Source organism: Pelophylax lessonae (genome assembly GCF_965119305.1).
Source record: "Pelophylax lessonae genome assembly, chromosome: 1".
NCBI classification, from domain to species: Eukaryota; Metazoa; Chordata; class Amphibia; order Anura; family Ranidae; genus Pelophylax; species Pelophylax lessonae.
In genome coordinates this window covers 302,150,921-302,439,278 of record NC_138768.1, presented here as the reverse complement: position 1 = coordinate 302,439,278, position 288,358 = coordinate 302,150,921, and the positions used below count along the sequence as shown (strand labels likewise).

At 44.1% G+C, this 288,358-nt stretch overlaps 3 protein-coding genes across 6 annotated transcripts in view; 1 reads left to right on the top strand and 2 right to left on the bottom strand.

The window, feature by feature from the left end:
- Positions 1-82,317: 82,317 nt before the first annotated feature.
- On the bottom strand, positions 82,318-229,551 carry SDSL (serine dehydratase like). Of its 4 annotated transcripts, none has more exons than XM_082268704.1 (8): positions 229,527-229,551; positions 127,668-127,844; positions 104,649-104,688; positions 104,305-104,444; positions 102,214-102,302; positions 95,762-95,992; positions 91,218-91,342; positions 82,318-82,540 (listed from the first exon to the last, which is right to left on the bottom strand). In XM_082268704.1, exons 2-8 carry the CDS (start codon positions 127,824-127,826, stop codon positions 82,347-82,349), a joined length of 978 nt encoding a protein of 325 aa, XP_082124830.1. In that variant the 5' UTR covers positions 127,827-127,844; positions 229,527-229,551; the 3' UTR covers positions 82,318-82,346. The 4 variants fall into 4 exon arrangements, with proteins under 4 accessions (XP_082124830.1, XP_082124827.1, XP_082124829.1 ...); XM_082268701.1 differs by lacking the exon at positions 229,527-229,551 and adding an exon at positions 152,360-152,458; XM_082268703.1 differs by lacking the exon at positions 229,527-229,551 and adding an exon at positions 152,023-152,101.
- Positions 229,552-237,496: 7,945 nt separating this feature from the next.
- On the top strand, positions 237,497-251,661 carry SDS (serine dehydratase). Its single transcript, XM_082274350.1, has 7 exons — positions 237,497-237,651; positions 241,730-241,769; positions 242,902-243,041; positions 245,041-245,132; positions 248,617-248,844; positions 251,029-251,153; positions 251,257-251,661. Exons 1-7 carry the CDS (start codon positions 237,499-237,501, stop codon positions 251,463-251,465), a joined length of 987 nt encoding a protein of 328 aa, XP_082130476.1. The 5' UTR covers positions 237,497-237,498; the 3' UTR covers positions 251,466-251,661.
- Positions 251,662-269,404: 17,743 nt separating this feature from the next.
- PLBD2 (phospholipase B domain containing 2) overlaps positions 269,405-288,358 on the bottom strand; it is a 25,430-nt gene continuing 6,476 nt past the window's right edge. Inside the window, exons 3-12 of the mRNA XM_082269409.1 lie at positions 282,706-282,864; positions 282,094-282,194; positions 278,271-278,485; positions 277,856-277,950; positions 276,370-276,530; positions 273,439-273,534; positions 271,572-271,643; positions 270,240-270,392; positions 269,878-270,040; positions 269,405-269,782 (exon numbers count right to left, since the gene is read on the bottom strand). Of these exons, the coding sequence (XP_082125535.1) occupies positions 269,615-269,782; positions 269,878-270,040; positions 270,240-270,392; positions 271,572-271,643; positions 273,439-273,534; positions 276,370-276,530; positions 277,856-277,950; positions 278,271-278,485; positions 282,094-282,194; positions 282,706-282,864 (1,383 nt within the window). The 3' untranslated portion in view covers positions 269,405-269,614. The remainder of the gene's footprint in view (positions 269,783-269,877; positions 270,041-270,239; positions 270,393-271,571; positions 271,644-273,438; positions 273,535-276,369; positions 276,531-277,855; positions 277,951-278,270; positions 278,486-282,093; positions 282,195-282,705; positions 282,865-288,358) is intronic.

Genomic DNA, 288,358 nt, shown 5'->3' with positions numbered 1-288,358 from the left:
CTTGCAGGAACAGTCTCTGTGGTGCCTGGTTGGCTTGCTTGGAGTCACCCTGTTATGGGTGGCTGGCTTGCAGGAACACTGTGGTGGCTGGCTGGATTGGTGTCACCCTCTTATGGGTGTCTGGCTTGCAGTAACACTGTGGTGGGTGGCTGGCTTGCAGGAACAGTCTCTGTGGTGCCTGGTTGGCTTGCTTTGTGTCACCCTGTTATGGGTGGCTGGCTTGCAAGAACACTGTGGTGGCTGGCTGGATTGGTATCACCCTCTTATGGGTGGCTGGCTTGCAGAAACCCTGTGGTGGGTGGCTGGATTGGTGTCACCCTCTTATGGGTGGCTGGCTTGGAGGAACACTGTGGTGGGTGGCTGGATTGGTGTCACCCTCTTATGGGTGGCTGCCTTGCAGGAACACTGTGGTGTTGAGACAAGAAATAGTCCCAGACCACACTTTTACTCTTTCTCTCCTCATCCATCTCCATAGCTTAAAGAAATGGCTTGCTGAAGTTTCTGCTGATGCTGGCACTGGCACCCTGTTGTGGCTTGGTGGTGGCTGACGCCTGGCAGTGTGGTTGGCTGGCTTGGTGACTGGTGTTACCTTGTTATTGGTGGCTGGCTTTCAGGAACAGTCTGTGGTGTGGTGTGGTGTGGTGTGGTGTGGTGTGGTGTGGTGGCTGGTTGGCTGGCTTGGTGGTGTAACCCTGTTATGGATGGGTGGCTGGCTGGCTTTGTGACTGGTGTCACCTTGTTATTGGTGGCTGGCTTTCAGTAACAGTCTGTGGTGGCTGGTTGAATGGCTTGCTGTCACCCTGTTATGGGTGGCTGGCTTGCAGGAACACTGTGGTGGCTGGTTGAATTGGTGTCACCCTCTTATGGGTGGCTGGCTTGCAGGAACACTGGTGGGTGGCTGGATTGGTGTCACCCTCTTATGGGTGACTGGCTTGCAGGAACACTGTGGTGGGTGGCTGGATTGGTGTCACCCTCTTATGGGTGGCTGGCTTGCAGGAACACTGTGGTGGGTGGGTGGATTGGTGTCACCCTCTTATGGGTGGCTGGCTTGCAGGAACACTGTGGTGGGTGGCTGGATTGGTGTCACCCTCTTATGGGTGGCTGGCTTGCAGGAACACTGTGGTGGGTGGGTGGATTGGTGTCACCCTCTTATGGGTGGCTGCATTGCAGGAACACTGTGGTGGCTGGCTGGATTGGTGTCACCCTCTTGTGGGTGGCTGCCTTGCAGGAACACTGTGGTGTCTGGCTGGCTTGCAGGAACAGTCTCTGTGGTGCCTGGTTGGCTTGCTTGGAGTCACCCTGTTATGGGTGGCTGGCTTGCAGGAACACTGTGGTGGCTGGCTGGATTGGTGTCACCCTCTTATGGGTGTCTGGCTTGCAGTAACACTGTGGTGGGTGGCTGGCTTGCAGGAACAGTCTCTGTGGTGCCTGGTTGGCTTGCTTTGTGTCACCCTGTTATGGGTGGCTGGCTTGCAAGAACACTGTGGTGGCTGGCTGGATTGGTATCACCCTCTTATGGGTGGCTGGCTTGCAGAAACCCTGTGGTGGGTGGCTGGATTGGTGTCACCCTCTTATGGGTGGCTGGCTTGGAGGAACACTGTGGTGGGTGGCTGGATTGGTGTCACCCTCTTATGGGTGGCTGCCTTGCAGGAACACTGTGGTGTTGAGACAAGAAATAGTCCCAGACCACACTTTTACTCTTTCTCTCCTCATCCATCTCCATAGCTTAAAGAAATGGCTTGCTGAAGTTTCTGCTGATGCTGGCACTGGCACCCTGTTGTGGCTTGGTGGTGGCTGACGCCTGGCAGTGTGGTTGGCTGGCTTGGTGACTGGTGTTACCTTGTTATTGGTGGCTGGCTTTCAGGAACAGTCTGTGGTGTGGTGTGGTGTGGTGTGGTGTGGTGTGGTGTGGTGTGGTGGCTGGTTGGCTGGCTTGGTGGTGTCACCCTGTTATGGATGGGTGGCTGGCTGGCTTTGTGACTGGTGTCACCTTGTTATTGGTGGCTGGCTTTCAGTAACAGTCTGTGGTGGCTGGTTGAATGGCTTGCTGTCACCCTGTTATGGGTGGCTGGCTTGCAGGAACACTGTGGTGGCTGGTTGAATTGGTGTCACCCTCTTATGGGTGGCTGGCTTGCAGGAACACTGGTGGGTGGCTGGATTGGTGTCACCCTCTTATGGGTGACTGGCTTGCAGAAACACTGTGGTGGGTGGCTGGATTGGTGTCACCCTCTTATGGGTGGCTGGCTTGCAGGAACACTGTGGTGGGTGGCTGGATTGGTGTCACCTTCTTATGGGTGGCTGGCTTGCAGGAACACTGTGGTGGGTAGCTGGATTGGTGTCACCCTCTTATGGGTGGCTGCCTTGCAGAAACACTGTGGTGGGGGGCTGGATTAGTGTCACCCTCTTGTGGGTGGCTGCCTTGCAGGAACACTGTGGTGTCTGGATGGCTTGCAGGAACAGTCTCTGTGGTGCCTGGTTGGCTTGCTTGGAGTCACCCTGTTATGGGTGGCTGGCTTGCAGGAACATTGTGGTGGCTGGCTGGATTGGTGTCACCCTCTTATGGGTGTCTGGCTTGCAGTAACCCTGTGGTGGGTGGCTGGCTTGCAGGAACAGTCTCTGTGGTGCCTGGTTGGCTTGCTTTGTGTCACCCTGTCATGGGTGGCTGGCTTGCAAGAACACTGTGGTGGCTGGCTGGATTGGTATCACCCTCTTATGGGTGGCTGGCTTGCAGAAACACTGTGGTGGGTGGCTGGATTGGTGTCACCCTCTTATGGGTGGCTGGCTTGGAGGAACACTGTGGTGGGTGGCTGGATTGGTGTCACCCTCTTATGGGTGGCTGCCTTGCAGGAACACTGTGGTGGGTGGCTTGCTTTGTGTCACCCTGTTATGGGTGGCTGGCTTGCAAGAACACTGTGGCGGCAGGCTTGATTTGTATCACCCTCTTATGGGTGGCTGGCTTGCAGAAACACTGAGGTGGGTGGCTGGATTGGTGTCACCCTCTTATGGGTGGCTGGCTTCAGGAACACTGTGGTGGGTGGCTGGCTTGCAGGAACAGTCTCTGTGGTGCCTGGTTGGCTTGCTTGGTGTCACCCTGTTATGGGTGGCTAGCTTGCAGGAACACTGTGGTGGGTGGCTGGATTGGTGTCACCCTCTTATGGATGGCTGGCTTGCAATACTGTGGTGGGTGGATGGCTTGCAGGAACACTGTGGTGGGTGGCTGTCTTGCAGGAACAGTCTCTGTGGTGCCTGGTTGGCTTGCTTGGTGTCACCCTGTTATGGGTGGCTGGCTTGCAGGAACACTGTGGTGGCTGGTTGGATTGGTGTCACCCTCTTATGGGTGGCTGGCTTGCAGGAACACTGTCATGGCTGGCTGGCTGGCTGGAACACTGTGGTGGGTGGCTGGCTTGCAGGAACAGTCTCTGGGGTGCCTGGTTGGCTGGATTGGTGTCACCTTGTTATGGGTGGCTGGCTTGCAGGAACTCTGTGGTGGGTGGCTGTCTTGCAGGAACAGTCTCTGTGGTGCCTGGTTTGCTTGCTTGGTGTCACCCTCTTATGGGTGGCTGGCTTGCAGGAACACTGTGGTGGCTGGATGGATTGGTGCCCCCTCTTATGGGTGGCTGCCTTGCAGGAACACTGTGGTGACTGGCTGGCTGGCTTGCAGGAACACTGCGGTGGGTGGGTAGCTGGCTTGCAGAAACACTGTGGAGGGTGGCTGTCTTGCAGGAACAATCTCTGTGGTGCCTGGTTGGCTTGCTTGGTGTCACCCTGTTATGGGTGGCTGGCTTGCAAGAACACTGTGGTGGCTGGCTGGATTGGTATCACCCTCTTATGCGTGGCTGCCTTGCAGGAACACTGTGGTTGCTGGCTGGCTTGCAGGAACACTCTGGTGGCTGGCTGGCTTGCAGGAACACTCCGGTGGCTAGCTGGCTTGCAGGAACAGTCTCTGTGGTGCCTAGTTTGCTTGCTTAGTGTCACCCTGTTATGGGTTGCTGACTTTCAGGTACACTGTGGTGGGTGGGTGGGTGGCTGGCTTGCAGGAACACCGTGGTGGGTGGCTGGCTTGCAGGAACAGTCTATGTGGTGCCTGGTTGGCTTACTTGGTGTCACCCTGTTATGGGTGGCTGGCTTGCAGGAACACTGTGGTGGCTGGCTGGATTGGTGTCACCCTGTTATGGGTGGCTGCCTTGCATGAACACTGTGGTGGCTGGCTGGCTTGCAGGAACACTGTGGTGGCTGGCTGGCTTGCAGGAACACTGTGGTGGCTGTCTGGCCTGCAGGAACAGTCTCTGTGGTGCCTAGTTGGCTTGCTTGGTGTCGCCCTGATAATGGGTGGCTGGTTTGCAGGAACACTGTGGTGGCTGGCTGGATTGGTGTCACTCTCTTATGGGTGGCTGCCTTGCAGGAACACTGTGGTGGCTGGCTGACTTGCAGGAACACTGTGTAGGGTGGCTGGCTTGCAGGAACAGTCTCTGTGGTGCCTGGTTGGCTTGCTTGGAGTCACCCTGTTATGGGTGGCTGGCTTGCAGGAACACTGTGGTGGCTGGCTGGATTGGTGTCACCCTCTTATGGGTGTCTGGCTTGCAGTAACACTGTGGTGGGTGGCTGGCTTGCAGGAACAGTCTCTGTGGTGCCTGGTTGGCTTGCTTTGTGTCACCCTGTTATGGGTGGCTGGCTTGCAAGAACACTGTGGTGGCTGGCTGGATTGGTATCACCCTCTTATGGGTGGCTGGCTTGCAGAAACCCTGTGGTGGGTGGCTGGATTGGTGTCACCCTCTTATGGGTGGCTGGCTTGGAGGAACACTGTGGTGGGTGGCTGGATTGGTGTCACCCTCTTATGGGTGGCTGCCTTGCAGGAACACTGTGGTGTTGAGACAAGAAATAGTCCCAGACCACACTTTTACTCTTTCTCTCCTCATCCATCTCCATAGCTTAAAGAAATGGCTTGCTGAAGTTTCTGCTGATGCTGGCACTGGCACCCTGTTGTGGCTTGGTGGTGGCTGACGCCTGGCAGTGTGGTTGGCTGGCTTGGTGACTGGTGTCACCTTGTTATTGGTGGCTGGCTTTCAGGAACAGTCTGTGGTGTGGTGTGGTGTGGTGTGGTGGCTGGTTGGCTGGCTTGGTGGTGTCACCCTGTTATGGATGGGTGGCTGGCTGGCTTTGTGACTGGTGTCACCTTGTTATTGGTGGCTGGCTTTCAGTAACAGTCTGTGGTGGCTGGTTGAATGGCTTGCTGTCACCCTGTTATGGGTGGCTGGCTTGCAGGAACACAGTGGTGGCTGGTTGAATTGGTGTCACCCTCTTATGGGTGGCTGGCTTGCAGGAACACTGGTGGGTGGCTGGATTGGTGTCACCCTCTTATGGGTGACTGGCTTGCAGAAACACTGTGGTGGGTGGCTGGATTGGTGTCACCCTCTTATGGGTGGCTGGCTTGCAGGAACACTGTGGTGGGTGGCTGGATTGGTGTCACCTTCTTATGGGTGGCTGGCTTGCAGGAACACTGTGGTGGGTGGCTGGATTGGTGTCACCCTCTTATGGGTGGCTGCCTTGCAGAAACACTGTGGTGGGGGGCTGGATTGGTGTCACCCTCTTGTGGGTGGCTGCCTTGCAGGAACAGTGTGGTGTCTGGATGGCTTGCAGGAACAGTCTCTGTGGTGCCTGGTTGGCTTGCTTGGAGTCACCCTGTTATGGGTGGCTGGCTTGCAGGAACATTGTGGTGGCTGGCTGGATTGGTGTCACCCTCTTATGGGTGTCTGGCTTGCAGTAACCCTGTGGTGGGTGGCTGGCTTGCAGGAACAGTCTCTGTGGTGCCTGGTTGGCTTGCTTTGTGTCACCCTGTCATGGGTGGCTGGCTTGCAAGAACACTGTGGTGGCTGGCTGGATTGGTATCACCCTCTTATGGGTGGCTGGCTTGCAGAAACACTGTGGTGGGTGGCTGGATTGGTGTCACCCTCTTATGGGTGGCTGGCTTGGAGGAACACTGTGGTGGGTGGCTGGATTGGTGTCACCCTCTTATGGGTGGCTGCCTTGCAGGAACACTGTGGTGGGTGGCTTGCTTTGTGTCACCCTGTTATGGGTGGCTGGCTTGCAAGAACACTGTGGCGGCAGGCTTGATTTGTATCACCCTCTTATGGGTGGCTGGCTTGCAGAAACACTGTGGTGGGTGGCTGGATTGGTGTCACCCTCTTATGGGTGGCTGGCTTCAGGAACACTGTGGTGGGTGGCTGGCTTGCAGGAACAGTCTCTGTGGTGCCTGGTTGGCTTGCTTGGTGTCACCCTGTTATGGGTGGCTAGCTTGCAGGAACACTGTGGTGGGTGGCTGGATTGGTGTCACCCTCTTATGGATGGCTGGCTTGCAATACTGTGGTGGGTGGATGGCTTGCAGGAACACTGTGGTGGGTGGCTGTCTTGCAGGAACAGTCTCTGTGGTGCCTGGTTGGCTTGCTTGGTGTCACCCTGTTATGGGTGGCTGGCTTGCAGGAACACTGTGGTGGCTGGTTGGATTGGTGTCACCCTCTTATGGGTGGCTGGCTTGCAGGAACACTGTGGTGTCTGGATGGCTTGCAGGAACAGTCTCTGTGGTGCCTGGCTGGCTTGCTTGGAGTCACCCTGTTATGGGTGGCTGGCTTGCAGGAACATTGTGGTGGCTGGCTGGATTGGTGTCACCCTCTTATGGGTGTCTGGCTTGCAGTAACCCTGTGGTGGGTGGCTGGCTTGCAGGAACAGTCTCTGTGGTGCCTGGTTGGCTTGCTTTGTGTCACCCTGTCATGGGTGGCTGGCTTGCAAGAACACTGTGGTGGCTGGCTGGATTGGTATCACCCTCTTATGGGTGGCTGGCTTGCAGAAACACTGTGGTGGGGGGCTGGATTGGTGTCACCCTCTTATGGGTGGCTGGCTTGGAGGAACACTGTGGTGGGTGGCTGGATTGGTGTCACCCTCTTATGGGTGGCTGCCTTGCAGGAACACTGTGGTGGGTGGCTTGCTTTGTGTCACCCTGTTATGGGTGGCTGGCTTGCAAGAACACTGTGGCGGCAGGCTTGATTTGTATCACCCTCTTATGGGTGGCTGGCTAGCAGAAACACTGTGGTGGGTGGCTGGATTGGTGTCACCCTCTTATGGGTGGCTGGCTTCAGGAACACTGTGGTGGGTGGCTGGCTTGCAGGAACAGTCTCTGTGGTGCCTGGTTGGCTTGCTTGGTGTCACCCTGTTATGGGTGGCTAGCTTGCAGGAACACTGTGGTGGGTGGCTGGATTGGTGTCACCCTCTTATGGATGGCTGGCTTGCAATACTGTGGTGGGTGGATGGCTTGCAGGAACACTGTGGTGGGTGGCTGTCTTGCAGGAACAGTCTCTGTGGTGCCTGGTTGGCTTGCTTTGTGTCACCCTGTTATGGGTGGCTGGCTTGCAAGAACACTGTGGTGGCTGGCTGGATTGGTATCACCCTCTTATGGGTGGCTGGCTTGCAGAAACCCTGTGGTGGGTGGCTGGATTGGTGTCACCCTCTTATGGGTGGCTGGCTTGGAGGAACACTGTGGTGGGTGGCTGGATTGGTGTCACCCTCTTATGGGTGGCTGCCTTGCAGGAACACTGTGGTGTTGAGACAAGAAATAGTCCCAGACCACACTTTTACTCTTTCTCTCCTCATCCATCTCCATAGCTTAAAGAAATGGCTTGCTGAAGTTTCTGCTGATGCTGGCACTGGCACCCTGTTGTGGCTTGGTGGTGGCTGACGCCTGGCAGTGTGGTTGGCTGGCTTGGTGACTGGTGTCACCTTGTTATTGGTGGCTGGCTTTCAGGAACAGTCTGTGGTGTGGTGTGGTGTGGTGTGGTGTGGTGGCTGGTTGGCTGGCTTGGTGGTGTCACCCTGTTATGGATGGGTGGCTGGCTGGCTTTGTGACTGGTGTCACCTTGTTATTGGTGGCTGGCTTTCAGTAACAGTCTGTGGTGGCTGGTTGAATGGCTTGCTGTCACCCTGTTATGGGTGGCTGGCTTGCAGGAACACAGTGGTGGCTGGTTGAATTGGTGTCACCCTCTTATGGGTGGCTGGCTTGCAGGAACACTGGTGGGTGGCTGGATTGGTGTCACCCTCTTATGGGTGACTGGCTTGCAGAAACACTGTGGTGGGTGGCTGGATTGGTGTCACCCTCTTATGGGTGGCTGGCTTGCAGGAACACTGTGGTGGGTGGCTGGATTGGTGTCACCTTCTTATGGGTGGCTGGCTTGCAGGAACACTGTGGTGGGTGGCTGGATTGGTGTCACCCTCTTATGGGTGGCTGCCTTGCAGAAACACTGTGGTGGGGGGCTGGATTGGTGTCACCCTCTTGTGGGTGGCTGCCTTGCAGGAACAGTGTGGTGTCTGGATGGCTTGCAGGAACAGTCTCTGTGGTGCCTGGTTGGCTTGCTTGGAGTCACCCTGTTATGGGTGGCTGGCTTGCAGGAACATTGTGGTGGCTGGCTGGATTGGTGTCACCCTCTTATGGGTGTCTGGCTTGCAGTAACCCTGTGGTGGGTGGCTGGCTTGCAGGAACAGTCTCTGTGGTGCCTGGTTGGCTTGCTTTGTGTCACCCTGTCATGGGTGGCTGGCTTGCAAGAACACTGTGGTGGCTGGCTGGATTGGTATCACCCTCTTATGGGTGGCTGGCTTGCAGAAACACTGTGGTGGGTGGCTGGATTGGTGTCATCCTCTTATGGGTGGCTGGCTTGGAGGAACACTGTGGTGGGTGGCTGGATTGGTGTCACCCTCTTATGGGTGGCTGCCTTGCAGGAACACTGTGGTGGGTGGCTTGCTTTGTGTCACCCTGTTATGGGTGGCTGGCTTGCAAGAACACTGTGGCGGCAGGCTTGATTTGTATCACCCTCTTATGGGTGGCTGGCTTGCAGAAACACTGTGGTGGGTGGCTGGATTGGTGTCACCCTCTTATGGGTGGCTGGCTTCAGGAACACTGTGGTGGGTGGCTGGCTTGCAGGAACAGTCTCTGTGGTGCCTGGTTGGCTTGCTTGGTGTCACCCTGTTATGGGTGGCTAGCTTGCAGGAACACTGTGGTGGGTGGCTGGATTGGTGTCACCCTCTTATGGATGGCTGGCTTGCAATACTGTGGTGGGTGGATGGCTTGCAGGAACACTGTGGTGGGTGGCTGTCTTGCAGGAACAGTCTCTGTGGTGCCTGGTTGGCTTGCTTGGTGTCACCCTGTTATGGGTGGCTGGCTTGCAGGAACACTGTGGTGGCTGGTTGGATTGGTGTCACCCTCTTATGGGTGGCTGGCTTGCAGGAACACTGTGGTGTCTGGATGGCTTGCAGGAACAGTCTCTGTGGTGCCTGGTTGGCTTGCTTGGAGTCACCCTGTTATGGGTGGCTGGCTTGCAGGAACATTGTGGTGGCTGGCTGGATTGGTGTCACCCTCTTATGGGTGTCTGGCTTGCAGTAACCCTGTGGTGGGTGGCTGGCTTGCAGGAACAGTCTCTGTGGTGCCTGGTTGGCTTGCTTTGTGTCACCCTGTCATGGGTGGCTGGCTTGCAAGAACACTGTGGTGGCTGGCTGGATTGGTATCACCCTCTTATGGGTGGCTGGCTTGCAGAAACACTGTGGTGGGGGGCTGGATTGGTGTCACCCTCTTATGGGTGGCTGGCTTGGAGGAACACTGTGGTGGGTGGCTGGATTGGTGTCACCCTCTTATGGGTGGCTGCCTTGCAGGAACACTGTGGTGGGTGGCTTGCTTTGTGTCACCCTGTTATGGGTGGCTGGCTTGCAAGAACACTGTGGCGGCAGGCTTGATTTGTATCACCCTCTTATGGGTGGCTGGCTAGCAGAAACACTGTGGTGGGTGGCTGGATTGGTGTCACCCTCTTATGGGTGGCTGGCTTCAGGAACACTGTGGTGGGTGGCTGGCTTGCAGGAACAGTCTCTGTGGTGCCTGGTTGGCTTGCTTGGTGTCACCCTGTTATGGGTGGCTGGCTTGCAGGAACACTGTGGTGGGTGGCTGGATTGGTGTCACCCTCTTATGGATGGCTGGCTTGCAATACTGTGGTGGGTGGATGGCTTGCAGGAACACTGTGGTGGGTGGCTGTCTTGCAGGAACAGTCTCTGTGGTGCCTGGTTGGGTTGCTTGGTGTCACCCTGTTATGGGTGGCTGGCTTGCAGGAACACTGTGGTGGCTGGTTGGATTGGTGTCACCCTCTTATGGGTGGCTGGCTTGCAGGAACACTGTCATGGCTGGCTGGCTGGAACACTGTGGTGGGTGGCTGGCTTGCAGGAACAGTCTCTGGGGTGCCTGGTTGGCTGGATTGGTGTCACCTTGTTATGGGTGGCTGGCTTGCAGGAACTCTGTGGTGGGTGGCTGTCTTGCAGGAACAGTCTCTGTGGTGCCTGGTTTGCTTGCTTGGTGTCACCCTCTTATGGGTGGCTGGCTTGCAGGAACACAGTGGTGGCTGGATGGATTGGTGCCCCCTCTTATGGGTGGCTGCCTTGCAGGAACACTGTGGTGACTGGCTGGCTGGCTTGCAGGAACACTGCGGTGGGTGGGTAGCTGGCTTGCAGAAACACTGTGGAGGGTGGCTGTCTTGCAGGAACAATCTCTGTGGTGCCTGGTTGGCTTGCTTGGTGTCACCCTGTTATAAGTGGCTGGCTTGCAAGAACACTGTGGTGGCTGGCTGGATTGGTATCACCCTCTTATGGGTGGCTGCCTTGCAGGAACACTGTGGTTGCTGGCTGGCTTGCAGGAACACTCTGGTGGCTGGCTGGCTTGCAGGAACACTCCGGTGGCTAGCTGGCTTGCAGGAACAGTCTCTGTGGTGCCTAGTTTGCTTGCTTAGTGTCACCCTGTTATGGGTTGCTGACTTTCAGGTACACTGTGGTGGGTGGGTGGCTGGCTTGCAGGAACACCGTGGTGGGTGGCTGGCTTGCAGGAACAGTCTATGTGGTGCCTGGTTGGCTTACTTGGTGTCACCCTGTTATGGGTGGCTGGCTTGCAGGAACACTGTGGTGGCTGGCTGGATTGGTGTCACCCTGTTATGGGTGGCTGCCTTGCATGAACACTGTGGTGGCTGGCTGGCTTGCAGGAACACTGTGGTGGCTGGCTGGCTTGCAGGAACACTGTGGTGGCTGTCTGGCCTGCAGGAACAGTCTCTGTGGTGCCTAGTTGGCTTGTTTGGTGTCGCCCTGATAATGGGTGGCTGGTTTGCAGGAACACTGTGGTGGCTGGCTGGATTGGTGTCACTCTCTTATGGGTGGCTGCCTTGCAGGAACACTGTGGTGGCTGGCTGGCTTGCAGGAACACTGTGGTGGCTGGCTGGCCTGCAGGAACAGTCTCTGTGGTGCCTAGTAGGCTTGCTTGGTGTCGCCCTGATAATGGGTGGCTGGTTTGCAGGAACACTGTGGTGGCTGGCTGGATTGGAGTTACCCTCTTATGGGTGGCTGCCTTGCAGGAACACTGTGGTGGCTGGCTTACAGGAACACTGTGGTGGGTGGCTGGATTGGTGTCACCCTCTTATGTGTGGCTGGTTTGCTGGAACACTGTGGTGGGTGGCTGGATTGGTGTCACCCTCTTATGTGTGGCTGGTTTGCAGGAACACTGTGGTGGGTGGCTGGCTTGCAGGAACACTGTGGTGGGTGGCTGGCTTGCTGGAACACTGTGGTGGGTGGCTGACTTGCAGGAACACTGTGGTGGGGGGGCTGGCTTGGGGTCACCCTGTTGTGTGGGTGGCTGGCTTTTTGTCACTCACTCACCCTGGCCTGTTGTGGCGGGTAGCTGCTGGCTTGCTGGAACACTGGTCATGGTGGCGGGTGGCTGCGGGTGACTGTCTTGGTGTCATTTGGGTGGCTGGCAACCTGTTGTGGTGGGTGGCTGAGGCCAGGGCCTGTGGGTGGATGGATGGCTAGCAGCGTGACTGGACCGGACTGCAGCTGGCTGTAACACGAGGCTTTGGGAGGCAGTCTTAAGCGGTGAAATGACGTCACGTACGGGCCACTCAGGTGTGGGAGGCGGTGTTAGAAGGCAGAACGTGTGCGCGAAACATACGTAATGACGTCACGAAAATATCGGCAATATCGGTAAATCAAAAGCCGATTCCGATATATTGGGGAAAGTCCATATCGGCCCTCGATATATCGGCTTTGCCGATAATCGGTCGATCTCTAGTTGTAACCCGTTGGGTTTTTGGGGGGGAGATTTCCCTTCACTTCCTGTCCCATAGCCAAAACCGGAAATAAGAGGAAATCCCTGAAAATGAAGGGAATTCCTTGGGGACCACCAGGTCACCAGAATTAGTGTCACCTTTGGAAAATTTCTCCTCAATTACTTTCTGGGGACAATTCAAAATGTGGGATTTTCTTTTACTTTCACTTTCCATACTAATGGAAAACAGAACAAATAGAGAGGGTGAATCTCCCTGATGGAGGACAGAGCAGTGTCGCCAAAACACTAGATAAACATTTACTGACACGACACCCAAAATTTACTGGCACGGCCAAGTTTTTACTGGCATTTTCAAAAGTTACAAAATTACAGTTTTTAGGGCAAATTTCAGTAGTTAGGCCCCTTTTACACATGGGAGTCCATCGGCGGACTCCGTTTTTCTCGGCGGGGGATCGATCAGCCGATCCCCCGGCTGAGCAGGCGGGTGGCAGCTCTGTCTCCACGCTGTGTTGCGGAGACAGAGCTGTCAGGTTTCCACTGTTCTCTATGGGGGAATCAGATGGGAACGGACCATCTGTCCGTTCTCATCCGATCCCATCCCATCCGCTGGACGGATGGAAAAAAGGGTTTCTATCCGTCCAGATTTGACGGATCAGATCGGATTGGATGTCAGCGGACATAGAGATGCATGGGGCATCCGTTCAGATCCGCCTGAAAAACTGACAGGCGGATCTGAATGGTCCGCTAGTGTGAAAGGGGGCTTAGGCTATAAAGAAGTACAATATGCAATTAGCAATATGATTAAAGGTAGATATTAAGGCAAAAAACATATTTCCTATTTTACTTTAGATATAGTAAGTAAGTAGTTCAGGGAGAGGACTCAGGAGGGCAAGAAATTAGAATGGGCAGCACACACACATGAAATTGACTCTCACAGTGACACTGACAGCAGTGTGCAGCAGCACAGATAATGATGACACCTCACTGACACATCCCCTCCTGAGTCACAGTGACAGTCTCTCTTAATTCCAGGTGGTCCCTTCAGTCCACTTCAGTCCAAACAGCACTGACAGTCCGGCTCCCAGCTTGCCTTGCTGTTGTCCCGCAGACCTGCACATGAGGCTCCGCCCACTCTACTGGGTTCCCATGTTCCATGACATCACACAATGCGCTCAGGCACCACCTACCATGTACCGTGACATCACACAACACGCTCAGGCACCGCCTCCCATGTACCATGACATCACACAACACGCTCAGGCACCGCCTCCCATGTACCATGACATAACACAACATGTTTAGGCACCGCCTCCCATGTACCATGACATCACACAACACGCTCAGGCACCGCCTCCCATGCACCATGACATCACACAACATGCTCAAGCACCACCTCCGCCCAATATGCCCGCTGCCTGAACACGCTGTAGCAGACACTCGAATGGTCTCGAGCGTAACAGCCATGTTTTTTTTACTGGCAACCTTTTTATGTCACTGCCATTTACTGGCAGGAGAAAAGTGCAGGTTTTTACTGGCTGCCAGGAAAAATACTGACAGCTGGCAACACTGGGACAGAGGTGGCAGTAAAACTGACAGATGTTCTAACCAAGCTCCACTCTGTACAAAACTAAAGAAAATGTTTTGCCTTTAGTTCTACTTAACCTGATTTTTCATGTCAGGATTGACTTAAAATATTTCTTTAACAAAGATTGGTTTAACACAGGGTGAACCTATTACACATTATATACAGTACATGAAAGTTTTGGTTTTGTAAAGATAGAAGGAGCGGTTTGCCTTTAGGCAACTGTTATCTAATTGAAACTTCAGACACGACCATAATATTAAAAGGGGGTAAGCCACTACTCTGACCTATTTGGTTCTGTACATTTTAACTCACGCTATTAAGTTGTTTGTTGCCCCAGCATTCCAAATTCCTGATATGTACAGTATATATATATATATATATATATATATATATATATATATATACAGGGTAGGTGCTAGGTAAAAGTATAGTGGGCCTTGGCTGCCTTGTCTGCTGAGAGGGGAGTCTCCCCACTGGCTCCATGAGTGGATTCTCATTGGGCAGTGGAGGAAATCCAATCAGAGAAACATTCAGGCCTGTATCTACCACAGAAGGCAGATTCTGCCGCAGAGGATTCTGGGAGTGGGTATAAGTTTGAGGGGAACGCATGACGCAGTATCTTTGGCGGGAAGCAGAGTCCCAGGAGGGAGAGTATGGCTGTCTCTCCTCCTGTCAGAAGGATCGGGTGTTCTGGGTGGCTGCCTGGAAATCCAGAGGATGCTGAGTTGAGCTGCAGAAGGGATCCAGTGTGCTGAGGACCAGTGGAGGAAGAGGGGTTAAGTTCCAGGAAAGCCTGCCAAGGTAGTGAGTACTGTGAACTGCCCCTAGGGGGTCTGCCAAGTGTAGAGGGGACCACTCCAGAGAAGGTTCAAGGGATCCAGGAGTCAGCTAGCTGTTAAAGGGAATGCCTAGTCAGAGGACCCTGAAGTGTTAGAGGGGGCGCCAGCGGTTGGGCCCTGAAGAGCTAATGTGTACAGTGTGCAGTGTACAGAGTTAAGATTTGCAGCAGCACAAGCAGTGACAAGGAGCTACTTCGGACAGTGAAGGGCTGAAGGGAGCTGTTCGGTGACTTTTGAGCTAAATTGAGTGTCAGGAGTCAAGTGTTCTACAGTCCTGGATCTTCTGAGTTAACAAACAAGGTAAAGTCGAGGTTCCAGCACTAGTTCAGCAAAGCAGTATCTTCAAACGCCAGGAAGCACTGGTCGGCATTCAGCTGGCGTCAAAGACAGTGCCAACGGGCATTTTTGTATAAAGTCCTAGTTAACCTAGTTGAGCTCATTCCCTTCTCCCATCCCCAAAATACAATAAACAAAACCAACCAAAGATGCCGGAGTGGTCAATGTCTCAATTCTCACACTTGGGTTCACAACTTAAATGTGTTGGAGGTGTCACCGGAAACAATGGCAGACCCACATCAGGCTCAAGGCCTGGAAATATTGCTACATATATATACATTTTATATATATATATATTTATTTTTTATTTTTTCTTCCCTCTATTGGTTGAACTAGATGGACTTGTGTTTTTTTTCATCCAGACTTAAGCCCCGTACACACACGCAGATCGTCGTCATACAAATGTTCGTCTTTTCTCCCCGGGATGTCGGTGTCTGTTGAAAAGTGCAAAGACAGCACAAGGACAGCACAAGAATTTTGTCTGCAGACTTCAGCTGACTGCAGAAGTGATGTCATGTAATGGTTAACTTTCCCTGTGTTTTTAATTTTCTGAGCATGCCCAGTCTTGCAAATCTGCGGTCTGTCGGCCGAATTCTGTACTGACAGGCGAACAATCGTCCGTTCTGGTGTCCGCAGACAAAAATTTTCATGTTTGCAAGAAAGACTTTTGTCCGCGGATTGTGCGCAGACATCTGTCGGAGGCACCATACTAACACGCGTACAATCGGCAGATCTTTCGTCCGCCGACGTTTGTATGACAACGATCGGTACGTGTGTACGGGGCTTTACTGTAACTATGTAAAGCAGATAAGGCTAGAAAAGGAGTCTACAACGCCACCTGCTGGCTGGAAATACAAAATAGGTATATTTAATCGTTTATATTTACCTGACTAATAAAAAAAAAAATAAAAAAAATATACATTTTTTTTTTAACTCTATAAAAAAAATTAAAAAAAACACTAAATTTCCTTTAATTCACTTCTCCCTATAGGTGTGTGTGTAGGAATAAGCCCCTGATATGAATGGTGCAAATCTTTCAGCCCTGAATAATAATGATGCCTAAGAAAAGAGAGAAGGAGTTTATATTTTATTTCATTTTTTTGGATATTTGGTTGTGCTGCCTCAGCTATTGATGGGATATGCTGTTAAAGCCAGGAAGGTTTGTATTGTAGCCTTCTTTCCTGGTGTTTTCTGTTAGATGCTTCTTTCCTGACTCAAGCTGTGTGAAAGCTTGCTGTGTAATCTGTTGCTTCACACTGCTCTGCTGCACTATTAACACGTTTCTGTCACAGCTCCTCGCTAGCTTCTTCCTGTAGCTTCTAGTTCTTGTAAACCATTATGAACCCAGTAAATCAATATCTACATGCAGTATTTATAAACTATTTTTTGTTTTTTTTGTTTTTTTTTTTTATAAAATTTGGAAGTGTTTTGGTCTACTGCAAAAGCATATTTTAATGCTTGTTTAATTATATTTAAAAACACAAATCACATAATTCAACCAGTTAGCACATATACCTGCTTCCTTTGTCATAGGGAGGCAATCGGCTGATTTGCAGTCTTGGATTTGAAGACATGAAGAAAATGTGTGTGCGCCTGTCCTCTCCTCCATATTATACTAATTGGTGTGTACAAGGAAAAACAGAGGAATCCCCACTGCCTCACAGGGCCTGGCTTTTGTCCCTCTCAATTATGATATTCTAAGGAAATGGAGTGATCACACACAGGGGCTTTATTCTTTTAAATGTTCCTGGTGATTAGCAGTATGTGGACTCTATAGAGATTACAATGCTCTGCATACTTAACCACTTGCCGACCAGCCGCCGTAGTTATATGGCGGCAGGTCGGCTCTATGCACATGTACCTTGCTTCGTGTAGCAGTTAGTGTGGGCGCGTGCGCCGCCAGAGCCATGTGCTGATTGGCTAGAGGGGGAGGGTCACACACGATCTCTCCCCATGGAGACAGCACAGCGGTCTGCCGCTGTTCTGTCAGTAATGAACACAGGGATCCTGTGTTCCTCCTATTTAGGAACACAGGTCTCTGTATTTATCCAGTGAGCCCATCCGCCCACACAGTTAGAAAGCACCCCCTAGGCACACATTTAACCCTTTGATCGCCCCTTCCCTGCCAGTGTCCCTGTCAGTGTCATAAGTACAGTAACAGTGCATATTTGTAGCACTGATTACTGTAGTAATGTAGTAATGTCACTGGTCCCCCCAAAACAGTCAAAAATGTCAGTTAGGTGTCCAATCTGTCCACCGCAATGACGCAGTCCCGCTAAAAATCGCTGATCGCCGCCATTACTAGTAAAAAAAAAAAAAAAATTACATAAATCTTTCCCCTAGTTTGTAAACGCTATAACTTTTGCGCAAATCAATATACACTTATTGGGATTTTTTTTACCAAAAATATGTAGCAAAATACACATTGGCCTAAAATGATGAAAAAAATAAATTTTTTAATTTTTTTTATTGGGAATGTTTTATAGCAGAAAGTAAAAAATCTTTTTTTTTTTTTTTTTTTTGTTTATAGCTCAAAAAAGAAACACTGCAGAGGTGATCAAATACCACCAAAAGAAAGCTCTATTTGTGGGGAAAAAGAGACATCCATTTTTTTTAGTACAGCATCGCACAACCGCACAATTGTCAGTTAAAGTAAAGCAGTGCCGTATTGCAAAAAATGGCCTGGTCATTAAGGGAGTAAAACCTTTTGGTCCTTAAGTGGTTAAAGTAGTATTAAACCCTCAGGTTGGGTTCACACTGATGCGAATTGGATGTGGGTTTCCCTGCATCCAATTTGCATGACAGGAGACTCTCAATGGAGCCAGTTCACACATCTCCAGGGTGGCAGCAGAACACATTGCACAGGGGTCCTGTACATATTTGGCTCCCTTCCAGGTTTGAATTCAGCCAAAATGCCTGATGCGTCCCTTAAACAGAGAACAGCAGTGCACTGGACCCCTGCTGTGAGCAGCATCAGTATTAGGTGTGAACCCAGCCTCAGTATCAGTGGCGGCCCGTGCATAGGGGGCGCCAGGGCGCCGCCCCCCCCCCCCACCCCTAAAAAAAAGAAAAAAAAAACAATTACAAAAAGAACAAATAAAGTTTAAAAAAATAAATAAATAAATTGTGTTCGCTGCTACACCGGCCTATGTGGTGGCTATGGGGGGGGGGGTTTACGACCCAGAAGAGGCGCCGATTGGCTGCCTTCTGGGGGCGTAACCTGGGCGCAAGTCATTGCGCTTGGACACCCCCACTTTCCTGATATCCTGGCTGTGATTGATCCAGTCTACAGCCTGGACCAATCATCATCCAGGACATCCCATGGCCCCATGCTGACCCTGCTGAAGTCGCACCGACTGGAGTGGACACTGGACGCGGTGGACGGACGGACGGTCACGGCGGGAGTGACGGCGGCACCGTCTTTGCCGAGAGTGGAGCGGAGAGGAGACCGGAGAAGAGGAGAGGGAGAAGCCGCCGTGACTCACAGGGCTCAAGCCTCCAGGTAAGTGCATTGCTCTGTCGGGCACGCACGCATAGCTCTGCATTGGGGGACGTATACTGGTGGTCACTGGCTGCACTGGAGGCACGCACGCATAGCTCTGCATTGGGGGACTTATACTGGTGTTCACTGGCTGCACTGGAGGCACGCACGCATAGCTCTGCATTGGGGGACGTATACTGGTGGTCACTGGCTGCACTGGAGGCACGCACGCATAGCTCTGCATTGGGGGACATATACTGGTGGTCACTGGCTGCACTGGAGGCACGCACGCATAGCTCTGCAATGGGGGACGTATACTGGTGGTCACTGGCTGCACTGGAGGCACGCACGCATAACTCTGCATTGGGGGGCGTATACTGGTGGTCACTGGCTGCACTGGAGGCACGCACGCATAGCTCTGCATTGGGGACATGTATACTGGTGGTCACTGGCTGCACTGGAGGCACGCATGCATAGCTCTGCATTGGGGGACGTATACTGGTGGTCACTGGCTGCACTGGAGGCACGCACCCATAGCTCTGCATTGGGGGACGTATACTGGTGGTCACTGGCTGCACTGGAGGCACGCACGCATAGCTCTGCATTGCAGGACGTATACTGGTGGTCACTGGCTGCACTGGAGGCACGCACGCATAGCTCTGCATTGGGGGACGTATACTGGTGGTCACTGGCTGCACTGGAGGCACGCACGCATAGCTCTGCATTGGGGGACGTATACTGGTGGTCACTGGCTGCACTGGAGGCACGCACGCATAGCTCTGCATTGGGGACATGTATACTGGTGGTCACTGGCTGCACTGGAGGCACGCACGCACAGCTCTGCATTGGGGGACGTATACTGGTGGTCACTGGCTGCACTGGAGGCACGCACGCATAGCTCTGCATTGGGGACATGTATACTGGTGGTCACTGGCTGCACTGGAGACACGCACGCATAGCTCTGCATTGGGGGACGTATACTGGTGGTCACTGGCTGCACTGGAGGCACGCACGCCTAGCTCTGCATTGGGGGACTATACTGGTGGTCACTGGCTGCACTGGAGGCACGCACGCATAGCTCTGCATTGGGGACATGTATACTGGTGGTCACTGGCTGCACTGGAGGCACGCACGCATAGCTCTGCATTGGGGGACGTATACTGGTGGTCACTGGCTGCACTAGAGGCACGCACGCATAGCTCTGCATTGGGGGACGTATACTGGTGGTCAATGGCTGCACTGGAGGCACGCACGCATAGCTCTGCATTGGGGGACGTATACTGGTGGTCACTGGCTGCACTGGAGGCACGCACGCATAGCTCTGCATTGGGGGACATGTATACTGGTGGTCACTGGCTGCACTGGAGGCACGCACGCATAGCTCTGCATTGGGGGACATGTATACTGGTGGTCACTGGCTGCACTGGAGGCACGCACGCATAGCTCTGCATTGGGGGACATGTATACTGGTGGTCACTGGCTGCACTAGAGGCACGCACGCATAGCTCTGCATTGGGGAACATGTATACTGGTGGTCACTGGCTGCACTGGAGGCACGCACGCATAGCTCTGCATTGGGGGACATGTATACTGCACTGGAGGCACGCACGCATAGCTCTGCATTGGGGGACGTATACTGGTGGTCACTGGCTGCACTGGAGGCACGCACCCATAGCTCTGCATTGGGGGACGTATACTGGTGGTCACTGGCTGCACTGGAGGCACGCACGCATAGCTCTGCATTGCAGGACGTATACTGGTGGTCACTGGCTGCACTGGAGGCACGCACGCATAGCTCTGCATTGGGGGACGTATACTGGTGGTCACTGGATGCACTGGAGGCACGCACGCATAGCTCTGCATTGGGGGACGTATACTGGTGGTCACTGGCTGCACTGGAGGCACGCACGCATAGCTCTGCATTGGGGGACGTATACTGGTGGTCACTGGCTGCACTGGAGGCACGCACGCATAGCTCTGCATTGGGGACATGTATACTGGTGGTCACTGGCTGCACTGGAGACACGCACGCATAGCTCTGCATTGGGGGACGTATACTGGTGGTCACTGGCTGCACTGGAGGCACGCACGCCTAGCTCTGCATTGGGGGACTATACTGGTGGTCACTGGCTGCACTGGAGGCACGCACGCATAGCTCTGCATTGGGGACATGTATACTGGTGGTCACTGGCTGCACTGGAGGCCCGCACGCATAGCTCTGCATTGGGGGACGTATACTGGTGGTCACTGGCTGCACTAGAGGCACGCACGCATAGCTCTGCATTGGGGGACGTATACTGGTGGTCACTGGCTGCACTAGAGGCACGCACGCATAGCTCTGCATTGGGGGACGTATACTGGTGGTCACTGGCTGCACTGGAGGCACGCACGCATAGCTCTGCATTGGGGGACATGTATACTGGTGGTCACTGGCTGCACTGGAGGCACGCACGCATAGCTCTGCATTGGGGGACGTATACTGGTGGTCAATGGCTGCACTGGAGGCACGCATGCATAGCTCTGCATTGGGGGACGTATACTGGTGGTCACTGGCTGCACTGGAGGCACGCACGCATAGCTCTGCATTGGGGGACATGTATACTGGTGGTCACTGGCTGCACTGGAGGCACGCACGCATAGCTCTGCATTGGGGGACATGTATACTGGTGGTCACTGGCTGCACTGGAGGCACGCACGCATAGCTCTGCATTGGGGGACATGTATACTGGTGGTCACTGGCTGCACTGGAGGCACGCACGCATAGCTCTGCATTGGGGAACATGTATACTGGTGGTCACTGGCTGCACTGGAGGCACGCACGCATAGCTCTGCATTGGGGGACATGTATACTGGTGGTCACTGGCTGCACTGGAGGCACGCACGCATAGCTCTGCATTGGGGACATGTATACTGGTGGTCACTGGCTGCATTGGAGGCACGCACGCATAGCTCTGCATTGGGGGACGTATACTGGTGGTCAATGGCTGCACTGGAGGCACGCATGCATAGCTCTGCATTGGGGGATGTATACTGGTGGTCACTGGCTGCACTGGAGGCACGCACGCATAGCTCTGCATTGGGGGACATGTATACTGGTGGTCACTGGCTGCACTGGAGGCACGCACGCATAGCTCTGCATTGGGAGACATGTATACTGGTGGTCACTGGCTGCACTGGAGGCACGCACGCATAGCTCTGCATTGGGGGACATGTATACTGGTGGTCACTGGCTGCACTGGAGGCACGCACGCATAGCTCTGCATTGGGGACATGTATACTGGTGGTCACTGGCTGCATTGGAGGCACGCACGCATAGCTCTGCATTGGGGGACATGTATACTGGTGGTCACTGGCTGCACTGGAGGCACGCACGCATAGCTCTGCATTGGGGGACATGTATACTGGTGGTCACTGGCTGCACTGGAGGCACGCACGCATAGCTCTGCTTTGGGGGACATGTATACTGGTGGTCACTGGCTGAACTGGAGGCACGCATGCATAGCTCTGCATTGGGGACATGTACGCTGGTGGTCACTCCATTGGAGGCACGCACGCATAACTCTGCATTGGGGACATGTACACTGGTGGTCACTGCATTGGAGGCATGCACGCATAGCTCTGCATTGGGGACATGTATACTGGTCACTGCATTGGGGACATGTATGCTGGTCACTACATTGAAAGGGGGCATTTATACTGGTCACTATATTGAAGGGGGCATGTACTGGGGGGTTTGTGCTAGGGGCCTGTACTGTGGGGTTTATGCTAGAGGGCCTGTACTGTGGGGTTTGTGCTTGAGTTGTTTGTGCGGGGTTTTTGCCTGAGGGGTTTGTGCTGGGGGGGTCTGTACTGTGGGGTTTGTGCCACTCTCAGTCCATGTATCCCATAATAGGATGTCTCTCACAGTATATCTCATAATAGGGCCCCTGTTCCCTATTATGGGATATACTAGTACTGATGGACCCCTTAATATGTCATATATTGGGAGAATTGGTTCACGCAAGCAAAATACAGGGGACAAAATGGGTGGAGTATATAAGGGGTGGGGCTTCTGAGAAATGGGAGGGGTCAAAATGGAAGGGCGGGGTCTTGCGCCCCCCCATCTTAAAACTTCACCAGCCGCCACTGCTCAGTATTTTTTTCGTTTACCACATTGAGCACAAAAAAATAAACATTCCACACTAAACCATTTGGCGAATCGTTTGTTGGATCATATCAGATGGCAGTTGGGTGTAAACATACAGGCAGTCCATTTACTTCCCACCACCCATAGAGGACAGAGGGCTTTGTCTGTGTCCGCTAAGCATAAGCGGAGCGCACACAGACCAGCCATCTGCCTGCTCAGAGGGGATCAGATTCCCCGCTAAACAGGTGGACTGCAATAGAGGCCGCCCCATATGGAATGGGGCCTTTCTGGGCAGGGGTTTATCAAATAACTTAGAAGTTTACTGACCACATACTCCCTAAAACGTCTGAATTTTTTCCCCTGCATCACAATTTAATTCCAGTTTCGGCTTATAAAAAAATCATTGTTGCGGCACTTGGTCAATGCAGCACGGTCCGGCACTGTGGAAGTTGGCACAACCTCTAACAATACGACAATGGATCAGGAGGGTTGAGAACATCAGGGAGATGGAAAGTCTCACAAGCTCCATTAAAAATACACACTTCAAATTCAGAAATACATGGTTTTATTGGATTGAGTTTACATGCACATAGTACTGCTGCATAGTTGCCAACATTTAAAAAAAAATTCCAGGGACACTTTGCAGCACAGATATCAATTACCACACCCACTTTACTTCTGCATAATTAATCAGGCCTACTTATCAGATTATAGAGTCTACTCAATATAGAGAGAATTATAGGAAATTAAAAAAGGGAATTTCAAATTTAAGGCCACTGTAGCAGAGTTGGAATAATTCTCCCATTCAGCTGCACTACTTCTGCGTAACATTTATGGGCAGCCCGGTTAACAGGCAATTCCAGGGACAATATAAATTACCTGGGACAGGCTCCTATTTGCAGGGACTGTCCCAGGAAAAAAGGGACAGTTGGCAAGTATGCTACTGGTTGAGTAATTAGGTTGCTATCAAGAACAGACTGAGACTCATTCTAGGACCTAGGTTCCCACTGAAATGGGTTTGTAATCGTGCGAGTTCAGCTGATTTCAAACCGGCATTTTCAGTCCGACTTTGGGGGCGAATCCACAGACATTTGTGCGGGTTCCTGCACAGATGTCTATTGAAATCACCCCCTGAAGTCGGGGAAAGTAGTGCAGAAACGACTTTTTGGAACGGTGCTATTGCTGGCAATTAGCTCCGATTTGACATGTCAAAGCGGACAAATGAGAACATGGGCTAATGGAAAGTAGACCCCCACCTTTTTTTGTGTGAGCCCCAGTGGGTGGTAGTAATCCCTCCCTTTGTTTGTTTGGGTTTTTTTTTTTTTTTTGTTCTTAAGTGCATATGTTCACCATATTCTGTACTGCACACATTTTAGCTTTACCCACATTCGGCCCCCAATTATGTCCCCGGAGTGTCTTGTGTCATACTGTACTCTAAAAGTTACTCTAGTTTTTACATAGGATTGGACTTCGCCGGCGCTGCGATAATAGGCTATACTGGTGTACCTGTAATACTCATGTTTTTATTTTATTATTATTTTTCCCTTCTTTTTGGCTGTATTGTATTGAAATCTATAAATAAAAAATACATAAAAAAGTGAACTATGTAGCCACTAGCCAGTCTGTTAGTTTGGAGAAGGAAGGAGGAGCAGGTGAGTGCTTTGCCATCCTAAGCTACCGGGCGGAGGCACACAGTGTAGGGAGACACAACTTTAATTCCTGCATGCAAGGCTGGATCCATGGGATGCTGTAAGCAGTTATGGCACCAGCTTAAACTTGAATATCGGCAACTATTAAAAGATAAAGAAGATGAATACCTAATACGTGATTACATCCACTGGTAAACATGCCTAAAAAAAATGGAGGCAGCTGAAGCCTGCCTTCTACACTGTGAAATGTAATGCTGTTTCTGTGCATTTTTCAGTGTTTGGAAATTGTATGAAATGGTGCATCTGTACTTCTGACTGCAACCTTTAAGGCTTATGTCGATGAGCATTGACTTTATTGGAGCAAAACATATGGCGGCTCAAAGGCTGCGTTTGACCTGCTTTGCATTGCACTGTAGTTCCCTAGATGCTGTATGTCCTATTGAGATGCATTTTAACTGCAGGCAAGGCAGGTCAAACACAGCCTTTTTTTTGTCAAACACTGCCTTGGTCATTTAAATGCATATATTTATGTTTCACCAGCTAATACAGCAAATGAAAAGAATATCCATCAACATAAGCCCTATTGTTACCAACATAAAAAGCTATCAGTTGTAATTCTCTCAGGCACCACTAGATGTTTCCACATATCTCTTTCTCACCAATGTAGGACCCTTTTAGGGATAATCCTGCCCTGGTGGTTGCTGGGCAACTGTCCTGCCACTCCTGTTTGAGCAAAGGAAGCTACCATCCTATCATCTGTATGATATGTACAGTGCATTGCGAAAGTATTCAGCCCCCTTGAACTTTTCGACCTTTTGCCACATTTCAGGCTTCAAACATAAAGATATAAAACTGTAATTTTTTGTGAAGAATCAACAACAAGTGGGACACAATCATGAAGTGGAACGAAATTTATTGGATATTTCAAACTTTTTTAACAAATAAAAAACTGAAAAAGTTGGGCGTGCAAAATTATTCAGCCCCTTTACTTTCAGTGCAGCAAACTCTCTCCAGAAGTTCAGTGAGGATCTCTGAGAGCTGGTTCACACTGAGGCGATCCGACTTCGAGGGGCGACCTGTGAAGTCGCGGTGCACAGCGTGCACCACGACTTCGGCGCAACTTGCAGGGACTTCACATAATGGAAGTCAATGCAAGTCGCTCCCAGGTCACCCCAAAGTAGTACAGGACCCTTTTTCTAAGTCGGAGCGACTTGTGTCGCTCCTAAATAGAACGGGTCCTGTGCTAATCAATGGCGAGCGACCGAGCGCGACTTGTCAGGCTGACAAGTCGCGCTAGTCTGAATGGGGTCTTAATGATCCTATGTTGACCTAAATGACTAATGATGATAAATAGAATCCACCTGTGTGTAATCAAGTATCCGTATAAATGCAACTGTACTGTGATAGTCTCAGAGGTCCATTTAAAGCGCAGAGAGCATCATGAAGAACAAGGAACACACCAGGCAGGTCCAAGATACTGTTGTGGAGAAGTTTATAGCCGGATTTGGATACAAAAATGTTTTCTCAATGTAGCGGACCCCCAGAACCCCCTAGGGCCTAGTGATGACTTTCAGAGGCAGAGAGGGGCTACATACCTCCTGTGGGTGTGGATTGTCAGGCATGGTGGGTAGTGATGCAGGTAAAATAAATGCTGGGCGCCAGTCACTTTTATGCTGAGGTAAAGGAATAGTTTATTTCTTCTCAACAGGACAAGAATAAACCGGGGGAGAGAGGGGTAGGGTCCAGGACACCCTTTAAGAACAGTCTATTAGGCAGACTCCTATTGCAAAAGACAGTTTATTCAGACAGCAGTACAGGATAGCAGACCTTGAGAATTATTAGGTATCCATGAGCTTCAGATTGATCTGGGAGACATCTTCTCTCCACTAGACACAATCCCTTTTTGTGGTGGTCTGTACTGTCTGGACAGCTGTCCTCCATAAGATACAAGCAGGTTACTCACACAGGTTACTGGATGTCTGTGGATGATCTTTCCCTTGTGGGTCGCTGGCTCTCCTCAGCAGAATCCCAGGTATCTGACCAGGCCTCAGGCTTCAGGCCTAGTCAGCAGCAAACAGCAGCACACACCCTCCCCCAAGGGGGGTCCGGGCGGGAAGAGACCGATCATTGGACCTCCCATCCTTTAAATAAGATCCCCCACAATGCCGTAGTGACACTGTGATTGGCTGAGGGACACATGGACATTAACAGTTTGTTTAACTGTAATTCTCACTCTAGTGCCAGAGGCCACAGTGCCACCTACTGACGGAAGGGAGAAACACAGTCAAACCAGGTCAAGAAGGGAAGTCCAATTAATCACAGAATAATTACAGCCAAGCTAAGTAAGGCTCAGCAAACTAAATTTAACAGCAACCTTGCATAAAGACAAGGGTGCTACATCAATCTTTAAACATCCCAAGGAGCACTGTGCAAGCGATAATATTGAAATGGAAGGAGTATCAGACCACTGCAAATCTACGAAGACCTGGCCGTCCCTCTAAACTTTCAGCTCATTCAAGGAGAAGACTGATCAGAGATGCAGCCAAGAGGCCCATGATCACTCTGGATGAACTGCAGAGATCTACAGCTGAGGTGGGAGACTCTGTCCATAGGACAACAATCAGTCGTATACTGCACAAATCTGGCCTTTATGGAAGAGTGGCATGAAGAAAGCCATTTCTTAAAGATATCCATAAAAAGTGTCATTTAAAGTTTGCCACAAGCCACCTGGAAGACACACCAAACATGTGGAAGAAGGTGCTCTGGTCAGATGAAACCAAAATCGAACTTTTTGGCAACAATGCAAAACATTATGTTTGGCGTAAAAGCAACACAGCTCATCACCCACTGTCAAACATGGTGGTGGCAGCATCATGTTTTGGGCCTGCTTTTCTTCAGCAGGGACAAGAAAGATGGTTAAAATTGATGGGAAGATGGATGGAGCCAAATACAGGACCATTCTGGAAGAAAACCTGATGGAGTCTGCAAAAGACCTGAGACTGGGACGGAGATTTGTCTTCCAACAAGACAATGATCCAAAACATAAAGAAAAATCTACAATGGAATGGTTCACAAATAAACATATCCAGGTGTTAAAATGGCCAAGTCAAAGTCCAGACCTGAATCCAATCGAGAATCTGTGGAAAGAACTGAAAACTACTGTTCACAAACGCTCTCCATCCAACCTCACTGAGCTCGAGCTGTTTTGCAAGGAGGAATGGGCAAAAATTTCAGTCTCTCGATGTGCAAAACTGATAGAGACATACCCCAAGCGACTTACAGCTGTAATCACAGCAAAAGGTGGCGCTACAAAGTATTAACTTAAGGGGGCTGAATAATTTTGCACCCCCAATTTTTCAGTTTTTTATTTGTTAAAAAAGTTTGAAATATCCAATACATTTCATGATTGTGTCCCACTTGTTGATTCTTCAAAAAAAAATTACAGTTTTATATCTTTATGTTTGAAGCCTGAAATATGGCAAAAGGTCGAAAAGTTCAAGGGGGGCAGGGGCCAAATACTTTCACAATGCACTGTAACTGCCATGGTGCTACACATGTGATCAGTTATGACATCAGCCATTTGATGGTTGATAGTTTGGTCCAGAGCACAAGCAAATTTAACAGTTAGCATTTCTGGGATTCTGGGAATTTAACTATTTTTGAAACTTTTAAATTAATGGGTTAAGTGGAACCAAACCCATTGAGTTAACTGATTGCCAAAACAGGTACATTCAAGTCATGCCATAAATGATCACAGTTGCTTGTGCTCATCCAAAATGTCAAGCCATTAAATGACTGCTGTCATAACTGATTACAGCAGCAACATTACAAGTGATGCTCAAACAGAAGCTAAGATGGCAGCTTCTTTGACTGCAAAAGATGGGGGTGGGTTAGTTAAGCTTGTGGTTGTTGTTGCACAGTTGAGAGGATCTTTTTACAATTGAAAGGACATAGCCTGATGCATATGAAGGCTTTGGGATTTGGGGGTTTCCCCTATGGAGGGGCTAGGCTGTCCCTTCTGGGGGCAGACTTAGAATGCCAAGAAAGAGATTGTGGGGGTACCTATTCCTAGGAGCACATATTAGGGTTAAATAAGTAACATGTTGAATTCATGTGCATATTTTTTCTTTGCTATGTTGAGGAGAGATTTGCAAAAAGGGCAATCAAGTAGTACTCCTTCCTAAAAGGGGTCTGAAGATAAGTTTAGAACATCATGTTTCTCCTGTGTTTAATGTGTTTCTTGAAGAAAGTGTCAGGTAGGGACTTGACAGATTAGTCTCTGGCCCTTCCCAGCGTCTGCTTGACATAGCTTGTGGATGTTGGTGTTCACTTTCACTAAAGAGACTGTGTGAATTGGGATAGTCTGTCCCTGTGTCTGTAGAAGTGGCCTAGGAAAATGGACCCTTGTGTGTCTCTGACACACATGGAGTGTATCTCCTGTATAAGGAGAGAATGCACAACTTAGATGACTTTAGAAAAACTTTATTTCCTGTGTCTGGAAGAAACTGCGGGACCTTGTTTGCCATGGGGGTTTCTGACTCCATGCTACTTAAAGCGGAGTTACACCCAAAAGTGGAACGTCCGCTCATTTGCTTTGTCCCCCCCATCCGGTGCCACATTTGACACCTTTCAGGGGGAGGGGGGAACGGGCACCTGTTTTTGACAGGTACCCTTCCCCACTTCCGGAAGACGGCGCCGCGGCGCTGTCCCAACGAAGTTTGGCCCCCTCCTCCTTCCCCCACCGTCGAGCCAATCCGAATGTGCAGCGCGCTTTGCGCATTCGCATTAGGTATCCGGGTTCCCTCACCGGCAATGGCAGCGGCAGCACCCGACAGCCGATGGAAACATCGGCTGCGGTGCCAACATCGCTGGACTCAAGGACAGGTAAGTGTCCTAATATTAAAAGTCAGCAGCTACAGTAAGTTTAATTTTTGGAGGGGGAGGCTAGAGGCTGGAACACCGCTTTAAGAATGAAAAAGCATATCTGCAAATTTGGCATCAACAACAGGAAAAACAAAAAGGAGGTTAGATTGGATTGGTTGCTTGATTCAGCAATTTAATATTCAACTTGCTCCCTGAGAAAGAGATAGGCTTTGTGACATCATGGTGAACTGTCTTGAAACCTGATACTTATACTCTGTGGCTGGCTTTCATTTGGAGTTTGGCCTCATCTCTTGTGGTTCCCCTCACTCAGAGTCAGCTGGGAGGCTGTGAGATATTTCCTCCAAAGAATCTCCAAAGGTTGAGATGTCTCCAGCAGACCGCAAATCCTCACAAGATATGTTGGATCCTGCAAAGATGATTACAGCATCCCTGGTTCTGGAGGCTACAGGGATATCAGAGGACATGAAGTCCATAGCCGTTCTGTCTGGGTAGCTGACTATGGAGTGGTCTCTACTGGAGCTGGATGGAGTAGGTTTGGTGGTGTGTCCAGAGGCCCCTGTTGTTGAGGCCCCTCCAAGAAGTTCATGCTGGAAATGCCTTGTCCTGAAGGATTCACTGAAAAAGCTTCTGAATGGCAAATATGCACAATACTGTACCACTGGAAATATTTGCTTTGCAATTTCACCTCATTTCCCATTTATGTGGTCTGGATGAGCAATCTGCTGTCTCCTAGAGGGTGTTTGCTCAAGACAGGGGCTTTTCTACTGGCATCTGAGGATTGTTTTGCTTATACTTACAGTGAGTTACATAATTGTTCTTGTTTCTACTGGATCTTTATTTTTGATCACATTGTGATTATTGTAATGCTCTCTGTCTTTTATGTTACTAATAAACACTAATTGCATAAAAACTAGAAGGTGTTGATCTGTTGAAGGTCAACTAACTTTGCCTTTCCCCAAGAAGATGGAAAGTGATGGCATCTTTTTAGTTACAATTGTTATCTGAACCTACAGGATCTTGAGACAGGAAAAATTTGGTGTCTTCCTGGCTTTTATGTTTGCGTTGCCATTGTTCAAGCTGTAAAAATTCTGTTTGTATAATAAAATTTGTATATTTATCTTGTTTTTTTTTTTTTTTGCAATTTAATGCTTCAGTCATGGTCTTTTGCCTATGCTTCAAAAAAAATGTTTATAAAAATGCTATGGTTTTGTGAAGTCTATGCTCATGTGATGTTGGTCATTTTTTTCATTGTAAAGGAATATTATGCTCAATAGATATAGGAAATGTCATAGGGTTTATAGTATACCTTATTAAAAAGTGTCTGACACTGTTTCTTTTTTCCTGTTTAATTCAATGGTGACGGAAAATTCTCTTTGGATTAAATCTGTAATTTGGCAAATATTTGCCTAACAAAAATAATGAATTCATTACAATTCAGTGTTCAGGACCCAGCCAAACAAAGTAAGAAAATATTGAAGTTATTCAAAGAGACAGTCAGTGAACAAAAGTACCATCACATAGCCAATTCTCATCTGTCTTTGTATTCTCAGCTCTTTCATAGTGCTGGCCTGGATAGGATCTATGGCATGATGGAATTTCACAGATTTTACTAAACTGTACTCTGAAGGTACTGTACACAATATAATTCTCAGAAAATTGCATTTTTGTACTTACCATAAAACCCATTTCTCTGAGTTCATCGACGGACACAGCCCTCCATACATCATAACTACTAGGTTATATTGCTTCCTCCGGAAGTAGGACTAGGCAGAACATAAAACACCTGGCTACGCCCATGGGCCGTCCTCTGATTGGTATTTAACCCCCCCTCTCTGCTTTAGGTAATTCGTTTAGTAACAAGCAGTATTATAAGTATCAGAACTCCATAAAGGGGTGGGTGCTGTATCTGTCGACGAACTGAATGGATTTTACAGTAAGTACAAAAATCCCATTTTCTCTTTCGTTCATCGACGGACACAGCGCTCTATAAATCATAACTACTGGGACGTATAAAAGCAGTGACAAAAGAAAAATAAGGGGTGGGGAAAATAACTCAAGGCTAAACATAAGTGCCCTTAACCAGGATACAGGAGTTTTTACCGGGGCACAGGAGCCCCGTCTGAAAAATACAAGTTTAAAGAAAAACACCCCTCAAGAGGGAACAGCCCCTCTTAAACAGCAGCCTGCAAAACTTTGCGGCCAAAAGACGCATCCGCAGATGCCAAAGTATCTACCTTTTAGAATTTTGTGAAGGTATGCACCAACGACCAAGTGGCCGCCTTGCAAACTTGCGATATTGATGCCTGATGATGGAAGGCCCAAGAAACACTCAGCGCCCGATTAGAATGTGCCGTGACAGGGAAAGGTGGACCCTGCACTTTAATGGAATAGGGCTGAGTCACCGTCTGTCTGATCCATCTGAAGATGGTAGCCGAAGAAGCGGCCAGCCAGGGGCGGACTGACCATTAGGGCACTCGGGCACTGCCCGAGGGCCCAGGGCTAGTAGGGGGCCCCATGAGAGGCTCCTGACACCTACCTTCCAAAGCATCTGTGATGATCCCGGAGCCCAGTGCCAGAACAAGTTCCAGCACTGAGCTCCGGTAACTGGCCTGACAGAGACACACTAGGGTGGGCACTCAGGGCACATTCCCTGCATCTCTTTCAGGGTGCTTGGGCTCCCTCACGCAGCGATCGTCCCTCTGCAGCAGCCGACACTTGCATCTCTCCCCCAACTGATCCCTGCACAGTACACACAGAGCTCACCAGGGATCCTCCTCCACGGCTCTGAAGTACACAGACAGGAGGAGGAGGAGTGACATTAACTTCAAGAGCTGCACTGATTATCTGAGGTATGTACTGTACATAGTTTATGGATACGGAAGGGGGACAGATAACAAAGATGCACATATGGAGAAGTGATTGGGGCGAGGGCATATGCTAGGGGGATGCTTTTGGAGGGGGGATGACTTGTGCTAGAAGGTGAGGAGGTGGTGTGAGGGGATCTCAACTCTGACCTCTCCCCTCCAAATGCACCCCCCAGCACATGTTCTCTTACTGCTGCCCCTTCTCCCCAAATCAAAGAGGTGCAGATTGCCACTCATTCCAAGACCCCCTCTCTCCTCATCCCAGGACCCCTCTCTCCTCATCCCATGGCCCCCTCTCTCCTCATCCCATGGCCCCCTCTCTGCTCTCATCCCATGGCCCCCTCTCTCCTCATCCCATGGCCCCCTCTCTGCTCTCATCCTATGGCCCCCTCTCTGCTCTGATCCCAGGACCCCCTCTCTGCTCTCATGCCAGGACCCCCTCTTTGCTGTCATCACAGGCCCCCCCTCTGCTCTCATCTGAGGACCCCCTCTCTGCTCTCATCCCAGGACCCCCTCTCTGCTCTCATCCCAGGATCCCTCTCTTCTCTTATCCTATGGGTCTCGCAATGCTCTCATCCCAGGACCCCCTCTCTGCTCTCATCCCAAGGCCCCCTCTCTGCTCTCATCCCAGGGGTCTCTCTCAGCTCTCATCCCAGGACCCCCTCTCTGCTCTCATCACAGGGCCCCTTCTCTGCTCTTATCCTAGGGCCCCCTCTCTGCTCTCATCGCAGGACCTCCTCTCTGCTCTCATCCCAGGATCCCTCTCTTCTCTTATCCTATGGGTCTCGCAATGCTCTCATCCCAGGACCCCCTCTCTGTTCTCATCACAGCCCCCCCCCCCCCGCTCTCATCTGAGGACCCCCTCTCTGCTCTCATCCCAGAGTTCCCTCTCTTCTCTCATCCCAGGGCCCCCTCTCTGCTCTCATTCCAGGATCCCCTCTCTGCTCTCATTCCAGTGTCCCCTCTCTGCTCTCATCTCAGGACCCCCTCTCTGCTCTCATCTCAGGACCCCCTCTCTGCTCTCATCTTAGGACCCTCTCTCTGTTCTCATTCCAGGACCCTCTCTGCTCTCATCCTAGGACCCCCTCTCTGCTCTCATCCCTGGGGCCCCTCTCTGTTCTTATCCCAGGGGCTACTCTCTGACATTATCCCAAGGGTCACTTTCTGTCTTTATCTCAGGGGTCCCTCTCTGTCCTCATCCAAGGGGTCCCCTAAACACCAACTGTGATAGGGTGTTCAGGACAGCAAGGGCCTGTTTAGATTTGCAGTTTGGGGGCAGGAAAACCTCAGACTTGAGCCCTGTATTTACTCACCCCCCACCACACCCCCTTTAACTGCAAGGGCCAGGGGTGTACACATGTTGCAGCCGCATCAGGAATTATATGTCCTGTCACGCTTGGCAGGTGTAGCACCTGCCAAGCATAACTCATTCAAGTGAAGTGAATGGGGCTGCATTGCAAAGGCTGTGCAACCTTGTGCAGTACAGCAAAAAAAAAAGGGTTAAAGTAGGCAAGGAGAAAACGTTGTATTGCCTCTCATCACCTGCTTCAACTCCTTGGCTCACACACTAGCATGCTGAAACTATGTGCATTGCACATGGTTGCAGGGTGTTTGCCGAGTGGGCCTCATTCACTTGAATGGGTCACGATAACCCACCAAAAGCAACAGGGGGTTTAACTCCTGCTGCAACATGTGTACTCATGGACATGGACACAGGGGGGCCCCATGATCTCATATTGCCCGGGGGCCCGATGGGTTATCAGTCCGCCCCTGCGGCCAGCCCTTTTCTTGGTTCATCTGTAACCACAAAAAGAGAGTCTGACCTCTAAAAGGACTCAGTAGCTGCCAGATACACCTGAATCGCATGAACCACATCCAAGGTATGGAAAGCAAATTCCTTGGGGTGAGCCAACTTGGGACACAAGGAAGGCAACACAATGTCCTCATTCAAATGGAAGTCAGAGACAACTTTGGGCAGGAATCATGGACAGGGACAAAGAACCACTTTATCCCTATGGACCACCAAATAGGGACTGCAACAGGATAATGCCGCCAATTCCGATACCCTGCGGGCCATGGTAATAGACACCAAGAACGTCACCTTCTGGGATAACGTAGGCAAGGGAATCTCCCGAATATTTTCAAATGGAGGTTTCTGGAAAACCGAAAGTACTAAATTGAAATCCCATGGCGGCAAAAGAGACGGTACAGGTGGAGCCACATGTCAAACTCCCTGAATGAAGGTACGAACTAAAGAGTGCATGGCTAGGAGTCGCTGAAAGAAGATTGCCAGGGCAGACATCTGGCCCTTGATAGAGCTAAAGGCCAACTTCTGATCAACGCCCTGTTGAAGAAAGGTTAGGATTCAAGCCACAGAAAAGGATCGAGGATAAGCGCCAATCGACTCACACCAAGAAATTTATGATTTCCAGGTATGATGGTATATCTTACTGGAAGACGTCTTTCTCACCTTCATCATAGTAGGGATCACTGATCCAGACAGACCTCTATCCCTCAGTACCTGGCTTTCAATAGCTAAGCCATTAAAACCAATGACTGTAAAGCAGGATGGTAGGTCTACTGGGACAATTGGTCTTCTCTGAGAGGAAGCACCCAAGGGATGTTTATGGCCACCAGACTGATTGGAAGATCCTCGCCCTTGATTCCTTGCAGGTCTTGCGGAAGAAGCCTGAGTCGAGGATGATACTGGCCTTACCATGGCCCTTGGACACATGTGGCATCTGCCAGAGGAACCCGAGAAGATTAGGTCATCTGAGGGGGGTGTCACCTAAATACACTGTTCTTGATTGGTGGTATGTTCTTATATATTCTTTGCTCACACTTTGTACTGTATCACATGCCTGACCAAGGGGTCCTGCGCGGCTCCGAAACGTTGCACTAATTTTTTTGATGTGATCTTCTCTGGAATAAAGTTTTTGGACTGCTTTTGCAAGATCCTTGGTGTGCTGGCGAATATGTATCTACTTGTAACTGATCCAGTGGCCAGCTGGTGATCGCTTCAGCACCCAGTACACAAGTGCCTACAAACAAGGAAGGTGTGCGATAGGAATATGAACTATATTGCCAGAGGAACCCATGATCTCGCCACGAGCCTCAGTATCCTCCTGTGGAGCCGAACCTGCTAAAGGAGCTGCATGTAGGACTATGCAAACAGAACTATCTTGAAGGTGGATACCACCAGACTCAGAACGTGTATGCAAAATGGGAGAGAGAACTATCTGGGTGACAGCAGCCAGTGAATGTGGTTTCTGAAGTTTGTCCACCCTCACCAGAATTAGGAAGGACCACCCTCATCAGAATTAGAATCAGACCCAGGTAAATCAATTACCTGGACAGGGATAGGGGGGACCTTAGGTAATTCGGACATCACCTGAACCTTTGCAGGAATTAAATCTGCACAAGGAGACTCAGGACCTAAAAAACCTGAAAAGGACAAGCTTTGCCCCCCTTTCTCGGTACCCCCAAAAGAATAATTTCATGGATCCCCTTTGACACTCATAAAGGAAGTCGACAAGGCACGAAAACCAGCAAAGATATCCCCCCACCCCAATAATAGGTGAGGGCAGGCCTCCATGCTGAAGGGGTCTTTGCTGGTCCGGAGAAGCTAGCTCTAGGCTTACCAGACCAAGGATGCTTGGAACCTCCCGGGCAAGATTTGAAAGAGCTATTTCCCTTATTCTCTGGCCCAGAAGCACAAAATAATTTTCTATGTGCTGAGAAGAAGAGCCCCCATCTGCGACGAGGCTCCTTCCCTTTCCTAGACTATGGCATAAAGGTAATCCCCCCACGTGATACCCTTGAATTATGTCATCCATGGAAGCTACATACAGGCGATCGTCTTGAAAGGACAGATGAATGAAAGATTTCTTAGAGACTTGGTCTGCGAACCAATTCTTAAGCCACATCACGCACCTAATCACCACCACTGAAACAGAAAGTTTGGACAGCACAGGAGCTGTATCCAAAGCTGCATCACAAATAAACTGCAGCCCATAGATCAACTGGTCTGCTAAATCAACATAAGCAGCAGGGACTTGCTCACCCCCTGGCTCTGGCGCAAAAGCTTGGCCCATTCAGTTAGGGTCTGAGACACCAGAGCTGAGGCAAAGACTGGCCGCAATGTCGAACCAGCCATAGTAAACATGCTGCATGCCACAGCCAGGGCCGGTGCAAGGCTTTCTGCCTACACAAGCGAAGCTCCATTTTGGCGCCCCCCCCCAACAGCCACCTACCTCCCTTGCAAAAATGTTTCTTTCAATAATTTTTTTATATATATATGCCCTCCTGCTTTCATTATCCACCCCGTCTCCATTAACCCCCCTTGCTCCTTCTTCCATCATCCATCCCCCCTGGGCCCTGCTCTGCTTCCGCTATCCATCCCCCGTGCTTCCATTAACCCCCCCCCCAACTCCTTCTTCCATTATGCCCTCCTGCTTTCATTAATTGTCCACCCCGTCTCTATTAACCCCCCTTGCTCCTTCTTCCATCATCCATCCCCCCTGGGCCCTGCTCTGCTTCCGCCATTCCTCCCCCCCCCCCACTCCTTCTTCCATTATGCCCTCCTGCTTTCATTAATTATCCACCCCGTCTCCATTAACCCCCCTTGCTCCTTCTTCCATCATCCATCCCCCCTGGGCCCTGCTCTGCTTCCGCTATCCATCCCCCGTGCTTCCCCCACTCCTTCTTCCATTCTGCCCTCCTGCTTTCATTATCAACCCAGTCTCCATTAACCCCCCTTGCTCCATCTTCCATCATCCATCCCCCCTGGGCCCTGCTCTGCTTCCCTTGGCCCATTCAGTTAGGGTCTGAGACACCAGAGCTAAGGCAAAGACTGGCCGCAATGTCGAACCAGCCATAGTAAACATGCTGCATGCCACAGCCAGGGCCGGTGCAAGGCTTTCTGCCTACACAAGCGAAGCTCCATTTTGGCGCCCCCCCCCCCAACAGCCACCCACCTCCCTTGCAAAAATGTTTCTTTCAATAATTTTTTTATATATATATATGCCCTCCTGCTTTCATTATCCACCCCGTCTCCATTAACCCACCTTGCTCCTTCTTCCATCATCCATCCCCCCTGGGCCCTGCTCTGCTTCCGCTATCCATCCCCCGTGCTTCCATTAACCCCCCCCCAACTCCTTCTTCCATTATGCCCTCCTGCTTTCATTAATTGTCCACCCCGTCTCTATTAACCCCCCTTGCTCCTTCTTCCATCATCCATCCCCCCTGGGCCCTGCTCTGCTTCCGCCATTCCTCCCCCCCCCCACTCCTTCTTCCATTATGCCCTCCTGCTTTCATTAATTATCCACCCCGTCTCCATTAACCCCCCTTGCTCCTTCTTCCATCATCCATCCCCCCTGGGCCCTGCTCTGCTTCCGCTATCCATCCCCCGTGCTTCCCCCACTCCTTCTTCCATTCTGCCCTCCTGCTTTCATTATCAACCCAGTCTCCATTAACCCCCCTTGCTCCTTCTTCCATCATCCATCCCCCCTGGGCCCTGCTCTGCTTCCGCCATTCCTCCCCCCCCCCACTCCTTCTTCCAGTTCCATTATGCCCCCCTGCTTTATTAATTATCCACCCGACCCCGTCTCCATTAACCCCCCTTGCTCCTTCTTCCATCATCCATCCCCCCTGGGCCCTGCTCTGCTTCCGCCATTCCTCCCCCCCCCCCCACTCCTTCTTCCATTATGCCCTCCTGCTTTCATTAATTATCCACCCCGTCTCCATTAACCCCCCTTGCTCCTTCTTCCATCATCCATCCCCCTGGGCCCTGCTCTTCTTCCGCTATCCATCCCCCGTGCTTCCCCCACTCCTTCTTCCATTATGCCCTCCTGCTTTCATTATCAACCCAGTCTCCATTAACCCCCCTTGCTCCTTCTTCCATCATCCATCCCCCCTGGGCCCTGCTCTGCTTCCGCCAAATTTTCCCCCCCCCCACTCCTTCTTCCAGTTCCATTATGCCCTCCTGCTTTATTAATTATCCACCCGACCCCGTCTCCATTAACCCTCCTTGCTCCTTCTTCCATCATCCATCCCCCCTGGGCCCTGCTCTGCTTCCGCCATTCCTCCTCCCCCCACTCCTTCTTCCATTATGCCCTCCTGCTTTCATTAATTATCCACCCCGTCTCCATTAACCCCCCTTGCTCCTTCTTCCATCATCCATCCCCCCTGGGCCCTGCTCTGCTTCCGCTATCCATCCCCCGTGCTTCCCCCACTCCTTCTTCCATTATGCCAGTGGCGGAGCTAGACTTTTAAAACAGGGGTGGCAAGGTATTATTTTGGGGGGTCAATATACAAAGTGTTATTTAGTGTCAGATTTGTCCACCGCAATGTCGCAGTCCCTCTAATAATCGCTGATCGCTGCCATTACTAGTAAAAAACAATTAAAAAATAAAAAGTTCCATAGTTTGTAGATGTAATAACTTTTTTGCAAACCGATCAAAATACACTTAGGATTTTTTACAAAAAATATGTGGCAGAATACATATTAGCCTAAATTTATGGAAAAATTTGATTTTTTTCATTGGGAATGTTTTATAGCAGAAAGTAAAAAGGATTTGTCGCTAATTTTATGTTTATAGCGCAAAATATAAAAACTGTAGAGGTGATCAAATATCACCAAAAGAAATCTCTATTTGTGGGAAAAAAATACATCAGTTGTATTTGGGTACAGCGTCGCACGACCTCACAATTGTCAGTTAAAGCAATGCAGTGCCGTATCGCAGAAAATAGTCTGGTCATTAAGGGGGAGCTGAAGTAGTTAAAGGGTCAGTTTTTTCAGATAATTTTGCCCATTTAAGACTTTTTTCTGAGCGGTCAGGGGATGGTAAAATCAGGCAACTCAAAGTCTAGATCACAACTGGAACCCCTCTACATGTTATTAGCCCCATAAAAATCTGCCACTCTGCTAAAAATAAAAAAAATTGCGTGACTTTGAGGTCGCAAAAGTGAGAAAGGGGCCTTCAGTAATTAAGGTATAGTGTGCCCCCTTTCAATGCAGAGAGACCAGCGTGCCCTCTTTCAATGCAGAGAGACCAGCGTGACCCCTTTCAATGCACAGTGACCAGCGTGCCCCCTTTCAATGCACAGTGACCAGCGTGCCCCCTTTCAATGCAGTGACCAGTGTACTTGCCCCCTTCAATGCAGTGACCAGTGTACTTGCCCCCTTCAATGCAGTGACCAGTGTACATGCCCCCTTCAATGCAGTGACCAGCGTACATGCCCCCTTCAATGCAGTGACCAGCGTACATGCCCCCTTCAATGCAGTGACCAGTGTACATGCCCCCTTCAATGTAGTAACCAGCGTACATGCCCCCTTCAATGCAGTGACCAGCGTACATGCCCTTTTCAATGCAGTGACCAGCGTACATGCCCCCTTCAATGCAGAGATCAGCGTGCGTGCCCCCTTCAATGCAGTGACCAGCATACCATTCCCCGAATGCAGAGATTAGCGTATATGTCCCCTTCAATGCAGTGACCAGCATACCATTCCCCCATTGCAGAGATCAGCATACATGCCCCCAATGCAGTGACCAGCATACCATGCCCCAATGCAGTGACCAGCATACCATGCCCCCAATGCAGTGACCAGCGTACATGCCCCCAATGCAGAGATCAGTGTGCGTGCCCCCTAACCTACCTGGAGCAGCAGCGGCGGCGGGCGGCTTCTTCTCAGTCCCGGTGACCGGCGGCACGTCTCCACGAGTCCTTCCAGCAGCAGCGGCGGCGGGCGGCTTCTTCTGAGTCCCGGTGACCGGCAGCGCTTCTCCACGAGTCCTTCCGCCTCCTCCTTGGCTAATGGCAAGGGGTTTGCCTTGCGGTCAATCAAGAAGCGCGTATGGGACGCGCTTCCTGATTGGCCAGGATCGGTGTGACAATAGCGAATTTTCATTCGCTATTGTCACGCAATGGGTGGGCTCGGGATGCACTGCTCTGCACCCCGGGTCCACCCTTTGCATCGCCCTATTAGAGCCTCTGGCTCTAATCAGGTGATGCAAAAAAAAAAAAAAAAAATCCTATTGAACTCCATGCGTCCAGCGCCTCTGCATGCATGCAGATTAGGGGGCCGGACGCATGGATGGGGGGCGGCGCCCCTGCGCCCTCTGTACACTGGCCGGCACTGTGGATGGATTCCAAGGATGCCCCTTCTATCCAGTCACACAGGGAGACTTGCTCAGGCACTCACCTTCTTCCTCCTCCCCCCCTCAGACACTCACCTTCTTCCTCCCTCCCCCTCGGGCACTCACCTTCTTCCTCCTCCCCCCCTCAGACACTCACCTTCTTCCTCCTCACTCCCCCCTCAGGCACTCACCTTCTTCCTCCCCCCTCCCCCCTTCAGGCACTCACCTTCTTCCTCCTCCCTCCCCCCCTCAGGAACTCACCTTCTTCCTCCTCACTCCCCCCTCAGGCACTCACCTTCTTCCTCCCCCCCCCTCCCGGCATTCACCTTCTTCCTCCTCCCTCCCCCCCTCAGGCACTCACCTTCTTCCTCCTCCCTCCCCCCCTCAGGCACTCACCTTCTTCCTCCTCCCTCCCCCCCCCTCAGGCACTCACCTTCTTCCTCCCCCTCCCCCCTTCAGGCACTCACCTTCTTCCTCCTCCCTCCCCCCCTCAGGCACTCACCTTCTTCCTCCTCACTCCCCCCTCAGGCACTCACCTTCTTCCTCCCCCCTCCCGGCACTCACCTTCTTCCTCCTTGCTCCCCCCCCCTCAGGCACTCACCTTCTTCCTCCTCCCTCCCCCCCTCAGGCACTCACCTTCTTCCTCCTCCCTCCCCCCCCTCAGGCACTCACCTTCTTCCTCCTCCCTCCCCCCCTCAGGCACTCACCTTCTTCCTCCTCCCTCCCCCCTCAGGCACTCACCTTCTTCCTCTTCCCTCCCCCCCCAGGCACTCACCTTCTTCCTCCTCCCTCCCCCCTCAGGCACTCACCTTCTTCCTCCTCCCCCCCCCCCGGGCACTCACCTTCTTCCTCCTCCCTCCCCCCCTCGGGCACTCACGTTCCTCTTCCTCCCCCCCCTCGGGCACTCACATTCCTCTTCCTCCCCCCCTCCGGCACTCACATTCCTCTTCCCCCCCCCCCCTCAGGCACTCACATTCCTCTTCCTCCCCCCCCCCTGAAACTCACATTCCTCCCCCCGGGCACTCACATTCCTCTTCCTCCCCCCCTCGGGCACTCACATTCCTCTTCCCCCCCCTCGGGCACTTACATTCCTCTTCCTCCCCCCCCCTCGGGCACTCACATTCCTCTTCCTCCCCCCCTCGGGCACTCACATTCCTCTTCCCCCCCTCGGGCGCTCACATTCCTCTTCCTCCCCCCCTGCGGCACTCACATTCCTATTCCCCCCCCTCGGGCACTCACATTCCTCTTCCTCCCCCCTCGGGCACTCACATTGCTCTTCCCCCCCCCTTGGGCACTCACATTCCTCTTCCTCCCCCCCTTGGGCACTCACATTCCTCTCCCCCCCCCTCGGGCACTCACATTCCTCTTCCTCCCCCCCTCGGGCACTCACATTCCTCTTCCTCCCCCCTCCCTCGGGCACTCAAATTCCTCTTCCCCCCCCTCGGGCACTCACATTCCTCTCCCCCCCTTGGGCACTCACATTCCTCTTCCTCCCCCCCTCTCGGGCACTAACATTCCTCTCCCCCCCCTCGGGCACTCACGTTCCTCTTCCTCCCCCCCCTCGGGCACTCACATTCCTCTTCCTCCCCCCCCTCCGGCACTCACATTCCTCTTCCTCCCCCCCCCTCAGGCACTCACATTCCTCTTCCACCCCCCCCTGAAACTCACATTCCTCCCCCCGGGCACTCACATTCCTCTTCCTCCCCCCCTCGGGCACTCACATTCCTCTTCCCCCCCCTCGGGCACTTACATTCCTCTTCCTCCCCCCCCTCGGGCACTCACATTCCTCTTCCTCCCCCCCTCGGGCGCTCACATTCCTCTTCCTCCCCCCCCTGCGGCACTCACATTCCTATTCCCCCCCCCTCGGGCACTCACATTCCTCTTCCTCCCCCCTCGGGCACTCACATTGCTCTTCCCCCCCCTTGGGCACTCACATTCCTCTTCCTCCCCCCCTTGGGCACTCACATTCCTCTCCCTCCCCCCCCTCGGGCACTCACATTCCTCTTCCTCCCCCCCTCGGGCACTCACATTCCTCTTCCTCCCCCCTCCCTCGGGCACTCAAATTCCTCTTCCCCCCCCTCGGGCACTCACATTCCTCTCCCCCCCTTGGGCACTCACATTCCTCTTCCTCCCCCCCTCTCGGGCACTAACATTCCTCTCCCCCCCCTCGGGCACTCACATTCCTCTTCCTCCCCCCCTCGGGCACTCACATTCCTCTTCCTCCCCCTCGGGCACTCACATTCCTCTTCCTCCCCCCCCCTCGGGCACTCACATTCCTCTTCCTCCCCACCTCGGGCACTCACATTCCTCTTCCTCCCCCCCCCGGCACTCACATTCCTCTTCCTCCCCCTCGGGCACTAACATTCCTCTCCCCCCCTCAGGCACTCACATTCCTCTTCCTCCCCCCCTCGGGCGCTCACATTCCTCTTCCTCCCCCCCCTCCGGCACTCACATTCCTCTTCCTCCCCCTAGGGCACTAACATTCCTCTCCCCCCCCCCTCGGGCACTCACATTCCTCTTCCTCCCCCCCTCGGGCACTCACATTCCTCTTCCCCCCCCCTCGGGCACTCACATTCCTCTTCCTCCCCCCCCCTCCGGCACTCACATTCCTCTTCCTCCCCCTCGGGCACTCACATTCCTCTTCCTCCCCCCCTCGGGCACTCACATTCCTCTTCCTCCCCCTCGGGCACTCACATTCCTCTTCCTCCCCCCCCCTCGGGCACTCACATTCCTCTTCCTCCCCACCTCGGGCATTCACATTCCTCTTCCTCCCCCCCTCTCGGGCACTAACATTCCTCTCCCCCCCCTCGGGCACTCACATTCCTCTTCCTCCCCCCCTCGGGCACTCACATTCCTCTTCCTCCCCCTCGGGCACTCACATTCCTCTTCCTCCCCCCCCTCGGGCACTCACATTCCTCTTCCTCCCCACCTCGGGCACTCACATTCCTCTTCCTCCCCCCCCTCCGGCACTCACATTCCTCTTCCTCCCCCTAGGGCACTAACATTCCTCTCCCCCCCCCTCGGGCACTCACATTCCTCTTCCTCCCCCCCCTCGGGCACTCACATTCCTCTTCCCCCCCCCCCTCGGGCACTCACATTCCTCTTCCTCCCCCTAGGGCACTAACATTCCTCTCCCCCCCCTCGGGCACTCACATTCCTCTTCCCCCCCCCCTCGGGCACTCACATTCCTCTCTTCCTCCCCCCCCCCCTCCGGCACTCACATTCCTCTTCCTCCCCCCCCCTCCGGCACTCACATTCCTCTTCCTCCCCCTCGGGCACTCACATTCCTCTTCCCCCCCCCCCCCCCGGGCACTCACATTTCTCTTCCTCCCCCCCTCGGGCAGTCGGGCACTCACATTCTTGGGGTGGAGGCGGAGCCAATGCTAGCCTAGGCGGCAAGGAGAGGAATTTGAAATCCTCCTCATGTGACAGCAGAAGAGGTTCTCGGAGCGGAGGAGGATTTCAAATTCCTTTCCTCTCCTTGCCGCCTAGGCTAGCATTGGCTCCGCCTTCACCCCCCTCCGTCTTCTTCTGGCTGCAGCGCTGCTTGACACTCGGGGCTAATAACTTAAAACGATCCACACTAGCGGGCGGCGGCAACTCCGGATAATAAAGAATTAAAAAAAAAAAAGTTAATTTTTCCGCCCCATCCCCGGCTGCGGACCTGCCCGCCCCAAGCGGCCGCTTGGTCCGCCTGGTGGTTGCGCCGGCCCTGGCCACAGCCTCCGCTTTCCTGTCAGCCGGGTCCTTAAAGGATGGGAATTCCTCTACTGGGATCATGGTTGTTCGAAATAGATTTCTCAGCTGTCTCGATACTTCAGGAAAGTTGTTTATTTTCTTGAAGTAAAGCAAAACATACGAAACAGAACAAAACAGAAAAGTTTCACGCATCAAAAGGAGAGAGCGAGGTGTTACGTGTCTTTAGAGTGTAGGATGTTCTTTTCTCATCTCTGCTTGATCTGTAGATATAGTTGTCTTTTATACTATATGAAAAGACAATGTCAGCAAAAAAATTGTCCCAAGAAGGTAGTAATTCTAAATATAAAAGTAACACACACTTTTTCGCATATGGTTTGAATATATAGTTAAGACACAGAACCCCAGCCAACATACTGACATAGAAACTCAGAACAGAAATACAGTATCTCACAAAAGTGAGTACACCCCTCACAGTTTTGCAAATTGTCATTTTTGACACTTGTCTTTGTATTCCTCACCTGTTTGCCGCCACACACGCTTAACACCAAATAAGTTTATCCTGGTCTCATCAGACCGCAGGACATGGTTCCAATAATGCATTTCCTTAGTCTGCTTGTCTTCAGCAAACTGTTTGCAGGCTTTCTTGTGCATTATCTTTAGAAGAGGCTTCCTTCTGGGACGATAGACATGCAGACTAATTTTATGCAGTGTGCGGCGTATGGTCTGAGCACTGACAGGCTGACCTTCCACCCCTTCAACCTCTGCAGCAATGCTGGCAGCACTCATATGTCTATTTCCCAAAGACAACTTCTGGATATGACGCGTAGCAAATGCACTCAACTTCTTTGGTCGACCATGGCGACCAAAGCAGTTTTAGAGTTAGATGTATTTCCACACATGCCAGGGTGCTAGGGGTAAACCTGGACTCTGCACTGTCCTTTCAGGCTTACATCCAATCCCTGTCCAAATCATGCCGCCTTAACCTCCGCAACATCGCTCGAATACGGCCCTTTTTAACCAACGACGCCACCAAGCTTTTAATTCACGCCCTGGTTATCTCTCGCCTCGACCTTTTGCAACTCGCTCCTCATTGGATTACCCTTACATAGATTATGCCCCCTTCAATCCCTAATGAATGCTGCTGCAAGACTTATCAACCTTACCAACCGTTCAGTGTCCTCCACCCCTCTCTGCCAATCCCTTCACTGGCTTCCACTCACCCAACGCATAAAATTCAAAGTGCTAAAAATAATTTACAAAGCCATCCACAACTCTGCCCCCAGCTACATCACTAACCTGATCTCAAAATATCAACCAAGCTGCTCTCTTCAGTCCTCCCAAGACCTCCTGCTCTCTAGCTCCCTTGTCACCTCTTCCCATGCTCGCCTCCAGGATTTCTCCAGAGCTTCTCCCATTCTTTGGAACTCTCTACCCCAATCTGTCTGACTGTCCCCTAATCTATCCATCTTTAGACGATCCCTGAAAACCCTTCTCTTTAAAGAAGCCTACCCGGCTACTAACTAATTATACTGTTTCACTTGCTCCATCAGCTCATCCCCCACAGCTATTGCCTTTTGTATCAATTGACCCTCCCTTTTAGATTGTAAGCTCTAACGAGCAGGGCCCTCTGATTCCTTTTGTTCCAAATTGCATTGTAACTGTAATGTCTGCCTTCATTTTGTTAAGCGTTGCGCAAACTGTTGGCGCTATGTAAATCCTGTATAATAATAATAATAATGTAATAACATTTCTATCTGAAAAAGGGTGCTATCATACCAGCCCAAAACTGTCATGTAAAATACTTCTGATCAATATGTAATTTTTGGATTTTTTCCTCTAAATCTTATGTGCAGCAATCCCTATGGACTCTATCTATCTATCTATCTATCTATCTATCTATCTATCTATCTATCTATCTATCTATCTATCTATCTATCTATCTATCTATCTATCTATCTATCTATCTATCTATCTATCTATCTATCTATCTATCCTCAGTACAAAACCCCTCACATTTCTGTAAATATTTTATTAGATCTTTTCATGTGACAACATTGAAGAAATGACACTTTGCTACAACGTAAAGTAGCACAGCTTGTAACAGTGTAAATTTGCTGCCCTCTCAAAATAACTCAATAAAAGTAAGTTCAGCCCTAAGTGAAAATGTCCGAATTGGGCCCAAAGTGTCAATATTTTGTGTGGCCACCATCATTTTCCAGCACTGCCCTAACCCTCTTGGGCATGGAGTTCACCAGAGCTTCACAGGTTGCCACTGGAGTTCTCTTCCACTCCTCTTTGACGACATCACGGAGCTGGTGGATGTTAGAGAGCTTGCGCTCCTCCTTCCATTTGAGGATGCCCCACAGATGCTCAATAGGATTTAGGTCGGGAGACATGCTTGGCCAGTCCATCACCTTTACCCTCAGCTTCTTTAGCAAGGCAGTGGTAATCTTGGAGGTGTATTTGGGGTCGTTATCATGTTGGAGTACTGCCCCAGTGTGCTGCGTATGGTCTGAGCACTGACAGGCTGACCCCCCACTCCTTCAACCTCTACAGCAATGCTGGCAGCACTCATACGTCTATTTCCCAAAGACAACCTCTGGATATGACACTGAGTACGTGCACTTGATGGTCGACCATGGCGAGGCCTGTTCTGAGTGGAACCTGTCCTGTTAAACCACTGTATGGTCTTGGCCACCGTGCTGCAGCTCAGTTTCAGGATCTTGGCAATCTTCTTATAGCTTAGGCCAGCCTTTTTCAACCAGGGTGCCCAGGCACACTGGGGTGCCTTGAGGTTACTTCAGGGGTGCCTTGGCAAAATGGCCATAAATTGCCCCAAAATTGTATGCAAGCCGGTGGGTAGATGAAACCTGCCTTTACATTAAGCGGTAGGTTTTCATTGTGCACCATTACATCCTTCTAGCTGCCAACCTCCTAATCCAATGACATCACCAGTTGATGAGGAGGATGCCAGTTGCCTTCATCCTTGTTTGACCCTCTCTTGCCTCTCCCCATCAGCTTTGGGGTCTCATTAGTTAAGTGATGGAGAAAAACTGAGGGAAAAGAGAAACATTGGAATACTAGTCAGTACCAGTTTGCAAAAATGTTTTTGCTTTGTAAAAATAAATCACCTTTTAATGCTGAGTTTCCTATGTGTATTGATACTGCTGCATTATGTAAAATTATCAGAATCGCTTTTACATTTTAGAATAGGGCGCCTAAAGACTGTCCATAATTTTAAAGGGTGCCTTGACTGAAAAAAGGTTGAGAAACACTGGCCTAGGCCATCTTTATGTAGAGCAACAATTCTTTTTTCAGATCCAGGTTGAACTTCCAGTGACCAGTATAAGAGAGTGAGAGTGATATCACCAAATGAAACACACCTGAGACCTTGTAACACTAACGAGTCACATGGCACCGGGGAGGGAAAATGGTTAATTGGGCCCAATTTGGACCTTTTTACTTAGGGGTGTACTCACTTTTGTTTCCAGCTGTTTAGACATTAATGGCTGTGTGTTGATTTATTTTGAGGGGACAGCAAATTTACACTGTTATACAAGCTGTACACTCACTACTTTACATTGTAGCAAAGTGGCATTTCTTCAGTGTTGTCACATGAAAAGATAATAAAGATAACAAAAAATATAGAGCAAAATGTGAGGGGTGTACTCACTTTTTTTTTTTTTTCTTATTTAAGAAGAGGTTGCAGTATAAACAGAGTTAAGGCACATCAGGAGAAAATTAAACAATCTGACAACAACATCATAAACATTGTTTCGTCAAAAAGGTTACGTTAGTTGGAGGATGAACATTGTCAAATGGACCAGAAAGGTGAGGTCAAACCCCTCCCAGACGTGCATAGTAACTGACTTATCAAATGAACCAAGGGCTGATGGATTTTGGGATAAGTAAACCACCTCAGTTATACAAAACTAATGAGTGTCAGGTACCAGGGTAGTACCGACGGACAGGCTCCTGTACAGAACAGGAGCAAGAAACCACGACTCCTAACCATGGAGTCAGTCGGGGAATGAACAAGCAGTTGAGTATAAGTTACAGAAGACCCCACACTTGGGGATAAAGCCAGGATACATACAGATGTGAGAGTAGGGGGAAGGTGGCAGGAACCACAGGGTGTAGAGGAGAAAAGCACAAGAGGGAAGGAAGGAGGGAGGAAAGAAGCAAGAAGGAAGCTGAAGGGGCTGGCGTGAACTGATTCCCTGGGCCCATACCCCCGCACCCAAGCCAGAGACAGGTAGGCGTCTGTACACGTGAAGTGGTCCCACGGTCCACATTTGTCCCGAAAAGCCTGTTCCTGATTGTGCAGAGTAGCCGACAAGTCTTCCATGTCCTGAAGCTCCTTCACTCTAGAAAACCATAAAGATCTCGTGGGTGCAGCAGGCGATCTCCAACAGAGGGGGATGCAGGCTTTGGCAGCATTTAAAAGCTGAATAGTCAGAGAGGACTTGTATTTTTTAACTGGCCGTCAGGTGAGGTGCAGTAAACATGCTGCAGGATCATCCACCACGTCCACGTTAGTAAGTTGTTTGATAATGCCGGCCACCGCTTGCCAAATTGGTTTGACCAGCGGGCATTCCCAAAAAATATGGAACATCGTCCCCGTGGCATTGTTACAGCACCAGCATTCATCCAATACCTGTGGGAAACGATGCAAGAAAGATGGCACCCTATACCAGCGCGTGAGGACCTTGTATCCCGTTTCCTGTATCTTAGTGGTGATAGAGGATTTATGTGCAAAGAGAAGAATCTTGTCCCTTTGGGTTTTTTGTGAAAGTGGTACAGAGGTCAGATTCCCAGTGGGCAAGAAACAGGGGGGGAAAGTCAGCAGGGGGACTGTTCAGCACTGCATAAGCAACAGAAAGGATGTGTCGCATTGGTTCCCGTCTGTGGCAGTTCCGTTCCAGGTCAGTTAGTGGTCGAGAGATACCGGGGAGGCGGAGGGCCCCCCAGAGGAAGTGCCGAAGCTGGAGACCCCCCAAAAGTCCAATGGAGGGTCCACGGTCCCCATCCACGCCCCCGTGGAGAGGCCTCCGTCACTCCCCAAAAAGTCAACAAGGTGGACACGGCCCACGGCAGTCAAGCTGCGGAACCCACCAACATCCTGCCTGGGAGGGAAATCCAGGTTGCCCAACACGGGCATCATTGGTGAGGGGAGCGGAGAGACCGCAGTGTGTAGGAACGTATCTCTGACAACAGTGAGAGTACATCCCAAAGTGGGATGCCCCCACAACTCCCTTGGGAGAGGTGCAGAGATCCACGGCCAACTCTTAGCAGTACCACCCGAGTCTTCCAATTCCATGGCCACCCAGCGCTGGGTGTAATCACTTTTGTGAGATACTGTACATACATAGCAAAATGGCTTCTCTGTCCTACACAAAGACATAATGAAGTAGCCTTCAAAAACTAACATACTACATTATAACATTCATATGTATTTCAGAGACTTTTATCATTTAAAATAATATTAAACTCTAAATCTCTAACAATGCTAGCTTTGTTAGAACCCTATGGTTCCTCCAGAGGTTGCTAGAGGTTGCTAGGGGTTCCTTGAGCAATTAGATATTTTTGCCTCTCAGATAAGTTCCCACTGTCATTAATCCTTTTAGCTATCTGTAAGGGGGGAATTCTTCCTAATGACCACAAGTGTAATGAGCATCCTTCCCAATGACCACAAGTGTAAGGAGCATTCTTCCCAATGACCACAAGTGTAAGGAGCATTCTTCCCAATGACCACAAGTATAAGGAGCATTCTTCCCAATGACCACAAGTGTAATGAGCATTCTTCCCAAGAGTCATTACATTAATGTATATCATGAGTTGTAGATATAGTCATTTTTAGCATCGGTTCCCTGAGATTGAAAAGTTATTTTTTAGGGATTCCTCTGTGTTATAAAGGTTATAAAGAAGGCTATCCTAGAGATCAGCTTTAATTACGTGCCCAGTGTATATTGTTATGAACAAGCCAGGTGGTAAGGAGGCCTTCTATGATATTAAATACTCATAAAGATGCTACCATTTTGTGACCAATGCCTGTCAGGTGTGCACAAACATGTATTTAATTGCACTGAGGGACTCATAATTATGAAAGAGTATATTATCGTTAACCATAATTGATCAACACACCCTGACTTTGACCATTAAAAATGTATATAATAAAATGGAAGTAAACATTATTTAGAAACAAAATAGAAAAAATGTAATGAACATCTACAGGTTTTGCTTTCATTTAATATTGCCATGATTTCACTTTACCATATCTGTGAATATAAAAAATAAATGTGGAAGCATTTCTCAGAAAGCATGTTTACAGTCTCATAAGAGGCTTTCTTCTATTGTTGCTTTCAGTATGTGGTCAGTGTCTGCTCACATAAAGTCCCAGTTCAATTGTTATGGCACTGTATGCAGCACTGATTTATATAACTACTGCTGGAAGCTGCTTAGAGAATATTAATGAAGTGCTATGGGCATGTTGGTGGTAAAGGTGTGGAAGGTAACTGAAACACAGCCTGCAGCATCTGTAATAACCACAGGACAGACACAGAACACATCATGCTCAGCTGGACACCTTATATGTGATAAAAAGAAATAATAAGAAATGCCATGAAGATAAAGTATTAATGCACATTTGATGTACTTACAACTAAACAATAGGTAGAAAACCTGATTATCAAAAACTGATGTTAAAGTATTAAATACTAAAGTAGATGTGATGCACTCTATTCACTGTGCATCTTACCCACTTGGGTCTAAAATGTAACTTTTATTTAAAAAAAAAAAAAAAAACAGTAAATAATAAAACGTTTGTATAAATGTGATCAATGTTAGAGCAAACATCACCTTATACCAACCGCGGAAATAGAAGAACATTACTACTAAAAATCCACTAATCTTTCTATTTTATAACAGTAAAGAGGTTGGCTCTCTCATATGAGCTCACCACTATTTATTCAAATTGAAAGCACAACTCTGATCTGGGCTGCCTCGTCTCATAAAGAACACTACCTCCCAGCTAAATCTATACAGAACTTTCTCCACTATTCATGTAACAGGTATCTCAAAAAGTATACAAATTTTCCTAAAAAAAAAGTGGCAATGTTAAGGCATTTGACATGTGGCATATTTGATGTTTGTTGCTCATTATTTTATTATATTTTTTGGTTATCGCATTATTCACCCCTGATGAAGCCTCTAGTTTGGAGGCAAAACATTTTGGGTTTGGTTTCACTTTATATGTTTTGAGCACTTAATATTCCACTATTTTACTTAAATGATTTTTATTGTTTTTTATATCAAAATACAAGAAGCTGAAATATTACTGTCAACTAATATTCCACTAGTTTTACATTTTGGATCCAAGTGGGTAAGATGCACTGTGAGTAGAGCACATCTACTTAAATATTTAATGTACTTAGAAACATAAATAACAATAAGACAAATACATAAATGCAGAGTATAAAACAGACCAAACTTATATTGTGTAACAGAAATGTTATGAAAAATTATATGTTAATATATTTTTTAGCTTCAGCTACTTTTAACATTTTTTTACTGTATACCTTTACAAGTTGTTGAAAAAAGACTGTTGTTTACAGACCTCAGTATCTCATGCTGAAATTTACATACACAAGTTTAGGGCTTATCCCAGTGATTCATCTTTTTGGAAAGCTCATACTGACATTTCAGTGAGAAAAAAAGAAGCATCAAGCCAGCCAACCACTGCTGTGCTGTCTCTTTAGTTAACTTTTGAAATCCTTTGTCATGCATTAAATGTCTTTTTATAAAACAAAACTGCACGCACTTTAAAAAATCAGGCATAAAAAAATGATTTAAAAACATAGACATTTAAAAATGTATGAAATCGACCCAAAACCAATACAGGTAGAGATCAAAAGATAAAAGGTTGGAGACACAGAACACAATAGGAGGAATTCAGTAAAGGCTTTATGACACACCTGTGCCAAACTCAGGCAAGCATTTGCACCAGTTTAGATAAACATTCCCAGCGAGCGCAACAAATTCAGATAGTTCTAACTACCGACACTTTAGGAACTTGTTGGTATGACAGCGACAGACTCTTAAAGAATTACCACTGTTTTTTTCATTTACAAAAAGGCCAGCTCTGAGTAGGCATTTGGTGGTTTACCAGTACTCAAATTAGGGCATGTCTGTGTTGGCCCCATGAAAGCTGAATGTACACGAAAGGCCCGGGAATAGCAGTGATGTCATTACCCAAATATGGCAGTGCCCATATTTGGGAAATTACCTGTGTCATTTGATGAGTGGAGCATGATGGGGAACTGAGATACTAGTTTCCGATTGGGTCTTTACTTTTGATTGACAGCAAATGTCAGCGGGCTAATGGAAAGCTGCTATTGAACTGAATAGAAGCTATGAATCCATCAACTGCTGTGCACTGTCAATCAACAGCAAGGTGGACCTCATGGGAAACTAGTCTCTTAGTTCCCTATCAGATTCCACCCACCACAACTACATGACTTCTCAGCCATGCACCTGTCAGTGTGAGGGGTGCAGTGTCCAGGGGGGAGAGAGTGCACTGAGGATAAAATGTCTAGTATGAACACTTCAACCTCAGTGCCCAACACCAACAGATTCATGTACTTGTTTCTGACATGAAACAGGTACATGAATAAGCCTCATGCACCAACACTTTTGGTGCAGCCGCTGACAGAATTTCAAAGGGTGTCTATTAACCCATTGACTCTCTCCCCCACCCCTATGTACTCAGTTGTAAATAAGTTTAACCACTTGCAGACCGCATGACGAGGATGTACGGTGGCAAAGCAGCCTTCCAGAGCTGGATCACGCACCTAGGCATGCTCAGGCAGGGGGCATGTACATGGCCCAGCTGTGCTGTGATTCATCTCAGCACATGCCAATAACTGGATCCCGGTCAACAACTGACCGTGATCGGCCCTGAGCTTCCCTGAACACAGCTCTGTGAATGTAAACACAGAGCTGTGTTCAGTGACAGAGGATCTTGTTGTTTGTTCATTCCCTGCTGAGCAGTAGGGATGATCGAACGGCTCGGGTCGACCATCGGTTCGACCCGAACATTGGCTGTTCGAGGTTCGGCCGAATTCCGAACTTTTTGCTGAAAAAGTTCGGAATTCGGCAACCAGAACCGACCAAAATGCAATGGGACAGGAAATGGGCTTTAAAAGCCCGTGATTGGACCAGAACCATTAGTAAAAGCCAATTGAGGGTAGCAAAGAACCCAAAAAATGCCTGCTTTGAAACCGGCAAGGTGTGAAAACCGAGGAGAGAAGCTAACCCCCTGAGCTGAAAATTTTCTAATACATACAATCCTTTTATTTTCTGGTTATGGAGATGCTACAGAACTGAAACTTCACAGGTACACCTTTTAGACCCCCCAGACACAAAATCAGACAAAAAAAAGTTCTTAAAAATTGTAATTTTTGATAAAAAAGCCAATTATTGAAAAAATTCAAAAAAAAAAAAAGAGATTTTTTGATTTTTACTTTGGATTTCAGATCTGGGGGGTCTAAAAGGTGTACATGTGAAGTTTCGGCTCTGTAGCATGTCCAGAACCATAAAAAAAAGATTGTTTGTATTAGAAAACTTTCAGATCACCAATATGGCTTCTCGGTTTCCCCACCTTGCCGGTTTAATAGAAGGCATTTTTTTGGGTTCTTTGCAGTCAGGAAAAACATCTGAACTTGTGTATAGTGGTACTGTGCACAAGTTCTGATGTTTTGCCTGCCTCCAAAAACCCCCAAAAAATGCCAGCAAAAACACACCTGGCCATTTTTTTTTGACGCTAACGTTTTTTTTTGGCATTTTTTGGGGTTCTTTTGAAGCAGGCAAAACATCTGAACTTGTGTATAGTGGTGTATATACACACATACATATATTTATATACACACCTAGACATATATAGGTGTGATAGTAGCAGAAATATATGCTTGCGGCAATGAAATCATTTACAGTAATATATTTCTGCTACTATCACACCTATATATGGCTAGGTGTCTATATACATATAATTATGTGTCTATATATACCACTATACACAAGTTCAGATGTTTTGCCTGCCTCAAAAGAACCCCAAAAAATGCCCAAAAAAAAGCGCTAGCGTCAAAAAAAAAATGCCCAGGTGTGTTTTTTCTGGCATTTTTTGGGGGTTTTTGGAGGCAGGCAAAACATCAGAACTTGTGCACAGTACCACTATACACAAGTTCAGATGTTTTTCCTGACTGCAAAGAACCCAAAAAAATGCCTTCTATTAAACCGGCAAGGTGTGGAAACCGAGAAGCCATATTGGTGATCTGAAAGTTTTCTAATACAAACAATCTTTTTTTTTATGGTTCTGGACATGCAACAGAGCTGAAACTTCACATGTACACCTTTAGACCCCCCAGATCTGAAATCCAAAGTAAAAATAAAAAAATCTCTTTTTTTTTTTTAATTTTTTCAATAATTGGCTTCTTTATCAAAAATGACAATTTTTAAGAACTTTTTTTGTGTGATTTTGTGTCTGGGGGGTCTAAAAGGTGTACCTGTGAAGTTTCAGCTCTGTAGCATGTCCAGAACCAAAAAATAAATAAAAGATTGCATGTATTAGAAAACTTTCAGCTCAGGGGGTTAGCTTCTCTCCTCGGTTTTCACACCTTGCCGGTTTCAAAGCAAGCATTTTTTTGGGTTCTTTGCAGTCAGGAAAAACATCTGAACTTGTGTATAGTGGTACTGTGCACAAGTTCAGATGTTTTGCCTGCCTCCAAAACCCCCTAAAAAATGCCAGCAAAAACACACCTGGGCATTTTTTTTTTTTTTGACGCTAGCGTTTTTTTGGCATTTTTTTGGGTTCTTTTGAGGCAGACAAAACATCTGAACTTGTGTATAGTGGTATATATACACACATAATTATATGTATATAGACACCTAGCCATATATAGGTGTGATAGTAGCAGAAATATATTACTGTAAATGATTTCATTAGCGCAAGCATATATATATATATATATATATATATATATATATATATATATATATATATATATATATACTGTGTGTGTGTATATGTATATATATATATATATATATATATATATATATACATACAGACAGACACAATCCCACCACTGCTTGCCTGCACATTTCTGGATGAACGTTTTTCTGCAGTCTCCTGTTATCTCTGCCCTCATCCGGCCCCCTCCAGCTCTCTTTGGTTTTCCTATGACTCACCCCTCCTCCCTTGCTGGCAAACTCTCACAAGAGTTAGAGTGAGAGCAGTGCATGATGTCATTAGCCTAGGCTTATCACCAGATAAGAAAGTGGAAGTGGGCTGTATAAGTTATTTACTGGCAGAAAAAAATATTTTTGCTATCCAAAGTTAAAACAACAAGGACAGAGGATTTAATAGATGGAAAGATGAAAGATGACTGTAGAGTCGCTTAAGCCACATTAGCTACTTCTGTAAATGTTAGTGACTAGATATCCCAGCAGTGCTTTAACTAGACTGAAGGTAGAGGGAGCTCCAATAATAACGTACCATTATGCTTACATTAACCACTGCAGCTCCGGAAGGTTTTACCCCCTTCATGAACAGGCCATTTTTTGCAATTTGGCACAGCGCCATTTTAACTGACACTTGTGCGGTCATGCAATGCTGTACCCAATTGAAAACTTTATACATTTTTCAGCTTTTTTTTGGTGGTATTTGATCACTTCTGTGTTTATTATTTTTTATTATATTCCCATTCAGTCATCAGAGAGTCAATGTCTGATACAGTCTTGAGCCAAAAGGGGTTTAAACGCCAGTGTCGCTGAGGTGGGACAGTAAAGGGAGACAAGGTAATCATGTATGGGGCATGGTCCGAGAGTAGTCTTGGTCCAAAGCGGGCAGTGAGGAGCCTGGGCAGGAGGGCCTGGGAGATCCAGATGGAATCTATCCTGGATATGGTGGAGTGGGTGGCCGAAAAGCAGGAGTATGCCTTGACGCGGGGATACAGGTACCTCCATGAGTCAAGGATATGACAACTGCTGAGCAACCTATGAAAGCGTGTGGGCCTATCTGGGTAGGGCAGGGAGCCCGGGGAGCCCACTCTGTCCAGGCATGGGTTGGAGACCGTGTTGAAGTCCCCCATCCAGACAGCGGGGACAGAAGGGAACCGAGCCAGAAAAGCCACGCCTTCAGTTAGAAGGGTAGCACAAAAGGGGGGGGGGGACATACCAGGCCAGTAAGAGTAAACCATGCCCCGCTATATCACCGGCCACAAAGACATACCTGCCCTGGGGGTCCGTCACCACCTCCCGAACAGCGAAGGCCACAGACCGAGATATGAGCAACGTAACACCCCTGGAATGGGAGGAGTGTGATGCGTGGAAAGACCAGCCCACCCAGGGCCGGCGGAGGGCCCCCAGCAGGTTACCCTCAGCATGTGTTTCCACCAAGGCAATAATATCCGCCCTCTGCTCCTTCAGGTATGACAATATAACGGTCCGCTTAACTTTATCTCGGAGGCCACGCACATTCCATGTAAGGAAGTTTAACCCTGCCATAACATCAAGCAAAGGGAGGCAGTTAGTGGCACATGATGGAAATGGAGCCCCAGAACAAGCACAGTCCGCACCCGCAGCTCAGAGCCCAGAACACAGCAACCTGACAAGACAGTAATATAAAATAATACAGTGAGATCACATGGCTGAACATAAGATATAGTGCAGAACCCAAAAAACATAAATCCCATCTCGCCTCCCAGCCCAACACACACCCCAACTCGTGTGGGCATCAATCCCAGAACCAAAAATACCAGAGACAGCAGAATCCAGCAGCCATGGGTTGCCCCACCAGAAGGTGGAACCCCCCAGGGCCGACCAGAGCACCGCAATCTCACGAGGGCGAACAATCTCCGAAGAGAAGTCCCGAAAATGGGACCTATCAGTGAGCACAGATCGAAATAGGAAAAAACAGTTCCCCTAATGGGCAGAGAGGCCTCCCGGCCAGAAGGCAAGGTAATACAGTAACATACGAACACGGGCAATCTTCAGAGTAGGATCCGGAAAAGGCACATTGGTGGCAGTCAAAAACTGGAGCTAGATGAATGTAAGGGGTACACCGATGAGGAGTCCGAGCCATAGGTGTAAGGACAGCAGGTGAGATACCAGCAGTTCACAGCAAGGGGGGGAAGCAAAAATCAGTCCATTGGGGTACAGTGCATGTCCCCAGCACACACCCGTCAGGCAATCCATGGAAGTCCAGAGTACCAGGGAAAAAAAAAAGGGGGGAGGAAGGGGGGGGGGGTAAAGAGGCAGTCAAGGCTGGGATGGTCACAGGCTTCGGCCCTACAAGGGGTCAAGGCAGGGGCAGCACAACCAGTACTCAGGGCAGACGATCCAGCCAGGTCACCGCAGCATCCGGGTCTTCAAAGAAATGGACTCTATCCTCTTCAATCACCCGTAAGCTGGCTGGGTATAACATAGAGTACTTGATGTTGCGGGTCTTAAGGCATTTCTTAACATCTACGAACCGGCTTCGTTGTTTCTGGACCCCTGCCGAGAAATTCGGAAAAGCCATAATGTGGTGGTTTTCAAGGGGGATGTTCCCACACTCCCTGGAGAGCCGGAGGACCGCATCCCTATCCCTAAAGTTCATAAAGCGAGCAATAAAGACACGGGGTGGGGCACCCGGAGGGGGCTTCTTGGCTGGCATGGGATGGGCTCGCTCCACAACAAAAGCCTGTGAGAATGCCTCCCTGCCATACGATTTAATCAGGAGGTCCTCCAGAAATGTAGCTGGGGAAGACCCCTCTGCAGCCTCCGGTAATCCAATAAAGCGGATGTTGTTACGCCTGGCTCTTTTCTCGAGGTCATCCTGCTTTTGCAAGAGATAGTGGATGTCCCTAGAGGCCTGCTCTGCAGCGTTCTGAATGGGGGGTAAATCATCCTCCACCCTGGATATACGGCCCTCAGCTTCAGTCACCCTCCCCCGCAATTTCTGGAAATCCTGGCGAAGCAGAGAGATATACATCTTAATTTCCTCTATCTTTGTAGTCAGAGAGGGTTTACAGTCCGTAATGGCAGCGAGGATAACCGCTTGATCCGCAGCCTGCGTGGCTGCGGCGGGAGCAGGCAGGGACGGTCCGCCATCTTGGGCCTGCACACTCACCTCCTGGCGCCGAAATTTGTCCAGCTTCGCCGCCGCCTCAGAGGGCCGTTTCGGTGGAGACATGTCCAGGTACGTATGAGGAAGATGTCCTGGGGTGACAAGTGAAGGTAACGCTCGATTGTTTAGCTGCAGGATGGATTATACGGAGATCAGCCGGGAGAGCCTCACACACACACGTCTGCTCACATGAGTCTTCAGGCCATGCCCCCATTATTTTTTATTATATAAATAAAAAAAGACAAACAATTTTGAAAATATATATATATATATATATATATATATTTTTTACTTTCTGCTATAAATCATATCCCATGAAAAATGAAAAAAATCAAATCTTAATAAATCTTGGCTAACATGTATTCTGCTACATGTCTTTGGTTAAAAAAAAAATCCCCATATGTAAATTGATTGGTTTGTGTGAAAGTTATAGCATCTACAACTATGGGCTATATACTGGAATGTTTATTTATTTATTTTTACACTAGCAATGGCGGCGATCAGCAATTTATAACAGGATTGGGATAGCTTGGTGGACAATCTGGCACTAACTGATGCTGGGGGGAACTGATAAACTACCACTGTCATCACCAGTATTACAGTGATCAGTCCTAATGCACGGTCACTGTACTAATGAAACTGAGCAGGAAGAGGTTAACATCTAGGGCAATCGGGGGTTAAATGTGTGCCTAACAAGTGTTTATGTGTGTACTGCTTTTAATGGGGATCTAGTTGTTTTCATGCCCTGCTCAGTAGGGATGATCGAACTTTTGAAAAGTTCAGTTCGACCAGAACACCCGAACTTCCCAAAAGTTTGGCCCGGATTTCAGAACCCCATTGAAATCAATGGGACCTGAACTTCTGTATAGGGGTATATATATACACACACACTTATATGTATTTTACACATACACATATATAGGTGTGATAGGAGCGGAGACATATTGGTGTTAATTATTTCATTAGCGCAAGTATAGTGTTCTTCTACTTTCACAGCTATATATGTGTATGTGTATATATACATATAAGTGTGTGTGTATATGTACCCCTATACAGAAGTTCAGATGTTTTGCCTGCCTCCAAAGACCCCAAAAAAATGCCCAAAAAAACGCCTGCGCCAAAAAAAAAAACGCCCAGGTGTGTTATTGCAGGCGGTTTTTTTTGGGCATTTTTTTGGGGGGTTTTTGGAGGCAAGCATGACATCTGGACTTCTGTATAAGGGTATATATACACACACATGTATGTATTTATACACCTACACATATATAGGTGTGAAAGTAGCAGAACACTATACTTGCGCTAATGAAATAATTAACACCAAAAAAATGCCCAAAAAAACCCCTGCAATAACACACCTGGGCATTTTTTTTTGGCGTGGGTGTTTTTTTGGGCATTTTTTTGGGGTCTTTGGAGGCATGCAAAACATCTGAACTTCTGTATAGGGGTATATATACACACACACTTATATGTATTTTACACATACACATATATAGGTGTGAAAGGAGCGGAAACATATTGGTGTTAATTATTTCAATATGTCTCCGCTCCTATCACACCTATATATGTGTATGTGTAAAATACATATATGTGTGTGTGTATATATACCCCTATACAGAAGTTCAGATGTTTTGCCTGCCTCCAAAGACCCCAAAAAATGCCCAAAAAAAACGCCTGCTGCAAAAACACACCTGGGCGTTTTTTTTTTTGGCGCAGTCGTTTTTTGGGCATTTTTTTGGGGTCTTTGGAGGCAGGCAAAACATCTGAACTTCTGTATAGGGGTATATATACACACACACTTATATGTATATATACACATACACATACATAGGTGTTATAGGAGCGGAGACATATGCCTGTTAATTATTTAATTAGCGCAAGCATAGTGTTCTGCTACCTTCACACCACAAAACATCTGAACTTCTGTATAGGGGTATATATACACACACACTTATATGTATATATACACATACACATACATAGGTGTTATAGGAGCGGAGACATATGCCTGTTAATTATTTAATTAGCGCAAGCATAGTGTTCTGCTACCTTCACACCTATATATGTGCAGGTGTATATATACATACATGTGTGTGTATATATACCTCTATACAGAAGTTCAGATGTCATGCCTGACTCCAAACATGTCCTCAAAAAATCCCTATAAACGCCTGCAGCAAAAAGCAGGCTGACAGGCGAGAAGCCATATCGCTGCTCTGTAAGTGACCTAAGAGAAACAATCTTTTCTCTATAGCGGTCACCCTGACATGGAAGGGTTTGGTCACCCTGCCATAGCAGTCAGAGTCAGTTCACCCTACACTACACTATGGTCACCCTGGCACTTAACACTTTCCCTACAGAAACTAGATTTTTGCATCTAACTAAAGTGGAAAATAGCACCCTTACTACACTAGATATCCCTTTCCTAATAAATGCTAAATGACACTTTTAAAGCAGAAGTAACAGAACTGCTTCCACTCTCTTCCATGTCCCTGCATTACAATGCTAGGAATTTGGCGGGGCCATCTTATATACTGGGGGGCGTATTCACTAATGATTGGCCTATGGACCCCCTAGTCACTGCAATCACATTCCTAGCATTCTCCTGCAGGAGAATGCTAGGAATGTGATTGCAGTGACTAGGGGGTCCATAGGCCAATCATTAGTGAATACGCCCCCCAGTATATAAGATGGCCCCGCCAAATTCCTAGCATTGTAATGCAGGGACATGGAAGAGAGTGGAAGCAGTTCTGTTACTTCTGCTTTAAAAGTGTCATTTAGCATTTATTAGGAAAGGGATATCTAGTGTAGTAAGGGTGCTATTTTCCACTTTAGTTAGATGCAAAAATCTAGTTTCTGTAGGGAAAGTGTTAAGTGCCAGGGTGACCATAGTGTAGTGTAGGGTGAACTGACTCTGACTGCTATGGCAGGGTGACCAAACCCTTCCATGTCAGGGTGACCGCTATAGAGAAAAGATTGTTTCTCTTAGGTCACTTACAGAGCAGCGATATGGCTTCTCGCCTGTCAGCCTGCTTTTTGCTGCAGGCGTTTATAGGGATTTTTTGAGGACATGTTTGGAGTCAGGCATGACATCTGAACTTCTGTATAGAGGTATATATACACACACATGTATGTATATATACACCTGCACATATATAGGTGTGAAGGTAGCAGAACACTATGCTTGCGCTAATTAAATAATTAACAGGCATATGTCTCCGCTCCTATAACACCTATGTATGTGTATGTGTATATATACATATAAGTGTGTGTGTATATATACCCCTATACAGAAGTTCAGATGTTTTGTGGTGTGAAGGTAGCAGAACACTATGCTTGCGCTAATTAAATAATTAACAGGCATATGTCTCCGCTCCTATAACACCTATGTATGTGTATGTGTATATATACATATAAGTGTGTGTGTATATATACCCCTATACAGAAGTTCAGATGTTTTGCCTGCCTCCAAAGACCCCAAAAAAATGCCCAAAAAACGACTGCGCCAAAAAAAAAAACGCCCAGGTGTGTTTTTGCAGCAGGCGTTTTTTTTGGGCATTTTTTGGGGTCTTTGGAGGCAGGCAAAACATCTGAACTTCTGTATAGGGGTATATATACACACACACATATATGTATTTTACACATACACATATATAGGTGTGATAGGAGCGGAGACATATTGAAATAATTAACACCAATATGTTTCCGCTCCTTTCACACCTATATATGTGTATGTGTAAAATACATATAAGTGTGTGTGTATATATACCCCTATACAGAAGTTCAGATGTTTTGCATGCCTCCAAAGACCCCAAAAAAATGCCCAAAAAAACACCCACGCCAAAAAAAAATGCCCAGGTGTGTTATTGCAGGGGTTTTTTTGGGCATTTTTTTGGTGTTAATTATTTCATTAGCGCAAGTATAGTGTTCTGCTACTTTCACACCTATATATGTGTAGGTGTATAAATACATACATGTGTGTGTATATATACCCTTATACAGAAGTCCAGATGTCATGCTTGCCTCCAAAAACCCCCCAAAAAAATGCCCAAAAAAAACCGCCTGCAATAACACACCTGGGCGTTTTTTTTTTTGGCGCAGGCGTTTTTTTGGGCATTTTTTTGGGGTCTTTGGAGGCAGGCAAAACATCTGAACTTCTGTATAGGGGTACATATACACACACACTTATATGTATATATACACATACACATATATAGCTGTGAAAGTAGAAGAACACTATACTTGCGCTAATGAAATAATTAACACCAATATGTCTCCGCTCCTATCACACCTATATATGTGTATGTGTAAAATACATATAAGTGTGTGTGTATATATATACCCCTATACAGAAGTTCAGGTCCCATTGATTTCAATGGGGTTCTGAAATCCGGGCCAAACTTTTGGGAAGTTCGGGTGTTCTGGTCGAACTGAACTTTTCAAAAGTTCGATCATCCCTACTGAGCAGGGCATGAAAACAACTAGATCCCCATTAAAAGCAGTACACACATAAACACTTGTTAGGCACACATTTAACCCCCGATTGCCCTAGATGTTAACCTCTTCCTGCTCAGTTTCATTAGTACAGTGACCGTGCATTAGGACTGATCACTGTAATACTGGTGATGACAGTGGTAGTTTATCAGTTCCCCCCAGCATCAGTTAGTGCCAGATTGTCCACCAAGCTATCCCAATCCTGTTATAAATTGCTGATCGCCGCCATTGCTAGTGTAAAAATAAATAAATAAACATTCCAGTATATAGCCCATAGTTGTAGATGCTATAACTTTCACACAAACCAATCAATTTACATATGGGGATTTTTTTTTTAACCAAAGACATGTAGCAGAATACATGTTAGCCAAGATTTATTAAGATTTGATTTTTTTCATTTTTCATGGGATATGATTTATAGCAGAAAGTAAAAAATATATATATATATATATATATATATATATTTTCAAAATTGTTTGTCTTTTTTTATTTATATAATAAAAAATAATGGGGGCATGGCCTGAAGACTCATGTGAGCAGACGTGTGTGTGTGAGGCTCTCCCGGCTGATCTCCGTATAATCCATCCTGCAGCTAAACAATCGAGCGTTACCTTCACTTGTCACCCCAGGACATCTTCCTCATACGTACCTGGACATGTCTCCACCGAAACGGCCCTCTGAGGCGGCGGCGAAGCTGGACAAATTTCGGCGCCAGGAGGTGAGTGTGCAGGCCCAAGATGGCGGACCGTCCCTGCCTGCTCCCGCCGCAGCCACGCAGGCTGCGGATCAAGCGGTTATCCTCGCTGCCATTACGGACTGTAAACCCTCTCTGACTACAAAGATAGAGGAAATTAAGATGTATATCTCTCTGCTTCGCCAGGATTTCCAGAAATTGCGGGGGAGGGTGACTGAAGCTGAGGGCCGTATATCCAGGGTGGAGGATGATTTACCCCCCATTCAGAACGCTGCAGAGCAGGCCTCTAGGGACATCCACTATCTCTTGCAAAAGCAGGATGACCTCGAGAAAAGAGCCAGGCGTAACAACATCCGCTTTATTGGATTACCGGAGGCTGCAGAGGGGTCTTCCCCAGCTACATTTCTGGAGGACCTCCTGATTAAATCGTATGGCAGGGAGGCATTCTCACAGGCTTTTGTTGTGGAGCGAGCCCATCCCATGCCAGCCAAGAAGCCCCCTCCGGGTGCCCCACCCCGTGTCTTTATTGCTCGCTTTATGAACTTTAGGGATAGGGATGCGGTCCTCCGGCTCTCCAGGGAGTGTGGGAACATCCCCCTTGAAAACCACCACATTATGGCTTTTCCGAATTTCTCGGCAGGGGTCCAGAAACAACGAAGCCGGTTCGTAGATGTTAAGAAATGCCTTAAGACCCGCAACATCAAGTACTCTATGTTATACCCAGCCAGCTTACGGGTGATTGAAGAGGATAGAGTCCATTTCTTTGAAGACCCGGATGCTGCGGTGACCTGGCTGGATCGTCTGCCCTGAGTACTGGTTGTGCTGCCCCTGCCTTGACCCCTTGTAGGGCCGAAGCCTGTGACCATCCCAGCCTTGACTGCCTCTTTACCCCCCCCCCTTCCTCCCCCCTTTTTTTTTTTCCCTGGTACTCTGGACTTCCATGGATTGCCTGACGGGTGTGTGCTGGGGACATGCACTGTACCCCAATGGACTGATTTTTGCTTCCCCCCCTTGCTGTGAACTGCTGGTATCTCACCTGCTGTCCTTACACCTATGGCTCGGACTCCTCATCGGTGTACCCCTTACATTCATCTAGCTCCAGTTTTTGACTGCCACCAATGTGCCTTTTCCGGATCCTACTCTGAAGATTGCCCGTGTTCGTATGTTACTGTATTACCTTGCCTTCTGGCCGGGAGGCCTCTCTGCCCATTAGGGGAACTGTTTTTTCCTATTTCGATCTGTGCTCACTGATAGGTCCCATTTTCGGGACTTCTCTTCGGAGATTGTTCGCCCTCGTGAGATTGCGGTGCTCTGGTCGGCCCTGGGGGGTTCCACCTTCTGGTGGGGCAACCCATGGCTGCTGGATTCTGCTGTCTCTGGTATTTTTGGTTCTGGGATTGATGCCCACACGAGTTGGGGTGTGTGTTGGGCTGGGAGGCGAGATGGGATTTATGTTTTTTGGGTTCTGCACTATATCTTATGTTCAGCCATGTGATCTCACTGTATTATTTTATATTACTGTCTTGTCAGGTTGCTGTGTTCTGGGCTCTGAGCTGCGGGTGCGGACTGTGCTTGTTCTGGGGCTCCATTTCCATCATGTGCCACTAACTGCCTCCCTTTGCTTGATGTTATGGCAGGGTTAAACTTCCTTACATGGAATGTGCGTGGCCTCCGAGATAAAGTTAAGCGGACCGTTATATTGTCATACCTGAAGGAGCAGAGGGCGGATATTATTGCCTTGGTGGAAACACATGCTGAGGGTAACCTGCTGGGGGCCCTCCGCCGGCCCTGGGTGGGCTGGTCTTTCCACGCATCACACTCCTCCCATTCCAGGGGTGTTACGTTGCTCATATCTCGGTCTGTGGCCTTCGCTGTTCGGGAGGTGGTGACGGACCCCCAGGGCAGGTATGTCTTTGTGGCCGGTGATATAGCGGGGCATGGTTTACTCTTACTGGCCTGGTATGTCCCCCCCCCCTTTTGTGCTACCCTTCTAACTGAAGGCGTGGCTTTTCTGGCTCGGTTCCCTTCTGTCCCCGCTGTCTGGATGGGGGACTTCAACACGGTCTCCAACCCATGCCTGGACAGAGTGGGCTCCCCGGGCTCCCTGCCCTACCCAGATAGGCCCACACGCTTTCATAGGTTGCTCAGCAGTTGTCATATCCTTGACTCATGGAGGTACCTGTATCCCCGCGTCAAGGCATACTCCTGCTTTTCGGCCACCCACTCCACCATATCCAGGATAGATTCCATCTGGATCTCCCAGGCCCTCCTGCCCAGGCTCCTCACTGCCCGCTTTGGACCAAGACTACTCTCGGACCATGCCCCATACATGATTACCTTGTCTCCCTTTACTGTCCCACCTCAGCGACACTGGCGTTTAAACCCCTTTTGGCTCAAGACTGTATCAGACATTGACTCTCTGATGACTGAATGGGAATATAATAAAAAATAATAAACACAGAAGTGATCAAATACCACCAAAAAAAAGCTGAAAAATGTATAAAGTTTTCAATTGGGTACAGCATTGCATGACCGCACAAGTGTCAGTTAAAATGGCGCTGTGCCAAATTGCAAAAAATGGCCTGTTCATGAAGGGGGTAAAACCTTCCGGAGCTGCAGTGGTTAATGTAAGCATAATGGTACGTTATTATTGGAGCTCCCTCTACCTTCAGTCTAGTTAAAGCACTGCTGGGATATCTAGTCACTAACATTTACAGAAGTAGCTAATGTGGCTTAAGCGACTCTACAGTCATCTTTCATCTTTCCATCTATTAAATCCTCTGTCCTTGTTGTTTTAACTTTGGATAGCAAAAATATTTTTTTCTGCCAGTAAATAACTTATACAGCCCACTTCCACTTTCTTATCTGGTGATAAGCCTAGGCTAATGACATCATGCACTGCTCTCACTCTAACTCTTGTGAGAGTTTGCCAGCAAGGGAGGAGGGGTGAGTCATAGGAAAACCAAAGAGAGCTGGAGGGGGCCGGATGAGGGCAGAGATAACAGGAGACTGCAGAAAAACGTTCATCCAGAAATGTGCAGGCAAGCAGTGGTGGGATTGTGTCTGTCTGTATGTATATATATATATATATATATATATATATATATATATATACATATACACACACACAGTATATATATATATATATATATATATATATATATATATATGCTTGCGCTAATGAAATCATTTACAGTAATATATTTCTGCTACTATCACACCTATATATGGCTAGGTGTCTATATACATATAATTATGTGTGTATATATACCACTATACACAAGTTCAGATGTTTTGTCTGCCTCAAAAGAACCCAAAAAAATGCCAAAAAAACGCTAGCGTCAAAAAAAAAAAAATGCCCAGGTGTGTTTTTGCTGGCATTTTTTAGGGGGTTTTGGAGGCAGGCAAAACATCTGAACTTGTGCACAGTACCACTATACACAAGTTCAGATGTTTTTCCTGACTGCAAAGAACCCAAAAAAATGCTTGCTTTGAAACCGGCAAGGTGTGAAAACCGAGGAGAGAAGCTAACCCCCTGAGCTGAAAGTTTTCTAATACATGCAATCTTTTATTTATTTTTTGGTTCTGGACATGCTACAGAGCTGAAACTTCACAGGTACACCTTTTAGACCCCCCAGACACAAAATCACACAAAAAAAGTTCTTAAAAATTGTCATTTTTGATAAAGAAGCCAATTATTGAAAAAATTAAAAAAAAAAAAGAGATTTTTTTATTTTTACTTTGGATTTCAGATCTGGGGGGTCTAAAGGTGTACATGTGAAGTTTCAGCTCTGTTGCATGTCCAGAACCATAAAAAAAAAGATTGTTTGTATTAGAAAACTTTCAGATCACCAATATGGCTTCTCGGTTTCCACACCTTGCCGGTTTAATAGAAGGCATTTTTTTGGGTTCTTTGCAGTCAGGAAAAACATCTGAACTTGTGTATAGTGGTACTGTGCACAAGTTCTGATGTTTTGCCTGCCTCCAAAAACCCCCAAAAAATGCCAGAAAAAACACACCTGGGCATTTTTTTTTTGACGCTAGCGCTTTTTTTTGGGCATTTTTTGGGGTTCTTTTGAGGCAGGCAAAACATCTGAACTTGTGTATAGTGGTATATATAGACACATAATTATATGTATATAGACACCTAGCCATATATAGGTGTGATAGTAGCAGAAATATATTACTGTAAATGATTTCATTGCCGCAAGCATATATTTCTGCTACTATCACACCTATATATGTCTAGGTGTGTATATAAATATATGTATGTGTGTATATACACCACTATACACAAGTTCAGATGTTTTGCCTGCTTCAAAAGAACCCCAAAAAATGCCAAAAAAAAACGTTAGCGTCAAAAAAAAATGGCCAGGTGTGTTTTTGCTGGCATTTTTTGGGGGTTTTTGGAGGCAGGCAAAACATCAGAACTTGTGCACAGTACCACTATACACAAGTTCAGATGTTTTTCCTGACTGCAAAGAACCCAAAAAAATGCCTTCTATTAAACCGGCAAGGTGGGGAAACCGAGAAGCCATATTGGTGATCTGAAAGTTTTCTAATACAAACAATCTTTTTTTTATGGTTCTGGACATGCTACAGAGCCGAAACTTCACATGTACACCTTTTAGACCCCCCAGATCTGAAATCCAAAGTAAAAATCAAAAAATCTCTTTTTTTTTTTTGAATTTTTTCAATAATTGGCTTTTTTATCAAAAATTACAATTTTTAAGAACTTTTTTTTGTCTGATTTTGTGTCTGGGGGGTCTAAAAGGTGTACCTGTGAAGTTTCAGTTCTGTAGCATCTCCATAACCAGAAAATAAAAGGATTGTATGTATTAGAAAATTTTCAGCTCAGGGGGTTAGCTTCTCTCCTCGGTTTTCACACCTTGCCGGTTTCAAAGCAGGCATTTTTTGGGTTCTTTGCAGTCAGGAAAAACATCTGAACTTGTGTATAGTGGTACTGTGCACAAGTTCAGATGTTTTGCCTGCCTCCAAAACCCCCCAAAAAATGCCAGCAAAAACACACCTGGGCATTTTTTTTTTTTGACGCTAGCGTTTTTTTGGCATTTTTTTGGGTTCTTTTGAGGCAGGCAAAACATCTGAACTTGTGTATAGTGGTATATATACACACATAATTATATGTATATAGACACCTAGCCATATATAGGTGTGATAGTAGCAGAAATATATTACTGTAAATGATTTCATTAGCGCAAGCATATATTTCTGCTACTATCACACCTATATATGTCTAGGTGTGTATATAAATATATGGATGTGTGTATATACACCACTATACACAAGTTCAGATGTTTTGCCTGCCTCAAAAGAACCCCAAAAAATGCCAAAAAAAACGCTAGCGTCAAAAAAAAAAAAAAAAAATGCCCAGGTGTGTTTTTGCTGGCATTTTTTGGGGGTTTTTGGAGGCAGGCAAAACATCAGAACTTGTGCACAGTACCACTATACACAAGTTCAGATGTTTTTCCTGACTGCAAAGAACCCAAAAAAATGCCTTCTATTAAACCGGCAAGGTGTTACAGCAGCGAAGCCAACCTCCTGTGCTGAAAGTTTTCTAATACAAACAATCTTTTTTTATGGTTCTGGACATGCTACAGAGCTGAAACTTCACATGTACACCTTTTAGACCCACCAGATACTAAATCCAAAGTAAAAATCGCAAAATCTCTCTTTTTTTTTTTTAATTTTTCAATAATTGGCTTTTTTATCAAAAATGACAATTTTTAAGAACTTTTTTTGTGTGATTTTGTGTCTGGGGGGTCTAAAAGGTGTACCTGTGAAGTTTCAGCTCTGTAGCATGTCCAGAACCAGAAAAAAAGATCATATAGGTGTTAAAGGAGGGTCCCACATCCCTGTTCTAATGAAAAATTATCTTTTTTTTTTCATGGTTCTAGACATGCTACAGAGCTGAAGCTTCACATGTACACTTTTTAGACCCCCCAGATACTAAATCCAAAGTCAAAATCAAAAAATCTCTTTTTTTTTTTCAATAATTGGCTTTTTTATCAAAAATGACAATTTTTAAGAACTTTTTTTTGTGTAATTAATAGTTAATGGGGCATGACCCAGAACCATAGGCACTTTTTAGGGGCATTTATTGGGTTTTAGGGCTTAAAAATTGTGTTTTTTGATTACCGAAGTTCGGGTCCCATTGATTTCAATGGGGTTCTGAAATCCGGGCCAAACTTTCGGGAAGTTCGGATGTTCTGGCCGAACCGAACTTTTCAAAAGTTCGATCATCCCTACTGACTGTATTTGGATTGTACTTGTTGGTTGTGCCCTGCTTTGGAATGTACTTCTATTCCATGTTCTTTTTTGTGAATTGTATATGTTATATGTCACATATATATGTTATATATATATATATATATATATATATATGTGTATGAATTGAATTTAAAATGGGAAAAAAAACTGGGCAACATGGCCACCTAGTAAAAGTTAGTGCTGCAATGGTCTTTATCCAGCTTTGGTGGACACAAGACTATGTGAAGTTGCATTTTGGCATCCTCTGAAGCCAAATAAGGTGCTAATATAGTATAGATGATGACTTTCCTTCTTTACAGAGCTTTAATGAAGACATTCCACAGATGCCAAAATACACATGTGAGTATATTAGTGTAAATGGGGACATTCTACAAATGTCATAGATATGTCAAGATATAATTAGTGCGCTCAAAAAAAAAAAAAAAATGGAAAGAACAAAAATCTCTCCCGGTGAATACCAAAGAATTATACAAAATATACATATAAAAATACATACATAAATGATTAAAGTGCAGTGTGCAACACCACCGGTGCACAGTGATAAGCAATGTAATAAATAAAAGTGAATAAGCCCACAGCTGAAAGATGAGAAGTGTAGGTCCACTAGAAAAGTGAGAATAATCTCATTCTAGGAAGGCAGTGATTCAAACAATCCTTGCAGTGCAGTGTGTCCTCAGAGCATAAGGGTGGAATGGCTCCTTACCAGATAACAACTGGTAAATCGCATGAGATATGCATCCAGCAAATAAGACCCGAGCTGTAATTACACCACAGCACGCACTGTGACACTACGTGTAGGTAGATGAAATGATCTCTTACCAAATATTTAAGGAAAATCAGCCAGAAAACTCTATCCTGAATAGGAAATCGCCAAAGACCAACATGGGTGGAGTTTTGGGCCTGAAAAGCTGTTCCCCACATAAACGATATCCAGGTGCTTTCTCACAATGCAGATGCAACTTCATATAAATCTTCCCCAGCATAAGGCAGATAGCTCTTTTTTACTGGTGCTTCCAGCGTACCAGATTCTAACAGGCATAAAAATGCTCCATGTTTTAGAACGCCAGTCTCTCCATACAAGCCTCACACAACAATCCGGCTACCAGCTTCACGCTAGTGTAACAATGTACCAGGCATCACTCTGCAGGCAGGTTAATGCCCTTGTGTTTTGAAGGCTAATATTAAAAATACTTGAAGCAGTATCTGAAATTTTCCATAGAAATTCTCAGGTATGTGTCCTCCAAACAACATCTTACAGAGTATCAGGAATGCACTGAAAAGTACAGTATGACCTGCTTATTTAAGGCACAGGAAAGAATACACTATGAATCTATTTGAATCCTGCACTGGTAACAATATAAAATATGAGATAAAGATAAGTAAGATGAAACAGGACAAGGTTATATTGCGAGTAGGAAATTAGGAAGTATACATGTATACATAGAAGCAAAGAATGTTAATTGGCCTAACTTAAAGGGTATGTTCACCTTTACAGAAAATCTGTAAGGTGACCTTACACTGGACCCCCTTCCCCATCCCCCCCCCGGTCCCGCTTTACAGAAGTCCCGCAACCTCCTGCTGTGAGACATCCGGTCATCGCTTCACCGGTCCAGGGATTTGAAATCCCCACAGCTTAATCTCCTAAAAGTGATAAAGTCATGAGGCTCTCGCGCTATCACTAAAGTAAAATAATAAATGGCTAACAGACATCAAACACCAAGTAAGCAAACCCCGGGCTAATAAAATGAATTAAATAAATGTAAGGTGCTGCACTGTTAAAGTGATATCAACATCTCTTCGCAGGCGTCCAGACCATGGTAACGAGAAAGTGGCCACTGGAGGAGATGGCGACATCATGAGGTGGGCGCGGCCACCTGCAAAGAGTTGTCCTCGTCTTGCGGTGGTGCTGTGTGGCTCGCTGTCCCCTCCTGTTGCTTGGAGGCGGAGTTCCCGACTCTCCGGGAGGAGGAGCAGCAGCCGCTATACAAGGCAGACTGAGGACCCGAGAAAGAGAAACAAAGGGAGAAACAAAGAGCGAGCACCCCGCGGAGGAGAGAAGCAGGAGGGAGCCTGGCTGGCCAGCAGTAGCCGTGCCCTGTGCAGATTATGGAGCCTATTAAATATTAAAGGAAGAGGATTGCAGAGATGACATTTTTACCCCTAGAGGTACTGAGAGAAGTTTTTTATCCTAATTTGTTACTTTACAGCAGTAAGGTGAGCAGCCTGTTAGCACTAAGGTGTCACTATATTGAAGATTTATTTTTGGAGTCACCAGTGTAGTTTCACACCCTCGGACCAATCACAGCCTGCCTCGGGCATGCACTCCCTCCCATTCACAGCCTGCCTCTCAAACATGCCTACTGCTCAAGCACAGCCTGCATCTTTCCTCAAACTGAACAACAGTAACCTGCCGCCCACTATCAGAATGAAAAGATGCCTGGTCCCATGACGGAAATTTTTATTCTTTTAAAAAGGTAAAAAATATCATTTCAGAAACAATGGAAAAGCAGGTTTGGTGCACGCATAGGTAAAACTGTATGAGAAAGTGTCTGGAACATTCTATATTTACAAGTACTTTAGCTCTTTCCAAAACCATGTTATGTCCTTCATATGGATGAAGAGACCAAGGACCCCCAGGAGAACATGCATATACACAGACTCCAAGGAGGCCTTTGGGTTCACAACTTTTTAAAATATTATTAGGCTGCTCAGCTCACCCCTTTATTTGTATAATACATGGCTAGCAAAGCCCCTCCCCCCGCCTCCCACATAGGTGGAACTGGAACCTACTCTTTGCTCTTTCATGAATCTAAAAGGCTGTACCTTGGACTCCACCCAGTCTAAGACTGAACTCCATGAGTACTCTAATAAGACATACTCATAAACTATGGGCAAGCTTAATTCACTACATCTCCCCCTACTTCCTGGGTAATGAGGAAACCCCTCCCCTCCCCCCCCCCCAAAACAATTCTCCTCTATCAATCCAGTGCTGTGCCTGGCTGCAGGTCTTCTCTCTTGGCCCTGCTCTCACAGGACAGACAGAGCAGTGGGAGCCTTTTTTGAGGTTTCTTAAGGTGTAGGATCCCTGGATCCAATATGGCCATCTGCCACTCTCTAACCAGAGTCTGATAACTCAGTAAAAAAAACCACCATGGAGCTCAGGAGCCCCCTCTGACACATTCCCCCTTACCTACTCCTTTCCCTGTCCATTTACCATCTACCAATCTTACCTTCCTGAAGAAAGTCTTCTTACCCCTACTTCTCTCTCCCTCCATCTCCATTTTTTAAGACCCCCCCCCCCCTACATTTTCTGTTCTCACTTTTGCATTTTACTATCTTTATATCAGCACATCCGGACAATAGGTCCTTAAAAAACTATCTCACTTCCAGTGTTGGTAGTAACTGCGTTTAAGTAAACGGCGTTACTTAACGCAGTTACTTTTGAGGGTAACGAGTAATCTATCAGATTACTCATTTTGTCCCTGTAACGCCGCTGCCGCTACTTTCGGCTGCGTTACTGCAATTACATCTACCGTTACTAGATGGCAGTAGATGTAATTGTATTCAGGGTCGGCAAGGTGTCTGCACACGGACACTGGTGTCCGTGAGCGGTCCTTGCAATGTCCGCCGCGCCGAAGCTAGTAGACTCACTCTGCCCGTCTGCTGATGCGATCGCTCGGGGGTGGAGCCTCAGGCCTCCCTCGGGTTGTCCGCTCCCGGCTCCTGTTCGGCTCTAGCTCTTGGCAGTGGCACCGCCCACAAAGTGGAGACTGGAGAGAGACCTGCGTGCACGGCTGCGCAGTGATCTCTCTGTGACTGTTTGACTGTCCAGCGCGGGAGAAGAACAGGAAGATTGTAACGGTAGGTAATGTTGTGGTGGACTCACTGGACTGGAGGCCTGGGAACCCTGCTTGGACTGCTTTAAGGGGGAATGTCACCCTGACCTGCTGTAAGGGGGATCTAGGGGGGACCTGGGATGGCTGACCTGTCTGCTTTTGCCTGCTCTAACAAAGGGGTATTTATAAATATGGGGGACCCTCACCCTGTCCTAGGCCTGCTCTAAAGGGGGATCTAGGGGGTTCTAAAGGGGTATTTATAAATATGGGGGACCCTCACCCTGTCCTAAGCCTGCTCTAATTGGGGATCTAGGGGGTTGCCTGCTCTAAAGGGGTATTTACAAATATGGGGGACCTTCACCCTGGCCTAGGCCTGCTCTAAAGGGGGATCTAGGGGGTCCCCCCTAGATCCCCCTTTAGAGCAGGCCTAGACCAGGGTGAGGGTCCCCCATATTTATAAATACCCCTTTAGAGCAGACAATGGCAGGCAGGTCAGCCATCCCAGGTCCCCCCTAGATCCCCCTTTAGAGCAGGCCTAGGCCAGGGTGAGGGACCCCCATATTTATAAATACCCCTTTAGAGCAGGCAGGTCAGCCATCCCAGGTTCCCCACAGATCCCCCTTTAGAGCAGGCCAGGGTAAGGGTCCCCCATATTTATACATCCCCCTTTAGAGCAGGCAAGGGAGTCCTATGGGGGACCTGCCTGCACTAAAGGGGGATCTGTGGGGGATGGTTGACCTGCCTGCCCTTGTCTGTTCTAAAAGGGGATCTATGGGGGACCTGCCTGCCCTTGCCTGCTCTAAAGGGTGATGTATAATTATAGGGCACCCTCGCCCTGGCCTGCTCTAAAGGGAGATCTATGGGGGACCTGCCTCCCTTGCCTGCTCTAAAGGGGGATGCATAAATATGGAGGACCCTCACCCTGGTCAGGCCTGCTCTAAAGGGGAATCTATGGGGGACCTACCTGCATTACAGCGGGATCTATGGGGACCTGCCTGCTCTAAAGGGGGATCTACGGGAGACCTGCCCTGGCCTGCACTAAAGGGGATCTATGGGGGACCTGCCTGTGCTAAAGTGGGGATTTATGGGGGGACCTGCCCTGGCCTGCACTAAAGGGGGATCTATGGGGGACCTGCCTGCGCTAAAGTGGGGATTTATGGGGGGACCTGCCCTGGCCTGCACTAAATATGGATCTATGGGGGACCTGCCCTGGTCTGCACTAAAGGGGATCTACGGGAGACCTGCCCTGGCCTGCACTGAAGGGGGATCTATGGGGGACCTTACTTTTGCCAGACTGGCAAAATATATATAAAACAACCAGTGGCAGTTACTTACAAAACGATATAGTCCAGGAGACTCCCCCACCACCACAGGGCACTGGGCAGCAGGAAGTCCACCACCACCAGTCCACCAATGGTCCAACGCACACAGCCAGCCCAGAAGAGGAGAGAGGCACAGACAGGCAGGCCTGAGGCCTGCAGGAGGACGGAGCCAGAGGGACCCGGACAACAGTGTGCCTGCCAGGCCAGAGGCCACACCACCACCAGCAAGCCCAGCACAGCAGGTACCAAAAAAAAAAAAAAACTCAGTCAATCACAGACAGTCAGGATTCAGGTCTCAGACCCCCACCAGCCACCACCCACCGGCCACCACACCACCACCAGCAGCGTGCCACACCGCCACCGCCACCACCACCAGTGTTCCACACCGCCACCAGTGTTCCACACCGCCACCACCACCAGTGTGCCACACTGCCACCACTCATGTGCCACACCACCAACAGCCAGCCACTCCAGGCAGCAGGTACCAAAAATCAAAACAAAATACAGTTACTCACAGTCAGGAGGACTCAGGACTCAGACCCCTACAGTGTGCCACACCGCCACCACTATTAAAGATCTCATAGAACGTAATTGCATTATAGAATAGTAAAAAAAAGTTGCAGTTACTTTACTGAGTAACTAATTACTTTTTCAATGTGGTAACTGAGTCAGTAACTCAATTACTTTTTGGGAAAAGTAATTTGTAACTGTAACTAATTACTTTTTTAAAGTAAGATGACCAACACTGCTCACTTCCCACTGCTTATCCATACCTACCTTGAATACCTCCCACTCTGGAAATTAAAAGTCCCAATATGATAAAACCAGTTCCACAACCAAGTCCCACCCCCTTCCCCTTCCCCTAATCCTACCACTCCATAGTCTCCCCCTTTTTTTTTCCCTTCCCCTCTTCTCCAACTAAGCCTGGGAATGCTGGGTCCTAAGGTACAGCAATTCTTGTACCTCAACGAATGGATTTCTGGATGCTCTTAAATAATTACAAGACACTGCAATTTACTTGTATTATCTTGTTTAATTGACTCATTGCATTTCTGAAATACAAATGTTTGTACTTCTTGTTTAAACCCAATAAAAATGATTGCAATTAAAACACTTGCACAAGGATTCGCCTGCATTGAGTGTTTGGTGAATGTTGAATTCACTGCTTTTTACATACCCCCCCCCCCCATGTGTCACATACACTATTACAAATTTTATTAACATTTTAAAATACATTTAACATTGTAAACACTTACTTTGGATATTATTAAAACAGATACTAAAATAAAAAAAATAAAAAAAAACATGTTATACTTCCCTTCTCTGTGCAATGATTTTGCCCAGAGCAGCCCGATCCTCCTCTTTTCGGGTCAACCGCTGGTGCTCTTGGCTCCGCCCCCTTGCTGAGTGCCGCCATAGCAAGCTGCTTGCTATGAGGGCACTCTGTGTGTCCATTGACAAACAGAATGGGGCTCAGCCCCCCACTGCTCCCTCCTCACTGGCTGTGATTGCCAATGACTCCCGCTGCTGTGTCTGAGCCAATGAGGAGAGAGAGCCGGGAGAGCAGATACTCTTTTGCACATCACTGGATGAGTTGCGGCCCAGGTAAGAATAGGGGGGCTGACAGGGAACTGCATTTAGAAGGTTTTTTACTTTCATACATAGAATGCATGAAAATAATAAACTAAGTCTTTAAAACCACTTTAATTGCATATTTTAAATATAGATCCTATGAATATGTTATAGCTCTGATGAAGGTCATCCCCCTGAAATAGGTTTTCACACTTTGTTAAACACATTTAGAGTTTATTGTTGTCTGTTTGTCTCCACTGAAAGACGTCCCCTCACTCTCTCTTTGAGTGATGGATGTCAGCCAGAACAGGAAGTTAGAAGGAATTCTGGCCAGGTTTTCTTGCTATCTGTGTCTTTTCAACGCAGCTATCCATAGACTTGGATTTAAAGCCAGTTGATCCTGCCTATTATGAAAAATCCAATATTTGTGGGCTAGAAGAGTGGTTCACATTAAGCTGGTCTCCAAAATATATGGGCACCTATAGCATCATTTATACAGCTATATCCTAAATAGATCATTTTGGAGCTCTGGAATATTGGAAATGTTGCCTTTAGTGTGTTCCCTGCTTATGTGAAACTCTAAAGATGTATGGATTCCAGAATGTTAATTTTAGGGTAGTTTTAAATGGCACATTAGAAGTGTTCAGTTTACCAATTTCGGAAAGTGTGGAGTTAACTTGGTTTCTTGATTCCCTTTTGCAGATGGGCAGACGTGGCATTCAGATGATATGTGATTGGTGGTAATCAGCTGAATGCAGGATACTGAAGAAGTTATTTTCTCCCAGACAACATTACAAAAAATGAGTTTCAGAGAAATTGCTTCTTAAATATACTGCTGCCAGATAGAATAAAATGTGGGGAGTGAAGAGGTTTCAGAGAAGCAGACATGGAGATAGAAATGAAATAATACTGTAGAAGTCACATGTGAAAGAGAAATAAAATAGTTGGGTTGATCCTAAAGGGTCGATGACCAGTTAAAACACATATAAGGAGGCAGCCAACTGGAATATTAAAGATTAAGAAATATGAAATAAAAAACATGGATTACAACTACTGGAATTATTATTATTATTATTTATAATAATCTGAATTTATAAAAAAAAAAAAAAAAAACAAATATTATTTTGTTATATGTAAATAAAATAACAATGGGTGTATTTATAAAAAAAAAAATCACAGAGCTTTTTGTCCTGTGAAAAAGCATGTACATTCATTCTGTACAAATGGGGGCAAAAATGAATGTTGTTAGACTATTTTATCTCCAGGTCAAGTGTTATTTATATGATTATCAGCCCCATCTAGTGGCCATAATGCAGCATTTTTGTTTACTCTATTCTATAATACCATTTGACGTGGAAAGAAAATAGCCCAATACTAATCATGTGTACCCTCAGTTGCACACAGTGAATGTATATGTAGTTGCACAGGGTGAATAGCTTTGTAAATTTTGTTTAAATACACTCCCTTAAGTGTTAGTATAAAGGAAAAGCTATACTCTAGTCAGACAGCTAAATACACTATTTTAGGGGGTCAAAAGAATGTGTGGTCTATAAAGCATGTTTTGCATTCGACATATGGCTTGTAGTGTTGCACCGTTTGCCCTATACTTTGCATGTTTTAGAAAAAATAGGGGCCTGGGGTACACAGAAGAGAGAAAATGATTGTGCTTAATTAAAATTAAATAAAGTTCCAATCACCTGGAGCTGCCTGTATATACCTGCAGTAGCTTTCATCCTTCCTCTTTGTGGATGGAAGTAGCGTTACATGTAGGGGCTGACTGGCAATGTTTGGCCCAGGGGGGCAAGTACAAAGCAGAGGCCCATGTTGCAGCCCCACTCCCACTTTCCCTCCTCTGGCCTCCTCCTGACCCCCATTCATGGCTGAAGCTTTGCTCCAGGTGCTCTCTACTCACCTGCTGAATCCGGGTTCCCAACGTGGCCAGCAGCGGGCAGTTGGGGGGACCTGGGACAGCTTAGTCGGGCTGGACAGGGGGGGTCTCCAGTGGGGCATGGAACCGGCCTCTGCTCAGACACAGCTTACACCCACCATCCATGCTGGGGGGGGGGGCGGTCTGTCCTTGTTTTCAACCAGCACTCAGCGGTGGGGACTAGGTCAGTGTTGGGGACTTTTTACTTCTCTTTACCAGAAATTCTTTAGGCATGCCTGTGGCAGAAGGGGTGCAGCCTTTTTTTACGGGGCATCAGAGCGGCTCGGGGGGCAATTGCCCCCCTGCCCCAGTCCTCCCCTGGTTATATGCTCCCTCATATCTGTGGTGTGGGTATTTCCCTTCATTGTGGTGAATGTACAGACCAGCAGGAGTGTGAGAAATGGTCAGTATAAGTGCTATCTTTAAACTTAACCTAACTCCCAAATTTACCCAACATTAATAAAAAAAATATTATTATGGCAAAAATACTGATTACACCTTTAGATATTTTCACCATTAATAAAAAAAACACAGGGAAAAGTCCAAGCCAAGGATTAAAGGTCTTTCAAGATTCTACAGGTACTGTATAAACAGTTAGCCAACGGAGCCTTCTTTATGATTCTGCACATATTTTTGGTTTGAGTTAAAATTTTTAGTGGGCAGTAGACATTGAATATTCATTAACGGATATCCTTAGCCCATTAGAACACCTCCCTAGCTACAGAACACTTTCCCCTCTCCTTTCCTTCATACGAAGGAGGTGTTTTTATAGTCCTCACAGATCGCTACGAACAATGTAACTAATAAGATTGCAGTACATGAAGACAGCACAAGACGTTATTATCTGACGTGATTTCTGACAGGATCAACAGATTTTGTGCACTTACAGTGCCTTGAAAAAGTATTCATACCCTTTGATATTTTCCATATTTTGTCATGTTACAACAAAAAATGTAAATTTATTTTATTGGGATTTCATGTGGTAGACCAACACAAAGTAGCATATTATGAAGTGGAAGGAAAATGATAAATGGTTTTCAACATTTTATACAAATAAATATGTGAAAAGTGTGGTGTGCATTTGTATTCAGCCCCCCTGAGTCAATACTTTGTAGAATCACCTTTCTCCGCAATTACAGCTGCAAGTCTTTTGGGGATGTCTCTACCAGCTTTGCACATCTAGAGAGTGAAATTTTTGCCCATTCTTCTTTGCAAAATAGCTCAAGCTCTGTCAGATTGGATGGAGAGCGCCTGTGAACAGCAATTTTCAAGTCTCGCCACAGATTCTCTATTAGATTTAGGTCTGGACTCTTACTGGGCTATTCTAACACATGAATATGCTTTGATCTAAACTATTCCATTGTAGCTCTGGCTGTATGTTTTGGGTCGTTGTCCTGCTGGAAGGTGAACCTCTGCCCCAGTCTCAAGTCTTTTGCAAGGTTTTCTTCTAAGATTGCCATGTATTTGGCTCCATTCATCTTCCCATCAACTCTAACCAGCTTCCCTGTCCCTGCTGAAGAAAAGCATCCCCACAGCATGATGCTGCCACCACCATGTTTCATGGTGGGGATGGTGTGTTCAAGGTGAAGTGCAGTTTTAGTTTTCGGCCACACATAGCGATTTACTTTTAGGCCAAAAAGTTAAATTTTGGTCCCATCTGGGCAGAACACCTTCTTCTACATGTTTGCTGTGTCCTCCACATGGCTTCTCACAAACTGCAAATGGGACTTCTTTGGCTTTCTTTCAACAATGGCTTTCTTCTTGCCACTCTTCCATAAAGGCCAGATTTGTGGAGTGCACGACTAATAGTTGTCCTGTGGACAGATTCCCCCACCTGAGCTGTGGATCTCTGTAGCTCCTATAGAGTTACCATGGGCCTCTTGGCTGCTTCTCTGATTAATTCTCTCCTTGCCCAGTCTGTCAGTTTAGGTGGGCGGCCATGTCTTGGATGATGGGTTGAACAGTGCTCTGTGAGATGTTCAAAGCTTGGATATATCTTTTTATAACCTAACCCTGCTTTAAGCTTCTCCACAAATTTATCCCTGACCTGTCTGGTGTGTTCCTTGGCTTTCATGATGCTGTTTGTTCACTAAGGTTCTCTAACAAACCTCTGAGGGCTTCACAGGACAGCTTTATTTACACTGACATTAAATTACTCACACGTGGACTATTTACTAATTTGGTATGAGGCTCCATTCACACCTGAGCCTATCGTTTTCAGGCATTTTTCTGGCTTTTTTTCAGGCGTTATTTTGCGTTTTTTGCAGGTGTTTAGAGGCAGGCATTGACATCTAACAAAAACGCTTGTAATCTGCCAAAAAAAAAATTCATGTACTTTTTTGAGCTTCAGGAGACAAAACTCTCAGATGTGAACAGGGGCCATTGAAATAAATGGGATTTTGCTTGTTTGGCGTTTTGAGACTTCAGAGATGAGCGTTTTACGAGCTGAAATACGCTCAGGTGTGAACAAGACCTTAAGGGGGCTGAAAACAAATGCCCGCCACACTTTTTCAGATATTTATTTGTACAAAATGTTGAAAACCATTTATCATTTTCCTTCCAGTTCACAATTATGTGCCACTTTATGTTGGTCTATCACATAAAATCCCAATAAAATACATTTATGTTTTTTTTTTTTTGCTGTAACATGACAAAATTATGGAAAATTTTAGGGGGGTGAATACTTTTTCAAGGCACTGTATAAACTGATCTAACAAAACACTTTCAAAGGTATATTAACAAAGCAATTTTTGATAAAATAAAAGAAACTCATTGTTGTCGTTTATATATGCCTTAAGTTTGTCATTTCTTTTGTTTTCCCCTTTTTTTGGTTGAACTAGGACTTTGTGTCTTTTTTCAACCAGACTAACCATGCAACTATGTTCCAGCTACATTAAAATTTTCAGATTTAACCAGTTGGATTCTAGGGTCTAGAAATAGATAGATAGATAGATGGATAGATACCGTATTTATTCGAGTATAACGCGCAAAATTTTCTACCAAAAAAAGAAATCAAAGTTTGGGTGCGCGTTATAAACGAGGGCTGGGGTGGGGTGGCAGTGGCGGCCGGTCCATTGAGGGCGCAGGCGAATTGTGAGTTTGCACTGCGCCTTTTCCGGGCTGCAGCCGCTCACTGTACGCGAGGGCGAAAAAAAAAAACGTCCCCTCGTCGCGTACAGTGGGCGGCCCGAGCTGGGGGTGAGAATTCTTATTATCCGCTGTATGGTCGCCGCTTCATTTCCTCGCCTCGCCCACACGTTACGGTAAGCATTGCTTTTGTACAATTCAGTGTTTTGCGTACCGTAATTCAGTGTTCTTCATATTTTCATTGATATACTGGTACCCGTTAGATGGCAACTCAGGGTATCAAGAGAAAACGTTCTGCATATGACGCTTCATTCAAGCTCAAGTTTTATCATGGCCGCAAGTGTTCAACAACGTTTTTTTGTCAATTACAATGCTTGGTGTGAAACAAAATTTTATACCGATTTTTAATCGAAAATTAGGGGTGCGCGTTATACACGTGTGCGCGTTATACTCGAATAACGGATAGATAGATAGATAGATAGATAGATAGATAGATAGATAGATAGATAGATAGATAGATAGATAGATAGATAGATAGATAGATAGATAGATAGATAGATAGATAGATAGATAGATAGATAGATAGATAGATAGATAGATAGATAGATAGATAGATAGATAGATAGATAGATAGATAGATAGATAGATTATAGTGGTGGCTTTCCATTGATTTTCTCTGGCATGTTCTCTGCATCACCTCCAGTACTTGCAGTAGGGAAGGCCAGAGTCTGGACTACAGGGTTTGCAGATAACATATTACAGCTGGAGGGAAAGCTGACTTGCCATAATTAATGGTGCTTCTGGTAATAGGATTTCCCAGCCCTGAGGAACCTTTTTACATAAGATATTGGCTGGAGAGTTATGATTTATAGGGGTCTGATCCCAAAGAGAATCTGCACGGGGACTCATGCTGGAAGGAAATTTATCAAGGCTAGCGAGAGGAGAGACAGAAACACTGGTGCCGGGGAAACTGGCAAGCCAGAGAGAGGAAAAATGAAAAGTCCAGAAGGGATAGCGCAAATACAAGAGCGTTCTGTTGATCAATAGCTCGAAATGAGGTCAAAGGTTAATAGAAATCCTGCAAACGTTTTGTTCTCATATTATCGACAGTGTTTATTTGTGGCTTGACTCCCTCTTGTGAATAAACCAAGTATTGCCAGTTTGGTAAAATATTCCAAGCAACTGTTTTTTTTTTTTGCAAAGCAGACACTGGTTTAAATGATTTTATTTTGAAGGATTAAACCATTCCAAACTGGGATTTAAAGTTCTGAAGCTCAGAGAGACTGATTGCACTTCCCCCACATACTATCATTATCAATGGTCCTTGTAGCTGTTCTAACTTGCCCTCCTGTTGCAGGCGCTGGATATGTCCCGAATATACTGCAGCAAGGGCAGCTCCACATGCAGCCTCCACCAGCATCAGTTCATCATCTGGAAAAAAAAAAATGTGGAAGTGGAATAGAAGTTAGGCTGAATTCACACTGGCATTAAAAGCAGGCATTTGAGGGACACCCCTCAAATGCCTATACACAAGTACGTTGTGCTGTTCACTCTATCAAAACATGAAGGGTTAGCGTTGCTTTGCTTCAAAATTAAAGCCTTGTGTCGAGTCAGGAGGGGTTTGAAGCCTTTCAATGCCTCCCATGCAAGTCTATGGTAACGCTTAGTAGGCGTTGCGGCACGGTTTCAGTGCGGTTGTGGCGCATTAAATCTAGTTTATTTCTGTCACTTTCCATTTTGGAGCAGTTTTAACGCTCATCAAACATGCCAAAACCACGCATAGGGCATTTATGGAGCATTTTTAACAAACTGCCCCATACTAAAGCTAATTCACGCCTGTCTGACGCCCATATTGACGCCATACAAACACTTTAGGAGCGTTTGTTGGGCATTGGAAATTTAGTCAAGTGTGAACAAGCCCTAACAGTGTGAAACAAAATATACAGCAAAGGTTTTATATGAACTAAATATAATGCAAACCGCTAGCGCTAAAACTAAAAAGACACAAGTGAATGCCACTACTTCAATAAAACAAAAATAAAAATAAAGTGAAACTCACACCTAATCACGTGAAAACACCAGCAGCACAAATATAAACAATGAGTTAAAAATAATAATTAAATATATAGACATGAAAGAGATACTCCTATAAATAGGAGTAAAATAATTTCCAAAACTGTAATTCTCGTGATAAGTGCACAGTCCAAAAAAATAAAGTAAATATGTGAATTCAAAAAGAAATAAAGAGATTGGATAAATGCGAGTCCCGTGAATAAAGATGACACAAATTACCACAAATCACCACAAATCACCACCCCCGCTGTGTGACATCAATCTCCATTCCCATCAGATGGACCCTCACCACAGATTAGTGCCCCTATTCGCATGGGTGGGCAAAAGTGTTAACAAGTAGAGCGGTATGTAGAATCCTCTAGGTGGGCTTAATTCTTTCCTGCACCACCTCCACACTGGCTGTAGAATCTCTGGGAATTGTCGTACGATCTCCTGACTGACAATCCAGTTGCATTGTAACCATGCCCCTAGGGACGATTCTCGGAGATTCTACAGCCAGCGTGGAGGTGGGGAGAACCCGGGGGGTCAGATCGATCGCATATGTTATATTTTTTAGGCGTGTTTTTTTTGTATTACATGTGAGTGGATTGTAGCTCATTTTAATACATGTTTGAGTGTGTTACATTATCACACTAGTGGAGCTTTTCTTTCTACATGTTACCTATGGAGTGACTATTCGAGGTAGAGGCAGGAAAGAATTAAGCCCACCTAGAGGATTCTACATACCGCTTTACTTGTTAGCACTTTTGCCCACCCATGCGAATAGGGGCACTAATCTGTGGTGAGGGTCCATCTGATGGTAATGGAGATTGATGTCACACAGCTGTGGTGGTGATTTGTGGTGATTCGTGTCCTCTTCATTCACGGGACTCACATTTATCCAATCTCTATTTGTTTTTGGATTCACATATTTTACTATAATTTTTTGGACTGTATATTTTTTTCAATTGAAAAGACAAGAACTCACTGCTCAAGGTGGTGTGATTGCCTGATGACTCACACCGGTGCATGCCCCGGCTCGCCTCCGTGAAAACTTGATAAAGGAAAAGGAATTGGCAGCACTCCAGGTTGAGTCAAAATCCAGATTTATTGACTGGACATCCAAATATGACTTAATTAATTAATGATTAAGCACACAGTCAGTGTGTGAAACGCGTCTACCTTGTCACGATTGTCATATTTGGATGTCCAGTCAATAAATCTGGATTTTGACTCAACCTGGAGTGCTGCCAATTCCTTTTCCTTTATCAAGTATATTTTTTTCGACTGTGCACTTCTCACGAGAATTACAGTTTTGGATATAATTTTGGACACTGTTATTTTACTCCTATTTATAGGAGTATCTCTTACATGTCTATATATTTATCTATTATTTTGGACTCATTGTTTATATTTGCACTGCTGGTGTTTGCTGGTGAACACTTGTGAATTAAGCAAAATGTCTATTTTTTTATGTCTGTTTTTCTGTACATGTACATATCTTTTTTCTGAATTCCTTACTCAAAATGGCCGTTACTAGATACCCCCTCCATCGAAATGGAATTTTGTGAGGAAGATGGCGCTTTGGCACGGTGCCTTCAAGAGAAGATAACATTCATAAACTCGAAGTGGACTACCTTATAATGGACATGACTAATCAGAAAGCTGCAAATAATCAGTATTATGCTAATATTATGCTTATGACGTACTAACATATGACACCGCCTACTAACTATTTAACTCGCTGTACATTAGAAATAAACAGGAAGTATCATTTACCTGAACAACGTGTGTCAGTGTGATCTTCTCGTGCATGCACTACAAGTACCAAATTAGACCCAGCAGTGGAAATCTATTTTGAGCCTGATTGAGGTTCGCAAATCTTTACAATAGGTGTGAGTTTCACTTTATTTTTATTAAAGGTTTTATATGATAGCTTTCTATAAAACTCTTCACCGTGACGGATCATTTATCAGTAGTCTGGCATAACCAAGCTTCTAAAAGCATATTTCTAATTGGTTGATGTAAGTTACTAAACATGATTGCACAGATAAACGTCAGTGTTTTTTAAAACTGTATTCCCTGATCCACAGATATTTACCAGTAATACGCTAGTCCCAGCCTGATATTTTATGATCTCTCCACAATACTTGGGCTCATATAAATATTTGGTGATTTCCTCTCCATTTGGGAGATTGCAGAGAAGGATGCAGTGGTTGGAAGCATGCAAGAGCCAGAACATTGTCAAGATATGTATGTGCACTGGGGGCAATGATGTAGTAAATAACGTAGATACATTTCTCCTAACCAAATCCACGGATGTTACAAAGCCAAGGTGGTATTTAAAGAAATGCTGTCATCTTGTCAATACAGAATACATTTTGGAGGGCCTTTTTTAAAGTCCACCTGCTGACCAACCTAAACTCACTTTCACAGTGCTCCCCAACTGCTCCTTTTGTTGTGCTTGGCAGTGCAAAATACTTGATGTTGACTGAAGTCCAAGCTTAGGTAACATGTCATTGCCTCCATCATGTGACAGTGCTTGGGCCTAGTACTGTATCATAGGTAGAAGTCTTATGCTTCACTATATCCGGAAGCACTGGCAGCAACAGAAATAAAAGTGGTTAGGGGGAGCCCTATGAAGGGGAGTGTAAGGTGCTTTTGGGGTTGCAATTTAAACAGACACTGGGGTTGATTTACTAAAGGCAAATAGTCTGTGCACTGCAAGTGCAGTTGATCCATATCTGAGAGCAGAGGCGTAACTAGAATCTTAAGGGCCCCGTTGCAAGAAACCATGAAGGGCCCCACAGACCCCTGCCCTGGGGCCCTTCACTTCAAGCCTTGGGCTCTTCCCACTGATCCTGCGGCCCTTTACTCTCGTTGCAGGGACCTTTATTAGGGTCCCGCAACGGGACCCTTTCACAAGTTCTGCAGTGGGCCCCCTTCCTGCCATCTTGGGGCCTCCCCACAGTGGTGGAATGCCAGGGCTCGGTTGAAAGTGTGTCCTTTGCGATCCTGGAAGTTCACCCACTGGTGTCAGTAGTTTTTATTTTGTGGTATTTTAATTGTATTATTTTTTATCATTTTATTAGATTTTTTTTACAATGTCACTGACTACGACTCTTTCCATTCAGAAAAGGAAGGAGATGGTGAATCTAATTTTATAGCTTTCCATCAAATCTAATTGCAGGTGTTGGTTGCGGGTACAATGGCAGTGCACAGTATATTTGCCTTTACTAAGTCAACCCCACTGTCACTTTGCACCAAATGGGTAAGGTGATAAAGTGGTTGATTTACTAAAGGCAAAAAGACTGTGCACTTTGTATAAGCAGTTGCTCCAGAGCTTAGTAAATGAGTGGAAGCTCTGCTGACTTCCATCATCCAATCATGTGCAAGCAAACATGCTGTTTTTTTTTTTATGTTCCTTGCATGTTATTGGGTACTCTTTGCAAAGTGAAGCTTTACGTCATTTACTAAACTCTGGAGCAACTGCACTTGCAGAGTGCACGTGCAAAGTGCACAATCCATTTACCTGTAGTAAAGCATCCCCAGAGTCTCTTTAGGTTTTTACGTTAGCTTTCAGAGTATTTCTAATTATCTGTAGTACCTATACAATATATATTCACACTAGCATTTCTTACTAGCTGGACCTTTTACTAACTATATTTACAATTAAAACATAGCATTTAAAAGAGATCAACTATAATATTATATTTAATTCAAAGGATAACTGTAAGTGGCGATTTTGCTGTACCTCAGTTTACTTCATTCATGTGACACAGACATCTGAAGGTTTGAAAGCCCCCTAGAGTAAAATCCCTGACACTTTTCTGCTCCTCAGGTGCTGCAGATGCCATGTACAGCTGCTCATACAAGTGAATAGCTGTACATGGCCATACTAGTGTTTACAAAATGATGCCGTATGCGCGTGCGTGGGTAAACGATAATGTAGAAGCAGTCAGCATTCACACGAGTACAGCCGCATATAGGCAGCTCTACATGGTACCTGCAGCTCCCTAAGGATAGGAAAGTGCCGAGGATTTTATGCTAGAGGCAGTGGCGTAGCGTGGGTTGTCAGCACCCGGGCAAGGCAAGTAATTTGCGCCCCCTAACCCGCGGGATTTTAGCACTCGAGTCTCTTACACTAGATTAGTTAAAGAAACCCTTACCCCCTAAGCACATGTATTGTTTGTTATGAAAATACTGATATAATTAAAGTAAAATGCATCTAAATACAAGTTTGAATGACCAGCGTGCCCCCTTTCAATGCAGAATGACCAGCGTGCCCCCTTTGAATGCAGAATGACCAGCGTGCCCCCTTTGAATGCAGAGTGACCAGCGTGCCCCCTTTCAATGCAGAATGACCAGCGTGCCCCCTTTCAATGCAGAATGACCGGCGTGCCCCCTTTCAATGCAGAGAGATCATTGTGCCCCCTTTCAATGCAGACAGACTAGCGTGCCCCCTTCAATGCAGACAGACCAGCGTGCCCCCTTTCAATGCAGAGAGACCAGCGTGCCCCCTTTCAATGCAGAATGACCAGCGTGCCCCCTTTCAATGCAGAATGACCAGCGTGCGCCCATTCAATGCAGAGAGATTAGCGTGCCCCCTTTCAATGCAGAATGACCAGCATGCCCCCTTTCAGTGCAGAGAGACCAGCGTGCCCCCATTCAATGCATAGAGACCAGCGTGCCCCCTTTCAGTGCACAGAGACCAGCGTGCCCCCTTTCAATGCAGAATGACCAGCGTGCCCCCTTTCAATGCAGAGAGACCAGCGTGCCCCCTTTCAATGCAGAGAGACCAGCGTGCCCCCTTTCAATGCAGAATCACCAGCGTACCCCCTTTCAATGCAGAGAGACCAGCATGCCCCCTTTCAATGCAGAGTGACAAGCGTGCCCCCTTTCAATGCAGAGTGACCAGCGTGCCCCCTTTCAATGCAGAGAGACCTGCGTGCCCCCTTTCAATGCAGAATGACCAGCGTGCCCCCTTTCAATGCAGAATGACCAGCATGCCCCCTTTCAATGCAGAGAGACCAATGTGCCCCCTTTCAATGCAGAGAGACCAGCATGCCCCCTTTCAATGCACAGTGACAAGTGTGCCCCCATTCAATGCAGAGAGACCAGCGTGCCCCCTTTCAATGCAGAGTGACCAGCGTGCCCCCTTCCAATGCAAAGAGACCAGCGTGCCCCCTTTCAATGCAGAGTGACCAGCATGCCCCCTTTCAATGCAGAATGACCAGCGTGCCCCCTTTCAATGCAGAATGACCAGTGTGCCCCCTTTCAATGCAGAATGACCAGCGTGCCCCCTTTCAATGCAGAATGACCAGCGTGCCCCCCTTCAATGCAGAGAGATCATCGTGCCCCCTTTCAATGCAGAGAGACCAGCGTGCCCCCTTCAATGCAGAGAGTCTTACCTGCAGTGGCCGCTTCTCCTCAGTTCCCCGCGTCTCCTCGAGTCCTCCCGCCCCCTCCTCGGCCAATGGCATGCGTAGCCTTTCGGCCAATCAGGAAGCGGCTCTCGTACCCGCTTCCTGATTGGCCAGGAGGAGGATCCGTGTGACAATAGCGAATTTTCATTTGCTATTGTCACACAATGGGTGGGCTCGGGGCGCACTGCTCTGCGCCCCGGGTCCACCCTTTTTTTTGAAGCCTATTAGAGCCTCTGGCTCTAATCAGGTGAGAGCGCCAGGCTGCTGACTCACTTGCTGCTAAACTGACTGAGCAGTGAGGAGAGGCAGCATAAGCGGGGCTTGGCTCGCAACGCCACCCCACCCTACACCAATGGACAGGTGAAGCACAGTCCAGCCCCGCCCCAACCCGCGATTTTCAGCCATAGGGCGGCCGCGCTGGACATCTCCCAGCCTAAAGATGGAGGCAGCCGCAGCCAGTGTGTGAACTGTGTATGTCAGAGTCAGGCAGACAGAGTGACACTGCGGATGCGCCCCCCCAGATGTTGCACCCGGTGCGGCTGGCCCCCTCTGCACCCCCCACGCTACGCCACTGGCTAGAGGAATTTTCAGGCATGTGTGAGCTTGCAGCCTAATTGTCACACTTAAACTATAATGGATTTGGTCAATTTTGTTTTTAGTTTATATGTTTTGTTTCATTTTCTTTCTCTCATTATTTGAACTCTGGAAGGCCAAGTCTGAACAGAGCAAGCAGGGAAGGGGAATGGATAATTACTCTGATTTATTGAGTTGTGTGTATTAGGTCTGGTTCACACTATTTCAGGTGGTTTCACACACAGTCACTCGGCACCCCACGTATCTAAAAATGCAGCGCATTTGTGGGTGCAGAAACCTTAGGGAAATCGCATGCTGCAAAAGCAGCATGCGATTTCCCTGCGACTGCGTTTTGAAAATGGTGCATGCCCCTTTTTTCTGTGGGAAATGAATGCACAGCAGCAGCCTATTCAAATAAATGGGCTGCTGTGCCCGCACAACCCAGGGTTGCAATCACGCTATAGTGTGAACCATTTTAGCATGTCCTATTAAAGCGTTTGTTACCCCAACATTTTATATTCCTGACATGTGCCTGCTGTACCATGCAGTTGTATGAGAAAGTCTCCTGTTCTCTTTGTATTGCTTTGTTTGTGTAAAATCCCTGGTGCCCCTTCCAGTCCCTCTGCATTTGTAATAAAAACTTACTACACTAAGCAGAAGAGCACAGCTTCGTCAGTTCTCTAGCTATGCTGGGAAATCAGCCTGCTATCCTCCAATGATCAGACTTGTTCTGACATGCCCCCATCTGCACAGCCTTTCATTGTGAAACTCAGTGTACTTCTGTTTCTCCTCTCCCAGATCTTATGCAACTGAGAAGAGAGGGAATGTAATCACTTATAAGAAAGGGGAAAATGCATTATAATGGGGGTTTTTTTATCTCCATACACAGATGTTTTGCCTTTCATTTCTTTTTTAAAGTGAAAGGGTTGTTTTACAGGGTGATCATTTACAATCACTTTAGGCTCTGCAAACATCAGGTGTTTTTCATAAGGTAAGGATAGACAGAGAAATATCTGAAAAGTAAAAGTTCTAGCTGCTGGCTTAGAATGCGAATGCAAATTATCTGTGTTTAGTATTTGTGGGTATAGGATAGTGTATATGGAAGTTGTATATTTTTCTTTATTTTCTTATTTCAATTGAACTAGATAGACTTGTTGGGCTTGTGTCTTTTTTCAACTTCACTAATTATGTAGCTAAGTATTTATTTCACAGCAGAATCAAAAATATATTTTTAGCACTATATTTTATATTCCTGACAAAAAAAAAAAAAAAACACCACAATATATACAAAAGCACATCACACTCCATCTCCCAACCCTAAGCTTAAAGTGTTACTAAACCCACAACAGTAAAATCAGTCTGTATATGCAGTAAAGCATGCTTGTTATACTCACTGTGGAACCTAAGGGATTAATCCTCTGCATTGTGTAAAAAGGCTGTTTGATCCTGTTTGCACAGATCCTTCCATTCTTACATTATCCCAAAAACATATCCGGATAAGACAGAGTTACTGGACTCAGCCTGCACTTGCTCAGTTTGGTGTGTATTGCTCGAGAGTTTTTTCTTGGGAGAGTGCATGTGATCAGCACAGGGCCAATCAGCACTGTCCAGACAGAGGGTCAGGGGTCCTGCAGCCTCATAGGACAATCAGGGGAGAATGAAAACTCCTTCTTCAAGCTTTAACCAGGCATTGATAGAAGTCACAAGACTGCTATATACTGCTGATGAGAAAATGTATTTAGCAGTTTATGTTTACTAAAATAGTTGCATTTCCATGTTCTGTATACTGTGGGAGACCAGATATAGTGAATGCAGGGTCCTGGGTTTAGTAACACTTTAAATATTCATAGAAAATCCCCCAAAACTGTTATATGTGCAAAACAGAATTATAAAATGTGTTGTGTAAAAGAAAAGCATTAGGATCCTATAGGTTTTAATAAAAGAATGCGTTTTGATTTTGATGTTCAGAATCAGCTCACAATCCAAACTGAAAAGCATTAGGTTGACACAACCAAAGAATTAAACAGGACCAAAATCATTATCCACTTCCTACTTACCCAGGAACATCTCAATAGCTTTCACTGCTTCTCTATCATCCACGGTCAAAGAGATAACTTTGTATTTTCTTGCACACTCCAGAGCTCGGTCACATACTGTTTTTGACCCTAGGCACTTGGCAATGCTGTAGGAAAATGTAAGAATCCATGATTTAAAGTTGAATTTGGATGCTCTCTTTATACACTCTCAAAATGAATTTATCTTTAGCTGAAATGTATTAGATAAAATCAACTAGAATACTGTACACACCCTTACATGCAAGGTTACTTACTCCTAAGTCCTTTTCATACCAATATAGCAACCATTCTGCCCACCACTAGCTAGAATTCAATGAAAATAATTCTTCGTAGACTCAACTGGTGTCCATAATGTAAGTAAGGATACTGCTTTGTGTTATGCTTTCCTTCCTCGCGTCTTCCCCTACCCCTATTTGCCTTTTATACTCATCTTCACATTCCTAACACAATCATGTTTGAAAAAATAAATGATTACAGTACAAGGAATAAAAGCTGGCCCATTTCTTCTCAAACATTCAGATAAATCACAAGATGCTTCCAACCTTCTCATGTGGAAGTGTGTGTGTGTAGAGACAGCTCTCACTTCACAAGTGTCACATTGTCACAGTTAATTGGTCAGTGCAATCTTAAGGGAAGCATATAGCTGTCAGGCACCAACTAAAGTCTTAATAACCCTACTGAATTGCTGCTGTAGTGTGGGCTGTAATTACAGGTACTTTGAGACCTTGTGACAGGCAGGCAGGCAGTCTTGTCTTTTACATCCCTATGAAACTATGTCCATTTGGTCAATGCTATGAGGATAGAAAAGGTAAGTTCCAAATTGCCAATGCCACTCACAGAATATAAAGCGTATATATTAAGAGTACATGTTGTTTTCAATCTCCCACTACCTGTCATTATTGTCTAGAAAACTTTGCAAATTATATAAACAGCTTAATATTCCTCTTATTATATCCCAGTACATAGCTGCATGCTTGTTATTTGGCATATATTAATTAGGAATTTTGATAATCACCTATGATATCTGGGTCATCTTATGTCTTGCCATTTATATTTGTATACCAGGCTAGAATTACATCTTTCGTTTTTTAATTGGTATTATAACAATAATCCACAAGTTCTCACCCTCCTACAGAGTAGAGTTACAACCTCACTGGTATGCTTTGCATGGAAAAGTACATCTATGCTCACTGGGGAATACCTGGAAAATGTGGCTTGCAATTCCAGGTATGGCTATCTGCATTTGTTCAACGTCCCACTGGGCTAGCAACTGTATGAGGCAGTGATTACTCTTCACTATGGAGATATGCGTGAACTATAACCCTATAAACTGAGTTATGGGGGAAATTTTAGTCTTATGATCTACACTGCATGCTGGTTAGTGGTTGTGATGGCTGGATCCAATGGTGCAGTTGACCGACATTCTAAATCAGGGGTCTCCAAACTTTTTAAACATAGGGCCAGTGTACTGTCCTTCAGACTTTAGGGGGCCATGCTATGGCCAGTGAGAATAGAAAATATTCTGGGCCCAGCATTAGTAAGAATAAACATTGCCTCAGGACTAGTGGTGGGCAGTTACGTAGCGCCTGTGGTCAGAGAGAGGAGTAGTGCCACCTGATTGGTATTACTGGGAGGAATAGTGCCACCTCATTGGTATTACTGGGAGTAATAGTACCACCTCATTGGTACTACTGGGAGGAATAGTTCCCCATCATTGGTATTACTGGGATGAATAGTTCCCCATCATTGGTATTACTGGGAGGAATAGTTCCCCATCATTGGTATTACTGGGAGGAATAGTGTCCCATCATTCCCATCATTGGTATTACTGGGAGGAATAGTGCCACCTCATTGGTATTACTGGGAGCAATAGTGCCACCTCATTGGTATTACTGGGATGAATAGTTCTCCATCATTTGTATTTCTGGGAGGAATAGTTCCCCATCATTGGTATTACTGGGAGGAATAGTGTCCCATCATTCCCATCATTGGTATTACTGGGAGGAATAGTGCCACCTCATTGGTGTTACTGGAAGCAATAGTGCCACCTCATTTGTATTACTGGGATGAATAGTTCTCCATCATTTGTATTTCTGGGAGAAATAGTTCCTCATCATTGGTATTACTGGGAGGAATAGTGCCACCTCATTAATATTACTGGGAGGAAAAGTGTCATCTCACTTGTATAACTGGGAGGAATAGTTCCCGATCATTGGTATTACTGGGAGGAATAGTTCCCCATCATTGGTATTACTAGGAGGAATAGTGCCACATTATTGGTATTACTGGAAGGAATAGTGCCACCTCATTGGTATTACTGGGAGGACTATTGTCACCTTATTGCTATTACTGGAAGGAATAGTGCCACCTCATTGGTATTGCTGGGAGGAAAAGTGCCTCATCATTGATATTAGTGGGAGGAAAGGTGCCCCATCATTGGTATTGGTGGGAGGGATAGTTCCCGATCATTGGTATTAGTGGGAGGAATAATGCCCCATCATTGGTATTAGTGGTTGGAATAGTGCCCCTTAATTGGTATTAGTGGGAGGAATAGTGCCCCATCACTGGTAGTGTCCTTAGATTGTTCTGTATGGTGGGATTAGATGTGACATGTTACCATATGTTACATATGGAATTTTCAATAAAGTTTGAGAAAAGCTAGTTACACATGGATTGAAATTCCGCTGGCTCAGCAAGGACTGGCCATATTTAGATCTGTGTGTAGCCCTTCCTGTTCAATAGAAGCCAATCGTTAGATTGGATTCTGTAGAACAGACCTGCTAGAGGACCTTCTTCGAGCAGTGGCTTGCTGTGGGTGGATGCAGGATACCCTCAGTTGTGTGAATACAGGTATCTATTAGTGTATTTTTAATTCAGCCAGCTGACTAAACGAAAAAAAAAAAAAAAAAGCTGTGGTGTACCCATCTTAAGAACAGTACCTCAAAAAAAGGGAGTATACCCCTCACATTTTTGTAAATATTTTATTATATCTTTTTATGTAACAACACTGAAGAAATTACACTTTTCTACAATGTAAAGTAGTGAGTGTGCAGCTTGTTTAACAGTGTAAATTTGCTGTCCCCTCAAAATAACTCAACACAGAGCCAATAATGTCTAAACCACTGGCAACAAAAGTGAGTACACCCCTAAGTGAAAATGTCCAAATTGGGCCCAAAGTGTAGATATTTTGTGGGGTTACCATTACTTTCCAGCACTGCCTTAACACACTTGAACATGGAGTTCAACAGAGCTTCACAGGCTGCCACTGGAGTCCTCTTCCACTCCATGACGACATCACATAGCTGGTGGATGTTAGAGACCTTGCACTTCTCCACCTTTCCATTGAACTGTCGATCACCAGTGTCGGCAGCACTCATGCAGCCCCAGACCATGACACTCTCACCACCAGGCTTGACTGTAGGCAATACACACTTGTCTTTGTATTCCTCACCTGGTTGCCGCCACATACGCTTAACACCATCGGAGCCAAATAAGTTTATCTTGGTCTCATCAGACCACAGGACATGGTTCCAGTAATCCATATCCTTAGTCTGTTTGTCTTCAGCAAACTGTTTGCGGACTTTCATGTGCATCATTCTCAGAAGAGGCTTCATTCTGGGATGACAGCCATGCAGACCAATTTGATGCAGTGTGCGGCATATGGTCTGAGCACTGACAGGCTGATCCCCCACCCCTTCAACCTCTGCAGCAATGCTGGCAGCGCTCATACATCTATTTCCCAAAGACAACCTCTGGATATGACACTGAGCACGTGCACTCAACTTCTTTGGTCGACCATGGCGAGGCCTGTTCTGAGTGGAACCTGTCCTGTTAAACAGCTATATGGTCTTGGCCACTGTGCTGCAGCTCAGTTTCAGGGTCTTGACAATCTTCTTATAGCCTAGGTCATCTTCATGTAGAGCAACACTTTTTTTTTCATGTTGAACTTCCAGTGACCAGTATGAGAAAGTGAGAGCGATAACACCAAATTTAACACACCTGTTCCCCATTCACATCTGAGACCTTGTAACACTAACGAGTCACATGACACCGGGGAGGGAAAATGGCTAATTGGGCCCAATTTGGACTTTTTCACTTAGGGATGTACTCACTTTTGTTGCCAGCGGTTTAGACATTAATGGCTGTGTGTTGAGTTATTTTGAGGGGACTGCAAATTTACACTGTTATAGAAGCTGTACACTCACTACATTGTAGCAAAGTGTCATTTTTTCAGTGTTGTCACATGAAAAGATATAATTCAATATTTAGAATAATGTGAGGGGTGTACTCACTTTAGTGAGATACTGTATATCCCTATCAGACACAGTATTTGTAAATTGAGGAGCCCAGGTTTCAAGAGTGACATCTATTAGTTACTCAGAAGGGTTAAAATGCTCTTTAATTTGCTTTTAATATCATCCTAATTTGAAATTCCAAGTTCATTTTAAAAAATTAACACACATGCCTGGACATCTGGATGGGTCACATTATTGTGAGTTGTCGGGCATGTCCTCTAAAAGTCTTACCTAGTAATGTCAGGCAAAGTCACAGATTTCCCAGCTTCAAGGGCTGCATTCAGACAGTGTGCTCCCAATGTTTCCATGGCAATTATGGGCACATCAGACCACCCAACCCTGGTAAGTCCTTCTATAATTCCAGCAAGGAGCCCTCCACCTCCTACTGAAAGCACAAGAGCTCCTGGCTTCTGATTCCCCAGAGCTGCTTTCAATTCCAGCACCAGACTAGAGTGACCTTCCCTAAAGAAGGAAAAAATGTGTAGCAGTATTAAGAAAGCAAAAATATAATCAGTCTACAGGAAAACAATATTTGATAAATTGAAAATATATATAAAAACGCAAAGCCATATAAAACCTTATACTCAGATTATATCTGATTCTCTGACATGGCCCATTCCAAAGCCGGCCATTCGTTTTGCAATTTTCTTATTCTATTTCCTTTAGATTTAACTATGTAGTGCAAGGGCCTGCTTAGTTGCATACAAATCGAAAGTGTTTAGGTTTGACCTCATATTGTATGATTTGGTAAATCTAATCTGTTGGCCAGCCTAGGTGCCTAGGTGCAAAACACTCTGCTCCTGGTCATTTCTCTACTACTCTGTTTCAATCTTATGACCTAAATCAGTGGACTATTGCAAAGGCCCCTAACTCAAATCACTGCTATCTCAAGGCAGCCTGGCTGCAATGTCCACCATGTGTATACTATGATTACATAGCCTTGCCCAGCCCAACACAACTCAAAACCACAAAATAAAATCAACAGGTCCTTAAAAGGTAAAAAATAACCTTGTTGTACGGATCCCCTCACACACAGGCAGGGTTAATGCTTGTTTTTTTTTTAGGGTACCAATAAAAGCAGTTTTCCTTGTTCTCCCAGCAACCAGTGCTCTCCTCTACTTCAGCACTTAGGGTTGCCGGCAGGCCCTTGACAACCTCAAATACAATGCAGGATTCCCCATGATGTCATGAGAATGTGACCAATACAACACCGAATGGTAGCGGCTTCACAGGACCAATTGCAGACAGAGGATGAAGACTATGGGTGCAAGGGATAAAGTAAGTAACATTCTTTTTAATAGTACCCTAGAAGAAAATCAGTACTTAACCCTATTTATTGTGGGGAAGGCCCAACTGCAAGCATAGTGTTGAATGTTTCCAGGAGTCCTGCTTTAACCACTTCTGGACCGAGCCAATTTCTGACATATGCTGTTTACAAGTTAAAATCTGTATTTTTAGCTAGAAAATTACTTAGAACCCCCCAAACATTATATATATATATATATATATATATATATATATATATTTTTAGCAAAGACCCTGGAGAATAAAATGGCGGTCGTTGCAATATTTTTTGTCATGCGGTTTGTGCAGCAGTCTTTCAAATGCCATTTAAAAAAAAAAAAGAAAATTTCACCGCATTTTAAAAAACTAAACAGTAAAGTTAGCCCATTTTTTTGTATATTGTGAAAGAAGATGTCACGCTGAATAAATAGATACCTAACATGTTATGGTTTAAAATTACGCACAGCCACAGAATGGCAACAAACTAGGGTCAATAAAAATCTCCATAGGCGATGTTTTAAAATGTGTTAACGGTTACCAGTTTAGAGTTATAGAGTAGCTCTTTTTTTTAGAACTATTGCTCTTGCTCTGGCGATCGCCGCGATACCTCACATGTGTGGTTTGAACAGCACTTTAATTTGCGGGCGCGACTTCCGCATGCGTTTTCTTTCTTGCGTGAGCGACAGGGGCGCTTTAGAAAAATTTTTGTTTCCTACTTATTTTAATTCATTTTTTCGTTTTAGCACAGTTTAAAAAAAAAAAAATCACATTACTTTTATTGCTGTCACAAGCAATGTAACCATCCCTTGTGACAGTAATAGGTAGTGACAGGTACTCTTTATGGAGGGATCGGGGGTCTAAAAGACCCCAGACCCCTCCACTGCACTTCAATGTATTCAAAATGCTGAAATTGGCACTTTTGAATACTGACACTTTTTTAAATACGGCACCTTTAGCCGGCGAGTAACCCAGACGTGACGTCATCACGCCGTTTCTGGGTTACTACATTGGAGACCCGATCAAAGCCGAATCTGGCTTTGATTGGGACTCCAACCAGCCGGCAGACGTGCCGACTGGTTGCTCGGGTCTCCCGGTGGGGCGGGAGGGGGGCATCCCCTCCCTCTCGCTGGGGTAACGGCCGAGCGGCTCCAGAGCCATATCGGCCATTATCACCAGAAAGCCGACTCTAAAAAAAAATTGGTACCGGGATGATGCCTCTAGCTGCAGGCATCACCCCGGTACAACCACTTCTCCGAGCCGACGTAAAGCTACGTCAGTTTGCGGGAAGTGATTAAATAAGTTCTTCAATACCTGATGTTAATACCTGATGTTAATACCACCAGTTTGATCGATAGCCAAGTCTGCTTTTTTAGATAGGTAGAGAGGTGCTCAGGAGAGGGGTGGTTTGTACAAGCTAGAGTGACTCAAGATTGGAGGGTCTGTTATAAACTAAGCTCTGTTCAGCAGAGAAGAGACCATAACACCATGTCACCCTGTGACACAATTGCACAGAAAAACTAGTTGTGTGGATCATTTTGCATTAAATAGTTCCTTTTATATTGTATAAAAAATAAGTTAAATGTTCACTAAACCCACATCATAAAAAATGATCAATAAAATTCTGTATTACATGCTGTTCTATGAGATTCGTTTTCTGTATTCTGCAAAAAAGCCTGGCTGATCCTGCTGCTCTCTATCTCCACCTTCTGTTCATATCCCCAATTCAGCTAGGGATTTTGCATTTGTGGTGGCAATTCTGCACATGCTCAGTTTTGAGTGAGTTTCTATGCTGAGCATTTCCTCCCTATCTCCTCTGAGCAGCCCATGTGACTATAGAGTCACACATTGGGGTGTATATACAGTGGTAAATGACAGCCCACTCCCTCCCTCCTCTAACCAGCTTAAAACAATGAGGGCGGGATATTACCTGTGGATTGATGTAGATCGTATTCTTAGACACAGGCTGGAGGGGAGTGACACAGCCTGTGATTGGCAGAAATCCACCCAAACCATGTTATTTCCACAAAATAATAAAGATTTGAATTCAAATATATATTTGTATGCCAATTTTAAACAAACAGTCTATTAATATTATTTATTTATTTTTACTCTGTGTTCCAAAAGCTTTTATTTTTTTTCTTTTCTTTTACATGTGACTAGCAGCAGAGGATTAGAAGCCCCTCCTGCTTATGTTCCTCTGCAGACAGGCTGAGAAAGAGCTGGGTTGTGTGACAGCTGTATATCGATTAGGAAAAAGGTACTTTTTTCGCATTTTTTTTTTATTAAAAAAATGACAGTGCCATCATCCCTATACAGAAACAGAAGGCACACTATCAATAAAACAGTATGTATTTTGTATCACTTTAATGCTGTTAACTAAATTTAAAATAAAGTCATCTGACATTCGGCCTGCCCCTGGGAAGACGTTACTGTTGACGAAACGCATCAGCATTGGCTATTACTGAAGTCATCATGCTTTCTTAGCCGTTATTCATGGCGTTCCTTTCTCAAGAGCTGACAATTTGCAGTTTTTAACTCGTTTGTGCCTGTTTACAACTATCGAAGGTACTTCTTATATGTTTTAAATAAAAGTACTTAAATGTTAGCAGGCTTCACTATGCTTGTTCATTTTTTTTACTCCCAATCTATTTGGAGTTTCTGCTAAGCAGCCACTGCCTATCTCGGATGCCGGGTTATTTTGTACTTTTATGACCATTATAATTTATGGCCCACCCTATCTGGTAAGAAGCGTATGCTAAGTGTTGGTGCTTGGTGGTGGATTTCATCAATTAACGTTACTTATACACCTTTTTGAACTTTATGGACTCTCTTGTTTAGTATTTAAAGGACTTTTTTATTGAAATTACTTTTTTATGTTCACCTAACACTGTATTTTGCCCCTTTTTAATTATATCACTTTCATATGATTATTTTTTTTTCTACATATTTTTTTAATGATATATTTTGCTCATATTTAATTCGCTGCATGTTTAGTTGTTTTCATATCACATTATTTACCATATGATTATTTATGATTGCACTATTAGAATTTAGCGCCGCTTCTAATTTTTATTTATGTTAAAATTACTCACTGGAAAATAGGAATATAAAGATTATGAACCTAAAGGCTGAAAGAAAAAAAAAAATTATGTTTCAACATGTGTTAACCACTTAAGCCCCGGAAGATTTTACCCCCATTCCGACCAGGGGGTATTTTGCGATTCTGCACTGCGTGACTTTAACGGACAATTGCGCGGTCGTGCGACGCTGTACCTAAACGAATTTGGCGTCCTTTTTTTCCCACAAACAGAGCTTTCTTTTGGTGGTATTTGATCACCTGTGCGATTTTTTGATCACGCGCTATAAACAAAAAAAGAGCGTCAATTTTGCAAAAATAGCAATATTTTTCACATTTTTTTATATGAAATTCCCCCAAAAAAAAAATGTAAAAATCAAAATTTTTTAACATTTTCGGCCAATTTGTTTTATGCTACCTATGTTTGGTAAAAAAAAATCGCAAAAAGCGTATTTTGATTGGTTTGCGCAAAAGTTATCGCGTTTACTAACAAAGGGAAAGATTTTTGTCATTTTTGTTGTTTTTTTTTTTAACGCGTAATGGCGGCGATCTGCGATTTTTTTTGCGGTACTGCGACATTGCGGCGGACAGATCGGACCCTTGACTGACATTTTTGACACTTTTGGGGTTACCAGTGACATTTCTACAGTAATCAGTGCTATATATATGCACTGTTACTGTAAAAATACACTGGTAGTGAAGGGGTTAACTTTATTTGGGAGGGAGGGGCTGTGTGTGTCCCTAGGGGCGTGCTTTCTACTGTGATTGGCTGTGGCTTGAGCTGTAAGGACACTGATCAACGGATCTACATAGTAGATCCATGTGATCAGTGTCTTTACAGCGAGGAGAATGACAGGTCGCTTGTTTACACAAGCTGCCTGACATTCTCCCTCTCCCCCGCCGATCGCCGAGTGGCCGGCGGACAACGGGTCCGCTGGTCACACGCGCGGGGGGTCCGTGACCACGCGGGAGCGCGCCTCAGGCGGCGCGCGCTCGCTCCCTAGACCCTCACAAGCAAGCAACGTAGCCCTACGTTAGTTTGCCTGTGAGGGGCTGACCGCCGACGTAGATAGTCGTGCGGCGGTCGGCAAGTGGTTAAGCAATGTTCCCATCTTTGTGGTACGTTTGATTGTGTAATGTTCTCATGTGTGCTGTGGAGCAGGTGCATAAACACTTGGGCGCATTTACATGATCAAGCAAGGGATTATGGCCAACTATTTAGATGCATGTGCCCTGTTTACGTTGTGAGTCATGCTAAGGCCATAGTGGAGGAAACAACTTACTGTATAAATGTCCAGATGCAATTAGAGGATAATCTAAAGCAACCACTCTCAACCTTTTGACCCTGGAGGAACCCTAGAAATATTTTTCAGGTTTTGAGGAACCCCTGCTAAAAATAATTATATGTGTTTCTATATAAAATAATAAATAGTGATACCTAGCATATTTGACACCCTGGGTAGAGGATTTCTACTTCTCTGTACAGAAGATTTTTAGTAATAGTCTTGAAATGAAATGATTCACACAGACAGTAAAAATGTTTGTGCTCCCCAACATTGGGGTCAATGAGATGCCCCCATTCACTGTCTGTCAGTGTAGTTAGGAGATTAATTTGCCATTGCTCTGTGCTCAATGGTTCCACTAAAGCCCTGGTTGAGAAAGGCTGATGTCAATTGTGAATTGAGGCCTCTAAGAAGAAATAAACTGAGTGAAATGTTTAAAGAATTCCACTATGGTTAATAACACAATGCCTTATATCTATCATACACCAATTTTGGAACAAAGGTTACATTTTCAGAGACATACTGATAGGTTTTCACCAGTGATTATAGGGGACATTTATGAAAATGGAAGCAGAAAGAGTCTAAAGCAGCTGTGCATGGCAAGCAATTAGCTTCTAATGTCAGATTGTTACAAAAAAGCGTTGAAAATGAAAAATAGAAGCTAATTGGTTGCCATGTACTGTTACTCCAGATTCTGACTACTCCGGTTTTTGTATACTCGCCCATATGTGTCTTGAAAATATGCAGGATTTGTAGAGTTGATACTGCAGTAATTGCAGACACAAAAACTTCCTCTTTGCTGTTGGCAGTTTTGAATTTAGCACAAACACATGCTGTGCTGCATCAATGCACAGGAATCTAAATTAATACAACAATGCAACATGTGCGCGTGTTTAATTTAATACAACAGCTGATACAGCAACTCTGACAGCAATCATCTAATTGATTAATGCCTAATGGTGTGTGTGTCATTAATAAGCTACAGTCACTGCAGGCCTCTGAGGCAGCTGATAAGTTGTGCCCCATCCCCAGATACTCACCAAAGCAGAGGATGGTTAAATGGAGAGATGTACACAGAACCTGGAGCCTCAGCCAAGCGATGAGCATGGGCATCTGCATCATCCCAAACCTATGACAAATGTTTATTAGCTATAACACAATACCTATCAATATCAACCAAACCTGTGAATTTCTATAATGTGCTTTAAATAATAATAATAATAAATTACTATCTGCCAAAGAAACTTTGATGTCAAAGAAAAAGGTTACATTTTTAGTTGTGGTGAAAAGGAACATTCTACACTAGTAGTTTTTGTGTTGTTGCAATTATCCTCACCCTATGACATTACATCGCTTCAACTCTTCTTGTGGTCATATGTGGTACTGAATTGATATTGTTATATTGTTATATTTGGAAAACATTTGAGCCCCTTCTAAGAGGTAACTCTATAAAAAGGTGTCTCCAAACTAAAGCCAATCGGCCACATCTGGCCCGCTACAAGATTTAATCAGGCCCGTAGCTAGGGTCAGTGGTGTATCCTTAATGTGCAATGAAGGATTAACGTAATCAGAAACTGGAGGATTGGCCCTTGTCGAGTGCCATAAGTGCTTTATTACCTCCCAGTTGGTGACGTGTGGTGGCTGTGCCCCGATTTGACCAACTCCTCCACCATACTGGAGGCGGCAGTGGTGGGCTCTTTGGAGGTCCTCCAAAACCTTCTCTTACATGGTGATTGATGGTTGCGGGACATCAGTTATTTGGATAACGAAGACTGGGAAGACATGTGGGATCACCCCTTTTGTCATCTAGTCTCCCTATAAGACAGGCTCATCCAATTCAAAATTCTTCATAGAGCCTATTTCACCCCTATAAACTGAATCCCTTAGTTTCCCAGGAGCGTTGACAGTGTGATCATTCTTCCAGGGATTTTCCCCACATATTCTAGGAGTTTCCGGCAATTGTCTGTTACTGGGGGGAGGCGGTCTCCATTATTAACAAAGTAGAGCCATCTATGGGATTTTGTTTGCTAGGCCTGGTGGAGGACATGGTCCCCACCATAGCTGAAAGGTTTATGTTCAGCCTTCTACTATTCTATACTAGGAAAACTATTGCTAGGTCCTGAAAGAAGGTGAGCCCTCCTTCCCTTTCCTTCTGTAAACAGATAGTTAATGTTAATTTACAGTTGTACAAAGAAAAGTACATAAACATAGGGTGTCCAAAAAAAAAATATGCTAGGGTTTGGTCAAAATGTTTGGAAGACCCTTCAACAACCTTTGTTTCTGATGGTGTTTGAAGTCTACTTCTAGCTCCCTTGCTCTCCTGTCCCCTTTGATTTTGCAGAGGTGTCCTCTCTTACTGGGTCAGGGCATCTGATTGAGCGGTGTTACTTTATCCAGTTATTATCCTTGCTTTCTGCATGAGCCACACCAAACGGTTTTGATGCACCTTTTTATTTCCACATGAGTGGTGATCTGTTATGTTGGCCCCTACATGGGCTGGTATGCTGGTTGTTTGTGTTCAATGTGTGTTTTTGTGCTTTTGTACCTTGTAAAAAAAAAAAAAGAAAGAAGAATTGAAAAAGAAAAAAGTAAGCCGAGACTGGTAATGGTCTCTACTTCTGATGTAAGGGAGGGCTCTAATGGGGACCCTATTTTAAGCAGCAACTCTGATGGAGACCTTGATGCAAGGTGGGACTTTGATGGGGACCCAGATGTAAAGGGGGACTCTGATGTGGACCCTTATGTAATGGAGGACTCACATGTAGACCCTGATGTAAGGGTGGACTGCGATGGGGAACCTGATGTAGGAGGGGATTTTGATATAAGGTGGGACTCTGATGGGTACCCTAATATAAGAAAGACTGGTGTAAGGGGGAACTTTGATGGAGACTATGATGTAAGGACAGATTCTGAGGGACCCAGATGTAAGGGGTCCCTAAAGGGGATGTTTTCAGCCCACACATATTTATAAATATACAATGTGGCCCTCATACTGAAAGGTTTGGAGACCCCTGCACTATAACATACATGTGATGTGATGTCACTGCCATCTAAGTGATATTTTCTCCCAATAAGAGGGACAAACGTGATTTGTAGAATACACATTCTAATACTGTCACCCAGTTTATTACCTTGCCTGTTACCACCACTTCAGCTTCCAGATCCTCAAGCCTTTGGATGACACGCTTCAGAGTCTGTTCAGGCACAACAATTGTGGCAGGCAGCCCCAGTTTATTACAGGCATATGCAGCTGCCAATCCAGCATTCCCTCCTGCGTGAGAGGAAGATGGCAGCATTTAGGTAGAAACTATTGAGGGGAAATTGGAGTGCTGAAGAAAGGCCAGATAAGAGAAATGAAAGGCTCATACTAAAAGACAGAAGTTAGGAATAAGCAATATGACCTTGAAAATCTAGAAAGTGTTGCAGACAAGATATAGAGGATTAAATATTTGCCGTAAAGACAGGATTTAGGTACCTGAGGAGCAGACAAATTTCTTACATCCCTTCTTGGCTAGCTGCAGAAAAGAAAAAGGAAGATTTTTAAATGACAGTTTATAGTCCTTGCACAGTATAGTAAATGAACATGTTCTGTTTGTGCCCCACTTAATAAAATGCTACAAAGCATGAACAACTGGTAAGGCATTATAATTTCCCACAAATTGACCCACAATGGGTTTCTTTCAATAGTGGCCAAAAAAAAACACACCCACCTTATTATTGTGACTAAAAAACAAATTGCTTACAGTTATGGGATATATTAAAGACAAGTTTAAAGTGTTTAAAGTGTAAATTGAGTTCTCCATTCATTTGTAAATTAAGTTGCGCTAAGTGTGATAAATGGAGATGTAAAGTCCATAAAGTCCCAATAGTAAATGATGATGACAAAATCCTAGATGTAATCCTGGACCAGACTCCCTTAAGGGTATAGGCTTACCAGATTCAGGTAAGAGAAAAGCAGATGCTCAATGAATCTTGTCACCTTGATAGAAGATCCAGGCCCACGTGAGCGGTAGACTCAATGGTCATTGGATCATGAAAAAAATGTAAAATACGCAATAGCGTAAAACCCAACAAATAGGTAAATATCACCAATGTGACTTGAGAATAACGTGTGTAAAAATTAGACCACCACCAAAGATTCTTATTATCAGTGGGCAAGTGTATATTAAAGAAAATGGTGTGTGTTAAATACCCCTTACCAAATATAAATAAGGGTAGGTGTATATAAACCAATAAATAATTCCAGCTGAAGTTGCCTCTTACCAGACGACTATAATGGATGTGCCAAAGTGAAAAAAACAATGATGAAAGATAGGTGTAGAACCATCACCAGCTAGATGAGCCTCTTACCATGTGAACGAAATCAAAATGTGTAAAATCAGATTCCAATAAGACACCAAGATTCAGTACCGAAAAGGAACCAGTAGGGGTCACCTCTTACCAGATCTTTAGATCAACCACGCTTGTATGATATTAATTGGTTGGGGGTCCGGCAACAGACTCGAGCAACTGATCCTCAGATGTTCCCAATGTTCACCATTTGAGAATGGAGTGTCCCGGCTACAAATGCTCAGGAGTCCCTCTCCTGGCTGGAGAGGGACTCCTGAGCATTTGTAGCCGGGACACTCCATTCTCAAATGGTGAACATTGGGAACATCTGAGGATCAGTTGCTCGAGTCTGTTGCCGGACCCCCAACCAATTAATATCATACAAGCGTGGTTGATCTAAAGATCTGGTAAGAGGTGACCCCTACTGGTTCCTTTTCGGTACTGAATCTTGGTGTCTTATTGGAATCTGATTTTACACATTTTGATTTCGTTCACATGGTAAGAGGCTCATCTAGCTGGTGATGGTTCTACACCTATCTTTCATCATTGTTTTTTTCACTTTGGCACATCCATTATAGTCGTCTGGTAAGAGGCAACTTCAGCTGGAATTATTTATTGGTTTATATACACCTACCCTTATTTATATTTGGTAAGGGGTATTTAACACACACCATTTTCTTTAATATACACTTGCCCACTGATAATAAGAATCTTTGGTGGTGGTCTAATTTTTACACACGTTATTCTCAAGTCACATTGGTGATATTTACCTATTTGTTGGGTTTTACGCTATTGCGTATTTTACATTTTTTTCATGATCCAATGACCATTGAGTCTACCGCTCACGTGGGCCTGGATCTTCTATCAAGGTGACAAGATTCATTGAGCATCTGCTTTTCTCTTACCTGAATCTGGTAAGCCTATACCCTTAAGGGAGTCTGGTCCAGGATTACATCTAGGATTTTGTCATCATCATTTACTATTGGGACTTTATGGACTTTACATCTCCATTTATCACACTTAGCGCAACTTAATTTACAAATATTCTACAGGGTGTGGTCACACTTGAAGTTGCTGCTGTTCAATATTATTTTCTTTAAGCGCGGTTAATCCCCCTCTATATACAGTTCTCCATTCATACTTGTAGGACTCTGAAATCGTGCGACGTTGGAGTGCAACTGTGGGGCAACTTTGTCACAACATTGGATGGGATGATAATTTGGCTTTGACCAATGATAATAAACAACTGTTGCATGTATAACATTCAAGTGCAACTTTTAGGGGTTTACATTGCAGTTTATGGCACTCAAGTCACATGAAAGTCGGACCAATGTAGTGCAGGAACCTTTTTAAAGTCACTGAAAAACATAGGGTGCAACTTGTCATGCGTGTTTATTGTCCAAAATTTCATGACAAATCTCAGAAGTATGAAAGAATTCTTATCCATAGCCACTTGATAAAAATAATGTTCTTTAGCGAGGAACATAAATTGCACATTAGCCGCTTCCCACTGCCACCTCCTGGTCCTTTAGGAGTTTGAAAATGCTGGGAGGCAGAGGTGGCATTTGGGTCATGTGACCACTGTGATTGGCTGTCACAACGGTCACATGATCAGAAAGCTCCTGACCGCAAGTATGCATCGGGAGCTTTCCAGTCCTCGACAGTAACCGCGCTGGGAGTGCGCAGGGTGCATGCTCTAAGCACAGAAAAGTGTTTACATAGGGCCACATATATGTGGTCTCTTAGCATTAAAGCCCACCCACCAAGAGGCCACATATACTATATGTCTACGGCCAGCAGGAAGAGGTTAATAATTATAACAATTATGCTACCAAAATTAGTGTGTGCTGTAAATTGCCTCCAGCATTGATCCTGTTTCTTCTTGCCAGGAGGCTGCCATTTTGCTGAAGCCCAGAGCCCCTGAGCAGCAGGTCAGCCTCTAGTGGCTCAGAACAACTGAACATGTGGAGAGCAGGGTGAGACAGTGTATTACTAAATTTTAAACAGTATAGGCACTTATTAACAAAGCTATACCTGCAAAAAGGGTGAGCCTGAAGTGATCTAGCAGGACTTAAAGTGATTGTAAAGGATCAACCCATTCAGTTTAAAATAGAACTGAAAGGCAAAACATTTATGTATATAAAACATTATAAATAGCCATTTTCCATTTTTTTATGTCCTTATATTAATACTGTACAATGCAAATACTGTAGCTGCTGACTTTTAATTTCTTCTTTTTTTTTTTTTGTGCAGGCTGGAACTCCCCTTTAACCTGGCAAAAATGTATAAATCTGTGCAGCCAGCCTTGTGAGTCACACAATTCAATTCAATTCAATTCAATTCTATTGTGAGTCCACACTATTCAGCTAGGCTAGGCTAGACAATACAACAATGTATTTCAGAAATACAGTTAACTATATCATCTAACATAAAAGGGAGGTGATTTAGTAAGCTATCAAGTTGAACTAAAATATATTCCTGTTTTATCTCTCTGTGCTGTGTAAGGGCTCTTTCACACGGGCGGTCCGATCAGATCCGCCTGTCAGTTTTTTAGGCGGATCTGATCGGATCCTCCATGCAGCTCTATGGGGCAGCGGGTGTCAGCGGAGGTCACCTCCGCTGACACCTGCTGCCATCCGCATCCGATCCTGTGCTGAAATCTGGACGGATGGAAACCCTATTTTTCCATCCGTTCAGTAATCGGATCGGAGGGGATCTGATGAGAGCGGACAAGCGGTCCGCTCTCCTCCGATCCCCCATAGAGGGCAGCGGGTGCTGAGACACCTCCCTCTCCGCTCTGCAAGCGGAGACGGAGCTGTCATCCGCCCGGCTCAGCGGGGATCGCGGATCGATCCCCGCTGAGCAACACGGATCCGCCTGCGGAGGCGGACCGTGTGAAAGAAGCCTAACAGAGCTGTGTAAATTACAAAAATGGCTGTACACAATTGCAAAACCTTTGGCAGATAATGAAGTAAAAACTTAACAAGAACCAAACAAATCAGTTTTTGTAGATTTGAAGGATATTTGACGATTCATCACAAAGTCATGTATCACAATGCTTGTGCAGCAGTGTCCACAAAACTCGCTTTAAGCCTAAAGCAGCCCATAGATGATTTGATTTCCTTCCTTCTTTGATTCCCCCATCAACACTGACTGTGTTGAAGGGGGAATGCCTACCGCAGCGCCAGGGCTGCTGTTAGATTTCATGGGGCCCCATACAGCCCTCCTGATGGGCCTCCTTCATCTCAACCCCCCAAGGTTCAGCAGAACAACGGCACTAACTTTATCCGCCTATACCCTAAAAATGAAAAGAAAAGGAGTCCCTTCTCTGCTCCCACCTTCTAGGCCCCTCTGTTGACATGATGGGGCCCAGGGAAATGTAATTTAAGCCCTGGTAAGCAAGTAGGAGCGAGGGTGTGTCTAGTAAAATGAATTTATTAATTTAGGCAGGTCTTTTACAATCCTATAGTGCATACTACAAAAAAAAAGAAAATTGCAGATCATGATGCTGGTGCTCAGTGGTATCTGCCTGTAAAAACCCAGCAGGGGGAGACAGAAAACTGAATATCTTATGCGATGTGCATAGCCAGATTCTGTTACTTATGAAGCAGGCAAAATATAACTAAAGGACATCAATAAAATAGTAATTGTCATTATTTGTAATGTGTTTTTTTTTTTAAGCAAAAAATTAGCTGCTAAAGTCTAAAATGCCCAGGCCTATTTTTTCCCAGCCCGGGCCTGCCGGCAGGGGACTGCAGGAAAGGAGGTTCAGGGCTGTCCAGTGCAATACCATTGCACAGAACTGGTAAGTATACAAAGTTTGTTATTTTTGGGGGGGATAGGCCTTCACAACTGTTTTAAACAGTAAAATAATATACTGCAATGATTAAGCAATAGGGTGCAGAAACAGAAACTGTTATAAAACACAACCCCCCCCCTTAACCCTGTACTGAGCAACCCTAACTAGATGTACATATAAATAAATAAATATATATATATATATATATATATATATATATATATATATATATATATATATATATATATATATATATATATCACACCACTATAACAGTTGAGCAGTCAGTAATATGATATCCTATTTCTCCTCCTCTCCTCCTGGCCTGCTCATTGGGGCCCAACTGTATGGTGGAGCATTCAAGGAGATGTCAAAGAACTGTCATTCTGTTATTGCACAACACATTTATTAAAACTCAAATCCCCTTTTAAAATAAATATTTATGAACTCTCATTAAAATGTGCCTTTAGACCGGCACCTAGTACATCCAGCATGCAACAACACCTCTGATCAAACGAGCCGACGTGCACTCCACTAATTTGAAGTAACGCTACCGGAAGTGGCGGGATGTGATGTCAGAAAAGTTGTTTGTGGCTTTTGAAACTTTTCATATGAGGCACACTAAGAAGTTACAGTGACAATCCACTTGGCATATCGAAGGAATATTCTGGTCTGAATTGATATTAGACATGGATGTACATGGATTGCAGGAAAAAAGTTACCAGGAAAGGTTAAAGGACCTTAACATGTATAGCTTGGAAGAAAGAAGAGACAGAGGGGATATGATAGAAACTTTTAAATACATAAAGGGAATCAACTCGGTAAAGGAGGAGAGCATATTTAAAAGAAGAAAAACTACCACAAGAGGAGACAGTTTTAAATTAGAGGGGCAAAGGTTTAAAAGTAATATGAGGAAGCATTACTTTACTGAGAGAGTAGTGGATGCATGGAATAACCTTCCTGCAGAAGTGGTAGCTGCAAATACAGTGAAGGAGTTTAAGCATGCATGGGATAGGCATAAGGCTATCCTTCATATAAGATAGGGCCAGGGACTATTAATAGGATTCAGATATATTGGGCAGACTAGATGGGCCAAATGGTTCTTATCTGCCGACACATTCTATGTTTCTATGTTTCTAGAACCTTTTATAGATAATTGGGTCATGGAGCTCTGGTGAGTGAATGATTTATGTGGTGCACTGGGAATTCACTTCTCTTACCTAAAGCTGTTTGGATGATCCTATTGAAGCACAAATTGAATGAACTGTCACGTTACTGGTTAATCACAGAGGACTGTCACGTTATTTGTTTATTGCGACTTATTCATTACTGGACTGGAGGAGGGCTTTTATAAAAATGGTGTTGTGATTCATATTAAGCATTTTTGTATAAGAGGACATATTAACCACCATAGTTCTATTTTTGAATTTATACGTTTCAGGAAGTGCAGCTCTTTCCACAATAAAATATACTAGTTCTAGTGTATAAAAGAAGGTTGCACTATCTAGAGCTGCAGCTGGGATAGTTAGATCTTCACAATTTTGATAGTATATATTTGGACGTCACATAGGGGTTGATTTACTAAAACTGGAGAGTGCAAAATCTGGTGCAGCTGTGCATGGTATCCAATCAGCTTCTAACTTCAGATAGTTCAACTGAGCTTTGACAAAAAACCTGGAAGCTGATTGGTTTCTATGCAGAACTGCATGTAATCTTTCACTCCCCAGTTTTAGTAAATCAACCCCAGTACTCCAGTGTTCTTTAGTTTATCATCTGTAACTATGCAATAAAGATCATTACTGGAACTCAGCTTTAATCATAGTAACACTGGATAATAACATAACACTCATCTATTTGTTAAATATTTTCAAACATTTATCATATTTGAATAAATATATAATAAGGAGATTTAATAATTGCCATGATACAGTGGTCTAAATCAGATGGTGTTGGGTGTTGCTGATAGGAGCTACCTTGGGTTACTGATAGAATTGTAACAATGACCACAAACACCATCTAGTGGTTTTGTATAGAATTCATTTTGCTATGAGATAAAAAAAAAAAAGCCCATATAATATCTTTAATAGAATAAATCAAGGGAAAATAATAGGTTTGCTTTATTTGCTGACCAGGCCTTTTTCAGACACTCTTTGTTTACAAGGATAAATATGTAATTTTTGGTAGAAAATTACTTAGAACCCTCAAACATTTTCTTTATTTTTTTTTTTTAGCAGAGGCCCTAGAGAAAAAAATGACGGTCATTGCAATTTTTTTATGTCATGTTTTGTGCAGGGATTTTTCAAATGCGTTTTTTTTTTTTAAATACACTTTCATGACTTAAAAAAAACAAAACAACATATACCCATTTTTTTGTAAAATAAGAAAGATGATGTTACGTCTAGTAAATAGTTACCTAACATATCATGCTTTAAAATTGCACACGCTCGTGAAATGGCACCAAACTATGGTACTTAAAAATATCCACAGGAGACATTTTAAAAATGTCTACAGATTCCCAGTTTAGTCTAGTGCTAGAACTATTGCTCTTGCTCTGACGTTTAGCTCACATGCATGATGAGAACATAGTTTACATATGTGGGCATGACCTACGTATGCGTTCACCACTGCATGTTAGCATGGGGGGACAGGGTGCTTTAAAAAAAAAAAAATTTGTATTATTTATTTTATTACATTTTTTTTATTTTTACACTGTCCCTTTAGGCTGGGTTCAGACTTATGTGAATTGGATGCAGGTTTCGCTGCATCCAATTTGCATGGCAGGAGAGTGTATCGAGTTCACACATCTCTGGGGTGTCCGCAGAGCGCACTGCAGAAGGGTCCTGTGTGTCTTTGGTTGGTCGGCAAGTGAATAATATACTAGAGCAGAGCATAGGACCAGAATATTTATCCTAACAATGTTAGCTACAGCACTTATAAAATTTATAAAGGAATTGTGAAAAGAATGCATTTTTTTCTTAAGCCTATCTAAACCCCAAAAAGCAAATGTATTTGCTGAAAATATTGCATCTTATCAATGCTTAGATGTGGTGGTTGGAATTTATTTTCTTTTTTAGAAATGTTCCCTTTTATCAACTAGCGATCCTGCAAGTAACATACTTCCTGTCCTAGGGTGCTAATGCCCACTTACTATACTGTATCTATGGAGAAGGCACCATTCTTGTGTTTGAAATGCCGCTGTATACATTGACATACCTGGACAGTATGGTCACCCACTAATTTCCACGTAACTCTTCAAGCCGTAAATCCAAAAGCAAGTATTTATTATATTGCACATTACCAATTCTTAGATGTGGTGGCTGTATAAGTTTTCTTATTTTCACTTGTTATCCAGCCAGTAAGTCTAATGTTTTTCAGAAGAACAAACTCTCTTGCAGATGTAGCAGTTATAGGGGTGAAGTACCATTTACCACTGACAGGGGTGTGTAAAATGATGAGCTTTTACTTATTTATGTAAAACTTTTATCCCAAAAGGAGAAAACTGTTACTGGTCATAAAGTCTTCGCTGAAGTTTGGCTTCAATTTATTAGTGTATCTAAATCTGCTAGTACACCTAACCCCCCCCCCCCCCAAAGACTGGCCATGCTGCTGTCCAAAGGTGCCCCCTGTGCTCCTTTATCCAGGAGGCACCCCAATACAGGGGGTGCGTTACTGGCCAGATCACCAGTGAAAACAGAGGGTAAAAGGCCTTAAAAAAAAGAAATCCAATGCAGCCATCACATCATTAATTACTGAGCTGCAATATATTACAATTTTGGTTTTGGGTTTAAGCACTTCCATACAGAGCAGTTACACCCCCTTCCAGCCCAGACCAATTTTCAGCTTTCGGTGCTCTCACACCCTAAATGATAATTACTCAGTCATACAACTCTGTACCCAATCAAACTTTTTATCATTTTTTTTCACACAAATAGAGCTTTCTTTTGGTAGTATTTAATCACTGCTGGATTTTTTATTTTTTTGCTATATAAGTGAAAAAAAGAGCAAAAATTTTGAAAAACACACATTTTGTTTTAGTTTCTATGATAAAATTTTGCAAATGAGTAATTTTTTTTCATACATTTGGGCCAAAATTTATACTTCTACATATCTTTGGTAAAAATAACCCACATTAGTGGTTATTATTTAGTCTGTGTGAAAGTTATAGATTCTACAAGCTAAGGTGCAAATCATTGAAAATTGATCAGACCTGATGTACTGACACATCTCAATTCTTGAGGCCCTGAAATTTCAGGACAGTACAAATACCCCCCAAATGACCCCTTTTTGGAAAGTAGACATTCCAGGGTATTTAGTAAGAGGCATGGTGAGTTTTTTTGAAGTTGTAATTTTTTCCCACAATTCTTGGGAAAATGAAGAAATAATGTTTTTTTTTCGTTTTTTGTTTTTTACACAAAATTGTCATAATAACAAGTTATTTCTCACACACAGTATATGCATACTTGCAATTACACCCCAAAATACATTCTGCTACTCCTCCTGAGTATGGCAATACCACGTGTGAGACTTTTACACAGCCTGGCCCCATACAGAGGCCCAACATTCAAGTAGCACTGTCAGGTGTTCTAGGAGCATAAATGACACATATAATTTCCTGACAACCTATCACACTTTTGAAGGCCCTGGAACCCAAGGACAATGGAAACCCCCACAAAATGACCCCATTTTGGAAAGCAAACACCCCAACGTATATTCTATGAGGCATAATAAGTCTTTTGAACATGTCATTTTTTTTCAGAAGTTTTTGGAAAACGTAGAGAGAAAATGAAAACATTTTTTTTTTTTTTTACACAAAGTTGTCAATGTATAGGATATTTCTAACACTTAGCATATATATATAGCAAAAATGACACCCCAAAATAAATTTTGCTACTCCTCCTGAGTATGGCGATACCACATATGTGGGACTTTGTCACAGCATAGCCACATACAGAGGCCCAACATGCAAGGAGCACCATCAGGTGTTCTAAGAGCATAAATTACACATATAATTTCATTACAACCTGTCACACTTTTGAAGGCCCTGGAACACCAGGACAATGCATACCCCCATAAAATGACCCCATTTTGGAAAGCAAACACCCTAACACATAATCTAGGAGGAATGGGCTGCAGATAGGTACTCAGGTACTCTGATGGGGTGCAGATTGGTACTCGGGCACTCTGGGCTGGAGACAGGTACTCGGGTACTCTGATGACAGGTACTCGGGTACTCCGATGACAGGTACTCAAAGTACCCGAGTACCTGTCACCAGAGTACCTGTCATCAGAGTACCCGAGTACCCGTCATCAGAGTACCCAAGTACCAGCCCATCAGAGTACCCGAATACCTGTCACCAGCCCATCAGAGTACCCGAGTACCTGTCACTAGCCCATCAGAGTAACCGAGTACCTGTCACCAGCCCATCAGAGTACCCGAGAACCTGTCATCAGAGTACCTGATGGGCTGGTGACAGGTACTTGGGTACTGCGATGACAGGTACTTGGGTACTCCCGATGACGGGTACTCCCGATGACAGGTACTCGGGTACTCCCGATGACAGGTACTCGGGTACTCCAATGACAGGTACTCAAAGTACCCGCGTACCTGTCATCAGAGTACCCGAGTACCTGTCATCAGAGTACTCGAGTACCTGTCATCAGAGTACCCGAATACCTGTCACCAGCCCATCAGAGTACCCGAGTACCTGTCACCAGCCAATCAGAGTACTCGAGTACCTGTCATCAGAGTACCTGATGGGCTGGCGACAGGTACTTTGATGGGCTAGTGACAGGTACTTTGATGGGCTAGTGACAGGTACTCTTTATTGGGGGGGGGCAATCAGTGTGTTTTGGGGTGCACTATGATGGGTAACTAGCTGTTACCACAATCTTCTCCTCACACAGGATCAGTGTGTGAGGAGGAGAACACGGTGACAGCTAGTTACCGTGTTCTCTGTTGACATTCTGTGACCGGCTGTGATTGACAGCCGGTCACGTGGTAAAGAGCCAATTTCATTGGCTCTTTACCTAGATTGGGGATGGGCTCTGTCCAAGGGACGAGCCTCATCCCCGATCGGTGCACATTGCAGAGGGAACGAGCGGCTCATGCTGGAGCCGCTCATGTGATCGGCTGTGATTGACACAGCCGATCACATGGTAAACAGGCAATTTTCATTGGCTGTTTACCTTGATCGGGGATGGGCTATGTCCGAGGGACGAGCCTCATCCCTGATCGGCGCGCAGTAGCGGCGAGACCGGGCCGCCGTCATATGACGTCGGCCCGGATCGACAAAAGCTTCCTGCCGCTGTCATTTTACAATGACGCGGTATGGAAGTGGTTAATACTGCTTTAAATCTTCCACATGCAGCTTAACTCTTTAACTCTGCGCCAGATAATTGCTGTATAGGGGATGTTTTTACAGTCTTTTGAAGTATAGGAATACAATGACATATCCTTGCCCCTGCAATGACTAAAGCCTAGTACACAAGGGCCAAATGTCGGGCGGCATTTGTTGGTTCAATAGAAACCGGCCAACCTTCGGCATGTGTGTTCTGCAATCGGTCCAACAGAAGCTGGTCATTCGTCTGGCTTCTGTCGAAAGGGCATGACCAAAAAAGGTCTGCCGATTATCTCCTGATCAACACTCTCAGACAATAGCTGAGAACACTGACCACACAGTGTTCTGGCAGGGGGCCGTCCCCCTGTCAGAACACAATAGAACAGCAGGGGAGTTTGCGGTACTAACGTTGGATAGTTAGTACAGCGGCTCCGACCTGAGCTGTCAGTTCTTTCCATTCAGCCCTGCTGGGTTGAACCAAAAAGAAAACTACTATTGTGTACGAGGCTTAATGCTGATTGAAGGACCATAAGAAAAAAACAGGAAGAGCCTAGCTGGAACTATTCCAATTAGCACTGAACAGGAAGAGATAAATATAAGGATGTACCAAATGCAGAAGTAAACACCAAACCACCACAAGATGTCAGCCCACAATTAGAGCTGAACTCCACGCTAGAACAAAAAAATACCCTTTCAGTGCAGCCCCCTTACCTTACTCCCTCAGGCTCCCTCTATCAGTGCAGCTGGACCAGCACTGCCTCCTCAGTAAACCACTCATGGCAGCAGTTGCACACTTGCCCTCTCAACATAAAATGCAATGTTAATGATCCTGCACTGTATGTAATGATGCTAAGGAAATGCCCATAGACAAGAGCTTCCAGAAGAAAAGCACTGCAATGGAACAGGGAATAGGGCAGGTAATAGAATCTTTTCTTCTACTCCCTAAACATTATGTTTTTTTCTGTAGCTAAGCAGTAGGATTAAATTTACTTTTTGCCTTGAATCTTCCTGAAAAAATACCAATGCAGTTGACGGCATGTGACTGTGCCTGGGTACTGCCGCAGTGTACTTTTATAGCTGCATATCTGCAGTGTGAGGTTTTGGTATCTTTGGCATGTCTTGCCACCCTTGCCTTGGATCAATGATATTTTCAAAAGATTTGGGGTGAGAATTGTGCCTGAGGACCTGCAATGTAAGGATCTCCCTGCTTCTGCTTTATTCATTCTGTGGATCTGTGCTTGCTACACCACTCCTGCTGCTCCATCAGATCACCGGTCATCTCAGGGGCAGCTCTGACATAAGAAAATAAAGCCATGCTGCTCTACCAAACTGACCACCTCCATACAGAGACAATGGGGTTGATTTACTAAAACTAGAGAGTGCACAATCTGGTGCAGCTGCGCATGGTAGCCAATCAGATTCTAACTTTAGCTTGTTCAATTAAGCTTTGACAATAACACCTGGAAGCTGATGGGTTTATATTGCAGAGATGCATTAGATTTAGCATTCTCCAGTTTTAGTAAATCAACCCCACAGTGTGAAACAAGGCATTGGAAAGCTGGCCATTCATGGAGAGACTTTGGCCAGTTCCTGATGAACTGTGTGAAATTTGCATCAAGGGTGGCCTTGTTAGTGCCTTCCTGCTCACCATCTTTTGAAAAATCGAAGGATCTGGGTTGAAAATGTGTGAAGAACAGCACCTGTATCCGATCAGACGCAGGCACTGTTCAGGTATTTTGACAGTTAGCAAAGCTGGCTGTCAGACTAGAAATAGTCGCAGCAGGAAATTCGTCCAGACTGTTTAGTAATCTATTGGCTGTTTTTTTTTGTTCAGCCTACATGTATGGCAAGCGTAAGTTAGCAATAGATTAAATAAATGAATAGATGAAAGCTCTTCTTTACGTGTTTGAAGTGCCTATTCTTTTAGCGTATCTTGTTTATTTGAGTTGCATTTATGATTTCTGTTGACTTTATTTGATAACTTTTTTAAAGCTCTTCTTCTATGATTTCTTGAAAGTGATATTTTGCCACTGAATTGGATAGAATTTTCTATACTGTGACATAAATAGTTCTGTAGCAACAATTATAAAAAAAAGGGTTCTCTTTAATAGGGTATCTCTTTGTAACCTTTATATGGTAATTACAGTTATTTGTTCACTCAAAAGGAGACCTTCAAATTCATCTGCTGAAAGTTTATACCTCTATTGTTGTTATAAGAGCATTTTTTTGTTCGCTCAGCAAATGTGTTTTTTTTTTTTTTTTGCAGGATAAGAATTTATACAAATTTGTTGATACCCAGCATCGTTGTAAAAAGATTGAGATGTTGTAAGGGGGCAAACAGTCCCCAGAAAGAACATTCATTTATTTTAGTTCTTTTGTGGTGTGACAGCGCGAGGCCCTGCCACCATGTAAAAATAGATAAAAATGAGACAGGTTTCTTAGGAAAGCAGAGTGAGGGGCTCCAGAGAATCTGTGCTGGAAAAATTGGTTTCATAGCTTTCTCCGGTTTCTGTAGTTCAGAGGCTTTAAAGAGTCATAAGAGGGATGAAGCCCTTGATCCTGTGTCAGGGTCTTGCCAGAGTCCAGCAGGGTGTGTTTGCAGGTGTGTACAGCCCTTATAATCTGGGACCTTGCTGCAGTTGAGGGCCCCATCCAGGAGACAAGAGGGCTTCACCCGGGAGTCAGGAGGTCCCCTATCGAGAGGACAGGACATGGGCCTGTGTGGCAGGAGCTGCAAAAGAGAGACAGTGCTGCAAGAGGCACAGAATTGTACGTTAGCACAGCAGTGCTGTATAACAGAATGAGGGACCTACCAAAGGCCATAGCTTAAGGCCTGAACAGGAAGCCAATAGGCTTGGTATCATTTTTCCTGTATGCTTGGATTGATGGTGGAAACCCCTGTGAGGGCAACTGATGTTTTGAACTTTACTTATCTTATAATTAATAAGGGGCCATCAAGCCCTGAAACAGTTCCTGACTTTAGTGGAATCATTGGAAATGAACTACACTTGAGAAAAATCCCCATACATATCACATTGGATAAATTGTTTTGTGCTTCTCCTCAGGGCCGGACTGACCATTGGGCACAGCGGGCATATGCCCGGTGGGCCGCCGAGGCCTCCGCTCCGAGTCCAGCGCCAGGCACATTATAATGGAAGACAGTGTCCGCCGTCCGGCCGTTGCCTGCCTCTCCGCGGCCGATTCCGCGGAGTCTGAGGGCCGCCGCCGCATTACCGCAATCTGGCCAAACCCCGCCGGCCGCCACTGTCCCCGACTGCCCCGGCCCCGCATTACGGCACTCTGGCCGCCCGCCGCTATCCCCGACTCCCCACTCCTAACTTTGCTCAGCTGGCAGCCGGCTCCGCAGCGGCATCCAGGCTCCAGCGTAGCTCAGGAGGGGGTGGAGTCGGTGGGTGGACCGTCCGTGTGACTGTGAAGTGAAGTGAAGGCCGGGGGTGGAGCTAGAGGCCGGCGGGGACCCCATGCTGCCTTGTTGTCACAGGAAGAAGCGGGAAGTGAGCAGTCGCCGTCGCCGCAGACAGACACTGACAGTGTGTCTGAGTCTGAGACAGTGACTGTCTGAACTTAAGTGAGTCAGAGTGTGGAGGAGTCGTCAGTGTCAAGTTAGTGCCTGCCCTGGAGCTGCATTAACACCACCACCCACGACCAGAGCCAAGGCCTCAACAACAGGTAAGGAAAGAATGGCAGCAGGCCAGCAGCACACTTTAAAAACACAGACTCCCACTGCCATACCTCTGCCTCATCCCATCCCTCCCACTGCCATACCTCTGCCTCATCCCATCCCTCCCACTGCCATACCTCTGCCTCATCCCATCTCTCCCACCGCCATACCTCTGCCTGATCCCATCTCTCCCAATGCCATACCTCTGCCTCATCCCATCTCTCCCAATGCCATACCTCTGCCTCATCCCATCTCTCCCAATGCCATACCTCTGCCTGATCCCATCTTTCCCACCGCCATACCTCTGCCTCATCCCATCTCTCCCACCGCCATACCTCTGCCTGATCCCATCTCTCCCACCGCCATACCTCTGCCTCATCCCATCTCTTCCAATGCCATACCTCTGCCTCATCCCATCTCTCCCAATGCCATACCTCTGCCTCATCCCATCTCTCCCAATGCCATACCTCTGCCTGATCCCATCTTTCCCACCGCCATACCTCTGCCTCATCCCATCTCTCCCACCGCCATACCTCTGCCTGATCCCATCTCTCCCACCGCCATACCTCTGCCTCATCCCATCTCTTCCAATGCCATACCTCTGCCTCATCCCATCTCTCCCAATGCCATACCTCTGCCTCATCCCATCTCTCCCAATGCCATACCTCTGCCTGATCCCATCTTTCCCGGAGCCATACCTCTGCCTCATCCCATCTCTCCCACTGCCATACCTCTGCCTGATCCCATCTCTCCCACCGCCATACCTCTGCCTCATCCCATCTCTCCCAATGCCATACCTCTGCCTGATCCCATCTTTCCCACCGCCATACCTCTGCCTCATCCCATCTCTCCCACCGCCATACCTCTGCCTGATCCCATCTCTCCCACCGCCATACCTCTGCCTGATCCCATCTCTTCCAATGCCATACCTCTGCCTGATCCCATCTCTCCCACTGCCATACCTCTGCCTGATCCCATCTCTCCCACCGCCATACCTCTGCCTCATCCCATCTCTCCCAATGCCATACCTCTGCCTGATCCCATCCCTCCCACCGCCATACCTCTGCCTGATCCCATCTCTCCCACCGCCATACCTCTGCCTCATCCCATCTCTCCCAATGCCATACCTCTGCCTCATCCCATCTCTTCCAATGCTATACCTCTGCCTGATCCCATCCCTCCCAATGCCATACCTCTGCCTGATCCCATCCCTCCCACCGCCATACCTCTGCCTGATCCCATCCCTCCCACCGCCATACCTCTGCCTGATCCCATCCCTCCCACCGCCATACCTCTGCCTGATCCCATCCCTCCCACTGCCATACCTCTGCCTGATCCCATCCCTCCCACCGCCATACCTCTGCCTCATCCCATCCCTCCCACTGCCATACCTCTGCCTCATCCCATCCCTCCCACTGCCATACCTCTGCCTCATCCCATCTCTCCCACCGCCATACCTCTGCCTGATCCCATCTCTCCCAATGCCATACCTCTGCCTCATCCCATCTCTCCCAATGCCATACCTCTGCCTCATCCCATCTCTCCCAATGCCATACCTCTGCCTGATCCCATCTTTCCCACCGCCATACCTCTGCCTCATCCCATCTCTCCCACCGCCATACCTCTGCCTGATCCCATCTCTCCCACCGCCATACCTCTGCCTCATCCCATCTCTTCCAATGCCATACCTCTGCCTCATCCCATCTCTCCCAATGCCATACCTCTGCCTCATCCTATCTCTCCCAATGCCATACCTCTGCCTGATCCCATCCCTCCCACCGCCATACCTCTGCCTCATCCCATCTCTCCCACCGCCATACCTCTGCCTGATCCCATCTCTCCCACCGCCATACCTCTGCCTCATCCCATCTCTCCCACCGCCATACCTCTGCCTGATCCCATCTCTCCCACCGCCATACCTCTGCCTCATCCCATCTCTTCCAATGCCATACCTCTGCCTGATCCCATCCCTCCCACCGCCATACCTCTGCCTGATCCCATCTCTCCCACTGCCATACCTCTGCCTGATCCCATCCCTCCCACCGCCATACCTCTGCCTCATCCCATCCCTCCCACCACCATACCTCTGCCTCATCCCATCTCTCCCAATGCCATACCTCTGCCTGATCCCATCTTTCCCACCGCCATACCTCTGCCTCATCCCATCTCTCCCACCGCCATACCTCTGCCTGATCCCATCTCTCCCACCGCCATACCTCTGCCTCATCCCATCTCTTCCAATGCCATACCTCTGCCTGATCCCATCCCTCCCACCGCCATACCTCTGCCTGATCCCATCTCTCCCACTGCCATACCTCTGCCTGATCCCATCTCTCCCACCGCCATACCTCTGCCTCATCCCATCTCTCCCAATGCCATACCTCTGCCTGATCCCATCCCTCCCACCGCCATACCTCTGCCTGATCCCATCTCTCCCACCGCCATACCTCTGCCTCATCCCATCTCTCCCAATGCCATACCTCTGCCTCATCCCATCTCTTCCAATGCCATACCTCTGCCTGATCCCATCTCTCCCAATGCCATACCTCTGCCTGATCCCATCCCTCCCACCGCCATACCTCTGCCTGATCCCATCCCTCCCACCGCCATACCTCTGCCTGATCCCATCCCTCCCACCGCCATACCTCTGCCTGATCCCATCCCTCCCACTGCCATACCTCTGCCTGATCCCATCCCTCCCACCGCCATACCTCTGCCTGATCCCATCTCTCCCACCGCCATACCTCTGCCTGATCCCATCCCTCCCACCGCCATACCTCTGCCTGATCCCATCTCTCCCACCGCCATACCTCTGCCGGATCCCATCTCTCCCACCGCCATCCCTCTGTCTGATCTCTCCCCCCCTCCCATGAGGCAGTGGTGATGGGGGGGATAGGGATGACATCAGTAGCGGTGGGGATAAGGGTGACATTAGTGGCAGTGGTGATGAGCATAGGGATGACATCAGTGGCAGACATTGTCATTCCTATCCCCACCACCACTGCCACTGATGTTATTCCTATCCTTACCACCACTGCCACTGATGTCACCCCTATCTTCATCATTCCCACTGATATCATCCCTATCCTCAACACCACCACTGATGTTATCGCTATCCCCACCACCACCACCACTGATGTCACCCCTATCCCCACCACTGCCACTGATGTCATCCCAATCCCCACTACCACTGATGTCATTCTTATTCCCACTGCCACTGATGTAACCCCTATCCCCACCACCACTGCCACTGTTGTCACCCCTATCCCCACCACCACGGATGTCACCCCTATCCCCACCACCACTGCCACTGATGTCACCTCTATCCCCACCACCACTGCCACTGATGTCACCCCTATCCCCCACCACCACTGATGTCACCCCTATCCCCACCACCACTGCCACTGATGTAACCCCTATCCCCACCACCACTGCCACTGCTGTCACCCCTATCCCCACCACCACGGATGTCACCCCTATCCCCACCACCACCACCACGGATGTCACCCCTATCCCCACCACCACTGCCACGGATGTCACCCCTATCCCCACCACCACTGCCACGGATGTCACCCCTATCCCCACCACCACTGCCACGGATGTCCCCCCTATCCCCCACCACCACTGATGTCACCCCTATCCCCACCACCACTGCCACTGATATCCCAATCCTCACTACCACTGATGTAACCCCTATTTCCACCACCACTGCCACTGATGTCACCCCTATCCCCCACCACCACTGATGTCACCCCTATCCCCACCACCACTGCCACTGATGTCATCCCAATCCCCACTACCACTGCCACTGATGTCATCCCAATCCCCACTGCCACTGATGTCATCCCAATTCCCACTACCACTGCCACTGATGTCATTCCTATTCCCACTGCTACTGATGTCATCCTTATCCCTACCACCACTGCTACTGATGTCATCCCTATCCCACCACCACCACTACTGATGTCATCCCTATCCCACCACCACCACTACTGATGTCATCCCTATCCCCTATCTTTTATATTTTACCCAAAAATTGGGTAATATATTTTTAATGTACCCTAAAATTACCTGTTATCTCTTAGCCTGGGTTCACACCAAATGCGGACTGCATCTAAATAGCAACCCGTCCATGCAAACAGATTGCGGAGTGTATGTTAGGTTAACGACACCCCGCAATCGGTTTTCAAAACACAGTGCGATTTGCAGAATCGGATCGCATGGGTGTGCAGGTTAAATATAACTAAAAAACAGAGAAACTGGTAGTTGTTCATCATTGGTCATTTTGTTTAAAAAAAAAAAAAATGGGCTGCTCAGCCTAAAATGCCCGGGCCTATTTTTTGTCCCAGTCCGGGCCTGCTTCTCCTTGTGTTTACCTTGTATACTGTGTCCCATAGAAGTGTAATATGCTCATAAATGGAGTATGTGCATCTTACATATGCATAGTATAATACACAAGACATGTGAAATTTGTTTCGGTCCAATTCTAAATTGGGATGAATTTTTGGTTAATCAGAGATTCGGATGTGTCCGAATTTCTGAATAACAATAGTAACTAATTTAGTTACATTTTGTTTATTAGTTTACTAACGAATACCAATTTTCAGAATGATTCTAATTCAAATCGGTCAAAAAAAATGTATCAACTGATCCAAATTCTGTACGAAAAATAGCTGGTTGTTAAGGAGTGGGCAGAGGAAACCAGCTGCCGCGTCCTCAACAACTGACGACTCTTCAGCTGTCAGTGGTTTTTCCCACTAACAGCTGGATGCAAACAAAAAAATGGGGGCAATTCATTTTTTATTTCTTTTTTTTAAACGGTGTGGGGTCCTCCGTCTTAAGGAAATAAGTAACAAAGAATTTATCTGAAACTAAACAAATTTTTCCGTTCTGCACATTTCTACAATAGACATTTCATTCATATACCTGTCTCAGTGGCATTTACTTTTTTTTTTTTTTAATTTAAATCTTTTTTTTATTTTATCGTTGCTGGAAGTTACAAACAATGTGTTACACAATATCACCCAAGAGAGAAAAAAAAAAAGCACATTCCGGCAACACAGATACAGTTATCAACATCTTCCTAGTCTTAAATGTATTCAACTAGAAAAAACATGTTATACCATATCTGCTATAATACCCCCTCCCCCCCCTTACCTATGAAAGAAAAAGAAAAAAAAAACCAAGGGTGAGGGAAAACCCCCTCATACCCCTAAAATCCAACACTGTGATCACCATGGAGGGGACCAGTCTAGCATTTACTTTACCTTGGAGACAGCTTTTACAAATTCACCCAAAATAATTTAAACAGTCGTTTTCAGGGGACCTGTTCAAGATGGTGAGGAGAGTAGATGCAAAAGCCAGGAGCTTTGCTACCTAACCTACTTTTATCTGCTTCTCCATACCTTACAGACACTAAAAACACATCCTAAATAGTCATACACTCTGGTGTGACACCCTAAAGAATACTAGGGGGAAACAAACCTGTTTGCATCATTGGCAAACTCCCTCCCTGGATAAAATGGCAGGAACACTGACCTCATCTCTATCCAGTATGACCACCCATAGAAGGATCAGAGCATGGATGCCTCTGACTAACCTAATCCTAAATCTATCAAGTTGGTCGTTATATGTTGACAAATGGCTTTGGCATCTAAAATAGTCAATCTTTAAACTGATATTGGACTCCCCAGATAGGTCCTTGACAAGAACCAGAAATGCATTGATGCAAAAACAACTTTTACATGCTGAAACTCTTCCTCAATGCTTTTCCTACAGTCTGTACTAGAGGCACAGTGTACAGTGTACACCAAATGCCAGCAAAACCAGGCCCATCTAGAGACAGGGAAATTCTAAACTGCTGTTCCTGGACTTTTCAGTGGAAACACACAAGCTTTGTAGATCATTCAACGTCATCAGGGCGTTAAGTATAATATGCTTTTTTTCTACCAAATTAAGATTAAAGTTTCTACATTGCTAAAAATACTTCAGGATGCAGGTACTAACTCTCCAGTATTGTACTTCCTTCTGCTTTATTTGGTTTGGGGGACACATTATTTAAATAGCTTATGTTGGACCTACACTGCTGCACTGCATCATAACTCCCCCACCACCACCAATTCCTCTATTGGAGGTAGACAGTTTTTCTGAGGTGTTCTCTTGACTCCCCCTCCCTTCCTTCTCTGGCACTCTTTAGAATTCGGTGCTTGTCCCATATTTGTGTGCCTGTTGGGAACTGGTACATGCATACAATCTAATTCCAAAAGGTTCTGTCCCAATATGGGCAAAAACTTGCCAGCTTCCTAACATCTATCTGTGGAAAAACACTAGTGGTAGAAAATTCTGCATCTCATAAAACAGGGGGGGGGGGGGAATTTACTAAAACCAGTGCACACAGAATCTCCCGCAGCTGTGCATAGAAACCAATCAGCTTTTAGGTTTTATTGTCAAAGCTTAAAGGGGTTCTGAAGGCAGAAGGATTTTGTATCCTAATGCATTATATGCATTAAAATAAAAAACCTTCTGTGTGCAGCAGCCCCCCTAATACATATCTGAGCCCCATCTTGATTCAGTGATGTTGCACAAGAGACTCAGGTGTGTGGGACTCTCCCTCCTGATTGGCTGAGAGACAGCAGCAGCTGCCATTGGCTCCAACTGCTGTCAATCAAAGTCAGTGAGCCAATGAGGAGAGACAGGGGTGGGAACACAGAGCAACGGCTTGGCTCGGGTGCCCCCATACAAAGCTCCTTACTGGTGGAGCACTCGGCTGGAGGGAGGGGCCAGGAGCGTCGACCAGGGACCCGAGAAGAGGAGGATCTGGCCTGCTCTGTGCAAAACTACCGCACAGAGCAGGTAAGTACAACATGTTCGTTATTTTTAACCAAAAAAAAAAAATAGACTTTAGAATCAATTTAATTGAAGCTCAAGTTAGAAGCTGATTGGTTACCATGCACAGTTGCACAACATTCTGTGAGCTTCAGTTTTAGTAAATCCCCTCCAATGTCTAAAATAACTCTTCTTTATGCATCCAATACACTGCTATATAGGGTACATTCCAAACAAATACTTGCATAGGGAATCTTGGATCATGCCCCCTTGCAACTCCAACTAATCACGACCTCAAGATATTGGATATCAGACCTCAAGATAGAGCCCCAGATCCTTGCTGCACTTTTTGGAGTATGGGCCACCAATGATAACACTACTTCCTGTGGTGTGTTTCTAAGACATTCATTCAAGGGCAAAATCAATCTACTATAGGTAAAGTATGAAGGGAAACTAAGAAACATGTTGAATACTCAAAAGCAAATTTGACACATCACTTATCCAATCTCATAATGTCAAGGTACATAGAGATCTACAGTCCACCACCTAATAAATACATTAGTCCCAACATATTTTCAAACAAGGGGAAAATTTTGGCTGCTCCCTTGCATGATTTGCAAGAGACCAAAGCCCCTGCATTAATATGCCCAGAAATTGGAAGGATTGCTCCTGACTCACCCGAAACCTTTAAACAATTTGTTCACCAAGTACTATCAAACCCTTTACATATCTCGGGCCACAATCCCTACTATAGAATCAGAAGATTGCCTTAATCGTATACATTTTTCCCTACTTTCACCTAACAACATAATACTAGCTACTATAAATACCCTCCAATCTGGAAAAACCCTGGAAGCAGTAATGGGATGTGGGAGTGGGATGTACTCAGAACCAGGAGGCTGCAGGCGATATTGCAGGACACCCAACTTTTCTCCAGAAAAGGTAATACAACTGTATATCATACTCATATTTTTTCAATGGGTGCTAGACCAAGTACAAAAGTTACATTTTTAAAAAACATGCAGTTAAAGTTTAAGGCCCCATTCACACCTTTACTTTCCAGGAATGCATACAGAAATGTGTGTTTCTGTGTGCATTCCTAGAAATGCACAAACAATGTGACAAGATGGCCATTGTGCTTGTGGTGCCATCAATTCTTAATGGCACCCCAAAAACGCAGGTAGCAGTTGCATTGCATAAGCACGCAAGGATCACTGCCAGAAATGAGTACAAGTGTTACTTTGGTACATTTGTACTGTGCAGGGCAGCTCATTCAAGTGAATGTGCTTCCATATGCTGTCACGCAAAGAAAATGCAAAAAAACAGAACACGCACATGGGATTGTGGCCTATTTGTCTTTCAGGTGCTACGTACTGCTTTCCTACAAATATGTGAATGGCTTAATTGGCTCCCCCAAAAAAAGAGGTCTTCCCACAATCTGAACTTTTTTTTAAAGAAGGAACTCTCCAAAAAGGCAGACAACCATAATAAATGATCATGAAAAACATCTTGCTACTTTACCTTTTGACAAAAGTGTCCTATACCTCGTATCTTGAAGGAGCCCATTGGCTGTATGTTCTCCAGTTTTATGAGAACCCGGGTTCCAGCCCTCCTAGACAATGCAGAGCTTTCCTTCAGTGGGCTGACAATGTGAAATGGAACTTCATCCTGGGAATCCATGATTAGTGGCCCTATTTACTGTTATAGGAAGAGGAACAATTAGTTTACATTCATACTACAGATTAAGCATGTTATTTTATTTTAGCTGGTGGGGTATTGCTGTGTGTTTATGCACGCATGTTAATAATAATTTTTGAGCCTGCCCTTTCATCTGAATTAACTACTGACACTCTAAAACAGCACAATAAACAGACAAGCATTATTTGTACAATAAACAGACAAGCATTATTTGTACCTAACACAGTATCCCCAACACACAGTAGTGCACTGTCATGTACTACAATGCATGTGACGTTGACTTAGTGCATTCAAATGCCATTAAAAATGAATTGCACCACAAAGCACTAATTCATGTATGGTGTGCTGGCATGCACAACTAGTAGCTGTGAATGGTAAGGGCTGTTTGAAAAGAAATCCAGGTATAGCATTTTTTACTTAGTTACATTGGTCCAGGTTGGACCAATGTAACTTGCATATACCATACTTGTGGGATCTTTTGAGAATCTGGAAATTACTGCTACTTCAATGATCTACACTAGGACCCAGGTCCTGTGCCAAGTGGATATTCTGATACATTGTGAACACATGAGGTCTGCTGCTCGAGGTGGGCACCATTCAAAGAATGCTTGGGTATTTTTTTCAATAAATGCAAAGTGTTCTCTGATTGGATGAGGAGGAGATAGTGGCATCACTGCCCTACCTCTCTACCTCATCCAGTCAGGGAATGCTTTGGATTCATTGAGTAAATGCAAAGAGGTCTTTGAGTGGCACCCATGACATTCCTGTAATCATAATGCAGCAGGGCAGCCACTTGTTGTGGAACCCGGAAGCTAGTGGAGATCACTGAAATAGCAGTGTCTACTACAATGATTTCACGCTTCTAGAGCACTGGTCTCCAAACTCCTTTTGCTTGCTTTTATCTTGCCTTTGAAGTTGTATTCCCCCCACTGTCAACAACAGTGGGACATAATGATAGCCTTAATAGTAAGGCCAGCTACAGCGCTTGCTGAATATACCCCTAGCGTGTAAACAATAGTGGTTCAAGTATATATCAAATTCTTATAAATGACCAATATATAGATGCAGTAAGTGACCTAATTGCATAAATAATTAAAAAATTAAATCGCAATACAAAATAATCACTAAATATTGATAAATTAATGAAAGTGCACGTGATAAGTATACAATGTAAAACAATTGAGTCCAAATATGTGACTGCTGTGCCAAAACAGTTCAAATAATTCAAATAATAAAAGTCCTTGTGCAAATGTGCTTATCCAGTAGATTCAAGGTGCAGGTGCTCAAAAGTGGATATCCATAAATTCTTGTGACATCGGCTTTTTTCACCATGGTGTGGGTAAATTAAATGACTTACCAGATTCAATGAATACTATCTACCATATGGCATTAGGACCACTCATGCTTAGTTGGCCCCCCAGGCCGGGATGGGTTCCCCTTTAAATCTCCTGTGGATTGGTGTAGAGCTCCTCCTCACGCCGAGGTGTAAGTCAAATATATGTGGGAAAAGGAAAAGCTCCAGATGTTGTAGTAGAGTTTAAAGTTATTATCCCCAAATGGGTTAAAAGCAAGTGGTATCATAAAACAAATAGTAAAAACGACTGGCCGGCGGTCAGCTAACAAGCTGCACGTGATCTGCAGATGATCTCTGAAGACGTCACAGGAAGTGACGAAACACGTAGGATTGGAACGCATAGCGTAACAACGTCACGCCAGGTGGAACACAATCCGGAAGCTCCGCTCGCCACTCTGCAGAGAGGACGTGCAGCTTGTTAGCTGACCGCCAGCCAGTCGTTTTTACTATTTTTTTATGATACCACTTACTTTTAACCCATTTGGGGGTAAAAAAAAAAAAACTTTAAACTCTACTACACCATATCACATAGGGTGAGATAGTCTCTTGTTCTAACTCACTGATATCATTGTTTGACATTAGATTGTGCACAGGGCACAAGGCCAGACTGGATTTCTGGCAGAATCAACAGGTATTTTATACACTGATCGAACAGATATCCCAAAATGCTTTCAATAGTTAACAGACCAAAAGGGATCAAATAACAGAAGGTCATGATTGGGGTTTACGCATACATTCCTAAAATTAAAATAGAAATGTAAAGGGAAATATAGTTCTAGTATAGATAACAAACATATCATGCTTACCTACTCTGTGCAATGTTATTGCCCAGAACAGCCCTGTTCCTCATCTTCTGGGGTTTCCCACTGGCTCTCCTAGCTCCTCCTCTTCGGTGAGTGCCCCCATAGAAAGTTGCTTCCTATGGGGGCTCTCGTATGGGCTCACTCACAATCTGCCTTGTCTGCGTCCATTGACACAGACAGGGCAGCTCAGCTCCACCTCACACTCCCTCGTTACAGCAACAGGAGCCAATGGCTGCTATCAATCTGTGCAGTGAGGAGGGACAGAGTCTGGAGAGCCGCTGCTCTTGTGCACATCACTAGATCGAGATTGGGCTCAGGTAAGTATGGGGGGGGGGGACACTTGCAGCGTTAGGGTAAAAAAAAAAAGAACCCTAAGGCTTTACAACCACTTTAAATTATTTTAAACTTACATCTGAAAGCAGTCAAAAACATTTCTATCAGTGTGTGTTAGGGTCCTCTCACATGGTGTGCCGTCCGAAGAGGTCCGTTCTGCTCAGCGGGGGATCGATCCGCCGATCCCCACTGAGCAGACGGATGACAGCTCCATCTCCGCTCTGTGTGTGCACACACAAAGCTGTCAGATCCCTGCTGTCCTCTATGGGGAGATCGGATGAGAATGGACCGCCTGCCCATTCTCATCCGATCTCCCGTAGAGGAGAGCGGGGATCTGACAGCTGTGTCTCTGCAAAGTAAACGGAGACATGGCTGTCATCCGCCTGCTCAGCGGGGATCGGCGGATCGATCCCCGCTGAGCGAAACGGAATCCATCAGGCGCACCACCCATGTGAAAGGGGCCTTAATGAAAACAATAAGTTCTCTGTAGTCTCTAATGACATAGAACAACCGCAGTGCACCTGCCTGGCAAAGACCATGTTAGGCTTTAAATGAGGACATTTGGGGGTTTCCTTTTTTAATGAAAAGAAATAGATATATTTCACTCAAAATAATGATGTGATTTTGTCATACTGTCATATGCTCTATCGATTTATGAATAGTGTTGAAAGACTGGTACACTTTAAATCACCTGTAAGCATTTTAAATAAGTTTAAGACTTTAGGAATCACAAGAGAAACCAAAAGATAGATTAATCCTGCATTGAAATGTGCTAGCAATAAGCAATCTTTTAAATGTGAAGCCAGGAGCTTGGCACACTTTAGAAATGGAGACTGTAGATGATAAATAAGTAATAAAATCAAAGACTGGGTTGATTAATGTGTATTACATATTAGGTGAAACACATCCTTCCATATTTAACTCAGGCGTAATGACACAGAATAGCTTAACGTGCCACACTCATAAATTCTTTTCTGTACACTGAAACAGAATGGCACCATGGCTTGGCTTCATTGGACATTTTTTTCAAGGTTATCTAAATGCTTTATATATTATTTAGGCTTTGCTCTGCAATGGAAGTATGATGAAAAGGAGTAAGTAGATAGAAAGATATGTGTATATCTGTTAATTACAGCAGCAATTGACCACTTTGTGATATGGCATACATCTTTTGCCACTAAAATAGAATTTAACTTCAGATTAAAAATACACATCTATGCATTTTAGTATGCACACGTGTCTTTTGTTTCCTATTTAACCCTATTGGTAAACCTAAAGGCAAATAGACTATAACGGGTTTAGTGAACGTGGTGACATTTCGTTTTGAGAAAAATTCTCACTCATGTGCCAGGAAAAATGTCGCAGGTTTGCTTGCACGTAATTGGATGATGGAAGTAACTGCATTCATTAAGCTCTAAAGAAAATTTCCTGGCAAAGTGCAACTCCCCTTGCAAAGTGAACAGTCCATTGCCTTTAGTAAATCAGCCCCTGTCTCTGTAACATGAATAGGCTTTAGAACGCTGTCCACCAATAACCCTTACCTTTTATGAGTTTTATGTCGTAGCCTTAAGATCCACGCTCTGAATGTGTAAGAATGTGTGATAAAACAGAACATTGGTTTCTTGCTGAGATCAAGGTCCTGCAGGGAGTGCCTGATTGAAGGAGGAGGTTCAAGAGACCTGGAGATCAGTGTAACTCTATCTTCCCAGGAAATCACATTGGGATACTAGTGCTTTTCAGCAAGATCATGATCACATTTTCCCTTTACTACAGACAAGGTTTATATAACATAAAATAGATGTATGCAACCAGTTATATTTGTTTTAAATAAGCCAAATACATCTGCTTTATATAATTCTACAGCTTACTGAGCACCATTAAAGGAGGACTTCGATCAGAAATAAAATCACCAGTGATAATAATATTAGTCTGTATGCATTTGGCCTGTCTACAGCAATACATGCAGCAAATGTCCATTAACATCAGCTGAGAGCTAATTCCTCTAATGATAGGAAATGGGTAAAGGGAGGGCTCATTCATGGATGGATGTGCACTGTGTTCTCCAGGACTAAAGCCCCGTACACACGATAAGAAATTTGGCCGGGAAATTTCGTCCGAGGACCGATCTGGCGATTTTCGGCTTGTTAATATGGTGCTTTCGACAGCTGACTCCGACTGAAAAAATCCTGATGTGCAGGCATTAAAATGTTTGTCCTCCGTCAACACACGTCCGATTTTCGTATCATTAGTAGAGATTTAGACGGGGAAAAATCTTATGAGCAAGACTAGGCATGCTCAGAGACGAAAGAACACATAGAAAGCAATCCAACACATGACATCACTTCTAAAATAGAATTCTGTCGTACAGGAAAATTAGTGTGCAGTCTAGAGCACATTCCAACCAACAGACAAGCACTCTGGACAAAAGACGGACGACCGGTCGGCGGAAATTCGTTGCGTGTGTACGAGGCTTAAGGCTGGATACACACTATACAACTTTGTTGTTAGATTTACCTTCAACTATGTAGTGCAAGGGCCTGCCTGATTGCATACAAATTGAAAGTGTTTAGGTTTGACCTCATATTATATGGTTTTGGTAAATCTAAAGGAAGAAAATTGTATAGTGTGTATCCAACTTAAAGATACCAGCATGTCTTCCTCAAAATAAGGATTTGAGTTTGGTGGTAAAAAGACAGGTGGCAACATAATAAATGAATGGGATATTAAATCGGTAATAAACCTAAAAACATAATTTTATCAACCACTTGACCTCCGGAATATTTTACCCCCCTTCATGACCAGAGCATTGTTTGCTATTTGGCACTGTGTTACTTTAACTGGCAATTGCAATGGTCATGCAACACTGTATGCAAATGAAATTTTTACTATTATTTTCACATAAATAGAGCTTTTTTTTGGTGGTATTTGATCACCACTGGGTTTTATTTAAACAGAAATTTTTAAAAAAGACATATGTTTTATTTAAAAACATGTCCCATAAAAATAAAAAAAAATGTAATTTCTTCATGAATTTAGGCTAAAATGTATCCTGCTGCATGTCTTTGCTAAAAACAAAAAATCCCAAAACGTGTATATTATTTAATTTGCGTGAAAGTTATAGCATCTGATATAGATACTGGACTTTATTTTGCATGAAAGTTATAGCATCTGATTATATATAATGACATTTTTTTTTCTTTTTATACTAGTAATGGCGATGATCAGCAATGTATAGTGGGAATGTAATAGTATGGTGGGCAATCTGACTCTAGTTGACACTGGCTGGGGGGTACACTAACTGACTAGCTGACACTGACCGATCTGTCACTGTAGGCTTTGCGTGTGTGCGGGGGGTCAGGAGGGCCTCCATATCCATTTTGCTTGGGGCCCCCAAATTCCTTCAAACGGCCCTGCCTTCTGGTGGTCTTTTGGGGCTGAGGAGGTCTCTAACCAGAGACAACAGAACCTCATGTGGTGCACCTGAGATGGTGTTTGGCTGCTGGAGTCCATCATGCATGTGTTTCTCTACAAACCTGTGCTGTTGATTGTTTGCTGGAGTCCATCATGCATGTGTTTCTCTACAAACCTGTGCTGTTGATTGTTTGCTGGAGTCCATCATGCATGTGTCCAAATCCTGATGCTGGTTTATTTTTTCTAAAAGGTACTGTATGTGCTATCCCTTTTTGTTTTCCTCCCTTGCCTCTAACTTCATAAGGCCCCTTTCACACAGGCGGACCGTTCAGATCCGCCTGTCCCATTTTTTTGGCGGGTCTGAACGGATGCCTCATGTATCTCTACGGGGCATCGGATGTCAGGGGAGACATATTCACTAACATCCGATCCGATAAATCTGGACGGATGGAAACACTATTTGCCATCCGTCCAGCAGATCGGATCGGATGAGAACGGACAGACGGTCCGTTCCCATCCGATTCCCTCATAGAGAACAGCGGGACCTGAGAACTGTGTCTCCGCACATAGCATGGAGACACAGCTGCCATCCGCCTGCTCAGCGGGGGAACGGTGAATCGATCCCCCGCTGAGAAAAACGGAGTCCGCACAACGGACTCCCTGTGTGAAAGGGGCCTTAGTCTTAAAATTTGATTGCAGATCTTCCTCTGATTGTTGTTCTGTGCTGCCTACACACCACAAGATTAGATCTGTCCTTGTCATTTTTCCACCTAAATTCAACCAATGACCCTATGCACTATTAATGGTGAAATGTGTTTAGGATCACAAAACAAAGACACAAGTTCACTGCAGAGATTTCAGTTCATAATTCACAACAAATACTGCACACATTTCATTAGATGGGGTCAGAATTTCCTTTCACATCTGGTCCAGGTTTTGGGGCTGTTTCCGGTCTCAGGGCTGGTTATGGCATCCAAGCATGCACTGTGCAGAGGGCCTTGTGTGGCAGCCATCTTTGCTATGGCATGTACAGGCTCACGCATGCATAAGGTGGTTTTTGCAGTGGAAACATCTTCTGTTTTCCCTTTCTTATGTTGCAGGTGAATGGGGGAGGGGTGGGAGGTGATTCAGGCACATGTCTATAATCGGTTTGCTTCTTTGTATGAGTCTGCTTCTTTTTTTTCTGCGGAGTGCTGACATCCTTGCTCCAAAAGCAACTTTCTGCCACACAGCAAAGACCTTCATGTGCTTACTTACGGACCATCAGTCTAGTAAGTAAGAAGAGGAAAAAAGAGTGCCTTTCCAGGAGTGTGGCCTTCGTCTTTTGATGCAACTTAGCCCACTCTTGCATAAGGTCAAGCTAAAAGAGAGTTGCCATGTCATGACAAGTCCAGTGTGAACAGCAGCTCATCCATCCTTGCAGGTTTTGCCCAGGAGGTGCAGAAAGTTACCAGTGAGTGTCCTCACCTGAGTGTGAATAGCGACAAAAGGGTAAGAAGCGCTGGGCCTGCAGCGTGAAGCTATTACCAGACTAAAATGTCTGTGGATATTGCCGCCCGAGACCTCTCCAATGACAAAGAATGCTGTAAGCCAACAGTAAGTCATGGTCATTCATGGGCAAGTAGTTAGTGAGTTTCTAACTGAGTTCTCCAATCACTTATGCCAGCGGACTCCGGGCGCAATTTCAAGGACACAGCAATGCAGATGAGTTCAGGGCATCACAATAAGCCCTTGTAACCAAGGAGGCCCCAAGCCCATTACAGCCAACTTTGTTCCTGGCTCTGAGGGCACCTTTATCCAAGCCATTCACCCCTGCCTTACACCTTGCTACAACAGAGGTAGAAGAGGGTCAATCGTCCTCCTTGAAGAGGCTAAGCAGGTTTTGAGTGCCTCTTGGGTCCAGTCATTCATTAGCCCCGCCCACCGCAGTTTTACTGCGTAAGGCAGGTGCTCCTGGGCAAAGTGACGTAGTACTATGTCGCTCGCTCAGGAGGCTGTAGGGGGCGAACGTGCGCAGCCCCCGGCGTGCTCCCACCTCCGCTTGTTAGCTGGGGAGCTAGCGCATGTGACCGCTGGCTCCGATGGCCGCCGGCCACTCGCGATCTCCCGCAGCAGAGAGAGAAGGACAGACGGCTGTCATTCTCTCTGAAGTGATCACAGAGGCTATGTGATCCTGCTATATAGGATCGCATGTCTCTGTGATTACTTCACAAGCCACACCCCTCCACAGTTAGAATCACACCCCTACACAGTTAACCCCTTCCCTGCCAGTGTCATTTTTACAGTAACAGTGCATATTTTTAGCACTGATTACTGTAGTAATGTCACTGGTACCCCCAAAAGTGTAAAAAATGTCAGTTAGGGGTCGGATCTGTCTGCCGCAATGTCGCAGTCCCGCAAAAAAAAAAAAAATTGCAGATTGCCGCCATTACTAGTAAAAAAAAAAAAAAACAATAAAAATTACATAAATCTTTGCCGTAGTTAGTAAACGCAATAACTTTTGCGCAAGCCAATCAAAATACTCTTTTTGCAATTTTTTTTACCAGAAATATGTAGCAGAAAACAAATTTGCCTAAAATGTTAAAAAAATTGGTTTTTACATTTTTTTTGAGAATTTCATATAAAAAAATGTGAAAAATATTGTTATTTTTTCAAAATTGTCGCTCTTTTTTTGTTTATAGCGCAAAAAAAAAAAAAAAGAAATCGCACAGGTGATCAAATACCACCAAAAGAAAGCTCTGTTTGTGGGGAAAAAAGGACATCAATTTCGTTTGGGTACAGGGATAATGTTCCCCTGTAGGTTTTTCTTCTGGTCTTGGTTTTCTTGCCAGGACTCATGTTGCATCATCAGAAAGCAGTCCTCAGTGGGATATCACTCGAGAGGCAGTGTCCCTCGATAACCTCAGGCGATAACTTCAAGGGGCAAAGTATCGGCTCTGCAAACACTTGGAGCTACAGAGTCCTACATCTTATTTCTTCCGGACAAAGGCGGTTTCTGTTTTCATCTTATAAAGTGGCGGTTCCATCCTTTCCAGCAGTGATAGTACCTAGCCTCAAAGATGTAAAGTAACTAAGTAGAACTACTTCACTACTGTACTTAAGTACCGAAAGGCGGTATCTGTACTTTCCTGGAGTAGAATTTTTTCCTCCTACTTCCACTTTTACTTCACTACATTTTTTTTGATGATTTCAATACTTCTACTCCGATATTTTTTTTGTGCTGCATAGTTACTCGTTACAATTATAAAAATGACCACTGCCAGAACAGTAGATGGCAGGTTTCATGAAGTTCTAAAAATGTGTATAATGTCATGTGTAAATCAGCGCATACGAAAATAAATGCTACTGTATGTATAAATAAAATGGTCTACATATCTGCTGTTAAGGGGAAATAGAACCTCCCAACCAAGGAGATTCACAAGCGTACATAGACCTTTTTTCTGGTAAGAGGCTGATTTTGCTTTTTTCACTGGAAGCTGAGAGCACAGGTTTTGCAGTTTTGTTTCACTGGAAGAGTCTGTTTGGATATTATTTTGCACTTACCTTCATCCGCTGGGTAAGGGGGAAATCCACAAGGTGGTGGGGGTCTGCACCTATTATTTGGAATAGCACCTGTTTGATTCCTGCACCTTTGAATATATATTTATCTTGTTTTGTAACATATATATATGGTATTATGGCATTATGGCATTATATATATGGACTTTTTATTGACTTTGATTTCATACACTCTTCCTTTTTTTTCATTATTGGAATATATTGTTGTATATCACATTGGTTTATATATGATTTTGCGCACCAATAAGTGGTGGAGAAAAAAAAAGGATGGGATGCTTTAAAGGGGGAAGGGAGAGACATACTTTATCTGTTTTTGTTTACAAAAAGTTACAGCCAAAGGAATTGTGATTGTCCTTTAGGTTAATCATTTGAAATAGTAAAAAACAATATGATGTTCAAACTTTTGACTTCTTTTTTTTAATAACTACATAACACAGTACTTGTACTTTTACTTTCAGTACTTGAGTAGCAATTTTAAAAAAAAAAAAAAACTACTGGTACTTTTACTTTTAGTACTTGAGTAGCAAAATTAAAAAAAAAAACTACTTGCAATACTTAAGTACAAAAATGTTGAATACTTTAGTACTTCTACTTAAGTCACTTTTTGATAGAGCACTTCCACTTCTACTCAAGTCACTTTTTGATCGAGCACTTGTACTTTTACTCAAGTATGGGTTTCGAGTACTTTATACAAGTGTGCCTAACCTACACTGGATGTATCAGTGTGTCTAAAATGCCTACTTTTAAGCAGCTTACCAGGTAAAATCCTCCAGAAGGCTGTTTGTGCTTTCAACAGGCAAGTTTGGAGGAGGAACTTACAGCAAAATCTTGTCATCTTGGAGAGTCAAGGTAAAGCTTACAGTGCGGCCAGGCAAAAGCCTCCAGAAGTGATACAGGCTCATTCAGCTAAGTCAATTTTGACATCTTTAAATATGGGCATTTGCCTATAGGGACCTCTGCAAAGCAGCAGGCTGGTTGGCACGGTGCACTTGCCTACGGCACTACAGGGAAAATCCAGGGGCTTGTACATCAATGGACTTCAACAAAATGACGGTCCAGGCTTCTATGTCTATTGTAATAAAGTTTGAATATACATGTAGCACCCTCCTAGGTAGGTGCTAGGAAAAGTATATGGGTGGCCCTGTCTGCTTATCAGGGGGGCCTTGATTGTTCAGCTAGGCTGTCATGTGTTCCCAGGTGTGCCTGTTGAGCTTGGGGAGTCACCCCACTGTGTCCAATGGGGGAAACCTGACCAATAGCACTATCCCAGAGGGCAGAATATGCTGCAATGCATCCTGGGAGTAAGTCTGAGGGGAGCACATGACAGAGCGTCTTTGGTGTGAAGCAAAGTCCCAGGGGGAGGGTGATGGCTGTCTCTCCTCCTGTCAGCGTGAGGAAGGTGTCCTCGGCAGTCAGCCTAGAGGACAGCAGGTTGAGCTGAACTGCAGAAAGGAATCCAGTGTGCTGTGCACCAAGTGGAGTTGTTGGGGCGGACGTTTCCAGGAAAGCAGTGTCATGAGTACTGAAAACTGCCCAGGGGTCTGCCTAGGACAGGGGGACACTCCGGAAGGTCAGAGAAATTCAGGAGCCAGCTAGCCAGTAGAGGAGGCTTAGAAAGGGGGTGCCAGAGTCTAAGCCCTGAAGAGAAGTCTGTAAAGAGGGTGCTGGTGCGGGCCCTGAAGAGTTAGAAGCAGCCAGGAGAGCTAAAGGGAGCAGTACAAAGGACTTTGTGTCACCGGGGAGTGTCAAAGTCAGTTAAATGTTAACAGACCGCAAGTCAGCGTTAACAAGCGCCTACCGGCGTTGATCGGCTTTCAGCCGACATCAAGTCAGCGTCAAGAGGCATTTTTCTCAGTTGTCCCATTACATTGTGAATAGTTGAGCCAGAGGAGTATCCCACTCATTCCCTTCTCCCATCCAAGTTCCTAAATAAATACAAACCCCAAAGATGCTGGACTGTTTCTTGTCTCAGTGCTCACACTTGGAGAGCATGCTTAAATGTGCTGTTGTTGCTAGCGGTAACCCTGGCGTACCCACATCCAGCAAAATGGCTGGGAATCCTGCTATATACATTTTAGCCCTCCCAGTATAGCCAGCTATTTCTAATATGTATGCTGCCATGTTGGCGTCAGGAAAATGGAAAATTGTATCAAATACTTACCATAATTTTCCTGACATCAATCCATGGCAGCATACGAACCCTCCCTCTGATCATTGTTCTTTATACAAAGAATGGGGGAGGTTGCTTACAGTCAGGCTTCTATAGATTTAAACAGGTCCTGTGGGTGGATATAGGGTGGGGCTATATCATATGTATGCTGCTATGGATTGGCATCAGGATTGGAATAATTATGGTAAGTTTCTGATACAATTTTCCATTTTATTGCTCTCAAACTCCTCCTTTTTTTCTCCATTTTTTTTGCTGCTGTGAACCAACTTCCTGTTAGATCTATAGTGTACATAGAGCAGTGTACGCAGTGCACATATGACCACAATGTGCACTGCGCTTTCCAAGCAAACAAAAATAAGAGAAAAAATTTGATATTTGGGAGCTCAAAGAAGGTTTTATAAGGAGGCAGAAAGCATAGCAAACAATAGATTAGTGCTGCGCAAGAATAACCAACACACTTCATGCATATAATATGAACATAAAAATGAAGCTGGATGAAAGTTCATAAAAATATGGGACACAGATCCCAAATGGTGAAAAGATGCGCATCAAAGCAAAAACCTGAGTGTCTCAATCCGTGTAGTGCCTCCACCATAGACCTGTATGGCACAGCCAGATTATCGCATATTAAAAGGAGTCCTCTGGACCTCGAGATATTATACATTTGTTAAAACGCATTTTCCTTTCCCATGGCAACAAAACTCCGCCCCTGTAAATCATGACATAATCAGACCTGCCAACTTGTCATATATTAAAATATTATGAAATATATACATTTATTTAAAGCCTATCACTCTGCGGCCATCTTTTACAAAAATACCTAACACCAATATTTACATACAATCAGCAATTAAAAAAATGAATAAAATATTTTATATAATAAATATTTATATAATAAATTGTATAAAAACTACCTATCAGAAATAAGGCAATTTAAATCAAATTCAACATTTAGGCCTGCAGAGGTTGAGACCTTGGACTAATATATCCAAAAAGACTCCCTGCGGCTTAATTGTCTAATGAAGTTTTCACCTCTCAAGTGCTTTTTACCTATTCTATGCCCCAAAATTTGAGGCGTCTAGGGGGCCTATTGTGGAACATTCTAAAGTGCTTAGAGACACTATGGGGTTTATTTACTAAAGCTCCTGAGTGCAAAATCAGTCACACTGCTGCAGAGTAGGGATGATCGAACTTTTCAAAAGTTCGGTTCGATCAGAACACCCGAACTTGCAGAAAGTTTGGCCCGGATTTCAGAACCCCATTGAAATCAATGGTAATCAAAAAACACCATTTTGAAGCCCTAAAACCCAATAAATGCCCCTAAAAAGTGCCTAGGGTTCTGGGTCATGCCCCAGGGACTATTAATCACACTAAAAAAAGTTCTTAAAAATTGTCATTTTTGATAGAGAGCCAATTATTGAAAAAATTATTGAAAAAAAAAGATTTCTTTGGATTTAGTGTCTGGGGGGTCTAAAAAGTGTACCAGTGACGTTTCAGCTCTGTAGCATGTCCAGAACCAGAAAAAAAAAAGTTTGTTTGTATTAGAATTAATATAGAACATGATGGTGGCTTCGCCCCTGTCACCCGGCTTTTTGTTGCAGGTGTTTTATTGGGCTTTTTTGAGGACATGTTTGGAGTCAGGCATGACATCTGAACTTCTGTGTAGGGGTATATATACACACACACATGTATGTATATATACACATACACATATATAGGTGTGAAAGTAGCAGAAACCTATGTTTGCGCTAATGAAATAATTAACAGGCATATGTCTCCGCTCCTATCACACCTATATATGTGTATGTGTATAAATACATACAAGTGTGTGTGTATATATATATACACCTATACAGAATTTCAGATATTTTGCCTGCCTCCAAAGACCCCCAAAAAATGCCCAAAAAAAATGCCCGCAAAAAGACACCTGGGCGTTTTTGTAGCAGGCGTTTTTTTGGGCATTTTTTGGGTGTCTTTGGAGGCAGGCATAACATCAGAACTTCTGTGTAGGGGTATATATACACACACACACATGTATGTATATATACACATACACATATATAGGTGTGAAATTAGCAGAAACCTATGCTTGCGCTAATGAAATAATTAACAGGCATATGTCTCCGCTCCTTTCACACCTATATATGTGTATGTGTATAAATACATATAAGTGTGTGTGTATATATACCCCTATACAGAAGTTCAGATGTTATGCCTGCCTCCAAAGACCCAAAAAATGCCCAAAAAAACGCCTGCTACAAAAACGCCCAGGTGTCTTTTTGCAGGCGTTTTTTTTTTAGCATTTTTTGGGGGTCTTTGGAGGTAGGCAAAACATCTGAAATTCTGTATAGGGGTATATATACACACACACTTATATGTATTTATACACATACACACATATAGGTGTTATAGGAGCGGAGACCTATGCCTGTTAATTATTTCATTAGCGCAAGCATAGGTTTCTGCTACTTTCACACCTATATATGTATATGTGTATATATACATACATACATGTGTGTGTGTATATATACCCCTACACAGAAGTTCTGATGTTATGCCTGCCTCCAAAGACGCCCAAAAAATGCCCAAAAAAACGCCTTCTACAAAAACGCCCAGGTGTCTTTTTGCAGGCGTTTTTTTTTTTTGGGCATTTTTTGGGGGTCCTTGGAGGCAGGCAAAACATCTGAAATTCTGTACAGGGGTATATATACACACACACTTGTATGTATTTATACACATACACACATATAGGTGTTATAGGAGCGGAGACCTATGCCTGTTAATTATTTCATTAGTGCAAGCATAGTGTTCTGCTACTTTCACACCTATATATGTGTATGTGTATATATACATACATGTGTGTGTGTGTATATATACCCCTACACAGAAGTTCTGATGTTATGCCTGCCTCCAAAGACGCCCAAAAAATGCCCAAAAAAAACGCCTGCTACAAAAAAGCCCAGGTGTCTTTTTGCAGGCGTTTTTTTTTTTGGGCATTTTTTGGGGGTCTTTGGAGGCAGGCAAAACATCTGAAATTCTGTATAGGGGTATATATACACACACACTTATATGTATTTATACACATACACACATATAGATGTTATAGGAGCGAAGACCTATGCCTGTTAATAATTTCATTAGCGCAAGCATAGGTTTCTGCTACTTTCACACCTATATATGTGTATGTGTATATATACATACATGTGTGTGTGCATATATACCCCTACACAGAAGTTCAGGTGTCATGCCTGACTCCAAACATGTCCTCAAAAAAGCCCAATAAAACGCCTGCAACAAAAAGCCGGGTGACAGGGGTGAAGCCACCATCCTGTTCTATAAGTGTTCTAAGAGAAACAATCTTTTCTCTATAGCGGTCACCCTGACATGGAAGGGTTTTGTCACCCTGCCATAGCAGTCAGAGTCAGTTAACCCTACACTACACTACGGTCACCCTTACACTTAACACTTTCCCTACAGAAACTAGATTATTAAATCTAACTATAGTGGAAAATAGTACCCTAACTACACTAGATATCCCTTTCCTCACACTAATAATTGCTAAATGACACTTTGAGAGCAGAAGTAAAAGAACTGCTTCCACACTCTAGTCCACATCCCTGTATTAACATGCTATAGATTTGGCGGGGCTATCTTATATACTTGGGGGCGTATTCACTAATGATTGGCCTCTGGACCCCCTAGTCACTCCAATCACATTCCTAGCATTCTCCTGCCCCCTCAATTGGCTTTTACTGATGGTTCTGGTCCAATCACTGGCTTTTAAAGCCCAGTTCCTGTCCCATTGCATTTTGGTCTGTTCTGGTTGCCGAATTACGAACTTTTTCAGTAATAAGTTCGGAATTCGGCCGAATTTCGAACAGTCAATGTTCGGGTCGAACCGATGGTCGACCCGAACCGTTCGATCATCCCTACGCAGAGAAACCAATCAGCATTTAACCTCAGCTTGTTTAATCTTTGGCAATAAAACCTGGAAGCTGATTGGTTTCTCTGCAGAAGTAGGACTGATTTTGCACTCTCTAGCTTTAGTAAATAAACCCCTATGGGTATACACCCCTTATTAACGTGCTCCCCCAACATGACATGAAGCGACCTGAACTTTCTGCCAAAGTACTGAAGCCCATGCTCGCATTCTAACATTAAACTACCCCTTACATTGTATATGTAATGAGGTCTCAAATACTATATTCTTCTTCGTTACTGTAGAAATAGATTCTTTACGTTTTTTGTTAATGACTTTAGAATGCTTACAGGAAGTGCAACGCCAACATGAATAGAAAGTAGTAAGAAAGGAGAAAAGCCTATTTCCAGTATTATTTAGGAGGTCAACGACCCCTGGGGCTATATAATCTCGAAGAGAGGGTGCCTTTCTATAGAGCAGGGATGTGCAAACTGTGGCCCTCCAGCTGTTGCAAAACTACAAGTCCCATCATGCCTCTGCCTATGAGTGTAATGCTTGTGGCTGTCAGAGTCTTGCTATGCCTCATGGGACTTGTAGTTCTGCAACATCTGGAGGGCCATAGTTTGTATACCCCTGCTATAGATGAATTGCAGGCAAAATAGTAGCACCGGACCTAGGACCTTATTCTGCTTCAATATTATCCAATTTATTAATATTAATATTATCCAATATTAACAATCTTTTCAAATTTCTTCTAATGGACATTATAGTCTAAAAGTAATTAAAATTTCTCTTTCTTTCCATTATTCTCTTTTCTTATATTAGAAGTCATTGTACACCTACAGTATCTAGTGATCTTATTTTATTTCCCTATCAATAGTAGCCTTCTCATAGACCTTCTGTTGGAATCGAAAAGATAATACCTAAGATTGGGAGAGGAAATCATCTTCCCAAGAGTAATTACGCCTTAGCCTAATGAATTGCCCTCTAGGGATGTTGCACAGCCACAACTTGTAGTGGCAACTCTCCAAGGGTATATAGGCATTGCGATCTGTCAGCATGAAGTAATTGCATGTCTGGAAACAATCAGCATCCTTAAAAATCTCCAAATCAAGAAACTCATTAGTTCCAAATCTATATTCCATGAGAGGGTAATATTCTTAGTGTTTTGGTTAAGTTTTCACATAAACACCTCCAAACTGGACAGGTCACCTTCCCAAAATATGATCAGATCATCAATGTACTTTTTATAGCAAACCAACTGGGAGGGGCGGTCCTTAAAAGCAACTTCTTCTTCTCAGTGGGCCTTAAATAAATTGGCCTCACTGGGAACAAAGCAAGCACCCATTGCTACTCCCTTTGTCTGCAAATAGAACTGACGATCGTAGCAAAAATAATTCTTCAATACATTTTTTATCTTTGGTTCTAAAAAGTGTTGGTTTAGCAGAGAGCACTATATTCTCTTTATTTGCTACCGGCTTTATTACCTGCACGGAGGGATCATTCCCCATTGGTTCAAGGAGCTATACCCTGACAAGGGCATGCGTGTTTGACCCATCGGTTGACTAAGGAGTCATGTGTGTCAGGTGGGCAGCCATACATGTCTATGGTGGAGGCACTGCACGGATTGAGACACTTTTTTTTTTTTTTGCCTCAATGCACATCTTTCCACCATTTGGGATCTGCGTCCGTTCCTTTTATGAACTCTTATGAACTTTAATCCAGCTTTATTTATATATTCATATTTTATGCATTTAGTGTGTTGATTATTCTTGCGCTACACTAATCTATTGCTTATATCTGTGTTTGGGGCATTGTAATACTGGCCTTGAGTGTACAGCTGCAATTTGTGATTGGCTTGATTGCGCTGATTATACTGTCTGTTTATAGAAAACCTAGTAAGGAACAATTTCCTGAAAAACAGATTACAGGGCCATTAGGTAGGGGATGTACATGGATTATTTTTTTAACATAAGGATATTGTTTAGTATCACTTTAACCACTTAACGACCGCCCTCCAATCAGCATTGTACTGCGGATGCGTGAACACTGTACGCAAAGCGTTGTACTGGTAAGACGCTGCTTACTTCTGGGTTTAGGACATGGGCATGCGGGCCTTACCCGGCCGGCTCCCGCTGTAATTGTACACAGCGGAAGTCTGTCAGCAAGTCAAGGACAGTCAAGGTAGGTGAAGGCAGGACACTGTCAAAAGCTCTGTGCTAAAATTCATCAGAGAGCTCTGTACACAGGGAGCGATCTGTCAGTTCATTTTCTCATCCCTGCAAAGCAGGGATAAGAACCTGAGAGGTAATCTGTTAAAAGCAGCACACTTTACACACATTTAACCCTTTGAACGCACTAGATGTTAACCCCTTTCCAGCCAGTGTCATTAGTACAGTGACAATGTATACTATTATCACAAATCACTGTAATAATGGCACTGGTGATCTCAGTGGCAGTTAGTCAGTTTCCCCCAGCGTCAGTTAGTGTCAGATTGTCTGCCACAATATCGCAGTCCAATTATAAGCTGTTGATCACTGCCATTAGAAGTAAATGAAAAAAAAAATTCCAGTATATATACCATAGTTTGTAGGCACTAACTTTCATGCAAACCAATCGATATACACTTTTTGGGACTTTTTTTTATAATAAAAAAAACATTTAGCAGAATACACTTTTGGCCAAAAATTGGCCAAAATTCATGAAGAATTTTTTTTTTTTTTCATAATTGGATACGTTATATAGCAGAAAGTAAAAAATATTGTTTCTTTTTTCAAAAATGTTGTTCTTTGGTTTAGATTGCAAAAAAAAACAAAAAAAAAAAACAGTGCTAATCAAATACCACCAAAAAAAGCTCAATTTGTGTGAAAAAAAATGGTATAAATTTTGTTTGGATACAGCGTTGCATGACTGCGCCATTCTCAGTAGCGCAGTGCTGACTAGCCTGGTCATGAAGGGGGTAAAACCTTCAAGAGGTGAAGTGGTTAAACATTGCTGTGCGATTAGCTCAGACTCACAAATATTTTACTAACATACGTATCCCTGAATGCTGTTTTTATTGAATTACCTATGAGACATAGTGTATTTTAGTTTTGCAGACTGAGTTTGCTGAGTACAGCAGTATGCTGTTTTGTGTTCTCCTGCCACATGCATTGTGACATTATTGCTGTGTCATTCACTCCTTGTATGGCCTTTGTGACCATCTCACACAGAACTACTTATCTATGTACTGCAGTCAGGATCACAAGATTAGCTGAACAGGGGTGTGTAAAGCTGACCTTAGGCATGAAAGTAACAGCTATCGTTTCATATGTTACATTTTACAGTGGCTGCCAAAATAAAAATCTGTACAAATACAAACATACTATGTCACATATAAAGAATATGCACTCACCGGCCACTTTATTAGGTACACCTGTTCAATTGCTTGGTAACACAAATTGCTAATCAGCCAATCACTTGGATGACTCGCTGAAGTTCACACTGAGCATTAGAATGGGGAGTAAAGAGGATTTAAGTGACTTTGAACATGACATGGTTGTTGGTGCCAGACGGGCTGGTCTGAGTATTTCAAAAACTGCTGATCTACTGGGATTATCACGCACAACCATCTCTAGGGTTTACAGAGAATGGTATATGGTATAATATACAGTGAGCGGCAGTTGTGTGGACAAAAATGCCTTGTTGATATCAGAGGAGAATGGGCAGACTGGTTTGAGATAATAGAAAGGCAACTGTAACTCAAATAACCACTTGTTACAACCAAGTTATGCAGAATACCATTTCTGAACACACAACACATCGACCCGTAAAACAGATGGGCTACATCAGCAGAAGATCACACCAGGTGCCACTCCTGTCAACTAAGAACAGGAAACTGAGTCTACAATTTGCACAGGCTCACCAAAATTGGAAAATAGAAGTGTAGCACCTTACAGGTAGGTGCTAGGTAAATGTATAGTGGGCCTTGTCTGCCTAACAGCAGGGCTGTGATTTATTTAGCTAGGGTGTCAGGGATACCAGATGTGCCTGCTGAGGGGAGAAGTATCCCCACTGAGAGGCTTCTCATAGGGCAGTGTGGGAAGCCCAACCAGGGGACACATCCCAGCTTTTAACTACACCAGTAGGCAGATTATGCTGCAAAGGATTCTGGGAGTGGGTATAAGTTTGGGGGGAAGTGCGTGGCACGGTGTCCTTGGCGGGAACAGAGTCCCAGGAAGGAGAGTACGGCTGTCTCTCCTCCTGTTTGAGGAAGGTGGATGTCTCATGGTGTCCAGAGAGTGCTGAGTTGAGCTGAGGGGATCCGGTGTGCCAAGAGCCTGCGGAGAGAGAAAGGGGTCCAGTCCCAGGAAAGCCTACACAGGTCATGAGTACTGAGGATTGCCCCTGGGGGTCTGCCTGAAGTTAGAGGGGACCACGCTGAAAGAGGTTCTGGGATCCAGTGTCAGTTAGCTGCAAAGGGGGTACCTAGGTTGAGGAACTTGAAGTTACAAAGGGGGTACATAGTCAGTGGACCCTGAAGAATTAAAGTCAAAGGGGGGGCACCTGTAGCTGGGCCCTGAATTGTATAGAATGTGTCAGTTGCAAGTACAGCTATACAGAGTTCTACTTCATACTACCTAAAGCTGGCCAAAGCGGAGGACAGTATTCAGTGATTTATACAGCACAACAGTGTCAGGAGTTCTACAGTTCTCAGTCCTGAGTCTTCTAGATTAAAAGTCGAGGATTTAGCACTTCTGTGTTCTACAAAGTATTCTCGGCGTTATTGAGCACCGGCTGGCGTCAAGGAAGTGCCAACGGGCATTTTCAGGAGTAAAGTCCACATTGTAATTAGTTAAGCCTCAAGGAGTATCCCACTCATTCCCTTCTCCCATCCCCTTTAAATCAAATAAAAACCACAAACAAAGATGTGAATAAATTAAATATGTGTCTAGATCTCAGCTAGATAATAAATATGATTGCTTTTCAAATTAATTTCATGCCATTTTTTTTTTACCTTAAAGAACATCTTAAACTGCACCTAAACTCACACTTTTAAGTAAACGAATATGGCAGAGGCGTACCTAGAACCTTCAGGGCCCCGATGCAAGAAACCATGAAGGGCCCCCCAGACCCCTGGCCGGGGCCCTTCCCTTCAAGCCCGGGGCTCTTCCCACTAATCCTGGGGCTCTTTACTCTCATTGCATGGCCTTTTATTATGGTCCCGCATCAGGATCCTTTCACAAGTTCTGCAGTGGGCCCCCTTCCTGCAATCTTGGGGCCTCCCCACAGTGGTGAAATGCCAGGGCCCGGTCGCAAGTGTGACCTTTGAGATCCTAGAAGTTCACCCACTGGTTTGCTACCGGGCCCCCTGGAGCATGGGGCCCGGTAGCGATTGCAACCCCTGCAACCCCTGTAGTTACGCCCCTGGAATATGGTATGTATCAGTATTTTACTATATCATGTTATACTGTAATTTTAAGTTCAAACACTTCTTCCCTATCATGATAAAAACTGCTCCATTAGGCCACATTCACATCCTCGCATTGTGGGTACTCCCGTTCCTGCTGACTTTTCTGCATATCATACATAGCGCAGCACTACACGCAACAAACGCACCAAAGATGCTCCAGAACCGTTTTTTGGGCATAGAGTGTCGTGCATTTTTTTCAATGGCAGATTTGTGGCAAAACGCACATCTGCTAACCGCATTTGGGGTGCCATTAACAATTCATGACACTGCAAGCGTGCCGCAGGTCTACAGTGGGTTTCCAAATTGTGCTGCAAAATGCACATTTCCTGTGTGTTTTTTTTCACTGTGACGGTATTCACCGTCACTGGAATTTAAGGACAGATGGATGATGGTTTGGATTGCTTCATATTTGTCAGCAAGGTCTCCATGTAGAAATATTGAGATTTGTTCCCATTTGCCATGAGGTCTCTGACCAGGAAGTACAACTCCTAATATGGTCATTCCAGGAAGTTCAAGGAGACTGACTGTCTAACAATGTTGCTTTTGTCTGAGGTGGCTTTCCATTCACCTATTGTCGAGTGTACTAATGAACCCACCTGTTGTCTGCTAAGGGATGTATTGACACTCAGAGTAATGTGTATTGGGGGCTCGTTATGGAACCATTGTTCTGTGTCTGGCTATTGTGTACATTGATTGTCCCCTGGGGGGCTTCTGTCTCATTACACATAACAGTCCTTCTAATCAAGCTAACGGGCCAATCCCTGCTGACTCATTTTCAAGTCCTCATTTGCATGGCTAAGGAGGACCTGAAGGAGAATGGCATGTACTGTGCAACTGACCAATGGGAAAGCGGTTATTGGGGGCAGGATGTTCCAAATTCTGTATAAAAGTGTACTGTGTACTTCCAATAAATGGTCTTCCTGTTTGAACTTACATACAGCCTGCTTGGTGTTTGTTCTAATGGATTCCGAACGGCACATAGCTGTAGTTCCGATCCCGGAGCCTTGGTTGACCGAACCATCAGACGTTGCGATCTGCAAGCTGACTCACTAGAAACAGAGGAGTGTCGGGAGAGCGGAAGCGAGCGAGCAAGGGTCTCGCCACAGTCACACATTCAGAAAAAGTGAAGTGTGAATGGAGCCTTAAAGCTGAACTTCAGGTATAGTTTGTATTGTAGAGTTGCATTGGTCCAGTTTGGATCAATGAAAGTATGCATATTCCAAAACTATGGTAAATAATCACTGTATTTTTCACACCTACTACAGTGATCGCCGCAGTCTTCTGGGTCCAATGCAAAGCATTCTCTGATTGGACGAGGTGGAGATAGTGATGTCAACAGCCTTCTTCTCCCCCTCAGCCAATCTAAGAATGATCTGGCTTCATTGAGAAAAATGCAAGGCATTCTCAGAACGGTAGTCGTGCCAAGAGAGCAACCCCCTGTGCTTACTATGCAGCAGGGCAACCGCTCAGTATGGGACCCGGGAGACATGGACGGTAATTTACTAAAGGCAAGTTGACTGCACTTTGCAAATGCAGTTGCTCCAGAGCTTAGTAAATTAAGTACAGCTTCACTTCATAAAGAACTCACAAACACATGCAAGGAAAGTTTTTAACCACTCGCCGACTGCACACCGCAGTTTTACTGCGGCAGGCTGGCTCGGCTGCGTGTAACGACGTAGTACTACGCGGTCGCGGGCGTGGTGCTGGGGGGCAACGGGAATGCTGATGCACGGGAGCCAGCAGCCATTATTGCCGCAGGGCACCTGCGATCGCTTCCCGCTGAGAGAGGACGGTCAGCTGTTGTAAACACAGCTGACCGTTCTATCTCTCTGAAATGATCACAGAGTGCCTGTGATCCTTCTATATAGGATCACAGGTCTCGATGGTCATTTCACAAGCCCCTCCCCCCACAGTTAGTAAACACTCCCCTAAGCTCACACTTAACCCTTTGATCACCCACTAGGTTAGCCCCTTCCCTGTTAGTGTCATAATTACAGCAACAGTGCATATTTTTAGCACTGATTACTGTAGTCACTGGTCCCCCCAAAAGTATCAAAAATGTAAGTAAATCTGTCTGCCGCAATCCCACTAAAAATCGCAGATCTCCACCAATACTAGTAAAAATAAATAAATAAAAATGACATAAATCTTTCCCCTAGTTTGTAGATACGATAAATTTGGTGCAAACCAATCAAAATATGCTTATTGCGGGGTTTTTTTTAACCAAAAATATGTAGCAGAATACAAATTGGCCTAAAATTATGAAAAAATTTGATTTTAAATTTTTTTTTTTGGTGGAGGGGGGGTGTTATATAGCAAAATGTGACTTTTTTTTTTCAGAATTGTCGCTTTTTTTGATTTTAGCGCAAAAAACAAAAACAAAAAAAATCGCAAAGGTGATCAAATACCACCAAAAGAAAGCTCTATTTGTGGGGAAAAAAGGACATCAATTTTATTTTGGTACAGCGTTGCACGTCCGCACAATTTTCCGTTAAAGTAACGCAGTGCCGCATCGCAAGACATGGCCTGGTCATTAAGGGAGCAAATCTAGAAGTGGTTAAAAAAAGCAGTGTTTTTTGCTTGCAGAGGATTGGATGATGGAAGTCAGTGGAGCTTAACCTTGCTTACCAAGCTCTGGAGCAACTGCATTTACAGAGTGCACCGTCTAAAGCCCCGTACACACAATAAGAAATTCGGCCGGGAAATTTCGTCTGACGATCGATCTGCCAATTTTCGGCTTGTTAGTATGGTGCTTTCGACAGCTGACTCCGACTTTTCGGCTGACAAAATCCTGGTGTGCAGGCATTGTCCTCCGTCAAAACACGTCCTATTTTCGTCTCATTAGTACAGATTTAGATGGGGAAAAATCTTATGAGCAAGACTAGGCATGTTCAGAGAGAAAGAACACATACAAAGCAATCCAACACATGACATCACTTTTGAAGTAGAATTCTGTCGTATGGGAAAATTTGTGTGCAGTCTAGAGCACATTCCAACCAACAGACACGCACTCTGGACAAAAGACGGACGACCGGTCGGCGGAAATTCGTGGCGTGTGTACGAGGCTTTAATCTCTTTAGTAAGTCCACCCCTGTGGCGATCACTGTAGTAACAATACCTACTACAGTGATTATCCACTTCCACAGCAGTCCAACAGGTATAGGATACGCACACTTACATGGCGGCAAGCTGATTTAGGGGCACCATTAGCTTTGGTTCTACGCTCCTCCCGCTTCCCAATTCTTTCGACAGCAATAAATTAAATCTCTTTAAAATTTTTATACTAATAGACAATGAGAAATAACAAAGACGTAAGGACGGGGAAGAATAACAAAACTGAATATATACTCCAGCTGCAAGGGTCATTCACTGTCATTCCTATCATATGTACAAAAGCCACATTCTTTAGCCACGATAAATTTAAACAAACCTCCCTGTGCAAACAACAGCAAAGGGAACATAGGTGACAGGCACAGAATATTAAGTAGCTTTTCAGCAGGGGTTACATTGCATACCTGTGTCTTGTTTTTCATGGGCAAAGGGTGTAACGCAGCAATTCTGATCATGTGTGGGTGGAAGCGAGGTGTTGACTGGTTAGATTGTGTTCGTGTTATTCTGTCCAACTACTGACAGACAAAAGTTTGGAGGTGGGTCTTTGGTCATGACATGTTTACATGCTTTTACAGCACAGCAAATACACACCATCCGGGAACGTAGATGGCCATACTTTTCTATTTTTTTGCTAAAACATAGTATGTTAGTATGCTACTACATAATACACAGACAGTTAATTAAATTGATGTCACAAATTAAAAAAAAAATAAAGAAATTACAAAAATGACCTGACTAACCTAAAAACTAACTAGTTCCTTTAAAAATGCCTGCTTTCAAGAAACAAACGTCCCTAGAGGTCGCAGATTTAGAAGAACTAGTTACCTGTTATAGATATTTAACATTAGAATACTAGATCACATAAAGCGCAACTCCACTCTTTCAATCAACATTGACTATTTTCAATCCTTATGCTGCTAGCATTAGTACAAATACACTATATTGCCAAAAGTATTGGGAAGCCTGCCTTTACATGTACATGAACTTTAATGGCATCCTAGTCCTAATCTGTAGGGTTTAATATTGAGTTGGCTTATCCTTTGCAGCTATAACACCTTCAACTTTTCTGGGAAGGCTGTCCACAAGGTTTAGGAGTGTGTCTATGGGAATGTTTGACCATTCTTCCAGAAGAGCATTTGTGAGGTCAGGCACTGATGTTGGACCAGAAGACCTGGCTCGCAGTCTCTGCTCGATTTCATCCCAAAGGTGTCCTTTTGGGTTGAGGCCAGGACTCTGTTCAGGCCAGTCAAGTTCCTCCACCCCAAACTCACTCATCCAGGTCTTATGGAGAGACTTTTTCACAGCCTAGCAGCCTAGAGGCACAACATGCAAGGAGCACCTTCAGGTGTTCTAGGGGCATAAATTACACATCTAATTTCTTGACTACCTATTACACTTTTAAAGGCCCTGGAGCCCCAGGACAATGGAATCACCCACAAATGGCTCCATTTTGTAAAGCAAACGCCCCAATGTACAATTTGAGGCATGATGAGTTTTTTGAATTTTTTTACATACGTTTTTGGAAAATGTGGATAGTAAATGACATTTTTTTTTCTTTTTTTTTACAATAAGTTGTCCATTAAGATATTTCTAATACACAGCATGTACATACCAAAAATTACACCTCAAAATATACTCTGCTACTCATTCTGAGTATGGCAATACCATGTGTGTGAGACTTTTCTACAGCCTGGTCACATACGGAGGCCCAACATCTAAGTAGCATCTCCAGGCGTTCTAGTGACATAAATTACACATATCATTTCCTGACTACCTATCATATTTTTTGAAGGTCCTGGAGCACCAGGACAGTGGAAAACGTGACAAAATTAGCACATTTTGGAAAGCAAACCCCACAAAATATTATCTAAAAGGCATAATGAGTCTTCTGAACATTTCATTTTTTTGCCACATTTAGAAAATATGGAAAGAAAATGAAAATGTATTTTTATACAAGATATTTCTAACATACAGAGAATTACACCCCAAAATACATTCTACTCCTCCTCCTGATTATGGGTATACCACATGTGTAATACCTTTTCAATATCTGAACAGATTATGTACCCAACATTGTAACCTGTGTAACACAAAAATCAACAAACACTGTATAGACAACAATGTAAACAAAAGATTACCTATGGTTTGAGAAGAACATTGGTCCAGGAAGTAGGCAGAGACACGGTCTGCAACAGCCAAAGGAATAGTCCAGACAGCAGGAAGGAATATGCTCCATAAACATGCCAGGGTCAGTACAGGCAGCAGGCTAACATCCAGGCAGCAGGTAGGAACATAAGTTCATATAAAGTCCTGGGTCAGTATAGGCAGCAGGCAGAGATTTGGTTAGCACAGCAAAAGTATTGGTCCAGGCTGCAGGCAGGAACATGGTCCATAAAATGTCCTGGGTCATTACAGGCAGCAAGCAGAAATATGGTCAGCACAGCCAAAGTATTTGTCCAGGCAGCAGGCAGGAACATGGCCCATAAAAGGTCCTGGGTCAGTACAGGCAGTAGGCAGAGATATGGTCAGCAAAAGTATTGGTCTAGGCAGCCTGGACCACAGGAGACCTCTGTGTTATCTTAAATCCCATTACTACAGTAGTAGGGCAAAACATCAGTTCAAGCAGCAGGCAAAAAACATAGGCAATTAACAGGCCAAGGTCAGTAAAGATAGAAGGCAGAAACGTGGTTGATAAACAATCCAGACGGCAGGCAGAAGCACAGTTGATAAACAAGCCAGGTTCAGTTCAGGTGCAAAGCAGAAAAGTGGTGGATAAACAATGGAGACGGAAGGCAGAGGCAAAGTCGATAAACAGGCCAGGGTTAGTTAAAGCGGAGTTCCACCCTATTTTTGAACTTTGCACCTTCCGTTAGATTAAACGATCATGAAAAAGAATTGGATAGTTATAATATTTTTTTGTTTCACTTACCTTATTTTTTCAGAAAATTAACTTGCGTTCCCTCCACTTCCTCCTCCTGCGGCCGCGTCCCCCGACTTCACTTCCTCCTTTGCATTGACTCCTGGGAGATGAGCGTCATCAATCCCAGGAGTCAATGCGCCTGTACCTGTGTCCCTCATCACTTCCGGTGCAGGCATGTCATTCTCTGCCGATGGATTAGAACAGCTTCTGGGCATGCGCAGAACCAGCTGCGGGATGACGCGCCTGCCCCGGAAGTGACAAGCAGGGCATTCTGGGACTCTGACATCACCGAAGAGGACACAAAGAGGGACGCTCCGGCTTCAGCTGCCCACACCGGAGATGGCAGAGCTGGACAAAACATGTTCAAGGTAAGTTTTTCTTCTCACAGGTAAGCTAAACAGAGGACAGTTCAGAGGCTATTGTTGCTTAAATGCACTAGCCCTGACTGTCCTAGGGGTATTTTTTGTTAAAAACATTTTTTTTCAGAGTGGAAATCCGCTTTAAGGTGAAAGGCAGTGGCTTGGTTGGTTGAGGTAGCAGGCAAATGATCAGCACAGATATTGAAAACGGGGAAATGGCAGGCCTTTAGCAATATGGCCTAATATTTTAGTGATGTGTGAAAACAATCGGAAGCAGTCTCCAATGCATAGGCCCAGTTGGGAGGGACACTGGGGACAATGAAAACTGGTGTCTCTTCTAACTCCCCCTCTGCTGCATAACCAACATCTTTTTTGGCATCTTTAGCCTGCTTCTGTTGGTGAAATGCTCTTAGGGAAATGGCGTTTATAGAGTATGCTCACAGAATCAGAGTAAAGTTTTCGGGGGGGGGGGGGTATTTGCAGACAGATGAAGGGTGGGACAATTTTTTCTACAAATTTGAGGAAGGGGGTGGGTCTTTCTGTGGATATGGTGTAGGTGACATATGCACTATAAATGGGCAAATTAATAAGATAAATTGCAGAAATGGGACCTTCTTATTGCTAAATAGGGGTGTAGCATCGATTCATTGAATTCCACCCCCTCCCCCATGTAGAGATTATATAATCTTGGACACATGCAGACTTTTGGATGAGACCGTGTCTTCCAGGAATTTCCACTGAGGTTTCATTGTGGATGGTGGACAGGACATACACCTCTATTATCCTTCCACTTCACGGCCAACACTTCGTTGTTTCTCAGATTCCCCCCTTTGTAGCCTTGTGTTCACTAAACTTTGTAAAAAGTCCTTCCTGGTTTTTTTTTCGGGTGGTTCTGCAGGCTAAGGTTTTCTTACGGTACAGGTGGCAGAAAAGGGGCAGACAGGAATAGAAATTGTCTCGGTAGATGTGATAACCTTTGTGAAAAAGCCACATTTTCCACTTGTGCCAATGTAGGTTGGGCACTCTGGGGGCTGGAGCTTGGAATCTTTTCCTTCGTACATGTGAAACACATACAAATATCCTGTGGCTCTTTCACAAAGCTTGTAGAGCTTTACTACATATCTAGCGCTTTTGCTTGGACTGTATTGCTTGATTCTCAGCTGGCCAGTGAAGTGGACAAGAGACTCATCCAGACATATGTTTTGGTCAAGGACATAAAGTTTCAGCAAGTCTATGGGGGAAAAAAAAAAGGGGGGCAAAAAAAAACTATAAAAATACATTTCCAAAAGAAAAAAAGATTTCCAAAGAAAAAATGGGCGAATTTGGTATAATCTGTCATAGTTGGGATGACCTCTGAGAGGGCACTGGATATTTCCACTGAAATGAAGGAAGCTCATGATCATCTCATAGCGTGACCTGGGCATTACAGTAAGAGTGAGGCCCAAAAACAACTTGAACTCCTCCATTGTAAGATGTTGCCACTCAAATGGAAGGGCATAGGATTAACTGGGGTCGTTAGCAATATACTGTTGAGCAAAAAGATTGGTTTGGTCCACAAAAAAACGTCGGGCAAAAATAAATAACAAATCCATTTCTGAAAAGTTTTCAGTGTTGGCCTGCACACCTGGCTGTGCTGTTGGAATACTTGCTGATCCCGAGTTGGAAGGCCTCCATAATGGGTTGCCAAGAGCGTCTGGGAGATATACTGTATATGGGCCCTGAATCCTGGGGGATGTGATATTCCAGTGCTAGTACTGGGCCTTTTATCCTGGGGTCTAGTGCCATTGGCGTTTGCTGATAGACCATAGAACTGTATGTCGCTGCCTGGTTTTCCGAGCGCCATACCTTTTTAGGAGGGACCTTTTCCTTATCTGATTGGGTCGCCGATCCACTAGTTTTTATGTGTTTATACACTGAATTGGAATCGGACTGTGAGAGCTCCCTGCTGCTCTCGTCAATCATAGCGTGGATTTGAAATGCCTCCTCACTAGTGTAAACCTTTTTAGACATGGCTGGCTCTGGTGACACTGCAACAGGTAGACTTCTGATGGTGGCTGTGTGACAGGCACTCTGCTGATGGGCGGCTGTAGGACAGGTACTCTACTAATGGGCGACTGTGGGACGGGTACTCTGCTAATGGGCGGCTGTAGGACAGGTACTCCGCTAATGGGCGGCTGTAGGACAGGTACTCTGCTGATAGTGGCTGTGTGATGGGTACTCTGCTGATTGCCAGCTGTGTGACGGGTATACTGCTGACGATGGGGTTGATGGGCACTGATGTGTGACAGGTGCACTGCTGATGAGCACTGATGGGCGACAGTAGCACTGCTGATGAGTGACAGATGCACTGATCGGCGACAGTAAAACTGCCGATGGGTACTGATGAGGACTGTAACACTGCTGATGGGTGAAGTAAAAGGTTATCCTTATTTAGGGGGTGTGTTGTGCACAGCACAGAAAACAAAATCAGTAACTCACAGTTTGCTGACACTTTTCTCCTCACACACTGTTCCAGTGAGACAACAGTGTAACAGCGAGTTACTGGTCTTTGTTTACATTTGTGATGGCCTGTGATTGGACATAGCCAATCACGTGGTAAAGAGCCACTGTCATTGGCTCTTTACCCCATTGGTGATGCGCTGTGTCCAAGGGACACAGCTCACCACCGATCGCCGTAGTGGCAAGAATGAGAACAAGAGAGGTCCCATCCAGAATTCTACAATATGGCAGGTGAGAGCCAGTTAATCTTAAACTCACAGATTATATATATCTTAAACTTTCATTGGGCCAGCTTGTTTACTTGTAAAAATGAATGTGTCAGGAGGGCTGCTGGAGACGCTGAAACTCACTGTAGTATTATGTGCTACACAGAGTCAACAATAGCAATGAACCAAACATACCTGGGTTCAGTTCGAGCAGGTTCAGCGAACATTACTATGGTTCAAGTAATGAATCCAAACCCCATTGAAGTAATTGGTAACTCAATGTTAGAATACATTTCTGGAAAGAAAGATGGGAATTTACAGTGCCATACATCTCAAGGACATGATGCAAACTTAAAATCAGATCACCATACAAAGACCAAAATAAAGAAAAAAACATGTATACAGCCCATATCATAAGCCTACAGCACTGCCCTGGAGAACATGTACCAAAGCAAAAATAAATTTAAAAAACTCCATAAAATAACGCACCTGGGGGATGCCCTTACCTTGCCTGTGAAGTGGTGTCCCCGCACTCTTTTGATCGCAGATGCAGTGTCAGGCTTCTGCATACAATGCCTAGAGCTCTCTGCCCATACCTCTGTACAGGGAGACTGCTCCTGAGATGTGTGAATGAACTGCAAGCATTCTGATCAGCACAATCGCAGTTCATTGATACCACAAGTCTGTCTGCCGTGGTGGAGGATGGGACATGTACGTAGTATATTCATTCATAAATTCCTGTGAATGAATGACGCAGCTGTGTGAGCTGTCAGTGAGTTGTCCTTTAAATTGCCAACTAAATTACAACTTCCAGCTGCTTCGCTCTGTTTGAAAACAAATCAACAGGGAATTATATTCATTTATACTAGACCCTTGTCCTTGATGAGGGTCTAATGTAGATGCTTAAAAGATGTCCAAAAAAGATGTTGGATGTATAAAAAAAAAAAAAAAAAAAATGCATGGGGACCCCCCATTCATAACAGGCCCTTTAGGCCTGGTATTTATTTTTAGATGGACCTCCCACAAGAAAAAAAAAAGTGTGTGACCCCCCAACTGCTATACCCTAATGGTCATGTCCATATATGGCCATTGACATCTTTTATGGGGGGCACATGCTGTGTACCAACCAATCCAGATAACCAATGTCCCAAAGCATGTGTAACATATGTTACAATTAATTGGGGTTTGGCCGAATGGAGACCTGAGGAGATATGCCTGTGTGGAGCTCCTGCCATCCTGCTATAATCCTGTTGATTTTTTAGTTTTTTCAGGTTCCCCTTCCTGCTCATTAGGCTCAGGAGCCTCATGCCTTCCAAGCAACAATCTTCTGCGGCTCAGAGCAGCCGAGGACAGACAGTGGCTCCTGCTTTCTTACTGGGTGCAAACGCCATCTAGATTCATGGACTGCAGGCTTTCCTAGCAGACATGGAAGCGAGTGCTGCAACAAGCTCTCCTGCCAGCCAGTCAACAGCTGACAACGGACACCTCTCTGATCCTTACACCTATCGAGCAGAGCAAAGCCTCACTGCTAGTCTGCATTGATCACCTTGCAGAGGAATGTAACCTTATTAGAAATTACCAGGATAAAATCAGGGGCAGTTTATCAGAGTCTGAAGCACATGTCTCAGCCATGGAGGATTGCACTGGGCGGCAAGCTGACATGAATGCTGAGCTGCAGCACACGGTTAAACTCCTCGTGGCAAAAAATGACAATGCCAAAAACCGCAATAATGTGAGGTTACTTGGCCTTCCTGAGGGGGGCTGAGGGGGACCACCCAGCAGATTTTGCAAAGGCATATTTTAAAGAGGCCAGAACCTTCTAGAAGTCTCTGCCAAGTATGTCACTCAGTGAGCCCAGTGGGCCCCTCCTCGCCCCTTTCTGGTTCAGTTCCTGAGTTACCGCAATTGCATTCTTTCTGAGGCCAGGAAGCACCCAACCCTGCAATACATTAATGCACAGTCAAGCTTTTTCCAGACTTCTCACAAGAACTCCAAATCAAGTGCAAGACCTTTAATGATGTCCGCCGCCGTTTTCGAGAGCGCAACATAAAGTACAACATGCTTGCTGTCTGAAGGTTCAACACGAAGGAACAACAAAGTTCTTTAATACCCCAGCTGAGGCGGATAATTGGCTCACCATGCTGTGGTAAGACTTTTATAGAATGTACCTCTTGCTGCAGGAAACATATCAGTTATGTGACCCAAATGGGGCCTCTGGAGTCGCATTTCTGATTTAACGGGGGAATAATTTTTACTGCTTGCAGACTGACTGTTTCTTCTAACTTACCATGTTTAAATTGTTCAAATATTTTCCAGTTTGCATGCTTACCCTCATTTTTTGCTTCAAAATGGTTTTGGATCATTAGGGGGCGACCACACAGTGACGCTATGCTGTTCCCTTGCACTGAAAGAATCCAACCGCCTACCGCCTTTGGAAACGATTTCCCCATGTGAAGATTTGTTTCTGGATGGACTTTGCTGCCATAGAAGATACTGGTTACCAGTTAAGGGTATAAAACTGATCTAGTTACTGTTGGGTACTTCCATGGTCAGTAGGGAGTTTGACGTTTTTTTATGTTTTGTACTGTACTGTACTGTAATGTTTTTCCACTTGTGCTCCAATGTATCTATTATGACCAATCACCATGCATTTCACTCAGGGCCTCAGAGAGTTGCACCTTCCCTTAGCTGCCTTGTGGGACTTGCTCCCCTAAAAATGTGTTCCCTAGCGTTTATATTAAAGGTCCCAAATGGAACTGAAATTTGTTAAGTGAAATGTCAGGGGTCTAACTGAAACGGTCATTCGTGTTCAAGTATTTGAACCATCATAAACCCCATATCTTGTTTCTGCAAGAGACTCATCTTTTGGGTAACAAGATTTTAGCTCTTTATAGACCCTGAGTACAACAAGCGTTCCAAACAACTTATTCTAGTTATGTGAGGGGTGTTGCTATTCTCTTGAACAAGCAACTTGCACATAAGGTTTTAAATTTAATAACTGATCAGAAGGAAAGGTATATTATACTCTTACTGGAGATCAAAGCGATGGTGTATGCCCTAGTGAATGTATATGTTCCCCCTCCTTTCAACCAGTGGGTCTTGTATTGTGTATGAAAAATAAGCTACTTTACAATTCTCTAGACTATATATTGCTGAGTATTTTAATTCCACACTAGACCCACACCTGGACTCCTCTAACCCCTATAGAGCTTATACCCCTGACTTCACTAGGCTCAAGCATTTGAATACACTGAAATTTGGTGTTGGAAGCACCAGTCGTCAAGGGCATACTCCTTTCTTTCCACTGCTCATAAATCTGGCTCCAGGATTGACATTGTCTGGCAATGCCCATGACCTGTTGGCAGTGAAGGAGGTATCCTATTTCCCTGTGGGTCTTTTCGATCATGCCCCCCTAGAGATCAGCCTAGATTTGTCAGAAACCCGACATCACAGTTTCTGCTGCTTAGCACCTAAATGGATACAAGACCCAAAGGTTGGGGAGCTGATTTTTTCTAAATTGACGCAACACTGGGAACTTAATGAAGGTACGGCATTGGTCCCTATGGTTTGGGACCTTTAAGGCTAATACGCGTGGAGAATACATTCTTGCTAGTAAAATGGTTTAATCTGAATTATCCTCCCAATTAGAGGATAATGAGACCAGGGCAGTAGCAGTTTTTTCTGATTCTCCGACTCTGGATAATTTAAGTCAACTTGCTGATGCAAGAAGAACATTGTCTTTACATCTCACTTCAGCCACTTACCTTGATCCTAATTCCTTGGCTGGAAGAGTCTGGGGATAAGAACAAAAAACTGCTGGCACATCTTGTAGCTGACTCTAAAACACAGACTGTGATATCTGAAATCCGTTGCATGGATGGACAAGTGATCTCTGACCCCTACTGCATGTTCAATGAATTCAGAGCATATTAGGAAAATCTATATAGAGCTATTCCTGGTGGGTCAGGAGATGCGCTCTTGGAGTATCTTGGTACCACAAATCTGCCCACTCTTTCAATGGATGACCTTGAGTATCTGTATAAAGGTTTCACGGTTCAAGAAATAGAGGCAGCTATTCGCTCATTTCCCAGCAGTAAAACGTCAGGTCCCAACGGTTTTCCTTGAGTGATACAGAATGTAGGACTCTTTAATTGCACCTAGACCCCTTCAGCTTTATTCTGAATTGAAAGATCAGATGTCCTTGCACCCTTCCTTGTACCAAGCTTACATTGTCCTTATCCCCAAACCTGGCAAGAACAGGTCTCAGTGGGCCTCCTACAGGCCACTTTCTTTACTAAACTATGAACTTAAGATCTTGACAAAAATTTTAGAAACTAGGCTGTTGATGATCCTTCATCCCTGATTAACATTGACCAAACTGGCTTTATCCTAAGGAGGTCAACTGATGTTAAGAGTTTTTACCCATTTACAATTGCCTCCCTCTGACTCCTCCACTCCTTTCCACACTGTCTTAAACTCATTAGTTCTATGTTAATTTAATAGAAATAAAATAGATAGGCTGCTAATTATATACAGAATAGGATATCAGATTGAGAGACGTGGGGTTATTTACAATACCCTTCTGAATACATGCATATTATTGAGTTTATTATATTGGATAATTGTTACAAAGAACTCATGTTAAAACCTCAGCACTGTATAGCTATGATAATAGAACTATGCCATTCTGTTGAACTGTTTAATTCACAAATATTTGGTTATGTTTAGTGTGCTTTCAAAAAGTCAAGCATACAGAAGTTCTATGCAATGGTTTGCAAAAGGTGTGGGCTCTACACGTCAATGCACATACTAATTAATGTATACTGTAAATGTATGTCTGTGATTACTTGTTAATCTCTACTCTGTTGGTTTTAGCTAACTGTTTTTAAATTAGTCATATAAAAATTAAAAATCAGATGGTGTTTTGCCGGGCTAATTCTGGCCATACAGAAATAAGTTATAGCCATACACAACATCAAACATCACATTTTGATTTGAATGGCATACAAAATTGTTTAATACAATAGCTACAGTAAAATCGTCTATATCAATTTCATTTTTGGTTATGTTAACTGTTACCGTTGTTGAGTCAAAATTTATCTTAACCACTCTGCAACCGCTCACAGTAATACTACTGCGGCAGAGTGGTTCGTTATCGTCCAGCCACGTAGTATTAACGTGACTGGACACTCCCCCTTCTGGGCGGCGCTTGCGCGCCGCCGGAGGCTCGCTCCCGCTGTTTTCATTCACAGCGGGAGTCGGGCCAGGGGAGGAGCAGCGGCGATCGCCGCTGCTCTTACCCGATCGTCGGGGATCGAGTCTGGAGATCCGCCCGCTGTGTGTAAACACAGCGGGCGGATCTCCATAGTGACAGGGAGTGACAGATCGGACTGTTCAGCATAGCTGGACATCCGATCTGTCCATGAATCACATAGTCACCTCCCCCCCTACACGTCAGTAAGCACCAGGCATACATTAACCCCTCCCTCTCCAATAAAATTAACCCCTTCCCTGCCAGTGTCATTTTTACAGTAACAGTGCATATATATAGCACTGATTACTGCAGTAATGTCACTGGTACCCCCAAAAGTGTCAAAAATGTCAGTCAGGGGTCCGGTCTGTCCGCCGCAATGTCGCAGTCCCGCAAAAAAAATCGCAGATCGCCGCCATTACGCGTTAAAAAAAAAACACCAAAAATGACAGAAATCTTTCCCTTTGTTAGTAAACGCAATAACTTTTGCGCAAACCAATCAAAATACGCTTATTGCGATTTTTTTTACCAAACATATGTAGCATAAAACAAATTGGCCAAAAACTTTTAAAAAAATTGGTTTTTACATCTTTTTTGGGGGGAATTTCATATAAAAAAATGTGAAAAATATTGTTATTTTTTTAAAATAAACGCTCTTTTTTTGTTTATAGCGCAAAAAGTAAAAATCGCACAGGTGATCAAATACCACCAAAAGAAAGCTCTGTTTGTGGGAAAAAAAGGACGTAAATTTCGTTTGGGTACGGCGTCGCACGACCGCGCAATTGTCAGTTGAAGTCGCACAGCGCCGAATCGCAAAAAGTGGCTTGGACGGAAGACAGCAAAATCCTCCGGTTGTAAAGTGGTTAAAGACGCTGACTATAATATTTATTTGAGCTGTCAGCCAAAAGTTTACCCATTCTCGGTTCATTTCCATGCAAGGAAATTAGTCAAAAGAGATCAGAATAGTTTCAGAATAGTTCTGAAACACAATAAACACTTGCTAGATTTGTTTGAAATATCAAACCATTTGTTTTATCGACCAGTTTGAATCAATACATGTGTCTTTATGATTGTAAATACAGGCATACCCCACTTTTAAGTACACAATGGGACCAGAGCATGTATGTAAAACGAAAATGTACTTAAAGTGAAGCAATACCCTTTTTCACTTCTCAATGCATGTAAATACACTAGCTCCATAGGAAATCTTGGTCAGCTTGACATGGCATTGCTCCCAAACCATGTGACAAGGACACCAAGCTTGGGGAGCATGTTAAGGGGATCCAGGACTATGACATAGTAGATTACTGGCCACCCACAAACAGGATATGTTGTAGTCCTGTGTCCCCTCTCGGTGCTCCCTAAGTTTGGTATCCCTGTCACTTATGGTTTGGGAGCAGTGCCATGTCAAGCTGACCAAGATTTCCTATAGACGCCAATGTTAAAAACCGGGAGTAGTGTCATGCCAAGTTGAACAAGCTGTGTCCTTACTCGCGAGTGTACTTAAAGTGAGTGTACTTAAAGCGGGGTATGCCTGTATGTAGCGCGGCTATTGTTAGATCAGGTATACCTACTACAACCACTAGATGGCAGTGCCAGCTTTCAACTTTGTGTTGTGTGTTCCCCCCTGGCCCATAGGGAATGTCAAATGAGAAAAGCAGTCATGTAGTTTTCTTTGCACTGGCAACATAGGAGGTACCTTAAAGTACAGAGGTTATCTATGTCATTCTGGAAGTATAATACCTAGTACCGACCATAAATAATAGGTACGTGCAATCTGGGCTGCTGTTTGAAATTATGGGGCACATATAGCCTATTTGAGAGGGCCCCCCAGAAAACATCAAAACAATTTTTTCGCTAAAAATTCACTAAAACCATTATTAGCTAAACCTTACAAATTTGGACCCGCGGCTGTGATCGTACAGCCACTATGTCCCCATAAAGTAACCGGTGACTTCAGCCACATGAACTAACAGATAATTTACACTAGGGATCGACCGATTATCGGCAAAGCCGATATATCGAGGGCCGATATGCACTTTCCCCGATATATCGGAATCGGCCCGGTACCGGCATCCATAGCCGACAGTCGGCTGTCTTATAATGACAACCGATGCGGCTGAGAAACCGCTCGGCTGTCATTACAGGGAGCGGGAGGGGCCCTCCGTGGCTTGCCCGGGTCTCCCGTCCCACCAGGAGCCCCGGGCAACCAGCCTGCACAGCCGCCGAAGACCCGATCAAAGCCGCAGACCCCGAGATCCCTCCACAAGAGTACCTGTGACGTAAAAGAAAAAAAAAATGTATAAAGTGTACGAAAATATCGGCCCATATCGGCCGATACCGATACGCGATGAACAAGATATCGGCATCGGTATCGGCAATGAAAAAAGGACATTGGCCGATCACTAATTTACACAGCCAGAGCACCAATATGAAGGAGGCAGTAAAACCCAGTGATTGAGCTTCGATTTTTCTGCCCCCCAACCTCTACCCCCTTCAGCTGCAGAAGCAGCAGCTTAGAGAGTACACGTGCCATGGTCACAATGCTTTCCTTCATGCTCCATGGCAGGAATTATACCCTCTGTTGCAATGACTGTAACCAATCCCCCTGTGGCTCTCCCTGCAGTAGCCAGGTGAGGAGAGGGGGAGGAGGAGAAACCGGCTGCATTGAAGGGGGATCAATTTCATAGATTAATCACCCGTTAACACCGGTGCGACTTGTCATGCAATTTGACAGTTCCAAATCGCATGACAAGTCGCACCCTATTGTCGACAATGGAACCGTTCAAATCAGTGCGACTCCGACTTTGCAGTGCTGCACTGATTTGAAAAAACAAGTTCCAGCACTTTTTTTTTTGCGTTTTCTGGTACAACTTGCATTGACATCTGTGCGTGAAGTTGGGAAGATGTCAAGCAAGTCACACCTGAAATCACACTGACCTGCGGCTTTGAAATCATGCTAATTCAAGTGAAGTAGAATTCCTTCACATGAAGTAGCATGATTTTAAAGTCGCATTCAGTTTGAACCATGGCTAAAGCATAGAATGCACAGTGTTTATATTTTGAGGTTACTTTACCAGATAAAACAAATTTACTTCTGTTACCAGGGCCACCAATCTTTACACTATGTTGTCAAAAGTATTGGGACGCGTGCCTTTACACGCACATGAACTTTAATGGCATCCCAGTCTTAGTCCATAGGGTTCAATATTGAGTTGGCCCACCCTTTGCAGCTATAACAGCTTCAACTCCTCTGGGAAAGCTGTCCACAAGGGTTAGGAGTGTGTCTATGGGAATGTTTGACCATTCTTCCAGAAGCCCATTTGTGAGGTCAGGCACTGATGTGAACGAAAAGTCTCCTCTCTAATTTATCTCAAAGGTGTTCTGTGGGGTTGAGGTCAGGACTCTGTGCAGGTCAGTCAAGTTCCTCCACTTCAAACTCGCTCATCCATGTCTTTATGGACCTTACTTTGTGCTCTGGTGTGCAGTCGTGTTGGACCAGGAAGGGGCCATCCCCAAACTGTTCCCATAATGTTGGGAGCATGAAATTGTCCAAAATGTCTTGGTATGCTGACGCCTTAAGAGTTCCCTTCACTGGAACGAAGGTGCCAATCCCAACCCCTGAAAAACAACCCCACACCATAATCTCCCCTTCCACCAAATGATTTAGACCAGTGCACAAAGCAAGGTCCATAAAGACATAGATGAGCGAGTTTGGGGTAGAGGAACTTAACTGGCCTGCACCTGCAGTCCTGACCTCAACCCGATAGTACACCTTTGGGATGAATTAGAGCAGAGACTGCAAGTCAGGCCTTCTCGTCCAACATCAGTGCCTGACCTCACAAATGCCCTTCTGGAAGAATGGTCAAAAATTCCCATAGACACACTCCTAACCCTTGTGGACAGCCATCCCAGAAGAGTTGAAGCTGTTATAGCTGCAGAGTGGGCCAACTCAATATTGAACCATATGAACTTAAGCCTCATACACATGATCAGATTAGCGGATGAATTTTTTTTCGTTTTTTGTTGCATGCTAGTCTCATATGGAAAGTGAAGAGGTTACTTTCATACGAAAATTCTCGTATGACTGAATTTAACTTCAGAAGTGATGTCATGTGTTGAATTGTTTTTATATGTGTTCTTTCATTTATGAGCATGCCTAGTCTTGCTCTTATGATTTTTTCAGACGAAAACTGTACTAAGTAAACTAAAATTGGACGTTGTGTTCACGTACGATAAAGATTTTATAGCCTGCACATCCAGTTTTTGTCATCCGAAAATTTGTAATCGGCTGTCGAAAACAAACTAACAATCCAAAAATCGGCAGATCGTTCTTCAGAAGAAATTTTTCTTCGATTTTCTTATCGTGTGTACGGGGCCTGAAGACTGAAATGCCATTAAAGTTCATGTGCGTGTAAAGGCAGGTGTCCCAATACTTTGACACTTTAGTGTATATAGCAAAATCTATATTAAAAAAACATATGCTACAGCTGCAAGAAAAAGTATGTGAACCCTTTGAAATGATCTGGATTTCTGCACAAATTGGTCATAAAATGTGATCTGATCATCATCTAAGTCACAACAATAGACAATCCCCCCTTAGAAAAAGTCAGTAAGTGATGAAACGTCAGGGACGTGGCCATACAATGTGCCTGGTGATTGATCGCGTGAACGGCGGTGTCTCACCGGAGAGTCCTGGACCCGAACGCTGGTACATCACGCGTCCGAAGCAAGTACATGTGGAGCGGCATCTTGAGAATCACCAAGGATCCATTATTCCCTATATCCTGTGCAGTGGTGCATATTCCAAAGCGTGATCAGCCCTATCCATGAGAGTGGAGGGCAAAAAGTGGGGGTGAGTGTTCTAGCTGAGGGGAGTGGAGCACAAAGGTGGTGGACACTTTGTTGGTGTGTTTCTGTTCAGCTTATACTGGAATCTCACTGGATCGTCACATTTCACTATTCTCCTACTATTGGATTTATAGTTATACATTGATTTATTCATGTGTGTTTCACTGGAATTTTTTCACAGATTTTTTTCACTTGATTCATTGTTCAATTAATTTTGGGATTGGATTTTCATTGATTATTTGAACACATATATTGATTCAATTGTTTGTTTATTTTGTTCACATATATTGTGTGCACTTTTCTGAGTTGAGCGCTGCTACGTGGGATTATGTGTATTTTTCACTTTTTTGGAATAGACAATCACAGTCTGTTTAAACTAATAACACACAAAGAAGGAAATGTTGCCATGTTTTTACTGAACACACCATGTAAACATTCACAGTAGATACAAAGCAAAGAAAGGGCGCACCAGCCTAGCGCATTATCCTCAGCGTGTTTATTGATAATAAAAAGATAAAAATCAGCTACTCACAAACATGCGTGAAAGTCAAGCATTTCAATTCCATAAAGCAGCATCATTACAGGAGTCCGATATCTCATAAAAGCAGAGGGCTGATGCGTTTCGAGGCCGTGCCTCTTCCTCAGAGCCTGGAGGCCATGACCAAATCCATGGCTTAAATATAGTAGACTAGGCCTCCACATGACCCTCAGAGATGTGGGAGGAGATGCCACCCATATGGGCGTGGCTACACAGTTAATTGCCCAAAACATAACAGATTTTAATTAGTAAGACCTATAGATCCACTGGCTCAACTGGTATATTAGCCAATCAACATCATCTTCTAACTCATTTAAAACATTCACAGTGCAGGTGGAAAAAGTATGTGAACCCTTGGATTTAAGAACTGGTTGAACCTCCTTTGGCAGCAATAACTTCAACCAAACGTTTCCTGTAGTTGCAAATCAGACGTGCACAACGGTCAGGAGTAATTCTTGACCATTCCTCTTTACAGAACTGTTTCAGTTCAGCAATATTCTTGGGATGTCTGGTGTGAATAGTTTTCTTGAGGTCATGCCACAGCATATCAATCGGGTTGAGGTCAGGGCTCTGACTGGGCCACTTCAGAAGGCGTATTTTCTTCTGTTTAAGCCATTCTGTTGTTGATTTACTTCTATGCTTTGGGTCATTGTCACACCCATCTTCTGCTGAGCTTCAGCTGGTAGACAGATGGCCTTAAGTTCTCCTACAAAATGTCTTGATAAACTTGGGAATTCATTTTTCCTTCGATGATAGCAATCCGTCTAGGCCCTGACGCAGCAAAGCAGCCCCAATCCATGATGCCCCCACCACCATACTTCACAGTTGGGATGAGGTTTTGATGTTGGTATGCTGTGCCTCTTTTTCGCCACACATAGTGTTGGCTGTTTCTTCCAAACAACTCAACTTTGGTTTCATCTGTCCACAGAATATTTTGCCAGTACCGCTGTGGAACATCCAGGTGCTCTTGTGCAAACTGTAAACATGCAGCAATGTTTTGTTAGGACAGCAGTGGCTTCCTCTGTGGTATCCTCCCATGAAATCCATTCTTGTTTAGTGTTTTACGTATTGTAGATTCGCTAACAGGGATATTAGCATTTGCCAGCAGTGACTTTTGTAAGTCTTTAGCTGACACTCTAGGATTCTTCTTCACCTCATTGAGCAGTCTGCGCTGTGCTCTTGCAGTCATCTTTACAGGACGGCCACTCCTAGGGAGAGTAGCAGCAGTGCTGAACTTTCTCCATTTATAGACAATTTTTCTTACCATGGACTGATGAACAGCAAGGCTTTTGGAGATACTTTTATAACCCTTTCCAGCTTTATGCAAGTCAACAATTCTTAATCATAGGTCTTCTGAGAGCTCTTTTGCTGTGAGGCATCATTCACATCAGACAATGCTCCTTGTGAAAAGCAAACCCAGAACTGGTGTGTGTTTTTTATAGGGCAGGGCAGCTGTAACCAACACCTCCAATCTCATCTCATTGATTGTACTCCAGTTGGCTGACATCTCACTCCAATTAGCTCCTAAAGATGTCATTAGTCTAGGGGTTCACATACTTTTTCCGTCTGCACTGTGAATGTTTACATGGTGTGTTCAATAAAAACATGGCAACATTTCATTCTTTATGTGTTATTAGTTTAAGCTAGCGGTCCTCAAACTACGGCCCGCGGGCCGCATCTGGCCCGCCAGGGTCCTGAACACGGCCCGCTGGCCCGGATGGATGGATCATTCATGTTTTGCGCCGGCCGCGGCTATCGCGGCTATCGCGGCACCGCGATCCCCGCGATCCTCCAGGACTCCATCGACTGCCTGTCACTCAGTGTGCAGGCCTCACACAGGACGGATGGGTGCTTCCAGCCAATGAAGTGCTGAGTCATCATGATGTCATTCGTCCCCGCCCACAAGACAAAGGCGCCCACAGTCCCTGGCTGACACACAGACACACATGGTTTGAACTAGAAGAGAAGGTAAGAGAAGAGATGGGGAAGGGGGTGGGCCGGTGTATGATGAGGAAACAGGAGGATATTCTTAAATCAGCAGTATATATATAGGCAGCAGTATTAGAAAATGATATATTATAATCCAAATTATTATATGTCAGCAAGAAAATATAATGCATATGAAAGCAGAATTCTTGTGTGATCCCCAATATTATATAGCAGTAAAGTGATGTATAATATACTGTCATATACTGTCAAGTGTATGTATGTATATATATGTATATATATATATATATATATATATATATATACACACACACACATATATATATATATATATATATATATATATATATATATATATATACACACACACACACACTGCGCTATATAATAATAATACTTTTGTGGATCACACAGGACTGTTGCTTTTGTATATATTATATTTACTGCTGTATATAATAATGGGGATCACACAAGACTGCTGCTTTGTAAATTTTATATTTACTAGTAAATATAATATATACAATAAAGCAGCAGTCTTGTGTGATCCCTAATATTATATATCAGCAGTAAATATAATATACAAAGCAGCAGTCTTTTAATATATATATATTTATATTTATATTTATATAAATATATATATATATATAACCAGACTGCTGCTTCTGTTAAGAGTGCTTCTCGAGCCGCAACCTAGAGGAGCCAAGGAGGAGGGACTACTAAGCTCTCCACCTCTCCCGCCTTTGGCCGGCGGCTCACGGACACCTGCAAGTGCCGTGCGATCTCCTGGCTGCCGCGGGAGACTTAGGATGTCAGTGACAGAGCCGCTGCTTCCTGTATAGGTCCGGCTCTGTCACAGGCGGAGTGATCTGAAATGCACTCCGCCTGTGACAGGAGCCAATACAGGAGGCAGAGACTCTGCTGCCGTTGATTTGAATGCGGGGAGTGACCGTGGGCGGCTTCTTCCTTCTGTACTCCTCCTCTTCCCAGTGTGTCAGTGACTGGGAGCTCCTCCTTCCAGGCTGCCGCTCTTCTCACCTGGCTCCCGGGCAGCAGGAAGTGGAGGCGCTGGGTGAGAAGGTACAGGGGACCGGTTGTGGGGGTCTGTCACCGGGGACATTACACCGCCCGTCTAGGGCTAGGCTGACACCACTGGGGGACCAGGGGAGCGGCTGCATGGGGGGGGTGGATGCACAATTCTCTATCGATCCCATTGTGTGCTGAATGGAGGTCTGGGGAGATATTACTGTACACACGTGTCCTATCTAATACTGTGCAAGGAATAGGGGCTTCTATAGGGGGGAGGGGTGATTAGGTCAACCCTGTCATCACATGCATGCCTTGTGCACTGGGCCAGCACCACCTTCATCCTCCTCATCATCATTGTATGGTGTGCTACCTCTGGGATGAGCAGGGCACAGGATGACAATGACAGATATGGAACTGGATATTGACCATCTCATTAGCCAAAAGTAGGCTCATACTTCCCATTGAAATACCAATAAGTTTATGTTGATTAAAATTGTTCTTCCTTTTAAATATTCTATTGTTTTTCCTGTTTTTTTGTGCAGTATAAATAAAATATGTGCATTGAAATTCGTTCATATTTTAAAAAGTTTGAGGACCCCTGGTTTAAGCAGACTGTGATTGTATATTGTTGTGACTTAAGTCTAGTACACACGCAATGATTATCGGCCGACCGATCGTCCGTCTTTTGTCCAGAGTGGTGTTTTGTTGTTTGGAATGTGCCTAGACTGCACACTAATTTTCTCGCCCGACAAAATTCTACTTCAGAAGTGATGTCATGTGTTGGTTTGCTTTCTTTGTGTTCTTTCTTCTCTGAGCATGCCCAGTCTTGCTCATTAGATTTTTCCCTGTCGAAATCTGTACTGACTGCACGAAAATCGGCCGTGTTTTGACGGCGGACAAAAATTTTATAGCCTGCACACCAAATTTTTTTCGGCCGAAAAGTCGGAGTCGGTTGTCGTAAGCATCATACTAACAAGCCGAAAATCGGCAGATCGGTCGTCGGACGAAAATTCCCTGCCGATTTTCGACGCGTGTGTACAGGGCTTTAGATGATGATCAGATCACATTTTATGACCAATTTGTGCAGAAATCCATATCATTCCAAAGGGTTCACATACTTTTTCTTGCAGCTGTATGCAAGAGAGCTGGGAGTGCACAGTAAGAGTTAAAGATAAAAACCAAGTTGCCAGGAAATGTTGACCCTTTTTGTTCAGCAGCTGCACTAGATAATCTCAAAAGACAGAGAAACAGTATCAATCAAAAAAATATAATAGTGCTTCTAGAGAATCCACTTGTGTAATCCAAACATTAAACAATGTCATTTTGTCACCATTTTAATTTGATGCTGTGCTATGCTGTTTTGTGTCAAGCAAGGGACAGGTAAAGAAAACAGTGAGAAAATTACATTGTTTCAAGTTTGGCTTACACAAGTGCCTACTCTAGAAAGCTCCCTATTTTATATTTTTTAGGCTGATAGAGCAGTAGAACCAGACCTCCTGCTTGTCAGGTGCCGAGCCCGGGCCCCCTGTTGAACTGATGGCATCCAGGCTCGGGCCCAGGCCAGGAAGGCCGGTTCTACTGCCTTATCAGTGGCCCTGCGTGCAATCCATCAACTAAGAAATCTTTACCTGACACATATACTTCTGTGATGCTGTATGTGTGTTTGAGAATGCATGTATGATTGCATGGAAGAAGCAAACATATGTAGAAAAAAAAATTAAAGAACGACAAAATGTGGAGACGGTTTGCAAAATCAAAGCGTGGAAATTTGTAGTACTATGCAAAAGTTTTAGGCAGGTGTGAAAAAATACTGTAAATTAAGAATAAAGAAAAAACAACCAGCTCTAAAATAAGGTTAACCACTTGCCTACAGTGCACTTTCACCCCCTTCCTGCCCAGGCCAATTTTCAGCTTTCAGAGCTGTCACACTTTGAATGACAACTGCGTGGTCATGATACACTGTACCCATATGAAAGTTTTATCATTTTTTTCACACAAATAGAGCTTTCTTTTGGTGATATTTAATCACCACTGGGTTTTTTATTTCTTACAAAAAAAATGAAAAAAGACAGAAAAGTTTGAAAAAAAAAAAGTTTTTCTTATTTTCTGTGAGTAAATTTTGAAAATAAATACGTTTTTCTCCTTCACTGATGTGCGCTGGTGAGGCGGCACTGATGGGCACTGATAGGCTGCACTGATGGGCACTGATGAGGTGGCACTTATGGGCACTGATGAGGTACTAATATGCTGCACTGATGGGCACTGATAGGCGGCACAGATGAGCACTGATAGGTGGCAATGATGAGCACTGACAGGCGGCACTGATGGGCACTGATGGGTGGCACTGATGGGCAGCACCTTCAGTGCCCACAATCAGTGCCCATAGTGCTGCCAGTCAGTGCCCATCAGTGCCTAGATGAGCAGGCACTGATGGCACTGACTGGCAGCACTATGAGCACTGATTGTGGGCACTGATTGTGAGCACTGATGGCGGGCAGTGTGGGCACTGATGCTGGGCAGTAACTGGCACTTTATTTACATTTTGTGTAATCAGGGCACTGATGATCAGTGCCCGGATTACTTGTATTTGTCTCCCCTGTGAGGAGGAGCCGCTGATCAGCTCTCCTCATCTCACACATTGACAGTGTGAGGCAAGGAGAGCCGAATAACGGCACTTCTTCATTTACATGTGACCGGCTGTGATTGGAAACAGCCGATCACATGGGTAAAGAGTCATGCGATTGACTCTTTACCGAGATCGGGATCGTGCCGTGTCCTAGCAACACGGCGCAGTCACGATCGCCGCTCCGCGCGCCCGAGAGAGGCTGTTCTTGTGCGCCGTCATATGACGGCGTCCCAGGATAATAGATACACGATCCGCCGTCATTTGACAGTGGGCGGGTAGTAAGTGGTTAAAGGAGTTGTAAAGTCAGGAAGGTTTTTTATCTTAATGCATTCTATGCATTAAGATAAAAAGCCTTCTGTGTGTAGCAGCCTCCCCAGCACCCCTTAATACTTACCTGTGCCCCCTCTATGTCCAGCGATGTCCACGAGTCCCCCGACCGTCCTGGGACTCTCCCTCCTGATTGGCTGAGATATAGCCGCAGAGCCATTGGCTCCCACAGCTGCCAATCAAAGTCAGTGAGCCAATCAGGACAGAGAGAGGACGGGGCCGAACAGCAGTTCTGTGTCTGAATGGACACACGGAGCTGCAGCTCGGCTTGGATGCCCCCATAGCAAGCTGACATCAGTAGAGGGGGAAATGATCCGATCCCCTTGAGAGATGGGCAGGAAGTCAAGTGAGGGCAAGATGGCTCCCACTCAACTTTACGTCCTTGGAGGACCAAAGCGACATCAAACGTCACTTCCGCCCAACAGCCTTAAAGGGCCAAATTTTTTTTGTATGTAAAAGTCAAATGACATTTTTTTTTTCTTTTGCATTTAAGTGTAAATGTGAGAGCTGAGGTCCTTTTTGACCCCAGATCTCCCATTAAACAGACCCTGTCCTGCTTATTTCTATTACAAGGGATGTTTACATTCCTTGTAATAGGAATAAAAGTGATCAAAACATAATTTGCGCCAACATATGTAAATGGTATTCAAACCATACATGTGAGGTATCACCGTGATTGTTAGAGCGAGAGCAATAATTCTAGCACAAGACCTTCTCTGTAACTCTAAACAGGCAACCTGTAAAAAAATGTAAAGCGTCACCTATGGAGATTTTTAAGTACTGTAGTTTTGTCGCCATTCCTCGAGCGTGCGCAATTTTAAAGCTCGACATATTAGGTATCAATCTACTCGGCATAACATCTTTCACATTATATAAAAAATTGGGCTAACTTAACTGTTTTCTTATTTTTTATTTTAAAAAAGTGTATTTTTTCCAAAAACAAATTGTGTTTGTAAGACCGCTGCGCAAATACGGTGTGACAAAGTATTGCAATGATCTCCATGTTATTCTCTTGGGTCTCTGCTAAAGAAAAAAAAAAAAAATATATATATATATATATATATATATAATGTTTGGGGGTTCTAAGTTATTTTCTAGCAAAAAATACTGATTTTAACTTGTAGACAACAAATGTCAGAGGTAGGCCTCGTCCTTAAGTGATTTTAATGATATTGGCTGTATGTTTGATGACACTGTTGATCCTGCTGGTGTTTCAGATGATGACACTGATGGTAACTCCAATGATGACACTGTCGACCCTGAAGCACTATCACCTTTTGAAGGATTTGATGACTAAAATGTTACTTTAAATGTCTACTGTACAGTAAACAGTTACTTATTTAGACACTGTACATCATTACTATATATCCTGTACAATACAGTACAGTAATGTACAAGATTTTTGTTGTTTGTTTTTGTTCTGTACTTATGCAAATAAAACAACTTTATTGAGTTGGAGTTGTGTCCAGACCTTTTTTTCCCAGAATACAGTACAGTACTGTAGTTAAGAATGCTTAAAATATTGATTATTTGTGGCTCCTCGTTTAACGACCAATTCGTTTAACGACCTGGTCGCTGGAACGGAACCCGGTCGTTAAGTGAGGAGTACCTCTGCAGAAGCTGCTGCTATGAAAAACCATCTGACAGTGTTTATAATAAGAGATAAAGATATTCAAAGTAACATTTACATTAACAGTTATGAATAACTGTTACTTTGTATCCAGCGGCCTACCTGTGTATTTGGGTCACAATGGTTACCCGACGCTGAAGCCCCGGCATTGTTTTTATTTATTGAGGAGACTGAGGGCGGGCCTGCAATCAGACTCCAATCCTTGCAGGGAGGCGGTACAAAACCGTGCCCTGATCCCGCCCCTCCATCTGCAGCACACCAGGCTGTGGAAAATGTTGCATTTAATTTGGAAATCAAGGTCTAAATCTGGAGGAAGCGCGGAGAGGCACAGAATCCAAGTTGTATGAGGTCCAGTGTGAAGTTTCCACAGTCAGTGATGATTTTGGGGAGCCATGTCATCTGCTGGTGTTGGTCCACTGTGTTTTATCAAGTCCAAAGTCAGCGCAACCCTCTACCAGGAAATTCTAGAGCACTTCATGCTTCCATCTGCTGACCAGCTTTATGGAGATGCTGATTTCATTTTTCAGCAGGACGTGGCACCTGCCCACACTGCCAAAAGTACCAATACCTGGTTTAATGATCACGGTATCACTGTGCTTGGTTTGCCAGCAAACTCGTCTGACCTAAATCCCACTGAGAATCTGTGGGGTATTGTCAAGAGGAAGAGGAGAGACCAGACCCAACAATGTAGATGAGCTGAAAGCTGCTATTAAAGCAACGTGGGCTTCCATGACACCTCAGCAGTGCCACAGGCTGATCACCTCCATGCCACGCTGCATTGATGCAGTAATTCGTGCAAAAGGAGCCCCGACCAAGTATTGAGTGCATACTATACTGTACATGGACATACTTTTCAGTAAGCCAACATTTCTGTATTAAAATTCCTTTTTTTTTTATTGGTCTTATGCAATATTCTTATTTCCTGAGATACTGAATTTTGAGTTTGCACTAGCTGTGTGTCATAATTATCAAAATTAAAAGATAGAAATACATCACTATGTGTGTGACGCACCTAAATAAAATGCATGTTTCATTTTTTTAATTGATCAACTGAAATTCATTAACTTTTTAGTTATATTCAATTTTTTTAGATGCACCTGTATGTGCGAGTGTTAGCACGTGTTTGTGTGTATATATATATATATATATAGTGCTTTGAAAAAGTATTCACATCCCTTGAAATTTTCCACATTTAGTCAAGTTGCAACCAAAAACGTAAATGTATTTTATTGGGATTTTATGTGATAGACCAACACAAAGTGGCACAAAATTGTGAAGTGGAAGGAAAGTGATAAATGGTTTTCATAGTTTTTTTGCAAATAACTAAAAAGTGAAGCATGCATTTGTATTCAGCCCCCCTTTACTCTGATACCCCTAACTAAAATGTAGTGAAACCAATTGCCTTCAGAAGTCACCTAATTAGTAAATAGAGTCCACCTATGTGTAATTTAATCTCAGTATAAAAACAGCTGTTCTGTGAAGCCCTCAGAGGTTTGTAAGAGAACCTTAGTGAACAAACAGCATCATGAAGGCCAAGGAACACACCAGACAGGTCTGGGATAAAGTTGCGGAGAGGTTTAAAGCAGGGTTAGGTTATAAAAAAATATCCCAAGCTTTGAACATCTCATGGAGCAGTGTTCAGTCCATCATCCGAAAATGGAAAGAGTATGGCACAACTGCCAACCTTCCAAGACCTGGCCATCCACCAAAACTGACAGGCCGGGCATGGAGAGCAATAAAAGCAGCTAAGAGACCCACTTTGTGTTGGTCTATCACATAAAATCTCCAATAAAATACATTTACTTTTTTGTTTGTAACATGACAAAATGTGGAAAATTTCAAGGGGTATGAATACTTTTTCAAGGCACTGTATACAGTGCATCCAGAAAGTATTCACTGCGCTTCACTTTTTCCACATTTTGTTATGTTACAGCCTTATTCCAAAATGGAATAAATTCATTATTTTCCTCCAAAATTCTACAAACAATACCCCATAATGACAATGTAAAAGAAGTTTGTTTGAAATCTTTGCAAATTTATTAAAAATAAAAACAACAAAAAAAAATCCCATGTACATACGTATTTACAACCTTTGCTCAATACTTTGTTGAAGCACCTTTGCCAGCAATTACAGCCTCAAGTCTTTTTGAGTATAATGCTACACGCTTGGCACACCTATTTTTGGGCAGTTTCTTCCATTCTTCTTTGCAGGACCTCTCAAGCTCCATCAGGTTGGATGGGAAGTGTGGATGCACAGCTGTTTTCAGATCTCTCCAGAGATATTCAATCGGGTTCAAGGCTGGGCTCTGGCTGGGCCACTTAAGGACATTCACAGAGTTGTCCCGTAGTCACTCATTTGTTATCTTGGCTTTGTGCTTAGGGTTGGTGTCCTGTTGAAAGATGAACCTTTGCCCCAGTCTTAGGTCCAGAGCGCTCTGGAACAGGTTTTAATCAAGGAGGTCTCGGTACATTGCTGCATTCTTCTTTCCCTCGATCCTGACTAGTCTCCCAGTCCCTGCCACTGAAAAACATCCCAGCAGCGTGATAATGCCACCACTATGCTTCACTATAGGGATGGTATTGGCCAGGTGATGAACGGTGCCTGGTTTCCTCCAGACAAGATGCTTGCCATTCAGGCCAAAGAGTTTAATCTTTGTTTTATCAGACCAGAGAATTTGGTTTCTCATGGTCTGAGAGTCCTTCAGGTGCCTTTTGGCAAACTCAAGGTGGGTTGTCATGTGCCTTTTACTGAGGAGTGTCTTCCTTCTGGCCACTCTGCCACACAGGCCCGATTGGTTGAACATTACACCACACTGAGAGTAGGATGCTGTCCATTCTTTACTTGCTTGTAAGTGCTTATATTTTTAATAAAGTGGACTTTGATGGTATGCACAATGAGGAATCTCCTATTTATTCCCACATGAAGGTATCTGCCTGAGTTTTTGAGGAGATACATATACTGGAGGCTATTGGAATCTGACACTGCTGACATTGACATTGAACAAATCATCTATTGATCTGCCTACATAGACCTTTGTAATGGGGGTCTATGCTATTTGGTAAAAGGCTGTGAATTCGGGTGTTGGTGGTGGTTTCCTCTATGCATGACCCAAGGAACTTTCCCTTCCTTTGATGAGGAGTTCGAAGAGACTACTTAGCGCTGCATATTTTATTTTAATTGCTTTTTATCTTTTGTATAAATTTGAAGATTTTGTGTCAGCTGCTTTCTACATTCAATTATTCCAAATCCAGCGCAGTATATTTATAATATCACACAATCATTCATGTCTAAACCACTGGCAACAAAAGTGAGTACACCCCTAAGTGAAAATGTCCAAATTGGGCCTAATTAGCCATTTTCCCTCATCAGTGTCATGTGACTCGTTAGGGTTACAGGGTCTCAGGTGCGAATGGGGAGCAAGTGTGTTAAATTTGGTGTTATCGCCCTCACTCTCTCATACTGGTCACTGGAAGTTCAACATGGCACCTCATGGCAAAGAACTCTCTGAGGATTTGAAAAAAGAATTGTTGCTCTACGTAAAGATGGCCTAGGCTAAAAAAAGATTGCCAAGACCCTGAAACTGAGCTGCAACACAGTGGGCAAGACCATACAGCGGTTTAACAGGACAGGTTCCACTCAGAACAGGCCAAAGAAGTTGAGTGCACGTGCTCAGCCTCATATCCAGAGGTTGTCTTTTGGAAATAGACATATGAGGGCTGCCAGCATGGCCTAGGCTAAAAAAAAGATTGCCAAGACCCTGAAACTGAGCTGCAACACAGTGGGCAAGACCATACAGCGGTTTAACAGGACAGGTTCCACTCAGAACAGACCAAAGAAGTTGAGTGCACATGCTCAGCCTCATATCCAGAGGTTGTCTTTTGGAAATAGACATATGAGGGCTGCCAGCATTGCTGCAGAGGTTGAAGGGGTGGGGGGTCAGTCTGTCAATGCTCAGACCATATGCCGCACACTGCATTAAATTGGTCTGCATGACTGTCGTCCCAGAAGGAAGCCTCCTCTAAAGATGCTGCACATGAAAGCCCGCAAACAGTTTGCTGAAGACAAGCAGACTAAGGAAATGGATTACTGGAACCATGTCCTGTGGTCTGATGAGACCAAGATAAACTTATTTGGTGCAGATGGTGTCAAGTGTGTGTGGTGGCAACCAGGTGAGGAGTACAAAGACAAGTGTGTCTTGCCTACAGTCAAGCATGGTGGAGGGAGTTTCATGGTCTGGGGCTGCATGAATGCTGCCAGGACTGGGGAGCTACAGTTTATTGAGGGAACCATGAATGCCAACATGTACTGTGATGTACTGAAGAAGAGCAGGATCCCCTCCCTTCGGAGACTGGGCCGCAGGGCAGTGTTCCAACATGATAACGACCCCAAACACACCTCCAAGACCACCACTGCCTTGCTAAAGAAGGTGAGAGTAAAGGTGATAGACTGGCCAAGCATGTCACCAGACCTAAACCCTATTGAGTATCTGTTGGGCCTCCTCAAATGGAAGGTGGAGGAGCGCAAGGTCTCTGACATCCTCCAGCTCCGTGATGTCGTCATGCAGGCGTGGAAGAGGACTCCAGTGGCAACCTTTGAAGCTCTGGTGAACTCCATGCCCAAGAGCGTTAAGGCAGTGCTGGAAAATAATGGTGGCCACACAAAATATTGACACTTTGGGCCCAATTTGGACATTTTAACTTAGGGGTGTATTTACTCTTGTTGCCAGAGGTTTAGACATTAATGGCTGTGTGTTGAGTTATTTTGAGAGGACAGCAAATTTGCACTGTTATACAAGCTGTACACTCACTACTTTACATTGTAGCAAAGTGTCATTTCTTCAGTGTTGTCACATAAAAAGATATAAAAATATATTCACAAAAATGTGAGAAGTGTGCTCACTTTTGTGAGATACTGTATGTTTGTATAATGTGATTATTTACACGTTTATTTAACCACTTAGGGGGACAGCGCACTATTGTTTGTATAAGATTTGCTATTTGCCTCGTGTCGGCTGTTTTTTAGCCTGCAGCAGTCTAGGATGTATTCAATTAGACCCCACCCTGAGGATACCAAGAGCAGGATATTTTTTGTTTTGTAGTAAGCACAATGTGCATAATTTTTAGCCATTGTTTCTTCAGAGGTGATGGCTAGCCCCAATAAGTGAACTTTGACAAATGGTGCCACAAAGCATTGCAGATACGGCAAGTGAACAGCCCCCTACAGCTGTATTGTAGGTTTGAAGTGAGCAGTTAGGGGGCAGTAAAACCACAGCTCAGTCACCTGTTTTTACAGCCCAGCCACCTGTGTGAAAGAGGCCTAGGAAGACAAATCCCTTTAGCCAATGTGCCTATTTATTTACTTTTCACTGTAAAGCAGGGGTGCTTAACCCGTGGCCCACTGAGCCCTCTGATGTGGCCTCTGACCTCAAACCAAGGAATTGTATGCCCATGCTCTGCAATGGCAGGTCGGCAAGCCAAGATCGTGATCAATGGGTTGCCAACTCCCATTCCACAACATCAAAGTGCATAGAGGAGTCGCCAGCAGCGGAGGAAGCAGTCGGCCACGGAGGGAGCAGGCGGCCACGGAGGGAGCAGGAGCCACATAAATTAATGCTTCCTCTGTAGCACCAGTGCACCATTTGCACTTAACCTGGGACTTTTCTAGCAGTCTGGAGAGTGATTCCAGCAGAAGCTAAAAGAGGAAAAAAGGTCAGTGCATCGCATACACTGCACATTTGCAATGGGCATATTAGCAAAAAGAGTTATTAGGCTGCTTTCACACTGATCCATGAGTGCAGTGCAGTGCACATGTGGCTTTTCGCTGCACTGAGCTTAAGGCCCCTTTTACACTTGTACAACTTGTCATGCAACTTTGAACATCAGAGTTGCAGAACATGTCGTTCCCCCTGTTTCCAATGATACCCATTCATATATGCACAATTTAAAGTTGCAGCAATTTCAAAGTAGTTTATGCACTACTTTGGCCCAAATTTCATGCAAATTGAGCGCCAAAGAATTCAATGTTAACCCTCAAGTTGCATGAAAGTTATACCTGAATGCTATACAATGCAACTTGTATGCAACAGTTGTCTATTAAAATTGGTCAAAGCCAAAGTTGTATCCAAGTTCCACCCATCTAAATTCATGTCAATGTTCCATCAAAGTTGCACCAAAGTTGCACTCCAAAGTTGGCACAACTTTGGAGTTGTACAAGTTTGAAAGGGGCCTTATGGGCCATACACACTATAAGATTTTCTGAAGACTTTTTCCTTTAGATTTACCAAAACCATATAATATGAGGTCAAGCCTAAACACTTTCAATTTGTATGCAATCTGGCAGGCCCTTGCACTACATAGAAAAGGTAAATCTGAAGGAAAAAGTCTTCAGAAAATCTTATAGTGTGTATGGCCCTTTAGAGTTCTATTATATCCTACAGGTGTGGTGCACTTTCTGAAAGCGCCCCAAAGCTCCTGAATGCAAGAGTTTTGGTGTGCTTTCAGAAAGTGCACCACACCTGCAAAATGTAATAGAAGTCTATGGCTTAGTGCAGCCAACCATCAGGAAGGCCACGGGTGTAGCGCAGTGCAGGTAAACCGCAGCGTATCAGTGTGAAAGCAGCCTTATAAGGAGCTCAGGACAGTAAGAGGTAATTTACACTTGTGGTTTGGAGGCCTGTAAAACCCTATTAATCATTCTGGCCCATGACCGGTTACCAAATAACTTAAGTGGTCCTCAATCTTCAAAAAGTTGAGCACCCCTTCTGTAAAGCAAACCTCACGCTTCTCTATAATAATCCGATGAGGCCTAAAATGATATCAATCAGGCGTTTCTTAAAACAGTATGAAACAGTAAATAGAACACTTGGTCATTCTCTCTATAAATATTTTTCAATGAAGATGAATTTTTCGTAAAGGTAGCTTCAACCCATAAAATAGTGTCAGATATGTTCATTTATTATGAGGACTGAACAAGAACAAATAAGTTCACAGCAAAGACTTGACAGTAAGCTCAGATCAACAGTTAAGACTAGTTCAGAAACAGTATGCCTTTTAAGTAATAAATTACAGACATTCCTGGAGCTAGAGGTCAGATGTGAAATGTTATTATCCTGATTATGTGACTATGTGGCATTTACTTGTATGTTTGTTCACAAACTGTGTAACACCATTTAAGAGGAATTGATGTAGCTGGGAACATTTGATGTTTATGATATGACTCTTTCAAAAGGTAAGAGTGTTCAAAACACACAGTAAAATCATCACTAATTTTTCTACAAAAATAGCTGGATTTATCAAAAACACACCTTCCCTCTTTAGGCTGCCCATACACTATACAAATTTCTTGTTCAACTTTCCTTTAGATTTACCAAAACCATGTAATATAGGGTCAAACCTAAACACTTTCAATTTGTATGCAGTCAGGCAGGCCCTTGCACTACATAGTTTAAGGTAAATCTAAAGGAAATTGAATAAGAAAATTGTAGTGTATGGCCAGCCTTATTCCACCTGTTTATTAAATACGGAGGTCAGTGATGACCTCCCTAAAGTAGTCCTTCACCCATTACAACTATTTCTCCTCTGAGAGAGCTCAGCCCTTCCCTGTAACCAATCAGCCAGCTCACAGTACACTGACAATCAAGAACTGGATAGTCAAGAGTACACCAGTACACTGAGTCACAGGATCATGAAGTCTCCAGAACAGTTAGGGCAGTGGCGGCTGGTGCTCAAAATTTTTTTTTGGGGGGGGGGGGGCGCAAAAAGAAAAATGAAATAGGTATTGCTTTGCGGCAAAAAACGCGGTAAAAAATTTGCGTGACTTTGCGGTCATGGTACAGGCATGGCACAGGTGATGGTAAAGGCATGGCACATGTGATGGTATAGGCATTGCACAGGTGATGGTACAGGCATGGCACAGGTGATGGTACAGGCATGGCACAGGTGATGGTATAGGCATGGCACAGGCATGGCACAGGTGATGGTATAGGCATGGCACAGGTGATGGTACAGGCATGGCACAGTTGATGGTACAGGCATGGCACAGGTGATGGTATAGGCATGGTACAGGCATGGCACAGGTGATGGTACAGGCATGGCACAGGTGATGGTATAGGCATGGCACAGGTGATGGTACAGCCATGGCACAGGTGATGGTATAGGCATGGTACAGGCATGGCACAGGTGATGGTATAGGCATGGCACAGATGATGGTATAGGCATGGCACAGGTGATGGTACAGACATGACACATGTGACGGTTTAGGCATGGCACAGGGGATGGTATAGGCATGGCACAGGTGATGGTACAGGCATGGCACAGGTGATGGTATAGGCATGGCACAGGTGATGGTACAGGCATGGCACAGGTGATGGTATAGGCATGGCACAGGTGAGGTCACAGGTCGGCTTCAATCATTTACCTGGTCTCCTCCTGGGCTGCCTGCGAGACGTCCACGGCGCTGCTACTCTCCTCTCATCCTCTTCTTCTGACGGCGGCGGGATTCCGGGAACCGTCCACGGCGCTGCTCCTCTCGTCCTCTTCTGTCTTCCTCTTCTGGCTCTTCAGATCCGTCCGGCGGGAAGGATATCGGGCGGTGACGGTGCGTGGCTGACGCACGCACCGGCACAGCCCCCATTGCGACGTCAGCGGGGTCAGCAATCGGATGTCCTGGATGATGATTGGTCCAGGCTGGAGACTGGACCAATCACAGCCAGGATATCACGAAAGTGGGGGTGTCCTAGCGCTATGACCTGCGCCCAGGTTACGTCCCAGAAGGCAGCCAATCGGCGCCTCTGCTTGGTCTATAGCCACCACTGAGACCGACGACCGGGAATTTTTTTTTTTTTTAACTTTATTTTTCTTTTTGTAATCTTTTTTTCTTTTTTTTTAGGGGGGGGGGGGGCGGCGCCCTGGTGCCCCCTATGCACAGGCCGCCACTGAGTTAGGGTCCTTTCACACGAAAGATCCGATCAGATGCGCCTGTCAGTTTTTTAGGCCGACCTGATCGGATCCTCCATGCTTCCCTATGGGGCAGCGGATGTCAGCGGAGAAATGTCCGCTGACACCCGCTTCTATCCTGTCTGTGAAATCCGGATGGATGGAAACCCTATTTTCCATCTGTCCAGTGGATCGGATCGGATGGGATCAGATGAGAACGGACAGGTGGTCAAAGGATCAATGAGTCTCCAGAACAGTTACTGAGTCAAAGAATCATTAATCTCCAAAACAGTTACTGAGTCAAAGAAACATGAATCTCCAGAACAGTTACTGAGTCAAAGAATCATTAATCTCCAGAACAGTTACTGAGTCAAGAATCATTAATCTCCAGAACAGTTACTGAGTCATAGAATCATGAGTCACCAGAACAGTTACTGAGTCAAGAATCATTAATCTCCAGAACAGTTACTGAGTCAAAGAATCATGAGTCTCCAGAACAGTTACTGAGTCACAGAATCATGAGTCTTCAGAACAGTTACTGAGTCAAAGAATCATGAGTCACCAGAAAAGTTACTGAGTCAAAGAATCATTAATCTCCAGAACAGTTACTGAGTCAAAGAATCATGAGTCACCAGAAAAGTTACTGAGTCAAAGAATCATTAATCTCCAAAACAGTTGCTGAGTCAAAGAATCATGAGTCTCCAGAACAGTTACTGAGTCAAAGAATCATGAGTCTCCAGAACAGTTACTGAGTCAAAGAATCATGAATCTCCAGAACAGTTACTGAGTCAAAGAATCATGAGTCTCCAGAACAGTTACTGAGTCACAGAATCATGAGTCTCCAGAACAGTTACTGAGTCACAGAATCATGAGTCTTCAGAACAGTTACTGAGTCAAAGAATCATGAGTCACCAGAAAAGTTACTGAGTCAAAGAATCATTAATCTCCAGAACAGTTACAGAGTCATAGAATCATGAGTCTCCAGAACAGTTATGGAGTCAAAGAATCGGGAGTCTCCAGAACAGTTACTGAGTCAAAGAGTCATGAGTCTCCAGAACAGTTACTGAGTCAAAGAGTCATGAGTCTCCAGAACAGTTACTGAGTCAAAGAATCATAAGTCTCCAGAACAGTTACTGAGTCACAGAATCATGAGTCTTCAGAACAGTTACTGAGTCAAAGAATCATGAGTCACCAGAAAAGTTACTGAGTCAAAGAATCATTAATCTCCAGAACAGTTACTGAGTCAAAGAATCATGAGTCACCAGAAAAGTTACTGAGTCAAAGAATCATTAATCTCCAGAACAGTTACTGAGTCAAAGAATCATGAGTGTCCAGAACAGTTACTGAGTCAAAGAATCATGAGTCTCCAGAACAGTTACTGAGTCAAAGAATCATGAGTGTCCAGAAAAGTTACTGAGTCAAAGAATCATGAGTCTCCATAACAGTTACTGAGTCAAAGAGTCAGGAGTCCCAGTTAGAACACAGTACACAGAAAGACTCAAAGAATCATGAGTCACCACCAGTAAAACAATACACTAAACCAATGATTAGGTAGCAGCAGTGATAAGGTACAGACAGCCTATTAGTTCACACCATAGAAACGCAGTCCGGATGCATTCCAGATCCTTTTCTGTTTAGGTGCGTTCCGGTGCGTTTTTGATGTGTTTTACAGCGCAGGAAAAATGCAGCATGTTGTACTTTTTTTTCTGGAACTAGAACTGCAGGGACTGATGTGAACTATGCTATTGAAACCATATAACTTGCTTTTGATGCGTTTTCAATGCAGAAAAAAAAACGCAATGGACTGCATTTGGTGTGAACTGGCCCTAAATAAGGACATGTGCGTTCCGGTGCATTTTTTATGTGTTTTAAAGCATTTCAGTACAGTCCAGTACAGGAAAAATGCAGCATGTTCTACTTTTTTTTCTGGAACTGGAATGCACTCTAACTAGGGTTGCCACCTCATCCCTTTAAACCAGGACACACATTAATTAAACAGGTTCTGTGACTGATTAAGGTGGTAATTAAACTCACTTAGTGTCTTATTAGCCTAAGAACCTATGTAATAATTCTGTGTCCTGGTTTAAAGTGATGAGGTGGCAACCCTAACTGGAACTGCAAGCACTGGTGTGAACTATGCCACTGAAAACCATATAGCGTTTTTATGCAGAAAATAAAATGTACAGGATTGCATGTGGTGTGAACTGGCCCTTAATAAGTGAGTTTTTTTTTTTAAATAGTAAATAAATCATTATGGGACCTTGCAATAGTTAGAACACAGAACATCCATTGATTACGAACCTAATCATACTGATAAAAAGGAAGGGAAGGGTTAAATATTCCATAGGTGACGATTTAAAAGCCTGTACAGGACATCGGTTTAGTATTAACAATGAATTATATTTCTAGAACTGTCGCTCTCACTCTGATCTTTGTTGTGACACCTAGCGTGTGAAGGAATCATCGTTTAGTACACGTGCATGCCCTACACACGTTTATTCACATGCAGCTATCGGGTCGGTGGGGATGGTTTTAGTTTTTATTTATTATCACTTTTTTCTTTTTTTACCTAACAAGGATCTGCCAAACTTCTGTGAATCAGAGTCCTCTGATTCCCACCATAAAAGTAGGTTGAGTCAGATCCAGAGCTACGGTTTACTTGCTTGTCAGCAGACTCAGCAAGTAAACCGAAGAATCGATTTATGAATCGGTTTATTTCAAAGAGTAGTTCGAAATGAACCGATTCACACGAAGGAACCGAACTTCCCACCACTAATTTGCACTACGATCCTTATCTCCTATCTGTTCGGGGAGTTCAGGAGCTGAATATCAGTGTGCACTTAGTGCACTGAAAAGGAAGCTGTGGCAGCCAGCAACAAAAAGGTGCTCTAAAGGCCTGTACACACGTACCGATCGTCGTCATACAAACGTCGGCGGACGAAAGATCTGCCGATTGTATGCGTGTTAGTATGGTGCCTCCGACAGCTGTCTGCGCACAATCCGCGGACAAAAGTCTTTCTTGCAAACATGAAAATTTTTTGTCTGCGGACACCAGAACGGACGATTGTTCGCCTGTCAGTACAGAATTCGTCCGACACACAGCTACAAATCCCAACACGCATGATCAAACCAAATGAGTTCCCGGAAGAATTTTCTCTAGTAAACTCATCATTTTATTCAGAAAGAACTTTCGGCTCGCAGCAGTCCAAGAAATAGGTGAAATGCGGAGCACATGCTCATCTTGATAAATGTGAGAAGAAGGAAGATGCTGCTCATAATGCCATACTTTTCTAATAAAAAGGCATGTGTTCTGTTATGATGAAGATAATGTTTGTCTATTCTATCTGTTCTATCAAATTTTAGAATTAAATAATTTGAACTCTTCACCATTATTATTTTGTAAACAGCAAAGATCTAACTATTGATATGACCCTTTATTCTTGTATGAATTAATGTCTAAAACATATTTTTCAGGTTATGCACAATATTAAACATGTTAACAAATTCAGATAGGCCATTTTTTATTTTCATTTTCTTTATTTTTTGTATCTCAGCAAAAAAAAACAAAGAAAACATTAATACTTTCCGTATAACTAAACATAAAAAAGGTCCATTTGGACAAAATTAAACTAGAAACTGGCAAACAGGGGTAAAATAAATAATAGGGGGTTACAAAAAATTAAAGTTGCTGGTAACTGTAATCAGGTTGCCATGAGGGCAGGTTTGGATCCTGCTGGCCATATTGCCACTGGCCATGTGGCATTTGGCGAGGTGGTGGGTGTTGTGGAGGTGGAGGTGGAGGTGGAGGGCACGGGTGCTCCTGGCATGCATGGCTGTGCTCAGTAAGTATGCCGTTTTCTGCGTTTTGCAGCACATCGAGGATAATTTTTCTGGCATACTGACACTGCCTGAGGTCCACCTTATCCAAAATTTTGGCCGTCATGTTGCCGAAGGACTCATTGGCCTCCGGTTTCCGACGTAGGGCTACGGTGGCCTCCTGTAGGAATTCGTCTGTGATATCATCCACGTGCTTCCTCTTTTGCCTCCGTTTGGCAGGAGGAGGTGGTGGTGGAAATAGTTCCACAGGCTCCTCAGGCTCCGCAGGCTCCCCAGGCTCCTGGCTGCAACCTGGCTCCTCCTCAGTGACACTTCCCTGTTGATGAAATGAACAATTGATTAGAATGTTATAGTGTATATAAAAAGTCATGTTTGTTATATTATTGTGAACAAATAGCAGACTTTACATACAGTGGCGTATCTAGGGTCTCCAGTGCCCTTGTTGAGGAGCTGTATTTGGCAACAACCCCCCCCCCCCCCAAGATCAATGTAAAACTGTAACCCACCCCCCAAAAAAAAATTAAAGGGCATTAAAAGTTTCTAATTTGCCCCTTGTTTGGCCAGTGTAGAGCTCTCTAGTGGGCAATCATTGTCTCAGGTGTGAAAAAGAAAGAGAGGGTTGAGAGCTAGAGAGAGGGAGAGAAAGAGGGGGTGTGAGAGAGAGAGGAGGGGGTTGCAGAGAGAGAGGGGCCTGAACTTGCAGAGGGCTTGATGTAGGGCATTGAGGGTGAAGCAGTGCAGGGAAACAGGAATAAGGAAGCCACCTGCCTTGCTGACCCAGAGTGAGAGACCAGAGACATGGAAGCAAGGATGGATGGATCATTTGCAGGAGCTGTTAGTTTTGTATTAAACAAGGTTGAGCCAGAGGAATGCTGAGGCTACAGCAGTGTTTGTTAGGACCAGAGGTGTGCTGGGGATGCAGCAGTGTTTGTAAGACCGGAGGTGTGCTGGGGATGCAGTGAGAGGCAGTCTCAGTCTCCTGGTCTTTTGGCTCAGCTGCTCTCAATGTTTTACACCTGCATGAAGCAGCTCTCAATGTTTTACACCTGCATGAATCCGCCTGCAAACTGGGGGTTCTGGGGTGTGCAGGCTGAGTGGATTGTTAAAATAAACAATAAAACAATGCCAATGTTTTTGTGACCCACCCCCCTTGGCCTGCGCCCCTGGCGGTTGCCTGTCATGCCAACCCCTTGCTATGCCCGTTTACATAAAGGGTCAATTATGGTTTAGCTTATAATTTTGTTACATGATTAAATTTTAGCAGACAATATATTGTGAAATGCCATACCTGAGTAAAACTCTCCTCCAGGAAATCCTCATCCTGGCTTGGATCTACAGACACTGAGCCCTCTGCCGAAGTCGAAGGCAGCGTAGAAATTGACGGCCTGGATTCCAAGGTGTCTGCCAGGAATCGCAGGTTATCATAGTACCACAGCCGTGGTACATGTACATTCCGTGCACCTGCTCCAGACTGGGTGGACTCTTCTATTTTTTTTACCTCCCGCCTGTAGGCAGTGCGAATGCTGTTTATTTTTTTGCGTATATAATTAAAATTTGCCCCAGGACAGACGGGCTTGTAGAAGGCCACCAAATGTTCCATGGCCTGTTTTTTTAGTTTCTTATTTTTATATTCTGCCGACTTCACTTGCCACAAACACGGCAGTTGCCTGTACTCATCAATGAAACTTATTAGAAAGTTGTGGCTGGTGTAATTGTCCACCATATTGCAGGACAGTATATGCCTGCAAGACACAACACAACACAAAACATATTAAAATAGCATGTATTTTGGCACATAATAAAGATATTCCTAATAAAAGCTGTATAGGGCCCAAAACACACACTTTCTATTAAAAGAGTCGTACCTTTGTTTGTGGGGAAAAGTCGTGATTCGCCGCTCGATCGTGCTCCAACCCTCGATATGTCCGCTAGCGAATCGTCGGCCGAACGATCTTGCGTCCTTTAAATACAGCGCAGGCGTCAACTCCTCCTCCAGTGGCGGGCTTGTGCAGGGGTGTGTACGTGCCGAAGATCAGGCCTACATGCGACACTCACACCTGAAGCAGAGGAACAATCGTTTTTTAATTACGAACCATGTCTCAACAATCTGGGAGCTCAATTAGTGTGGGCCGAAGTGATTGGGCCACCAGAAAATCAAGGGCTACACCCATGACAAAGGCAGAAATGGTGGAGATGGTCTCCATTTTAGAAAAAATGGACTATGATGGCAAGTTGGCAAATTACGATCGGCCCAATGCCAGGAAAGATGGCATCATGGATAAGGTGGTGGCCTGTTTGGTAAAAAAATTCGGTGTGGAGCGATCGAAAGATCAGATTCGTAAACGGTGGTCTGACCTGAAACACCGTGAGCAGGATCAGCTTTCCCAAATCCATCGGATTTTGAAAAAAAGTAAGTTTTATTTATTTATTTTTTTTTTTAATCATGCAATATGTTTTTTATAATTTGGTGTATGTTGTATTAACATGTCTAGATTATAATGTCTATGTAAAAAGTTAGATTACTCATTTTAGTTGTCATGTCGTGATTAGATCGATCTATTGTTGATGTTTTAGTATATGACATTAAAAGTCAGGAAGCCATAGTTAAAAATATATGTATTGTGTTGCAACGAACGTTCTTTCCTGCACGAATCTTCTCAGCAAACATTCCTATTAATCACAGATTATTATTCAAACCTTTAAATAGGAGAAAAACGTAAACTCCGTGCCAAACAATGGGAAAGGAGGAGGAGAAGTTTGGCAGCTCCATCGGCAGTTGTGGAAGAAGAGGAGGACATGGGCCCAGATGGTGGCACAGATTCCACTAAAGGTAATTGGTTCCTATGCACTGTCAAACATTAATGTACCATATTTTTCGTAGATAACCATGTACATGTCTTCATATTTGTTACTGAAAGAGCTATCAAGCAGGGCACCATGTCCTAACAAATGTACCTCTTGTGACTTTTATGATATGGCCAATGTTTTGTATTATGTAGATGAAGACATTATGCCTGAGGTTATTCTGGTGGAGCCAACAAGTGACCAGACACCAGAACAACAAGAAGGTTGGTAGTCACAGATTTTTGTGTAGTGGGATCATAGAAATATGTGTATTTGCAATGATTGTTTAACCTTATATTCTTGTATTCCCTTACAAATTTACATTGCAGATGTTGCATCATGCCAGGATGTGGCATCCCCAGCCAGCTCAGAACCCAGATCTCCTGGCAACTTGCCATGCAGCGTGGAAGCCACTTCCCAAAATCTTGAGGATCCCGGACCAAGTGTCCAAGAGCCAATTGTGTGCCCACGTAGGTTTTTTCAGAATGATTTTTATCAGTGTTATTTTTAGCCTCCAATTTACAACACTAGTTCCCTATGGAAGCCTCTTTATTTGAATGGAAGTCGCACCGTAAGTCGGATCAGGATGCTCTGACTTGCGGGGCCACTTGCGTTGTGAAGATTTTTGAGGGGGAACTACACCAAAAAATTGAAGAACCCACCGTGGGTGTCCCCCCCAAGTTCACAACCCGGCCTTTTGTGTGTGGTATTGAGTTTGAGGGTATGCCCACAACAAAAAAACAGCGTGGGTTACCCCCAAAACACCTACCAGACCCTTATACAAGCATGCAGCTTGTCAGGCCAGGAAAGAGAACGAGCAAGCGGAACAAACACCCCCTGGACCACAGCAGGACACATGCCCTCAACATGGGGGGGTTTTGTTGCTTTGGGCCAGGGGGCCTCTGCACCGCACACCCAAAAGCACCTTACTCCCATGTAGAGGAGGACAAGAGCCTCATCCCCACAACCCTGTCTGGTGGTTTTGGGGGGTCATGCGGCCAGGGGGTTCCTAGGACTTTGGAAGCAACCTTCAACAAAGGGTGGCCCCCAGATCCCGGACACCAATCACTGTGTGAATGGGTATGGGGTACATAGTACCCCTACACATTAACCACATAAATGGAAGTGTATGTGAATAACGACAGGAGACGTTTATGAAATGTTCTTAAATATCTTCATCCGGTCTTCTCCACTCTGCTCTTTGGATCTTCTCCTCTCCACTCTTCTGCTGTCCAATCTTCTGCTCTTATGTTGTCTGCTCTTTTGCCCTAGGCTCTTCTTCTTCCTCCTGTCCTCCTCCAATGCTGTTGCCGTGCATTTTGGCCGTCTCTGTTCTCTGTAGCTTAATATATATACATTACGACCATGCCCTCACAATGACGTCATCATGCGTTCACACCCCTAATGAATATATAGTAAGCTCAGGAGACCGGCAGAATCATCAGCAACAGGATCAGAGGAGGACAGGAGGAAGAAGAAGAGCCTAGGGCAAAAGAGCATAAGAACAGGGTAGGTATTAACTCGAGAGTAATTAAAAATAACCTGGACACCAAATGTTTCTCTATTATGACCTCATGTAGGTGATTCACATTGACTCAGTTGTATATTTTTTTACAGATCATGATTTACCTATTTGCACTTTAGCAAAATTAACACGTGAGGCACTCCAATGTTGCTCAGACCTCGAGCAAATCAAGGAAACAGCAACGGCATTGCAATCAAAAATGCGAGATTTTGTCGACATGATTGCCAAATTTTAAAAAGTTTTAAAGACATTTTTTATGTTTTTATTGGTTCCTTTTCTTACAAAAGTTTTGTAATATTTTATGATATCTTGATGGCACTCAGTTGTTAAGAGTGTACCCACGTTTGGGAAAAAAACTTGAAAACACCCTAACCCTAACCCTAACCCTAACCCTAACCCTAACCCTGTGAATGTTTTGAAAAAAAAATTTTGTACATTCAACAATGTGTGTTCCATTCTTTATTTGACTTTCGTTGGGGGGTCGAGATCTAAAGCTGTGTAAAGAAGCATTACATGTATGATGGCTGTCCTATTCCCACATTTACATGTTAATGAAAGCATTTTGGACACTGCCATATGCGAGTTGCTGGAGGTGTCAATGAAATGTTAAAGATCCCAACCGTTTATACGCATATCACAGTGCGATCTGACATTTCATACAGGATTGGATCATACAAGTGTGAACGACTGTGCAATCCTATCCTGATGCAGCTGAATAAATGCATCATGTGCGACTTTTGTGCGAGTGTAGTGCGAATTGAGACATACACTTTGTATGGCTACATTCACACTGAACACGCACACAAGTCGCACATGACCCTTTATTTCTGATGTATCAGGATTGGATGGCACAGTTCTTCAGACTTGTGTAATACAATCCTGTGGAAAAAGTAAGTGGTGGGTCACCCTTATGCGATGCAGGAAGGATGCAAAGTCGCAGACTTCCCACATTGCATAAGTGTGACTCAACACTCAAGGTACTAGCAGTCCTAGGATTCAATATGGCATTGATATTGGCAGTGTAGGGAGATCAGTGTAATCTATAGTGTATTGCTTGTTCGTTGCTCTAGTTCACTTTCCATTACTTATATATATAACACTTTGAGATGAACAATGATCAAGTTTCACATAACACTGACATATCCTAACATTGGTGGGCAGTGAGAAGGATGTCATAAATGAACACAACATAACAGGTGTAGGTACGTTGTTAATACCCTAATGTATTATATTAAATATATACTATGGGCAACTTCTGGACAAGAACCACCAATGTAAGGTGACATTAGATGAACCATGGGTGTGACCTAGTTCTCAATGTGACAGGGTTTGTGTAAATTTTGTGGGGTGCAGAAGGCCCTTGTATTTACACCACTGGCTCAAAAATAACACATGGCCATCATCACTTTGGATCAGCTGGTGAGAGACTACAGTAAAGAAACACACTGATGAATGTATTAACCCTTCCAAAGTCACACATATATAACACATGATTAACCCAAATAATTGTGTTTGGCATATGTGCCCAAATGATTAGAATCCACAATACTGAATCATTGCAATTTTTTTTTAATGTGTTGAAAAATAATATATCTCTGACATTTATCTTGTGTGTCCAATCTTTAACAAGATTAATAGGTGTGTGACAGTGATTGCTGCCAGGACACAGCTCCTCTCCCCACAAAATAGTCCAGATATTCCTGGCGGATCTGACGGGCCCTGTGTGATGCCAATGCTGACCGTCCAACTTCCATTGACGTCATGGACTCCACTTGGTTAGAAGGTTGGGCCTCTCCACTTGTACCTGGCATAGCAGGGTCAGTATCCAGTTGCTGCAATACATAATTTTGTGCATTCCTGCGTAGGAAGTTGTGCAAAATGCAGCAACACAAGACCACATTATCCACTTTGTACAGTGCCAGGTTTATGGACGTCAGGAATATCCGGAACCGGTTGGCCATTATCCCGAAGGCATTCTCCACAACTCTGCGAGCTCTGGACAACCGGTAGTTGTAAATCCTTTGGTCTGGGGTGAGGTTCCTCTGAGGGTAGGGCTTCATGAGATGCTCCCCAAGCGCAAAAGCCTCATCTGCGATAAACACAAAGCTCATACCCTCAACAGTTTGCTCCCTGGATGGCAGGTTCAGAGTGCCGTTCTTTAGACGACGAGCGAACTCCGTCTGATCAATAACTCCCCCATCCGAATTGCGGCCATTTTTGCCAATATCCAAAAAAATAAACTCATAGTTTGCATTAACTATGGCTAGCATGACTATACTAAAAAAACCTTTATAATTATAAAAAAATGTGCCGGAATTCGGAGGGGGGACAATGCGGACGTGCTTCCCATCAATAGCACCCCCACAATTGGGAAAATTCCACTTCTCCAGAAATTGATCAGAAATCTCCAGCCATTGCTCTGCGTTTGAAGGAAACTGTGGGGAAAAAAAAAAAAAAATTAGTGCTTGAGCACATCACATTATTAATTACACACACAGTTGTCTGTTAAATGCTTATGCAACTTGCTAAAAAAATAAACAACAGGAAGGCAAAGGTTTGGATATGGGGATGTAACATCTACATACATTTATTTTCAACCTCCTATTGTTCTTATATTGTAAAGGGCCATACACACTAGAAGATTCTCTGAAGACTTTTTCGTGCAGATTTACCTTTTCTATGTAGTGCAAGGGCCTACCAGATTGCATAGGATTTGAAAGTGTTTGTTGGACCTCATATTATTTGGTTTTGGTAAATCGGAAGGATAAATTGTTCTGACAATCTTCTAGTGTGTATGGCCCATTATACTCACCAGCTAGAGCTGAGATTTACAAACTACGGCCCTCCAGCTGTTGCAGAACTACACATCCCATGAGGCCTTGTAATTCTCTGACATTCACAGACATGACTAGGCATGATGGAAATTGAAGTTCGTGAACAACTGGAGGGCCATAGTTTGAAGACCTCTGAACTTGAGCTTTGGTATATGCTGACTTTGAGATTTAGCATGTGGGTGGGGGATGGGTAAGTAAAACTGGGCATTTATACATCAATAAGGGCTTGTGGTCAGTGAAGGTTTTAACATCATTACATAAACATACAGAATCATAGGTGGGAATGGATGGACTGATGTATTTTAGATAAATCATTAACTAGGTACTAAAACATTGGCCAAGGAATAATTGTTTGAGGGAAAGCAATAAAATTTGAAAAATTCGACATACTGTTAACAGGCAATGCGTTTAGGGACACATAGGAGAGAATGGTGGGGTGGTTAGTGGGTAATTTTACAAATGGTTAAAGATAATCTACATCTTTACTACTATGTGCATGCGGGCAGAGGGTAGTTTACAAATAATGGCCTGTGTCAATTGCTGTACATCCAAAAACATCATAATTCGGGTGAAACTAGTAATACATGTAATGTAATGTAAAAAATAAAACATACCTTGATATAGTCCTTCTGCAAGACCTTGATGATGGCAGAGCAGGTCTCAGGGATGATGACTCCAAGTGCTTGGGGGGAGATGCCTGTGGTGAACTTCAGATCCTGCAGGCTTCTCCCTGTTGCAAGATATCTCAAAGTTGCAATTAGCCTTTGCTCAGGAGTAATTGCAACCCGCATACAAGTATCCTGCTTCAGAATATAGGGGGACACCAGGGCAAGAAGACGGTAAAAGATGGGATCCGTCATCCTCAAATAATTCCTGAAGTCATCAGGATTATTTTCCTGGAGCTCCCTCAGCAAGGACATATGAGAAAATTGATCACGGTTAAGCAACCAATTTTTCGTCCAGGAGGTCCGCTTCTTCTTCCTATTGCTCGTACGTCGTCTCAGAGCCAAAACTCCAACACTAACGACAGCAACGGACGAATTCACGGTCGCCATAATAAATTCTCGAACGATGTTTCGGAAAATAGCGAAATGTCGTCAACCAAACAAATGCTACCGAAATCAGCGCGAGATGCCCAGAAGGGTCACGGCCAAACACTCACTTCCTCTTTTGTAGCGGCGAACGTGCGTGGAACGTAGTGACGTCATTTTCTGTCGGAAGACAAATGTCCTGGGCAAGTTTTGAGCACTTTTCAACAGACAAACAACAAACACACCAGCCGCGAACATTTGTAGGACGTTCTGTCGGCCGACGATCGGTACGTGTGTACGGGGCTTTAGAAAGGTATTCATGTGGAAGATGGTGGAGCTTTGGGGAAGGGGGGGATGGGAAAATGAGGGCAGAGGAGAGGTGTGTGTGTTTGTGTTGCAAAGGTTTTAGCAGCTGAGGAGAGGTGCAGTATTGAGATCTAGATGGATGAATGGACTCTGTACCTAGTGCTTTCTTGAACCCTGTGCATAACATACTCTAGAACCCTGCCCTCTGTTCGTAACAAGCTTTAGAACCCAGTACATAAAGCACTTCAGAACCTACCTTCCTGTACATCATGCACTTCAGAACCCACCTTCCTGTACATCACGCACTCCAGAACCCACCTTCCTGTACATACACAATCCAGAACCCACCTTCCTGTACATACAGTGCCTTGCGAAAGTATTCGCCCCCTTGAACTTTGCGACCTTTTGCCAAATTTCAGGCTTCAAACCTAAAGATATAAAACTGTAATTTTTTGTGAAGAATCAACAAGTGGGACACAATCATGAAGTGGAACAAAATTTATTGGATATTTCAAACTTTTTTAACAAATAAAAAACTGAAAAATTGGGCGTGCAAAATTATTCAGCCCCCTTAAGTTAATACTTTGTAGCGCAACCTTTTGCTGCGATTACAGCTGTAAGTCGCTTGGGGTATGTCTCTATCAGTTTTGCACATCGAGAGAATGAAATTTTTGCCCATTCCTCCTTGCAAAACAGCTCGAGCTCAGTGAGGTTGGATGGAGAGCGTTTGTGAACAGCAGTTTTCAGTTCTTTCCACAGATTCTCAATTGGATTCAGGTCTGGTCTTTGACTTGGCCATTCCAACACCTGGATATGTTTATTTGTGAACCATTCCATTGTAGATTGTGCTTTATTTTTTGGATCATTGTCTTGTTGGAAGACAAATCTCCGTCCCAGTCTCAGGTCTTTTGCAGACTCCATTAGGGTTTCTTCCAGAATGGTCCTGTATTTGGCTCCATCCATCTTCCCATCAATTTTAACCATCTTCCCTGTCCCTGCTGAAGAAAAGCAGGCCCAAACCATGATGCTGCCACCACCATGTTTGACAGTGGGGATGGTGTGTTCAGGGTGATAAGCTGTGTTGCTTTTACACCAAACATAACGTTTTCCATTGTTGCCAAAAAGTTTGATTTTGGTTTCATCTGACCAGAACACCTTCTTCCACATGTTTGGTGTGTCTCCCAGGTGGCTTGTGGCAAACTTTAAACAACACTTTTTATGGATATCTTTAAGAAATGGCTTTCTTCTTGCCACTCTTCCATAAAGGCCAGATTTGTGCAGTATACGACTGATTGTTGTCCTATGGACAGAGTCTCCCACCTGAGCTGTAGATCTCTGCAGTTCATCCAGAGTGATCATGGGCCTCTTGGCTGCATCTCTGATCAGTCTTCTCCTTGTATGAGCTGAAAGTTTAGAGGGACGGCCAGGTCTTCGTAGATTTGCAGTGGTCTGATACTCCTTCCATTTCAATATTATCACTTGCACAGTGCTCCTTGGGATGTTTAAAGCTTGGGAAATATTTTGTATCCAAATCTGGCTTTAAACTTCACAACAGTATCTCGGACCTACCTGGTGTGTTCCTTGTTCTTCATGATGCTCTCTGCGCTTTAAACGGACCTTTGAGACTATCACAGTGCAGGTGCATTTATACGGAGACTTGATTACACACAGGTGGATTCTATTTATCATCATTAGTCATTTAGGTCAACATTGGATCATTCAGAGATCCTCACTGAACTTCTGGAGAGAGTTTACTGCACTGAAAGTAAAGGGGCTGAATAATTTTGCACGCCCAATTTTTCAGTTTTTTATTTGTTAACAAAGTTTGAAATATCCAATAAATTTCGTTCCACTTCATGATTGTGTCCCACTTGTTGTTGATTCTTCACAAAAAATTACAGTTTTATATCTTCATGTTTGAAGCCTGAAATGTGGCAAAAAGTCGCAAAGTTGAAGGGGGTCGGATACTTTCGCAAGGCACTGTATGCACTCCAGAACCCACTTTCCTGTACATAACGCACTCCAGAACCCACCTTCCTGTACATAACACACTCCAGAACCCAGTATATAACGCACTACAGAACCCAGTACATAACGCACTACAGAACCCACCTTCCTGTACATAACGCACGCCAGAACCCAGTACATAACGCACTCCAGAACCCACCTTCCTGTACATAGCGCACTCTAGAACCCAGTACATAATGCACTCCAGAACCCAGCACAACACACTCCAGAACCCACCTTCCTGTACATTATGCATTCTAGAACCCAGTACATAATGCACTCCAGAACCCAGTACATAACGCACTCCAGAACCCAGTACATAACACACTCCAGAATCCATCTTCCTGCACATAACGCACTCCAGAACCCAGTACATAACGCACTATAGAACCCAGTACATAATGCACTCCATAACCCAGTACATATTGCACTCCATAACCCACCTTCCTGTACATAACGCACTGCAGAACCCACCTTACTGTACATAACGCACTCCAGAACCCAGTACACAACACACTCTAAAACCCAGTACATAATAAACTCCAGAACCCAGTACATATTGCACTCCAGAAACCATCTTCCTGTACATAATGCACTCCAGAACCCAGTACATAAAGCACTCCAGAACCCACCTTCCTGTACAAAACGCACTCCAGAACCCTGCACTCTGTATCTTGCACTCTCATGAATCCTGCACCCTGTGCATAATGCACTCCAGTACCCTGCGCTCTGTACCTAGCACTCTCTTTAACCCTGCACTCTTTACCTCACACTCTCCTGAACCTTGTGCATAATGCATTTCAGAACCCTGCACTCTGTATCTAGCACTCTACTGAACCAGAGGTGGACTGACAACTCATGGGGCCCCCGGGCAATCAGAGATCATGGGGCCCCCTGTGTCCACACTCAAGTCACACAAAGCCCCACCTACAAATTGCAGCTCAGCCACATAGAGTGGGCATTTAAATATCTACCACAGCATAGCCTGCATGGAAGTTCCTGGCTTCTTTCTGTAGTGTGTAGCCTCTCATGGGGCCCCCTACTGACCCTGGGCCCTCGGGCAGTGCCCTAATCCCCGAATGGTCAGTCCGCCCCTGTACTGAACCCTGCACTCTGTGCATACCGCATTCTGGAACCATGCTCCCTGTGCAAAAGGCACTCCAGAACCCTGCAGTCTGTACCTAGTCCTCTCCTGAGCCCTGCACTATGTATGTAAAACACTCCAAAAACATGCTCCTTGTGCATATCGGACTCCATAACTCTGCACTCTGTACATAGTGCATTCCTGAACCCCTGTACCCTGTACGTAACATATTCCAGAACCCTGTATTCTTTACGTAAAGCATTCCTGAACCCTGCACTCTGTACATAACACATTCCTGAACCCTGTATTCCTGAACCCTGTACTCTGTACATAGCTCATTCCTGAACCCTGTATTCTGTACATAACGCATTCCTGAACCCTGTACATTGCGCATTCCTGAACTGTGCACTCTGTACATAACGCATTCCTGAACCCTGTACATAGCACATTCCCCTGTACGTAGTACATTCCTGAACCCTGCACTCTATACGTAGCACATTCCTGAACCCTGCACTCTGTACATAGCACATTCCTGAACCCTGCACTCTGTACGTAATGCATTCCTGAACCCTGCACTCTGTACGTAACGCATTCCTGAACCCTGTATTCCTGAACCCTGTACTCTGTACATAGCTCATTCCTGAACCCTGTACTCTGTACGTAACGCATTCCTGAACCCTGTACATAGTGCATTCCTGAACCGTACACTCTGTACATAACGCATTCCTGAACCCTGTACTCTGTAAGTAACGCATTCCTGAACCCTGTACATAGCACATTCCTCTGTATGTGGTACATTCCTGAACCCTGCACTCTATACGTAACACATTCCTGAACCCTGCACTCTGTACATAGCACATTCCTGAACCCTGCACTCTGTACGTAATGCATTCCTGAACCCTGCACTCTGTACGTAACGCATTCCTGAACCCTGTATTCCTGAACCCTGTACTCTGTACATAGCTCATTCCTGAACCCTGTACTCTGTACGTAACGCATTCCTGAACCCTGTACATAGTGCATTCCTGAACCGTACACTCTGTACATAACGCATTCCTGAACCCTGTACTCTGTAAGTAACGCATTCCTGAACCCTGTACATAGCACATTCCTCTGTATGTGGTACATTCCTGAACCCTGCACTCTATACGTAACACATTCCTGAACCCTGCACTCTGTAGGTAACGCTTTCCTGAACCCTGCACTTTGCACAGAATGCATTTGTGAACCCTGTACTCTGTACGTAATGGACTCCTGAATCCTTCCACGCTTTGTGTAACACACACTTCCATAGTTTATGCAAAACCATTTGTAATAGAAGCTCTTTAGGTTTGTATGTATCCCTGTGACTCTTGCTTGTGGAACAGCAATGAAAGCATATTTTATAGGTACAAGGAAACCAGGGTTTTGTTTAACCACACTCTTTAAGCCCCTCCCATTGCTAATTTGGCCACACCAAATTTTACCGCAGTGCACGTAGCACGCGGCAGGTCGCTTCCTCGCTCAAGTGTCCCTCATTCTGAAGTTCAAAAGTTGGGAGGTATGCAATAGGCTGCTCACACCGGCTGCATGTTGGTCATACATGCATGTCAGACATCCTTTCTATTACTAAAGCTGGCCATAGATGGTGTGCTTTTTTTTTTTTTTTTTTCCTGCAATCATGGGTCCCTGCTCAACCAGCTTAGATTATAACCATCTGTGCCCAGCTTTAAACTATAGCTATACACACATAGATTTCTCTCAATAGAAAATCAACTGATTGTCCCATCTACAGTAACCAGGGTGTATGAAGGAATCTCCACTGCTGGCTATTGTATTCAGAAGCACAGCATCAGAGGTTCCAAGTATTCAGCTACTGATTGTATCTGATAGGATGCAGTCACTGTTTGGCCCTTAAAGGATACGTTCACTTTTTAAAAAAAAAAATAACAAATGGACATTTTTTGCAGGTAAAAAAATGTGCATTTATTTTTTGTTTGCAAGAGCCTGTAAAGCATTGTACCAGTGATCAGCGGATCGCTAATGCCATGCAAATCTCCTGCACACTCCTGCAATGCCTTACAGTGGAGCTACAATTACTGTAGCTGCTGACTTTTAATATAAGGATACTCACCTGTTCAGGGATCCTGCGATGTCGGCACCCCAGCCGATTCTTCAATCAGCTTCAGGTGCAGGCACTGGGCAACTTAGGTAAGGAAAACTGGCAGTGAATCCCTCTGGCTTTACAGCTGGTTTCCAGTGCCGGGACAAGGTCGTCCAGTGCCCAGGGAAAAAATGCCAAACTGCCCCCCCCCCCTTTCCCATAGGGTCAGAGCGCCCCTATCCCTGCAATAAACCATTGTGCCTAATGCAGCTGTCCCTCCTGCCCACCCCTTGTCCCAGCACTGCTGGTTTCTTACTGTGCATGCACGAGTCGCACTGCACTTTCTGAATGGTCCCGCCATATTCTGGGACCTCTGTGTGTCCTAGAAGGCAGCAGGGGGAAGGAGGAGGGGCCGGAAATGTAGATTGTCAATCTATGATCTTATCCAGAAGTGGGAGCGGGTACCTATCAAAATCAGGTACCCACTCCCCCCCCAAAAAGTGTCAAATGTGGCAGTGGAGGGTGCAAACAAGTGGAGTTTATCCTTTTGGGTGGAGCTCATGCCAATTGTTTATGATACACAGTGCTTTAACCACTTGCCGACCGCCCGCTGCAGTTTTCCTGCGGCAGGCTGGCTCGGCTGCATGAAAGGACATAGGGGTGCGTCGGTCGCGAAAGTGGTGCTAGGGGGCAAGTGCGCACCGCCAGCAGCACACTTCCGCCCCCACTAGGCAGCGGAGATGCCGATCCATGGGACCGGTGGCCGCGATTGTCGCTGGGCCCACGCGATCGCTCCCCGCTGATAGACAAGGACGGTCAGCTGTTCTAAACACAGCTGACCTTTGTTCTCTCTAAAATGATCACACTTCTATATAGGATCACAGTTCTCTATGATCATTTCACAAGTCCTTCCCCCCACAGTTAAACGTTTCCCCTAGGCTCATAATTAATCCTTTGATCACCCATAGGTTAACCCCTTCCCTGCCAGTGTCATTATTACAGTAACAGTGCATATTTTTAGCACTGATTACTGTAGTAATGTCACCGGTACCCCCAAAAGTGTAAAAAATGTCAGTTAGGTGTCCGATCTGTCCGCTGCAATGTCGCAGTCCCGCTAAAAATTGCAGATCACCACCATTACTAGTAAAAATCAAATAAATAAATAAAAATAACAAATCTTTCCCCTAGTTTGTAGACGCTATAACATTTTGTGCAAACCAATCAATATATGCTTATTGGGATTTTTTTTTTTTTTTTTACCAAAAATATGTAGCAGAATACAAATTAGCCTAAAATGATGAAAAAAAAAATATTTTTATTTTTTTTTCCGAAATGTTTTATATATATATATATATATATATATATATATATATATATGTATATATATATGTATATATATATATATATATATATGCATATATATATATGTATATATATATATATATGTATATATATATGTATATATATATATATAAATCATTTTTTTTATTTTTTTATTTTATAGTGCAAAAAATAAAAATCGCACAGGTAATGAAATACCACCAAAAGAAAGCTCTATTTGTGGGGAAAAAAAGACATCAACTTTATTTTGGTACAGTGTTGCACGACCGCGCAATTTTCCATTAAATTAACACAGTGCCGAATCGCAAAAAATGGCCTGGTCATTAGGGGGTAAATCCTTCCGGTCCAGAACTGGTTAATAAAGTATATATTATTCAATTAGAGTTTACATCTACTTAATATGTAAAAGCCACTCTAGCAGTATGCCTTGGAAGGAATAAAAATGCATCCTGGTGGCCTCACTGCACTCTCTTTTGCAGTCTATTCATGTTTAAATCGTGTCTGGTGACTTTGTTTAGTAAATAAGGCGAAATTGTGTTCAATTTGCATACCCAATCATGTGCAAGTGAAAAGTAGAAATAAAGCAGGATTTTTGTTTGCACATGACTGAATTACTAATTCACAGTATTTCCTAAGCTAAGTGAGCGTTCACATTGTTGTGTCTCTTCTGTGCGTGATTAGTAACTAGACCCCATCAGATATCCACCCTAATATAACATGAAAAAATCGAGTTCCTCCACTCTCACTAGGAATGGCTGATGATCATAGGTGTGCACAACCTATGGCATTAGGGTGTGCACCCCAAAGCTCAAACACAGGTGTGTGCATGTGTATATATACTGACAGTGTCCGTAGGCAGAGAGTGGTGTCAGTAGGGCAGTGGATGGTGATTGTAGTTTTTTTTATTCATTTTTTCAAATAATTTTTTATTTTTTTACACTATTTTTAGGGTCTAAACAGGGGGAATCTGCGCCACATAGGATGATGAGGGTGTGCCCAGGCACACCCTGTGCGCACGCCTATGCTGATGATGCATTCATCGCTATGCACAAGCATTTTGTGTGTGTTTTAACCCCTTCCCGCCACCGCCATTCGGCCCTTTAAAGAGGAGCTCCCACAAAGTCACCCCCCACAAAGTCTCATGCACAGGGGACGTTTATACAGCACTTGTTTTTGGCTTCGGGCCTTTTTTTCTGCAGCCAGTAAACTCCCCAGCATGTTATCCTATGTGTCCGTGCACACATAGGCTGTTATCAGTGTTTTTTGGCAGGGGCTTTTTCTGGCTGGGAAAAACCCAGAACTAGTAGGTTTGAAGAGGAGTTTTTTTAACTGTAAAAATGCTCGAATTTTGAAATAGCTGAAAAACGCAGCTATTTGGTGTTTATGAGCATTTTTGGGCCGTATGCTTTTGTGGGAGTATAGTTTTGCAAAAAAAGCTTAAAAAAACACTGAAAAATGCTAAAAATTGCTTCTGCAAAAATGCCGCAAAACGTATTCTACAGCTACTGCTTGCTACAGCAAACTCTACTAGTGTTTTTTTTTAACATCCAGTGTGCATGAGCCCTAAATATAAGAGCACTTACCTTTCCAGGAATTCAGCGGTGTGCTCAGTCGAGCCAATTTTTTAATCAGCTATCCGATGCTTCACAGCCGGTTTCCTACTGCGCATGAGCAAAGCGCACTGTCCTTTGTGAAAGGGGTCAGCTGTGAGGGAAGGAGAGGGGGGCTAAACTCCACAGAAGTGGGTCAGAAGTGGGAGCGGGTACCTGTCAAATCCATAAGTGAATATATAAACACAGCGCTATAACAGTGATTAGTGATTTAAAGTGTCCAAAAAAATTATTATATATATATGAATATATCACACAATATAAAGCAATCAAATCAAATAGGTGAAAAAGAAGTGTCCAAATAAAAGTGTCCAAAAATAATTCAGTGCTGCCAGCACCAAAAAATCCACTTTGAAAACTCGAAACAGAAGTGTGCTCCCAAGTGCTCAACAAATTTCAAAACCAGGTTCCTGCTCCCCCAAAAGGTGCCAAATGTGGCAGCGGAGGGGGTGGAGGAGGCAGACCTTTTGAATGGAGCTCCGCTTTAAGAGCTTTTAGATGCTGGGACGCGAAGGCAGGCATTCGGGGCATGTGACCACTGTGATTGGATGTCACAGTGGTCACATGATCAGAAAGCTCCAAACACAAGTATGCATCAGGAGCTTTCTGGTCCTTGCTCTGGTGAATGTGCTGGCACAGAGAAATGTTTACATAGGGCTGCATAATTATATATATATATATATATATATATATATACACAGTGCCTTGCGAAAGTATTCGGCCCCCTTGAACTTTGCGACCTTTTGCCACATTTCAGGCTTCAAACATAAAGATATAAAACTGTAATCTTTTGTGAAGAATCAACAACAAGTGGGACACAATCATGAAGTGGAACGAAATTTATTGGATATTTCAAACTTTGTTAACAAATAAAAAACTGAAAAATTGGGCGTGCAAAATTATTCAGCCCCTTTACTTTCATTGCAGAAAACTCTCCCCAGAAGTTCAGTGAGGATCTCTGAATGATCCAATGTTGACCTAAATGACTAATGATGATAAATAGAATCCACCTGTGTGTAATCAAGTCTCCATATAAATGCACCTGCACTGTGATAGTCTCAGAGGTCCGTTTAAAGCGCAGAGAGCATCATGAAGAACAAGGAACACACCAGGCAGGTCTGAGATACTGTTGTGGAGAAGTTTAAAGCCAGATTTGGATACAAAAAGATTTCCCAAGCTTTAAACATCCCAAGGAGCACTGTGCAAGCGATAATATTGAAATGGAAGGAGTATCAGACCACTGCAAATCTACAAAGACCTGGCCGTCCCTCTAAACTTTCAGCTCATACAAGGAGAAGACTGATCAGAGATGCAGCCAAGAGGCCCATGATCACTCTGGATGAACTGCAGAGATCTACAGCTGAGGTGGGAGACTCTGTCCATAGGACAACAATCAGTCGTATACTGCACAAATCTGGCCTTTATGGAAGAGTGGCAAGAAGAAATCAATTTCTTAAAGATATCCATAAAAGTGTCGTTTAAAGTTTGCCACAAGCCACCTGGGAGACACACCAAACATGTGGAAGAAGGTGCTCTGGTCAGATGAAACCAAAATCAAACTTTTTGGCAACAATGCAAAACGTTATGTTTGGCGTAAAAGAAACACAGCTCATCACCCTGAACACACCATCCCCACTGTCAAACATGGTGGTGGCAGCATCATGGTTTGGGCCTGCTTTTCTTCAGCAGGGACAGGGAAGATGGTTAAAATGGATGGGAAGATGGATGGAGCCAAATACAGGACCATTCTGGAAGAAACCCTGATGGAGTCTGCAAAAGACCTGAGACTGGGACGGAGATTTGTCTTCCAACAAGACAATGATCAAAAAAATAAAGCACAATCTACAATGGAATGGTTCACAAATAAACATATCCAGGTGTTAGAATGGCCAAGTCAAAGACCAGACCTGAATCCAATTGAGAATCTGTGGAAATAACTGAAAACTGCTGTTCACAAACGCTCTCCATCCAACCTCACTGAGCTCGAGCTGTTTTGCAAGGAGGAATGGGCAAAAATTTCAGTCTCTCGATGTGCAAAACTGATAGAGACATACCCCAAGCGACTTACAGCTGTAATCGCAACAAAAGGTGGCGCTACAAAGTATTAACTTAAGGGGGCTGAATAATTTTGCACACCCAATTTATCAGTTTTTTATTTGTTAAAAAAGGTTGAAATATCCAATACATTTTGTTCCACTTCATGATTGTGTCCCACTTGTTGTTGATTCTTCACAAAAAATTGCAGTTTTATATCTTTATGTTTGAAGCCTGAAATGTGGCAAAAGGTCGCAAAGTTCAAGGGGGCCAAATACTTTCGCAAGGCACTGTATATATGCGGCCCTATGTAAACATTTCGCTGTGCTGAGAGCGGGCGCCCTGCCCACTCCCAGCACACTTCCAGCACATTCACCAGAGCAAGGACCAGAAAGCTCTGAATGCCTGCCTTATAGCCGGCAACACTGATCAATGTGTTCTGATATAGAGGAAGTCCCCCCGCTCTCAGAACACAATTGCACAGCAGGAGTGATTCCCCCCTTAAATGTGTGGATGGGGGAATTGGCCTTTTTTTTTTTTTCGTTCAACCCGCTGGATGAATGAAAAAAAAAAAAAGATTAATGTATGGCCAGCTTTATTGCAGATCCATGAGAAGCTGCCAGTGAAGTCAATACAAATGGCCACAGTTTGTAAGGTGGCAACAACAGGGAAAGGAGAGGGAAATCACTGCTATGTGATAAGGAGGTAGAGGAAATTATGTTCTCTGCTTCCTCTGTCACTACTCCGGCACCCACCCAGTAAAAGTAAGAGCAGGTTATATATATATGTGTGTGTGTGTGTTTGGGTATATATATATATATACATACATACACACAGTATCTCACAAAAGTGAGTACACCCCTCACAATTTTTAAAATATTTTATTATATCTTTTCATGTGACAACACTGAAGAAATGACACTTTGCTACAATGTAAAGTAGTGAGTGTACAGCTTGTATAAAAGTATAAATTTTCTGTCCCCTCAAAATAACACACAGCCATTAATGTCTAAACTGCTGGCAACAAAAGTGAGTACACCCCTAAGTGAAAATGTCCAAATTGGGCCCAAAGCGTCAATATTTTATGTGGCCACCATTATTTTCCAGCACTGCCTTAACCCTCTTGGGTATGGAGTTCAACAGAGCTTCACAGGTTCCCACTGGAGTCCTCCTCCATGATGACATCACGGAGCTGGTGGATGTTAGAGACCTTGCGCTCCTCCACCTTCCATTTGAGAATGCCCCACAGATGCTCAATAGGGTTTAGGTCTGGAGACATGCTTGGTCAGTCCATCACCTTTACCCTTAGCTTCTCAGCTTCTTTAGCAAGGCAGTGGTCGTCTTGGAGGTAGGTTTGGGATTGTTATCATGTTGGAATACGGCCCTGCGGCCCAGTTTCCCAAAGGGATGGGATCATGCTCTGCTTCAGTATGTCACAGTACATGTTGGCATTTATGGTTCCCTCAATGAACTGTAGCTCCCCAGTGCCAGCAGCATATTTTTAGCACTGATTATTGTAGTAATGTCACTGGTCTCCCCAAAAGTATCAAAAATGTCAGTTAGGGGCCAGATCTGTCCGCCGCAATGTCGTAGTCCCGCTAAAAATTGCAGTTTGCCGCCATTACTAGTAAAAAAAATAAAAATAAAGAAAAATGACATAAATCTTTCCCCTAGTTTGTAGACGCGACAACTTTTGCGCAAACCAATCAAAAACACGCTTATTGAGATTTTTTTTTTTTTTTACCAAAAATATGTAGCAGAATACAAATTGGCCTAAACAGATGAAAAATTTAGATTTTTAATTTTTTTTTTTTGGGGGGGGGGGGGAATGTTTTATAGCAGATGATGAAAAATATATTTTTTTTTAGAATTGTCGCTCTTTTTTTGTTTATAAATAATTGCCTAGGTGATCAAATAACACGAAAAGAAAGCTCCATTTGTGGGGAAAAAAGGACATTAATTATATTTCGGTACAGCGTCGCACGACCTCGCAATTTTCCGTTAAAGTAAGGCAGTGCCGAATCACAAAAAATGGCGTGGTCATTAAAGGGGCAAATCCTTCCGGTCCAGAACTGGTTAATATACAGGTTGCTCTCAATATGACCATTTTTGATTGTCAGTTAAGTATCTAAAAAATACATTTTTATTTGACTAAATGAAATGGGAAATTTTAAATCCGGTATTAAATACCGTATTTTCGCGACTATAAGGCGCATCGGATTATAAGGCGCAGTATCAATGATCGACCGCTAACGTGTGTTTTTCCATACATAAGGCGCACCGGTTTATAAGGCGCATTAAATGAAACAAAACTCTGATAAGTCAAACTTTATTCAACTCTTAATTCAACTCTTTCACAATAACCATAAAATGGTTTTTAACAATAACTCTCAACATTGTTCAGTGAAATACAATACAAAACAATACACTCACTGTTTCAGCTTATTTCTCTACCACAAATCCATCAAAGTCTTCATCTTCAGTGTCTGAGTTTAACAGTTGGGCGATTTCGGCATCAAGCACGTTCGGATCCCTCTCATCATTATCATCACTATCGGAGTCAGTCTCGTTGCTGTTACTTAGCTGTTCAGTGATAATTCCGGCCTTCCTGAAAGCTCGGATGACACTGGAGACTGATACCTTCGCCCAGGCATCCACGATCCACTGGCAGATAGTGGCGTAACGCGTTCGGCGTTGCCTCCCTGTCTTGGTGAATGTGTGTTCGCCTTCTGTCATCCAATTCTCCCACGCAGCTCGCAATTTAACTTTAAATGATCTGTTGACACCAATATCTAGCGGCTGGAGTTCTTTGGTTAATCCACCCGGAATGATGGCAAGCACCGAATTCGTTTTCTTCACTTGGGTTTTGACAGTATCGGTCAGATGGGCGCGCATGGAGTCACAGATCAATAGGGACGGAGATTTGTGGAAAAAGCCATCCGGTCTCTTGACGTAAACCTCTCTCAGCCACTCACTCATCGTCTCCTCCTCCATCCAGCCCTTCGGGTTAACCTTGATGATGACGCCAACTGGAAACTTTTCTTTTGGCAAAGTCTTCCGCTTAAAAATTACCATGGGTGGTAGTTTCTGGCCATTAGCCTGGCAAACGAGAACTACAGTAAAGAAAAAAGAGGAGAAGCGCTCTAAGTGCAGACAGTTTATTGAGCACCTGAAGAAAGAGCACGCCGGGTAGATTGACCCCGCGCATGCTCAGAAACGCGTCGTGCATGCCGTACTGAGCTGACATATCACACCACCCCTGGTGACGGGAGTGCTTCCAGCAACCATCGGGACATCGTAGCCGCCGGTCGCTTACATCTGACCGCTCACCGTGGACTGAGGCGGGAGGCAGCCGGCTTCCTTTTCTCCCAACATCAGTGACTCAGCCACAGGCGGCGCATGGGAATGGATGGCACACCCCCCTCCCCCCAGAGGATGGCTTAAAGATCGATTGGAGTTACACAGCTTGACTTTCATTCACGTCTAGTGAGTTATTACACACTTTGCTTTGTAAATCAATAAACTGTCTGCACTTAGAGCGCTTCTCCTCTTTTTTCTTCTTGTCCATACAGAATCTCCTCTTGGTCTGTGGAAGAGCTGCTCAGTGCATATGGACTTTTCCTTCTAGGATCAACTATCCCCTCATGCTACAACGTTGATCCCATACCAAACAGTAATTTCCTTTTTTTCATTTATTGCAAAGTTTTTTTGTTGTTTCCATACCCTTTCCCTTCCCTTCTCCCCCACTCCCCTCCCCCCTCCCCTCCCTGCTTTTATTAGATCTACCATATACACCTCATGTGTTGGTGGTTTTTAGCGCTCTGGTTATATCTATATATGAGAACTACACTGAAGGATGACTTCTCGTTTCCCGTAGTGTGTATAGATACCGTACTGGTCCCTGTTTTCTCAACAGTACGGTTTACGGGGATATCGAAGGTAAGGGGGACCTCGTCCATGTTGGTGATGTGTTCTGGCCGGATCTTCTTTTCATTGATCTTGTTCTTGCAGTAGGTGCGGAAAATGGTTAGCTTTTCTTCGTAATCCTTTGGCAGTTGCTGCGAGATAGTAGTTCTTGTGTGGATGGAGAGATTACGCCTTTTCATAAAACGGAAGCACCAAGAGGGACCTCCTCGAAAGTCGTTAATTTCCATGTCGCGTGCTATCGCTGTTGCTTTGAGTCGAAAAGAGACAGTGGAGACGCTTCTACCTGCGGTTCTCTGTTCAATAACCCACTGTTCAATTTTGTCCTCCAACTGTGGCCATCTTGCTTTGTTTCCTTGGAAATTCAGTTTGGTCTTCTTTACCTGGCGCAGGGCGTCTTCTTGCTTCCTCCACTTCCGTACCATTGATTCATTAATGTTGAATTCTCTCGCAGCTGCTCTATTTCCATGTTGCAGTGTTTGACTGATAGCATTGAGTTTGAAATCCGCTTCGTAAGCATGTCTCTTAACAGGAGCCATTTTTGGGGCAGCGGGTATGCACACACCTCCTGACTATGATGGCCGTAATGCTCAATCAAAGCAGTGCAGCTTCGTAGCTTACCAAGGCCGTGCTAAAACATTGACAGATTTTTGAGCGCCATGTACCACATAAATCAGTTCTAGGTCACTGGGATGAGAAGGGGAAAACACAGCCATACACTAGGCGCACCGCATTATAAGGCGCACTGTCGATTTGTGAGAAAATTTAAGGATTTTAAGTGCGCCTTATGGTCCAAAAAATACGGTAGTTTAAGTAGTCATTAAACGATATTAGGGTTCTAATGTCGCCACGCCATATCGCAAACACGTCATCAATAAATCTAAACCATCCCTTACAGTTCTCTATAAATAATATGTTATTATAAACAAACAAAGTTTCAATCATGTTTGTAAACGTGTTAGCATATGGGGGTGCGACATTAGAACCCATCACCGCTCCCCTGAGTTGTAAAGTGCTGTTCTTTAAACCAAAAGAAGTTTTCTTCCAAAACCACCTTAAGTAGCTCTAAAAAAAAAAGAAAAAAAAAATTATTTGGGTATCAGTATATACATGGGAATCAAATAAGTGTCGGCGGCACGCCTCTATGCCCAATTCATGTGGAATTATTGTGTATAAACTTGCTACATCCCAAGTAACTAGGTAGTAGGCAATTTCAACAGCAATTTCCCCTAACTAGGTAGTAGGCAATTTCAACAGCAATTTCCCCTAACTTATTAAAAAAATCACTAGTATCCCATATATAGGATCTAGTGTTAATTACCAATGGGGTCAAGCATTTGTCAAGATATTTTGCCAATACTTTTGTAACCGATTCCATACCTGACACTATTGGTCGTCCAGGGGGATTAAATGAGTCCTGTGGTGTGTAGAATTACAATATCTGACATTGGAGGATATTTGGAGGCAAAATATTTGTGATTGTTACATATTTACAATTGTAAAAAAAAAATGTGTTTTTCTACAGTATTAATAGGGTAATTAATGGATGCTACTGACAATGTTTTGGGGGATGGACTCGCTATGTGTAGCCATATCCTAGCCTTGTGAATAATGAATTGGAGATGTCTGTGTTGCCCTAATTGCTAATTGATGGCTTAAAGCGGAGTTCCAGGCACTAAAAAGTTTTTTCAATAAAAATACCCCCGGGACAGTCAGGGCTAGTACATTCCACAATGGATAGCCTCTGTACTGTCCCGGGTCGCACTTACCTTTTAGAAGAAATACTTACCTTGAAAATTTCTTCTCCAGCGCTGCCATCTCAGATGTGGGCAGCTGAAGCCAGCGCGTCCTCTTTTGCTTCCTCTTCCGTGTCCTCTTCTCCCAGAATGCGCCTGCACCGGCCCCGCTCGTCACTTCCGGTGCAGGCGGGTCATCCCTCCACAGCTTCTGGGCATGCCCAGAAGCTGTTTAGCAGGGAATGAGGCGCCACACCGGAAGTGACGAGCGGGGACGGTGCAGGCGCATTGATTCCTGGGAGCGATGACGTTCAGCTCCCAGGAATCAATGCAAAGAGGAAGTGACGGCGCGGGCCGCGGCCGCAGAGAGAGGAAGTGGAAGAAAGGTGAGTATATTTGTCTTCAATAACAAGGTAAGTAAACAAAAAAAAAAAATCATAACCAAACATTTCTTTTTCAGGTGACCAAAAGCAAGCGGATGGCCCAAAATCGATTATGTCGATTTTGTGGCCGGAACTCCGCTTTAATGGATTCCCAATTATTGTTGAACATATATAAGTGTGTGTATACTTACCATGCGTTAGATGTATTTCTGTCAGAAGAAGTTCGCTATCATACCAGCCCGAAACCGTCATGTAAAATACTTCTAAACAATATGTACTTTATGGAATTTTTCTTATGTGCAGCAATCCCTGTAGACTGTTTCTATATACGGCCGGTGGGGAGGCCTGATTTCCAGAGCTGACACTGCGCTATCCTTCACAGTAAAATATGTGAATCTAGCCTTAAAGTGTCAGTAAACCCACATTATAAAAAAATATAATTAAATGGTGTATTACATGCTTTTCATACTCACTCAGTCACTATGAGATTTTCTGTATTCTGCTAAAAACCTGGTTGATCCCGCTGCTCTCTATCGCCACCTTCTGTCCAAGTCCCCAATTAAACTAGGGATTTTGCAGCTGTGGTGGCAGTTCTGCACATGCTCAGCTTTCAGTGAGTTTATATGCAGAGTATTTCCTCGCTATCACATCTGAGCAGCCCATGTGACTAAAGAGTCACACATGTAGTCGTATACACAGTGGTAAATGACAGCTCACTCCTTTCCTCCTCCTCCTCCATGCCCACCAACCAGCTAAACACAATAATGGGGGTGGGGTATTACATGTAGATTGATGGAGGCTTCACCTCCCTTTTATTCTAAGACACTTGCTGGAGGGGCGTGACTCAGCCTGTGACTGTCAGAAATCTGCCCATACCATGTTATTTGCAAAAATAACAGTTTAAAATGTGACCAGTAGCAGAGGACTAGAAGCTCCTTCTGCTTAGGTTTCCATGCAGCCAGGCTGGGAAAGATCTGGGTCATGTGACAGCTGTATATCAATTAGGAAAAAGGTACTTAGATGTTTTTTTTTAATAATTACAGTGCCATCATTCACACATACAGAAACAGAAAGGACAATGAAAATTAAACAGTGTGTTTAGTATCACTTTGACCTTTTTTGTCTATGTTTAAATTCACTCTCTCTGTTGGAAGTCCATTCCACGTGTCAACTGCTGTGGCCCTCTCATTGGCCACAGATACTGGCCATCTTATCATCCTGCTGACTAACATAAGGGGCACTATGACATATACTGCTGCACTCTAGACATTGTGTTGTACATAACAAAGTACTTTGGTACAAGATGGCCTTGCACAGGAGATGTATGTCTGTGTCCTGGGTGCATGAACCTTTAGCCAATCATTTTCCTCATATTAGGTCTTTGTGACCCTTGGCAATGGCAGGGCTGTGCCTTTACCTACATACTTTGTGCTAAAAGGTGTTTGAAGTGCTAATATGCACCAACCACTGCGTTACAATGGAGCAGCTGGTGTGCGGTGTGGTCCAATGAGATTGCTGCAATGCCAATGCACCAATCTCAGTGCATCACACTGTTCACTTTTTTTTTTAATGAATTTTATTGAAATGTCAAAGGGGGAAATTTACCAAAACTGGATCACTCAGAATCCGGTGCAACTGTGCATGGTAGCTCATCAGCTTCTAACTTCAGCTTGTTTTATTAAGGCCCCTTTCACACTAGTGCGACTTGTCCTGCGATTTTGGACCGCAAAATCGCATGACAAGTCGTTTTCCATTATTTTCAATGAGCCCCATTCATATCAGTGCGTTTTGAAGTCGCACCGACTTCAAAGTAGTTCCTGCACTACTTTGCCACAATTTGATTGCGTTTTGAGCCATAGCAATAGCCATTGCTTGCAAAGTCGCGTCAAAATTGTGCCACAAAATCGCGGTAAAATCGCGTCGCATAAGTGTGAAAGGGGCCTAAAGAAGTTGTAAAACCTTGTTTTAAAAAAAAAAATAAAAATAAAAAAAATGCCTATACTTACCTGCTCTGTGCAATCGTTTTGCGCAGAGCAGCCCCGATTCTCTTCTTTTGGGGTGCCTCACCGGTGCTCCAGGACCCTCCTCTCATCGGGGGGGGGCCCACGTGTGGACTTGCTCCCAAATCCCATTGCTGCGTCTATTGACACAGACAGTGGGACTCGGCCCAGCCCCTCCCGTCACTGGATTTGATTGGCAGCAGCGGAAGCCAATGCTGCTATCAATCTGTCCAATGAGGAGGGAGACACCGCCGGAAGCTGTTGCGCTCGCACACATGGCTGGATCAGATCAGGCTCGGGTAAGAAAAAGGCAAGAGTCTGGGGGGAGCTGCAGCACAGAAGGTTTTTCACTGTAATGCATAGACTGCATTAAGGTTAAAAAATTTGAGGCTTTACAACCACTTATCTAACATACTTCAGACGCATACCCCTATACAGATAACACTTGTACTTTTGCTTATTGTCTCTGACCGTCTCCTGGCCGTTCCACTTCACCCTCCTCGTTACCATCATACCCTGGCTTTGCGCCTGATCTCATGTCTACACTGCTATACAGGTACGTGGGGCAATTGTTGCCTCGTCTTTTTGTTTGTTTTTTCTCTCTCCCCCCCCCCCTTTATGGCTGATTGCACCATTCCTATTCCCAGACATCCTAGAATATACCCTGTGGTATTGGAATATACTGCGTGGATCCCTACATATGGACCCTGATGGGCCTTCCCGGCTACTCAGTACACCTTGCCTCCCCACTAGGTTTAGGCTACCATTTATGGCAATTTACCTTATTACTCGTTTAACTAGTAATGTTGGTTTAATATGTAACCTCTCTCTCTCTCTCCTCTGATTGTGTGACTTTTTGATGTTACAAACTGCTGGCTATATATATATATCTATATATTTTTATGTTAGCTAATGCTGGTTTTTTAATTATGCAGAGCATTTCACTACTAGCTCCAGATGAAGCTATACAAGCGAAACATGTTGAGCAAATTGGCTTTATGAACTCTCTGTATACCTATCATCACATCGATCAATCTTGTTGGACGGCAGCCCACACACGTGTCACCCTCTATGAGATCTTCCTGATGTGACATATTTAATATCTACCGCAATTACCAGTAGTGTTGTTTGTATATCTGTATATTGCATATTGCCAATCAGCTACAGTGGTTACAAACACTAAACGCCTTTTATGAAGCGCAATGTTCACATTTTTGATGTATTTTTAGTTGTGATTTAATAAAATTGTTATTTTAATTATTTAGTGCCTTCAAAGTCTATGCTTTTCCAACAAATTTATTCTCTACCCTACCAGCATGTCTTTGGGAGGAAACCCACACGGGCACAGGGACAACATGCAAACTCCAGGCAGGATGTGTGGTTGGGATTTGAACCAGTGACCCTTTTTGCTGCTAGGTGAAAGTGCTAACCACTACACCATTGTGCCGCCCATATAATTTTACATAAGTGGCTTAACAAGCACTTTACCTTTCAATGATAATGGTAAACAGGACAAATACAGAGTTTTGCCTTTAGTTATTGGACAAAAAAAACCCTGAAAACTGATTGGTCACTATGCAGAGCTGCACAACATTTTGCACTCTTGTTTTTGTAAAAAAAAACAGCAGTGACATTTGATTAAAGCAGAGTTCCACCCAAAAGTGGAACTTCCGCTCATTTGCTTCCCCCCCCCCTCTGGTGCCCCATTTGGCACCTTTCAGGGGGGAGGGGGGAACAGGTACCTGTTCCCAAAAGTGGAACTTCCACTCATTTGCTTCCTCCTCCCCTCTGGTGCCCCATTTGGCACCTTTCAGGGGGGGAGGGGGGAATGGGTACTTGTTTTTGACAGGTACACTTCCCCACTTCCGGGATACGGCGCCGCGGCCCCATCCCTCGAAAGTTCGGCCCCCTCCTCCCTCCCCCGCTGCCGAGCCAATAGGAATGTGCAGTGCGCTTCGCGCATGCGCAGTAGGAACCCGCCCGTGAAGCCACAAGGCTTCACTGCCGGGTTCCCTCACTGGCAATGGCGGTGGCAGCACCCAGGGCCAGCCTTTGGGGTGTGCGAGCTATGCGGCCGCACAGGGCGCCATGGGCAACAGGGGCGCCGTGCCGCCATCACAGCTCGCAGAAGATCAGGCCGCACAGCGGGAGGTAAGCGGCGACCGCGGCCTGGACAGAGTTAACACACAGCTCAGCCAAAGAGACGCCACCGCTGACTGATCCCTCCTCCTCCTCTGCAGGGACGCCAGAGGAGATAGATCGTCAGCTCCTCCTCCTCCCGCCCCTTCTCCTCCCCCTCCCGCCCCGCCCACACTCCCTGGGGATTTGTGGGCCGGAAAGAAGCTGCAGACAGTGTGAGGTCTCTCTCCTGCAATAATGTGGGGGGGGGGGGGCTCTCTAATGTGGGGGGCTCTCTGATGTGAGGCGGGCTCTGTGTGGGGGGACTCTGATGGAAGGGGGGCTCTGTGTAGCGGGGTCTCTGATGTAAGGGGGGCTCTGTGTAGCGGGGTCTCTGATGTAAGGGGGGCTCTGTGTAGCGGGGTCTCTGATGTAAGAGGAGCTCTGTGGGGGGTCTCTGATGTAAGGGGGGGCTCTGTGGGGGGGGTCTCTGATGTAAGGGGGGGCTCTGTGGGGGGGTCTCTGATTTAAGGGGGCTCTGTGGGGTTCTCTAATGTAGGCGGGGCTCTGTGAGGGTCTCTGATGTAAAGGGGGGCCTCTGTGAGGGTCTCTGATGTAAGGGGGCTAAGTTATTAGTGATCATAAAAAAAGAAGAGTCAAATAAAGTGGGGGGGGGGGGCCACAGGATTAGCTCGCACAGGGCGCCTGAACACCTAAGTTCGGCCCTGGCAGCACCCGACAGGCGATGGAAACATCGGCTGCGGTGCCGACATCGCTGGACTCCAGGATAGGTAAGTGTCCTAATATTAAAGCTGCTGACTTTTCATTTTTGGAGGGGGAGGCGGAACTCCGCTTTAAGTTCAATTGGCCACCACGAAGCTTGCTGTACTTTATTTTCTGCGCACACCGCTTGCAAATGTGTGAACGGAGTGACAAGGCATGTTTCCTTGCCTTGCGGCGGGAGTGCGCAGGAATAGCTGCCCAATGCCCTCTCACCATACCTGGTATGAATGGACCCTGAGAGCAATGCTACATTGTATATCATGAAGAGGACAGTATACATAAGATGTCCTCCTCCCATGGCCATATAATTGGAATGTGTTTTCAGCATATTTGTGAATGTATCTTGGGGCAGCACATTCCTGCCTGTTTATCCTCACAGAACATAGCTGCTTGTTTTCATAGCAAGGACCTTTCACACACACACTCTGACTCACAGCTCTTTCATCCTCCTGATGTTTTCACCAACCTGAAGAATCAGCACAGGCCGGGGGCGGGGGAAAGGGGGGGGGGTGTGTGGGGAGTATTTGTGCTCCTTTTGGTAAAGTAACCTCTAAAAATAACCAGCATTTCCTTTAGCTGCTAGTGACCTTCCCCCCCGCTCATCCCTTTTGGTATTGTCTGAGAGCTCCTTTAGCTGGATGGTCCCACAGCTGTTGCCTCAGAAAGGGGGTGTGTTGGGAGTGTGTACATAGCTGGCCTCTGATTGGCCACCGGCATTACTCGAGGACCTATAAGTTTTCTCTCAAATGAGCGGCGATCAAATCAAATCATCCTCAGCGCTACGTCACGGGCCGGAGAGCAGGTAAGGGAATGAGAGTACTTTCCCATCACAGTTACATCAGTTTGCAGGACATATCAATGGATCTTTTATTTTCACCTTTTTTTATATTTTTTCACATCAGATCTTTGTACAGGACATTATTTTGTATGTATCTTTTTTTCACCGTTTTATATATTTTTTCACATCAGATCTTTGTACAGGACATTCTTATGCATGTATATTTTATTTTCACCTTTTTATACTGTGTATGTATGTATGTATGTATGTGTATATATATATATATATATATATATATATATATTCACATCAGATCTATCTCTTTGCACAGGACTGTCTTATGCATCTATATTTTATTTTCACCTTTTTATATATTTTTTTTCACATTAGATCTTTGTACAGGACATTATTTTGAATGTATCTTTTTTCAAATATATATATATATATATAATTATAATATAAATTTTTTTTTTTTTCACATTAGATCTTTGTATAGGACATTCTTATGCATGTGTATTTTATTTTCACCTTTTTATATATTTTTTTTCACATCAGATCTTTGTACTGGACATTATTTTGAATGTATCTTTTTTTTTTTTTTTTTCACCTTTTTATGTATTTTTTTAACATCAGATCTTTGTACAGGACATTCCTAACAATGTATCTTTTTTCCTTTTTTCATATTTTGTTCACATCAGATCCCTTTGTACAGGACATTCTTATGAATATCCTTTTTTATTTTTACCTTTTTTTATATATATTTTTTTCACATCATATCTACTTGTACAGGGCATTCTACTGAATATATCTTTTATTCACCTTTTTTTTTAATAGATTTTTTTCACATCAGATCTTTTTACAGGATATTGCTATCAATGTATCTTTTATTTTTCCCTTTTTCATATTTTGTTCACATCAGATTTCTTTGTACAGGACATTCTTATAAATATCCTTTTTATTTTCACCTTTTTTTATATATTTTCTTGTACAGGACATTCTTCTGAATATATCTTTTATTCACCTTTTTTATATATATTTTTTTCACATCAGATCTTTGTATAGGACATTCCTATATTTTTACTTTCATCATTTTTTTTTCACATCAGTTCTTTGTACAGAACATTCCTATAAATGTATCTTTTTTTTTTCTTTTTTGCCTTTTTTTTTTTTGCAAATCTTTTAATATCAGAACCATTTTCTGAAACCTACTAAAGCCTGAAAAAGGCTTACCACACACATTACAATCTAATTGTACAATCTCCTTTAGATCTACCAATGACTGTGTAGTGAAAAGTCTGCTTGATTGGATACAAATTGCTTGGCTAGCTAAGGTCAATCTTCCTGTTGCATAGTTGTGGTAAATCGAATGGTGGGCATACACACTGATAATAATCAATTTATTTTCCAATCAATCTCTTGCAATAGGAATAGACAATAGGCATAGACAATCTATAGTGGATACCTGCTTCAATCAATATGCCACACACAGAGAAGTGGATTTAAATCTAGTTGATACAAAACCTAACGTATCGCTTGCATCTTTGTTTCCACCACATAATCTGATCGCTAAAAATACAACCATGTTCATGAACAAAATATCTCAGTGCTGCTGATCAATGCAAAACAATCGATCGTTTTCAGCTCTGGCCAATTAATTGATTGTTTTGATCGAATCACATATGATCTGATAATAAAATCAAAGCATGTATAGCTATCTTAAGGTTGATTATACAAAGATGGTAATGTGAATAGTGAGCTCAAGGGTCCATTCAAAACCACAAAGTGCATTTTAGAAAGCACTGCAATGCTTTTTTTTTTTTTTTTTTTTTTTTTTCCCCCTTCACTAAGCTTTATTTGTAAAGAAAACTTCAACTGACTGCTTGACTCCTTGTTTTATGTATGTTACGCTTACATGCATTGCATCAGGTTGCACTCGCATAAAGTAGTGTATGCTGTACTTTTTTTTTTTTCAGGGCAGCGTTCATCATTGCACATGCACTGCTGTGAACAACCCCCATAGAAATACATTGATTTTTCAATGTATAATGACTGGCATGAACTGATCAACACATGTGAGTGCATCAGGTGTGAATGGACCCTAAGCGCTCATTCACAGTCGAGCAATTTGTCATGCGATTTGACAAGTCAAATCTCATGAGAAGTCGCAGCCTAATTCTGGCAATGGCACTGTTCAGTGCTGCGCAGCATCGATTTGCAAAAGTAGTTCCTGCACTACTTTTGCCGATTTCAGGTGCGACTTTAATAGACATCTGTGCATAAAGCTTTCAAGTAGCACCTAAAAATCACACAAACCTGCTACTTTGAAATTGTGCTACTTCAGCACGATTTCAAAGCATCATCAATGTGAACCAGGGCTCCGGTATCCTGAAAGCTTGATGGTGAATATTGTATAAAAAGGTGAAACATCCAGCTGTGCCTCCACCATGAGATGGCCAATCACCAGAGGAAATAGACTCTAGATTATAAAAGTCATGAGCGCAGGAAGATCAAATATCCTTAAGACCATAGTCATCAATCCTCTTTCCTTTGCAGTAAATGGGAGACTTCTTTGGTGTCCCATGGGAACACTCACATAGGGTTCACCGGCAAATAATGCATGTAGGCTGAATCAAAGACGCTCCCATAGTGTGAAACCATACTAAAATGTATTAAAGATAAGATACCAACTACTTCCATGGAGGGCAGAGTCCGTGCTCGCGACGTTACCATGCCCACTGACCCTACGAAGCTGTTGGCTTGAATCCCGGGATGAATATACTTTGCATATATGCTCATTTTTTAACTGCCTCTATGTAAGTAGTTGGTATCTTTTTTTTTTTTATTTATCTTATCTTTGATAAGATAAATTTTATACGGTTTCACACTTTGGGAGCTTCTTTGATTCATCTTGCATGCATGATTTGCCAGTGATCCACTGATTATTCCCTATGTGATTGTTCCCATTGGACACCAAAGAAAAGCCATAGAGGTCTCCCATTTCACTGCAAAGGAAAGGTCGATGACTCCGATCTTAATGATATTCCATCATGCGCTCATGACGCTTATTATCTAAAGTCATTTTCCTCTGGTAAGTGGCCTTCTACTATTATATGGTGGAGGCGCACCTAGGTGTTTTACCTTTTTTATACGCTATTCACTATCAAGGTGTTTTCATATATGTTGAACACTTAATCCCTCACATTTTTCCTTGATGTAATCTACTAGTTTCATGGTTGGATAATATCACTTCTGATTGGACTGTAATATTTATAGGATTTATAAATTTTATAGGATTTATAATGTGTAATATGTAATATATTATATAATATTAATAATATTAATTAATTAATATCAATAATGTAATATAATAATGAATTAATATTAATAATATATATATAGATGTAATATTTATAGGATTTATTTCTTTGTAATTTTAGCATGGCAATTCTGTTTTGTATATGCTGTTTACGATCTTATCCGTATTGTTTGTCAGCGGCTTTCTAATTTGGGTTTATTTGTGCAATAACTTTGAAATGTAATTATCCTGAAAGCTTGCATCTTTAAAGTGGTTTTAAAGTCAGAAGGTTTTATATCCTAATGCATTAGGATAAAAAACCTTCTGTGTGCAGAAGCCTCACTAATACTTACCCCATCTAGATCAGCACTGTTGCACAAGAGACTCAGCTGTCCGGGACTCCCCTCCTCATTGGCCTAAACAGCAGCGCTGTGCCATTGGCTCCCGCTGCTGTCAATCAGTCAGTGAGCCAATGAGGAGAGAAAAGGAGGGCCGGGCTTTGGCTCTGTGTCTAAATGGACACAGGGAGCTGCTCTTCAGCTCGGGTGCCCCCATAGCAAGCTGCTTGCTCAACCAGAGGGTGGGGCCAGGAGTGCCAAAGAGGGACCCGAGAAGGAGGATCTGGGCTGCTCTGTGCAAAACCATTACACAGAGCAGGTGAGTGAAATATCTTTGTTATCTTTAACAATAAAAAAAGACTGAGACTTTAGTATCACGTTAATAAGCTAAGTTAGCCAGTAAGGGCTTATTCACACCAAGGTAAAGATGTCCGCATAATATGCTGGCACTTCATTGAGGCAGACAGTGCCTAATCACAGGCACAGACATTGCTAATTACATATTGCTAATAATGAAAAATAGGCCAGGAGCAGCAGCCAATAGGGTCCCTGTATGCAGCTCGCTGTCTGCATGTCTACATATGTAGCACATATGTAAGATACAGGCGAAATGACAACTCCAGACCTATTTTTTTTTTTTTCTATTTTTTACGCTTCTTTGCAAAGCAGAATGTGTCTGCTGCTATACACAGCTGCATGGATGGGCTCATTGACTAGAATACATCTGCATGCAGATGTGTACAAAACTATACATTGTATGCAGCATTTATTACATCCATAAGGGTATCACTTAAAATGCAATCTTTCTATAGCCAGATTTACTCCATCTTCTGTTAATCATATGTACTTATAGATTTACTACACAGATATATGTTCCTGCTGTGCCATTTTTGTTCCTGGTGTCTTTTTCCTGGCACACATCTGTAGATGTTGCACTAGTAATAAACGGGAATGGATCCTCTCCTCCCTGCTAGTAAACAGTGCAAATATTTGAATTATTATACAGGAGTTGTATAGTGCCAACAGTTTGCGCAGTGCTTTACAATATGGGGGAAGACAGTACAGTTACAATACAATTCAATACAGGAGGAATTATAGGGCCCTGCTCCTTAGAGCTTACAATCTAATATGACTCTAGTGGGGAAAGTGGCAATGTAATCCAATCCCAATTACAGAAGAAACACCAGCTCCGGGCTTCCAGCAACAAAAATTCATATACCACAAACTTTTTTTTTTTAACATAATGTTAGAGCACACAGACGCTCATATGGACTTGCATATATGGATAAATATATGGATGACCTCTGTATGCAAGTGTGTTTTTTTAATCTGGCGCCGAGTATCCGGAAGTGATGTCATGACATCACTTCCGGGTTTTTACATGCAGACCCGATCAGAGGCTGCACGTAAAAAAACGAGAAAAAAAAAAACCTGTAAAGACAAAGGCATAATGAGCTAGTATGCATCACATACTATAGCTCACTATGAAATACTTACCTAGCAACAGGGTGGCCGCCCTGCTTCCTTGTTCGCGATCACATCATGCGCGGGAGCCGTCGTTCACGGCATAGGTTTCTGAAGGAACGGCATGGCATGAGGTCATCGGCTGCATGCACTGTAAATATCTCCTAAATGGTGCAAGTTTATTATTATTATTATTTATAGCACCTATAGGTAAGCCTTAATATAGGCTTACCTATAGGTAAATGTAAAAAAAAAAAAACTGTTCCCACAAATAGGGCTTTCTTTTGGTGGTATTTGATCACCTCTGCCATTTTTATTTTTTGCGCTATAAACAAAAAAGAACCACAAAAAAAAAAAAAAAAAACAATATTTTTTACTTTCTGCTACAAAACATACCCAAAAGAAAATGGTAAAAATCGAATTTCTTCATCAGTTTAGGCCAATATGTATTCTGCAACTATATACGCCAAGCATATATTGATTGGTTTGTGCAAAAGTCATAGCGTTTACAAACTATGGGATAGATTTATGGACTTTTTTTTTTGATTGCAGCAGGCAAATCTGACTCCAAGTGACACTTTTTTGGGGACCAGTGACACCAATACAGTGATCAGTGCTAAAAAATTCACTGTTACTGTATAAGCGACACTGGCAGGGAAGGGGCTAAGTGTGCTCCTAGGGAGTGCTTTCTAACTGTGGGGAGAGTGGATGCGCTAGACTCTAGAGGAAAAGAGATCTGTGTTTCAGCTAAGATCTCTCTTCCCCTGTGACAGAACAGCAGTCTGCCTTGTTTACATAGGCAGACCGCCATTCTGTCATTCCACCGAACGATCAGCGTGTCCCGGTGGCCATTGCGGCTGCCGGACCTGCTGATTGGCTCCCGCTGTGTCCAATCACTGTACATATATGTGATTTTGCAAAGCCGGGCTGCCCTCCCGCAGTATATATGAAGCAGGTGGTCTGGAAGTGGTTAAAAATGATGCACCACGGCATGTAAACAGCCCCGGGGTGTTGTAAAACTGCTGCTCAACCACCTGTTTTTGACAACCCCGACTGACCTTCTAATAGAGATTTTATTACATGACCTATTTGGTATCTATTATTCCTAGCACCAGGTGTTTGCTTTCTATACATTATGTGCTTGCATACCTTCCCAGATCCGGAATTAATATTTAGCAGGATTATTCGGCTCTCCACAACAGTCCTAGTTTCTTGTGGCCCCTTGGGTAAATTAGTTGTCTACCCCTGCGCCAGAGGTTACTTGAGCAATGCCCAACATCTGCCTCTCTCAGATAACTAACACTGAAGATCTTTTTAGCCATTTTTAAGGATAGAGGATGTTCCCAATGACTACAGATTACTAGCAGATTCCTCCACCCATTCTATATAGCATACCATGGATGGACCAATCTCCCAGTGCCCCACCTATTGTGTCTTGACGGTAGACCCTTCCGGCTGTCAAAATACTCGGATATTGCCTACATCTGATTGGATGAAACCATGGTTTGGCTGTCATTTTTCCACCCAGCTCCACTGATTTTTCAATTCAAGGAAGTCTAGCGGGAGGTTTGCCACAGGGCGATCCACTAAGTCAATTTAGGAACCTAAAAAAATTCTTCCCATCGACCATTACAATAATATACTGTGAGCTGTAGAGATAGCATTTATTACTTGGGGTTTCCTGAACCCAGTAAGCTATTCCAAGGGTTCCTTTTTACAACAGTGTGGATTAGTTAGCAATTCCACCTTGCAGCACTAGGGTCATTGGATCAAATCCCAACCAAGAGACTAAAGGCCCGTACACACGTACCGATGGTCGGCTTACAAATGTTCCTCTTTTCTCCCCGGGATGTCGGTGTCTGCTGAAAAGTGCAAAGACAGCACAAGGACAGCACAAGAATTTTGTCCGCCGACTGCAGAAGTGATGTCATGTAATGGTTAACTTTCCCTGTGTTTTCTATTTTCTGAGCATGCCCAGTCTTGCAAATCTGCGGTCTGTCGGCCGAATTGTGTACTGACAGGCGAACAATCGTCCGTTCTGGTGTCGGCATACAAATATTTTCATGTTTGCACGAAAGACTTTTGTCCGCGGATTGTGCGCAGACATCTGTCGGAGGCACCATACTAACACGCGTACAATCGGCAGATCCTTCGTCCACCGACGTTTGTATGCCGACGATCGGTACGTGTGTACGGGCCTTTACTGCATGAAGTTTACAGTACATGCTCTCCCTGTGCTTTTGTGGGTTTCCTTTCAGACTCCAAACATATGCTGGTAAATTGTCTCTACTATGTGTGCATGCAAGGCAGGGATCTTAGATTGTAAGCCCTTTAGGGCAGGGACTGATGTGAATGTACATTATATGAGCTAAAATGTTGCACTTTCTTCTATGTTTTATAGCGCGTAGTATGTTTGTTTGCAGGTATTTCCTTTTTAGCACCATTTTACCCTAGTGCAGTTTACACCTTTTTTGCTAATGGTTATATATACAAACACACAAACACACATTACAGGTGGTCTCTGAGTTACAAACATCTGACTTAAGCCCCGTACACACGCATCGAAAATCGGCAGGGAATTTTCGTCCGACCGATCTGCCGATTTTCGGCTTGTTAGTATGATGCTTCCGACAACCGACTCCGACTTTTCGGCCGAAAAAATCTGGTGTGCAGGCCATAAAATTTTTGTCTGCCGTCAAAACACGGCCGATTTTCGTGCAGTCAGTACAGATTTCGACAGGGAAAAATCTAATGAGCAAGTCTGGGCATGCTCAGAGAAGAAAAAACACAAAGAAAGCAAACCAACACGTGACATCACTTCTGAAGTAGAATTTTGTTGGGCGAAAAAATTCGTGTGCAGTCTAGGCACATTCCAACCAACAAAACACCACTCTGGACAAAAGACGGACGATCGGTCGGCCGATAATCGTTGCGTGTGTACTAGGCTTTACAAACGTCCCCTACTTACAAACTGAGGGAGACAACAGGAAGTGAGGAGAAATCTCCCCCTAGGAAGGGAAATTCACTCCTGTAAAGCCCCGTACACACGATCAGATTATCGAACGATCTGTCGTCCGTTATTTGTGGCATGCTAGTCTGATGTGGAAAGTGAAGAGGTTATTTTCATACGAATTTTCCCGTATGACAGAATTCTACTTCAGAAGTGATGTCATGTGTTGGATTGTTTTGTATGTGCTCTTTAGTCTCTGAGCACGCCTAGTCTTGCTCTTAAGATTTTTTTCTATCGAAATCTGTACTAATGAGACGAAAATCAGACGATGTATTACGGACAACAAAAATCTTATAGCCTGCGCATCAGGATTTTGTCAGCCGAAAAGTCGGAGTCGGCTGTCGAAAGCACCATACTAACAATCCGAAAATCGGCAGATCGGTCGTCGGACAAAATTTCCCTTCAGATTTTCTTATCGTGTGTACGGGCCTTAAGAGTTCTCATGGGAAAAAGGTGTCTCCACTGAAGCTTTATCACCAATCCTTGCTTCCACAACAACCCAAAATTTTCAAAATCCACTTGTCCTAGGGACAGAAAGTGAGGTGACATCTTCTGAACAGGGGCACAGACAACAAATCAAACATTACAGGGCTGGTAACCCTTCCCCATGCTATCCAAAAAACTTAAAAATTATTTTTTTTGGCTAGAGTGACACTAAAAAAAATGTACCTGTTCCGACTTCCTACAAATTCAACTTAGGAACAATTCTACAGAGCCTATCTTGTTTGTTACCCCGAAGACCGCCTGTATATGAAAAGTGCTGCATAACTAAATACCTGTAATAAATTAAAAGGTAGAGAAAGCTGGTTTATGGGCAAAAGGTAAAGCACTGTAAAAATTGCAAGCAATGCCCAACATCTACATAAAAACCTGTAATAAAAAAAGGTTGAGAAAGCTGGTTTATGGGCACCTAAAGAAACAGATGTGGGGAGCAGTGATTATTTGGGTTCTCGGCAGTTAGGCTCGGTTCACATTTATGCGATGCGGGAAGGCTGCGAATTCGCAGCCTGTTCCCGCATCGCACACGCACCCCCGGCAGTTCACACTGCCATATACGATACGCTGGGGGTGTCAATGTAATCTTAACGACACCCCCAGTTTGATCGCATATCGCAGTGCGATCGTGCAGTTCGCACAGGATGGGATCGCACAAGTGTGAACCGCTGTGCGATCCGATCCTGATGCGGCTGCAAAAATGCCTCCTGTGCGTGTTTGCACCGGGTGCGATGGGAATTTAGCCATACAAACTGTATGGCTAAACTCGCACCGCACAGCTGATCGCATGTAATGTCGGAGCAGTGCGCTCCGACATTACATGCGAACCCGGCACTCGCACAAATGTGAACCGGGTCTTAGTGCCGGTTCACACTTATGCGCTTGCGCTTGCAATGCGAATTTGCAGTGCGAGTTTCCCTTGTGTTTTTCAATAGTACCAGCGCGATTGTAATGAAAATTTTATTGCGTTGATTATGTTAATTAAGCTCAGGAGGGGTGGAGCTGAGGGGAAAATCAAACAAAAAATAAAAATTCGCACATAAGAATTCGCACATATCTGAACTGATAATGCGAGTCCAGACCGATTTACATTGATGTCTATGGAGACTAAATTCGCAACGCAACTCTGTAAACTCGCACAAGACCCTTTTTATCATCGCATCACATTCGCATCTGGATCGCAACGCATAGATGTGAACGAGTGTCACGAATTCAATGAATTTTGTAAATGCATGCGATTGGAGACTATTTAGAACGCATAGCATTCGCAGTACAAGCGCATAAGTGTGAACCGGCACTTACTGTTATGCCAGCTACAGAAGAAGTTTGAGATGGAGGAAAGATACATTTTTGTTTTGTATACAAAATAGTTACAATGTTCTAAAAACCAACAAATAGTGAAGATGTCCATATTGGCACCAGCAGCAATTATAAACAAAAAAATTCGACATATCAAAAACCTAAAATCTGCAAGTTTTTTTTAGTGTTCCAAAACCAAAAGACTCTGTTAAAGCCTGTTTATTGTGCATTGTTACGCTGACAGTCAATTCTATTCTATTTACTAAAGCATAAAATAGCATTGTATTTATGGACTTACATGTACAGCAAGTGGTAGTCTTTCTTGTTGCTTGTAGCCACTGTGCATACTGATTAGTCCTTCATTCTGGGACTGGTACCCAAGGGGAATCCTGGGAATTCTGCCCTTTTACAAAAGTCTTTGTATCTAGGAAACTGTCCTTTACGTATAAGGGAACCAGGGCTAACTGGAAATTTCTGGATTTGTGTATAAAACATTTCCATGGGTCTCAAGTACACCAGCTAATAAATGCAGATCATTACATAGCTGTTGAGAGGGGGATTATATAACTTTACCAAAGTATATTCATGAGGTCCATAGATGAGAGTTTAGCTTGGCTTATAATCAGAGTACTTGTTTCCTGACCTCCTGTTTCTATGCCCTGTGCCTCTAGAATAATGCGTTTTTATTAGCAGGACTTATTCTTATTCATTATCATTATTACTTATCATTATTACTTTAAAAGATTTGATATGTATCTGTAGTGTATACCCTACAGTATATATACTATATTACCAAAAGTATTGGGACTCCTACCTTTACATTCACATGACCTTTAATGGCATCCCAGTCTTAGTCCATAAGGTTCAATATTGAGTTGGCCCACCCTTTGCAGCTATAACAGCTTCAACTCTTCTGGGAAGGCTGTCCACAAGGTTTAGGAGTGTGTCTATGGGAATGTTTGACCATTCTTCCAGAAGCCCATTTGTGGGGTCAGGCACTGATGTTGGACGAGAAGGCCTCCACACTAACTCATGCCAAAGGTATTCCATCGGGTTGAGGTCGGGACTCTGTGCAGGTCTGTCAAGTTCCTCTACCTCAAACCCGCTCATCCATGTCTTTATGGACCTTGCTTTGTGCTCTGGTGTGCATTCATGTTGGCACAGGTAGGGGCCATTCCCAAACTGTTCCCACAAAGTTGGGAGCATTAAATTGTCCAAAATGTCTTGGTTTGCTGATGCCTTAAAATTTCCCTTCACTGGAACTAAGGGGCCAAACCCAACCCCTGAAAAACAACCCAACACCATTATTCCCCCTCCACCAAATGCATGTAAAGGCAGGTGTCCTAATACTTTTGGTAATATAGTATGTACGGTATGTAATTATGTGTGTGTATGTAGTCATATAGTCTCTCTATCCCCAAGAACAAACCTTGTTGCAGCTTGTCAGTCTTAAGCCGCATTGGATTTCTTTCAAAGATTTGTCCTTCATTTTCACCCTGTAATCAAGCCACTACTGTGCATCATCCTGTCCTGGAGTGACAACTCACTGTAGTGTATCTATGAAGGAGCAGTGTTGTCAACCTAGGCTGCTCCTCTGATTTGAACTATAAACTCCACCCCTTTTTTTGCTCATCTTTATTACATAGTTAAAACATGTTCTGGCATTTGCATGTTCTCTGGATGCTTTGGTTTCTTCCCACACTCTAAAGACATGCTAGTAGGTCAGTTGGCACCTGTCTAAATTGGCCTGTATGTGTATGGGAGATAGCTCAGATAGGGGCCTAAAACTGGCCTATAGATGGGTGTTTTTTTACAATTCCGCCATCCAAAAAAGCGAGGTGAATGAAGGAATCTCTTCCAATGAATAACTGTATTTTGGCAGCGGGACTCTCTGTAGCAGATTGGCTGCAGCTGCTGATTCACAAGTTTTCAAACAATCCCATTCAACAAAAGTCAATCTTAACAATCCATTTCCGTAAAACAGAAATGACCATACATGGATCGAAATTCATCCTGTCTCTGATGACTTGGCTGAATTTCAAGCATGTCGTGTACTACATAATCACCATTTAGTATAATGCTCAGAGTACTGGATAATCCCACAAGATTCGGATTGACGCGTTTCACCTGGAATATGGGCTTCTTCAGGTTCCTATTTTCAATATGTGAACCTTATAGCACACAAGTGTCAAACAAAAGGCCCGCATGTGGCCCCCAGGCCATTTCATGTAGCCCTCGCACCTCTCCTGCAGCTGCGGCACCCCCTGGCCTCTGCGCCTACCATGTCTCTGTAGTTGGCAGCAGAGAGGACAAAACTTCTTCTTTGCCAGATCCTGCACTCCTCTGTGCAGCTGCAGAAAGGCTCGCCTTTGCCAACCCTCCCCCCCGCCTTCTCAGCAGTCCGCAGCAGATAGGAGAGCAGAACTACTCCTACAGATCCTGCACCTCTCTGTGCAGCCTTAACACCACCTTGCCTCCTGCCTCCCCTGTTCTCAGCATTCAGCAGACTCTGGAAGCTGACTCCAGCCCTCCTCTGGATCTCCTCCAGATCCACCCGCATCTTCTTCCTGGCAGCAACATAAGGTAAGAGGGTGCATTGTGATGTAAGGAAGGGTGGGTGACTTTTGACTTCTGATGGTGGGGGGGGGGGGCTCTTGACATCTCATGTAAGGGGGCGTGGGGTTCTCTGGGCATCTAATATTATAGATATAACTGGCTCTTTGATGGCAACCATAATGCTGATGCGGCCCGCGATGAAATGGAGTTTTAACACCCCTGTTATACAGATAAACAATACAAGGAAAATATAAATTCCAGGTGCATCCATACAACCATTATTACATATGCAAGCATTTTTATTTCAATACACCAAGGGTGCGAAAAGAAGGAAAAACAAGTAATCCTCCTATCAAAAATATACAACTTAGATGGAGGAAAAAAAGAGGAAGGTAAAAGGTGGGGGGGTGGTCCATCCTGAGTCAGCATATTGGGGGGACAGAAGGCTGGAGGGAAAAGAAGGAACTATAGGTTTTACCTCATAAACATCCACAAGAAATGTACAATAAGGTGTATTGTAAACCTCTATCCTAAAGGATCTAAAAGCTTCTGATCTAAGATCGAACATCAATCTATAGTATTGGATCAGAATTTGTAGGTGAAGCCGCCATCAACAAAGTAGACATCTAATGAACATAAATAATAAACAAAAATTCAAAAAAATGAGGAGGAGGGGGGGGGGGGCCCGGTCTATCTAGAAACGAGGCAAAACTTAATTTGTCATTTTTAAACCAGGTTTTTTGCATGCATTTAAATTAAAGATCCAACGGCATTCGCGTTGTAATATAATTTTTATCAAAATGTCCCCCATGTGGATGTGTGTGAATACGTTCTAGCGCAAAGAACTTCAAGTCCTGAAATTTGTAGCCATGGCATTGGACAAAGTGACGAGCTATAGGACTTTCCAAGTCACCCCCTTTCGCATATCCAACATCATCACGTCTCTGGTTTTACCCACATAAAAAGCTTGACATGTGCACTTCATTATGTATACTATGCCTACTGTTTGGCAAGATACAAAGTGTTGAGGGGAAATTTTCTTTCCATTTTGGTAAGGTTTGAGAGGCTAATAAGCTCAAATACTTTATATTACATTTTTGTTCTTGGGATTAGATATACTTTAGGAGTTTTTAAAAAATAACAGTGAGGCATACAGGATTGATTTACTAAAACTGGAGCACACAGAATCTGGTGTGGCTGTGCATGGTAGACAATTAGCTTTTTACTTCAGCTTGTTTAACCACTTCCCGCCCGCCCTATTACAAAATGACGGCGGGAATGTGGTTTGTGTTATCCTGACCGGACGTCCTATGACGGCGGCAGGATAACACAGCTCTGGGCGCCCCCCGGGGGCGCGCAGAGCTGCGATCGGTGATGCGAGGTGTCAGTCTGACACCCTGCATCTCCGATCTCGGTAAAGAGCCTCTGACGGAGGCTCTTTACCATGTGATCAGCCGTGTCCAATCACGGCTGGTCACATAGTAAATAGGAACAGCCGTTGATCGGCTTTCCTTAGTTCGTGCCTGACAGGCACGAGTAAAGGAGCGCCGATCGGCGGCTCCCCTGACAGGGGGGGGGGGGTCGGCACTGGTAATCAGATCATTGATTACCAGTGCAGACCCTCGGGGGGGGGGGATGCCACTAGATCCACCAGGGATGCCCACTATGACCCCAGGGATGCCCACTATGGCCACCAGGGATGGCAATCAGGGCTCAGGGAGCCCCCCATTGCCCTCCCTTTCAGTGCTGCCCACAAGTGCCCATCATTGCCATCCTTTAGTGTCGCCCACCAGTGCCCATTATTGCCCACCGGTGCCGCCTATCAGTGCCCATTAGTGCCCATCAGTGCCGCCTGTCAGTGTCGATCAGTGCCCGTCAGTGCCACCTATCAGTGTCCATCAATGCCGCCTATAAGTGCCCATCAGTGCCACCTATCAGTGCCCACCAATGCCGCCTATCAGTGCCGCCTATCAGTGCCGCCTATCAGTGCCACCCCATCAGTGCCTCCTCATCAGTGCCTGTCAGTGCAGTCTCATCAGTGCTCATCAGTGCAGGAAAAAACTTATTTATTTACAAAATTGTATAACATAAACAAAAAAACTTTTTTTTTTTTTTTTCAAACTTTTTGGTCTTTTTTTATTTGTTTAGCAAAAAGGAAAAAACCCAGAGGTGATCAAATACCACCAAAATAAAGCTCTATTTGTGGGGGGAAAATGACATAAATTTGGTGTAGGTACAGTGTTGCATGACCGCGCAATTGTCATTCAAAATGCAACAGCGCTAAAAGGGGAAAATTGGCCTGGGCGGGAAGGGAGGGAAGTGCCCTGTATTAAAGTGGTTAAGCTTTGACAAAAAAAAAACTGTTTTTTATGCAGAGCTACATCAGATTTTGTACCCTCCAGTTTTAGTAAATCAACCCCTGAGTGCATTGTTCACTGAGGGTATGTACCAGCACAAGTTTGTTGTGCCAATAATCTTTTCAGACTGAATTTGGTTAGAAAAAATATCTATGTAAGTCATTTTTCCCGAACACTTATTAAACTGGATATGCATTAATTAATAGAATTTTGTTAGAATGTTTTCATTTAAGAATGTTCATTTGATTTTCTAATTGTTAGTGGGGTTCGCTTCCAACTGCAGTGACAAGAAAATTCTAAGGAGCAAGCTAGAAAACTTTTCTTGAGCGAACAAATTTCTAACATTGTATGTAGTTTTCTTTTGGGGATTACAAAATAGATTACATTACATTGATTACATTGATTACAAAATCTATTTATTAAAGTAAATAAGTACCTTCGGACATTCATCAAGTCATCGAATATCCTGAGGATTTTTTTACGAGTGTTTGTACAGACATTCTTTGGAAAATCTAAAGTGTATGGCTGGCCTAAAATACACACAAATATCTTAGAAGTGTTCCCACTTCTATCTCCATTGAGCTACATTATGGCTTGTCCTCCCCCCAGGCCTTTTGTCCATTATCAGAATGAAAACTCTAAGGCGCTGAATATTCATGCCTTTTGTTTCTACTCCTGTTTTGTTAACAATAATGGAAGATACTGTATACCCTGCTGTGCATTTACACCTGATTGTGCAATGTAAATGAAGGGTAAAGCCCTCTACACACAGGCATATGTCATGAGACGTTTGCCAGTTTAAAAAAAAAAATAAATCATCCGGCTTCTGTCGGACGTGTATGCTGGAAAACCATTAGCCCGACCGACTCCTGATTAGCGCTGTCAGCCAATGGCAGAGAGCGTTGATCGCAGTTTTCTGGTGGAGGCACGTCCCCCCTGTCAGAATACAACAGCTTAATGGGGGAGATTGCTGCACTAACCTCACACAGTTAGTACAATGGCTCCAAACGGAGCTGACTTTTTTTTTTTTTTTCAGGCTGCATGAAAAAAACGGTGTACCTGCAGTCCGTTCAGTTCATCAGTTCAGTCACGTCAAAATGTATCAGGTTTTTGTCCATTTTTTTTATCCGTTTTCATCCATTTTTCATCCGTTTTTTTTTTTACATCCACTACTCCGCTTGTCTGTTTACATCCGTTTTTCGTCCGATCCGGTTTTTTTTTGACGGATGAAAAATAGGGCATTCATCCGTTCCAAAAAATGGACATTGACGGAAGCGGATGAAAACGGATGTTAACGGATGATCATCTGTTTTTACATAGAGATGCATTGATGCCTGTTTTTCATCCGTCAACGGATGGATGAAAACCGGACAAACGGACAGCATGTGTGAAAGGGGCCTAAGGATAGTTGGCCAGGAATTTTCAGCTGATTCTGACAATGGTGTCCCAAGGATATCTTTGGGCAAGAATAGCATGTCTGACATTTTAAAGCTAGTACACACAATGAGAATATCAGACGAAAAATACCTGCATTTGAAGCGATCATCTAGTAATCTATTCGTTGGTACTCAACTTTTTGAGAGCCGATCACAACCATTCATACGACAATATCTGAAGGGACAAGCATAATAATTTCTCGTAAGATGTGATAAAAGATATAGTGCGCTCAACACAATCATAAATTGTAAACATGTAACCCATCTGGGTTGTCCCAAATACTATAGTGATCATCATACAGTGTTAAAAACCATATGTGAAATATATCTTTTATCACATTTATTTTCCCCATTTTCAGTGCTAGTGCACAATTGTATGGTTAGTGCACCCTATTTCTTTTCACATTTCTCGTAAGATAACGGAACAAATGATTTTCATGTAATTAGTATGGTATTTGTATGAAAAAATTTGAGTGACCAGGTCAAGACGATCATTTGTCCAATATTCTCATTGTGAGAAAAAATATCTCAAATTGCAAGGGTTGTCTAGTGCTGTACCTTAAAGCACATCTAAACCCAAGAACTTCAATTTATTGTACAATAGCTTACCAGTCCTCAAATACAGTGGCTGCATTATGTATTTATTACAGATACTTACTGTATATAGCACTGCCATGCAGCACTTTATATATTGTACATCCAAAGCAGTCCCTGCCCTCAAGCAGTTTACAATCTAAGGTCCCTACCTCTTATTTCATACACACACACACACACACACACAGACACACTGCAATGTATTTGTTTAGGTTTGGATACACTTTCATGTTGAATTAAATATCTATACAGGCGGTCCTCAGGTTACAAACAAGATGGGGACTGTAGGTTTGTTCTTAAGTTGAATTTGTAAGTTCGAACCGGTAAATTTTTTTAAGTGTAGCCCTAGCCAAAAGAAAAATTATGTTTTTTGGATAGCATAGTGAAGGGTTAACACCCTTGTACCATTTGTTTTGCTGTCTGTGCCCCTGTTCAGAAGATTTCACCTCACTTTCTGTCCCTATGACGATTGGATTTTTTTGGGCTGTTGTGGAAACATGGAATTAGTGATAAAGCTTCAGTGGGGACACCTTTTTCCCATGAGAACTCTTACAGGAGTGAATTTCCCTCCCTAGGGGTAGATTTCTCCTCACTTCCTGTTGTATCCTTCCATTTGTAAGTTGGATGTTTGTAACAGGGACCCAAATTGCCCAATGCCCAAATTGCCCAATGCCCAAATTGCCCAATTTGTGTGTTTTTACCCCCCTCCGTGGTATTGGTATGGAGAAGAGAAGGAGGGATTATTGCAGTCCTGTCCTAGGGTTACTATGCTGCTTCTCCATAGATAGTATAATGAGTGAGAGTGAGAGTTATCACCCTTAGGGCCTTTTCACATGAGCGTCTAATCAGATCCGTCTGTCAGTTTTTCATGCGGACCTGATCGGACCCCCCATTCACCCCTATGGAGCAGCAAATGTCAGCAGTGACGTGTCTGTTGGCATCCACCGCTGTCCAATCCGAAAACCAGACACATGCTAGTCCTATTTTCCATCCGTCCGGCGGATCGGTTAAAAATGGATAGGTAGTTTGTTTTCACCCTTCTCTCCCCCCCCAAAAAAGCCAGAAAAGAATAAAATGCACATCCAAGTACAGCTAAGCTGCAAAATATAACATTTGTGTTGCGTTTAGACATGCTTCGCGCCCACCAGAGCATGACCCTAAACACATTTTAACCACAATGCAAATGTTTAAGTTAAATGCCAAAATAATAAAGTAAAAAGAGCAGCTTGTCCATTCTCATTAGGTGGATGAGCTGTACTAATGAAGGAATGCTGGCCACATTCCCCACTAATGAGAACTTTTCTCCTTTTTTGCTCGGTAGGTCAAGATGGCAGAGATTAGAAGTCTTCATCTGAATACCCCCCTCAGAGACAGTGTGCCATTGTCCAAACTGTCCGGCACCAAAGTCTATCTAAAACTTGATAATGCTCAGCCAACAGGTTCTTTCAAGATTCGTGGCATTGGACATCTGTGTAAGACGGTTAGTAAACAGCCAATGAATAAATATCTGACCTGCTTTGAAGTTTTGTGTCAATTTGAATTTTAAATTAGGAATATTAACTTCAATGTGCCTCTGCCAGTGTGTAATGGCAAAACTACTGAAAGCAGAGGCAGTGGCCCCTAGTTTGCTTGAAGTAAAGTTTTCAAAATGCATTTCCACTTATGAGGCTAAACAAAGTGAAAATTCACTTTGCAAAGAATATAAAGTAATGTTCAGGAGAAAAAAAGGAGCACAACGCCACCTCCTTAATTAAGCCAGGGATATGCAAACTTGTGCCCTCCAGCTGTTGCAAAACTAAAAGTCCCATCCATGCCTCTGCCTCTGTGTGTCATGCTTGTGTCTGTCAGTCTTGCAATGCCTCATGGGACTTGAAGTTCTGCAAGAGCTGGAGGGCCACAGTTTGCATATCCTTGCAATAAGCTATGACTGAATGTTCTCTTTGCAGTGTGAATTTTTAGAGCTCATGCACATGAACCCATTTGGGTGTACAGTGACAGAATTTAGTGCATTTCTGTGTGGGAGTCACAGGTGTTGCCATACTAGCAGCCTCTACAAATCAATGACAGACTGACAGATGCTGAGGCTGTACTCCTATCATTGCTGATTTAGGTTGTTACACACATACAGGGAAGGAAGGGTGAGCGGCCCTAAAAAGCATACATCTGCAGCTTCTGTGGGACTACTGGCCACAGCAGTATGACGGCAGCTGTCACTCCCAGGTACAGAAATACACCAAATCAGGCGGTCTATGCCCAAATGCATCTGGGTGCATGAGCTCTTACTTGGGTATCCTAAACCAACCCTTTTTACTCCCATGCAGCTACACCCTAAACTAGAAGTGCCTTATATAAATACAGAGTTGCTGCAATCCAGTGGCGGCTGGTGCTCAAAATTTTTTTGGGGGGGGTGGCGCAAACAGAAAAATGTAATAGGCATTGCTTTGCGGCAAAAAATGCTGTAAAAAATTGCGTGACTTTGAGGTCACAAAAGTGTGAAAGGGGGCCTTCAGTAATTAAGGTATAGCGTGCCCCCTTTTCAATGCACAGAGACCAGCGTGCCCCCTTTTCAATGCACAGAGACCAGCGTGCCCCCTTTCAATGCAGAGATGCCATTTTCATTCGCTATTGTCACACAATGGGTGGGCTCGGGGCGCACTGCTCTGCGCCCCGGGTCCACCCTTTGCTGAAGCCTATTAGAGCCTCTGGCTCTAATCAGGTGATTAAAAAAAAAAAAAAGCCCCATTGAACTCCATGTGTCCGGCGCCCCGCATGTAGATTAGGGGGCAGGACACATGGATAGGGGGGGGGGCGGCGCCCCTGCACCCCCAACGCACTGGCCGCCACTGCTGCAATCAACCCCAGTGTCACTCTAACACCATTCTACATCTATACATGTAAAGAACAGTGCTGCATGCCACTCCTTTCTAATAATGCTTTTACATATACAGCTGTGATTAATAAGGCCCCTTTCTCACGGGGTGGATCTGCTCGGCAGACTCTGCTATCTCAGCGGGGATCGTTCCGTTGATCCCTGCTAAGCAGGTGGATGACAGGTCCGTCTCTGCTCACACTGCAGAGACAGACCTGTCAGAGTGCCGTTCTCCTCTATGGGGAGATCAGATGAAAAGCATGTTCATTTTTCATCCGATCCCACCTGCTAGAAGAATGGCGAACGTATCCCCATCTGTCTGTTTTCAGCGGATCTTGTCGGATCAGAAGCCAGATGGGTGTATCCACCTCCCCATAGAGGAAAATGGGTGACCTGATCGGGCCGATCATGTGAAAGGGGCCTAACACAGTAAAATAATCCAATATGATAATAAAAAGCATGTATCATAACATTTTAAAAGTTAAATAAATATCTGTGGCTTTAATGGATAAGTGCACATTTTTTTGCAGGTAAAAAAATGTGCCTTTATATTGTTGCAGGAGCCTGTAAAGCATTGCATCAGCAGATCACTGATGCCATGCAGGTCTCCTGCAGACAGGGCCGGGACAAGGGGTGGGTAGGAGGGATGGTTGAAAACAACAAGAGAAGGGCGCACCGACCTTGTGCATTACCACTTAAAAGTTTATTAAAATCAAAGAAGGGTAGCGTACAATATACTCACAAATGTAGCATATGAACAAGCATATAGGAAATGGGCACCGCTCGCTTCCAGGACACTTCTCTACTGCTGGATAGCGTGATGGCATCCTCAAAACCTGATGTGGCTTACGCTTTTCGAGGGAGGACCCTCTTCCTCAGAGCCAAAATCGCCATGGCGAGGGTCCTCCCTCGAAACGCATAAGCCACATCAGGTTTTGAGGACGCCATCACGCAATCCAGCAGTAGAGAAGTGTCCTGGAAGTTGTCCTCCCAGAATCATACCCTCCCCCCAGTGTCCATTCATCAGTGCTGCCTATCAATGCCTATTAGTGCCACCTATCAGTGCTGCCTTCAGTGCCGCCTCATTAATGCTCATCAGTGTAGCCTCCTACGCACATTACTGAAGGAGAAAAATTACTTATTTGCAAAATTTTATAACAAACTAACGTTCTTTTTTTTTTTCATTTGTTTAGCAAAAAAATTAAAAACCCAATGGTGATTAAATACCCCCAAAAGAAAGCTCTATCTGTCTCAAAAAAATTATAAAAATTTAATTTGGGTACAGTTGCATGACTGTGCAATTGTCATTCAAAGTGTGACAGCGCTGAAAGCAGAAAATTGGCCTGGGCAGGAAGGGGGTGAAAGTACCCAGTAGACAAATGGTAATGTTTTTCAAGTGATGGAGCACTATGGAGTGTGTTTCTTTCGCATGTTTTGACCTGTTGGAACATATAGGTGAAAAATAAGTTGGGAGCACATCTGGTATTTGAGCACAATTGGTGATAGAAAGTGAACAAAGGAACACTTAGTGTTGTCGGCACAGTGTGGAGTGAACTAACAAAGACACAGAGGCTGTTAAAAGCACAGTACAAAGGGGAGTGATTATCAAAGACAGAGATTTTTTTTTTCTTTCTTTTTTTTTTTTTGTATTGTTTATATGTATAAGCATTATTGTAAAAGAGTGGCACAGCACTGTTTTTCACATACTTGGGTATCCTGATTTTAATTATCCAGTCATCTAAAAGCAAAACTGTTTGTGGTTTTTCTCAACCAAACTAACTATGTAACTATTTTGGTTTTATCCTCACATTATCTCTTTATACTACTGTTGAAACTACAGGTCCATATGCCATTTTATGACATAAAGTATACCTATAACAAAAGGCAAATATTTTATTTTATTTTTGGATAGCGTGGAGGAGATTGGAACCCCTGTCAGTTTTTATTGTTGTCTGTGCCCCCATTGGGAAGATTCCCCCTCTCTTTTTGTCCTGTTTACCATTATTAAAAGTAAAAGATAATCAAGAAATTTGGGTTGTCCCCAGAAAAGTAATAGAGGGGAAATTTCCCAATGGGAACACTAGTTCTGGGGGTCCCTAAGACATTCCCTTAATTTTCAGGGATTTCCTCTCACTTCCTGTTTGACTATGGGATAGGAAGTGAACAGAAATCTCTGCAATGGGACACAGATGAGGAAGATTAATCTGACTGGGTTCCAACCCTCCCTTGCTCTATCTAAAAAGAAGGAAAACGTTTTGCCTTTAGTTCTACTTTAAGATGTAATTAGTGTTACAGCAAAGAACTTTTTTGTAATGATTTACTGAGACCCCCTCCTGATCCCCGTTGAGCCATTATTTGACCCATTCAATATTCTGCTAAATAGTTTTATATAGCCAATGTTCTGGTGTGTTCAGCAACAAGATAGGAACAAAAAAAGGGTAGAACTGCTAAGAAACTCATCCGCATTCAGCTTTGCATTGTGTTGACTGATGTGCGGTAAAAGTTGTTTGCTATGCACTATATTGTACTTTGCAAATCATTATTGCACTTTGCACTTCTGAGATGTATATCCTATTCTTAAAGTCCAATAGTGACAAACCTTGTCTTCTCTAAATGGCAAAAAAGTATATATTGCAATAATTCCCAGTAATAAGAGTTTTAGTTTGTTTACCGTCTTCTCTTCTTGCAGTGGGCAGAACGTGGCTGTACCCATTTTGTGTGCTCCTCAGGTGAGTTTCCTAGCTTTTTTAAATTCTGTTTCTATAGTCCAATATAACTGTTGGCACTGCACGTTCCGGGTATATTCAATCTACAGTTATAGCACTGTTAGGTTTGAATTGTGGATGAGATATGAACTGTGTATAGGCAGGCTAAATCAACCAAGTTGATTGGTCAATCAACCTGTATACAACCAGCCTGCTGGGTTTTACCTGTGGTTATTGCTAGTGGCTGCTATATCTTTTCCCCATGGGGACAGCTCCTCCTGCCCCTCTGCTGTGAGAGAAGACAATGGCCCAGCCGGAGGAATTCCCGCATCAGCACTGTCTGGGGGGGGGGGGATCGAGAATTTTTCCTGCAACCCGTATTAAAGTAAATGTTAGTCTAAATCTTAAATATAATTCTTCATCCTACTGTACTATAAGCTCCAGGAGCTTGAAAGCAGCCAAAAACTTTTTTTTTTTTTTAGTTTTTGAATATTTTTAGGAATAGTTAGAACCTTTGTCGGGTTTATATTGCTGTCTGTGTCCCCATTGAAAATATCTTCTATCCCTTTCTGTTCTAATGACTGGTGCCCCCTGGGACAGAAAATACTACTTTTGTACTGTAGGAAAGTATTACAACCTCTGATAGTAAAACATTTCTTTATGCGACGCCAATGTGTACCTTTATTCTCATTTCCTCTCCATGCTACTAGTATTACCTGGGAAAGGAAACAGTTTAAACTCCCCTTCAATGGAGGATAAACAGCAAAAAAAACCTGAAGGAGGTTCTAATCCTTCCCCACGCTATCCAAAAGTTTGGGTTGATGTCTGCTTTAACATCCCCCAGGGAAGCTTGGGATGGACTTACTAAAACTGGAGAGCGCAAAATCTGGTGCAGCTCTGCAAAGAAACCAACCAACTTCCAGATTATTTGTCAAAGCCTAATTGAACAAGTTGAAGTTAGAAGCTGATTGGCTACCATGCACAGCTGCACCTGATTTTGCACTCTCCAATTTTAGTAAATCAACCCCAGTGGAACAAAGAATTTGTGTCTTTTTTTTTTTTCCATAAAAGAATAGTTTGTTAGATGTTCCTTGGTACATTGATTACAGTATACTAAACATGCATCAAGCTTTCGGTTAACGGTTTGTTTTTACAGGTGGTAATGCTGGCCTGGCAGCTGCTTACAGTGCCCGCATGCTGTCCATTCCTGCCACCATCCTTGTTCCTACCACTACTCCAGCCTTTACCATTCAGAGAGTTAAGGATGAAGGAGCAACAGTGTGCGTAGTGGGGGAGGTAAGCTTACTTTAAAATTGGCCATGGTACTTGCATCTACAAAAAGGGATTATGGGCATAGAGTGTTTAATTATCATTGCTGTGGACCTAGGGAGACTCGACCTAGGGAGACAAGGGACCTAGCAAAATTGAAAGATGAACACTCTATTTTCAATTATACCGAACTCCTAGGTTTCACCAAGTGTCTGCATGTTGGGGGGGGGACAAGGACAGTTTGCTTATATGATTCTAGGAAATGGGATGATGCATAAGCTTTTACATCCTACTGCAAAGAATGAAAAGTCACAAAGACAAAATGAGGCATTGACATGCCGTTATTTACACTTGTCAATTGCAAAAACTGACCGTATTGCATACAATCTGGTTACATAATTTTTAAAAAGCAGTTACACTTCTTATTTTATTCTATAACAAAACTCTCTATCAGTCGTATTTAACAAGTTAGCTTCAGGTTCTTCAAATACAGTCCCAACACCTGCGAAGGTCAACGACCAATACTATTTTTAAGCAAATGACTAAAATCATTGTTTCAGATTTGGAACTTACTAATGTGCAGTTCAGATGTATTTTCCTAGATCTGGGGTGACCATAGCAATAAAATGATTGTTCGATCAAGAGGATTTTCCCAATTGGTCCCCTATATAAGGCAAAAATGCTAGGAGCACCCCTCGTGCTTAAAAATTCCTGGCTCTTATAAGATGTCATGCTTATGCACTGATGTTCACAAAATAGTGTTCATGGGTCAGATATTTCTACAGACACCCTAATACATTATATCTGAAAGTCAAAACCACCAGCACTTGGAATGTCCACCACTTTTCAAAGCCAGGGAACCACTGAACAGAGCTGATTTACTAAAAACTGGAGAGTGCAAAATCTGGTGCAGCTCTGCATAGAAACCAATCCGCTTCCAGGTTTTATTGTCAAAGCAAAGTGGAAGTAAACCCTCCAATTGTTTTTAGCCAAGGAAGCTGCCACCTTGGCCTCTGTTTAAACTTCCACTGCCATGATGCTGCACATGGGATCAATTATGACACCAGCCCTTGGATGGTTTAACAGTTTGGTTGAGAGCACAACCAATGTGACAGTTAAGCCCCGTACACACGTAGCGATTGTCGGCCGTAAATATTCGGCCGCCGAACGATCGGCGATTGTCGGCTTGTTAGTATGATGCTTCCGACAACTGACAGCGACTTTTCGGCCGAACAGAATCGGGTGTGCAGGCATTAAAATTTTTGTTGGCCAACACCAGAACGGCCGATTGTTCGCCAGTCAGTACAGAATTCGGCCGACAAACAGCCGATTAGCAAGACTGGGCATGCTCAGAAAAGAAAAAACACACGGAAAGTTAACCATCACATGACATCACTTCTGCAGTCGGCTGTTGTTGGCCGACAAAATTCATGTGCAGTCTTTTGCAGTTTTCAGCCGACAGGACAGCATCGGACAAAAGACGGCCGATCGTTCGGCTGACATACGGTACGTGTGTACGGGGCTTTAGATTCCCGGGATGCCAGAAATGCTGTGTTTTTTTTTGTTTTCGCTAAAAAATCGATGGGTTTACGTCCGCTTTAATCGAACAAGCTGAAGTTAGAAGCTGATTAGCTACCATGCACAGCTGCACAAGACTTTGCACTCTCCAATTTTAGTAAATTAACCGCACTGTGTCAATTACACAACTATATTGTTTAGCTACTGTATATGTGCAGTGCTTTGAAAGTTCTGACAACATGGTCATTCTTCTTTCCCATAGATGAAGGGTAAAAAGGAACATACAGTGCATGTATATAATACTGTACTTCTAATTGCTTTTGTTTCATAGTCAAGCCTAATCAGCATTAATTAATCATATGGGGCCCTCTGGCCTCTAATCACCATGGAGCTATATAATCCTGGACAATTTTAACAATGTATGTATTTTTCGTGATTACATAATTCTATTACACATTATCAAGTCATCCAATTTACAAAGGTACATTGTGTCTACTCTGATTTGCAGATACTGGATGAGACGATTGAGCATGCTAAAGAGTTGGTGAAGAATAACCCAGGATGGGTGTATATCCCCCCTTTTGATGATCCTTTAATATGGTAAAATTATTGACTAACTAATACTGATTGTCAGTGAATAAAATTGTCAGGTACACATATCTGTAATAAACAGTAACCTTATAGATTGTGATTATACATATAAGATCTTGATTAACCGCACATGAGTAAATTCATCCTGATACCTAGCAGCTCGGTGTCCACTGTAAAGATGAACACCAGGATGGGAACAGAAGAGACTGTCTTTTCTGCAGTAAAAAAACTTTCCTAAAATTTTTAAATTCTTACAAAAAGGTAAAATAAAAAAAATTAAAAAATGATACATCTTTTATTTGTAGGAGCCTGCAAAGCATTGCACCTGTGATCAGTAGATCACGGGTACAATGTCAGGCTCTTGCAAACTCTTCTTCTAGCTCTTTACTATACTTTTTGTACAGGCTTTCAGCTAGAGGGCTGGAGGGGGTGTCAATGGACTTTAAGTGTGGTGATCACACTTGTATTCAATTGGGAACTACAGGTCTGTCTGTCACAATGGAAGATGGGAATTGTAGTTCATTCACAAATCTATTTGAATGATGCAAATATGTGGGAGGAGCCAAGTTCAAATATGACAGCTGCTGCGGGGAGAAAAACCCATGCACGTTAATAAAGGAGATGCGCTTTGAGGGTGGGAGGGTTGCCTAGCAACATTTTTACATAGTTAAATACGGCAAAACATGTAAAGGTGGAGGTAGCCTTTAAGACTGATGAGCAACCTTTCAAACTTGTTGGCTATAATGAAATTAATCTGTCAAGTAAAATAAACTTTCAGACAATATTCTCCAGGTGCAAGCACCTTGCAGTGCCTCTATTTATCTTTATTCAGTCTTCAGATCATGTTCTGTTTATTCTAAGAAACTGCTTGATCCCTGTTGCATTCTGTATATAGGATTGACATCTGCCCCCAAGTCAGAACTAATCCTCTCTTTAAGCTTAGTTCTATCCCGCCATTCAACAGCCGAATGCAAGAAAAGAGTCTCTACTGTTTGAGACTCTTGCACTCATCTTTTCAATAGAAGGGGTCATGGCTTTGCTCCAAGCCTATACAGAGGTTAAGGCCTATGTTTAGTTTGTACCAAGCATGGGAAGGTCTTCCCTGGGATGAGGATCATTTTTGGATTAAAAAGCTATGTGCAGGCATTGAAAGTTTAATTTGATGTTTTTTTTGTGACCTCAAGGTTTCCTGTAAGACCAGTTAGAAAATTTGTGGTGATAGAATTTTTAAATTTAAAAATCTTTTAAAGTATGTTACAAAGTCTTATGCAATGAAGGCAAAGACAAAGGAGTATAGGACAGGGTAGAATGGTAGTTGTGTAAATGGAGTATTTGGGATTAGTAGATGAAAGGAAAGAGCTACAATTAGGAGTGACAGATGGCAACAGTGGTGAGGGTTTTCCATGTCATGGATGTGTTGAAAAGAAACTGAATAGGAGTGAAATTTTTGGGTCAATGTGACACATTCCTTTTGAGAAATACTGGTCTGCCTCTGCACAAAGAAGTGGCGTTTTCATTGGTACAATAACATTCATGATAACTTCAGGAAGACCCTAAATTTGCCATAGAAATTAGATAAAGGTTGGTTGCACAATCTGGTTGTCTCAAAGTCTTCAGAATGGTCTTCTACCTTAATCGGAGGCCCAATTTCACACTGGAGAAAACTTTTACAAAGGGGTAATGATTTTTCCAACCCACTGGTCTACTTTGTTTCTTTGAAAATGCTTGTTTTTGGCTGATGTGTACTGCCCCATTGATCTAAAAATTCTCCCCAAATCAGCTATAAATGAGTGGATCAGAAGACTGTCATTTAATCTGTTTGTATGATGAAGTTTAAGGAATCTCTCAATGGCGTAACTCGAAACTGTGTGAAGATATGACCACCACCCCCTATTAGAATAAACACACAGACAGCCCGAAATCCAGCCTTACCTCTGGGATACAGTGGCAATCATTCAGAAAAATCCATCTTGTGTTCTCTCCGCTACATCAAGGTTGTCTGTGCAACTCGGTGTGGAGTTGCCATTGCCAACTTGTTTTTGAGGGTGCATATTCAGGGGCTGTCACCGTTTTTTTCTTTTCAACTGGAACAAGCATGCCGCCAGTGCAGCATCAGGACAATTAATCAGCAGTACAGGTTCCAGGTCAATAGCTGAACTGGTGGTGAGGGAAGGATAAGGATGTCCCATATTTGTTTTGACATGATTTTTTTTTTTCTGCTTGTGGAATGGAATGGAAGCACTGGGAAACTTTACTGGTCTTTAGTCCCTGCAAAATATTACAGTTAATAACTGCTAGTTACTAGTAAACTCTCAGACAAGTTGTACCTCTGGGGCAGTCAATTTTATTGTCTTTGAAGAGATCATGCCGCCAGACAGAGATGTAATGAACAAATTAAGCAATGATGGACAATTCCTAGGCTACAGCTAATTTAGTTTATCTAATTGGTTTCACTTCTACATGCCATGCTATGTAGCTTCATAAAATTACAACTAAGGCTCAGTTCACATATATGCGAATTGGATGCCTTTTTTTTTTTTTTTAACTGCATCTGATTCACATAACCTGTGAATCTGACTAGCTTTAAATGGAGCCAGTTTACACATGTCTGAGGCAGCCACCATCCGTTTCTAAAAAGGGTCTTGTGGGATTTTGGGTCTGGTTTAGGTGCGAGTTCAAGTAAATATTGCACCCAAACCAGGTGAAGAAAACTGCACCAGACTCCGGCCTGCAAATCGTAGCCGGACATGTGTGAACCAAGCCTAATGTTCCACAACTGGTAGTTGGAGGGGAGCCTAAAGCCCCTTACACACGCAACGATTATCGGCCGACCGATCGTCCGACTTTTGTCCAAGTTGTGTTTTGTTGGTTGAAATGTGCCTAGACTGCACACGAATTTTCTCGGCCAACAAAAATCTACTTCAGAAGTGATGTCATGTGTTGGTTTGTTTTCTTTGTGTTTTTTCTTCACTGAGCATGCCCAGACTTGCTCATCAGATTTTTCCCTGTCGAAATCTGTACTGACTGCACGAAAATCGGCCGTTGTGTTGACGACCAACAAAAATTTTATAGTCTGCACACCAGATTTTTTTCGGCCGAAAAGTCGGAGTTGGTTGTCGGAAGCATCATACTAACAAGCCGAAAATTGGCAGATCGGACGTTGGCCGAAAATTCCCTGCCAATTTTCGACGCGTGTGTACGGGGCTTAAAGCTGGGTACACACTATCCAACTTTTGTGGTTAGATTTCCTTCAGATTTACATTTTCTATGCAGTGCAAGGGCCTGCCAGATTGCATACAAATTGAAAGTGTTTAGGTTTGACCTCATATTATATGGTTTTGGTAAGTCTAAAGGAAAAAGTCTTATAGTGTGTATGGCCCATTAGCTTAGGCCATGTTGTTTAACTTAACAAGTCTGTTCCATTTAGAATGTAAAGAGATTCTTTTGTTTCATTCCAAACCAGAGGTATTACAGTGATCTTTTTTTCATACAGGGAAGGCCATACTTCACTAGTGAAAGAAATTAAAGAAAGTCTTCCTTCAAAACCTGGAGCTATTGCCCTGTCAGTAGGTGGTGGTGGTATGCTCTGTGGTGTGGTCCAAGGCCTGCGGGAAGTAGGATGGGATGATGTCCCCATCATTGCCATGGAAACCAAAGGAGCTCATAGTTTAAATGCTGCTCTGGAAGCTAGGAAACTCGTGACCTTACCCGAAATATCCAGGTAAACCATCAAACTTAAGTAGTACCATAACCTTCTATAAAAAAATATGTGCTGTACTTATTTAAAAGTCAATCCACATTTACCGTTTTCTTAGTCCCCCTGCAAGTCCCACAAATACCTGTTGACCTGCCAGTGACATCCACTTAATGCAGGTTCCTGTGATGCTGCACTGCTCCTGAATTCAGAGCAGAGTTGTCCCTCTCATGTTGGTTTTACTTGCCTGCACTATAGTGGGATGAAAAAATATCGCAGTCAAAGTGACTATTAGCATTACCACTGCTGATTCACAAGTCTTTACTTTGTCATTCGGCACCTGACCAAACCTAGTCCTGGCCACTGCATTGGATTGATAGCACTGCCTCTGACAACTTCCACCTTCCACTGTGAGCTGCAGTGTCTGGAAGGGGAAGTGTGTGATAAACCAAGGATTTGGCTCAGTCAGGGAAGGTTTGTTTAATTTATTAGGGTTGTGCATCCCATAGTACCTGAATTTGGTACTTATTTTGACTGTCATATGGGAGCCTTTAGTTGAATATGAATCAATTACAAGTAGATTCTCCACTTTTATGATTGGCGCAGGAAAAAGTCCACAATTAATTGTACTCATTTTGCCTGAATCAACTGGCCCGAGAGAACACAATTTCAAGCTTTTGTAAAGCAGTGCAGTGATGCTGAAAAGTACAGTGAGTCATTGAAATTATTTGCCTTTAATCGAACTTGTAAAAATATAAATTCTTTTGTATGGCTATGAGTTTGCCTTTTTAAACAAATCATAGAAGTTCACTAATTCTGCCAACCTACAAGGCCATTACAGTTCTATTTCATTGCTGTTTCATTTTTGTAAAGAAAAGAAAAAATAAATAAAATCAGAAATAGAAAATAGAAATCATGGCAGAAGCCACTGCGGAGATGGCAAAAAGATATTTGAAGTCAAAGGGTTATTCAGCCCTAGATTATGATCAGAGAAAGGAGATAACTGCGCTTGATATACAGGAAAAATGAAGGCTGCCCGTACACAGGTGATATCAAACCAAAAAATGCAACAAAATATATAGTACAGCGCCAAACATCTCTAAACATATGAATGCATCAGAGGAAAAAAGACTATATAAAGTCCTTAAAGTCCATGAAACCAGGTGCTATGTCAGAAATGGATGAAAGAAAATTCCAAGACCACAGGATTAGACCACATTCCTGAAGATCACCACGTGCTCATGTATGTTAATACCCTTACCGGAACTTAAGACCCCCTGTTAAGGCAGGTCGGAAAGGCATGAAACATGGAAATGGCCACCAAGATAGGGTCCACTCTGAAATCCGGCACCGGGTCCACCACGATACTTCATCAACAGCAATAAACCTCACATGCTCATATTCCACGAATAAAGGGTAATGATGTCCCTGAGGATACTAACACCTGTGTTGATGTTTATGGTCTCTGGTGACAGTGCGGATTCCGTTATGAACTTCACCGAACGCCTCCTCCTCCTCTTCACAGCTGCTGCACTCTTTTTGTCCCCATGACATGAACACTGATGGGCTTGTTCCAGGTGGGTCAGGTCCGGGGATCGGAGGGATGCTGATCGGGGACACAGATGAAGAAGATGGGCACTCCGGCACCAAGGTGGGCGGGTCTCCCCCAATGCTCCCTGGAGTGTGAGCGGAGAGAGGGCGACGGAGGCGGTGAAGTTCATAACGGAATCCGAACTGTCACCAGAGACCATAAACATCAACACAGGTGTTAGTATCCTCAGGGACATCATTACCCTTTATTCGTGGAATATGAGCACATGAGGTTTATTGCTGTTGATGAAGTATCGTGGTGGACCCGGTGCCGAATTTCAGAGTGGACCCTATCTTGGTGGCCATTTCCATGTTTCATGCCTTTCCGACCTGCCTTAACAGGGGGTCTTAAGTTCCGGTAAGGGTATTAACATACATGAGCACGTGGTGATCTTCAGGACTGTGGTCTAATCCTGTGGTGTTGGAATTTTGGAATTTTCTTTCATCTATTTCTGACATAGCACCTGGTTTCATGGACTTTAAGCCCTAGATTATGGAATGATTGAAAAAGATATTTGAATTCAAAAGGGTTATTCAGCCCTAGGTTATGGAATGATTGAAATAATTTATATGACTGTAAAAATAAAGCTATTAACACTGGTCATTATATTTCCTATTCAGTGTAGCTAAGACTCTGGGAGCTAAAACCGTGGGAGCTCAAACACTAAAAGTAGCTCTGGAACATCCAGTTTTCTCCGAAGTAATCTCTGATCAGGATGCAGTGATTGCCATTGAGAGATTTTTAGGTAAGGTATTACACATGTAAAAAAATATTTTTAGAAACCTAAAAAAAAAAAAATCATATGGTATATAGTATTTAACGCACCCTTTTTTTTTGTATTCCTGTAGATGATGAAAAGATGCTTGTGGAACCAGCATGTGGTGCTGCACTGGCAGCAGTTTACAGCAACGTCTTTGGGAAATTGCAAAAGGAAGGAAAACTGAGCCAAGATCTCTCCTCTCTGGTTATCATAGTATGTGGTGGAAACAATATCACCCTGACACAGCTATTCCGGCTCAAGGAGCAGCTGGACATCAAATCCATCCGTGCTGCTTAACAGGGATGCATAAATCGAGGCAAAGACTACTTAACACTACTAAATTCCTGGATAGACTTCTGTCCTACTGTCACATTAGGAAGAGCATGAAAACAGCTGCTCTGCACAACCAATGAATTCATATACCTATAGCAGCAAGTCACGTCTCCTTTCTGAACCAAATGTGACTGCCTGGGTCACAGGATAGCTAATGAACACTAATAATTTGTCAAAAAGGACAATTTACTCTAAATACTTCCAAATAATTTCCAGTAAGTGTTTGTTTACTTGGGTCTGACTTCTGGCATCCAGGGGCTCCTATAGCTTTCTTAGGGAAGTTTTTTTAACATGGATTACAGTTTAGACTTTTGTGTTTTTAAGAGTTTCAGGCAAAAAAGCTATATATATTTGCATGGCCACAATGTAGAAATATAAACTTTCTGTCTCCTCCTAAGACCTCAATATGCAAATAAGTTCCCAACCCAACAACCAGAATAATGTCAACACAAGTTTTGGCTTTCTCTTTGGGGAGATGGGAGTTGTGGGTTTTCCCTCCTATTAGTGCTGCAGTCCCCATACTTTCTATAATCACAGCATCATCTAATGCTAAAAGTAGAAATGCAAAGGATGGAAAAGCCAAACGGCAATGCATTTTTTTTCCCCTGTATCTCAGGTATGCCACAATACTAAACCTTTTCACATTTCTCTTTACATTTTTTTTTATTTAAAAGGGAAGTTTTGATTTAGTACGCTGCCCCCAGAAGGGTGGTTCTTTAAGCATTTAAAGAAAATCAAAGTTTTGTAGCACAGAATAATGGAAGGCCACTTTAAAAGTATCTACCTCTAAGTGAATTGTATTTACATACTTGACACAAAGTTTTGTAGCTGAAATACTACATAAAAAAGTTTAAAAAATGTAATGCAATAACCACTGAATTTTGAATTTATTTGTAATTTTGATGTATGTTCAATGTATATGTGACATAAAACCCTTTTACAATAAAGAGACCAATCAAATTATTTGGGGGGGGTTTCTAAGGGCAAACAAATCATGTGTTGAGTGTATGCACATAAACATGATAGAAGATGTTTAAGTGTTACTAAACCCAGAACCCTGCATTCACTATATCTGGTTTCCCACAGTACACAGAAATGCAATTATTTTAGTAACTATAAACTGCTAAATACCTTTCTCATCAGCATTAGATGGCAGTCTTGTGACTTCTATCGGTGTCTGGTTAAAGCTTCTAGGAGGAGTTTTCATTCTACTGACTGTCCTTTGAGGCTGCATGACCCCTGACCCTCTGTCTGAATAATGCTTCTTGCCCTGTGCTGATCACATGCACCCTTCCAAGATAAAAAAAAAAATCTCTCTAGCAATACACACCAAACTGAGCATGTGCAGAGTGGCTTCAAAAGCTGTCTTATCAGGAGATTGGGGACCGTGGAAGAAGGGGAGGATCATAGAAGACAGGATCAAACAGCTTTTTTACACAAGGCACAGGATTAACCCCTTAGGTTCCACAGCAAGTATTACAAGCATGCTTTACTGCATGCACATATTGATGATATTACGGTTGTGTGTTTAGTAACACTTTAAAGTTAAACTCCAGTTCTGAGGAAAAACCTCAAAAGCATCTAGGTCACCTCTGAACAAGTTATCTCAGTTCCTTAGTCACTGATTTCTATAGACAAGGAAAAATGCAATTGCATTTTCTGGAAGGTTTCTAAATCAATATTAAATCACAGGATCATAATTTCACATAAAGTTGTGTGCAAACTTCAGGAAGATTACGTGAGTGAATTACAGATGTAGGGCACTAAAAGTTTTGGGAAATCCTGTGTATAAACCTTACTCAGCTGTTGGGGTAACGATGGAATTTTTTTTGACTAGGTGGTATGTAGTACTAACCCTACTGTTATAAGCCCAATGTTGCTTTGTTATGGGATCACTGCATTGTACTACTACCCTCTGAGTGCTATACAAAGGCAGTATTTCAATACTATTTTTTTTTTTTTTTTTATAAATCAGTCATGTTACTAACAAAGATAACTGCAGAAAAAAAAAATAAAAAAGAAATAAAAAAAAAAAAAAAAAACTAAGAGAGACAGTCACCAAACCATTCATTAAAAAAATCTTTGCTTTAGGAATATGTAATTAGCATATACAGTATCTCACAAAAGTGAGTACACCCCTCACATTTTTGTCAATATTTTATTATATCTTTTCATGTGACAACACTGAAGAAATGACACTTTGCTACAATGTAAAGTAGTGAGTGTACAGCTTGTATAACAGTGTAAATTTGCTGTCCCCTCAAAATAACTCAACACACAGCCATTGTCTAAACCGCTGGCAACATAAGTGACTAAACCTGGAAGTGGAAATGTCCAAATTGGGCCCAATTGGCCATTTTCCCCAATGTCATGTGACTTGTTTGTGTTACAGGGTCTCAGGTGTGAATGGGGAGCAGGCATGTTAAATTTGGTGTTATCGCTCTCACTTTATCAAACTGGTCACTGAAAGTTCAACATTGCATAGAACTCTGAGGATCTGAAAAAAATAATTGTTGCTCTACATAAAGATGGCGCAGGCTATAAGATTGCCAAGACCCTGAAACTGAGCTGCAGCATGGTGAACAAGACCATACAGCGGTTTAACAGGACAGGTTCCACTCGGAACAGCCTTTGCCATGGTTGACCAAAGAAGTTTAGTGCACATGCTCAGAATCATATCCAGAGGTTGTCTTTGGGAAATAGACATTTGAGTGCTGCCAGCATTGCAGCAGAGGTTGAAGGGGTGGTGGGGGGGGGGGGGTCAGCCTGTCAGTGCTCAGACCATACACTGCATCAAATTGGTCTGCATGGCTGTCATCCCAGAAGGAAGCCTCTTTTTCTAAAGATGATGCACAAGAAAGCCTGCAAACAGTTTGCTGAAGCCAATCAGAATAAGTACATGGATTACTGGAACCATGTCTGTGGGCTGATGAGACCAAGATCAACTTATTTGGTTCAGATGGTGTCAAGCGTGTGTGGCTGCAACCAGGTGAGGAGTACAAAGACCAGTTTGTCTTGCCTACAGTCAAGCATGGTGGTGGGAGTGTCATTGTCTGGGGCTGCATTAGTGCTCCTTGGCACTGGGGAGCTACAGTTAATTGAGGGAACCATGAATGCCAACATGTACTGTGACATATTGAAGCAGAGCATATTGCTCTCCCCCTTCAGAGACTGGGCCACAGGGCAGTCTTCCAAAATAACAAATCCAAACGCACCTCCAAGACAACCACTGCATTGCTAAAGAAGCTGAGGGTATAAGTGATGGACTTGCCAAGCATGTCTTCAGACCTAAACCCTATTGAGCATCTGGGGGGCGTCGTCAAATGGAAGGTAGAGAAGCGCAAGGTCTTTAACATCCACCAGCTCCATGATGTCATCATGGAGGAGTGGAAGAGGACTCCAGTGGCAACATGTGAAGCTCTGTTGAAATCCATGCCCGAGAGGGTTAAGGCAGTGCTGGAGAAAATGGTGGCCACAGAAAATATTGACACTTTGGGCCCAATTTGGACATTTTCACTTAGGGGTGTACTCACTTTTGTTGCCAGCGGTTTAGACATTAATGGCTGTGTGTTGAGTTAATTTGGGAGGATGGCAAATTTACACTGTTATACAAGCTGTACACTCACTAATTTACATTGTAGCAAAGTGTAATTTCTTCAGCGTTGTCACATGTAAAGATATAAAAATATTTTCAAAAATGTGAGGGGTGTGCTCACTTTTGTGAGATAGTGTGTGTGTGTGTGTGTGTGTGTGTGTGTGTGTGTGTGTGTGTGTGTTTTTAGCTGTAAAAGCGTGCCTTGTCTATAGTTAGGGCCATATATATTTGGACACAGGCACAATTTTCCTACTTTGGGCTCTATATGCCACCAGAAAAAAATTTAAATGCAACAATCCAAAATAATTTGAAGTGCAGATTTTCAGCTTTAATTCAAGGGGTTGAACATAAATATCAAATACAAATTTTAGAAACTACAATAGCCCCCCATTTTCAGGGGCTCAAATGTAATTGGACTAATGAATATAATCATAATATGTTAGTTTTTAATATTTTAATGAGAATCATTTACTGGCAATGACTGCCTCAAGTCTGGAACTCATGGACATTACCAAATAGTGGGTTTCCTCCTTTCTGATGCTTTGCCAGGCTCTAACTGCAGCAGTCTTCAGTTCTTTGTTTGTGGGTCTTTCTGCCTTTAGTTTTGCTTTCAGCTAGTTAAATGCATGCTCAATTGGGTTGAGATCAGGTGATTGACTTGGCCATTGCAGAATTTTCCTTCAAACGCTCCTGGGTTGCTTTTGCAGTGTGTTTTGGATCATAGTCAATCTGTACTGTGAAGCACCGTTCAAGCAACTTTGCTGCATTTGGCCTGACAGTTTAATGTCTAAAACACTGCAGAATTCATCTGGCTGCTTCTGTCACATCATCAATAAACACCAATGACCCAATGCAATTGGAAGCTATGAAAGCCCATGCCACCATACTGCATCCACCATGTTTTACAGATGACATTGTGTGCTTTGGATCATGAGCTGTTCCAAGCCTTCTCCACACTCTTTTCTTCCTGTCATTATGGTACAAATTATTCTTAGTTTTATCCATCCAGAACTGGTCCGGCTTTTTCTAGATGTTTCAAGTCGAACCTGGCTTTTCTATTCTTCAGGCTTATGAATGGCTTGCACCTTGTAGGGAACCATCTGTATTTGCTCTTGTGAAGTCTTCTCTTGATTGTAGACTTTGACAAGCATACTCCCACTTCCTGGAGAGTGTCTTTCACTTGTCTGGATGTTATGAATGGGGTTTTCTCTATGGGGTTTTCTCTATCATAGAGAGGATCCCGTGATCTACCACCTCTGTTTCTTTCATGGACATCCAGGCGTTTTTAGGTTGCTAAGCTCACCAGTGCATTCTTTCCTCAGAATGTACCAAACTGCTGATTTGGCTACTCCTAATGTTGCTATCTCTCTGATGGAATTGTTTAGTTTCTGAAGCCTAACAATGGCCTGTTTCACTTTCATGGACAGCTCCTAGGAACGCATGATGTAGGTTCACAGTAATAGATTCCAAATAGCACACATGGAATCCACTCCAGACCTTTTAACTGCTTAATTGATGAAGAAACTGGTAAGGAGTAGCCCACACCTGGCCATGAAACAGCTTTCAATTCAATTGTCCAATTACTTTCGGTCCCTTGGAAAAGGGGCGGGGGCAGCTATTCTTAAGAGCTGTAAATCCTAAACTCTTCCTCTGATTTGGATGTACATAGCGTTTAATTAAACCTGGGAGTGTGCACTTTCAACCCATACCCATTATATAACTATTGCTTGAATTTTGTTTTGGAAAATACATGAGGAAAAAAAAAAAAAATAGAATTTTTGTAAAATCTTACCGTAAAATTCTTTTCTCTGAGCCCTCTGACAGTCACCACCCATTCATACAGTCTTCACAATTGGGACGTCCCAAAGCAGTGGAGGGGTGGGAAGACGCAATATTAAAATAGGCAACGCAGCACCCAGGTAAGAGGGGGAAAAAAAACTGAACTAAACCAGTGGGGTAGTAAAGCTCAACAGGAGCTAACCCAGGGGAAAAAAAAAAAAAAAAAATGAAATAAACCAAGAGACATTAAAAAAAAAGATAGCATGTCTCTTTAAACCATTGCCACACTCAAAACCTTGTGGCCAAAAGAAGCATCCGAGGATGCCAACACATCAAGTTTGTAAAACTTAGAAAAGGTGTATACAGACACTTCACACACCTGGGCCTGGTGGCGAAAAGCCCAAGACACACTAACCGCTCTAGTAGAGTGCACCTCAACAGGGAGGGAGAAACTCGACCCTTAATCGAATAGGCCTGCACAATCGTCTGTCTGATCCATTTGGAAAGGGTGGCCGCAGACGCCGCTGTACCCTTCCTTCAGGAAGGATAAACAAACAATCCGACTTCCGGAAAGAGTCCGTGGCGGAAAGGTAAACCTTGATCGCCCGGACCACTTCCAAGGAATGCAAGGCAAATTCCTTCGGATGCTTAGGCTTCGCATAGCGAAGCCTAAGGCAACACAATATTCTCATTGAGGTGGAAGGCTGAAACCACCTTAGGAAGAAAAGACTGTTTTGGTCGCAGGACCACTTTATCCCTATGAACAACCAGATAGGGGAAGCGGCGAGACAGAGCCGCCAACTCAGACACTCTGTGAGCAGATGTGATCGCCACTAGAAAAGGCAACTTTCTGTAACAACACAGGCAGAGGGATCTCTGTGATGTTCTTAAAGGGGAGGTTGTTGTAAAACAGACAGAAACAGATTAAGGTCCCAGGGAGGTTAGGGAGCCTTCCTCGGGGGAGCCAGATGACACACCCCCTGAAGGTGCGAATCAGATGTCAAAGGGCGCTGAAAAAGAATGGCCAAGGCCGACAATTGGCCTTTGGTCGTGGTCAGCGCCAGGCTGTAGGAAGGCCAAAACCCTCGCCACTGAAAAAGGAGCGGAGGTGAAGACCTTGTGACTCACACCAGGCAAAATATGCCCTCCAGGTGCGATGATAAATCTTCCCAGAGAAAGCTTTTCTAGCTTTTAGCAATGTAGGAATGGCAGCCGACAGGGTACCCCTGTCTCTCAAGACTTGGCTTACACCAGCCAAGCCATCAAAGCCAGCGACTGTAAAGCAGGATGGAAGATCGGTCCCTGAGACAGAAGATCGTTTCTTAGTGGAAGCCGCCAGGGAGGCTCGACAACCATCTGCATAATGTCCACGTACCAAGACCGACGCAGCCAGTCTGGAGCTACCAGAATCACCAGCATCCGTTCCGAGGCTAACCTGCGGAGGAACCTGGACAACATTTGAATCGGAGGAAAGGCATATATCAGCCGATACCAATGCCACGGCACCACTAACGCATCCAAGGCGTCCGGCAGAGGATCAAGAGATCAAGCCACAAACCTTTCCACTTTTTTGTTGAGATGGGATGCCAACAGATCCACATCCGGAGACCTCCTACAGATACACAGAAGGTGAAACATCTCCGGGTGTAAGGACCATTCCCCCTGGTCCAGGGTCTGGCGACTCATAGTCCGCCTGCCAGTTTTCCACACCTGGAATGTGGACGGCCGAAATCGCCGGAGCATGCGATTCGGCCCAAGACAGATCCCCGGACACTTCCCTGGCACTCCTGGTGCCCCCCTGATGATTGCTGTACGCCACCACTGTGGCATTGTCCGTCTGCACTCGTACAGGGCAGCCCCGAATCCGAGCCGACCAACGGAACAAACAGAGCTTGATTGCCCGGAGCTTCAGGACATTTATCGGTAGGGAGAACTCCTCCCCCAACCACGTCTCCTGGGCACAAATTGTGCCCAGAACTCCACCCCAGCCCGACAGGCTGGCATCCGTGGAGAGCCCCGTCCACAATAATGGCCGGAAGGACTTGCCTTGTGTCAGAATCGGTGACTGGAGCCACCACAAAAGATCCGATCTCACCTGGTGGCTTAGAGAAATCCTTCTGTCCAAGACTGAGGATGCCTGTCCCACCTGGTAAGGATCTCTGCCCCGTAGCAGTGCCAAAACAGGAGCCAAAACCTAGGTGAACACCCTTGGAGCCGAAGCGAGACCGAAGGGCAACGCCACAAACTGGTAATGCCCCTCTGCAATTGCAAAGTGGAGATACTGCTGATGACCCTCGTAAATAGGGATGTGCAGATATGCATCTTTTAGGTAAATGGAGGCCATGAATTTCCCTGGACTCAGAGATGCCACTACCGACTGGATGGATTCCATCCGGAACTTCTGTACCCGCACAAAGCGGTTCAGTAACTTTTAGGTCCAAAATCGGACGCACCTTGCCCTCTTTTCTGGGCACTGTGAACAGATTGGCGTAAAACCCCTGAAACCTGTCCCGCGGAGGAACCGGCGCAATGACCCGTTGTAGACCCCGGAAACGATCGGGAGTCAGATGGAGATTTGAGGTAAAGAATTTGTCTGCGGGGCAAGAGCGGAACTTAATCTTGTACCCTGAACAAATGAGCTTGCAAACTCACCTGTCCTGAAAGTCGGACAGCCAGGGCTTGGGAAAACAACGCAGACGTCCCCCCACCCCTGATACGGGTGAGGGCTTCCCTTCAGGAAGGGGTGGACTGGGTTGCCTGCCCAGCTTGACCCATTTTGGGCTTACCTGCCCAAAATTTCTTGTGACCACCGGGGGCCTTGAAGGACTTCCCCTTTTCCTGTGCCCAGAAGGCACCCCCGGTTAGTCTTAAAGAAGGGACCCCGCTTAGCGTAGGGAGATTTACCTTTCAAGACTTGAGGCAAGTGAGTACTTTTACCCCCAGTAAGCCCCTTGATCAGCTCATCCAGAGAGTCACCAAAAAGACAATCCCCCGCATAAGGGATGTCAGATGCTGTTTTCTTAGAAGCTTGGTCGGCCTACCAGCTTTTCAGCCAAATAATGCGGCGGATCGCAATCCCGACCGCAGATAGACGTGCGACCAAAGGAGCCTCGTCCAAAGCCGCGTCACACAGATACATCAAAGCCTGTGCCATTTGATCCAACATGTCCAGCGCAGCAGCAGAAACCGACTCTGCTACCAGAGTGCGCCTAAGCACCTTGGCCCATTCTGCAATAGTCTGAGACCCCATCACTGAGGCGAACACTGGTTTCAGCAGGGAACCCACCACCATATACATGTGGCGGGAAAGCGTTTCCACCTGTCTATCCGCCGGGTCCCTTAAACACCGGGGAGTCTTCCATGGGCATCAAGGTGGATTTATTCAGTCTGGAAACAGTGTGGTCCACTTTAGGAACCACAGTCCAGCAAGCATCAACCGAATCCACAAAGGGATAACGGTACTTAAATCTCTTAGGTACTAACAACGTCTGCTTAATGCAATGCCATTGGTCATTTACCGTTTCCTGAAACTCCTCGGGACAAGGAAAAACCTGACCCGACTTCAGGGCCTTGCGGGTCCTGAAGGAAACCCGCTTACCTGCCATGGAGGGCTCATCATCAAGATTTAAAGTCTCCTTAACGGAGCTATTAAGTGCATCTAACGCAGTGCGGTCACGTGCTATCCCAGAGGAAGAATCCTCCTCCTCCACATCCGACTGGGAAAACGGGGACCCCTCAAGGGGGACATCGCCCATGGCAACCAATTCAGGCTCTGAGTCAGAAGACAGAGGTCATAGGCCATTTCTTTGTAACTCGGTCAGACATCAGCAGATCAACTTTTGACGCTAAAGTCGCAAGTGCAGCAGATAAAGAGGCTAAGGAAGTGGGATCAGGGGTACCTGAACCCCCAACTAGGTCTGTGAGGAATTTGCTATCCTGGGACTCCATAGTAGAGTGGGGCTCTACTCTCCTGGGACTCCATAGCAAAGTGCAAAAAAATGACACTGGTCCTTTAAAACGGCGGTTCCCGCAGATCCATATCAAAAACTGCACTACAGGTGGAGACCCTTTCCCCTAGCTAAAGCGAAAATGACAAAACGGGTGCTAGCAGAAATATAGCCAGAGAAAACCCTACCCGTCTGGCAAACCTTTTAATGTGAGAAAAGGGGTAAAAAAAAACTGCGCAAATGGTGTGAAAAAATTAATTAATATAAATAAATTTATATATAAATTTGAATATAAAGTGATAAAGTGGGATTTCTCCCACGCTGTCAGCTGCTACACAAACGTGGAATCATGATAAATAGTGAACAAATGGGGATGTAGCGCTCGACAGAAATATATAAAATAAATACAAACATGTGAACCATATAAACCATATAGGATGATTCGTGCAATAAAGTCTCTGGTGTCCAAAGCAATTAGATAATTGACAGCCAATATGGAAGACACAGACTTGATAGGGTGGTTTCCTTAGCAAAGCCTTCACCTTCACCTTCACACGATCACCCAGTGGAATAACTATATGAGCCGCTTACCAGATTTAATGGACCCCTTGATTATAGGGGGTCAAATGCGCTGTGTACTCCAGTAAGGAACTCTTAATGCATCTTGCTCCCATAAGTAGAGGTCATCACAGCCAGAGTCAGTGCCATAATCAGAAAGCCAAGCCATATGCAGGGATGAAAAAAATAAATAGTCTCATGGTGCAGTATCTCTTATCAATCAAGCATTTATTTAAGACAAATTGCACTTACTAGACAAAAAGCAGATAAAAGCCTTCAATAAAATCGTTTGCTGGGGATGGGAGACGCCGCTCCACGCTCCCCTGATGTCAGCCTTGACTGACGAAACGTCGGGAACGTGAGACCATACACATCCGGGTCTGAGGAGCGCAGCGTGGAGTGGCGTCTCCCATTCCCAGCAAACGATTTTATTGAAGGCGGTACCAGGTCAAATTCAGGTGTTTATGCCATTTGCATGTAAAGAAATATTTGGTGTTTTACAGATTACAAAAACGGCTTTAATTAGTACATTGTATAAAAGCCTAGAGTTCAACTTTTAGGCAATACGCAGCTTAGTTACTACAGGCTGCCCCCCCCCCCCCCAAAAAAAAATTAAAAGACTGATTTTAAGGACACTTCCCTGCCCAGGGATCCAGCAATGTCCGCACCCAAGCCGATTCTTCAATTTGCTTCGGGCGCAGGTGTCGGCATCTTGGGTAAGGGAAACTGGCAGTGAAAACTTTAGGCTTCACAGCCAGTTTCCTACAAGTTGCGTCGCACTTTGTGAATGGTCCTGCAGTCTTCTGGGACCTGTGTGTCCTAGAAGGCTGCGGGGGGGAAGAGGAGGGGCCGAACATCCTCGTAGATCGCCGCAACAATCTGACCCGGAAGTGGGAGAGGGTGCCCGGGAAAACCAGGTACCTGCAACCCCCCCCCCCCCCCTGCAAAAGTGCCAAATGTGGCAATGGGGGGGTGCTTAAAGAAATCAAAGTTTAAGGTGGCATATGAATTGGACTCCAACTTTGCAAAAGGTCCTTAAAAATGTAGTAGAGACATTTTAATTGGTCATACACACAGACAAGATTAGCAAAGTAATATATACTAATTTATGGTGTTATCACACCAGTATGGCACCACAGCAGAAAGGAGAACAGTTCAAGAATCCATTATTACACCAATATATCTACCCAATGTACAACATGCAAAAAGGCTATAGGAAAGTACCCCAAGGAAAAGTAGGTATTAAATGCGACCCCAAATTATATATATATATATATATATATATATATATATATATATATATATATATATATATATATATATATATATATTAAAAAAAAAAAAAAAAAAAAAAAAAAAAAAAGTATACAAAAGGGTTTTTTAGAACATGGAAATATATGAAAACACTAAAAAAAACAAAATAAATAAAATGCATTTTAGCCCCCGTTCACATAGGGGCGATCCGACTTCGGGTGGCGACCTCCGAGATCGCGGTGCGAGCAGCGCGCCGCGACCTCGGAGCGGCCGCCACGGACTTCATAACATTGAAGTCTATGGCGGTCGCCTCCTGGTCGCCCCAAAGAAGCTCTGGACCCTTTTTCTAAGTCGGAGCGACTTGTGTCGCTCCTATTAGAACGGGTCCGCAGCTTCCCTATGGAAGGCGACCTGTGAGGCGACCAGGTCGCCTCTTGTGAACGGGGGCTTAAACCTCCCCCTGTCACCTTAAAAAAAACAAAAAAAAAAAAAAAAGTCCAGACTCAAAATGACAAAAATCACTTATAAAAAAAAAAAAAAAAAAAAAAGGGGGCCACCACACCATAAGCGCCATGTCTTCATGCTCAATCCAGAGCCTTTAAAATGCCATTCATGACTATATGCCATCAATGCCATATAGGCATGAATGGCGTACAGCGGATAATGGTTATTCTTGAGTTTGCATCACAGGCTACACTCAATTCAACTTGGTAAGCTCAAAGAATCAAAATCATGGGGGTGTCAATATGCAAAATAAAAAACAAAAAAAATGCAGATCAAACACAGGCGTTAAAAGGGTTTTCAGCAACTGCAAGAGAATTCATATATGCATTAATTTTCCACTGCTTAAACCAGGGAGGCCACAGCACAATAGACACACAGATTACCCATGTACAGATCACAGGGTAATTCCTACTGCGAATTGGATGCTTCAGTCAATGTGTTTCACCTACTTCCTATTGTTGCAGGCTTCAAAGCTTGCAATAGAAAGCGGGTGAAACACGTTGACTGTAGCGCTCATGCTAGAGTCCTTGCCTCTCAGAATGACATACAGTAAAGCTCTGTAAGCGAATTGCAAACCAATTGGCAGGCCTACATCCACTGCACATGTGCAGACAAATACTGCTGAAGCAGTAGTAGATTTAAGGAATGCCAACTACACAAGCGGATCATGCTGCGGGATGGTGTCCTTCACTTCCATGGATCCAAGTATGAGCTACATGGATCAGACACGATCAGCCACACAGCCAACAGTGAGCCCCTATACCCCTTTGAGCAACATCCAGCTCCAAGGTTGTGGTTATCTCCACTTCACAGCTGTACTAGTCTATCACAGATCTGGGAGGTAGGTCAGTCTGCTCATTATTAAGCCAGAGAGGTCCATGGTGGTCTGATAACTTGTCAGGTATGATCCCCGACGTCAGACCAAAAAGGTCCATAGCGTAAAGCCCCGTACACACGTACCGATTGTCGGCCGTAAATATTCGGCCGACGACCGATCGGCCGATTGTAGGCTTGTTAGTATGATGCTTCAGACAGCGCATTTTCGGCCGAACAGAATCTGTCGTGCAGGCATTAAAATTTTTGTTGGCCAACACCAGAACGGCTGATTGTTTGCCAGTCAGTACAGATTTCGGCCAACAGACAGCAGATTAGCAAGACTGGGCATGCTCAGAAAAGAAAAAAAAGACAAGGAAAGTTAACCATCACATGACATCACTTCTGCAGTCGGCTGTTGGCCGACAAAATTCGTGTGCAGTCTTCAACAGACACGACAGCCCTGGACAAAAGACAGCTGATCGTTCGGCCGACGATCGGTACGTGTGTACGGGGCTTAACACAGCGGCAAGATTTGCAGTAGGAGTTACCCTGCGATCTGTACACATTTGGGAATCAGTTATCTATGTGTCTATGGTACTGTGGACATTACCCCATCATGCCGGACTCTTATGTTGTCTAAAACTTCTGTCAATACGTGAGAAGAGTTGAACTTCCTGGTCTAAGCAGTGGAAAGTAAAAACGCAAATATGAAAAAAATTCTCTTTTCGCTATTGGAAGTCATTAAAAACTTTGTATGCAAATTTTGACATTACCATCTGGGGTTGCATATAATACCCACTATTCCTTGGCGTACATTCCCCCAGCCTTTTTTGAAGATTAAAAATAAGTAAAACGTGGGATACAATGCATTGACCAGTTGGGGAAATGACAGAATTACTACATTAATGCACCCAAAATATTTAAGATTATAGGGGGCACAGTGATCAGTCAAGAAAAATTATCAATTCATTGACTCTAGGTTGAAAGTAAAATACATTTTTATTAAAATTAAAACACATATCAGAAAGTGGTCTATACAATTCTTGAAAACAAGTGCAACATTCCGTTTATACAAACATAAGAGCAGGGCAAGCCTTAAAATCAAGGTAAAGACACACGAGTATTGCTCACTTGTAGCAGCTTCAAAGTCTTATTGCATAGAGGTTTTAGCAAGAAAGCAGATACCAGAGGATTAGAATACCTGAATCTTTTGGTACTTTTTTTTTTTTTTAATCATAAACATCTGGCACTGACATGAAGCAAGAGGGTTACATTCTAAAAGTATAATGCAAGAAGCCCATGCAAGGAATGTGGATATGGCCCAGGACCAGCCCATCCACTAGCATAATGTAAAGACAAATCAAAAGGTTTCTTTAGATAAGATTTTGATCTAGGAGACAAAATCAGTCTAACAATCTACATCTTGCAGGAATTAAGAACTTTTATGTGGTACAGATTAGGGGATATTGCCATTTGGAGCCATTAGGCAGTTGAAGAGTGCAGACAGGAGACTAGCAAGTTATCAGGAGATTCTGTCAATTAAACTGCAGGTCATGCTTACAGCAAAATCTATGACAGAAAAGTAGTGCAACAAGCACAATATGGCCACTTACACTGTTGATTAACTACAAGTGCTTCTGTATATGTATATATAATGGAATATTATATTGCTTTAATGGTATGACAATTTTTAAAAGTATATACCACCTAGAGGCAAGAAAGGGTGGCTGACAAAGGGCAGGAGGCACACTTGCAACCCATTAGTGAGGATTTAAAGGCCAGCATCCACATCAGTGGCTTATACAAGCACTTTTCCAAACTGGTTTCTATTAGGTGGCAGGATAATCACAAGATCAGTAAAGCTGACTAGCCATCAATGCTATATAACCCTTGTTGTTCTTTTACATAAGAGCTTTAAATAGGTACCTGTCAGGGACAAAATATGTGAGCTGCCATTAAAAACTGGTTTAGGAAGGTGCAAGATATGGGGCTTGAATGCTTGATTCAGTAGTTAAATTGCAAAACCAGAACAAGAATGCATTCGGTGAAGTTAGAATTTCAAGCCAGTGAATGTCTCGGGTCAAGTGCTGGTGAACACTTAATCAATAGAACAGGGGGTGGGTGACAAAGGCTGCAATCACTGCTTTAAGATTATAACCCTTCAGACTTAAAATAAACCTTTTATAGGTGCCTGCAGTCCCATTTGAGAAATGTTATCTTACTCCCTGTGCCAATGACTTCCAGGACAGGATGTGAGGTACAGCTCCCAAATTAGCATCAAAACAAAACCAAAATCTGACAGAGGTGCTCTAACCTCCCCCTAAAAAAGTAACACACACGATCTCCACTTTAGAGAGGAAGTTTGCGCTGCCTCTTTTTTTTTCTTTTCCTGACCTGCAAAGAAAAAAAGGTATAATGTGCTAGTATGCATAACATACAAGCACATTATGTGAAACTTACCTGCAAACGAAGCCCTTATTGTCACCACTGGAGGCCGCAGCCATCTTTGCCCGTTTTCCTTCCGGGTCTGCTTGACATCACTCCCACGCATGCACACGGGACCTGCCGGTCACGACACAGGACGCTGAAGGAACGGGCAGGGGTGGTCGTTCCTTCAGAATGCATGCGCCAATGACATCATTGGCGGCATATACAATATCTCCTAAACCGTAGACGTTTAGGAGATTTTTACAGTACCTATAGGTAAGCCTACAATAAAGGCTTACCTATACGTACAAACAATCCATGGAAGTTTACTTCCTCTTTAAGCAAGGAGGCAAGGTTGAAGAAAACAGCAATGGAGCGTTCCCTTTTAAAGTCAGAACTGGCAACTCCTATTTCTGACTTGGCAGGTTCCCTTGAATTAAAGATGCATCAAACCAATAACTCACTGCCCTTCCTCATGGACATCCTTATACAAGAAGTCATTCGATTGGGTGAAGAAAAAAAAAAAAAAAAAAAATACATACATTTACAATGAGACCAAAAAAACCCCCCAAAAAACATGGCTTTGGCAGCACAATAGCATGACTTCCTTAAAGACATGTAAGCAGAATTTTTTCACAGCCCTGGACAGATAAGGAAATGCATCAAAATTAAAGACTACAAAAAAGGAAGTAAAATATTTTAGGTCAGTGCTATGAATGACGGTAAGCAGCCAGCAAAATGATTAAAATAATCAAAATTTAAAAAAAATGCTGTGCCAATCATACTGTGAGCCACTCGCTAAAAGCCAATTCCCCTTCAAATAGGAGTACAGTGAAAGTGAAAACCTCCTGGGAACTATAGTATAATTCCCAGGAAGTTTTCACTTTCACTGCACTCCTATTTGAAGGGGAATTCGCTTTTAGCGAGTGGTTCACTCAATTTAGATGAGGGATATTAACTCCTTTTTTCCCCCCTTTTGACAGCGCACTAATATCTGCACATTTATTCGTTTTCAGACCTTGTGTTCAGGGTCTTTTATTTGCAGCAGCCTTCACGCATTTGTGGTTAGCGCACCTTTTTTCCTATTTAATCATATACTGTGCAACATCATAAATCATTTAGTGAACATCATATGCAATGTCAGCACCAGGACTCTGCGCACGGTTCCCAAGCGGCAGCTTTTCATACGAGTTTGCGTCACAGTTTCATCCGGATGCTTACATTGCCATTTTACATTACTTCAATAAAAAAAAAAAAAAAAAAAATACTGCACTATGGCCTTATTTTATCTGCTCTTTTTATATGGGACTTGCAGTGCAGTCCTTGCTGGCGTACCAGGCTATCGGGAGCAGGAGGAGTGGAGGTGCTTTAAAGCTGTCAGACTGGATCTTGTTTGGTTGGAAAGGGTAGAGTTGCTCTTAAGGCCCGTACACACGTACCGATCGTCGGCATACAAACGTCGGTGGACGAAGGATCTGCCGATTGTACGCGTGTTAGTATGGTGCCTCCGACAGATGTCTGCGCACAATCCGCGGACAAAAGTCTTTCGTGCAAACATGAAAATATTTGTATGCCGACACCAGAACGGACGATTGTTCGCCTGTCAGTACACAATTCGGCCGACAGACCGCAGATTTGCAAGACTGGGCATGCTCAGAAAATAGAAAACACAGGGAAAGTTAACCATTACATGACATCACTTCTGCAGTCGGCGGACAAAATTCTTGTGCTGTCCTTGTGCTGTCTTTGCACTTTTCAGCAGACACCGACATCCCGGGGAGAAAAGAGGAACATTTGTAAGCCGACCATCGGTACGTGTGTACGGGGCTTTAGAGATCGGTAAGATATGCTGTGCACTTTAGCTTATGCTTCTAGTGAGTGTTGAATTCACCTGGTTGTGGTGTGCAGTCACACACTAGAAGATTTAGTGCAAATTTCAATTGGTGGGTTGACAATCTTAGAAGAGATTTGTTACACACAAGTACATTGCATTTACAGACTGAGGATTACAATATAACATTTTTTATGGAGTTTCTTGCACTATACACTAAACTGTTTTTTTCCCCCACTGCGATATGTAATATTGAAGTTTCTAATGACAATATTAGGTCACATATTTTCCCTGGATGATTTATTATGTTACACAGTATATAATTGGCACCGCATTTACAGTTTTACAGAAAAATTAACAGAATACTTTTTATGTTGCATTATAGCTGCACAATGGCAGTACTTAATGGTATATGCTAAATTATAAAAATAAACAAAAAAAATTAGATATATACATGTGCAGTGCAAAGCACATGGGAACATGCACCATGCAGTAACCCATAGCAATCAGATTTCTATTTGCCATAATCAAACAAATTAAAGGATCATTTGTCGTCTTTGGGCTTAATGCATGCTGCCATTGCTCTGTGTATTACTTCTTCAAATTGTTCAAAATTTATAATTAAAGAGTATTTTAAAAAGTATTCTGAAAAATAAACTCTCATGCCTGCATAGCCCTTAATGAAAACATGACATTAGCACGGAATGAGCATGCATTGAGGAAGCTAAACTCAGAAATAAAATTGGATAAAAAAAAAAAAAAAAAAAAAATTATACCAGAAAGGGTTGGGAAGGCAAACAAACAATTATTAGAAGGAGCTACTACATAGAACAATCGACTAGTAAATTTTTTATTAGAAAAATATGCATTGGAAATAAAAAAATTACTTAGCGAAAACAATTATAATAAAGCTTTCTTTCTAGAACAGTCCGTTTGGGTTTATTGGCCCTTCCATGGCATTACTAACAAAAGGTATCAAACTGCATTTAGAAGTCAGTCACTGATCACTCTGTTAGTGTGAAGTACCCCATACCAAAGTGGTTCATTATTGCAGACCATTGTACCGCCATAATCACACACGTAGGCAAACTTGTGTATTTTAACTACATAGCTACATTCGGACACAGGAAAAAAAATACATTTGACACAAATCAGGACACTAATAACCATTTTAAAAGTGCAGCATTTAAACTGATTATCCAAGCCAATCAGATCCATTTATCAGAATAAAAAAATTCCCTTTTAATTGCAATAGGGTCTTGAACAACAGACTTGCATGAACTTTAGCAGATTCTGTAAATCCAGTTTACCACTGACTGTTGCCAGACCTGCAAAACGTGGTTCAACTTTGAATAAAATGGTTGCTGGAAGAACAGTCACTTGTCACATCTGAGAAAATACTTCATTTCCATCTAATAAGGATAGGCTCAAACTTCCAGAGGTCAGGGTGACCCATATGCATGAGGTTACTGAATGGAGAAGTGCTCCACTGGAAAGGAGGAACCTGGTCCCATGTGGGGCCATTAACTGCAAACATCATATTCTCCTTTGCAAACTGAAAACTGGTGACCTGTGAAAAGAGCAAAGGATATTTTCTCATTAAAGATTCATTGCATTAAGCAAGTCCTCATGACATTATGAACACATTGGTGGGCCTATACCAACCTTCATATCAGTGCCACCATGCTGTCTTTGGCGCATGGCTCCAAAAGGGTAAGTACCATTGGCTGGATTGAGATCAGAGCGGGCAGAAATTGCATTCTCTCCATTTGGTTTTGGTTCACAACTTGGACAGACTGACAGAGGATCATTCAGGAAGTTATTGTATCTGAAATTTGAAAACAGCCCATCACAATATTTTCACCATAGACCTACTAAGTGGGCAACTATATTTTCACTTTGGAAATAGAATGCATATTGTAACAGATTCTTCTGCCATAAAGAAATTCCAAAAAGTAAAAATCAATATAAAAAAGCGTCAAAAAAGGAAGATGCCCGATTGCAAACTGGGACTGCGGCTTCCTTACCTCATAAGCCTCATCATAGATGGTAGATCCTCCACAAGAGTGTGATTCCTCCTGAATATCTGAGCCCTGGGAGTTTTAGAATAACTGAACCAGTCTCCAAATTTTTCCACAAGATCAGGCTGGCCACTTGCATTAAATATATCACCGAAGTACCTGTGTAAAAAGGAGGACAGGTCATTATGATACCAGAGATCCATTTCCATTTAAAAAGGGCCAATTAATGTACCATGCCACATTAACAGAGAAAAATCACAACCCTCTGTAGGTCAACAAATATGCACTGCAAGGCATTTAGCAAAATTGTATGTATATTTTATACACACGTGAATGTGTACAATATACAAGTAAAGTGCTGCGTAAATTGATGGCACTATACAAGTACCTGTAATAATAATCCTCCACCGCTACCAACACATGCATTCCAGTCATTTCCTACTTTCCAATGGTTAAAAGGGGGGCCTGTCTGCTAAAAATCACATGATCAGTCCTAATCTTGTAATACCAGAAAAACTGCTGAGAAAAAAGTACTATCACCTACAAGAACAAGAACCTTTCAGGGAACTTTGACAAGTTAGGGAATCATAGTGGCTACAAGATTGAAACAGTAAAATATATTTATAAATATCCTGAAGGCCCTGTACACCAGAGTTTATTCATACAGATCAAATGCCAAAACTGGTACCAAGGCGGGTACAATCAAATAACAGCTTTAGGTGTGCCCAGCATTCTTTAGGTTCAAGGGCGATGCAGAGTTAGAACCCACAACACAAGTAAAAGTTTAGGTCAAAACAGGTCAGTGGTTTATTAAAATGATTGTAAAATCTGTAAAAAAAAAAAAAAAAAAGTTATACTTACCTCCTCTGAAGTTTTGCACAGAGCAGCCTGGATCCTCTTCTCGTGTTCCTCTTTGCTGCTCCTGGCCCCTCCCTTCTATCAAGTGCCCCCACAGCAAGCAGCTTGCTATGGGGGCACCAGAGCCGAGCTGCAGCTCCGGGTGTCCATTCAGACACTGACCAGCCGCTCAGCCACGCCCCCTCTCCTGATTGGCTCACTGACTTTGACAGCTGCAGGAGACAATGTCGCAGAGGCTGTATCTCAGCCAATCAGGAGGGAGAGTCCCAAGACAGCCGAGGGAACTCGTGGATATCGCTGGACAGAGAGCGGGCACAAGTATTAGGGGGTGCTACTACACACAGAAGGTTTTCTATCTTAATGCATTAAAATAAAAAAAACCTTCCTGACTTTACAACTCCATTAAGAAGTGTGACATACTGTAAATACACACACACCCCTTTTCCTTCATCATAATTAAATCATGCAGTGTATACTTACGGAACATTGTAGCTGGGCCAGTATGAGCTCTGATAGAGGAGATCTGATTTATCAGCCCAAGTCATTAAGCCTCTGGTGGGGGAAAAAACAAAACCACACACACCAATATCGTAAGAGAAGCAAATAATACAAAAAAAAAATAAATAAATAATTATATCTCGTATATCTATCTATATTAGATATAGGTAGGAAATAAATTAACCAATACACAAAATATTCTACATAGAACTTGTGACCATTAAAATGCAGGGCATAATAAAGGTGCAAAAGTAATTTTTGCATTGGAGCCTGCAGCACACAGCAACCACAATCATGGGTGCAATACACAGACTCTTGCAAACTGCTTATGGAGCTACAGACGTTTGGTTATGGAGATGGAGAAGTAAACAATGGATTACAAGTGCTATGATGTCACTACACTTGTGCTTCATTGAGATCTTAGAGTCCCTTTGCCTCTGTGGAACATGGGACATGTAGTCTTTACCTTTACATTCACAGATCCTGGTGAATCAACCTATGAATGGAAGACACAGCTCTGGATTTTGACATTTGCTCAGCAAAATGTTCTAGGTTACATTCTACACAGGAGTGTAACATCGAACATGTTGAAAAGATAGAGTTTGCTTAAAACTGAACTAAACCAGAATTAAAAAAAAAAAAAAAAAAAACACAGGTAGGCTTTTCATGACGAAGAGAGGCCCTCTTTAACTTCGGTCATTGTTTCTCCCTGACAGTGTACACTGAGCCGTACATTCACAGCTCATTATACCGGGCCTTTCCATAGGCACACTGAAGTCTGTGTTGTCTCCCTATGTGTTCATGCATTATTTTCCAGCTTCATCAAGGACAAACCAACTTTCTCTGTTACTGATTGATTTTAATTAACAATATGTGCTGCAACACTGACTTCTATACATAGAATATGCTAAGGTAGGTTCACATTCAATGTGTGACTTGAAAGAGGCACCAAGCATTTAATGACAGAACGCCTACCTAGGCCATTACCAGAAGGTAATTTTGTTTGACGCTAGTGATTTTTGAGACAATCGCCTATCCTGTAGGTATTAAAAAGGAGGAAGAGAGGAAATTCCTCTTTAGGGCCAGTTCACAACATAGAAACATTTCTGCATGCATTCTTTTTTATTTTTTCCATGCGGTCCAGTTCAAAGGCTCCACTTCAATTAGGCCCCTTTCATACATGTGGACCGTTTGTCCGTTTTTCATCATTCGTTGACGGATGAAAAAACCGACATCAACGCATCGCTATGGAAAAACAGATGTAAAATGGATGATCATCCATTTACATACACTTCCGTCAACATTCGTTTTTAGAAAAGGATGAAAGCCCTATTTTACGGATGTAAACTGACAAATGGTCAGTTTTTCTATCAGCTTTTGCATTGGTAGTGGATGTAAAAACTCATGCATTTTTTATTTGAAAAGACGTGACTGAATTGATGAAATGAACTGTGAATGTGTGTGAAAGGGGCCTTACAGCTGTATTTTTAACCCGGACAAGTGTGCACAAGGGTTTTATCATGGGGAGGGACAGGGGAATGTTAATTTATGGTTATCCATCCTGTGTTTAATGAGCCTGTAGTCTGAGACCTTACCTCTCAGGTAAAAAGAAAAAAGAAAGGGGGGGGGGGGGTAAAAAAAAAAAACAAAAACAAACTACTACACAAAAACTAAAAGGCAGCTATTCAATCATCAATATGTGAAATATCCTTTAAAAACAAAAAGTATATTTCAAGTAAACATCTAAAAGCTATTAGATATGCACTACAATAAAATCACACCTATCTTTGCTACAGATATCAAATGTAATCCATTAGAAGTGGGAAACATAAGCCAACCATGAACTTACGGGAGCTGCTCTAGAATGATTAGAAGTCCACTAGGCACATCTGTTGCACCTGGTTTGAATTTTTTGTAATCCACCACCATCCACTGGTTGTTGTACCTAAAAGGAAAATTGTAAGAAAGGACAGAGAAAATTTAGAGAAAGTCACTGAACACATGAAATTGTAACAAAACCTGCCAGAAATTCAGATGCAAAGCTCGCCATCATCTCCCTCATCAGTAAATTATTCAAACAGTACAAGACTTGAAATGAGCTTTCTTACTAGAATTCAAAAGATTGTAAATGTGCAGTAACTTCTAACCAGATTTTAGCAATTTAATGTAATAGGAGTGAAGAGACAAAAAAAAAAAAAAAAAAAATATTTTTAAAAATTGTTAAGTCTCTTTTTTTTTTTTTTAAAGAGACTTAATTTTTAAAAATATATATATATATATATATATATATATATATATATTTTTTTTTTTTTCAAAAACACATGGCATTCTTACCTGCCCTGTGCAGTTGGTTTTGCACAGGGCTAGCTGGATCCTCCTCTTCTCGGGTCCCCAAAGCAAGCAGCTTGCTATGGGGGCACCCGAGCCGAGCTGCAGCTCCGTGTGTCCATACTGACATGGAGCTGCCATTAGGCACCGCTCCCTCCATCTCCTGATTGGCTGACTGATTGACAGCTATGCAAGCCAATGGCACCAATGCTGTGTCTCAGCCAATCAGGAGGAAAAGTCTTGCAAGACTGAGGGACTAGTGGACATAGACAGAGATAGGGGCTCAGGTAAGTATTAGGGGATGCTGGGGGGCTGCTGCATACAGAAGGCTTCTTTTTTTTTTTATGCATTAAATCTGCCTTTACAACTCCTTTAAGCTTAGAACAGAATGTGAAAGGGTAGCACTCTTGTCATGGGGTTTATTGCCATCTGTGTCCCAGCTAAAGAGACAAAATGCAAACACTCCTTTGTAAAAGTACATTTCCTGGGGAATGGGTACAAGAACAGTCACTCTGTACAAGGAGAGAGAGTGCAGCAGTGATTGGTCTTCATAAAAGGAAGCTCCTAGGCAGAAATAAAGTTTCACACTGCACAGATCATCTGGAAGAAATACACAAAGTACACCAAGATCCACGTGCAAATACACATCCTTTGTACTTAAGATAATTGTTCACCAAGAATTCCGCTTTCAAAAAAAAAAAAAAAAAAAGAACCTCCTGCTTGTTCACTGCTTTAATCCACACTTCTGACATTAAACCACAGAAAACTCAGAACTGACATTTTCTTGCTTTGCAACTTTTAGAAAAAAAAATGGTTATCCCTTTACCCAGAAACTCATTACCCAAGAAACGTGGTAAAGATCAAAGCAGAATTCAAAGAGCAAAAGCAGGAAAGGGATCATAATAAATACCATTTTAAGCATACAGAGAACATTAGATCTTTTTTTCCTCCCATGCTATTATGCCTGATGGTGTCACTCCAAACATATACGAGTGATCTGGTCTGGTCCCTGTGGCTAGCCTGTCAGCTGCAAATCCTCCATTTTAAAATCATCCATCCATATCCCGAAGGGAACCGCTTTATCTGACCCATAGATTACTCTTGGATCAGATAGGAAGGTGAGAGGCTTGATTGCTTATTGGTGGTGGTTATAGAAGCACCTGATTGTTCACCACGGAGGTGTTTGAAACTGCAGGGAATCTTGTGGATCCTGTGGATTTATTTATCACTGGGACTTTTTGCACAGATGCACTTTATTTGCAATATCTAAACACTTTATTGAATACCTTTTCCACATAAATGTATGAATTTGTCTCATGAATTTATGACCTTTGTTCACTTTGGTATATTTTATTTATATTTATTCATATGACTTTTTTGCTATTTAATCACGGAGGAAAGTGTAGTGTTATATCTGACGCAGCACTATTTTTTGATTATTGATTTGGGTTGTGGACTGAAAACACAGTGACTGAAAGCTGCCGGAGTTCTCTTATTTATTTATTTCACTTTATTTTGTATACATAAGTTGCACTGTTAGTTTTTTCTATATATAGAACCTGCCACTAGCCTAGAAGAAACGTAAATAGCAACGGATTAGCTTTAAGCCTTGTATACACGATCAGATTATCGGACGTATTTTCATCCATTTTTTGTTGCATGCTAGTCTCATATGGAAAGTGAAGAGGTTACTTTGATACGAAAATTCTCGTACAACAGAATTTAACTTCAGAAGTGATGTCGTCCTGTGTTGAATGGTTTTGTATGTGTGCCTTCATTACCGGGCATGCGTAGTCTTGCTCTTACGATTTTTTTCAGACCAAAACTGTACTAACTAGAACGAAAATCGGATGTGTTCACGTACGATAATTTTATAGCCTGCACATCCAGTTTGTCGTACGAAAATTCACAATCTGCTGTCGAAAGCATCATACTAATGATCTGAAATCATCAAATTGTTCGGACGAAATTTTACTTCCGATTTTCTTATCCTGTGTAGGGGCCTTTAGATGACCAATCCTTGATCTCATACAACCCTGAAGAACTGTGATGCAGCCACAGTTTTTTTTTTTCTTCTCATTGTGTTCTGTGCCTGTACATACAATTTCAGCATAAGAAAAAACAGCAAAACAAAAAAGTAAAACCAAAAAAGCAATCAGTTAAAAAGGGAACAGATGTAAGCTGCTCCCGTTTTAGTTGATAGTTACAGAAAATGGTTCATCTAGCTGATGCAAACTTTTGGGCAGGCGAAAGCCTTGGCAGTTCTGGATCTGCTGTGATACTATATAGTATCAATTTAAAGCCTACAAACTACAGGGATTTCAAAGTCACATACATAAAATACCCATTACCAATTTGGCTGTGGAGAGTCAAAAGTGACTGTTTTACTACATTGTTAGTAGGTTTTACTACATTGTTAGTAGGTACTCTTAAAATGTACTTGTCTACTTACGTTCCACTATTAAATCTGCTGAAAACATCAGCCCACTCCTGACCCCCTGTTGCCAGCCTGTTCGCTACAATGTTCCGTAGCCACTCCAGAACAGAATTTTTCGGAGTGATATACTTCCAAAGATCTGGATTACTATTGCCAATGGTTGTCTCCAGGCTCACCTGCAAAAATAATGAGTGATTTAAAACATTTTAATCCCCAAAGTACCCGATTACTTGATATCAGCCTTTTACAGTTCCATGTACAGCAGATTTCACACTGGGGGGGGGGGGGGGGGGGGAGACAGAGAAGCAGCACAAAGAACCAAATCAGTCAAATAAGTTGTGCTGCAGTGCAAGCGCCATCATGCTGATAGGAGAGAGAACAGTGCCAGAGATGAGCTCATCAATTTGCTGCTTCTCCTCTTACTGCCCACAGGCTGGAGAAGGAGACCTGTATTACTGCACTACAGCACAGAAAAATTGGGTTTTCTGCCCTGACAGACCGGACTGTGCGAGAGCTGTCTAATTCTTAGAACTAGATTGACAGGAAAGCAAGTTTACAGGTAACAGCCCCATTATATACACATTTTATCTATTTAGATGGTTTCCTGAATTTCAACTTTAAATCAGGGTTTGACAATTTTCTTGGAATCTAGGAGCCAGATTACACACTGAGAATACAAGAAGGTGACGGTATGTAAAAAAAAGAAAAAGAAAATTTTTAGCTCTGCTATGGGTAAGCAGCAGAGCTAAATGGTTCTGCTGTTCTTTTTTTTTCTACATACCGTCACCTTCGTGCATTGTCAGTGTGTAAACCTGTGTTGTGCATCTGTAAAGTTAAACATCAGGGCTACATAAGTGAAGGGATTTTTTCCTTTGAAAAGTTTTTTTAAGATGTTAACCACTTGCCCGCTGGGCACTTTCACTCCCTTTCTGCGCAGGCCAATTCTTCGCTTTCAAAGCTGTCACAATCTGAATGACATTTGCGCAGTCATGCAACACTGTGCCCAATTTAAATGGTTATAATTTTTTAGAGACAGATAGAACTTTCTTTTGGTGATATTCAATCATCACTAGGTTTTTATGTTTTGCTAAACAAAAAAAAAAAAACAACAACATTTTGATTCATTTCAGTTCTAAAATTTTGCAAAAGGGTAATTTTTCCTTCTTCACTGATGAGGCACCACTGATGAGGCACCACTGATAAGAATTGCTGGTTACTGGCACTCCTTTCCTCATGCTGTGACAGCACATGATTGGACAGAGCTGATCACATGGTAAAGAGCCGCTGTGATTGGCCCTTTACCGCGATGAGCTGTGTCCGAAGGATCACAGAGCACGCCCAAGGTGCGGTTCTGGAAGGACCTTAATAGAGGAATTTCAGGCTACCTATAACCAGCAGGGTGGGCTGAAATCTGTGTTAGGTTCAATACAGGACTTGCTCCCAGCCAAATACATACTAGCATACAAATCTATTAGTGTACATCTGGACATTTAATACTCACTAGACCACTGCTCAAAATGTAGAAATCATCACCAGAGAAGATAGTGCCTGGGTAGGATGAGAATGTCTGCACTGCTCCTGGTACCACAGGGCCCCCTATAAACACAAAATAAATGTCTCAAAAAAAAAAAAAAACCCACAAACACACACACACACACACCTTTTGAATCCAGGCTACATGGGAAGTGTGAAATCCTCCCATCACAAGACAAATACGAAGGCTGGCCATACATTATTCAATTTTCCTTTAGATTTACCAAAACCATATACTATGACGTCAATAGGCAGGCCCTTGCTCTACATAGTTAAGGTAAATCTAAGGAAATTTAATAATAAAAATTTTAAAATGGATGGCCAGCTTAAGAGTTAAAAGCAACTACCACCTTCTAAAGCAAAAGAAAATCATCAACCCTTACCATTTGGGTATGTACGAAAGGGAAGGGTATATTTCTTGATTATCCGTAACATGGACTGGTAGATATTCCAGGTGACATGAGACACCAGAAGTTCCTTATTGCCAGGTAGAAGTTTAATAAGTGCAGAGCAAGACCCTGAGCCCAGTGTTTTTTTAGTATCCGACTTATTCAGAGCAGGTTCCAGATCCTCTAGGTCTCCACCAAGCTGGAAAAGCCTGTCAAAAAAAAAAAAAAAGTGTATGAGAGACAAAAGAATTTACCAGATACAGGTGCATCTCATAAAATTAGAAAGTCATTAAAAAGTTATTTCAGTAATTCAAAAAGTGAAATTCATATTTTATATAGGATGCGTTACACACAGTGGTATATTTCAAGCATTTCTTGCTTTTAATTTTGAGGATTATAGCCTGTCACAGACTGTGGAAAATTTTGCATTTCATTTGGAAATCAAGGTCCCAGAGTCTGGAGGAAGAGTGGAGAGGCACAGAATCCAAGATGCATGAGGTCCAATGTGAAGTTTCCACAGTCAGTGATGATTTGGGGAGCCATGTCATCTGCTGGTGTTGGCCCACTGTGTTTTATCAAGTCCAAAGTCAGCGCAGCCCTCTACCAGGAGATTCTAGAGCAGGGGGTACTCAATTTTCTTTCTGCAGAGGTTCGAATCTAATTTTTCTGCTATGACTCAGGTCTTTCACGTCACAGCCCCCTTTAAATTAATGTCCTCAGTCCCCCTTTTCCTATCACAGCCCCCTTTACATCACAACCCCCTTTCACATTAGAGCCCCCAACATTAGAAACCCGCTTACATCACAGCCCCCCCTTGCAATCACAACCCCCCACATCACAGCCCTTCACCTCACATCAGAAACCCTTCATATCACAGCCCCCCCCCCATATCATAGCCCCCAATATCACAGCCCCCCCATATCACAGCCCCCCTTTTACAGCTCCCCCATATCACAGCCCCCTTTCACATCATAGCCCTCCCATATCAAAGCTCCCCCCTCACATCTACCGTATCACATCACAGCTTCCCCCTCTCACATAACAGCTCCCCCATATCACATCACAGCCCCCCACATCACAGCTCCTCCTCTCGCATCACAGCCCCCCCACATCACAGCTCCCCACATCACCGCTCCCCCTCTTGCATCACAGTCCTCCATATCACCGCACCCCTCTCGCATCACAGCCCTCCATATCACAACTTCTCCCTTTTACATTACAGCCTCCAATATCACAGCACCCCCCTATTCTCATCCCAGCTCCCCCTTTCACATTACAGCTCCCCCTTTCACATTACCCCATATCACAGCCCTTCAGTATTATAGCCTCCCCCCTCTCACAGCCACTCATATCGCAGCTCACCCCTCACAGTCCCTCCCCCCATTTCTAAACTCCCCCCTCTCACATCACAGCCACAGATATCACATCACAGCCCCCCCAATAATCTTCTCCCTACCTTAACTCAGTGTTGTGGAAGGCGGGGAGAGTGGCGGGGTGGACTCCCCTTCTGGGTGTGCTCGCCTGCTGCTGCCGCTAGGCTCTGTGGCGTCTGCCATCCTCTTTGCTTTGGGTTCAGTGGCGGGCATGTGCATTGGGGGGAGGAGAGGGGTTGGACAACGGCGGCAGGGGCGGGTGTGTGCATGCAGGCAGAGGAGGGGGGGGGGGGGGGAACAGCTGCTGCGGTCCAGATTTAAGTGCATCTGGGTCCGCCTATTGAGGACCCCGGTTCTAGAGCACTTCATGCTTCACTCTGCTGACCAGCTTTATGGAGATGCTGATTTTAATTTTCCAGCAGGACTTGGCACCTGCCCACACTTAGTACAAGTAAAGTGGTTCCAAGGATTATTTTTTTTTTTTTTTTTTTTAATTAATCTTCATGCATTATTTGCATGAGGGTAAAAAGGAGGAAACAAAATGTAAAAAAAGCCTGTGTGCAGCATTCCTCCAGCCCCCACTTATACTTACCTGAGCAAGATCTCAGTCTGGCCATGTGCAGTTCTCTCCCACTTCATTGGCTCAGACCCAGCAGCTGGAGTCATTGTCAATCACAGCCAGTGAAGATTGAGCAGGGGCAGAGCTGAACCTTGTTCTGGGTGTCAAAAGCAGTGGGGCTCGGAAGAGTATGCATGAGTGCCAAATAGCAAGCCGCTTGCTATAGGGGCAGTCAACAGGGTAGGAGGAGCCCAGAAAGGTGGCGGGGGACCCAAGGAGGAGGACCAGGGCTGCTCTGTGCAAAACCATTGCACAGAGCAAGTAAAGTATAACATGTTTTGTTTTAAATGTTTTTCTTTAGTATTACTTTAAAGATGAACACTAACAAACACTTTAAGTAAGAAGTTAAAGCAAGTTTTGTTCCTTTTGGAATAAAGGTTTTATATAAATAAAAGCTGACCATTATAAGTGCCCCTTTCAGAGGTAAATGGTTTGTCCCAACTCTGACTGCTATATCTACAGGAGAGTTTGTTCTGTTGAAAAACAGATTTACTGAGCAGATCACCAGGTGAAAATAGTAAAGCTTATATACAAAACAGATAAAGCCATCACATCTAAGAATAAATTGCAATATATTGAAAATGTTTGCTTTTGGGTTCACCACCACTAAAAATACATCTGCGCTGCAGCACATTGCTACACACTTTAACCTCCCTGGCGGTATGATTATTTCAGATTTTAGGTGCTGAAAGCCGTACCATTATTTTGCATGCAATTCTTAATGAACAGCCCAAACCAACTATTTTACATATGATTTTTTTTTTTTTTTTTTTTTACTGCGAGTTCTTTATAACATCTCGGGTATGATAAAGTTTGAAACACAAAACCATAAATAATATAATACTTTTTATTCAATAAATTATTTTTTGGCCAAACAAGGATACAAAACCCTCCTTCCCTAGCCCTCCACAACCTGCTCCAACCCTCCTTCCCCCTTACCTTTTCAGTGATAGCTGTGCCTTGAGTGAGCCTTTATAGACTTGTATAGAGCCACACTCAGACTAACAACGTTCACAATAAAGCCTCGTACACACGCACCGATTGTTGGCCGTAAATTTTCTGCCAACGTTCGATCGGCCGATTGTCGGCTTGTTAGTATGATGCTTCCGACAACCGACTGCGACTTTTCGGCCGAACAAAATCTGGTGTGCATGCTATAAAATTTTGTTGGGCGTCAGCAGAACGGCCGATTGTTCCTCAGTCAGTACAGATTTCGGCTGACAAAAATCAGATGAGCAAGACTGGGCATGCTCAGAGAAGTAAAAAAAACACGAAAAGTAGACCAGAACATGACATCACTTCTGCAGTTGGTTGTTGTTGGCCGACAAAATTTGTGTGCAGTCTAGAGCACATTTCAACCAACACAACAACACGACAAAAGACCAACAATCGGTGCGAGTGTACGAGGCATAAGGCTACAAGGGCTCACTCCCCCCGGGCAGCGAGTCATTTATAAACTTGTGAAAAGCAAATACATTTTCATGTGGGTTTAATGCAGTCACTACAATTGGTTAGTCAACAAACTCCTTGAATTTCCATTAGGCTTCTAGGTTTGATTAACTGGTTAATTAAAGTAGAACACTCAAGTACTTGGAAACAAGATCACTCATCTGCGAGCCCTCTTGAAAAGTGGACCTTGCAACGTATGTATGTATGTATGTATGTATGTATGTATGTATGTATGTATTCCTATCAGACCAATCTGGAAAATGATTTCCTAGTGTAACCATTTAGCTGGAATCCCAATAGAGCCAACATTATACACACAGTGTAATCAAAATTGTTGCGATTCATATTTAAAACAGTTTTGCATTTAAGAACTTACAAAAACCCAAAAGGATTAAGCGTGAATTTCTTCTCAGGGAAGGAAATTATATCATTGTAGCTGTCTTCTAGGCCTTTCAGCTGCAGCAGTGCAAGTCGAACCTGCAAAGAATACAGGTCTTAGAAAATCCAGTTGTTTAAAGTCAGTTTTCACTCTTTACTAAGAACCGGTCAAATTAAAAATGTCTGTATGAAAAGCTTCCAATGAGAGGAACTATCTTCACACTCGCATGCAGACACACAAAAGCAGAGCTACGGTAAAGTCACCACCATGGAACTAGTAAAAAGGTGCAAGTCTGGGACTCTCAGACATTTTTTGGGGGGGGATTTGGATCTTTTTTGGAACTGAACATCTGAAAAACAGAATATTCTAGGTATTCTTTGCACAGCGAAGCTTTACCTCATTTACTAAGCTCTTTAGTAACTGCATTTGCAAAGTGCACAGTCTAATTTGCCTTTAGTAAAATCGACCCCATAGTGTTTATTTTACCAATAAAAAAAAAAAAAAAAAAAAAACACCCATACCTCAGCAATGTTTTACCTACTTAAAGTCTAAAAATGACCTGAAAATAATGCAAAGATTCCTTATTTTAATAATGTAAACCTAACTTACTTGATGCCAGTAATCCTGGTCTTGATGCAACTCCATTTGTTCCTGCATCCAAGCCAGATTGGCTGCTAGATAGTCCCGCAGGCGTTCACAGTATGGGGTTTGGTATTTATAAGGACCACAGTAACCAAACATTGTGTTCATCCAGTGCATGTAGATAAGCTGCAGAGGAATGCAAGCAAGTTGTAAGAGTGCTGCTTCTGTTACTAGAAGGTATTCATTCCCCCCCCCACTACCTAATTTTGTACACTGAAAAAGGTTATCAAAAAGGACCAACCAACCACTACATAAACTGAATTCATTACAAATAAAGCTCATGTGAAAAGGTGGATAAACAAACCAATACATTGGAATTCATGTTAACCCACAAAACAATATAGACATATTGTATAAAAGCCCATTACATAAAGTAATTCACAACATTTTTAAGTGAACTTAAATAAAAACCTACTAGCGGAGATGCAAATACTTTGTGCAAGTGTGTTTGTCTTTAAATTGACCCCTGTGACCATGTGGTGCCCTCTGCATCCCATGCATGTACAGGCTGTACACAGGGCCTTGATATTTCTTCCCCTTAGGCTGGCATACACCATTATATAAAAAAAAAATAATAATTTTTGTAAGAACTTACCGTAAAATTATTTTCTCTGAGTCCTCTGATAGTCGCCGCCCGATGGTATTAGCCTTCACTAATGGCGCCCTCTGCAGGAGCAAGGCTAGGCAGATGATTGATAATCGATTTGATTTTTAATACAGAAAAACGTTTTATACCTCGGCACGCCACTAGGGGGCCATCCCTCAGCCATTATCCTGAACCCAATCTGATATTACCTCAGTTCTGATGATTTTACCTCAGTTTGTAGCAAGCAGTACTGGAAGGCAACAACCCCCAGATCAAAAAAAAAAAAACAGAGGGCCGGGGGCGCGACTGTCAGAGGACTCAGAGAAAAGAATTTTACAGTAAGTTCTTACAAAAATTCTATTTTCTCTTGCGTCCTCTGACAGTCGCCGCCCGATGGTATTAGCCTTCACTAATGGGACGTCCCAAAGCAGTGCAGGTATGAGGGGTGGGAAAGCAACGCAACCAACCTAGAAGGTAACGCAAACAGCCGGGCCAGTAACAACCTGAGCCTACAGTAAACAACAAAAAAGACTCCCCAAGGAGGGACAGTAAAAATAATGTCCCCTTAAACAACTGCCGCACTCAAACTTTGCACCCAAAGGAAGCATCCGAAGATGCCAAAACAAATTTGTAAAACTTTGTGAAAGTGTGCACGGACGACCAAGTCACCGCCTTGCACAGCTGAGCCACAGAAGCCTGATGGCAAAAAGCTCAAGAGGCACTAACGGCTCGAGTAGAATGGGCCTTTGCTGAAAAAGGAGGAATCCGACCCTTAATGGAATAGGCCTGAACAATCGTCTGACTGACCCACTTCGAAATGATCACAGTGGAGGCGGCCGATCCCTTTCGAGGTCCCTCAGGAAGAAAAAAAAGATAGAGAATCAGACTGTCGAACATGGCCGCCCGGACCACATCCAGGGAATGCAAGGCAAATTCTTTAGGATGCATGGGCCGCGCACACAGCGAAGGCAACACAATATCTTCATTGAGGTGGAACGAAGAAACCACCTTGGGAAGAAAAGACTGATTCGGTCGCAGAACCACCTTATCTCTAGGAAGTACCAGATAAGGAGAGCAGCAGGAAAATGCCACCGTCTCAAAACACTCTTCGAGCCGACGTGATGGCCACCAGAAAGGCAACTTTTTGGGACAACACAGAGAGAGGAAACACAGACATGTTCTCGAAGGGAGGTTGTTGTAAACACAGACAAAACCAAATTCAGATCCCAGGGAGGCAAGGGAGCTCTCCTCGGGGGAGCCAAATGCCGCACCCCTTGAATGAAGGTGCGGACCAAGGAATGCGACGCCAAAGTCGCTGAAAAAAGATGGCCAAGGCCGACAACTGACCTTTGACCGTAGTCAGCGCCAGACGCTGATCCACGCCCTTCTGCAGGAAGGCCAAGACCTTTGCCACCGAGAAGGAGCGAGGATGAAAAACCATGCGCTTCGCACCAAGCGATATACGCTTTTCCAGGTGCGGTGATAAATCTTCCTTGAAGTTGCTTTACGAGCCTTTAACAAAAAGGTAGGGATGACCTCCTGTGGAAGACCCCTATCCCTCAAGACCTGGCTTAAAACAGCCATGCCGTTAAAGCCAGAGACTGTAAAGCAGGATGGAAGATCGGTCCTTGAGACAGAAGATAGTCTCGCAGCGGAAGCCGCCAGGGAGGTTCGACGACCATCTGAACGATGTCCACACACCAGGACCGTCGAGGCCAGTCCGGGGTCACGAGAATGACTGACATCCGTTCCAACACCAACCTGCGGAGGAACCTGGACAACAGCTGAATCGGAGGAAAGGCATACAGCCGATAGCGATGCCAAGGCACCACCAATGCGTCCGCCAGAGGAACACAAGTTCTGGCCACTAATCTTTACGCCCTTTCTTTGAGACGGGACGCGTACAGATCCACGTCCGGGGTCCCCCCGGGCGCACAGGAGGCAAAATACCTCCGGATGCAGGGACCATTTCCCTTGGTCCAAAGTCCGACGATTCAGATAGTCCATCTGCCAATTGTCCACACCCGGAATGTGAACAGCAGAGATCGCCAGTACATGCAATTTGGCCCAAGATGGAATCTCGGCCACTTCCTTGAACCGTCACGGCCAGATAGCTCGCCAAGGTCACACATGAGCTCGACCTTAACAAAAAGGTCATCCAGGTAACTGAGGATCGCAATGCCCCGTAAACGCAGCAAAGCTAGAACCGGAGCCAACACCTTGTTGAAAAACCTGGGAGCCGAAGCGAGACCAAAAAGGTAATGCCACAAACTGGTAGTGCTCCCCAGCCTCCGTGAAGCGGAGATATCCCTGATGACCCTTGAAAATAGGGATGTGTAGATACGTATCCTTTAAGTCGATGGAGGCCAGTAAGACCCCGGGCCTCAACGTTGCCACCACCTACCGGATGGATTCCATCCCGAACTTCTGTACCTGCACAAAGCGGTTTCAGAGACATCAAAATGCAGAATCGGTCGCATCGTGCCTACTTTCCTGGGCACTGTGAACAGGTTGGAGTAAAAACCTGCAAAACCTTTCCCGTGGAGTAACGGTTACAACGACTCCTTGGGCATGCAGATCGTGCACTGCCCCCATAAAATCTGAGACGATTGGGGAACAGCTGGAGATTGGACGGAAAGAACCTGTCTGCGGGGCGAGATCGAAGCTCGATCTTGTACTCTGAACGAAACAGCTTGTGAATCCACCTGTCCTGAATGCCGGACAACCAGGGTTCCTGAAAGCAACGCAGACGTCCCCCCACCCCGACAACAGGTGAGGGCGTCCCTTCAGGAAGAGGTGGACTGGCCACCGAGCCAGACTGACTGGCTTTTGGCTTACCCGTCCACGATGTCTTGTGGCCACCGGGAGGTCGGAAGGGCCTACCCTTTTCCTGCGTCCCAAAGGCACGAAAGGAATTACATTGAGTCTTGAAGGAGGCCCCCCCCCCCCCCCGCGTGCGCCAAAGTCGCAAGAGCAGCAGATATAGAGGTCATGGCAGAGGCTTCAGGGTGGACCCGAAGCCCCCACCAGGCCTGCAGGGAATTTGTTGTCCTGGGAGTCAATTTTTGCCATAAAAATTAAAAGGGACGCTGGACTTTTAAATCGGCGGTTCCCGCGGACCCCCCCCCCCCGCCACCTGCGCTAACTGAAAGAGCCCCCTCAGAAAACACACCAGCAACAAGTAAAAAAACTTTTGGTTGAAAAATGGCAGAAGGATTAACAAAAATCCCACAGCCTGTCAGCAAATTTTTTACACAGTTGATGTGTGAAGGAAGAAATGACCTCACGCCTCTAGAAGCCCAGCCTTCGAGCCCAGACAAAAGGTGCCTATTGAAACTATGTAAATAGACACAGGGAAAATGGCCGCTTGCCCTTAAAAGGCATGTGCCCACATCCAAGATGGCGCCCGATCAGGAGCCTTGTGCAGAATCCTAAAATGGCTGTACATCCACACATTCTGGCAACAGGGTACCCCAGGGAGACCCTCAGAGCTATGGAGCACCCCCCCCCCCCCCAAGTACTACTAGTACCCCATACAGCATCCTCAGCGAGAGCAGGGAGGGAGAAAACCCAAAGCCAGCCAGAAGGGGGATCCCACAGAGAACACCAGCCCTGCTATCCCCTAAGAGTGGACCCACAACCCCCCAAAAGTACCCAGGGACAAGAGGGGTATCAGTACTCACCAGTCCAGGAAGCGAGCACCGCTCTGATACAGGAGACCTCCCACCCTAAGTGGGGGTGCCATCAGTCAAGGAGGGATGCTGGCAACACGCGGGCGATTCGGTTTGAGACACCCTCAGCGAAGACGCAGCTCCGCGGGCTCGTCCCCATTCCGAGGGGCACTGTCATTGCAAGGCCTGGGCGTACCAGTAACCTGTGACGCTCGTTGGTAGGCTGGGACTCCATAAGGATCTATATTACCCAGTCCGAGGCCCAGCTCTGCAGTCACTTGTAGTCCTCCAGGAAAGGAATCCCTGACTAACTAGTGATGGTGAGAGAAATAAAAATCTATTGTGCAAAGAAAAAAAAAAAAAAAAAAAAACAAAAAGAAAAGAACTGAGACACTAGGTCCCAGTCAGAAAGACCTAACCAGCTCCTGAGCTAGGCAGCATAAAACTGAGGTAATATCAGATTGGGTTCAAGATAATGGCTGAGGGATGGCCCCCTAGTGGCGTGCCGAGGTATAAAAGTTTTTTTGTATTAACCTGATAATCATCTGCCTAACCTTGCTCCTGCAGAGGGCACCATTACCCATTAGTAAAGGCTAATACCATCGGGCGGTGACGTCAGAGAAAAAACAAACAGGAAATTATCTTGGAGGGAGGGGGGGGGGGACCTACAGTGCCTTGAAATTTACCACATTTTTTCAAGTTCCAACCAAAAACGTAAAATGTATTTTATGTGATAGACCAACACAAAGTGGCACACAATTGAAGTGGAAGGAAAATGATAAATGGTTTTCAAAATTAAAAAAAAAAAAAAATAATAAATAAATGTGAAAATTGTGGCGTGCATTTGTATTCAATTCCCTTTACTCTGATACCACTAACTAAAATGTAGTGAAACCAATTGCCTTCAGAAGTCACCTAATTCGTAAATAGAATCCGCCTGTGTGTAATTTAATCAGTATAAATAAAGCGGTTCTGTGAAAGCCTCAGAGGTTTGTTAGAGAACCTAATGCCCCGTACACACGTGCAGATTATCTGAAGACTTTTGTCTGCAGACTTACCAAAACCATATAATATGAGGTCAAACCTAAACACTTTCAATTTGTATGCAATCCGGCAGGCCCTTGCACTACATAGAAAAGGTAAGTCTGCAGACAAAAGTCTTCAGATAATCTGCACGTGTGTACGGGGCATTAGTGAACAAACAGCATCATGAAGGCCAAGGAACATACCAGACAGGTCAGGGATAAAGTTGTGGAGAAGTTTAACCACTTAAGGACCGGGCCATTTTCTGACACTTGTTTACAAGTTAAAATAATTATTTTTTTTTTGCTAGAAAATTACTTAGAACCCCCAAACATTATAT

Bases quoted from the DNA above. Each gene is read 5' to 3' on its own strand.
- SDSL (XM_082268704.1), bottom strand. From the start codon at position 127,826: ATGGATTCCCAGGATGAAGTTCCATTTCACATTGTCAGCCCACTGAAG. The intron at 104,689-127,667 runs GTAAAGTAGCAA...TCTTTTCTGCAG, and splicing joins TAGGACACTTTTGTCAAAAG to CTAGCCAAGAAGGGATGTAA. The intron at 82,541-91,217 runs GTAAGTAGGAAG...TTTTTTTTCCAG, and splicing joins AGCTATTGAGATGTTCCTGG to ATGATGAACTGATGCTGGTG.
- SDS (XM_082274350.1), top strand. From the start codon at position 237,499: ATGGCAGAGATTAGAAGTCTTCATCTGAATACCCCCCTCAGAGACAGT. The intron at 243,042-245,040 runs GTAAGCTTACTT...TCTGATTTGCAG, and splicing joins CAGTGTGCGTAGTGGGGGAG to ATACTGGATGAGACGATTGA. The intron at 251,154-251,256 runs GTAAGGTATTAC...GTATTCCTGTAG, and splicing joins TGCCATTGAGAGATTTTTAG to ATGATGAAAAGATGCTTGTG.